A 288358-nucleotide genomic window follows, 5' to 3' on the forward strand; every position below is an offset into this window, starting at 1 on the left:
CTGCTGTCACACACTAAAAGACGCTTTATTTTTTGTCAACGCCGTATTATGAGAGCTATAATTTTTGTGAGCGCTTGTTCTTTGTGGGATGAGGTGACTTTTTTTTTTTTATTGGTACCATTCAAATTTTTGATCACTTTCTATTCCGATTTTTGGAAGTCAGAATGAACAAAAAACAGCAGTTCAGGAAATGTAATTTTTTTTTTTTATGCCGTTCACCGTGTGGTAAAAGTGATAAGATTTTTTTTATGCTTTGACGCTTTTACACAATTAAAACTCTTATATAAAAAAAATGTTTTTGCATTGCTATTGAGAGCTAATTTTATTTCTCTGACGGGCTTGTTTTTTTATGGAAGAAGATGACGTTTTCAGGGATACAATTTTTATTTATATTCAACTTTTTGATCTCGTTTTATTCCACTTTTTTGGCAGTATGATGAAAAAGAATAGTTTTTTTGTCAAGTTTTTTAATTATTATTTTTACAGTGTTCACTGAAGGGGTTAAATAGTGTGACAGTCTTATAGATCAGGTCATTCTGGACGTGGTGATACCACATGTGTACTTTTTTAATTATTTTTTTTACATAAATATACGTATTTATTTGTACTGTTTTTATTTAGTTATTTTTTTTAAATATTTTTACTTTTTTTTACTTTTTTACTGTGGAACTTTAACTTTTAACGATGGTATAAGGCATTGCAATGCCTTATACCTGTCAGTGTAAGCCAGGGTAACACTAGTGTATTGCATCCTATGCGAGAAGCTGCGATCGAAAGCTGATGTGTCATGCTACTGTGCTCTGATCCTCTCGCATGAGAGAATCGCAGCACAGGTGCAGAGGAGACAGAGAAAGTAATTTCTCAATCTCCTCCATTGCCGGTGTATGCGGTAATCGCACTGCACTCGGATGACATCCAAGTGCAGTCCAATGTTTTGCATGCACCCATAAACTTGTATGGGTGCATTCCGTCCGATACACGCTGCCAATTGCAGCATGCAGCGTTTTTTTTTTTTCTCATGCTGACTCGGCATGAGAAAATAAATGCTAGGTAGCACTGCTCCATTGTATAACATTGGAGCGAGTGATATCTGATGAAATACGCCAGTCTGAGCGAGCCCTTACAATAACAGAAGCCTCTTAGCCCATGCTGCTAGCATGGTCTAAACAGGCCACCATAGCTGGCAGACCGGGAGGTCTTCATGATGACCTCGGGTTGCCATAGCAACAATAGGGCCCTCGTGATGATGTCGCAGGAGCGCCAATCGGAAGGTAGAGAGAACCCCGTCCTTCTCCCAGCCTTCTAAATGCTGCGATCACTCCAGAGTCCATCCATCATGATTGTCGATCAGGAGCATAGGCGGATTATAATGAGGGCAATCTGGGCTACCGCCCGGTGCCCGGAGCTCCCATGGCCAGATTGCCCTCATTCTAATATGTGCGGCGCGGCGGCGCCAATGCGGCACACACCGGCAGGCAGAGGCGGGGGGCCCCCGCACCGCTCCCCCAGCAGCGGCGCAGGGCAATGGCCCGGCCGCGTCACAGCTAGGAGATATGGCCCTGTGCGCGGCCGTGTCTGCTAGTGTGACATCACGCAATGTGTGCCCTGCACTGCTGCTCCGGAGAGGAGCTGCACAATGTCTAGAGCTGAGCTGGGGGATGGTGAGTGACGTGTCTGTGTGTGCAGATATCATTGTGTGATGTCTGTTTATATGTATTTTTGTGCTTCAAATGTGTTTATGCGTGTATGTATATGTCTGTATATGTTTGTGTGTGTGTGTGTGCGCGACTGCGTGCGGCCTCCTCCCGCTGTATCTGGGGGGCGCCGTGCGGCCTCCTCCCGCTGTATCTGGGGGGCGCCGTGCGGCCTCCTCCCGCTGTATCTGGGGGGCGCCGTGCGGCCTCCTCCCGCTGTATCTGGGGGGCGCCGTGCGGCCTCCTCCCGCTGTATCTGGGGGGCGCCGTGCGGCCTCATGCTGTATATAGATGGCTACGTGCGGCCTCATGCTGTATATAGATGGCTATGTGCGTGTGTGTGTGTGTGTGCGTGACTGCGTGCGGCCTCCTCCCGCTGTATCTGGGGGGCGTCGTGCGGCCTCCTCCCCCTGTATCTGGGGGGCGCCGTGCGGCCTCCTCCCCCTGTATCTGGGGGGCGCCGTGCGGTCTCCTCCCGATGTATCTGGGGGGCGCTGTTCGGCCTTCTCCCACTGTGTATAGATGGCTACGTGCGGCCCGGTGCTATGTATAGATGGATACGTGCGGCCCCCTGCTGTGTATAGATGCCAGAATAGATGGGCTCCTCAGTCACCAGCCTGGGGCCAAGGGTCCCAGACAGTTACCTCCTCATCTGTCCTGCTGTGGGCTGTGAGTCCTGTAGTGCAGCATGTAGTGTGATGTGAATGCCACACTATGGAGATCCTGCTTCTACTATTGGCAGGTGAGGATCTCACCCCCCCAGTATGGTGCCCTCAGGGAGCTCCCACAGGGCATCACAGGCACCATACTGGGGCGGTGAGAGCCTCACCTCATGGGGCCCCATGATTTCTAAGTATGATCCCTGACTGGGCCCCATGATCTCTATGTACGCCCCTGACTGGGCCCCATGATCTTTATGTACGCCCGTGACTGGGCCCCATGATCTTTATGTACGCCACTGTCTGGGCCCCATGATCTCTATGTACGCCGCTTACTGGGCCCCATGATCTCTATGTACGCCGCTGACTGGGCCCCATGATCTCTATGTATGCCTCTGGTGGAGCCCCATGATCTCTATGTACGCCTCTGGTGGAGCCCCATGATCTCTATGTACACCCCTGATTGGCCCCATGATCTCTATGTACACCGCTGACTGGACCCCATGATCTCTATGTACGCCGCTGACTGGTCCCCATGATCTCTATGTACACCGCTGACTGGGCCCCATGATCTCTATGTACGCCTCTGGTGGAGCCCCATGATCTCTATGTACCCCTCTGGTGGAGCCCCATGATCTCTATGTACCCCTCTGGTGGAGCCCCATGATCTCTATGTACCCCTCTGGTGGAGCTCCATGATCTCTATGTACACCCCTGATTGGCCCCATGATCTCTATGTACGCCGCTGACTGGGCCCCATGATCTCTATGTACAGCCCTGATTGGCCCCATGATCTCTATGTACGCCGCTGACTGGACCCCATGATCTCTATGTACGCCGCTGACAGGGCCCCATGATTTTTATGCACGCCCCTTACTGGACCCCATGATCTCTATGTACGCCGCTGACTGGGCCCCATGATTTTTATGCACGCCCCTGACTGGGCCCCATGATCTCTATGTACGCCGCTGATGGGGCCCCATGATCTCTATGTACGCCGCTGATGGGGCCCCATGATCTCTATGTACGCCGCTGATGGGGCCCCATGATCTCTATGTACGCCGCTGACTGGGCCCCATGATCTCTATGTACAATCCCTGACCTGATTGGCCCCATGATCTTTATGTCCACCCCTGACTAGGCCCCATGATTTCTACGTATGACCCTGATGGGGCCCCCATGAACTATATGTATGCCCCTAATGGGGCCCCATGATCTCTATATATGCCCCTGATGGGGCCCCATGATCTCTATGTACGCCCCTGATGGGACTCCATGATCTCTATGTATGCCCCTGATGAGGCCCCATGATCTCTATGTACGCCCCTGATCCCTATATACGCCCCTCATGGGGCCCCATGATCTCTATGTATGCCCCTGATGAGGCCCCATGATCTCTATGTACGCCCCAGATCTCTATATACGCCCCTGATCTCTATATACGCCCCTGATTGGCCCCATGATCTCTATATACGCCCCTGATCTCTATATACGCCCCTGATCTCTATATACGCCCCTGATTGGCCCCATGATCTCTATGTACGCCCCTGATAGGGACCCATGTCAGCCCATGATGGGGCCCCTGTAATCTCTATGTGGCCCATGCTTCCACTTGGCAGTAGTAGAAGCAGCATCTCCATAGTGTGGCATTCACACTACATGCTGCATTGTACAGGACTTCCAGCCAGCAGCAGGGCTGGTGACTGAGGAGCCCATCTCTTCTGCCAGAAGAGATGGGCTCCTCAGTCACCAGCCTGGGGCCAAGGGTCCCAGAGAGTTACCTCCTCATCTGTCCTGCTGTGGGCTGGGAGTCCTGTACAGTGCAACATGTAGTGTGATGTGAATGCCACACTATGGAGATGCTGCTCCTACTACTGCCAAGTGAGGATCTCACCTCCCCAGTATGGTGCCCTCAGGGAGCTCCCACAGGGCATCACAGGCCTTAGTATGAAGCAATACTAGAAGACTTCTGGCAGACATATTTGTCTGATGGCAAAGATGTAGCAGAGCTGAAGACAGAAGACCTGTGGATTACGTCGGAGCGAGGATTTTTTTTTTTTATTAAAGATGAAGTCCCTAAATGTATTTTGTGTTTTATTTTTATTAAAAATAATTTTTTCTCTGTGTTGTGTTTGTTTTCTGTTTACTAGAAATTCATGGTGGCCATGTCTAGTTTGGCGTGACGCCATGAATTTCAGGCTTAGTACCAGCTGATAATACAAAGCTGGTACTAACCCCATTATTACCCAGCGTGCCACCCCCCCACCAGGGCCGTTGGAAGAGCCGGATAAAGTGCCTGGAAATGGCGCTACGATGAATGCGCCAATTCCAGGAGTGGCTGCGGGCTGCCGTTTTCAGCATAGGGGGCCCAGAATCCCAGCCCCCAGCTGCCAGGTTTTACCTGACTGGCAATCAAAATATGGCGGGAGCCCACACATTTTTTTTATTATTTTTTTTCAATAATTAAAAAGAAAACATTGGCCTTTCCTGACTTTTGATCGCCAGCCAAGATAAAGCCAGGCAGCTGGAGGTGGCAGCCTGTAGCTGTCTGCTTTATCTGCGCTGAGAACCAAAAATTCTGCGGAGCGCTATGTCATTTTTGTTTTATTATTTATTTTCACACTTATATATGTGTGACAGGCCCAACCGGTAATCACAGACGCTGACACAGAGAATGGGCATCTGTGATTGGCTGCTTGAGTAACCTGAAAGCAGCCCATACATAGTACCATACTAGAATGTATGGACTGATTGTAGATTACTCGAACAGCCAATCACAGATGCCCATCCTCTTTGACAGCATCTGTGATTGGCTGTTGGGTCTGTCACATATAGAAGTGTGAAAAGAAATCATTTTTAAAAACATGACATAGCGCTCTGCAGAATTTTTGATTCTCACCGCAGATAAAGCAGACAGCTATGGCCTGCCACCCCCAGCTGCCTGGCTTTATCTTGGCTGGCGATCAAAAGACAGAGGAGCCTAATATTTGTTGTAAACTTATTTAAAATATTTTTTTTTAGAAAAAGGCATGTGCTCCTGCCATATGTTGATTGCCAGCCAGATAAAACAAGGCAGCTGGGGGCTGGGATTCTCAGCATGGAAACGGCCCAAGTGTTCTTGGCCCCCCACGCTAAAAATCGCAGCCCACAGCCACCCCTAAAAATTTCCAGGCGCTTAACCTGGCTCTTCCAGCGGCACTGGTGGTGAGTGGCACCCTGGGTAATAATAGGGTTAGTACCAGGCCGGCTTTGTATTATCAGCTGGTACTAAGCCCAAAATTCATGGTGTCACGCCAAATTAGACATGGCCACCATGAATTTCTAGTAAATAGGAAAAAAAAACACAGATATTTTTTTAAAATTAAAAATAAAACACATTTAAGCTACGTTCATACGTGGCGCTTTTGGCCGCGTATTCGGCAGTGGCGCTTTTTTGCGCGCAAAAAAATTGCTACTGCATACCAACGTTGCGCTTTTCTCAGAGCGCTTTTCCCGAGGCCATGTTAACATGTAGCCTATGGGGAAAGCGCACCGAAAAAAACGCCAAAAAGTGGCATGTCAATTCTTTTTGCGCGGCCGCTTTTGCAGTGAAAGCGCCCGCGCAAAAATACGTGGCAAAATGCGGCGTCTGAACGCCTTTCAGCAAAAGCCATAGCTTTTGCTGGAAGCGTTTCCAGCTTTCTTTGGCACTGCTTTTACGTGAGTGGTCTAAAGCGCCGCATAAAAGCAGGAATATGCAGCTATTACGCCGCGTGGGAATGTAGCCTAAGGGATTCCATCTTTAATAAAAAAAAAAAATCCTTGCTCCGACATAATCCATGGGTCTTCTGTCTTCAGCTCTTCTACATCTTTGCCATCAGACAAATATGTCTGCTGACAGAGATGAGCAGGCACAGAATGACACTGGAGCACTGTTACTGTGTAGTGCGGCACTATGTTGCTTTTTTGTCATTTCATGTAGTGTAGAAGTCTTGGGAAAAGTGTGGATTGTGCTCTGGAAGTGATCAGTTATAGCTAACTATGTTATTTTCTGCAGAGGTAAGTCCTGCATAGAAGATGTGATATTGGTCTGCGACAGATAAAGAACTTGTATGTGTATTACCTATACACGCACACTGAAACTATATACAGAGCTCCTGTGCATAATATCAATGGTGATCATTGCATTACCTGTACACTGACACTATATACAGAGCTTCTGTGTATAATGTCACTGGTGATCACTGTATAACCTGTACACTGACCCAATATACAGAGCTTTTTTAAATTTTTATTATTTTTGTATTATTTGTCACTATGTGGTGGCATTATGTGCTTTGGTCATGACATGACTATATTCGTCCCTTGTATGTGGTATTATTTGGTCACTATGTGGTGGTAATATGTGGTCTCATGGTGTGTCAGTATTTATACCTTGTATCTGGTAGCATTTGATCACTATGTGGTGGTATTATGTGCTTTGGTTATGGTGTGGCGGTATTTGTGCCTTGTATGTGGCATTATTTGGGCACTATGTGGTGGTAATATGTGATCTGGTCACGGTGTGGTGGTATTTCTGCCTTCTATCTGGTAATATTGATCTTGGTAGAGTGGATTGTGGTTGGTCATTTGTTTTATCTGATATCAATAAGGGGAAACCTCTTTATTTCCAATAGATATTAAATACTTGGATGTTTAACCCCTCCCTGTCCTGTGACTATTACACAGCAGCAGAGATGCAGCTACAGAGGTTCACCAGAGAAAGCAAGTTGGCATTTGGTGAGATTTTCACCTCTGTATTTATAAGACTAAACCAGGAGTGGGTGAAAAATGCATAAAACATTACCTCGGATTGCTCCACTCCTGGTTTTCTCTTAAAAATACTGAGGTAAAAATCTCACCAAATACTCAAAGCGCCACAATCTTCTGACAGTGCGGATTCCACCAATAAATAAGTGATCACCTTCCCAACGTGTGATTCGCTGATAACTTGTTTTCACCAATAAAAACCCTTTAATGCAAACTACAGTAATTGTACATCGCATTTCTGGTGAGCGCACAGTGATGGGCAGGAGCCGCCAATATAATGGGTATAACGGCTAACAGGTATTTGCAAATAGCTGAAGGGTGGGTGGGCCCCTGGAGTCAATTTCCCTGGTGGGCCCCAGACACCCCAGTCTCGCGCTGCGTGCGGCTCCCTGCTGTGTATATATGGCTACATGCGGCCTCCTGCTGTGTATAGATGGCTACATGCGGCCTCCTGCTGTGTATAGATGGCTACGTGCGGCCTCCCGCTGTATATAGATGGCTACGTGCGGCCTCCCGCTGTATATAGATGGCTACGTGCAGCCTCCCACTGTGCATAGATGGCGCCGTGCGGCCTCCCGCAGTGTATAGATGGCACCGTGCGGCCTCCCGCTGTGTATAGATGGCACCATGCGGCCTCCCGCTGTGTATAGATGGCACCGTGCGGCCTCCAGCTGTGTATAGATGGCGCCGTGCGGCCTCCCGCTGTGTATAGATGGCGCCGTGCGGCCTCCCGCTGTGTATAGATGGCACCGTGCGGCCTATTGCTGTGTATAGATGGCTACGTGCAGCCTACTGCTGTGTATAGATGGCACCGTGCAGCCTACTGCTGTGTATAGATGGCTACGTGCGGCCTCCCGCTGTGTATAGATGGCACCGTGCGGCCTCCCGCTGTGTATAGATGGCACCGTGCGGCCTCCCGCTGTGTATAGATGGCACCGTGCGGCCTCCCGCTGTGTACAGATGGCTACGTGCGGCCTCCCGCTGTGTACAGATGGCTACGTGCGGCCCCCCCGCTGTGTACAGATGGCTACGTGCGGCCTCCCACTGTATATAGATGGCTACGTGCGGCCTCCCGCTGTATATAGATGGCACCATGCGGCCTCCCGCTGTATATAGGAGGATTATGTGGCAGCTCATATTGTGTGTAGGGTCTCATACTGTCATACTGTATATAGGGGATGTCAGCATACTTAATTGTGCTCAAGTAATGTAAAAAAATGATTATAATACTAATATTGTGCAAAATTAATTTCACGTGAACTATCACATGATCTATCAAAGGGGATCATGTGACATGTCACATGATACATCAGGTGTGTGTGTGTGTGATATTTACAACCAGCAGCTGCAGTGAGTAGAAAATTGACCAGTCTATTTACAGCCACACATATAAATACCTCCCTCATTATTGAGACCAAGTACATACTTATCAGTGTTTCTCTATAATGGGCTACTAGGCAAAAACTTGGGAGGATAATGAGTAAAATCCCTGACCCCTTACGCTGGGACTCGTGCAGTCGATCATATAACTCGGACGCGTGCTATAGCGTGGTTTTGACAGATGGGACTTTCCCCCATGTTATTATATGGGGCTGTGCATACAGGTGCATCTCACTAAGTTAGAATATCTTCAAAAAGTGAATGTATTTCAGTTCTTCAATCCAAAAAGTGAAACTCATATTATATAGAGTCATTACACACAGAGTGATCTATTTCAAGTGTTTATTTGTTAATGTTGATGATTATGGCTTACAGCCATTGAAAACACAAAAGTCATTATCTCACTAAATTAGAATACGTTAGAACAACAGCTTGAAAAATGTTTTGAAAATCCGAAAAGTTGGCCTACTGAAATGTATGTTCAGTAAATGCACTCAATACTGGGTCGGGGCTCCTTTTGCATCAATTACTGCATCAATGTGGTGTGGCATGGAGATGATCAGCCTGAGGCATTGCTGAGGTGTTATGGAAGCCCAGGTTGCTTTGATAGCAGCCTTCAGCTCGTCTGCATTGTTGGGTCTGGTGTCTCTCATCTTCCTCTTGACAATACCCCATAGAGAAGGGGTTAAGGTCAGGCGGGTTTGCTGGCCAATCAAGCACAGTGATACTGTTGTTGTAAACCAGGTATTGGTATTTTTGGCAGTATGGACAGGTGCCAAGTCCTGCTGGAGAATGAAATTTCCATCTCCAAAAAGCTTGTCGGCAGAGGGAAGCATGAAGTGCTCTAAAATTTCCTGGTAGATGGCTGCTCTGACTTGATAAAACACAGTGGACCTACACCAGCAGATGACATGGCTCCCCAAACCATCACTGATTGTGGAAACTTCACACTAGACCTCAAGCAGCTTGGATTGTGGCCTCTCCACTCTTCCTCCAGACTCTGGGACCTTGATTTCCAAATGAAAATTGGAACTCTGGGACCTTGTGGAGTGTGTCAGTGACTGCCTTCTGGACATCTGTCAAGTCAGCAGTCTTCCCCATGATTGTGGAGCCTACTGAAACAGACTAATGGACCTTTTTAAACGCTTAGGAAGCCTTTGCAGATGTTTTTTGTTAATTATTTTAATTTACTGAGATAATGACTTTTGTGTTTTCATTGGTTGTAAGCCATAATCATCAACATTAACAGAAATAAACACTTGAAATATAGTCATTACAAACAGAGTGATCTATAATATATGAGTTTCGCTTTTTGCATTGAAGAACTGAAATAAATTAACTTTTTGATGATATTCTAATTTATTGAGATGCACATGTATGTCTGATTTTTTTCTCGGCATGCACTATTTGCCTCCTATCAGATGGCACTCACCCATTCAGGTCTATGGGTCTGTGGAAAACATCAGACCACACTCGCATGAGATTTTTTTTTACATTTTCCACATTCGAAAGGATCAGATCACACTCTGATCAGAGTGTGATTATCATAATCAGACAGATTTTCTCAGATGGAGAGAAAACGGTTGTGTGACCCGAGCCTTACTGGATGCCTAAGAAGCTCAAGGAAAATAAGGTAAAAAAAAAAAAAACACGAGGGGTGGTTGATCCATCATTTGTGTCACTTTTCTTTGTTCTCTTGTTCGTTTTTTTTCTACCAAATTCGTCAAAACGGCATGCGCAGGTTCAGAAATTTAGTGCAAAAGCAAAAATGTTCTTTATTATTGATTTTAGCCTTTTTAGAGCAAAAAGCAGCACGATCTAGTAAAATGTTGCACGCAACACTGACATTTGTGCAAATATTTCTAGATTGAAAAATAAATAAAAAATAAAAATCCCGGCAGGATGGCTGGAGAACATTTACCCAGAAATTGAGACTTTTTAACATCAAAATAATGAATCAACCACAAAAATCTGGATTACTTATTCCACAATGGTGAACAGAGGAAAAAAAACAACAAACAAAAAAAACACAAACACAAAGTATATAGACATCAAACTAAGCACAAATTAAAAGAGAAATTTGAGAAAAAAAAGGAAAACTTAGGCAAAAAATAGGCGCAAATGCAATGTTGAATTGGGCCCAATAGTTTTTTTCTATATACTAATAGGGAGAGCAGAAGAAAAATTCCTTTTTTGTGGACTGGGTGAGTTTACAAACCACTGGCGGCCTTGGTTACTTCTGCTTCTTCTATAGGGCAAAATGAGGTAAAAGCGCTGCAGCCAATCAGTGAGCAAAGCGGTTCTGGGCAGCACGGCTCAGCTCACTGATTGGCTGCAGTGCTATGGATGTGACATCAGCGCTGCAGACAATGAACTACAGGTGTAACGGTGGAATGGAGACTGCGCTGGACCTGGGGAGGGTGAATAATAATAAAATAATAATTGCAGCCGGGGTTCAGGGGCTGACAGCTTTGCAATGAGAAAATAAAACCTGGACCTGTCCTTTAAACCTGGCCCAGTCCTTTAAACATGGACCTCTACATATGGGCTAGGGCTGGATTTTTGCCTCGCAGGCTAATATTTGCCAACCTGCCCATAGTCACAAGTGTGGAAAAAGCACACCTGGAATAATATAGATACGATACAGAAAACGCATATGTAACAGCTATGTGTCTGTACAGAATCCCAGCACTGGAGCCGCTGCCACATCTTCCACCTGACCGCACACGTAATGCCCAGTCCTCCCAGCACCGGTGCGCCTTGTAGATCACGTGACAGGGAGCGGGTCACATGACCAGAGGTTTAGCCGTAAGATCGCGTAGTGCGGAGAACCAGCACCTGGAGCTCCGAGCATTTCCTCATCGGACAGACGCCGGCAGGCCGATCCATGCAGCGCCGAGCTCACTGCGAGGGGGAAGGGAGAGCTGCCCGACTGCCGGCTGCCGGCCATTTCTTCATGCTGCCTCCACCAGTGTGCCGCCTGTAATATGCTCACTCGGATGAAATCTGCTGTGGCCAATTTCATGGGAGGAATCATGGCTGGCAGCTCCGGCTCCGATCACGCCAATGGCTCGGACTTACCGATGAGGTTTCCTTATGTCAGACCGGAGTTCCTGGGGCTGTCGCAGGATGAGATCGAATGTTCGGCCGACCATATCGCCAGACCGATTCTGATCCTGAAGGAGACCAAGAGGCTACCCTGGAGCACGGGCTACGCGGAGTGAGTGCAGATCTGTCTATTGTTGGCACTGAGTGGTCATCGGGCAAGGTCATGATGTCATGGTGGGGGTGTGACGTCACGGCTAGTAGCCTTCTACCTCCTGCACTGATTGGCCGTGTGGCAGGTGTGCTGTGTATATCTATGTATATAATAGATGGGTTCATGTGGTGTTCTGTCCCCATGAGTGACCACATACAGGAGACTTATTGGATGAGCTCCTGGTTTCCTTTGGTAAAATACGGCCGTGCCTCCTGCAGATCTCCTGCGCTTCCATCTAGTCTTTAGCTAAATGCTAGAGGGAAACGGATGGAGGAACTAATCCCATAGTTGGCAATGGGAGCGTTCCCACCTGTCCATGACACCTGTGCTGTCAGGTGCGAGCGCCAAGTCTGGGAGCTGGATCACCCACTAGGAGGGAATAATGCCTCAGGTCTGATACATTGGGCTGCATCAGCCTAGGCCGTGTTCATTCTTCAGTATAACGTGTCTTGTTTTTTGTGTTTTCATCTGCAGATTTCCTTCATCTAAGGCCACATTCACACGTTCAGTATTTGGTGAGTTTTTTACCTCAGCATTTATAAGCCAAAACCAGGAGCGGAACAATCAGAGGAAAAGGTATAATAGAAACACGTCACCACTTCTGGATTTCTCCCCACCTCCTGGTTTTGGCTTACACATACGGAGGTAAAATACTGACCAAATACTGAAGGTGTGAACATGACCTTACTAAACAGTCTAATTCAATTAATGTACATGAGCTGGAACCTGGCATGTTAAAGAAGCACTCCCATCAAAGTTTCTATATATATCTTATATAATATGATAAACACTTTGATGGGGGGATACTTCTTTAACGGGGTGGTCCAGGTGTTTTCCAGAAGTTTGTAGTCACTCTCACATGTTGCGCAGCGCGCGCTGTGAGGATCCTCCGGTGCCAGCAGCGAGACCAAGCGGTCATGTGACCACGGGTCTGTGCGGTGCCACGTTTCGACTACATGTGGGCGGCCTCGCGCAATACAAGTGAATAGTGACTGCAGACTCTTGTGATTACCCCTTTAAATATGATATCTGATTTACAGGATATTATAGAGCAGGAGGGGCTCATCAGATTCATTCACACACAAAATATATATTTATTTTTTTTCTGGGGGGAGTTGGGAGTGTCCGTAAAACTTGCATTTCAATGAAGCCCCTGGTGTTTGTATACATGAGTCCAGTGGGTGGTCTTTTCAGTGATGACAGTCTCCCCTGTATGACTGTGCATGCAGTTAGCCGTCAATCACTGTTAAGACCGCCTGCTGGACGCATATACATACAAGCAGCAGGGATTTGATTTAATAAAATACAAGTTATGCTGAATATTTTCCTGCAAGCCTTATTTATAATTCTGCTTCACTGTACCATGCTGCCAACAGATCAGACTGCATGTAGAAAGTTCCCTTTAAGCAATGACCATCAAAAAACCAAAACTCTTAGAAATGTAGAAAGTCCCCTGTAGGTCGGGTTCAGAGGGTCGCTATCCCATAAATAGACCTCAGCGACCAAAACTACCAGCCCACTAAGTGACTGTTTAGTTTCGGATCGGGAAACCTGTGGTCCATATCAGGACAGTGATTCATGGACCTGGCCTTGGGGTATGTGCACACGGTAAGTATTTGCTGCGTTTTTTTCTACAGTTTTGTCACATAAACTGAAGCGAAGTGAACGAGAGTCCTGAAGTCTCCTGTACTGCTTATGTTTCCTTGCAGATTTGAAGCAGTTTCATATCTTGCAGCGTTTTTCACCCGTTCCAGTGCATGGTTAAAAAACACATCAAATACTCATATACTTACACAGCGCTTTTCCTGACAAGAGACGTGGTTTGGTGCAGAAATGTTTGCAGCAAATACTGAAGGTGTGCACATATCCCTGGTGTAGTAATGTGCTTAGATCTTACATGTTGAAATTTTGCCCTCAATGCCAAAACCACCACCCCTATGTGAGCCCCATTATGCTGCGCGGAGGGCTGCGCGGGGCCCATTATGCTGCGCGGAGGGCTGCGCGGGGCCCATTATGCTGCGCGGAGGGCTGCGCGGGGCCCATTATGCTGCGCTGGGCCCATTATTCTGCGCGGAGGGCTGCGCTGGGCCCATTATTCTGCGTGGAGGGCTGCGCTGGGCCCATTATTCTGCGCGGAGGGCTGCGCTGGGCCCATTATTCTGCGCGGAGGGCTGCGCTGGGCCCATTATTCTGCGCGGAGGGCTGTGCGGGGCCCATTATTCTGCGTGGAGGGCTGTGCGGGGCCCATTATTCTGCGTGGAGGGCTGTGCGGGGCCCATTATTCTGCGTGGAGGGCTGTGCGGGGCCCATTATTCTGCGTGGAGGGCTGTGCGGGGCCCATTATTCTGCGTGGAGGGCTGTGCGGGGCCCATTATTCTGCGCGGAGGGCTGTGCGGGGCCCATTATTCTGCGTGGAGGGCTGTGCGGGGCCCATTATTCTGCGTGGAGGGCTGTGCGGGGCCCATTATTCTGCGTGGAGGACTGCGCGGGGCCCATTATATTGTATACTGGTTTGCCTGCGACTTTATTGACGTTTTTCATTTTGGCCCTCTGTGTGATTGAGTTTGACATCCCTGGCTTAGATGTTGGCTTTCAGGCTATCCTACTCTGTCACTTCTTGGGCCGCCCTGGTTTCCCATAGTAACTAATCTCAGCACAACTGTCATTTTATGATTCAGCTGTTAAAATGATGCATTAAAAACAATTGCTGTTTTAACCTGATTGCAGGAAAAACAAACGTACCGTGGCCACGACATGTGAACGCAGACTTATTCTTGGGAATGAGTGGTGTCTTTAAGACCATTTAGGCCATGTGCATTTTTACCACTGTATATGCAATTGCGAATTTCCGTGTATTATTTCTGGGTTCCCCATAGAATGTATTACTAATCTACACAGATTTTCTGTGATGGAAAGTGCTCCAAGTGTAATCTTTATTTCAGTGGCTGTGCCTCTCGCTCAATAACCTGCTCCACACTGTCATTATCAGTGGGATGCCTGTATCCCTAAATGTTTTCCGTCACGGTCACATCTGGGCTTCAGAGGTTGTCATTAATTATGCTGAGGATTTAATTTGTGTGTTTATTCAGTGCTCAGTATTTGAGTTTTTGATGTTGCAGAATTTTCTGCATCTATTAGCTAAATTAGCTTACTTGCCTTATTTTTCATGGCATTTTTTTTTTTACATGTTTTTGTGTTTTTTATGATTGATGATTTTAGCTCCTGATGAATAAAAACTCTTTTGAATACTTCCTTTTTTCTTCTCTCTTAATACTTTGACACAGCTGTGTGGATTACATGCTTTTGCGGAGTTTTTGTTGTGGAAATGCACTAAAAACACATTCAAAAAAAAAAATACGGATTTTTTTTTAATATTTATTTCATTCTAGACTATGGGAAAATCTGATTAAGAAACCTATATTTTCCTCAAGAGAAATTAACAGGGTGCATATTTCAAGATCACACTGCAGGACTGGAGAAAAAAACCAGTGGGCATAAGATCTATGGAAATCATTCACTTTGCTGAAACTGTAAAGACGTTTTTTTATGCACAAAAATGTGCAGCGGACAAAGCTCACCAGATACTCCTTGTGTGAAGGTGTAAAATCTGCTTTTTTTGTTTTTTTTATAAACACCCCTGATCAAATTACACTTGAACTCATTTAGCTAACATAAATGAGTTCAAGTCTCCAGGTCCAGGTGAATTACACCCCAGAGTACTGAAGGAGATCATAGAAGAAATTTTAGAACCATAATCTTTGAAAATTCTTGGAGAACAGGAGAAGTCCCAGTAGACTGGAGAAGAGCAAATGTTGTTCCTATCTTCAAAAAGGGGAAGAAGGTGGACCCAGGGAACTATAGGCCGGTGAGTATGACTTCTATACCAGGAAAGATCTTTGAACAAATTATTAAACAACATGTATGTACGTACATGGATAAGAATGAAGTGATTAACCAGAATCAGCATGGGTTTGTAACTAACAAGTCATGTCAGACTAACTTAATTTCCTTCTATGACAGAATCACTGACTGGGTGGATCAGGGAAATGCTGTAGATATAGTATATCTTGACTTCAGCAAAGCATTTGACAAAGTATCTCACACCATCCTTATTGAAAAAATGACCAAGTATGCAATGGACCAGGCAACTGTTAGGTGGATTCATAACTGGCTTAGTGATCGGACTCAAAGGGTGGTTGTAAATGGCTTCACATCCAGCTGGATGAATGTCTCAAGTGGGGTACCACAGGGCTCCGTCCTGGGACCTGTATTGTTCAACATCTTTATCAATGATTTAGATGAAGGAATTGAGGGTAAACTGATTAAATTTGCTGATGACACAAAGCTAGGAGGGATAGCTAATACTAGAGAAGAGAGAGAGAGGATTCAAAAAGACCTAAATAAACTGGAGCAGTGGGCAGCAACCAACAGAATGGTTTTTAACAGGGAAAAATGCAAAGTACTACATCTGGGCAATAAAAATGAAAAAAGCATATACAGAATGGGAGGAATAGAGCTAAGCAACAGTACATGTGAAAAAGACTTAGGTATACTAATAGATCATAGACTGAACATGAGTCAACAGTGTGATGCAGCAGCAAAAAAGGCAAATACAATTCTGGGATGTATTAACAGAAGCATACAGTCCAGATCACGTGAAGTCATTATCGGACTTTACTCCTCTTTGGTCAGACCTCATCTGGAATACTGTGTACAGTTTTGGGCACCACATTTTAAAAAAGACATATACAAACTGGAGCAAGTTCAGAGAAGAGCGACCAGAATGGTGACTGGTCTGCAAACCATGTCCTATGAGGAACGGTTGCAGGATTTGGGAATGTTTAGCTTGCAAAAAAGAAGACTGAGAGGAGACTTAATAGCTGTCTACAAATATGTCAAGGGCTGTCACATTGTAGAAGGATCATCTTTATTCTCATTTGCACAAGGAAAGACTAGAAGCAATGGGATGAAACTAAATGGGAGGAGACACAGATTAGATATTAGAAAAAACTTTTTGACAGTTAGGGTGATTAATGAGTGGAACAGGCTGCCACGAGAGGTGGTGAGTTCCCCTTCAATGGACGTCTTCAAACAGAGGCTGGACAGACATCTGTCTGAGATGATTTAGTGAATCCTGCTTTGAGCAGGGGGTTGGACCAGATGACCCAGGAGGTCCCTTCCAACTCTACCATTCTATGATTCTATGATCAATAGACATTAGCGTTGTCTTTGTTGCTCATGGAAGCCAAAGCTCAGCTTTCATGTCTTAAAGGGAATCTGTCAGAACGATCCACTCCACTGCAAACTGTTTATATGGTCATTTTGCTATCATGTCATCCATAGTTGAAGTCTACAGCAGCAAATCTGTGTGAACGTCTCACCAGAAAATGACCTATTGTTTTTAATTTAATGTTTGGTGAATTTTTTTTTTTTTTCATATTATGATTCTAATATGAAAATCCAGAAATTTTGCAATTTTCAGTCTAGCCTCTAAGCCTCACAATAGTCTATGCTAAATGTCTCTTCAGAGAGGAAAAGGATTAGAATTCTAGTGCCACTTATTGGAAGTAGCAATCCTAAAATTCAGTATCGAACCTTTCACGAGCTTTAGGATAAAAACCAAACCAGAATCTTAATTTGCGGACACTGTGTTTCAGGGTACTGATTCTCCTCAGTGCAAAGTGAGAGATCTGGTTTGGCTGGTGAAAGGTGTCTGACCGGGATCCAAAGGGTAACGTTTCTCCTGGCGGAGAGTTACATGCCAAGCCAGACATGCCAATGTGAGGAGGCTTTTAAGCCTTCCAATGCCACTTTCTGTTCTGTAGATATACATTTTCAATAGTCATCCTATTCTCACTGCAGACAACCCTTTAATGTAATCTTATCATTCATATTAGACAATGGTCACAGCTCACTTCTTCCACCTTCCTGCATGATGACCTCTGCAAAGGTCACAGAGCATCAGTAGAACATTCTACCATAGAATCTCCTATACATTGTCTCTGTAAAGCATATCTCCAAAAGCTGCTAACAAAAATTCAAGCAAGAAGTCCGCAAGTATAGAAGTAGAGGGAAAAGTGGGCCTTGCTTAGTGTTTGGCCAGGATTTAGAAACCTTTACAAAATGCAGATTAAAGGGGGTTTTCTGTGAGTATTGCCTCCCCTTCTTTTTTTTTTTTTTTTTTTTTTTTTTAATCAACACTGCTCTCCATTCCATTATGGATCGACATAGTCTGTGATTGGTGTGAAATTGCTACCTCTATATTCCCGTCAATATCCGCATTTTACTTCTTTGTTATATTGACTTGTCCATAAGAACTTGAGTATTGAGAATCTATCTTGAAGTGTTTGAGGAGCGCAGTAAGATGAAATAGCCATACTTAAATCTTCTGCACCCAACAACAAATTTTCTTGTCTATATGTATACCGTGTAGCAATGAATTAGGTCCAGGAACAGATTTTCTTGTCTATATGTATACCGTGTAGCAATGAATTAGGTCCAGGAACAGATTTTCTTGTCTATATGTATACCGTGTAGCAATGAATTAGGCCCAGGAACAGATTAGATTTTCTTGTCTATATGTATACCGTGTAGCAATGAATTAGGCCCAGGAACAGATTAGATTTTCCTGTCTATATGTATACCGTGTAGCCATGAATTAGGCCCAGGAACAGATTTTCTTGTCTATATGTATACCGTGTAGCAATGAATTAGGTCCAGGAACAGATTAGATTTTCTTGTCTATATGTATACTGTGTAGCAATGAATTAGGCCCAGGAACAGATTAGATTTTCCTGTCTATATGTATACCGTGTAGCAATGAATTAGGCCCAGGAACAGATTAGATTTTCCTGTCTATATGTATACCGTGTAGCAATGAATTAGGCCCAGGAACAGATTAGATTTTCCTGTCTATATGTATACCGTGTAGCAATGAATTAGGCCCAGGAACAGATTTTCTTGTCTATATGTATACCGTGTAGCAATGAATTAGGCCCAGGAACAGATTAGATTTTCTTGTCTATATGTATACCGTGTAGCAATGAATTAGGCCCAGGAACAGATTTTCTTGTCTATATGTATACCGTGTAGCAATGAATTAGGCCCAGGAACAGATTAGATTTTCTTGTCTATATATATATACCGTGTAGCAATGAATTAGGCCCAGGAACAGATTTTCCTGTCTATATGCATACCGTGTAGCAATGAATTAGGCCCAGGAACAGATTAGATTTTCTTGTCTATATGTATACCTTGTAGCAATGAATTAGGTCCAGGAACAGATTTTCTTGTCTATATGCATACCGTGTAGCAATGAATTAGGCCCAGGAACAGATTAGATTTTCCTGTCTATATGTATACCGTGTAGCAATGAATTAGGCCCAGGAACAGATTTTCCTGTCTATATGTATACCGTGTAGCCATGAATTAGGCCCAGGAACAGATTTTCCTGTCTATATGTATACCGTGTAGCCATGAATTAGGCCCAGGAACAGATTTTCTTGTCTATATGTATACCGTGTAGCAATGAATTAGGCCCAGGAACAGATTAGATTTTCCTGTCTATATGTATACCGTGTAGCAATGAATTAGGCCCAGGAGCAGATTAGATTTTCTTGTCTATATGTATACCGTGTAGCAATGAATTAGGCCCAGGAACAGATTTTCTTGTCTATATGCATACCGTGTAGCAATGAATTAGGCCCAGGAACAGATTAGATTTTCTTGTCTATATATATACCGTGTAGCAATGAATTAGGCCCAGGAACAGATTAGATTTTCTTGTCTATATGTATACCGTGTAGCAATGAATTAGGCCCAGGAACAGATTAGATTTTCTTGTCTATATGTATACCTTGTAGCAATGAATTAGGTCCAGGAACAGATTTTCTTGTCTATATGCATACCGTGTAGCAATGAATTAGGCCCAGGAACAGATTAGATTTTCCTGTCTATATGTATACCGTGTAGCAATGAATTAGGCCCAGGAACAGATTAGATTTTCTTGTCTATATGTATACCGTGTAGCAATGAATTAGGCCCAGGAGCAGATTAGATTTTCTTGTCTATATGTATACCGTGTAGCAATGAATTAGGCCCAGGAACAGATTAGATTTTCCTGTCTATATGTATACCGTGTAGCAATGAATTAGGCCCAGGAACAGATTAGATTTTCTTGTCTATATATATACCGTGTAGCAATGAATTAGGCCCAGGAACAGATTTTCCTGTCTATATGTATACCGTGTAGCAATGAATTAGGCCCAGGAACAGATTTTCTTGTCTATATGTATACCGTGTAGCAATGAATTAGGCCCAGGAACAGATTAGATTTTCTTGTCTATATATATATACCGTGTAGCAATGAATTAGGCCCAGGAACAGATTTTCCTGTCTATATGCATACCGTGTAGCAATGAATTAGGCCCAGGAACAGATTAGATTTTCTTGTCTATATGTATACCTTGTAGCAATGAATTAGGTCCAGGAACAGATTTTCTTGTCTATATGCATACCGTGTAGCAATGAATTAGGCCCAGGAACAGATTAGATTTTCCTGTCTATATGTATACCGTGTAGCAATGAATTAGGCCCAGGAACAGATTTTCCTGTCTATATGTATACCGTGTAGCCATGAATTAGGCCCAGGAACAGATTTTCCTGTCTATATGTATACCGTGTAGCCATGAATTAGGCCCAGGAACAGATTTTCTTGTCTATATGTATACCGTGTAGCAATGAATTAGGCCCAGGAACAGATTAGATTTTCCTGTCTATATGTATACCGTGTAGCAATGAATTAGGCCCAGGAGCAGATTAGATTTTCTTGTCTATATGTATACCGTGTAGCAATGAATTAGGCCCAGGAACAGATTTTCTTGTCTATATGCATACCGTGTAGCAATGAATTAGGCCCAGGAACAGATTAGATTTTCTTGTCTATATATATACCGTGTAGCAATGAATTAGGCCCAGGAACAGATTAGATTTTCTTGTCTATATGTATACCGTGTAGCAATGAATTAGGCCCAGGAACAGATTAGATTTTCTTGTCTATATGTATACCTTGTAGCAATGAATTAGGTCCAGGAACAGATTTTCTTGTCTATATGCATACCGTGTAGCAATGAATTAGGCCCAGGAACAGATTAGATTTTCCTGTCTATATGTATACCGTGTAGCAATGAATTAGGCCCAGGAACAGATTAGATTTTCTTGTCTATATGTATACCGTGTAGCAATGAATTAGGCCCAGGAGCAGATTAGATTTTCTTGTCTATATGTATACCGTGTAGCAATGAATTAGGCCCAGGAACAGATTAGATTTTCCTGTCTATATGTATACCGTGTAGCAATGAATTAGGCCCAGGAACAGATTAGATTTTCTTGTCTATATATATACCGTGTAGCAATGAATTAGGCCCAGGAACAGATTTTCCTGTCTATATGTATACCGTGTAGCAATGAATTAGGCCCAGGAACAGATTTTCCTGTCTATATGCATACCGTGTAGCAATGAATTAGGCCCAGGAACAGATTAGATTTTCTTGTCTATATGTATACCTTGTAGCAATGAATTAGGTCCAGGAACAGATTTTCTTGTCTATATGCATACCGTGTAGCAATGAATTAGGCCCAGGAACAGATTAGATTTTCTTGTCTATATGTATACCGTGTAGCAATGAATTAGGCCCAGGAACAGATTAGATTTTCTTGTCTATATGTATACCGTGTAGCAATGAATTAGGCCCAGGAACAGATTTTCTTGTCTATATGTATACCGTGTAGCAATGAATTAGACCCAGGAACAGATTAGATTTTCCTGTCTATATGTATACCGTGTAGCAATGAATTAGGCCCAGGAACAGATTAGATTTTCTTGTCTATATGTATACCGTGTAGCAATGAATTAGGCCCAGGAACAGATTTTCTTGTCTATATGTATACCGTGTAGCAATGAATTAGGTCCAGGAACAGATTAGATTTTCCTGTCTATATGTATACCGTGTAGCAATGAATTAGGCCCAAGAGCAGATTAGATTTTCTTGTCTATATGTATACCGTGTAGCAATGAATTAGGCCCAGGAACAGATTTTCTTGTCTATATGTATACCGTGTAGCAATGAATTAGACCCAGGAACAGATTAGATTTTCCTGTCTATATGTATACCGTGTAGCAATGAATTAGACCCAGGAACAGATTAGATTTTCCTGTCTATATGTATACCGTGTAGCAATGAATTAGGCCCAGGAACAGATTAGATTTTCTTGTCTATATGTATACCGTGTAGCAATGAATTAGGCCCAGGAACAGATTAGATTTTCCTGTCTATATGTATACCGTGTAGCAATGAATTAGGCCCAGGAACAGATTAGATTTTCTTGTCTATATGTATACCGTGTAGCAATGAATTAGGCCCAGGAACAGATTTTCTTGTCTATATGTATACCGTGTAGCAATGAATTAGGTCCAGGAACAGATTAGATTTTCCTGTCTATATGTATACCGTGTAGCAATGAATTAGGCCCAAGAGCAGATTAGATTTTCTTGTCTATATGTATACCGTGTAGCAATGAATTAGGCCCAGGAACAGATTTTCTTGTCTATATGTATACCGTGTAGCAATGAATTAGACCCAGGAACAGATTAGATTTTCCTGTCTATATGTATACCGTGTAGCAATGAATTAGACCCAGGAACAGATTAGATTTTCCTGTCTATATGTATACCGTGTAGCAATGAATTAGGCCCAGGAACAGATTAGATTTTCTTGTCTATATGTATACCGTGTAGCAATGAATTAGGCCCAGGAACAGATTTTCTTGTCTATATGTATACCGTGTAGCAATGAATTAGGTCCAGGAACAGATTAGATTTTCCTGTCTATATGTATACCGTGTAGCAATGAATTAGGCCCAAGAGCAGATTAGATTTTCTTGTCTATATGTATACCGTGTAGCAATGAATTAGGCCCAGGAACAGATTTTCTTGTCTATATGTATACCGTGTAGCAATGAATTAGACCCAGGAACAGATTAGATTTTCCTGTCTATATGTATACCGTGTAGCAATGAATTAGACCCAGGAACAGATTAGATTTTCCTGTCTATATGTATACCGTGTAGCAATGAATTAGGCCCAGGAACAGATTAGATTTTCTTGTCTATATGTATACCGTGTAGCAATGAATTAGGCCCAGGAACAGATTAGATTTTCCTGTCTATATGTATACCGTGTAGCAATGAATTAGGCCCAGGAACAGATTAGATTTTCTTGTCTATATGTATACCGTGTAGCAATGAATTAGGCCCAGGAACAGATTTTCTTGTCTATATGTATACCGTGTAGCAATGAATTAGGTCCAGGAACAGATTAGATTTTCCTGTCTATATGTATACCGTGTAGCAATGAATTAGGCCCAAGAGCAGATTAGATTTTCTTGTCTATATGTATACCGTGTAGCAATGAATTAGGCCCAGGAACAGATTTTCTTGTCTATATGTATACCGTGTAGCAATGAATTAGACCCAGGAACAGATTAGATTTTCCTGTCTATATGTATACCGTGTAGCAATGAATTAGACCCAGGAACAGATTAGATTTTCCTGTCTATATGTATACCGTGTAGCAATGAATTAGGCCCAGGAACAGATTTTCTTGTCTATATGTATACCGTGTAGCAATGAATTAGACCCAGGAACAGATTAGATTTTCCTGTCTATATGTATACCGTGTAGCAATGAATTAGGCCCAGGAGCAGATTAGATTTTCTTGTCTATATGTATACCGTGTAGCAATGAATTAGGCCCAGGAGCAGATTAGATTTTCTTGTCTATATGTATACCGTGTAGCAATGAATTAGGCCCAGGAACAGATTAGATTTTCCTGTCTATATGTATACCGTGTAGCAATGAATTAGGCCCAGGAACAGATTTTCTTGTCTATATGTATACCGTGTAGCAATGAATTAGGCCCAGGAACAGATTAGATTTTCTTGTCTATATATATATACCGTGTAGCAATGAATTAGGCCCAGGAACAGATTTTCTTGTCTATATATATATATATACCGTGTAGCAATGAATTAGGCCCAGGAACAGATTTTCTTGTCTATATGTATACCGTGTAGCAATGAATTAGGCCCAGGAACAGATTAGATTTTCTTGTCTATATGCATACCGTGTAGCAATGAATTAGGCCCAGGAACAGATTAGATTTTCTTGTCTATATGTATACCTTGTAGCAATGAATTAGGCCCAGGAACAGATTAGATTTTCCTGTCTATATGTATACCGTGTAGCAATGAATTAGGCCCAGGAACAGATTTTCTTGTCTATATGTATACCGTGTAGCAATGAATTAGGCCCAGGAGCAGATTAGATTTTCCTGTCTATATGTATACCGTGTAGCAATGAATTAGGCCCAGGAACAGATTTTCCTGTCTATACCGTTTGGCATGAATTAGGCCCAGGAACACCCAGGTTTCTGTCTAATAGATGTTTTCAGCATTCCGGGTGGGTTGTACCGGGCTTATATTAGAAGTGATTGACATGTTTTATAGCTGGATAAACTGCAGGAGATGGATCTTTTTGGCCCAGCTGAATGCTGCGCTTTTCTGGGCTGCAGATAATAGAAAAGCAATATTTCATTACAGAAGACATGGATTATGTGTTGGCTTGTATAATAGCTCCACGTCTATATTAGCAAACTGTATTTTCTTCTTCCTTCCTGCTTTAATTATAATAGCGCATAGAATAAACTGTAACAGTAGGAAATTATGGCCGACGTGCCTCTAACTTGTACATAATTACTATGTGTCCTAATTATTGCGTTGCCCGCCTAAACCCCCACCTCCTTCCTCACCTGTGTTACATATACAAGTGTTGAGTTATATCACATGCAGTGACCATTTTATATTTGGATTTCTATTTTCAACTTCTTTTTATCCCAATTCATTTAAAAGTTAGTCGATATCTTGTACCCATTATTCTGACAGAATGTACTGTTCCAGTCCTTGAAAGGAATTACTTAGACAGTCGTTACGTGGGTGTTCTAATCTGCTTTCTGTGGTTCATTTATTTGTTGGATACCACACTTCTAGTACAGCGGCTGGGCATCTTCATAACGCTGTTAAAGGGGTTGTCCATTACTTGTCTCTATTAGCAATTTTGCACCAGTAAAATAACACTTTATACTCTCCTCCTGCATTGTTCCAGTGGTGTTGGCACTTGCTCTCCCGAGGCTCACATCACATTGTCATGTAAGCCCTGCGCCCAATCTGTGCTTGCGTCGCTCTCCCCGCCTTCAGATGAATCGGACATCAAGAGGAAGTCAGAACTGCTGCTGGCGGCTCGCTCCCTCTTGATGTTTGATTCATCAAAAGGTGGGACGAGTTAAGCCAGTACTGATTTGGGGGCAGGGCACGCGTGACATAATGTGACGTGAGCCTTGGGAGTATGATTGTCGATACTGCTGGAATAGTGCCCGCTCCGGAGGTGAGAAGAACTGTTATTTTGCTGGTGCAAACATTCTGATTGACGCAATTATGTCCGAGTATTGGACAACCTTTTTTAACCTGCACATTAACCCCATATATCTGCAGGTCAGCAGCGTTATCGGGCATGACTACAGATTCCCTTTAAGCCATACACTTTAGATAATTGTGAGCCGCAGGATGGTTCAGTGGATTGTTCAGCTGGCAGCTATCTTGCCCAACTCTCCCATACAAATCATTTGGCGCTGTGACTTGCTGGATCCTTCTCCCTTGATATGATCTCAGTATTCCCCGCACACAGAAGATTATTGGCCAAGCTAGTCCATATTGGCGTGTTCGGTCGATGATAGTCGGTTGTATATAGGGCCTTTAGGATATTCTCCGCATCATACAAATGAGATTTCATAAAGCTGCACTGTAGCTACTTATTACTGTAATGCACCACAGATTTTTCCGTACACAAATCAACAATGGAGAATTTGTGCTTATTGGCCCATGGGAATGAAACCTTACAGTGGCTATCGTATTGCTGATGAACACTAATGGGGACCCTAATTTGATCATTCTGTCCTCATACAGTATCATGTTATTGACATGTTACACGAGATAATTTCTATGCCGGCCTGAACAACCGAAAAAGCGTTTTGCTCCTTCATCAGGCGATGTCACGCAAGGTGTGGGAAAGACTAAGTGCAACACAAAGGGAAAGGGAACCCAGACTCTAGGGAAAGGGGGAAGTGAAGACCTCCTAGGCTGATCTAGTGTCACCCTGTCTCCTCTAACGTCCCTATATTGGTTCTTAACCAATCGCTGCACGCATACCTCGCCCTGTCTTTCCCTGGCGTTAGACTCAGGCTAGTGAAGGGAGGGGATGGGCACTAGTCGATCCCCACTGAACACTAAATACAACAAGGGGGGACAAACAAGGGAAAATCACTTAGCTTTAGTCGACTCCAGACAAATGCGCACACGTCCTCTAACACCAGAGGGAAAGAAGTACTGCTCTTGCTCAAGCCTTCACAAGGGATAATGAATATTGCTGGCACCTCCCTCTGGCACACAGCATGTATTTATACACTCAGGATACAGCTTCTAAGGAGATGTCTGTAATGTCAAACGAAGAGATCTCCTGCAACCAACTGCAGGGCGACTGTCTCACTTCTGACACACCCGTGACAGGTGATCGCCAGCATGCTTACACTGGGGAATAATGGTGGACAAGTGTTCCCACGCTCATTCGCCAAAAGTCCACTAGTGTAAATACACCATGAAACCTTTTTTTCTTAATCGAAAGTATATGATCAGCCCTGCTTTGCTTTTCCCTTTTAGTGAGGGATTAGAGAGTGTGCATCTTTATGGCCCGGGGCTGGTATGAAAGGCTATATTTTCAGAATAAGTTACAATTTCTTTGATATTACTTGTGACAGATCTTTGCTGCTTTTATATACACATTTTCAAAGCGTTTGTTTTTTTAAATGGAACATGCTTTAAAAAATAACCTAAGGGCTTCACATTGAATATGAAGCCAAAAATAGGGCAATGCAATTTAAAAGCATATTTGCTATTTTGAGACTCGCTGTGCAGAACTTGCTTCTATAACAGAAATGTCTTGTGTCCTGTCCATGTGACTGAGAACAAGGAGTTAAGCTCTGTAAACAGTTCAGAAATTGGCTGCACAATGGTTGACATTGCAGGGCTTTATCTCCACCTTAGAGTATGTGCATATATCCACTCTCACACCCAGGGGAAACCTTTTTCAAACAGAAGACGCTTCAAGAAACTGATTTTTTTTTTTTTCTTTTCTTTTCTTATTGTTTTTCAGTTGTTTCCTAAGCAGTTTTCCTGACTGTTTTTTTTGTATTTTTTTTTTCCTCCATTTGAATAATGAAGAAACCATTAGCAGGTTTATAAGCAAGGCGATGGCAAAATGTTCCAAAACGCGTCCAGGCATCTTCTGGGTGTTCGTTTGAGCTTTCTCCTTGACTTGTGTTATAAAATACACAGCGATTTCCAATCAGAAAACGCCAGAATAGACATGTAATTTTCTTTTAATCGCTTGGTATTTTTAGAATACAAAACCAATTTAAGATTTTCAAAAGCCTGAACATTTGCACAGCAAGTCAGTTTTGCATAGAAATCCATATGTTCGTTCTTTTGTGCGCTTTCTAATAGGTATTTGCAGGCAGTTAACCGCTGTGAAATCTGCTTGAGAAAGATGTTGTGTGCACAAAGTCTTGAAGGGCATCTGTGGGCAGGATTTCTCCCCTCTCTCCCCCTCCCAAAAAAAAAATATAAAAAAATATGGGCATGTAGCTCTTTCAAAGAAAATTTCAGCAATACCGTTACATTGCCAGTCCTTTACAGAGAAATCTGAGTTTAAATTGATATTCAAAGGAGGCTGAAGATCTATTTGTAGATCTGCAGCCTCTGTAACTCCAGCTCTATTCCACGCCCAGCTCTGCTTTTCTTGCTTTACTGACTGCCTCTAAACCAGGGGTCTCAAACTCTGCTGGGTATATGGGCCGCACACGGAAAAAAAATTAATTTGGGGGGGAGGGAGAACAAAGTGACATTTTTAGTGATACCATTTTTTTCTATACTCCTTTTGAACATTTTTGCTGTGTTTTTATTTTATTTTTTATAGCTTGGGTCGTTACGGATGTGGCGATAACAAAGGTGCATTTTTTTTGTTTACTTTAGTTTATATGTAAAGCTGCATTTTTAGTGGCAAAATAGATGGTCCCCATCTTGTAGGGATGTCCCCATTCCGGTCCCCATCTTGTAGGAAGATCCTCATGTTGGAGGAATGTCCCCTGTGTGTTTCTTCACATACTGTATAAGAGAAAAAAAAAGATTCTTCTCACATGTCCTCCGTTCCCTCAGCGTCCTTTTTGCATATGCAGGGCGCAGGCACCATAGACCCCCCCCCCCCCTTGACGATCGCGGCCCGGTCCAGGTGCCGCCGACAGCTGCGCTTTAGTTCAGTGTATTGTCACGCAGAGACCGGCTCTCTGCACAGCAATACCAGAGTCAGCCGCCGGCCTATCAGAGGCCAGCAGCTGACCTCTGCGCATGACAGTGACGTCATACGCCGCTGCGCTGGGATGCAGATGTCAGCTGCTGGCCTCTGATAGGCCGGCGGCTGACTCTGGTATTGCTGTGCAGAGAGTCGGTCTCTGCGTGACAATACACTGAACTAAAGCGCAGCTATTGGCGGCTTCCGGAACCGGACCATGATCGGGGTCTATGGTGCCTGCGGGCCGCATGAAGCAGCCTGAAGAGCCGCATGCGGCCCGCGGGCCATGTGTTTGAGACCCCTGCTCTAAACTATATGACTTCATCAGCAGGAGGAGGCGACGCTGGGCTGGGAATAGAGCTGGAGTGACAGGACTCATTTGCATATCAGTTCAGACGCTGATTTCTCAGTAATGGAGGAACGGACTGGCCATGTAAAAGTATTGCTGGAATAGTCACATCTGTATAAGTTTTTATCATTTATTTAAAAAAAATAAAATCCATTCTTATTTTGAACATTAGCAGGTGAATACTCATTCATTCCAAGCTGACTTGTATAAGCTTCACTTGAATTTAGAAAGTGCAGTTCTTCATTTCTTTATGTCTCTTCCCAGTGGATGCACAGCAGTAGACATTGCCAAAAGTACATTCAAAATATAGCACAATGTCCATTAGCGTTCACATTAAAGCCTTTTTCCATGCTAACCAATTGCATAATTAGCAGCTTTAATGACTATCTGGCAGCACAGTGTGTAGTAGATGTACCTGAATATACCTCGAAGTCTGTTTTTGTACATTGCCTTTCAGTTTAATTGTGTCAGCCAGTTGAAATGCCAGAATCTCGAAAACAATTTTAAGAGCGCCTGACAAGTCTGAGTAGATGGCTCTTCACTACAAGTGTAGCATAGTGGTGACCATAAAATAAACCGTATGGTATAATGTGCAGAAAAAATCTGTACTTAAAGGGAGCCTGGCACTTATTCATTCTGCCCAAGTCATGGGCTACATAAATTAGAGACTGCCTCCATTATTGTAGACATGTATGTTTTACTCTGAAACACAAAAAAGCACTTCAGAGAAAACTGTTTTAAAAGCCAGGCAAGAACGATGCGATCAAGATAACTAGTCCAAGAGGCAGCTTCTCCCTATGTTTGCTCCTGCCCCTTAGACTAGTCATCATAGTCACATCGACCTTGGCCGGCTTTTGAAAGCATGTTTTCTATAACCCAGCACAGCCTTTCACTTTTTAGGCCAATATCTGAGGCTCAATTAGGGTTCACATCTGAAGCCCTGAAAAAATAAAATTGGGACGTATTTGCTGATGGGGCTAATGACTTTTATGAATCAAACAAAGTCACTTTGTGCTCCGTCGGACATTTTCAGCAGTATCCCCCCTATTTCAGGCAGGCACCAAAACGTGGTTGGCTGCGCTTTGATGACCACTACAAACAGGCGGGTACTGCCAAAAAATTATTTCCAACAGGGCACAAAGTGACCCCCATCTGCTTCATTAAAGTCAATGGCCGGTCAACTGATACACCCCATCCAGTTTTTTAGGGTTTCAGATGTAAACCTCGACAGAGCCACTTTTGCTGAGCTAAAATGTGATGTGAATAGTATTTAAAACATACATGTCTGAGATATGTGTCTCTGATTCATGCTACCCAGGATTCGGGCAGCAAGTATCGGCTGTCTACTTCCCTGTAAAGTATTTTAGATTTATTGAGAATGATATACCATATGTAGGAAATTACCTTTACATTAGAATCACCTAATAACAATATTTTATGATCCTTGTAAAGCATTGCTTTCCTGCGGCTTGTTTATTTTCTGAAAAGGTTTTTTAACACTGCTTATTTTTGGGCGGATACATTTTGTTTATCATAAGATGTGCCAAGCCAGCATAAGGAGACTATAGATCATGAGAGGAGGAGAACTTGAACTCTAGCACCACCTATTGGATGTAGCAATTCTAAAATTCAATATCGGCCCTTTAAAGAGCCGTGCCACATGACTTAAGATAGGAAGCCAAACTAGAAGTCCATTTGCAGACGTGTTTCATAGTGTTTACCCATCCTCCGTGCAAATCAAGATATCTGATTTGGCTGGGTGAGAGATCTGACAGGGGCCTAAGGGGGATTGTTTATCCTTGTGGAAAGTGCCAAGCTGTCATATTGAGACTTGTAGGATGTAATGTCCCTAATGCTCATTCTGCAAACGGACTGCCTGGTTTGGCCTTTTTTATCCTAGGAGTCATATGGCAATAGGACTTTAACTCTAGCGCCACCTATTGGAAGTTGCAATCCTAAAAGTCAGTATCAACCCTTTAACGAGCCTTGCCATATGACTTGAGATAAGGGATTTTTCACATGTCAGTATCTCCGGTACGAGTGGTGACCGTTTCCACACGTATCGGAGACACTGATATACACAGACCCATTCAAATGAATGGGTCTGTGCACATCTCGATGTGTTTTCACGGACCGCGAGTCCGTGTGCTCCACGCGGAGACAAGTCCTTTTTTTTGCGGACACAAGGTCCGCAAAACGTCCCACATGGATGACATCTGTGTGACATGTACCGGCGCTTGAGACCGGTGCATGAACACTGCCCTAATCATGGTTCCTGCCGGCGCTGTGATCAGCACCAGCAGGGACAATGATGAGGGTAGTGGTAGTCTGCTCCCACAGTGTCTCCACCTGTAAAGATAAGAATAAAATAAAAAAAAATCCATGTACTCACCTCTTGTAGGTGTTCCCCGCTGTAATCCATGCAACCGCTGCTGCCGAGGAGCCGGGGAGAATGAGCCGGAGCTGCGCTCAGTGAGTGACAGGGCACCACTCCTGAGCGGCAGTTCCGGAGCGGCTCATTCTCCCCGGCTCCCCGGTTTCAGCAGTCGCATGGATTACAGTGGGGGACACCTAGGAGAGGTAAGTACATGGATTTGATTTTATTCTTATCTTTACAGGTGTGGACACTGCTGGAGCAGACTACCACTACCCTCATCATTGTCCCTGCTGGGGCTGATCACAGCGCCGGCAGGGAAACATGATGAGGGTAGTGTTCTGCACCGGCGCTTGGGAACAACGCTAACTGTAGCGTTGATTCCCAGGCGCTGGTCCGTGTGATCCTGATGCAGCACACGGTTGACACACGGGACACGGATATCTCCGGTACCGTTTTTCCCGGTAACTGAGATATGCGGACGTGTGAAACTGGCCTAAAAGCCTAACCAGAATCTCTATTTGCAGACACATGTTTTGGCGTGTTGCCCCTCCTCAGTGCAAAGCATGAGATCTGCACAATAAGTCAGGTTAGTTTTTCAATTTTGCAGTGCAGTACTTTAAGCATTCTATATCTGTGTTCTGCAGTAGAAAAGAAATTTTAGCTTCATGGGAAGGCATACTGAACAAGGAATGTGGAGTTTGGTGTTGAATAGCTGCCAAACTAGGTTCACCAGAGGATCTCCACACAGAAGTAGACTGAATGAATAATTATGCAATTGATAATTTTCATTAAAAGAGTTCTGGAAGGGCTGAAGAGTATAGTTGTGTACTGTGGTTGTGCTTTATAGCAAATTATTTTCATTCTCTGATACTGAAAGTGTCTATTTTCACATGTAAGCAAGAGGTAACTGTTGGTAGTGATGAACCATCTTTTTCCAAGTGTATGACGCCTGTACTCCAAAAAAGATGGTACGTAATGTGGTGACGATTACGGTTAGAGTAACTTAATTTTCATAGTGTTTCATATTTAGCAAGCACTTTAATTGCCTGTCAATGGGGCTCTGGGTCCTAAAACCCCCACTAATCACTTTGTAGACCCCCGAATAGTGCACACCTTGTGCCTGAGCATTCTCAGAGAGTAGAGTATGGATCTATAGCTATGAATCCGTACCCCCCCGCTCTATATGCATGCTCAGCCAGACTCCCAAACTGTGCATAGCTCTAATTGAGTGATAAATGGGTATATCAGGACCTGGACCCCACTGATCTGCAGGCAATTAAAGGAGTTGGCCACTAATTTTTATGATTGCCCCTATCGATGGAACCTGTGCCCCTAAGTGTTTTCCTAATTACTTCCTGCTGTCCTACCACTGGCCACTCACAAGCATTACGTGACCTGCCGCTGATGTCACGTTAAATGAGGCGTGACATCAGTGACGCGGTCCCCGTGGTGGCTGCTGGGTTGTGGGTGGGGTTACCCCGCGCGTCACACCCAGCATCCACTGCGTGCTTTCCCATTGAATGGGGAGATGTTTCCCCGCCCACAGCCCAGCATCCACCATGGAACGCAGAAGTAAGTCACGCCCGGCTGCAGCCGGAACTTGTCGTGACGTCAGCGGATGTCAGAGCCGGCTGCAGCCGGGGGTCACGTGATGCCTGTGAGCGGCCAGTGATAGCGCCGCTCACAGGCAAGAAGGACAGCAGGAGGTAATTTGAAAAACACTTAGGGGCACAGGGTCCATCGATTGGGGCAATCATAAAAAGTAGTGGCCAACTTCTTTAAATTCCCTTCTAAATATGGAAAAACTGTAAGAAAGCTTAGTTATTCTTCAAGACCGTTGAAAACATGGCACTTGCTAAAGACCAATTGGCCAAACAACCACAAAAAAAAACCCCAAAAAACGAATAAACAAACATATATTTTTTATTTTTGTTTATTAAATCAAATTTGCAAGGTTAAAGGTGTAGAAGGGCGCCAAAGCCAACAGGAGAGGGAAAAAATTGGAATGTGGAATGCAAAGTGGAGAAACGCCCAAAGGCCGGCTATACACAGTAGAACAGCAAATTGGTATGATGTGTAAAATATATTTCACAAGTCAAACTACTAGTTATTAATTTACTCAAATGTTGAAACAGGGAAACATATGCACCAGCTCCCAGAGCTAGCGCTTGTACATGCATACCCATGCCTGTCCTCTCTAGCTAGGACAGGGATGTCAAAATTAAAAACTTGGACAATATCACAGGCCAACCTTGATATTTATTAAAGTAATGTCTATAATTGAAGACATTTTCCCTTATCAAATTTATCAAATATAACAATGAACCTTTTCATATGTGAACAAACTTAAAGGGGTTGTCCCAGGAACAAAGTACATTTTAATCGATAGATTTTAGAATAACAATAATCCAACAATTGGATGTGTTTAAATAAAATGTCCCTGTGCTGAGATAATCTTATAAATGTGCCCCTGTTGTGTACTGTGTAATGGCTGTGTCTGACCGTGCAGGAACATTGTCTGATCATACCACAGCTCCTGGGCAGGGGAGGACGTAAAAGAGTATACAGACAGGACAGCAGGGGATCACAGCTAATTCTTTTTGTGATGTGAAACAAGTTTTTAACCAGGCAGGGAAATGTTTTTTCTTAAAGAAGCCGGCAGCAGTGATCCTATGCTGTAATGTCTGTACAGTGTACACACAGCCAATACACAGTACACAGCAGGGACACATTTACAAGATTATCTCAGCACAGGAACATTTTACTTAAACACATCCAATTGTGGAACGTATTTTTATTCCACGATGTATTGATTAAAGTGTACTTTGTTTGTGGGATACCCCCATTTAGGTTTTGCTTTAACATTGAATCTACTGATCTACTCTGATGCACACTAGTCCAAGCCAGATACCTGGCATCTCTTCTTCAATGCCAGTTGACTCATAAAAGCAACAATTCTTTGTCGCTGCAAAATGTCTGGTTGTTCTGTACATCCCAACAGGTTTGAATGGATCTGCTTGCTCCATCGCAACTTCATTCATACTCTTCACTGCAGGCAAGAGACTGTGAGGGCCCCAACAATCAAACCTTTACCAGCTGTTCTCAGGATAGGTGTTTATTAGCACACTCTATTTTTGTGAGATGTGATGCACAATATTTAACATTCTCTTGTCTCCTTAGCAATATAATCCAAGTTACCTCTAAACCAGCAATTAGTTTTATTATAGGGTTAAAAGGATTATTGATTATCTTTCTTCAGCCCAGATCTGACATCTTCTGCATGTTGAGTAAGACAGCTGTCAAGGCAACTAGAATCATAGAATCATAGAATGGTAGAGTTGGAAGGGACCTCCTGGGTCATCTGGTCCAACCCCCTGCTCAAAGCAGGATTCACTAAATCATCTCAGACAGATGTCTGTCCAGCCTCTGTTTGAAGATGTCCATTGAAGGGGAACTCACCACCTCTCGTGGCAGCCTGTTCCACTCATTAATCACCCTAACTGTCAAAAAGTTTTTTCTAATATCTAATCTGTGTCTCCTCCCATTTAGATTCATCCCATTGCTTCTAGTCTTTCCTTGTGCAAATGAGAATAAAGATGATCCTTCTACAATGTGACAGCCCTTGACATATTTGTAGACAGCTATTAAGTCTCCTCTCAGTCTTCTTTTTTGCAAGCTAAACATTCCCAAATCCTGCAACCGTTCCTCATAGGACATGGTTTGCAGACCAGTCACCATTCTGGTCGCTCTTCTCTGAACTTGCTCCAGTTTGTCTATGTCTTTTTTAAAATGTGGTGCCCAAAACTGTACACAGTATTCCAGATGAGGTCTGACCAAAGAGGAGTACAGACCGATAATGACTTCACGTGATCTAGACTGTATGCTTCTGTTAATACATCCCAGAATTGTATTTGCCTTTTTTGCTGCTGCATCACACTGTTGACTCATGTTCAGTCTATGATCTATTAGTATACCTAAGTCTTTTTCACATGTACTGTTGCTTAGCTCTATTCCTCCCATTCTGTATATGCTTTTTTCATTTTTATTGCCCAGATGTAGTACTTTGCATTTTTCCCTGTTAACCCCTTCCCGACCCGTGTCACACCGTTTGTGACATGGAAAACAGTTCGTTCCCGACCCATGTCACAGCGTCTGTGACATGGAGGGAAAGAGCCCCTGCAGCGCCTGCGAGCGGGGTCACTCAGGTGTCACAGTTGCTGATGCAACTAGACAACCTGAAGTTGACCCCAGGGGGGGTGGATTAACCCCCCGTGCCTGGGACCCCTCCGATTGGTAGTTTCATTTTCACTTTTAGTGAAACTGCCAATCGGAATGAATGAAACATTTCACCAATGAAAATTGGTGAAATATTTCAATCTGGGCATAGCCTGATGCTTACAGCATCAGCCATTGGCTGGGGGGAGTGTCACCTCTGTCCCCCCCCCCCCCCCAGATCTGATTGGGGCTAGTGTCCATGTGACGCTAGCCCTCCAATCAGATGTGGAGGAGGAAATTTAAATGGCTAACCAAATTCCTCAGCTTCTATCCTGTCCGTGGATGCTGAGGAGATTGGTTAGCCGACGTCGACCCCAGACCCGCCAGCGACCCCCGCTTCCTGCGATCCGCTGCCGCCCGCGATCCCCTGCCGCCCCACATTGCTGCCGCCGGTAATTGTTTCTCCCCTTGTCTCACTCCAGCCCCCACTTAGCCCCCGACCCCCCCCCCCCCTCCATCCCCTACCACCCCCCACCCCTCCACCCCAGCCCAATTTCCTACCGCTCCCTCCCACGTCTTCATCCACCGGCTGCTGCTCTCCTTCTGACAGCCGGTGGTCTCCTGCGCCTGTGATCACAACACCATCCCCCAGTCCCAGGGATCACAACACCATCCCCCAGTCCCAGGGATCACAACACCATCCCCCAGTCCCAGGGATCACAACACCATCCCCCAGTCCCAGGGATCACAACACCATCCCCCAGTCCCAGGGATCACAACACCATCCCCCAGTCCCAGGGATCACAACACCATCCCCCAGTCCCAGGGATCACAACACCATCCCCCAGTCCCAGGGATCACAACACCATCCCCCAGTCCCAGGGATCACAACACCATCCCCCAGTCCCAGGGATCACAACACCATCCCCCAGTCCCAGGGATCACAACACCATCCCCCAGTCCCAGGGATCACAACACCATCCCCCAGTCCCAGGGATCACAACACCATCCCCCAGTCCCAGGGATCACAACACCATCCCCCAGTCCCAGGGATCACAACACCATCCCCCAGTCCCAGGGATCACAACACCATCCCCCAGTCCCAGGGATCACAACACCATCCCCCAGTCCCAGGGATCACAACACCATCCCCCAGTCCCAGGGATCACAACACCATCCCCCAGTCCCAGGGATCACAACACCATCCCCCAGTCCCAGGGATCACAACACCATCCCCCAGTCCCAGGGATCACAACACCATCCCCCAGTCCCAGGGATCTCACCCCCCCAGTGATCACCAGCCCCCCCCCGCCATCCGAGTGATCACCCCCCCCTGCTGCCTGCCGGCTCCTACCCCCCTTTCTGCCCAGTGATCACTGCTGGCTCTTCCATCTCCTCAACCCCCTCCTGCGCCCCGTATGCCTGACCGCGGCCCCTCCTGCGCCCCGTATGCCTGAGCGCGCCCCCTCCTGCGCCCCGTACGCCTGAGCGCGCCCCGTACGCCTGAGCGCGCCCCGTACGCCTGAGCGCGCCCCGTACGCCTGAGCGCGCCCCCTCCTGCGCCCCGTACGCCTGAGCGCGCCCCCTCCTGCGCCCCGTACGCCTGAGCGCGCCCCCTCCTGCGCCTGACTGCGCCCCCTCCTGCGCCTGACTGCGCCCCCTCCTGCGCCTGACTGCGCCCCCTCCTGCGCCTGACTGCGCCCCCTCCTGCGCCTGACTGCGCCCCCCCGACTGCGCCCCCCCGACTGCGCCCCCCCGACTGCGCCCCCCGACTGCGCCCCCTGACTGCGCCCCCCGACTGCGCCCCCCGACTGCGCCCCCTCGTGCGCCCCCTGACCGCCCCCACACGTGATTTACACCAAGCACTCACACATACACACGTACACTCATACTAATAATAAAGTTTAGATTTTTTTTTTCCCCACAGCACACAAAATGTCACGCCCGTCCCGCCCTAGGGCGTACTCAGCTGAGGAGGCATATTCATTTATTGCCTCCGAAGCTGATAGTGAGGGAGAGGACCCCACGTTCCTCTATTCCTCTCATTCTTCCTCCTCCAGTGACACCGAGCCGGCACCAAGACGACGTCAGAGGTCAAGGCATCGTCCGGAGGCCGTGGAAGAAGACCCACAGCCATCTGTAAGTAACCCTCAACCTGGTGCTAGTCACGCCCAACCTAGCACCAGTGCCCCGGTGTGGACCCCCGTCCCTGAAAATTACGCTCCGCGGATTCCTGATTTCCTTCCCCAATCAGGAATCCAGTTTGAGACCGCAAACCTCAGGGAAATAGACTTTTTCAAAGTCTATTTCTCTGAGGCCATTGTCAGTCTCATGGTGGAGCAGACTAACATTTACGCCCAACAATTTTTGTCTGCAAACCCAAATTCAATGTTTTCTACTTGGAGTCCCGTTGACTCAGTAGAAATGTTAAAATATTGGGGACTGGTACTTCACATGGGGATTGTGAAGAAACCAGAAATCCGTCAATACTGGAGTACCGATATTTTATATCAAACTCCAGTGTTCGGAATGGTGATGACCCGCAAAAGATTTGAGGTCATTCACAAATTTTTACATTTCAGGGATAACACGGACAGCCTTCCCCGCGATGACCCGAATTTTGACAGACTGTTCAAAATTCGTCCGGTCATAGAACACTTAAGCAAGAAGTTTGCTGAAGTGTACGTTCCCCAAAGGGAAATTTCTGTGGATGAATCCCTCATCCACTTCAAAGGGAGGCTTCAATTCTGACAATACCTGCCCAGTAAGAGGGCCAGGTACGGAATAAAGCTCTACAAGCTGTGCGAGAGTGCCTCAGGGTACACTCACAGCTTTAGAGTTTACGAAGGAAAGGATTCGAGGATTCAGCCCCCAGAATGTCCACCTGCTCTGAAGGTAAGTGGGAAAATAGTGTGGGATTTGATCCGCCCACTGCTTGATAAAGGTTACCATCTATACGTTGATAACTTTTATACAAGCATTCCCCTATTTCAGTCCCTCTCTGCCAGAGCTACCGCCGCTTGCGGTACTGTGCGCAGAACCCAGAGGGGTCTCCCTTTGACGCTAATTGAGCAGGTTTTCCCAAAGGGTGAGAGCCGAGCTCAATGTAGCGGCAACATGGTTGTGGTGAAGTACAAAGACAAAAGGGACGTCTTTTTCTTGACCACAATCCATGGTCCCGGCACCACGGCCACCAACGTTAGAGGTACCCCAGCACCGGTCCGCAAACCGGACTGTGCCCTGGGGTACAACAAGCACATGGGGGGAGTTGATCTTTCTGATCAAGTCCTCCAGCCCTACAGTGCGATGAGGAAGGCGAAAGTCTGGTATAAAAAACTGGCCGTGCACATCGTTCAAATGGCACTGTATAACGCATACGTGCTGTCACGATGTGCAGGCCAGACCACCAACACCTTCCTCAACTTCCAGGAGGCGGTGATAAAGGTCCTGATTTTTAGAAGCGAAGAAGAAGCGGGCCCCAGCACCCCTGGAACTCGAGTCTCCCGTGTGGTACCAGGGCAACATTTTCCTGGTGAGGTCACGGTAAGAAAAAGGTGCCTGGTCTGCCATAAAAGGGGGATAAGAAAGGTCACCCGTTTCCAATGTGAAACGTGTCCTGATAAACCGGGACTGTGTTTGAATGAATGTTTCAAAATTCATCACATGTCCCCGGACTAAACACATCCTGACCTTCCCTACAGAACTCACCCACACTAGCATGACATACAAAACATCACGCACACACACAACAACCTCACGTACACTACAACACACACCAACCTATGTCAGGTTGGTGTGTGTGTTTTAGTGTATGTGAGGTTGTTTGTGTGTGTGTGTGGTGTATACACCACACCACACACCAAACTCACATACACTTCATCTAGATAAGTTCCCTGGGGGGTCTAGTTTCCAAAATAGGGTCACTTGTGGGGGAGCTCCAATGTTTACACACACAGGGGCTCTCCAAACGCAACATGGTTCCAATTTGTTAGCGGACACCATGTCGTGTTTGGACAGCCCCTGTGTGCCTAAACATTGGAGCTCCCCCACAAGTGACCCCATTTTGGAAACTAAACCCCCCAAGGCACCTATCTAGATGCATAGTGAGCACTTGGAACCCCCAGGTGCTTCACAAATTAATCCGTAAAAATGAAAAAGTATTTTTTTTTCCACTTTTTCATTTTTACGAATCAATTTGTGAAGCACCTGGGGGTTCCAAGTGCTCACTATGCATCTAGATAGGTGCCTTGGGGGGTCTAGTTTCCAAAATGGGGTCACTTATGGGGGAGCTCCAATGTTTAGGCACACAGGAGCTCTTTAAACACAACATGGTGTACGCTAACAATTTCGGCTCAAATTGTTAGCGGACACCATGTTGCGTTTGGAGAGGCCCTGTGTGCCTAAACATTGGAGCTCCCCCACAAGTGACCCCATTTTGGAAACTAGACCCCCCAAGGCACCTATCTAGATGCATAGTGAGCACTTGGAACCCCCAGGTGCTTCACAAATTAATCCGTAAAAATTAAAAATACTTTTTTTTTTTTTTTACAAAAAATTTCTTTTAGCCTATTTTTTTTTAATTTTCACATAGGTAACAGGATAAAATGCATCCTAAAATTTGTTGGGCAATTTCTCCTGAGTACACCGATACCTCATATGTGGTCATAAACCACTGTTTGGGCGCATGGCAGGGCTCAGAAGGGAAGGAGCGCAATTTGACTTTTGGAGCTAATTTTCCAATCAAAAAGTGAAATGGAGCTCCTTCCCTTCTGAGCCCTGTCGTGTGCCCAAACAGTGGTTTATGACCACATATGAGGTATTGGTTTACTCAGGAGAAAATGCCCAACAAATTTTAGGATGCAATTTACCCTGTTACCCATGTGAAAATTAAAAAATTTAGGCTAGAAAAAAAATTTTGTTAGAAAAATTAAAATGTTCATTTTTTTCTTCCATGTTGCTTTAGTTCCTGTGATGCACCTGAAGGGTTAATAATCTTCATGAATGTAGTTTTGAGTAGCTTGAGGGGTGCAGTTTTTGGAATGGTGTCACTTTTGGGTGTTTTCTGTCATGTACACCCCTCAAAGGGACTTCAAATGTGATGTGGTCACTAAAAAAAATGGCTTTGCAAATTTTGCTGGAAAAAAGAAAATTTGCTGATGAACTTTGAACCCTTCTAACTTCCTACTAAAAATTTTTTTTTTTTACAAAATTGTGCTGATGTAAAGTAGACATGTGGGAAATGTTATTTATTAACTATTTTGTGTCACATCACTTTCTAGTTTAGCAGAATAAAAATTCAAAATTTGAAAATTGCTAAATTTTCAAAATTTTTCCCATATTTTTGATTTTTTCACAAATAAACGCAAATATTATCGACCTAAATTTAATACTAACATGAAGCCCAATATGTCACGAAAAAACAATCTCAGAATCGCTAGGATCCGTTGAAGTGTTCCAGAGTTTTTACTTCGTAAAGGGACACTGGTCAGAATTGACAAAAATGCCAAGGTCTTTAGGGTCAAAATAGGCTGGGTCCTGAAGGGGTTAAAAACCATTCTGTTGGTTTCTGCCCACTGCTCCAGTTTATTTAGGTCTTTTTGAATCCTCTCTCTCTCTCTTCTCTAGTATTAGCTATCCCTCCTAGCTTTGTGTCATCAGCAAATTTAATCAGTTTACCCTCAATTCCTTCATCTAAATCATTGATAAAGATGTTGAACAATACAGGTCCCAGGACAGAGCCCTGTGGTACCCCACTTGAGACATTCATCCAGCTGGATGTGAAGCCATTTACAACCACCCTTTGAGTCAGATCACTAAGCCAGTTATGAATCCACCTAACAGTTGCCTGGTCCATTGCATACTTGGTCATTTTTTCAATAAGGATGGTGTGAGATACTTTGTCAAATGCTTTGCTGAAGTCAAGATATACTATATCTACAGCATTTCCCTGATCCACCCAGTCAGTGATTCTGTCATAGAAGGAAATTAAGCTAGTCTGACATGACTTGTTAGTTACAAACCCATGCTGACTCTGGTTAATCACTTCATTCTTATCCAGGTACTTACATACATGTTGTTTAATAATTTGTTCAAAGATCTTTCCTGGTATAGAAGTCACACTCACCGGCCTATAGTTCCCTGGGTCCACCTTCTTCCCCTTTTTGAAGATAGGAACAACATTTGCTCTTCTCCAGTCTTCTGGGACTTCTCCTGTTCTCCAAGAATTTTCAAAGATTATGGAGAGTGGTTCTAAAATTTCTTCTACGATCTCCTTCAGTACTCTGGGGTGTAATTCATCTGGACCTGGAGACTTGAACTCATTTATGTTAGCTAAATATTCCCTCACAATCTTTCTGTTTACAGATAACTTGGATTCTTCTATTCCTTTAAAAGGACAGTGAAGATCAGTTGATGTTACATTTTCTTTCTGAGAGAAAACAGATGCAAAATAGGAATTACAAAGTTTGGCCTTCTCAACATCCTCTTACCATTTCTCCATTTTCATCCTGTAAAAATCCTATAGCATCTTTGACTTTTCTTTTACTTTTGACATACCCCCAAAATCCTTTTTTATTGCTTTTGACATCTCTTGCAAGCCTTAATTCATTGTCAGCTTTAGCTAACCTGATACTTGCCCTGCAGGATCTGCAGACTGCATTATAATCTTCTTTAGATATGCCTCCCTCTTTCCATTTAATAAACATTTCTTTCTTTCTTTTTAGCATGTGTTTAAGTTCTGTGTTCATCCATCCTGGTTTCCTTAAATGCTTCCCATTCTTCCTACTTTTCGGGATTGTTAACGATTGTGCTTTTGAGAATCTCATTTTTAAAAATTTCCCATCCTTCCTGGACATTTTTGTCCTTAAGGACATCCAGCCATTGGATCCCTCCTATTCTCTTTCTGAGTCTCTTAAAATCTGCCTTTCTAAAATCTAACCTTGAAGTTTGAGTCTTCACATGTCTTCCTCCTCTAGTTATCCAAAATTCTATAATAGCATGATCGCTTCCTCCTAGGGTCCCAGCCACCTTTACCTCCTCAACCATTTCCTCCCTGTTTATAAGGATTAGATCCAAAGTAGCAGATCCCCTTGTTTTCTCCCCTACCTTTTGGAAGATAAAGTTGTCAGCAAGAGAGGATAAGAATTTGCTTGACCTGTTAGTTTTACTTGAGAGAGATTCCCAACAAATGTCTGGATAGTTGAAATCTCCCATGACCACTATGTCATATTTTTTTGAGAACTTGGTCATTTGATACATAAAGAGTTCATCCATATCTTCAGCTTGCCCAGGTGGCCTGTAGTAAATGCCTACAATGGTGTCCTTTCCGTTGTTCTCTCCTTGTATTCTTACCCAAACAGTTTCCACAGAACTCCCAGTCTCTGAAGCTTCAATCTCTGTGCAGATATATGATTTTCTAACATACAATGCGACACCTCCTCCTCGTTTATCAAGTCTGTTTCTTGCAAATAAGTTGTATCCTTTTAGCCTTTTATTCCAATCATGTGTATCGTCCCACCAAGTTTCAGTGATTCCAATGACATCATATTTCTTTTCCTGCATTAGTAGTTCCAATTCTCCTTGTTTGTTGCCCATGCTTTGTGCATTTGTATAAAAACATTTTAGTTTGTGATTGGTTTCTCTTCCTCCCATATTTTTATTATTTAAATTGTTTTGTCTTTGTTCTTCCTTTCCACTTCCAGTAGCAGAGATCTCAATAGTATTTGTCAGCTGTATAGCTTTTTCTGGCCTTTTGCTTCCCTTCCCACATTGTTCTAGTTTAAAGCTCTCCTGATGAGTGTAGCAAGGCGACTTCCAAATACATGTTTTCCAGTCTTCGTAAGGTGCACCCCCATCTCTAGCAAGTAGTCCATCGTATAGGTAATTCATTCCGTGATCCAGAAATCCAAATCCTTGTTGACGGCACCATCGACGTAGCCAGTTGTTCACCTGTAGAATCTTATTCCACCTCATTGTTCCATGGCCATCCACTGGGAGGATGGATGAGAAGACCACCTGCGCTCCCAATTCTTTCACTTTCTTGCCTAAGTCTTCAAAGTCACTGCAGATGGTTTCCAGGTCCTTTCTTGCGGTGTCATTTGTCCCTACATGTATTAGCAGGAATGGGTAGTGATCTGTAGGTCTGAAGAGTCTTGATATCCTGTCAGACACATCTTTAATTTTTGCTCCTGGAAGACAACCTCAAGAGAAATGTGCTATGTCTGGTCTGCAGATAGCGGCCTCTGTTCCTCTTAACAGGGAATCCCCCATGACCACCACTCTCCGTTTTTTCTTCACAACATTCTTCTTTCTCCATCCAGGAGGATTCTGAGGGCTTACAAGGTTATTCATTGCTGGCAAAGTCTTATCTTGCTGTATTTCTTCATGGTTCTCCTGCGAGAGAGCCTGGTACTGGTTCCTGAGCAGTATGGGTGCTGACTGCCTCTCTATCCTCCTGCTTCTCTGGGTCACATGCTTCCATTCCTCTGTTTCGTCAGGTGCAGTTCGAATTTCTTCTCTTTCTGAATCATGAAGAGATAATTCTGCTCTGTCTAAGAACTCTTCACCTTCCTTAATGATTTTCAAGGTAGTTAACCTCTCTTCTAGATTTCTCAACTTTTCCTCCAACAGGGACACAAGCTTGCATTTCTGGCATGTGAAGTTTGGCTTTTCCACTGGCAAGTCTGTGAACATGTAGCAGGATATGCAGCTCACCAAATGGCTCCTGGACTCTTCCATGTTCTTATTGTTAATGTTCTGAAAACAGTGAAAAAAGCTTCAAAATGCGCGCGCCGGTAGGCATGTATTGTGAACATGTCCTATTCTAATAAAAAATATATATGTATTCACAAAACGTCGAGAAATGTCCAGTACCGCTGAAAGACCAGTGTCAGATCAGTGAGGCGCAGCACAACCCCTTAGGGAGGAATTGCCATTATTGAATGTTAGCAAAAGATATCCAAAGAATAGGAGAATCTAGCAGACCGGTCTACATGCAATGAGACTGCCAGATAACAAAATGCAGCACTCCGCTCTGTTCTTGTCATACACGTTCAGTGTCAGACTGAAGAACATTGGGCCCACCAGATGATTTGATTATTTCGCCCCTGCGCAAGAGCCCCATAGCATCTGCAAGGTTTGTGCTATGAACACTCCTGAAGGAGAAGCCAGAACCCATTGGAGGATTTTCTGGTTCTCTGGTGGGCCTGTCCAACCCTGTACACGTACCCTGAGTCTTAGCTAAACCGTGTGGAGATGACTCTTCTCTGCCTCACTTTTTAATCACCAACGTGGATAACTTTGCAGATATGTTACAGCCCAATTCGTTGGTGGAGAGTAGAAAGGCACATGAGCCAATAGTAAGCAGTTGTAGTGTGGACCAGAAGAAAAAGATGAAGAAGTCCCATTCATTGGCGCACAGAGAAGATGACAGTACGGGGGCGGGCACATCACCGCTCGCGTCATGACTATGCGACCATTAGAGCTGAAACCTCACCCACGTAGAGCGAGCTAGGAGTCAGATCACATGACCGGAGCCTCCCTGCTGGCCAGATTTGGCCCGTAGGCCAGAGTTTGACATTTGTGAGCTAGGATGATTCCCGTCCCTGTGTCTGGAAAAGCTTAGGTATTGATGTCCTCCTCTATCTTTGGCCCTGCTCCTCTAAAGCCACTCATCAGAAAAGAATACGTATTGCGAAGTGTTTCTATGTGCTTTCGCAAATGTTCCCTAGTTCCCATTGGTGTAAAAGCCTTTAAAAATTACAATGAATGTAAATTACTTTTTTTGAGAGGTGTTTCTCGTTGATCAGTAATTTATGATTATGCCATAATAAAACATGACAAGTGAATACATAGGCACTCTATAATACACTTTTTATTTGAAGGCAGATCTTCCTTTGCTATTTTCCTTTACTGCCCAGTTTGCACATTGCATAAGTGCAGGAAGAGTTGTCTTTCGGAAGCTCGTGTTCTGGAAGCATATCCCTTCAAATCCCCCAAGCTGCATCTGATGATCTGATAACAGCTGATTAGAGAGCTAAACTTATCTCTCAGATCATCAATGATCTTAACCTATGCTCAGCAGTCTGTGAAATGCAGGAGTAGTCCAGTTTCCTTTTAGCTTGAATTTCTTCTTGCAGTAACAGCCTCGTAATTTTTGTATCTGAAAATGTGGACTGTTTTAGCATAATTGGCGTCCTCCTTACGTAGTAGGAATAAATGCCATCTATATGTCACGTAGTGACAAGGGACTGTGGTAGATTGACTCAATCTGCTGCTTAAAGAGGTAGTGTCAGGAACACTTTCCGTTTAAATTTTCAACTGATTTATTAAAACCATACTGCATAAATCAGTCCAAAATTCGGTACACAAATACGGACCTTCTGGCATAACGGGAAAAACAAAATGAGATACAATACAGTCTGTGTGTCTGCGGGGATCCACCCACTCAGGGGAACAAAAGCAAGGTTCAGTTCTCTTTAACACGTGCACAGCTCTGGAGATCTCCAGACCTACCGAACAGTGAATGAGTTCAAAGGCTCCACATTTATCTTCTGGACAACACCTTGAGGGTGGAAATATGGTGAACAGCCTCCCACCCACTCTTCAGCTGTTCACAAAAACCTAGCCCTTAATATGGCCGACTAACCCCTCTCAGCACTTAGTATGCTGGAGCATTTTTTCCAGCTCATATCACTGACGCTAACATCCTCCGTGACACATCTCCCCCCAGTAATTTACCAGTGACCTTCGCACAGCACCTACTCGATCACCCAAATTAGGGGCGCCCTAGTCTATCACTGTCCCCCGCATTACTCCTGAAGGTGGAGACTCCGGGTTCTCGTATGTATTTATGCTCCTAACTTAACCCTTATCTGATCCCTCCCGCACTCAGGGAGGTGAGCGGCTGAAGTGTATAGGAAAAATACTAACCAGACAGGGTTAACAGACAGGGATAAAAGAAAACTACAATCATACAAATACACTCACAAAACAGAGTGGGAAACAGGAGGTATAGGAAGGGGAAACCAAATGTGAGATGATAAGTAAAAAAACGTAAACCAATTCCAAGCAGCAATTTCCTGAAAAGCTCTCCAACCGCCAACTCCAAACACTGAACTTTCTCCTTCACCACCAAACCAGGAAGTAGAACTATCACTGGCAACTCCCAGGTGCCAGTGGCCATATATACCAGAGGGGAGTGGCCAACACAGGACAGCTGAGACAATTCAGGATGGAGAGCTCCAGGAGATCAACTGAACTGATTAACCCTTGCCATCACAGCAAGGAAACCTGCACTGTTTGATAGGCTGGTGAAGCTGTTCTAATAAGTGCAGGAGTAAGTATAACCAGACGCCGCAATCTTTTGGCCCTTCTCTGTCACAGTATCCCTGTGACACTATATTAGTGTAGCAACATGGGTGGGCCTGACTTGAAAAGGAAATGCCATATGGCCGCTTTATATGTGATATGCAGGTTTTGTGTGTGTTGTTCACTACTTGTCTGCTTTAGGCCACGTTAAGTATTTGGTGAGTATTTTAAATCCGTATTTGTAAGCCAAAACCAGGAGTGGAATAATCAGAGGAAAAGTATAATAGAAACACGTCACCACTTCTGTATTTATCACCCACTCCTGGTTCTGGCTTACAATACTGAACATGTGAATGTGGACCTAAAAGGGATTGTTCAGTGAAGAGAAGTGATCTCCTATCCACAGATTGCTGATCTCCTATCTAGATTGCTGCTGGTTCCAGTCCCACCTCCCCCCCCCCCCCCCCACCAAACAGCAGAACTGGGAAGTTTTATCCAAGTTAGAATGGAGCAAAGTTCTCTGTCACTCCATTCTAAAGGGAATAAAAGTTCCCCATTCTGCAGATTGGTGTTGGTCCTAATGGCCTGACCCCCCCCCCCCCCCTCCACTAATCTATAAGTTTTCACATATCTTCCCTGGACAATGCTTTTTAAGCTAAATTTGGATAAAACCCTAATGAAAACACGTTTATTGGGAAAGATGGCCGTCTCGTGTATATCTAGCTTAAAGCCCCCAATGTGTATCGAACTAATATCGACCAAACGCTCCTATATTCATGTGTTCAACTGGCACTCTAATGTGTATGGGGGCCCCCAGACAACTAATTGGCAGAGGAGATGCTGATTAGGCATGTCCAATTTTGGGCTGCTGATCGCTTTGTTCTGCTGGACATAAGCCACTGCCGGGAATGACTGGCGATTTGGCTTTCTTTTGAAGACAGGAGTTCTCGGCAGCCAAGATGGCTTCCGGCCGGACAGTTATTTGGCACACAGCTACAGGTGCATCTCACTAAATTAGAATATTATCAAAAAGTTAATTTATTTCAGTTCTTCAATACAAAAATTGAAACTCATATATTATATAGAGTCATTACAGAGTGATCTATTTCAAGTGTTATTTCTAGAATACTTGAAAAATGTGTTTAGTGTATGAGTACCTAAGAGGCAGGTTGTACAGATGCTATTTTATACGGACACTGTCTGAGCATGACCATACAATAGAGATCGGGTTGACATATGGGTGTTCTAGAATACACAATGTACAGGGCACTATGCCTGTATGCATAGTCCTAAATTTAAGACTAACCAAAGTCAGCGTGAGAAAAAAGAGCAGATCTGCACTTCCCCATGGAACAATATTGATCCGAGTTCTACTCTATAAAACATCAGATGGCACTCGGCCGTGTTATACGCTCGTATGAGCGAGCCCTTACTCATACGCTGCACCGCTCTCCTGTTCCTAAAATAGTGTTCAGCGTTGTGCTGGGAAAGCTTTTGATGGAGGGATGTGATTGACTATTATGAAGACAGTGCATAGGATCACATTGATTTTAAATGCAAGCTATTTAATCTGACATAATAAATTATTCAATGCCACTATAGTTTGACTTGAAAGCAATTGTGGTAATATAATTTGAGCTCAAATACAGGATCCAAATTAAAATGCCTACCATTCACTCCGCTAGCTATGTAATTTTTACTACCATTTAGCCTCGTTACTGACTCCATTGTTCTCTGTTCTTCCCATGTCACCATGAAGCTCCATTTCTCCTCCTCAGATCACTATGTGGCCTGCAGGGAAGTTGCTGAACATGTTGATCCACCACTGAACTCAGGAGGAGGTGGACCAACGTTTCAGCCACAGGATAAACCGCAGGGGGCACTACCACATATAAAAATGGAACATCTACACAACCACACACTTTTTAAAAAAAAAAAAATTGGATGTATATTGTTTTGGTTTGGTTTTTTAACTCGATTGCAACAGAAATTCTAATGTCTTGTTAAAGTAATATCCACATTAATGCCATAATAACCAATGGTTTCCTGGCAGACCATGGCGCATAACTTTCTTCCTATAGTGCATCACGGTGCCAGCTTTTATCCAGGTAAGTGATGCATACGCACCAAGCCATCCACATGATGTAAAAGGAAATGTGATTCGGACCAAGACTCCTTTTTCTTTGGTTTATGATCAAGTTCTGATACTCGCATATCCAATATCACGCTTTGAACAGCGGACAGGGTTAATCATAAGCGCACTTTTAGGTCTGTGGCTATGCAAGCTGCTATTCACTGACATCTTTGTATCATAGCCGGTATAACTTTTTTTTTTTTTAAATCTCTTGTAGTCTATAGGATCTTACCAGATTGCATAGGATTTGCTCTCCATGTACAACGATAAACCTAGGTAGGCCCTTCCCCATTTTTAAAGTTTATTCTTACTTTCACTCATTTCTGTAGCAACTACTGCAACCCAGCGATCTAATGATCACAAGTTGCTCAGCTCCGTAGCTTGCCCATTTACCTATCAACTTCAAGAACTGTTCACTTCTTACCTACATACCTGCCCACCACAGCTGCCATTATAACCCAATGACCAATATTATCCTTTTCATCTGTTTGGATTTTACTACTATGGCTGACTGGGCATATTGAGTTGTGGTTACTTGTAATTGTATAGCAATTTTCATCTTACTGTAGACAGATATATTGATATGGAAAATGTGATGTAATTTTTTAAATTCTTAACGACCACAGAATGAATCTACAGTATTTGTTAGGTATGTGGTGTGAAGTCGGGCTCTCTGCTGCCTCACTGTTCTGACACCTGTGTGAGACTTCCTGCTTCAGAAATGGCAGGGAGGGATATCCTTGTTTATGGGGAGAATGTGATTGTGCAGCATGCAGACACAGTGGAGATGTGTTTCTATCTTCACATTGGATGTAGTTTTCCATGAAGATAGTGTAAAATGAATTTCTGTGTATTATGGAACAGCAGGAGGAGGCCAGAAAGGGCGTCCAAGGTTTATCCGGTCAGTTTTCTCAGTGTACTTTGGTTCAGTACATTATGTGTAATGAGAGACTCAGATTAACCCTTTACAGGCAGATTATTTCTTATTTTGTATACTGTTTAAAAGTCCTTCTTTTGCCCCCTTCTGATTTGTTGATGATCTGTATTTGAAGGTAGTCTTCAATAATGCTTAATCAGCTCATGGTCAGGCCATTTACTCTTCTCCCTGACCAGTGACATTTTGGGGTTTTATCGTACATGTGCTTTTATTGGCTCTAATTTTTTTTTCTTCTCGTTTTGATATTCAAATAATTATTGCCTTTTTTTTTTTTTTTTTTTTTTTCGCCATACATGGAGCTCTTATTTTAATATTTCTTTTTCTGCTATTGGGGGGAGTTTATATAAAGAAAAATAGGAATGCATTTTCAATTTTTCACTTTTTTTTTTTATATTCTTTACTTTTCTATTTCCGACCACAAAGAACCTCTAAAAACATTTAAAATTGTTCCCCCTTTCTATAGAATTTTCTTTCAGGGGGGTAGGGCTAGAATTTTTCATTTTTGACTGGCAGTGTTTATTTTTTAATAATATTATTATATATAAAGATTTCTCGTGTAACTGGAGTTAGTATTATTAGCTCCAGCTACAGTGGAACTTCCTGACTGCAGTGTATACCTCACATAGGGGACACTGAGACTGCTGGGTGTGTACCTCACATAGGGGACACTGAGACTGCTGGGTGGGTACCTCACATAGGGGACACTGAGACTGCTGGGTGTGTACCTCACATAGCGGACACTGAGACTGCTGGGTGTGTACCTCACATAGCGGACACTGAGACTGCTGGGTGTGTACCTCACATAGCGGACACTGAGACTGCTGGGTGTGTACCTCACATAGCGGACACTGAGACTGCTGGGTGTGTACCTCACATAGCGGACACTGAGACTGCTGGGTGTGTACCTCAAATAGGGGACACTGAGACTGCTGGGTGTATACCTCACATAGGGGACACTGAGACTGCTGGGTGTATACCTCACATAGGGGACACTGAGACTGCTGGGTGTGTACCTCACATAGGGGACACTGAGACTGCTGGGTGTGTACCTCACACAGGGGACACTGAGACTGCTGGGTGTATAACTTACACAGGGGACACTGAGACTGCTGGGTGTATAACTCACATAGAGGACACTGAGACTGCTGGGTGTATAACTCACATAGAGGACACTGAAACTGCTGGGTGTATAACTCACATAGGGGACACAGACTGCTGGGTGTATACCTCACATAGGGGACACTGAGACTGCTGGGTGTATACCTCACATAGGGGACACTGAGACTGCTGGGTGTATAACTCACATAGAGGACACTGAAACTGCTGGGTGTATAACTCACATAGGGGACACAGACTGCTGGGTCTATACCTCACATAGGGGACACTGAGACTGCTGGGTGTATAACTCACATAGGGGACACTGAGACTGCTGGGTGTATAACTCACATAGAGGACACTGAGACTGCTGGGTGTATAACTCACATAGAGGACACTGAGACTGCTGGGTGTATAACTCACATAGAGGACACTGAGACTGCTGGGTCTATACCTCACATAGGGGACACAGACTGCTGGGTCTATACCTCACATAGGGGACACTGAGACTGCTGGGTGTATAACTCACATAGGGGACACTGAGACTGCTGGGTGTATAACTCACATAGAGGACACTGAGACTGCTGGGTGTATACCTCACATAGGGGACACAGACTGCTGGGTGTATACCTCACATAGGGGACACTGAGACTGCTGGGTGTATAACTCACATAGAGGACACTGAAACTGCTGGGTGTATAACTCACATAGGGGACACAGACTGCTGGGTGTGTACGTCACATAGGGGACACTGAGACTGCTGGGTGTGTGCCTCACATAGGGGACACTGAGACTGCTGGGTGTATAACTCACATAGAGGACACTGAGACTGCTGGGTGTATACCTCACATAGGGGACACTGAGACTGCTGGGTGTATACCTCACATAGGGGACACTGAGACTGCTGGGTGTGTACCTCACATAGGGGACACTGAGACTGCTGGGTGTGTACCTCACATAGGGGACACTGAGACTGCTGGGTGTATAACTCACATAGAGGACACTGAAACTGCTGGGTGTATAACTCACATAGGGGACACAGACTGCTGGGTGTATACCTCACATAGGGGACACTGAGACTGCTGGGTGTGTACCTCACATAGGGGACACTGAGACTGCTGGGTGTATAACTCACATAGGGGACTCTGAGACTGCTGGGTGTATAACTCACATAGAGGACACTGAGACTGCTGGGTGTGTACCTCACATAGGGGACACTGAGACTGCTGGATGTGTACCTCACATAGGGGACACTGAGACTGCTGGGTGTGTACCTCACATAGGGGACACTGAGACTGCTGGGTGTGTACCTCACATAGAGGACACTGAGACTGCTGGGTGTATAACTCACATAGAGGACACAGACTGCTGGGTGTATAACTCACATAGAGGACACAGACTGCTGGGTGTATACCTCACATAGGGGACACTGAGACTGCTGGGTGTATAACTCACATAGGGGACACTGAGACTGCTGGGTGTATACCTCACATAGGGGACACTGAGACTGCTGGGTGTATATCTCACATAGGGGACACTGAGACTGCTGGGTGTATAACTCACATAGAGGACACTGAGACTGCTGGGTGTATACCTCACATAGGGGACACTGAGACTGCTGGGTGTATAACTCACATAGGGGACACTGAGACTGCTGGGTGTATACCTCACATAGGGGACACTGAGACTGCTGGGTGTATAACTCACATAGGGGACACTGAGACTGCTGGGTGTATAACTCACATAGAGGACACTGAGACTGCTGGGTGTATACCTCACATAGGGGACACTGAGACTGCTGGGTGTATACCTCACATAGGGGACACTGAGACTGCTGGGTGTGTACCTCACACAGGGGACACTGAGACTGCTGGGTGTGTACCTCACACAGGGGACACTGAGACTGCTGGGTGTGTAACTCACATAGAGGACACTGAGACTGCTGGGTGTATAACTCACATAGGGGACACTGAGACTGCTGGGTGTATAACTCACATAGGGGACACTGAGACTGCTGGGTGTATAACTCACATAGGGGACACTGAGACTGCTGGGTGTATACCTCACATAGGGGACACTGAGACTGCTGGGTGTATAACTCACATAGGGGACACTGAGACTGCTGGGTGTATAACTCACATAGAGGACACTGAGACTGCTGGGTGTATACCTCACATAGGGGACACTGAGACTGCTGGGTGTATACCTCACATAGGGGACACTGAGACTGCTGGGTGTGTACCTCACATAGGGGACACTGAGACTGCTGGGTGTGTACCTCACATAGGGGACACTGAGACTGCTGGGTGTGTACCTCACATAGGGGACTCTGAGACTGCTGGGTGTGTACCTCACATAGGGGACTCTGAGACTGCTATCTTCATCAGAGGAACAGGAGCACAGAGCGCGCCAACTCCATCCACAAAGAATATGCTGGTGCTGGCCAGCATCGAGACATAATCTTTCATTGCTTCGCTGCAGTAGTGAACGCTGCGTGCTCGCAGTGTAAGGAGTAATTAAACGGCCGGGAAAGCGTGGCCACTGGCTGAGCACTGCGGTTTCCGGGGGCCTGAGGAAAGGACATTGCGGGCTGTAATCGGTTCCCCACCCCTTCTCTGAACAATGGTGTGGTGTTACATATCTAAACAGGAAATAAAACTACCAACATCTTCGTGTATTCATTGTTTGGCATACTTATAAAGCTTGGCTTTGTTTTTACGTTGGTTAATCAGTGTTCAGTTTTCAGATTAGGAAATAAAACTGACTTCTGGGCGTTATCACACAGGCACATACGGTAATCATCCAGAGCATTGAGGGTGAGTTACCAAGTGGCAGCTGTGATGCCGGAGAAGAACAGATCTACGGTATATGTGATTCTACTGCAAATCAGCAGGGTTTTTTGTTTTTAAATAAACTGGAAAAGACCATTTTGCAGTAAAAATGCATTTAGGTGCACTTTTTGGCAACAATAAAGATAAGAACATTGATTATTGATTTGTTAGTGGCGTTTGTCGAAAGGTGGGATAATTTCGGCAGCTTGTAAGCAATCCGTTCTTGAAATTGATGTGTGATGTGAAGCAGGAAAGATGCACAAGAGAATGTAAGTGACTTTGAGAACTGCAAAATCACAATAAGATAACTAAGGATCTTGGGGTGTTCACATTATGCAGTAAGTACATACCAAAAGTGATCCTGGGATGAAGAGCCGGTGAACGGATAACTGGACCATGGGCTTCCACTGTTCTTTGATCTGCATGGTAAGAAAAGGTTAGCCAGTCTGGTCCAATCCACAGAACAGCAGTTCTAACACATGATGCTGAAAAGGGGAATACTGACTTGGTTAGGAATGGGTTAGAATGCCAAGAGTGTGCAAAGCAGTCATCAAAGCAAAAGGTGGCTACTTTGAAGAACCTAGAATATAAGACATATTTTCAGTTGTTTCACACTTTTTTGTTAAGTATATAATTCCACATGTGTTAATTCATAGTTTTGATGCCTTCAGTGTGAATGTACAATTTTCATAGTCATGAAAATACAGAAAAATCTTTAAATGAGAAGGTGTGTCCAAACTTTTGGTCTGTACCGTGTGTGTGTGTGTGTGTGTGTGTGTGTGTGTGTGTGTGTGTGTGTGTATATATATATAATATATATATATATTATTTTATTTTATTTATTTTTATTATTATTTTATTTATTTTTATTATTATTTTATTTTTTTTTTTTGTGAAAAGAGGAAAGTCTTCCATCACCAGAAATATATAAGAGATGGAATTAGCACTGTGCTGTAATGGTTCTGGAAAATCAAATTACCGGTGAGTAATTATTCTCTTTCCTTCACCATGACAGCCCTGTACCGAGAGATTAAAATAGAAGAAATCCCTATGTAGGGACCACCACTGAAAGAACCTTTCTTCCAAAGGAACGATCACAGAGCCCTCGATCCAACCTGTAGTGCTTAAAGAAAGTGGAAGGAGATGACCAGACTGCTGCCTTGCAGATTTGATCAACAAAGGCATTAGCTCTTTCTGCCCAAGAGGTAGCTGCAGCCCTTGTAGAGTGTGCTCTAATTCCCTGAGGGGGAATAGACTAAGGTTATGGCAATCCTAACCCATCTAGTGATCGTGAACATCGTAGACCCTTTACCCATATTTGACCCCTGAAAAAAGAATAAACATGGCTGAGGACTTTCTCCAGTGACGTGTTACCTCAAGGTATCTCAGGATACACCTTATGACATCCAAGAAGTGAAACTCTATTTCACCTTGGGTTTTTGACTTATCACAAAAAGAAGGAACATCTATTTCCTGACTCCTGTGAAACTTAGAATTTACTTTTGGGAGAAATGTCAGGTCAGGTTTCAATATTACCCTATCATCTAAGACATACATGTTAAACTCCTGGCCCGTGGGACAAATCTGGCCTGCAGGGTGGTTTTATTTGGCCCTCGACACCTGAACCACCACCCCTTTGTAGGGCCATTATTCTGTATGTAGGACTTTGTGGGGCCCATTATACTGTATGGAGGACTTACAGCGAGGTTGACGGAAATAGCCTGTAATTTGCTCACCCGCCTTGCTGAGGTTAGTGCTACCAAGAGTATTGTTTTTAGTGTAAGCATCTGAAGAGTAGCAGATGACACCGGTTCAAACTGAGCCATTGTAAGAGCATTCAAAACTAAATTCAGGTCCCCAGCGTCTACCCAAGGACCAGCTACTGGTTTAGGCGAAAAAGCTGCTTTATTGAATCTCTGTATCCATGGGTGATCAACAATTTTCTGATCAAATAATGCTGATACCTGAACCTTTAAAGGGCTAGTGGAGTGGCCTCTCTCCACCCCTTTCTGGAGGAATTTTAATACTTCCGAAATTGGCAATTTTTTTTTTTTTCCTGGTAGCAAATAAATCTATTTCCAGAAGACCCTATGCCATACAAGTTTGATCGAAAATTCTCAAATTTAAAGACCATTCCCCTTGACTGAGTGAATGGCGACTTGGGTAGTTGGCAATTACTTTTTTGATCCCCTTAAGTGTCGGCCTGATGGGGATAAAAACTTCTGTTCTGCTATGCAAAAAATTTCTCTCTACTTCTGACATTAATGGATCTGACCTGGTTCCCCCTTGGTGACTTAAAAGGGCCACTGCTGTATGCTTGTTGGACAGAATTACCACGTTCTTCCCATACTCAGCTCTTTTAGGTTAGAGGAAACATTTTTTTTTTATTTTGGAATCCCACAGTCCATGAAAACAAAAAACAGTGTAGGTAAGAACCCCAACCTACTGGACTTACATCCGTGGTAATTACTAGTGTTGAGCTAATTTGTTCGGCATTTCAAATTTGGGTTCGTGTTCGGGGTTCCGGCTTGTTCGCACCAAAAAATCTGCTCCACCCACAAACATCCCTGATTTGCCCTGCTGTCACGCAGATAACAGAACGCAATGTGAAAGTAGCCTAAGCCGCTGCCCATAAAAACCTGAACTTTGACATTTGTCAGGACGGATAAAACTCATTTGCCTGCTACTGAACAGTCCTTTTCTGATTTCTCTTACTATTAGAAAGTAGTCTAAATATGGCACTATTAAGATGTCTTTTTTTCCTTTATAAAAATGTCATTTCTGACATTTCTGGGAAAGATTCTGGGTGCTAAAGACACCCTGAAGGGTAGGCACTGGGATTATAGATGTAGAAGGTCGCCTTTGAATCTCACTGCCACTCAGATATTTTTGGTGGTCTGGGTGCATCGAGATGTGGTAATGCGCATCTTTTTAAGTCTATTACTGCCATGAACCAAACAGGGTACAGAAGCTTCACTGTAGATCTTGGGTTTCCATTTTTAATTTTTTTCATTTTTATGTAGCAATTCAGTGCGTTTAAATTGATTAATAATTCTGTTGGAACCATCTGGTTTTCCTATAAAAAATAGATGCTGTAAAACCCTTGTTCCTTTTCTGACTCTGATTCTTTATTCCTACCCAAGTCTCTATCATCCCGTGTGGGGGTTAGGAAGAAAACTTATTTTCAGTCCTCTCGATAGAGTATCCACTACCCATCAGGTAGTGGGAAGTAAAGCCCATTGATAACAAAAAAAAATTCAATCTTCCCCCTACTGGAAGCCTGGCGTCATTGTTGTTTTGGTCCTCCTTTATAGGGGTTAGGCTTATTAATAGGAATCCCCTACTTTGTCCTCTCTCTCTTCCCCAATCACATCCACCCCTTCCACTGTCTTCTCTATGGCTTCTTCCTCTGGTTGCTGAACCCCAAAAGGACTTTGTATATCTATGAAGAAGGGGGGAACAATTCCTTTTCTTATCTACCGCCTTCTCTAAGATCACATCTAAGACCATATCAAATAGTTTCCCTGGCAAGGAATGACGCACAGTTTAATTTTTTACTGCAAGTCTGCTGACAAATTTTTAAGCCAGAGGACTCTATGTGCTGAGTTTGAAAGACCACAGGCTCTGGCCGCAAATCTAACATCATCTACTGACGCCTCCGCCAGGAAGTCAGCTGCTTATTGAATAGTGGGTTATGCTCCTAAAAGTTGTTCTCTAGGACATTTGTTTTTTATCTGGGAGTCTGTCTCTTAAAGCCATTTAACCAGGGATCTGACCGTACAGGTGGCCACTATACTTGGCTTAAGTGAACCGGCCGCCGCCTCCCATGTTCCACTGAGGAATGTGTCAGCCTTGCTATTTAATGGATCTTTCAGAGATCCCAAATCTTCAAAGGGAAGAGACACATTTTTGGAAACTCTGGCAATGGCAACATGAAATTTTGGGGATTTTTCCCATCTATCACTCAGATCTTCATTTAAATGGGTATTTCCTTTTAAGAGTACTAGGAACCTACACCCTTTTAACTGGTGGTGTTTTTTGTTGCTTTTAAGGGTAAGCTAATTCTTATGAACTGGAAACACCTGATGTTTGCGCTCCTCCAGGTTAACCGTTTTTTCCTATACTTTAACAGCAAAGTATTTTTATCACGTAATGCCTTGGTACTGTGGGTGCTAACCAAGTCCCTATAACAACGGGTGCCCTAATCTCCCTGTTCCCTGAATTACTCCTGAACAAATCTCCAACCACAAACTACACCTCCAACTCCTAATGCGGCAGTAAGAACTAACACTGGTAACTCTTAAGTGACAGAGGCGAGCATATATAGCATTGGGGAGTGGCCAACACTGAACAGCTGAGACAATCCAGGTAGGAAAGCTCCAGGAGCTTCAACTGAACGGATTAACCTTTGCACTACCAGCAAGGAAAAAAATTGCACTGTTTAATAAGATGGAGAAGTACTTCTAACCAGTGCAGGAGTCTGTGAAACCAGACACCGCAATCTTCTGGCCCCTTTTTGTTGCGGTATCCCCGTGACACTTTTAGTATAGGATTTTGGTAATGCTTCTCTGCACAAGGCACATTCCTTGGTTTTTGCTTTTATCACTGCTTTCTTGGGCCTATTCTGAAAACGGGTAATAACAATGATCAGCATGTGTTTAAAAAGAAATCACTCACCCCATCCTAAGCCCCTGAACTACCATGCCAGGAGTAGGTTTCGGACCATCTCCATCACCAGGCAAACTTGGATTCTCCATGCTGCACTTGTAGCTGCACATCCACTTGCAAAATACCAACTCCTTCTACTCCTTTTTTATCTGAGTAGGTGTGGATGATGCTATTACTGCCAGTGTTTTTAAATCAAAATTCCTTTTTTTCTGTCCCATCCTCTGAACCCGGAAGTGGTCGGTGAATTTGTGCACATGCTCCCGGTGTCACTAGGGGTTTAATGTCAAGCCAGCCTCACCTCTCGGAAGCAGCCGCGCCGGCGCATGCGCCCTTGTTCGATCTCGACTGTTTTTAAATGTGCGTCGCGCTCTTTCTTGGCCCCGTCTTTTGAACTTGGAAGCGACCTGCCGGGCATCAGTAATGGAAAGCTCTGGATGGAAGGTCCTCAGGAGATGGTGCCCCCCAACCATAGGACTACCCTCCAGCCACCAGGACAATTCTGGATCCGCACCATTTACCAGGAGAAATATCCCCAGGTATTTTCTTTTTCTCCCAGACCATAGGTATCCTCTTCCAGGAACCGGAAACCACTGGGGCAAATGGAGAAGTACCGCCCCTTTTTATTGTGGTAGGTTTCCTGTTCCTGGGGGCGGATAATGTCTCTCGGTACGGTGCTGTCATGGTGAAGGAAAAACATTAGGTCTTCAATCTTACTTTGACATGGACCACTAATAAAATATAAATATTGTTATAGGCTAAGTAAAACCCCCTCATGGCAACAGTCTTCCCTAATGGCAGTGGTCATTTTGAGTAGTATAAGGCTATGTTCACACTGCGTTTTTTCAGCAAATGTTCAGCTGCGTTTTACAGTACCAGCAAAGTCTGAGATTCCAGAAATCTCATGTACACACCTTGGTTTTTGTGTGATCAGTATTTTGTGCTTTGCATGTTTTTTTTTTCAGAATAGAGCATGTCTCTTCTTTCAGCGTTTTTTTTCTGCGTTTTTGGGTAGTGAAAAAATACCTAGTGTGAACATAGCTATCAGGTTTTGCTGCATTTTTAGTGAAAAAAAGCAAGTGCAACAGTATGTGAAACTTTATTTTTGTGATTTTATGTCTTGGTCATCTGAGATGACAGCTTGGATTAATACAGTTTAATTAAATTAGTGATGTGTATACAGTAAACATTGGCTGAGTTAGGTGTGAGAGTGAACAATACCTGTGGCCCAGGGAGGTGTGAAAATGAACAATCCCTGAGCAACAGAATGGCAGACCATAGTGTGAAAGTAAATAGTGTCCTGCAAACTCAATACACTGCCAGTTTCTTAGGTAAACTATTACTGAACAATTCACCTCACCCACTGTTACATTTGAAATTCTAGTTAATGTGATTTCACATATGTCTTGCATTGGTGACCTGTGTTCATGCTTCTGTGGTGGAAGCGAAGCTGAACTTTTAGGATTTTGATGTAGCTTCTTTCCTGCCAAGAGATCAGGTTTTGCAGCAGAAAAAAAAATACTGAAAAAAAGCCTAGTGTGAGCAGTCCAATTGTTGAGCACTTTAATGTGCCAGGGGAAAAAAAGATTACAATGTGCAAATCTCCAAGAGCACCTGCATTTTTTTTTGTCTAATATGTGGCAGGGCCTAAAATGCACAAGAGCGCACACAAGGGTGTATGGATTCCTAGACTTTCTATGGAGCTGATATACCACCCTGTGCATACTCATGCAGGAACAAAGTTCTTCTGCTTACTGAGCAGCAGTGTGCATATCCCAAGTGTTTTGAGCATCAGTGGAGCTCTCAGAGCCTGCCACCCCGCCCCCGATTCTGCAGAATATTTCAGGCCCTGTCAACCTTTAGAAAAAAAAAAAAAACAGTGCTGCTATTCTTTAACCCCTTAATGACCTGTGACATACATTTTTGTCAAAGATCGCATGCGGGATGTACGGAGCGCGCTCAGGATCTGAGCGTGCTCCTTAGCGAGCATATGCTGGCTGTAACAGCAGCAATCTGAGATGGTTCTGTTTGCCGCTGTCAGTCACTGACTGCAGCATTATATACTGTATACTGAAATACTGTGGTATAGGTCCATAAAGGGACTAAAAAATAAGGTTCAAATTCAAAATGTTTTTTTAAATATAAAATCACCCCTTTTTAGCCATTCAAAAATGAAGAAATTACAATTTTTTTTTAAATAAACATGCATTTCCCCAAATGACTGCAATAAAAAGCGTTCAACGTATTGTACAATGCAAAATGTTATCAATAAAATGTTATCAATAAAAATTGCAGCTCAGCAGTAGGCCCTGTACAGGTTCATCAATGAATGACTGAAAATAAAGTTATGGGTCTCACACTGGTAACACACACAAATTGAAAAAGAAAAAAGAATTGAACAAGGCTCAGAACTTTTTTTATTTTATTTATAAATTACGAGCATATGAAAGAAAACCTTTTGTAACTTTAGTTCCTTCGTAATTGTACTCACCCGGATACCAGGACTTGAAAGTCTTAAAGAATCAGCTACTAATTTTTTGGTGCCAGATACACCAAGCGACCAGTTAGGAATCATTCCTTGATGGTTGATGGCTGTTTTGGAGGCATGAGGGGGATCTGATAGTAAAATGATTAATTTGTCCCACTGCAAATCTAAGTTTAGTTTGAACAAATAAATCCTCAGTAACTACACATGGTGTGTGGTATTACTGCATTCTGATATTAGGCTGAATACAGCTCATGTTTAGACATATAAAACATTTATTTTCTGTGATTGATTTAGATGTGAGATATACTTTCCATATAAAATAGAAAGTTCCTTACACTGTTGTATGAGTTCAGATTGTTTGCAAAGAGCCTGGGTGGAAGCTGACTCCATATTAATTTTCCTTCTCTCTTTAAAGCACCACTCCAGCATTTACCCATATAGACGACTTAAGAGGGTTGATCCTACTGACAGATTCCATTTAACCCCTTCCCGACATTTGCAGTGTATATATGTCATTGTTGGGAAGGACTTCTTGACCAATGCCGTATATATGCTTCATGGCAATTGACCGCTCATGGGGCTGTGTGCGGCAGATCGCTGCCGGGTGTCAGCTGATTCTGACAGCTGACACCGGGGACTCCGTGCCAGGAGCGGTGCCCGCACTGCTCCCTGCACTTTAACCCGCTAAATGCTGCAATCGCAGCATTTAGCAAGCAGGCAGAGGGAAAAAAGCCCCTCTGACCTTGGATTGGAGACCCCGCGACATCATCGCGGGGTCCCGATTTGTTGCCATCATGACGACATCCGGGTCACCAGAGCTGGCGAAGTTGCTAGATCATATGCAGTGCATGATCGTGCAACTTTGTGTGTCAGTGCAGCACTGACAGTTTATAAGGCATAGGAATTCTCCCGCATAATTATGCTTTATAAGCAATCAGGTTAAAAAAAAGTGAAAGTCCCATAGTGGACAAAGAGTGAGGCTATGTGCACACGTAGCGTGTTTGATGCGTTTTTCGCCACAAAAACGCTACGTAATCAGTTTGCCAGGTATTGCAATGGTAATCCTGATGTGCTGTGCACATGATGCGGAAATTTCTGCTCAGGTTTACCATTGCGGAAAAACCGCAGCATGTCCATTGTGCACTTTACTACGCAGTTAGTAATTGGGGCGTCTTATACTAACCTGGGCTTCACGACAGCTGCCAATACAAGGCTGACGTGAACCCCAACCCAATTACCCTACTCGCCTACCGCTACAGGGCAGTGGGTAGAGCAAATGCTAAGCGCCAGATTTGGCGCATCTTATGGATGCTCCATTTCTGGGACTGCTGAGGGGTGATATTATTAGCCGCGGAGGGGGCTAATATCCATGGCCCCTTCCCTGGCTATTAATATAAGCCTGCAGCTGTCTGTTTAGCCTTTTCTGGTTAGATTTTATAGGAGGACCCTACGTCAATTTTTTTTCTGGGGTCCCCCTGTAATCTATGCATTAAAGGCTAAACAAACAGCTATGGGCTGATATTAATAGCCAGGGAACATTGCTGGCTAATGGCCCCTTACCTGGCTACTAATATGAGCCCCCAGTGGTTGGCTTTCCCTCTGCTGTTCCCTATGCTGTTATAAAAATGACACAGGAGCCCACGCCATTTTTTTTTTTTTTTTTTTTTAATTTTAGGCTCTGTGCCCACGATCCGGACGTAGCAGCGCTTTGGATGCATATTTTTTGCTGTGTCCCAAACGTTGCATTTTATTGAACGCAGGTAAATCCACGTGTTCATTGAATCATGCGTATTTACCGCATTCAATACTTTCTAGTTGTCAAATTTCTGTTGCGGAGACTAACGACTCGGCAAGAAAATTTGACATGCTTCGGTCCTGAAAGACGCGCCGCATGTCAGTGTCCACGGGTGATGCGCAGCCTCTGATTTCTAGAGATCCCATCCACTATGCTGTTACATCTGTGTAAGCACACAGCATCAAACCTGCTGCGGCTCCTGATCATGGTCACGTACTCACTCACCCGCAGCATGCCAATTTCTGTAGTGGACAAGCTAGTCTTCTGCAGATTTTGACCAATCGAAGTGTCGTTATATGCAGTGGATTCACATATACCAACAACAAAAGTGCGGCATTAGAACACAGCGTTTTGGATACAACAAAAATATGCTGCGTCCAAAGCACTGCTTCTTGCAGTTTGTGGGGACGTAGTGGCTAATGAAACAGCTATGAGCTGTTATAATAGCCAGGAACCATGTTTGCCTAATGGCACCTTCCTAGGTGAAAAATAGCAGCTCACAGCTGCCCCAGAAATTACATGAATAGAAATGCTAATGAAGATTGGGTGAATGGGATTAGCTGACACCTAGCTCTTTTGTTTGGTGATGACAAGGTGTCAATCAGACCTTTTCATGACCAAAACTAATTAAAGCGTTCAATAAACAAGCAAACAGAAACAGGACCCTTTCATCACCAAACCTAATTAAAGTAAAGGTAAAGAGTTAAATACATAGACAGAGTAAACACTTTATTTGAAATACAACAGACACACATATTTTTTAATCATTTAAATTAACCAATATACTCATCCCAGTTCTGATGGTAATCCAAGGGTTAAAGCAATGTCCCACCAAATAATTGTATTTAGCTCCAAAAAGCAATCATTGATGTACAAAAACGCATCAAAAAACGGGGCAAGACCACGCAGATTTTCCACAGCGTTTTTCCTGATAAGGTGATGCAGAAATGCTCAGGAAGTTTCTGCTTCAAATCCTGAATGTGCGCGCACAGCCTAAAAGTGGAGAAAAAGGGACAATTTGTAAAATATATATTAATATTATAATATAATATACTTAAAAAAAAATCACAAAATAATAATACAAATTATGTATTTATTTTGTGTGTGTGGATAGATATTAAAAAAATAAACCAAATAAGTACACATATTTGGTATCGCCGCGTCCGGAATGACCTGACCTATAGAACTGTTCCACTAGTTAACCCCTTCACTGTAATATAATATAATCTATTCAGGCTTATTACACCATATACATTATATTGATGAAATATTGTTATTAAAGTACTGATGCTTTGTATGATCACATACCATGTATACATTGGGTTTTAAAATTTAGTAGTTTCTATGTGCAATACGATTACAAGCATAATCTGGGCTTGGTGCAATAATAATAATTTCCCCTGGTGTACCTTATTGTGAACTTTAGAATAGTGGGGCTTGTCAAGAGCACACAGGGAGGGAGGGACCTGCAGCACTGAGAAGCAGGGTGCTGCTGAGATGTGGTGTTTTAGCAGTGCAGGAATCAGACCTCCTATTCAGCTATGTGAATCTGGATTTACAGAGATGCGAATAGAGAAAAGAAAGACACAAGATACAAGAATTAAATGTTATGTTGGACCTGATGTATAGTATACTTATACAGTACCTTGAAAAAGTATTCATACCCTGTGAACTTTTCCACATTTTTTCACCTTACACCTAGAAATGTATTTTATGCGATATTCCAACACCAAGTAACAAGTACTTTTGAAGTGTAAATGATATGATACATGGTTTTCAAATTATTTTAAAAAACATGTAAGGGACATAGCTAGCATGTGCAAGAAGGTGCTCTGGTCATATGAGCGCAAAGTAGAACTTTTTGGCCTAAATATAAAACACTGTGTGGCAGAAAACTAATACTGCACATCAACCTGAAACTGCCATCTCCACCGTCAAACATGGTGGTGGCAGCATCATGCTGTGGGGGTCCCTTCCTTCAGCAGGGACAGGAAATCTGTTCAGAATTGATGGATGCAGCTAAATACAGGGCAATCCTGGAGGAAAACTGTTAAGAGGCTGCAAAAGACTTGAGACTGGAGCATAAGTTCACCTTCCAGTAGGACAACAACCCTAAACATACTGCCAGAGCTACAGTGTAATGCTTTTAGATCAAAGCATATTCATGTGTGTGAATGGCCCAGTCAAAGTCCCATTGAGAATCTGTGGTAAGGCTTGAACATTGCTCTTCACCCAGTCTCACTGAGCTAAACCTAGTTTGCAAACAAGAATGGGCAAAAATTTCAGCCTTTAGATGTGCAAAGGTGGTGGAGACGTACCCCAAAAGACGTGCAGCAATGATTGCAGCGAAAGTTGGTCGCACAAAGTATTTATACTTTTTAAATATTTAGAAAATAATGTATAATTTTCTTTACACTTAACAAATAAACCAACTGAAATAGCAAGTATCACATAAAATCCAAATAAACATTTGTTTTGTGGGTGCAACGTGAAAAAAATATGGAAAAGTTCATGGGGTGTGAATACTTTTTCAAGGCATTGTATTAACTGTGCTTCGTGAAAAAAATAAGATTTTGAGAAAAACCCTTTTGAGTAAAATTGCAAGTTTTTTTTAAAACAAGCAACTTTGTAATTTTTATCTTTAATTGAAAAACCTCTACGTTCTCAAGAATGGAGTTTTTTTAAATTCTATTGTGTACAGCTCATTTCCTAGGTTACTGACCACCCTGTAGTCTGAGTGGCCGCTTACCATGGGAGGGAGTGCATCACTCCGCTGCCAACTGGAAGCCAAGAGGCGAAGGAGCGATGTGCTCCTGAAGAAAGAAGTGACAAACCCTTTAGTACTTGGGATCTTCATGCTGCTTCAAGACCCTTACTTTTCGCGAACATTTTTACCTTTAATAATGATTGGATATACACTCGAGAGCGCAATCTTGCAGGAGAGATAACCGTGCAAACTAAGTGTAGTATCAAAGTGACTACAAAAGGATAACCCTTGTTTGTGCAGTATGTGGGCATAGGTACAACATTCAGAACAGAAGAGCTTCAAGGCACTGTTGCCCAACAGAGAGGATCATCCAACCTGATCATCAGTCATACAGAATTCTTATCAATTTGGATATGTCACTTACAGTGATGCTCCATATACAATAAATCGGTTTTGGTACCCGGTTGATTCAATTAAACTTTTTTTTTTTATACAGTGACTATAAACACTCGTGGGTGTTAGGAGAAAGCTTAAATTTGTGCCAATCTTCAGAAGTAGTGAATAAAACCATAAAAGGAACATTGAATTAAATATGAAAACATGAGTCAGTGATAGTAAAAAAATTACTATAGCCAATATATTATTTAATACTAATTATTGTCCATTCATAAAGTCTGAACTTTCGGCTTACCGACTTCTCAGCCCTGGTGTGAACCTGTTCCAATACACCGCTGAAATACTACTGTATACAACTCTCCTACAGACAGGGCTGCTGTGAGATAATGCTATTTATGCTGATCCTGAATGTAAATGTAACAGTTTCTGGTAAAAACTAATTAGATTTCAGCTCTGGTGTCTTTTAAATTCAGTTTTGAAAGTTATAGCTGGATTGTTTAAGGGATTTATTTTATGGATTCTCAATACCAACATCATCGTTACTTTGTATGTGCATAACCATATTCTGATAATTTTTATATCATCTACAGATAGTCTTGAGAACACAGTAGCTAAACACATCAGAACATGAGGGATGAGCGCTCACCGACACCTTCCCTTGTATTTTAGCAGTGCATCTGTTATTTTCTTTGTCGTTTTGATTATTTTGCATAATTGCATCCGCATGTCCTAAAAGGCCACCGATTTGAGGACTTGGAACAGTTTGGACTATGTAGCTGTCATCTCGGTTAGATCCACGCTCATGCAGAGTGACCCTACCTCACAAGAAATTAAGCGGCTGTGAATGTGCTTTCTACCGTGAAGGTCTTTTGCTCCAAGTGCAATTTAATAACACATTTTCTGTTGCAGGAATTAGTTTTAGCTATTATTTTATTGCATCTTTGTAAACATATTTATCTTCTCAAAATGGAAACTTTTCCCTTGATTTATCATTTTAATATTTTAGGTTATGCAGAATTGCCTTGATTTGTTTTAGAAGTTTTTTTTTATTTTTTTGTATACATTTTGTTTGCTGTAGCTTAGTATATACTGACGTACACTCATTTGGGCTTCCATTAGATAAATGGGGCTCACTGGATATATTTGGCTTATAGGTGATGTGAACAGTGCGTTAAGATTATGGTCTATTATTTTAACAGTCCAGTTAATTCTCAGAAAGTTCTCACGAGGAAAGTTTGTTGGTATATGGCATTAACACTCATTGTTGCTCTTCAAGGCGTTATCTTGGACTATTTTATTTTTTTCCTATTGGGCTAAGTAATTGCTAAGTACCTGACTGTTGTGCCCAGCACCGATCTCTGCAAGCTGAGTGGTCAGACCGCTCCCACCATAGATTGTGGCTTCCGGTGACCTCATGTCGACAGGGCAGCTTCCACTCCACTCTGCTCTGTTGATGGGGCATGTCTGCTGATGTCCTGCTGATAAAGACAGGCAGCTCCTTGCTGTATAAGGCCTCCTTCACACATCCTGGTGATTCCTGTACAGGAAAAAACAGTACTGGTGAGATCCGTGGTCCGTGTCCGTGTGTCATCCGTATGTACGTGTGTGACACATCCATGTGACACGTACCAGGGCCTGGGAAAAGCATTACAGTTCGCGCTGATCCCAGGCGCCGGCTGCTAAAGGCAGCTCTCATCACGGTCACAGAAAAAAAAAAACAGGCCTTACCAACACCAGGTCAGATTGCCAAAGCACAAGCTGGATGCGGCAGGGCCAGCACAGGTGCAAAATACTAATGCAACAGCCACCCCCTCCATGAATTGGCAGATATGTGAGTGGCTGTGTACACTGCTCAAAAAAATAAAGGGAACGCTCAAATAACACATCCTAGATTTGAATGAATGAAATATTCTCATTGAATACTTTGTTCTGTACAAAGTTGAATGTGCTGACAACAAAATCACACAAAAATCATCAATGGAAATCAAATTTATTAACCAATGGAGGCCTGGATTTGGAGTCACCCCCAAAATGAAAGTGGAAAAACACACTACAGGCTGATCCAACTTTGATGTAATGTCCTTAAAACAAGTCAAAATGAGGCTCAGTAATGTGTGTGGCCTCCACATGCCTGTATGACCTCCCTACAATGCCTGGGCATGCTCCTAATGAGGTTGCAGATGGTCTCCTGTGGGATCTCCTCCCAGACCTGGACTAAAGCATCCGCCAACTCCTGGACAGTCTGTGGTGCAACGTGACGTTGGTGGATGTCCCAGATGTGCTCAATCAGATTCAGGTCTGGGGAACGGGCGGCCAGTCCATAGCGTCAATGCCTTCATCTTGCAGGAACTGCTGACACACTCCAGCCACATGAGGTCTGGCATTGTCCTGCATTAGGAGGAATCCAGGGCCAACCCCACCAGCATATGGTCTCACAAGGGGTCTGAGGATCTCATCTCGGTACCTAATGGCAGTCAGGCTACCTCTGGCGAGCACATGGAGGGCTGTGTGGCCCTCCAAAGAAATGCCAAACCGGTCATGCTGAAGGATGTTGCAGGCAGCAGATCGCTCTCCACGGTGTCTCCAGACTCTGCCACGTCTGTCACATGTGCTCAGTGTGAACCTGCTTTCATCTGTGAAGAGCACAGGGCGCCAGTGGCGACTTTGCCAATCCTGGTGTTTTGTGGCAAATGCCAAGCGTCCTGCACGGTGTTGGGTTGTGAGCACAACCCCCATCTGTGGATGTCGGGCCCTCATACCACCCTCATGGAGTTGGTTTCTAACCGTTTGTGTAGACACATGCACATTTGTGGCCTGCTGGAGGTAATTTTGCAGGGCTCTGGCAGTGCTCCTCCTGTTCCTCCTTGCACAAAGGCGGAGGTAGCGGTCCTGCTGCTGGGTAGTTGCCCTCCTACGGCCCCTCCACGTCTCCTGGTCTACTGGCCTGTCTCCTGGTAGTGCCTCCAGCCTCTGGACACTACGCTGACAGACACCGCAAACCTTCTTGCCACAGCTCGCATTGAAATGCCATCCTGGATGAGCTGCACTACCTGAGCAACTTCTGTGGGTTGTAGAGTCCGTCTCATGCTACCACGAGTGTGAAAGCACAACCAACATTCAAAAGTGACCAAACCATCAGCCAGAAAGCATTGGTTACGGATATGAGGTCTGTGGTCCCCACCTGCAGAACCACTCCTTGATAATTGCCAATAATTTCCATCTATTGTCTATTCCATTTGCACACCAGCATATGAAATTGATTGTCAATCAGTGGTGCTTCCTAAGTGGACAGTTTGATTTCACAGAAGTTTGATTTACTTGGAGTTATATTCTGTTGTTTAAGTGTTCCCTTTATTTTTTTGAGCTGTGTAGTACTTGCGCACAGATTGAGCTTGCATAGGATGCTATTAACACAAATAGATGTGATGCACAGTGTCTGGCTTACAGCCTATTAATGACTCCCATAATTTTAAATCAAGCGGACTGTATAAGAGCACCCCACAGGACAGACTCCCCAATTCACCCAACCAACACTAAAGGGCCTGGCTGCATCCTGCTAATGATGAAAAATGTGCAATAAAAAGATAAAAAACAATGTATAGATGTAAGATAAATACATTACATGAGGTATTGGTCAATATTTTGGCCAAAATATGCAAGCTCGCAACCCGAGTCAACGTTCCTGATACTTCCGAGTCCCTACTCTAAAATTAAAAACGACACACAGAAAAGGACATGAATTCAAAAAACATCACAGAAAAAAAAACACTCTGCATCACATCTATCTGTGTGACAGGCGTCCTATGCAAGCCTCGTCTATGCGCATTTGTAATACTACACAGCCACTTGCATTTGTATTTCGCACCTGTGCTTGCCCCTGCCTTTATCATGGCCGTCTGCTGCATCCTGCTTGTGCTTTGGTAATCTGACCTGGTGTTGGTAAGGCCTATTTTTTGAATTCATGTCCTTTTCTGTGGTCAGCTCTCATCATTGTCCCTTGCTCACTCGGAGATCAGCGCAACCAGGAGACAATAATGGGAGTTGTATTCAGCACCTGCTGTGTACATGCTGTGTAAAATGAATTAAATAAAATAAATTCCGTGTGCTCCCGCCGATTATTCATAACCAGTAGAGAGAAAGCCGCCCCTGGGGGCTGATTTTACTAGCCAGAGAAAGGGTAATTGTCCAAAAATGTCCCCTGTTTATTAACAGCTCACAGCTGTTTGATTAACATTCACTGGCTAGATTACAGGGGGACCCCATAAACAAATTGGCGTAGGGTCCCCCTATAAGTTTTAACCCGCAAAGGCTAAACAGACAGTTGTAGGCTCATATTAATAGCCAGGGAGGGGGCCATGGATACTGGCCACCGCCTGAGACTAATATCAGCCCTCAGCGGCCCCAGAAAAGGCGCATCCATAAGATGCTTAGCCTCTGCTATTCCCACTTGCCCTGGTGCGGTGGTAGGTGGGGGAATAGGATTGGGGTTCATGTCATTTTTTTTTAATGTCCTCTGTCAATACGAGGCTCACATGAACCCCAACTCTACTACACCACTTGACACCGAACCTGGGCAAGTGGGAAGAGCCGAGGCTAAGTGCCAGATTTGGCGCATTTTATGGATGAGCCATTTCTGATGCTGCTGAAGGCTGATGTCATTCGTCTCGGAGGGGGCCAGCTATTAATATCAGCCCACAGCTGTTTTGTTTAGCCTTTGCTGGTTAGACTTTATAGGGGGACCCTACGTCAATTTGTTTCTGGGGTCCCCCTGTAATCTAGCCAGTAAATGCTAATCAAACACCTGTGAGCTGTTAATAGCCAGGGAACATTTTTGGCAAATGGCCCTTTCCCTGGCTAATCACATCAGCCCCCAGCGGGCAGATTTCCCTCTGGTAGTTATGAATGATCGGCGGGAGCCCACGCCATTTCTTTTATTTAATTCTTCATTTAGCACAGCATGTACACAGTACAGTGAACTAACAGGTCGAACTTGATGGACGCAAGTCTTTATTCGGCTTTACAAACTATGTTACTATGTTACTATGTGGGTGCTGAATACAACTCCCATCATTGCCCGTCTCCTGGTTGCGCTGATCTCAGCGCAAGTAGGCAGCAATGATGAGAGCTGCCTTCAGCAGCCGTCTCCACGGATCATCGTCAACTGTACCGCTTTTTCCCAGGCGCTGTTACGTGTCACGCTGATGACACACGGATATTATCATGTGCGGCACACATCTTATCCGTGCTGCGCAAAAAAGCCTGACACGTCAGCGAGTTTTTCACATGGACGCACTGTCCGTGTGAAAACCAGACATATGCGCACACCCATTGAATAAAACTGGTGTGTGTCTCCGTATTTGTGGTCCTTAAAAAACAGACCGCGTACGGAAGTAAAAAACGGACGTGTAAAGGGGGCCTTACTGCGGGAGCCATCTGTCAGTCAGCATGACATCGACAGTATTGCTCCGTCGATGGAGCAGAATGAAAGAGAAAGAGCTGCCCTATTGACTTGAAGCAGCAGAATCACCGCCAGGAGTTGTCTGTGATCACTTTGATCCGGCACCAGGCAGAATTGGCAGGTAGTTAGCAACTACCTGCCTGTCAGTTCTTAGCCCAATAAGGAAAAAAAATAAAATGGTCCCGGAAAACCCCTTTAATAAGGTTGGGTATTCTTGTTGTCGCAAGTGCAGTTTTCACTGTTAATGGCTGCATGTGGTTTTACATCTAAACAGTTTACCATTTGACCATCAACAAACTGCTTTCATCTGCAGTTCAAAACCACACTGACAACGTATCCGGCCGGAGCGAGGCTAGTTTAATTCACTAGGTGTTGGTGCATATGGCAGCAGGCTTCTGACATTGGCAACTGCATGCCCTGTAGTTTACGCACACAACAACGGGCACCCCTGTATTGTGATGACAAACGCACAAGTCACACAAAATTATTTAGCTCATTTCTTCTTCTGTTATGTTTTTGTATCTGGTTACTATACTTAATTTATAGGAAGGCTATAATCAAATAAATGACTTCTTGTTGAAGTCAGGTCTTTTTGTGTACGTGGTTTGTTTTGTTTTAACTTTTGGCAACATTTTTTTTATTTCATATACGGTAATTGTTTTTATTAAAAGGCAAAATTTGTAAACTCGCAATTTTCACAATGGCCACTATTTTAGACTGTCCTTTCAGGAAGAATTTACTGGAGGCTCCATATCATCAGGAGGATTACAATAACTGATAAACCCTCTATACACAGCTGATAACCGAGAATCCACCAATCACAACTGGCGATGTCACCGATGACCATGCTATGAGTGTACGGCTTATTGTGGACGTATGGGCAGATATTCCAGTCTCTGCTTGGGAACTCTGCAGCTTCTTACCTTTGGTCTCTGTGCTGCCTCTCTGATTAATTCCCTCCTTGCTTGGGCTGGGAGTTTGGGTGGACGGGTTTGTTGTGGTACCATGTTCTTTCCATTTGCTGATATTGGATTTGATGGAGGGGGATCATCAGAGATTGGGTTGTGTTTTAGAACCCAACCCTGACTTGTACTTCTTCTCTATAACTTTGTCCCTGACTTGTTTGGAGATCTCCTTGGTCTTTGGCTAGTAGTGCCTCTTGTTTGATGGTGTTGTTGCCTCTGTGGCCTTTCAGAAAAGGAGTGTGACACTTAGATCATGTGACACTTAGATTGCACACAGGTGGACTTCCTTTCACTAAGCATGTGACTTATGAATATAATTGCTTGCACCAAACATTTGTAGGGGTGTCATAGCAAATACATATGCTCATGCCAATTTTTAGTTATTTGATCTCATACATTTATTTTCTGCCTATATTTTTCTCACTTCACTTTAGTAACTTAGACTATTTTAGTTCTGATGCATCACACACAAATCTGTTTACAAAAATATTTAAACAGGTTATAATGTAACAAAATAGGTAAAAAACCGAGGGGGTGAATTCTTTCGCAAACCACTGTAAACCCAATTATTAATGTAATTCCTGAATACTCTGTAAAAAACAGCATCATAGGGAAATGTTGTTTAGGATGATGGAACTGCACAGATAAGAGATAGCAGTAATAGAAGTTCTTAATGGATTAAATCATTGGAGCATGAAATATCCTACAGCAAATGGTTCAATTAATGTACATCGCTGTATGTGACATGATTATTTGCTTCTGTAAGCTGTTGTGAGGATTCTTATTTTTGATCCCATGAAGGGCTGTGACAAGTTTTGCGGTTTGCTCTTTTAGAACATGCAGCTGTTCAGTTCACATTATCTGCAGTCCTAGACGTAATGAGGGTAGACATTGGTGGGCAGTAATCCAGATTTCTTTATCCCAACCCTGAGAATATGAAACCAGATCTATAATGGTGAAAACGCCTGAAAGCTGAACAATCATTAAAGGGGTTGTCCGGTCCAAATCGATAAGTCTGCAGTCACTGTGTGACTGCAGACATGTGAATCCCCCCAGCGCATGCACTGTGCGGGAATTTTCTGGTTTTGCGACCCCTGCATCTCATCTAGTGATGCAGCTGACTAGAAGGCGTGGGGTCCCCCCTATTTTTTTTAAACCGGCAAAGGTAAAGCAGACAGTTGTGAGCTGATATCAAGCTGGGAAGGTCCATGGTTATTGGGTTCTTCCCAGCCTTAAATTACCAGCTCGCTGCCGCCTCAGAAGTGGCAAATCCCATTAGATGCGCTTTGCCTTTGCTCTTCCCAATTGCCCTGGTGTGGTGAAAATCAGGGTAATGATAGTTGGGGTTGATGCCAGCTGTGAATTTTTAAAAATCACAGCTGGCATCAACCCATGGGGTTAGTAATGGAAAGATGTCTCAGACACCCCCACTACTAAGCCAGTAATAAAAAAAAAAAAAAGAAAAGTACTTTATTTGAACAAAGACTTTCTGACACTTACCCTTCTTGGACAAATCACAGTTGACAGAAAAAGTTGATGGTCCACACAATGGATAACAATAGGAAAGGCACTCTACACCTTAAACATATAACCCCTTCTTGACCCTCCCTCCCCTCCTAGAGCCAATTTACCATCCTGCAGGTAAGCAGAGTACAAGTAAGTGCTTTGTGGACATACATTCTTATTAACCCCTCACAGTCCTAGGCACCTTCGCTATTTGCTAAGGTACTCCCCAAGGATGCACACTGGGAAGCTGCCAATTAGGCTAAATTGAGTTTAAACATTACATTTTGACTGATTTTCTATATGGCAGTTGCTGCACAGTGCTTTTGATCGGTGGGAGTTGGAAGTGTGCACCCTCTGCATTTGCTGCGCACACACGGTTTATAGGCTCAGTAGTAAGTCTATATGGATCCGTACACCATTGTATGAGAGTGGATGTATGGACTGGGACTTACAATTGATCCTGTACACCACTCTGCAATCAGCTCTTGCAAAAGCTGCAGACTTCAGATCAGTATTTTGACTGATCACCTGGTATATATAAAAACTTTTCTATAGGGAAAAATACTTTTAAAATTTTTTTTTACAGTATTTAAACAAACCTCATCAGGTTGAAGAGATCTGTTTAAAGCACACATGTCAAACTCTGGCCCGTGGGCTAAATCCGGCCCCCAGGTTTATTATATTTGGCCTGCAATGCCATATAGAGGACTTTGTGGGGCCATTATTCTGTATGGAGGAGTGTGGGGCCATTATTCTGTATGGAGGAGAGTGGGGCCCATAATACTGTGTGGAGGAGGACTGTGTGGGGGCTATAATACTGTGTGAAGGAGGATTGTGTGGGGCCCATAATACTGTGTGGAGGAGGATTGTTTGGGGCCCATAATACTGTGTGGAGGAGGACTGTGTGGGGGCCCATAATACCGTGTGGAGGAGGACTGTGTGGGGGCCCATAATACCGTGTGGAGGAGGACTGTGTGGGGCCCATAATACCGTGTGGAGGAGGACTGTGTGGGGCCCATAATACCGTGTGGAGGAGGACTGTGTGGGGCCCATAATACTGTGTGGAGGAGGACTGTGTGGGGCCCATAATACTGTGTGGAGGAGGACTGTGTGGGGCCCATAATACTGTGTGGAGGAGGACTGTGTGGGGCCCATAATACTGTGTGGAGGAGGACTGTGTGGGGCCCATAATACTGTGTGGAGGAGGACTGTGTGGGGCCCATAATACTGTGTGGAGGAGGACTGTGTGGGGCCCATAATACTGTGTGGAGGAGGACTGTGTGGGGCCAATAATACTGTGTGGAGGAGGACTGTGTGGGGCCCATAATACTGTGTGGAGGAGGACTGTGTGGGGCCCATAATACTGTGTGGAGGAGGACTGTGTGGGGCCCATAATACTATGGGCGGTATGGGGATCACAGTTGGAGCATCATACTGTGTCGGGATCACCATACTTTACCAGGGGAGTTGAGGGAGGGGGACAGTACGGTCGTCATACCATACTTGTGGAGGAATTTACTGTGGGGTATCATACTGTGTTTGGGTGTCACTTTTGTTGGCATCATACTTTATGGGGGCAAGGAAATGGCAATCTAAGGGCTTCAATAGGAGGAAAATTACTCTGTAAGGGCTGCAAACTTGCAAGATATGCTCCTCTGTCACCCCACCGATTCTTAAGGTTTTTTTTTTGTTTGTTTTTGTTTTTTTTGTTTTTTTTTCATAATTATCAAGGTTGGCCCGCGACTTGTCCAAGTTTTTAATTTTGTCCTTCAGTGTATTTGACGCCCCTGGTTTAAAGGGAACCTGTCAGGTGATTCAGACAGCATGAATCGCAGTCTGGCTGCACAATTACAGCAGGATATATTATTCTCTGAATCACCCTGACATTTCAGAGATAAAGTACTCTGAAGATTCGGCCAGGAACCTTAGCCAGAGACTAGACTAAATTGGCTCCCCCCCTGCCGCCTCTTCCCAGTGCTGCTCCAGGTGATTTGACAGGTTTCTCTCTCACGTTTACATAGGGAGAGACCTTTCAATCTCTTGCAGCAGCGCCAGGTAGAGATTTTTGATCTTTTTACTGTCATTTTTAGGTCACCGCACCCCCCAAAAAAATTCATTTAAATATTTTTTTCTTTTTTTAAATCCTACATTATGGGATAAACAATTTTTATGTTTTGGTAGATAAGACTCATGGACATGGAAATATTGAATACTTGAGTATTGCAGTATGCAGCGAAACTCTATTCTATAAAGCCCTGCCTGTGGCTTGCCTTCATAGGAGTACCTAGGTGGGGGGCCTAAAGCAGACCCCAGGCTGCCTTGGCAGCCCAATGTCACCCGACTATTGCTTCTCAGTGGGGATGGGGGGGGGGGGGGTTGTCAATGACGATAGGTGCCCGAACTGACATCCCACAGGATTGCACCATTTAAAAGTCACTGTAGGAAATGACTGGCATTTAAGTGGTTAAAAAGCTAGCTCTGATTGCTACTGCTAGACAGAAGCTGTCTGTATAACACAGCTGGCTCCTGTCCTATATGAAGCCGGTTCAGCTCCTGAATGACCTCAGCTCATTCCAAACACCCAGACCCACTCCATGACCTTTTTATTCGCCAATGTACTTTTGCTGGGAATTGCTAATCTGCAGATTTTGGCTTCGCTATAGTGTTGTTTCTCTGTGTTGCTTGTAATTTAATAATCTCTACGTAGGTGAGCTAATCCTAGAACAATACCATATTGTACAGGTGAGGTTTACATAGGCAGTCAGATATAATCAGAGCCAATGGATGATTTAAACAGGAAACTGCATGCTTCTTGCTTGTATGTAGCATACAATGATAAATTCCTTATGATAAATCTCAGGCAAACCAAACGGCTGTTCCTGGAACACATTAAAACATTGTAAAGCCTATGAGGAATGAGGATAGTTTATAAATTAGTTTCTGTCAAACTTCTGCTCTGTTACTGAGCAATCATGTGTTCTCCAGCTCCTTACTTCCTGCTGCAATGGGGAAACACCTGACAAAGAATGTTCCCCTGGATAAAGCTTTCCAAGCGAAACGTGGATCGGGTGTGGAGGATTCCTATTATTCTACCTCGTGTTATTTATGAGTATTTTATGATCATTCAGACTTCTGTTGAAGAACATGTACCCTTTAAATTTTAACATTGTGTAATTTTTTCATACATGAAAATCACTGACCAAACACCAATGGTAAAAACTGCCACTGACCAAACACAGTGATGCTGAAGCACTGATGAATACAAGTCCATGTTTTTATATACAACAAAAATCTCGGATGTCTGATGCCTTACTGTGGTGACGCTTGTTTGTGTAACTGTTTCAAGGGGTACTTACTACTTTTTTGCTAGTATTATCAGCCTTTTCGGGAGGGTCACTTTAGCGCCCCACATATGTTTCTGGAGTTGATTAGTGCATTTTACCAATTGGCTTTACTTTTATTTGCTTTATTTCTCCTTGACGGTGCACACACATTTGTTTTTGGAGTTCTGGTTATACACTGCCATCTTGTGGTAGACATCATAGTTTCAGGGTGCCCTGGTGTTTTCCCATCTATTTGTCTATACTCTTGTGATCTTCTGTTGTCTCTTTGCTAATAAGCAAGTATTTCATTTTAGATGTATTAATGAAGATGCGGTTTTAGCTCAGATATTTTGACTTGCACCTTTTTTTTAATATACCGTGTGTGTCCCCTTTTATAGTCCTATAGGCAATATGGGTACATTGAGCTGAGGAGAAGTCTTGTGACAGGAGAAAAGAGAAAATTATCTTCTCTCTAAGAACAAAGGATCCTTTTCTCAAACCTCAGTCTACTTTGGATTTATTTCTTCTCATGTCACAGCTCTGCTCCAGCAGCTCTCTGAGGTATGTGTGATTTACGATACAGCTCGTTTGTCACCTGAGACATCGGTCAGGGGAGCTGTATTCAGACTGCAACCTGTCCTGACACGTGACTACGACGGGGCGCAGTTTGAATTATTTGACGGGAGCCATTTTATTGCATTCTTAGAGTACCCCTGTAATAACGCTCCTTTTTAGGCCAAAACATGCCTAAATTTGAAAGCAAGTCTGGCCAACTTTAGTGCATATTTGGATCTCTACAATGAGGCACAGAATACTGAGGAGGTGTTCTGACATACTTCGAGAATATTTCTTTAGGATTACTCAGTTTTAAAGGGAAACTGTTAGGTCTTTCAAGCCTCCAAAACTGCCCCCATAAAGATGTAGGCTGTGTGAACACGGTGCTTTTTTTCCGTGCGGAAATGGGCCAAAAAAAATAACGCTAGGGAGTCCTTGTGCCAGCTAATGCAATGAAAATCCTGATTGCTGTGCACATGATCAGGAATTTTCCTTTCCGGATTGTCATTGCGGTTAAATCTGCAGCATGTCAATTCTTTGTGTGTTTTATTGACTTCAATGGAGGCAGTCCAATCCACAGGAAAAACGCAGGTATAAAAATATTTGCGGATTTGACTGACTCAATTCAAGTCAATGGGTCAAAAATGCAGAAAGAATTGACTGCGGAAGACTACTTTTATATCCTACGGCTGATAACAGCGAGAGCAGGTGCTGCTGAGGGGAGAATTACTCTCTTCAGCTGGTGCCTGTGCTCCGTTTAAAAAAAAAAAAAAAAAAAAGTTAAAAATAAATTGATTATTAAAATAAAAAACACTTTATACACGCCTATTCTCCGTAATTTTGAGTGTCCCACAGTGATCCGATCACCCAGTATACACTGATGGGAGCTTGATCGCTGAGCTGCTGGGACAGAGGTCACTTGAGTTCATCACCCAATGAGCTCCGGTGACTTCACGTACTGCACCGTTGCATGAGAATTTTCTTACACCGCACTGGTGCCGTAAGTGAGGTCACCGGAGCTCATCAGCTGATGAACTCAAGTGACCTCTGTCCCAGCAGCTCAGCATTATTCACTGACAGGGGTGATTACGCTCCAGTCAGTGTATAGAGTGCTGTCCTCTAGAACAGACACATCAGTGATTGCTGATGTGGCTGGTCTAGAAGTGACCCAGATCACCGTGAGACATTCTGGATTATGTCATCACGTCGGACAGGTGAGGGATATGGTTGTTTTTTATTTTTGTTTTTTTTACAGGGGACAATGGCTTCAGCGGAATAGGTGTTAGGTGAGTATACTGTGTTTGTTTTTTTATTTATGAACAAATGATTAAAACCGGGTGGAATTTTATTTAAAATGGAAGACTTTATTCTGGCCGTGTCTTTATTTACAAACTTTTACTACGGGGTTAGTAATGGGGGTGTCTTATAGATGCCCTCCATTATGAAGCTGGGCTTCATGTCAGCTGCCAATACAAGGCTGACGTGAACCCCAACCCTATTACCCCACTCGCCAGGGCAAGTGGGAAAAGCCCAAGGTTAAGCGTCCGATTTGGCGCATCTTATGGGGCCGCTGAGAACTGATATATTTTTTGCCTCGGTGTGGGCCAGGATCCATGGATATCACTACTTCCAAAAATCATTCATTGCTGTACAAAAATACACCAAAATTGCAGCAAAACTCAGCTTTTTTGCTGCAAAGAGATGGCAACCTTTCAGAAATTTCTTCAATCAAATACTGAACGTGCGCACATAGAATTATAGGAAAAGAACGCCTCTGCTGACTAGTCAAAGAAAATTTGCAAATGTGAATGAGGGCAATAAAATTGACTTTTGCATCAATGAGAATACTTGCGTCTACTACGTCGGAGTGTCCCCGGGCAGTTGTATTACTGAATTAGGGCTCTAAATCTTTATGGGGGCAGTTTTGTAGGCCTGGGGGACATGACAGGTTGCCTTTTAATTGCAATAGTTAACATAATAAAATAGCTGAAAAGGAGAACAGTAAGGAAAGAATAGCTTTTAGGCTATGTTGACTTCTTGCTGGTATACAGTGTTTGACTGGGAATGATCACTGAGCAAATGAAAAACCTGAAAAATACCAAAAACTAGACAAAAAAAGCGAGCGCAAAATCAAAGTTGAAATATACCCTTTAGTATTTTACGCCAATATTAGTAAGCTAAACCTGAAATAGAACAATCAAGGAAAATATTGTGAAAAGATTTCCATTTCTCTTTTTTGCAGTCATTTCTGGTTTTGGTCTGTGACCAAAATACTGCAATGTGAAAGTGGCCCAAGTGCTGCTGACCGCTGCTGCAAGGTATATGCTGCAAGTGTACTGGAATATTTGTGCTGCCTTACCGAGTAACATCATTGGAGTTTATAGAATATTACGTGGATCCTGATGTATTGCTGGTAACACCACAGAGGGCTGGAGACCTGCAGGTCTGATGTATAATGCAAATGTTGCGTCACCAGTTCTTTGTAGGACAGCAGGTAACCAATCCGGACAAAGGGAGATGCTGGTTTTAAACATGCTGTCTCCGATGCTGCAAAGGTCAGGGTCAGGCAACCATATACTCTCAATTTGAGAAAAACTGGCTTATTATGCTAATCGCACTTTGATCAGACTTGGATCCGTTTTTCTTGGATGTGGACAAAAGTTTCTTCATGTTCTCCATTCAGTCTGTCCGTGAAAATTGGACACATTCAAAGTGTGGTCCGATGTTTTCCATGGACCCATAGTCATGAATGCTATGATTATTGGAGACAAATTGGACGTGTGCGCTGCCTCATTGAATAACATTGGTCCTAGTGCAATCCGATGTTTTGATGGCCCATCAGAGGCTGGTTTGCCTCTACAGCATCAGAGGAGTGCAGATGCACTGAAGCTGGCTGAATTAAGTGATCCAACCAGCTTCAGAGCTGTGCTTGCATGCTGTAAAGCAAAGCGCTTGCAAGTGCACTTCTTGCCTAGGAAACCCACCTCCCTAATAGATGCGCCAATTCTAGGGCAGCTGAGGGCTGGGAAGGGGCCAATATCCATGGCCCGTCCTAGTCTATTAATATCTGCCCGCAGCTGTCTACCTCAGCTGGTTATTAAAAATAAGGGGGATCCCACACCATTTTTTTTAATTTATTTTTGTGCTAAATAAAAGTACAGAAAACTACACATGCACTGCACAAATTATCTCACTGACATATTGCTATCTATTCTCTATCTTTGCACATCTAACACCGAAACATCTGTCTGTCCTTTTCTGCATTCTATTCCAGTACATGTCACACTAATGGTGCACACAGATGTCACATGGATTATATACACAGACACGGATAGCACAGTTGCTGGTTTTTCTAGTACCGGAGATATCAGGACATGTGAAAGGGGCCTAATGAACATGCAATCAAGGTAGAATGTTCCAGATTGTTGATTTGGCCACTTATAACGTTTTTGCTATTATTTTGATGTATTTTTCTTCCCTTTTCAGCCTAATGATGGTCTGTTTCTGCTAAATTGAGATCTTTGCTCCTATGTTGTGGGTTCACAGCAACAGCTTCCAAATGCAAATTTCACAAATGGAATCAGCTACAGACTTTTTATCTGCTTAATTGTTGATTGATTAATGAGGAAATGACCCATGCAGCTCATTGAAGCGCTTTTGAGATAATTGTATAATTACTTTTGGTGCCTTTTTTAAAGTGAGGTAACTACATATTTAAAGAGCTGTAATACTCAAACATTTTCTCCAATTAGAATGTGAATACCCTCAAATTAAAGCTGAGAGTCTGCACTTTAAGCCCATATTGATTATATAACCATATCTTTAATATATTTTGGTGAACAGCTAATATGCCTAAACGTTTCACTGTCCAAATATTTCTGGACCTAACTGTATATAGTAGCTCTTCCTTCTAATTTTATTGTAGGTCGAGATTCAACCTAAGATGGAAGCAAAATCAACATATACCCTGCTATAAGTAAGTTAAAAGCAATAGTGCGCATAAATAACATAGGGTACTTAGTAAACACTGTTGATCGAAAAAAAGTGTGAAAGCCATCCCATTCAAAAACAGTTTATTAAGTGCCCTATGTTATTTATATGTACTATTGCTTTTATTTAAAGCAGGGTATGTGTTAATTTTGCTTTTATCTTAGGTTTTGTCTGTTTAAAGGTCAGTGTGAACATGCTCTTACACATTGCATGTATAGCAATTTAGTGCACACAAGTGTGTGGCCACCCCCTTTTTTTTTTTTTTTTTTTTGGAGCTGGGTGTTAAATTTATATAGCTTCCCATTGCTGGTTGCATACAGTTTCGCCATGGTCCTGCTCGGCCCTTATCCGCATTGAGGGGATTTTTGACACATGGTAAGGTTTTAATACTGGAGGTTATGACCGTCATGACATGGTACATCTTGGAGCTAGAGGGATGGCTTTTACGCTTTTTTTGATCAAAAAAAGTATTTACTAAGTAGCCTATGTTATTTATATGCACTATTGCTTTTACTTACAGCAGTGTATATGTTCATTTTGTCTCTATCTTAGGTTTTGTCTGTTTAATGGCCAGTGTGAACACGCTCCTACACATTGCATGTATACCAACTTATACTCCAGTCCAGTTCATTTCTTTTGGTTTTGCTGTAGGTTGAGATTGATCAATGGAAGCATTTTGTGATAATGGATATTAAGGATTGTTTTGTAGGTTTGGATATTCCATACTGCAGAGATGAGAGAAGAAAAATAGTAAAACAAAATTTCAAGAATTTTTTTTTTAAACATTAGATCCCATATGTAATGGATACTACTACCCCCCTACATTGTTCTTTAGGGTGCAGATTTTTACATTATGTTTGTAATGTACTGGATATTTTTCTATACACGGACTTGTATGTATGAGCTTTGGACACCCAGACATCATTGGTTACCTATGTATGGACTTGAGTATTGTGTTACTATTCGGGTCCGTTTACACAGTCCACCAGCAGCACTAAATGACTGCCAATTGATAAATTCTTCCTGATGTAGTCATTTAAAAGCCTGTTTTCACAGATGGACCATGCTAAACAATGCCTACTGAACACTCTATAATAGATCATACAGGCTGCCTGTCATGCAGTCACTGATCATGGTCACCTGGCCGCTCTAAAGATGGCTATCACGAATAGGCTTGCAGCTAGCCACTCCATTTACCAGATCTCAGGTGTTGCCCTGGACTTCACCCTTTCCCCCCTGTACAGGTATCTGTTCTTAAACCGTGTGAGTCCTATTTAAACAGGACGATGTCTGACGAGATCAATGATATTTAAACCTCCTCAAAAATCTTTTCACCCAATTATCGAGCATTTTTACACTGCAAGATTATCATGAACAAGCCTCTTTAGGATTGCTTGTTCACGATAATCTTTCAGTGTAAATGAACCTGTACGTTATATTTCTTTGTGTCCGTTTTCATCCAGTTATGTTCTTGTTTCTCTGTTTTTTTTCGCAGGGTGATAAATGCAGGGAAGAGCACACACAATGAAGACCAGGCAAGCTGTGAAGTTATGTTTGTGAAGAAGAAGAGTGGAGTGCAATCCACTCCCAACAAGATCTCTTCGAACAAGCGAAGATCCTCTCTACCGAATGGAGAAGGTTTACAACTGAAGGAAGGTTCGGTAAGTGGCCTGGGTTTTGCTCTTATTTTATTCTTACGGACTTGATTTTTTTCCATGCATGTGTTTTTTTTTTTTTGTTTTGTTTTTTTAATTTCTCCTTTTGCAGAGATATGGGGTTTTTAATCAGTGCAAATTTTTATGGCCTTTACTAAGGGGGTGTTAATAACAGAATTCTTTGGGGGGGGGGGGGGGGTAATTTTTAGGCTGCTCTGCCTAATTATGCTGTAAGCCACATTCCCCTATGAAGACCAGAAAATTCCCGCTAAATAAAAAGGCCCATATCGCTGGTATCATTTGTCAGATTAAATAAAATAACAAAAAATGATAATAGAAGAGCAGTCGGGATAAAGTGACAGTTTCTCCATGTAGTTATAATATCCATGGACAAAAGGCACCATTGAGCAGTTAGAATTTCATCTTTTATTCATTCCATCTGGTTAAAAATCAAAATTGTAGCAAAACAACCTACTGACATTTTGGCCATATGGCCTTTATCCGAGAAGAATACAAAGCCATAGATGAAGCAGTTGCAAAGTCATAACTCTTCTCCATCTGTGCCCTACTTCTTGTTAACCTAACAATAGTATTATACATTAGTAAAAAGTAGGGGACAGTTGGGACGGAGTATTATTATTATGTGTGCACACGATGCAGATTTGAAGCAGAAATTTCCTGAGCGTTTTTTCTTCTTCCTGGCAGAAAAAACACATGCAAATTTTACATGCACTTTTGATGCGTTTTTTGAAGCGTTTTTGTACATCAATGAATGTTTTTTTGGAGCATAGTTATTTGGTGGGGCATTGCTTAAACCCTTGGATTACCATAAGAACTGGAGTGAGTATATTGGTTCATTTAAATGATTAAATAATTGGTCTGTTGTATTTCAAATAAAGTGTTTACACTGTGTGTTTATTTAACTCTTTACTTTACTTTAATTAAGTTTGGTCATGAAAAGGTCTGATTGACATCCCGATCAGCACTCAGCAGCACTTTGGACTCAACGTATTTTTGTTGCGTCCAAAACGCGGTGTTCTAATGCCGCACTTTTGTTGTCAGTACATGTGAATCCACCCCATATAATGACACTTAGATCGGTCAAAATCTGCAGTGGAGACTAGCGTGTCCGCTACAGAAATTGACATGCTGCGGGTGAGTTTGGGTACGTGGCCACGGTCAGGAGCCACTGCAGGTTTGAAGCAGCGTGTTTATACGACGTCAAACCCACAGCGTCCAGATGTTACAGCATAGTGGATGGGATCTCTAGAAATCCCATGTCCACTATGCGTGCATCAGAGGCTGCGGATCACCCATGGACACTGACATGCCGCACGTCTTTCAGGACTGCAGCATGTCAAATTCTCTTGCGGAGTCGCTAGTCTCTGCAACAGAAATTTGACGACTGAAAAGTATTGAATGCGGTAAATCCGCATGGTTCAGATCGTGGGCACAGAGCCCAAAAAAAAAAAAAGACTACCTCTTGAAGCTTATCAAGAGAATGCCAAGAGTGTGCAAAGCAGTCATCAAAGCAAAAGGTGGCTACTTTGAAGAACCTAGAATATAAGACATATTTTCAGTTGTTTCACACTTTTTTGTTAAGTATATAATTCCACATGTGTTAATTCATAGTTTTGATGCCTTCAGTGTGAATGTACAATTTTCATAGTCATGAAAATACAGAAAAATCTTTAAATGAGACGGTGTGTCCAAACATTTGGTGTATGTATGTGTATATATATATATGTCAGTCAATAAGTAATGCCTCCTATTTTTTTTCTCTTTAAATAAGATGGTTATGTTAAATATTTGAATTTGGCACAATTCCTCAAACCTTCTTCTCCAATCCACAGCAATTGCAACTTCCTGCACCAACAGGTGGCAGGACTATATCCGTTTGCAAAATGGCTGACATCGATGTTCGTATTAGACAACGTTCTGTGAGTGAATTCTTGCATGCAGAAGGTGAAACGCCCATTCGAATTCATGAGACTGAAAAATGTGTACAGTGATAAAACAGTGGATGTCAGTACTGTTAGACGATGGGTTCATCGCTGTAACACAGCTGAAGGGCCATCACCGTTGGCTGACAAAATGCGGAGTGGCAGGCCAGTATTCGCAGTGACTCCAAGCAACATTCAGCGAGTCGATGGCATCATTCTGTAACATACCTGGCGGCTCCCTTGCATGGTGGTCCATCTCCCACTGTGCAAGAGCGCGCACTTGATCTCCAGTCCAGAATGTCTCTCTGGCTTCCCTCCATGCTGTCTGTTTGTGTCTGTTTCTGCTGCTTAAGGGCGGCGCCCGATCACTTCCTGCTTTTTGTACCTGCTGTGGGTCACACCCCTTGTGCGTCCTCAGCCTATTGCTGTCTGTCACCTGGTATATAAACCAGCTGCTCCAATCAATCCCCGCCTGAGCACTGTGTTTCCTTCAGTGTGTGCTTGCACTCTGAAGGTGCCAGGTCCCGTTCTGTGTTCTCTTGTCTGCCTATCCTGGAGGCTGTATTTCCAGGCCTGTCTGAACACGCTCCTAGCCTGTTCCTCCCGCCTTCTAGGGGCCGATTACCTAGACCTGCTCCTGTATCTTGTCTGTCCTGTCTGAACACGCTCCTAGCCTGTTCCTCCCGCCTTCTAGGGGCCGATTACCTAGACCCGCTCCTGTATCTTGTCTGTCCTGTCTGAACACGCTCCTTGCCTGTTCGTCCCGCCTCTCTGGGGGCCGTATTCCCAGACCCGCTCCTGTATCCCGCTGCAGTGTCGGTCTCTTCCGTCCACTCAGTTCCAGTCTGAACTCTCTCCTATCCTTTACCTGTTTTGCCTCTATGTCCGTTCCTTTCCATTTTCTGCAGAGTCTGAACTCGTACCTAACTCCTGCTTGTTGTATCTGTACTCCCGTTTGTGAGTTTGTGGTCCACTCGCTACTTCACTGCAAGTACCCTGTGGGTTTCTGGCTCTGCCTTTCCCTTCCTGTCTGTTCCGTGTGAACAGAGCCCTGTCCGTCCTGCTCTGCTCTTGCTCACCGCTCCAGGCGGTCTCGTCCTGCTCTGTTCTTGCTCACCGCTCCGGGCGGTCTCGTCCTGCTCTGCTCTTGCTCACCGCTCCGGGCGGTCTCGTCCTGCCCTGCTCTTGCTCACCGCTCCGGGCGGTCTCGTCCTGCCCTGCTCTCGCTCACCGCTCCGGGCGGTCTCGTCCTGCCCTGCTCTCGCTCACCGCTCTGGGCGGCCTCACTCTGCTGTGTTTGTCCGCCACATCTGTGGTTCTGTTCCTGAGTCCCAGTGTGTACTAGGTCCTATCCCGCCTGTGTTCCTACCTGCTAGTGCCTTCCTGTCTGCACTCTAGCCGTGCTTGCCTGTACCCCCCTGCCTGCATACCCACCTGCCTGCATACCAGTCGTGCCTGCCTATTCCCACCAGTCTGTGTGCCAGCCTAACCAGTCTGTTCCTGTACTCCCCTGTGTGGGTCAACAGCCGTGTCCGGGGTCTGTCCTGGAGTAGCACCTGGTCCCTCTGCTCGGTTCCTCCTTGGTGCACTGGCGTCGTATGCCGTCGTGCGACCCTGCTCGGATCGGGTGAATACCTAGTTACGCCCCTCCAGGCATTCACTCTCCGACACGGTCCAGTGGAATCACACGCACACGCCGCTCAGCTCGGGCGTGTGCATTACACATTCGTGGTGACCGCCGGGTGACTGCAGATGAATTGTGTGGCATTATCTGCCTCGGTAAAGGCAGTGTGATGAAAATTATTGGACAACTGGGATACAGAAAAGTTTGTGCACGGTGGGTCCCAAGAATTCTTTTCACCATGCTGGAATACATGCCCTTGTTAAACGGTGGACCAAGACTGTGGAAATGGATGGAGATTATATTGAAAAGTGACAAATTAATCGTTAAGGTTGTGGTTTTCAACCTATGTAATTGCATTTGAATTTCTTGCCAATTAAAAGGAGAAAAAAAATAGGAGGTGTCACTTATTGACTGAACCGTGTGTATGTATGTGTATATATATATATATATATATATATATATATATATATATATATATATATATATATATATATATATATATATATATATATAAAAAAAAATATTACACACATACACTGCGCAAAAAAATTGAGGGAATACTTAAGCAGCAGAATATAACTCCAAGTAAATCAAACTTCTGTGAAATCAAACTGTCCACTTAGGAAGCAACACTGATTGACCATCAATTTCACATGCTATTGTGCAAATGGAATAGACAATAGATGGAAATTATTGGCAATTATCAAGACACAATCAATAAAGGAGTATTTCTGCAGGTGGGGACCACAGACCACATATCAGTACCAATGCTTTCTGGCTGATGTTTTGGTCACTTTTGAATGTTGGTTGTGCTTTCACACTCGTGGTAGCATGAGACGGACCCTACAACCCACAGAAGTTGCTCTTTTAGTGCAGCTCATCCAGGATGGAACATCAATGCGAGCTGTGGCAAGAAGGTTTGCTGTGTCTGTCAGCGTAGTGTCCAGAGGCTGGAGGCTCTACCAGGAGACAGGCCAGTGTTAAGCGAACACGAACACTGCTGCGTGCCATGTAGATTTGTTTTAAAGGGCTTTCCAGGCACACAGATTTTTAAAACATTTTAATGTCTATGTAAGATTAAGAAACTTCATAATTTGTTTGCTGTTAAAATTCTGCTGTGTTCCTGAGCTGTGGCATGCAGTCTTGTGACCTCCAGCTCCTCACTTCCTGCTACAGTCCTTCAAGAGTACAGCGATTTCCTGTCTGTGCTTTGATTGGATTGAAGCCTGTAAATCTCACAACTCTGCATGCAAGAGGCAGGACTAGGCGAACAGCTCTGCAATGTGCTATGAAGAGTCATGTCATGGGGGACTTGGTTAGATACCTTTTTGGCACTTTTCACAGTGAGGGAATGCAGACTCCACAGAGAACATGCAATCTTATCAATTAGTGATTTTGGGCAGAGGGGATGTTTCAGAGTGGTAGATAACATTATAATAATAAAGGTTTACATTATATAACTCACTGCTCTGGTGTGCTGCCAGTGTGAGCACCTGTAACTTTGTCTGCGGGAGAGTGTTAGGATAGCGCATACTAGGTGTCCTGGGATGCATGTTAGAGAGGAGAAACTGTGTATGCAACAATTTATTCATCTTGAGACTGTATGGGAGTCTCAGGGTGGTGCTTTGTAGGTGGAGTGGGCAAGTGCTGAGGATGCGAGTGCGTGAACTGTACAACAGATATAGGACTCGCAGAGAAGCCAGACGGCATTGCCTCCTGGGAAATGTAGTCTAGAAACACAAGGATAGCAGTCAATAGGTTTAGTCTGTAAACCAGGGGTGGGGAACCTCAGGCCCCAGTGGCCAATTACGGCCTTCGATGACCTTTTATCCGGCCCCTGGGCAGATTCCTGGGGACCACAGTACATTCTGAAGAGCATGCAATGAAAGATTACGTCCTGACTCCAGTGCCAGCGTCAGGACGTACTTCATGGGAGGAGTTGGCGTGCAATTTGTACGACCCCTGAAGTATGGTATAAGAATATGTTCACACGTTGCTTTTTTGTTTTTTTATGCAAATTTTCACCTGCCTTTTACAGTCCAGCAAAGTCTGAAATTTCAGAAATCTCATGCACACAGCTTGTTTTTTTTGTCATCAGTATTTTGTGCAAAACCTTGGGTATTGCAGAATGCAGCATGTCTTCCTATAGCGTTTCTTCAGTGTTTTTCACCCATTGAAAGCAATAAACGCTGCAAAAAACGGAGGTATCCGGTTTTGCTGTGCTTTAGTGAAAAAAAGCAAGTACAGCAGTATGTAAAACTCATTTATTTTTGTGATTTTTTCCCAAATTTACCTTCTTGTCTTGGTCACCTGAGATGGCAGTTTGGATTAGTGCAGTTTAAGTTAGTGATGCATACAATGTAAACATTGGCCTACCAAGGTGTCAGATTGAGTTATACTTGTGGCCAACAAAGGTGTGAAATTGAACAATGCCTGAGCAACTTAATGGCAGACGAAAGTGTGAAAGTAAAGAGTGTCCTACAAACTCAGTGCTCTGCCATTGGTGAACTGTGTTCTTGCTTCTGTGATAGAAGCAAAGTTGAACTTTAGGATCCTGAAAAATGCAGCCAAAAATGCACCAAAGCCTGTGTTTTTAACACTGCTTCTTTTCTGTGCAGAGGCAAAAAATGGAAGCTGGCATCTTTAGGCGGGCTGCGCTGCGGGAATGAAGAGGCTTTGGATTCCAAGACTGTTTGTTTTATTTATACCAACGTGTTTCTGTGCCGGACCGGCGCCTTTCTCAAGGTATAAAAACCAAACAAAACCAAAAAAAAAAAAAAAAAAAAGAACCGATTTTTCTGCAGCAAAAATGCATCGTGTGAACATAGCCTAAGTATCCAAATGGCCCTTGGCAGAAAAAAGATTCCCCACCCCTGCTGTAAACCGACTACAAGGATGGTGGCAGGCTGAAAGGAAAATAAAAGGTAATGAGTGTTTGGAAACTCATTACAGTGATGACTAGATCATATATTTTTTTTTTTCTTGTTCCCAAAAACCTTTAATGCCTGCAACAACATCTCTGCTTTTGGGTTCTCCTCTTCAGTGTTGGAACACCTCTATATTTTTCTTGTGAAAACCATGTTTTATTTTTTATTTTTTTATTAGCTGGGTTATGACTACAAGGTACACCTAGAAGTCCACAAAGTTCTGTTGTAGAGGAAATAACATTTCTTCTCAGTGATCCTTGCGTTAAATAAAACGCAGAAACAACTACTTAAACTGTTGAGTGGCTAAGGCATTCTGAAGGTGGGACCATTTTGGTTGTGGATACACAAGGATAAGTTTTGTGTCTCTGCAAGGGCGTTATTTGGTTTTACAATTATTAAAGTAAAAAAAAAAAAGTGAACCGGTCACTTATTTTTATTTCCTGCTGACCCAGCGCAGAAGCACAGACAGTCTGCATGGAATAATCGTCGGAGCATCTGCTCTGGATCAGCCGGAACATCAAGGGTTGCCGGTTTTCTCTTGATAGACTAGATAACACATTCAATGTCAACATATTCTATATTCTCATTCTTATTTTTTTTCTCTCCTCCAGGAGGTTGATGGAATCACCTTTCAGTACTGGGCGCTGTTTGATGGACATGCAGGAGCTGGAGCCGCAGTTGTGGCATCTAAGCTTCTTCATCACCACATCACAGAACAACTACAGGACATTGTAGACATCCTGAAGAACTCTGCAGTTTTGCCTCCCACATGTCTAGGGGAGGATCCAGAAACGACATCCACCAATAGTCGGACTCTAACGAGGGCTGCATCGTTACGTGGGGCTGCTGGTACACCAGGCTCTCCAAGCACACCTCAGACACGATTCTTTACGGAAAAAAAAATTCCTCACGAGTGTCTCATCATTGGAGCCCTTGAAAATGCATTTAAGGAAATGGTAAGGGAAATATATCAACATGGAACAGTAAAATCACCTTTTAATGGCAACAAAAAAGTGTTTGAAAGAGACTGCTTTTTCATCAGGTGCATATGAAGTACCGATTTGTACAGGGAACCTTTCTGAAAACATGTCTACCGGGAGAAAATAAACTTTTATTTCTCCTGGGAGCCGTTGTCTTTCAGTCGTGGAGGCGGTGCAGGAAGCGGCTACAGTCATCACTCACAGCAATGTAAGCAGCAGCTGTAAGCATGCCCCGGCACTTTGACAGTTTGCAATGCAGCCCATCTGTCAGTCAGTGCCAGGGCTTCCTTACAGCCGCCACTCACTTGGTACTGAGAGATGACTGTAGCGGTGCTCAGCATGCCTGCATGAGTGAAAGCTAGCAGCTCTCATTAAGAATAAAGTTAATTTTCTCCAAGTAGCTGTGCTCTTAGTGCAGCTGCAGTATAGCATTGTAACCTCCAGATTGACTTTACATCTGCAGGTTAATAGCGATTGGGGACATGACAGGTTTCCTTTAATTAATGCAGTCATATATAGTGATGGGTGGACCTGCGGAAGTTCGGGTCCGGCCGGACTTTTAACAAAAAGTTTGGTTTGGGACCCAGACCTGACCCGAATCACATATAAATCAATGGAGACCCGAACTTCAGACTGTAAAATGTTCGTAGGAGCTGCTAGGGGGAAGCAAAATGTGTGTAAGAGCAGGATAATTGCCCTGCAAACAAATGTGGATTGTGAAAAAAAAAAAAAAGACATGGAGTCCCCCCTATTTTTGCTAACAAGCGCAGGTAAAGCAGACAGCTGCAGGCTGCAGGCCTCAGCTTTATTTTGCCTGGTCATCAAAAAAAGGGGGGACCCCCACGTCATTTTTTTTTAAATATTTTAAATAAATAATTTTTAAAAACGGCATGGGATACCCCCCAGGCTCTTCGCACTTACTCTTGTGCATTGGCAAATGGGGTAAAATTTTGTATTTGATGTCAGCTGTGAAAACTGCTCACATCAAGCCCAGAGGTTAGTGATGGGGCGGTGTCTATCAGACACTCCTGTTACTATCTCGGTAATTGAATAATGTAAAAAAAAAATACACGCAGGAAAAAAATACTTCATTTGAATAAAGGCTCACCCACACTTCCTCGTTTACCAAATTATTAATTAAAAAGAAATACTCAAAGCCCTTTTAGGAGTGTGTATCTCCGTGTTATTTTCACCCTCTCCAAAACGCGCAACATGAAAGCTATGTTCTTTTTTTTTTTTTCTCTACAGTTGCATCTTTAGGCACATAAATGATGGCACCATATGTTCCATATACGTCATATACATAAATAATGCCACTGTGTATAAAAATAGCTTCATTTACGATACACAATCTGTAGGCATTGGTAACTCCGTCATGTATTGTACACAGAAAATGCCGCTATATACACCTTATACACAAATAATCATGTTTTCCAGGTAATATATAACCATAGACCAGTGCTCCCTACTTGCTCTAGGTCTACATGGCTACTTAGGTCTCAACAGTGGCATAACTAGAGGGGTCCCGTGCAAGATTTGGACCAGCTACAAACACCCTGGTATATATATTTCCCCCATCCTGGTATATATGTAACTTATCATAGGCCCCATCCTAGTATATATATGCCCCTTATCCTGGGCCCCATCCTGGTGTGTATACATATATCCCCCATCCTGGTATATATGTCCATTATCCTAGGCCCCATTCTGTTATATATATCCCTCATCCTGCTATATACCGTCCCCCAGGATCAACCACCACCTTCTTTGACCACTTCACCACCTGGCTACTTCATTTCCTCTCCGTTGACATCCCCACAATCCTCATGGGTGACTTCTACATCCCTATTGACACTTCCCTCCCAGCTGTCTCTATGCTTCTATCCCTCACTTCCTCCTTCGGCCTTACACAGTGGTCTTCTACAGCCACCCACAAAGACGGCCACACACTGGACCTCATCTTCACCCGCCTCTGTTCCCTATCTAACCTCTCTAACTCACCTCTCCCGCTTTCTGACCACAACCTACTTACATTCTCTACCCTCTCCAGGGCAACAATCCCCATTCCACAAACTTACATACCCTCGCAGAAATCTTAAACACCTTGACCTACACTCACTCTCTGAATCCCTTCTCCCTCTTAAAGACATTAGGTCCTTACATGATGCAGATGTTGCTGCCACTTTATACAACACCACAACAGCTGCAGCTCTCAATTCGGTCATCCCCCTCACACATACCAAAGCTCACACAATCAACAGACAACCCTGGCACACCAGCCTAACTAAAGAACTGCGACGGACCTCCAGGGTCGCTGAGCGTAGATGGAAAAGGTCCCACTCTAATGAGCACTTCATCGCATTCAAACAGTCCCTCACTACCTTCAAGTTTACACTCACTACAGCAAAACAAACATACTTCTCATCTCTCATATCCTCCCTGTCTCACAACCCCAAACAACTATTCAACACCTTCAATTCTCTCCTCCGTCCCCCAGTTCCTCCTCCCTCTCCTTTTATTTCAGCCGAAGACTTTGCCTCATTCTTCAAGCAGAAGATTGATACGATCAGACAAAGCTTTTGCCTAAAGTCCCCACAGCCCCTCCCCACACCTACTCAACCCTCCTCCTCCGAAACCACCTTCTCCACCATTATGGAAGATCAACTTTCCTCTTTACTCTCCAAATCACACCTCACCCCCTGTGAACTTGACCCAATCCCGTCCCACCTCATCCCAAACCTTACCACTATCTTCATCCCAACCCTAGCCCACCTCTTCAACCTGTCACTAACAACTGGTTTCTTACCTTCATGCTTCAAACATGCCTCGATCATACCCATCCTCAAAAAGCCCTCCCTTGACCCATCTTCTCTGACTAGCTATCGCCCCATATCACTTCTCCCCTATGCCTCAAAACTACTGGAACAACACGTCAATTCTGAACTGTCCTTCCACCTCTACTCCTGCCTCCCTCTTTGACCGCCTACAATCTGGTTTCCGACCGCACCCTTCTAATGAAACTGCACTGACTAAAGTCACCAACGACCTACTAACTGCCAAATCCAAGAGACACTACTCTGTCCTCCTCCTAGACCTGACATCTGCCTTCGACACAGTGAACCACTCCCTCTTACTACAAACTCTCTCATCTCTCGGCATCACAGACTTGGGCCTATCCTGGATCTCCTCATACCTAACAGACCGGACATTCAGTGTCTCCCACTCACACACCACCTCCTCATCTCGCCCCCTATCTGTCGGTGTCCCGCAAGGTTCAGTTCTAGGACGCTTACCATTCTCCATATGCACCTTAGGCCTGGGACAGCTCATAGTCTCATGGCTTTCATTATCACCTCTATGCTGATGACACACAGATCTACCTCTCTGGACCCGATATCTCCTCTCAACTAACCAAAATCCCACAATGTCTGTCCACTATTTCATCCTTCTTCTCTACTAGATTTCTAAAACTTAACATGGACAAAACAGATTTAATCATCTTTCTGCCATCTCATTCAATCCCTCCAACTGACCTATCTATCAACGTCAATGGCTGTCCGCTCTCCCCAGTCCCTCAAGCTCGCTGCCTTGGGGTAACCCTGAACTCTCCTTCAAACCACATATCCAAGCCCTTTCCACTTCCTGACAATTCCAACTTAAAAATATCTCCCTGATCCGCACATTCCTCAACCATGAATCTGCAAAAACACTAGTGCACGCCGTCATCATCTCCCGCCTTGACTACTGCAACCTCCTGCTCTGTGGCCTCCCTTCCAACACTCTCGCACCCCTCCAATCTATCCTAAACTCTGCAGCCCGACTAATCCACCTGTCCCCCTGCTATTCCCCGGCCTCTTCTCTCTGTCAGTCTCTTTACTGTCTTCCCATTGCTCAGAGACTCCAGTTCAAAACCCTAACCATGGCATACGAAGCCATTCACAACCTGTCTCCTCCATATATCTCTGACCTAGTCTCCCGATACATACCCGCACGCAACCTCCGATCTTCACAAGATCTCCTTCTCTGCTCCCCTCTTATCTCCTCCTCCCACAATCGCATACAAGATTTCTCCTGTGCATCCCCCCTACTCTGAAACTCTCTACCCCAACACATCAGACTCTCGCCGACCGTGGAAACCTTCAAAAGGAACCTGAAGGTCCACCACATTACGCACCACATACCGCACCACGACCAGCCCTGTATCCTCACCCATCCCTTGTAGACTGTGAGCCCTCGCGGGCAGGGTCCTCTCTCCTCCTGTACAAGTCGCTGTCACGTTTTGTTCAAGATTATTGTAATTGTTTTTGCTCTGTATACCCCTTTTCACATGTAAAGCACCATGGAATAAATGGCACTATAATAATAATATATGCCCCTTATCCTGGGCCCCATCCGGTTATATATATTCCCTATCCTGGTATATATGTCCATTATCCTAGGCCCAATCCTGGTGTGAATATATATCTCCCATCCTGGTATATATGTTCATTATCCTGGGCCCCATCCTTATGTGTATATATATATCCCCCATCCTGCTACACACGTGGTCAAAATTGGTACCCCTCGTTTAATGAAAGAAAAACCCACAATGGTCACAGAAATAACTTGAATCTGACAAAAGTAATAATAAATTAAAATCTATGAAAATGAACAAATGAAAGTCAGTCATTGCTTTTCAACCCTGCTTCCACAGAATTAAAAAAAAAATTAACTCATGAAATAGGCCTGGACAGAAATGATGGTACCCCTGAAAATAATGTGACAAAAGGGACATGTTTAATCGAGTTGTGTCCGCTAATTACAGCACAGGTGTCTACAATCTTGTAATCAGTCAGGGAGTCTGTATATAGGGCTACAGATACTCACTGTGCTGTTTGGTAACATGGTGTGTACCACACTCAACATGGACCAGAGGAAGCAAAGGAAAGAGTTGTCTCAGGAGATTAGAAAGAAAATTATAGACAAGCATGTTAAAGGTAAAGGTTATAAGACCATCTCCAAGCAGCTTGATGTTCTTGTGACTACAGTTGCACATATCATTCAGACATTTAAGATCCATGGGACTGTAGCCAACCTCCCTGGACGTGGCCGCAGGAGGAAAATTGATGACAAATCAATGAGATGGATAATACGAATGGTAACAAAAGAGCCCAGGATAACTTCTAAAGAGATTAAAGGTGAACTTCAAGCTCAAGGAACATCAGATCGCACCATCCGTGGTTGTTTGATCCAAAGTGGACTTCATAGGAGACGACCAAGGAGAACACCATTGTTGAAAAAAAAATCATAAAAAAGCCAGACAGGAATTTGCCAAACTACATGTTGACAAGACACAAAGCTTCTGGGAGAAAGTCTGAAGGACAGATGAGACAAAAATGGAAGTTTTTGGCAACCCACATCAGCTCTATGTTCAGACGGGAAAATGAAGCATATCAAGAAAAGAACACTGTCCCTACTGTGAAACATGGAGGAGGCTCTGTTATGTTCTGGGGCTGCTTTGCTGCATCTGGCACAGGGTGTCTTGAATCTGTGCAGGGTACAATGAAATCTCAAGACTATCAAGGGATTCTTGAGAGACATGTGCTGCCCAGTGTCAGAAAGCTTGGTCTCAGTCGCAGGTCATGGGTCTTGCAACAGGATAATGACCCAAAACACACAGCTAAAAACACCCAAGAATGGCTAAGAGGAAATCATTGGACTGTTCTGAAGTGGCCTTCTATGAGCCCTGACCTAAATCCTATTGAGCATCTTTGGAAAGAGCTGAAACATGCCGTCTGGAAAAGGCAACCTTCAGACACGAGACAACTGGAGCAGTTTGCTCATGAGGAGTCGGCCAAAATACCAGTAGAGAGGTGCAGAAGTCTCATTGACAGTTACAGGAATCGTTTGATTGCAGAGATTGCCTCAAAGGTTGTTCAACAAAATATAAAGTTAAAAGTACCATCATTTCATGATTTTTTTTTTTTTTTTTTTTTTTTAGCATTCTGTGGAAGTAGGGTTGAAAAGCAATGTCTGCCGTTCATTTTCATAGATTTTTAATTTATTACTTTTGTCAGATTCAAGTTATTTCTGTGACCATTGTGGGTTTTTCTTTCATTAAACGAGGGGTACCAACAATTTTGACCACGTGTGTATATATGCCCCTTATCCTGGCCCCATTCGGGGGTGTAATATATATATATATATATATCCCATATATTAAAAATATATAGGGCCCAGGATAAGGGACATACAGTGCCTTGTGAAAGTATTTGGCCCCCTTGAACTTTTCTACCTTTTGCCACATTTCTGGCTTCAAACATAAAGACATAAAGATATAAAATTTTAATTTTATATATAATAAAATATATACCAGGATGGGGGTTATAGATATATCTATAATAATATATATTCATTTATAATAAATATATACAGTACAGACCAAAAGTTTGAAGAACCTAGAATGTAAGACATATTTTCAGTTGTTTCACACTTTTTTGTTAAGTATATAATTCCACATGTGGTAATTCATAGTTTTGATGCCTTCAGTGTGAATGTACAATTTTCATAGTCATGAAAATACAGAAAAATCTTTAAAAGAGAAGGTGTGTCCAAACTTTTGGTCTGTACTGTATATACTTTATAATAAATGTATATATATATATCATATCTCTATCCATCCATCGCGTCCTGGTACTATGTCTGAAACACACAAATACTGAACGCAGTCTGTATGTTTAAGATGGTAATCAAAGACTGTTTAGAATTGCTATTTTAATTTGAATACTATAGTTATACATCCTGGAATGATTAGACATTTTATGTGACTGTAATGTTTTTAAAAATTTCCCAAATTTGAACAGAGTTTGAGCTCATTCCGCATTATTAAATGTTGCTTGTCATTTTCTTGGCAGACAGCAGGTGGCAGTATTGTACCAAAGCTCATACTGCCTTGTATCTGTGATAGTTCTCTGAAGTTTCTGCTGCTTTGCCAGGATTTAGCATAGTTAACCCTTCAGTGACTTTATAGTTTGGGGCTTTATTTTTTTTTTAAATTTCTGCTACTTGAAAGCCAAGATGTGTCAATATGACATCACTGGAGCTGGGTGAACGGAGAACTGCGAGGAACAAGATGAAACTTCACTATCCGTGTTAAAGAGAATTGTTAGTATTAGGCTATGTGCCCATGATGCAGAAATGCTCCGGATTTACTTGCGTTTTTTCTGCCAGAGAGAAGCGTTTTTTCAGCGTCTTTACATGTTTTTTTTCAAGCACTTTTCCAAGCGATTTTGAGCATCACTTGGAAAGTGCTTGACAAGTTGATCACACTATATAAATGCCTGCAACCGGCATGGATTTATATTGTGTGACCAACTTAGATGCTTTAAATGCTGCATCTATAGTAAAAAAAAAAAAAATAATAATAATTAAAAATAAAAAAACCTGTATATTCACCTCTCCGGCGGCGTCCTCTCTCTTCGGCGTCCCGCGGTGTACTGTCAGGACCTGCAGCGACGTCATTTAGTCAGCTGATGGTCACGCAACAATCACCTGACCCCTGACGTCAGCGGTCGCGTGACCATCAGCTGACTAAATGACGTCACCGCAGGTCCTGACAGTACACCACGGGACGCCGAAGAGAGAGGACACCGCCGGGAGCAGACCGGGGGCCGCCGGAGAGGTGAATATACAGGTTTTTTATTTTTAACCTTATTTCTTTTTTTCACCGCGTGGTAGCCGGGATGAAGAGGAGTTGTAGTCTCCTCTTCATCCTGGGTACGACACGCACTGCGATTACGCTGCAAATTCGCGGCCATTGAATTTAATTGAAACGCAGCAAATCTACATATACCTGCAGGTTTGCTGCGTTTCAATGGCCGCGAATTTGCGGCGTAATCGCGGTAGAAATGGTCATGCTGCGTAATGCAATACTAATTCGGCGCGCTAATTAGCGCATCATGTGCACAGCACATCCAAATTCACATTGCAGACGGTTTTACAAGCTTTTTCACGGTCATAAAAACGCCGCGAAAACGTTACGTGGGCACATGGCCAAATACTGAATGTGTGAATACATAGTAACATAGTTTTTAAGGTTGAAGGAAGACGAAGTCCATCTAATTCAACCCATAGCCTAACATGTTGATCCAGAGGAAGGCAAAAAAAAAAAAGTGGCCTCAGTGTTTCAGTTTTTACCAACAGTTTCCTCAGTGATTTTCACATAAGGAAAAATAAATGACAAAGCTTCTCCTATCCATTCCACTGTCAATCACGGGCCGCACACAAACTGTACACTGATGCCATCCATGTGCTGCCAGTGATTTTTACGGACCCATAGATTTGTATCGGTACTTTTGGACTGCCCCATAGACTATAATGGGTACATGTTGTGTCCTTGATTACAGAACATGTACATGAAAACCGGACATCTGAATGACAGCTTAACCCGTTAACGACCGCCGTAACGCATTTTCACGGCAGCAGTTAAGGGTACATATTCCTCAGTGCCGTGAAAATGCGTAGCTGAGGAATAAGGCTGTAGTGCCCCCCAGAGTCAGAAATTCTCCGGGGTCTCCGATACTGGGGGTAGCTGAGACCATGGAAAATATGATCAGGGCCGGTTTTCACGGTCCCCTGTCAAGTGATCGCTGTTACTCACCAAATAACGGCAATCACAAAAAAAAAATTGTGCCTGCGATTTACAATCATTTCTCTCTCCTCTGACATGATATACATGTCAGAGGAGAATGAAATGAAGCCCCACGAGCCCACTCGGTACCTCCACCATCCTCTGATCACCCCCCGGATCTTCCCCCTGCCTCCAGCATCTTGCGGCAGAAAAAAATGTCAGTGCGCCCGTCGAGATCTGCCGGCCGGTGCACGGCAACAACAGGAAATTTTCCCTATTAGTTCATTTTGATCACTGTGATGGGGTTTATCACAGTGATCAAAATAAAAAAAATAATAAATCAAACCCCCTTTTGTCCCCCCTCTAGGTAAATAACAATTATACAATAAAAAAAAAAAAACAATTTTCCAGGGTTAGTGTTAGGGATACGGTTAGTGTTAGGCCGTGTGCCCACGATGCGTTTTTTAAGCATTTCCGCAGCGGCAATTCTGCTGCAGAAACGCTTAAAAAACGCTTGGTAGAAGGTCTGTCATGTTCCGCAATGATAATCCTCATGTGCTGTGCACATGCTGCGGAAATTTCCGCTGCGGATTATCATTGCGGAAAAATCTGCAGCACTAACAATTATTTTGCGGAATCGCGGCGTTTTCGCCGCCATTGACTTGCATTGGAACACATGGAATCCGCATCACTGGATCTGTACATGCGCATTCCATGCGTTTCAATGTGCGGATGGTACCCGGGTCTGGAGAAGAGGAGACTCTCCTCCGGACCCGGGTACCATAGTACCTGTAAAAAAAATAATAAAATAAAAAATATACATTATACTTACCTTCTGATGGCCACCAGTGTCGCGGTGGACTCAAGGACCTGCCATGACGTCATTTAGTCATGTGACGGGTCACGCGACCTCTGACATTGGCAGGTCCTTTAGTGTACCGCGAGCTGCCGGCAAGCCGAGATGCATCGAATAAAGACACCGGGGGCCATCAGAAGGTAACACATTCTTTCGGTCACACTATATAAATCCATGCCTGTTGCATGGATTTATATAGTGTGACCAAGTTGTCAAGCACTTTCCAAATGATGCTAAAATCGCTCGGAAAGCGCTTGACAACCTGCATGCGGAAATGCCAGTGAAGACGGCTTCACATCCGCATGTCCCTGGCAGAAACGACGCATGTACAATCCGCATGTACAATCCACATGCGTTTTTTCTGCCAGGGAGATGCAGAAACACTCAGGAAAAAATCCAGAGCATTTCCGCATCATGGGCACATAGCCTTAGGGTTAATGTTAGACTGCGTGCCCACTATGCATTTTTGATGCTGAATTTCCGCAGCGTAAACGCTTGAAAAACGCTTGGTAATCCGTGCCCCATGATCCCCAATGAAAATCCGCATGTTCTGTGCACATGCTGAGGAATTTTCCGCAGCGGATTTTCTGTGCGGAAAAATCCGCAGCATGTCCATTATTTGTGCGTTTCCGCATTTGGATTTGACTACTCAATGCATTTGAAAAACGCAAGTCAAATCCTCATGTAAAAACGCTTAAAAAACGCATGTAAAATCCGCAAGCGTTTTTACTGCCAAGGACATGCAGAAATGCTGCGGAAATTTTCTGCTTCAATTCTGCATCGTGGGCACATAGCCTTAGTGTTTGGGCTTAGGGTTAGTGTTGGGCTTAGGGTTAGTGTTGGGCTTAGGGTTAGTGTTGGGCTTAGGGTTAGTGTTGGGCTTAGGGTTAGTGTTGGGCTTAGGGTTAGTGTTGGGCTTAGGGTTAGTGTTGGGCTTAGGGTTAGTGTTGGGCTTAGGGTTAGTGTTGGGCTTAGGGTTAGTGTTGGGCTTAGGGTTAGTGTTGGGCTTAGGGTTAGTGTTGGGCTTAGGGTTAGTGTTGGGCTTGGGATTTTTTCAAGAGTAAAGAAAAAAAAATGATGACGATATGGCGACTAGTGTTGAGCTCAAGTTCTCGCTACTTGAGTTGCATCGGGTGCTCGGGTATGCACCGAGTATCGCGGGTGCGCGAGTGACATGCTCAAGTCCTTCGTGGTTGTTATACAGCCAAAAAAACACGCGAGGATTGCCTGCCATACAAGAGCAATCCCCATATGTATTTTTTGGCTGTCTAACAGCTGTGAAACATGCGGGCTTGGACTCGAGCATTTCACTTGAGCACCTGCGATACATGGTGAATACCTGAGTACCCGATGCAACCTAAAGTAGCGAGCACTTGCGCTCAAGACTAATGACAACTTATTCAATATGATGACCTAATGTTATCAATTTCTGTGTCGTAGCTCTGGACTCAAAATGTTCACTATACCCCTTGATAAAATCCTTGAGGGGTGTAGTTTCCAAAATGTGGTCACTTTAGGGGGGTTTTCACTGTTTAGGCGCAGCAGGGGCTCTCCAAATGCGACATGGCGTTCGCTCTCGATTCCAGCCAATTTTGCTTACAAAAAAGTCACACAGTGCTCCTTCCCTTTCGAACCCTGCTGTGCATCCAGTGGTTTTCCCCACATATGGGGTATCAGCGTGTTCAGGAGAAATTGCACAACAAATTGCGTGTTGCAATTTCTCCTGTTACTCTTATGAAAACGCAAAATTGGGGGCTGAAAAACATTTTTGTGGGAAAAATGTGAAAATTTTATTTTTACTGCTCAATGTTATAAACTTCTGTGAAGCACCTGGGGGTTCAAGGTGCTCACCACACATCTAGATAAATTCCCTAAGGGGTCTAGTTTCCAAAATGGTGTCACCTGTGGGGGGTTTCCACTGTTTAGGCACATCAGGAGCTCTCCAAATGCAACATGGCGTCCGCTAATTATTCAAACAAATTTTACATTCAAAAAGTCAAATGGCGCTCCTTCCCTTCCGAACCCTGCCGTGCGCCCAAACAGTGATTTTCCCCCACATATGGGGTGTCGGCGTACTCGGGATTAATTTCGCAACAAATTTTGTGGCCCATTTTCTCTTGTTACCCTTGAGAAAATTAAACATTTGGGGCCTGAAGTAAAATTTGTGTGAAAAAAAGCTAAATGTTCATTTTTTTTCCTTCCACATTGCTTCAGTTCCTATGAAGCACGTGAAGGGTTAATAAACTTCTTGAATGTGGTTTTGAGCACCTTGAGGGGTGCAGTATTTAGAATGGTGTCAATTTTGGGTATTTTCTGTCATAAAGGCCCTTCAAAGTGACTTCAAATGTGATGTGGTCCCTAAAAAAAAAAAAAATAAAAAAAGGTTTTGTAAATTTTGTTGTAAAAATTAGAAATTGCTGGTCAACTTTTAACCCTTATAACTTCCTAACAAAAAGTTTGAAAATTTTTGTAAAATTTCCGTTTTTTTTTTCCCCACAAATAAATCATATCGGAGAGGATTAATTTTGTGAGGTAAAATATTGTTTAAAAACAGGCAGTGAAATATTTTACCTCACAAAATGAATCCTGTGATCTCCTGCTGTAATATCTGTATACTCTTTTGCTTCCTCCCCTGCTGTAATATCTGTATACTCTTTTGCTTCCTCCCCTGTTGTAATGTCTGTATACTCTTTTGCTTCATCCCCTGCTGTAATGTCTGTATACTCTTTTGCTTCATCCCCTGCTGTAATGTCTGTATACTCTTTTGCTTCCTCCCCTGCCCAGGAGATGTGGTATGTTCCATACATGGTCAGACACAGACAATTTTTAAAATGAACTTTTGTTTGTGGGAAAACCCCTTTTAGTACATAATTGGCTCCGTCCTTAAGGGGTTAAAGAGTACCTATCACCAGCCTTGCAACCTAACAAATCTTATTCCAGCAATTCATCAGAATGAAACATTGATGTTAATAATGAAGGCTGTCCGTCTGTTCTGACGACCCGGCCTAGACCAGCATTAGTGACCATTGATCATTCTAGATTTAAGGGTCCAATACAATAGTCTGATGAATGGGCTACAGACTACTGCTCAAAAGCTTAGCGGTTAAAGTTTGGTGGGCTAGCAATTCTGTTCTGTGAACCTCCAATCTGTCTCTGAAAACCTTCCTCAGGTATAGTCCCCTTAAGTGGTGCCCGCCGTTTGCCTCCTGCTACGTCCTCTGCTCAGATCGGCACAAAGTTTCTCCTGCTTCCAAGGCGACAGCCTAAGTGGCATGGCAGTGGTAAGTCTAACCCACACCTCGGTTGTCTTTCTTGTGCGGCAGGATAGATAAAACAGAGCAAGGTGTGCCCTAGACCACTGCCGTCCCCGTGCCACTAAGGCTACCATCTTGGAATCTGGAAGAACTGGATGCCATCCTTAGCATAAGGGGTAGCGAAAGGTAAATGGAGGATGACTTTAATTGAGACTTTTTTTCAGTCCCAGGGTGGAGAAGATGAATGCCATATCAGGAGAATGAAGGCTGGTAAAGCGCTGTTTTTTGGGGGTTTTTTTATGCTCTGATACACAGGATCTATGTGTATTGTATTTTATTTTTAAAGTTTGTGAAATGTAGATTGCACTTCCATTATTTAAAAAGTATTGAGTTATAAGTTACTTACAATAAATTTATTCTTAACTGACACTAGGTGGCACCTGTGAGCTGCGTCTGTATGCACATTGTACTTTAGGTTCCTAGCAGCTAGACAGATATGGTCATTGATATACTATACAATTGGGCTCTAGAGTAAGTCATATACTAGAAGAATTGGCTAATTTCTAGGGTGTCTCCTGAAGTTAAAGAAAGAAAAACTGCAGCTTTTGATGCCTTTTCCTGTGTCATTTTTGGTCCCCCCCCCCCCCCAAATGCTCCCATTAGCTTAGTTTTGATGCTATGTTTCTCTGCTTCCCAGATTTTCCTATATCACTAATCAGAGTGCAAAAATGTTAATGGGGTTGTCCAGGATTAGAAAAACATAGCTTCTTTTTTTCCAGAAATGGCACCACCCCTGTACACAGGTTGCATATGGTATTGCATTCAGCCACATTGAAGTGAATGGGACTAAGGTGCAACACCAGACGCAACCTGTAGACAGGTGTTTAGTGGCTTCCTGTGCAGGATTTATGCTTCAATTAAACAGAAGTGATATGAAATTTCCAATAGGTCTGGAAAATTTTCTATAAAAAAGCCGTTTATGAACTCCAGTTAATTTAGGAAGGTACAGTGTTTCCATAGAATAGATTTCAAATGCATATTTCTGATATGTTTCCGTGTGACGTGAACAATGTTCCACAGAAAGTTGAATCTCGTGTGAAAGAACAGAAGGGAGCAGAGATGACTGAATCTTTTGAAATTCAAATCTTTGAGGTTCGACAAATTTTTCCCAAAAATTTAACTCACAGCTCATTAATTCACCTCCAATGCTGCAATGCCTCCAATTACCCTGAAAATACATTTAGGCCACGGCCCCATTATCAGTATTTGGTCAGTATTTTACCTCCGTATGTGTAAGCCAAAACCAGGAGTGGGTGATAAATGTAGAATTGGTGATTTGTTTCTATTATACCTTTTCTCTGATTGTTCCTCACCTGGTTTTTGCTCCCACTCCTGAGAAAAAATACTGACTGAATACTGACCAAATACTGATAGTGGGGCCGTGGCCTTAACAGGCTCCTCAGACTGTATCCAAGGTCATTAACAGAAATACAGCCTTAGTAGTTCAAAATGACCTCCCTATAGAAACGGATGGTAAGCCAAGAGTAACTAACACTTAAAAACACAGAAATTAGTTTTTATGGTTTTTTTTTAAATGTAAAACATTTTAAGTTATTTGTGATTAGGCAGACCATTTTTTTTTTTTAACAGAATACTGACTCAAACTGACAGTGTCACAGCCAGAGGTAACCATATCCTGCTGTGAGTGATGTGCCATACATTCCATAACGCCCTCTGCTTCCTCCCCACTCATGCACTTGCCAGAGGCTAAGGAGGCCTATTGTGTTTTGTGTTTGGTAGTATTACTGCACGGATGGTTGGTGCCAATAGTGGTGATACTTTTGCAGCTGCTGGTGACTCACACAGTCTTTGCTGCGGTATAGTTTTCTTTGTTCCATTACTATTGACATTTTTTTATTTTACCATAGATTGTCTAAAGTTAAATTATTGTGTTATACGCAATCTTTTCAACCCCAGTTATTGCACCAAAAAAGGTTGTAACAATAAATACTTGGTAGTTAGATACATATACAGAAAGCAGAAAGTGGCAGCAGACTGTAGTATAGTTGTGGTGTGTATGATTGCCAAATTGGACTAGTGAAAGAGGGGAGCATAAACAGTTAAATATCTACATTATTTATACTATGCAATTTTTTTTATTTTACAAAATTCAGTAATCCAAGGTAGGTGCATGTCCAAAAAGCCAGGGTGCTGGGGTGTACAGATATAAAATTTGACTACCAAAACAGATGTGTTAAAAAATTGTTTGACAGTCACTGTTAAATTAGAAAAATATCAATTATTTCTCCTTTCACAAAAAGAATGCAAAAACTGTGCTGTGATCTATAACATGTGTTTAAGGTTTCAGAAAACCCCTTCTCTAGTTGCACTTTATTTTATTAAAAAAAAAAAAAAAAATCTCTCTCCTTACCCACCCTTAAAAACGTGTGCTTTGTTTTAGAAAACTATATTCTAGAGATTACTTTCTTATGCTTTTAACTTCTTTCTTTAGGATCTGCAAATTGAGCGAGAAAGGAGCGCTTACAATATATCCGGAGGTTGCACGGCACTGATTGTTGTATACTTGCTGGGGAAAATTTATGTTGCCAACGCTGGTGACAGCAGGTATTTCACACTTCTTCAGCTATTCCCATTCAGTAATAAGTACGCACCCACCCGCCACCATTTTGTCAGTCTGCCAGTTTGACAATTATTGCAAAATTGAGCATTATTGTTGTTTACCGCATCAGCTACGGTAGCTAGCTGTTCATTAGCAGCTGTACCTTGTTGGAGCGCTTTGTCGTAGGTGGACTTGTTATCCATTGTGTGGAACTGAAGGGTTTGTGTGCTTTTTTGTTTTGTTTTTCCTTTTTTTCAGTCCAAGAATTATTTTTGAAGCCATCCGATTTCATTAGTCACCACCCTATTTGTATTACCATTAAATGTGAAAAATGGAAATGCTATTGGGCCAATATGGAGGAGAACAATAGTACTATTGGTGCTATTAAGGAACGGTATCACATGTCCTTGTAACTGCTAATTAAAAGTATTAAATTACATTTTGTAATAAATAATTTACATAGTCTCAGCATGTGGGCAATAAATTCCCCCGCAAACTATGGCTGCTAGTTATACAGTGGAAAATGGATAACCAATTCGTCCCTGAGAATAAAGAAGATTACCAACCCTACTGTTCCAAGATCAGTGTGGGGTAATTACTATAAATAAATAGTGTTTATGAGAATGAAGAAGTGCACTTAGGTCAAAGTTCTTATATTTTATGAATATTTAACACAGCGACTTTAATTCCTTCACAACCTTTGACATTTGTTTACGTCAAAGGTCGTGTCACTGCCTTTGATGTGGGCTCGCACGCTAAGCCCACATCTTTCCCTGCCCATGATGACTGATTTAATCAGTCATCATGTGCCTTTAACAGCCACGGGTTGTCATGACAGCCGGGGGTCTGCTGCAGACCCCTGTGCCTGTCATTACGATTCTCCTGTGAACGCCAACTTGTGGCCGAAAAACAAGCCCTCATACGGCAATGGGGATGGAAAAATAAAAAAAGTTATGCCTCTTGGAAGAAGGGGAGGAAAAAAAGCGCAAAAAATGGAAAATCACAAGGTCATGGAGGGGTTTCAGGTGGATCTCGGAGCGGATCCCGCTCCAAAGTTGCCTGAAATAAGCATATTTATTGATTCCTAGGGGTGTAAACATAAGTGGAGAGCCTGCACAGACACTGCGCACTGAATGTATAAAATGAATGGTATGTGTCCGCGGAAAAGCTGCAGTAAAATCCGCAGCAGTAAGTATCTCTGCAAATTTTGTTGTGTTCTTTTTACCATTTGCATTGAAATCTGCAAAGATATATCCGCAGTATATATTGACATGCTGTGGATTTTAAATCCAGAATTAATTTTTTTTTTATTTTTACTATTCATTATTTGATTCCACTTTTGGAATTTTTCCCTCCTTTTTCAGTACATTATATGGTAAAGTGAATGGTGTCATTCAAAATTGCAAGTCGTCCTACAAGCGACCAGCCCTGATTCATAGCTATGTTAACTTTCAAAATGAAAATGTTATGTGAAAAAGAGGGGGAGGGAAAAACAAAAGCTCAAGCCGAAAAAGATCTCTGGCTTGAAGGGGTTAAAGCACCACTATTTTACGTCTGGATGCCATTTCTTCCGACGACAGTAATGTTTGACAGCAATGCTTGCGAATTGTATTACTCGCCCAAAATGGACTTTATATTTAGACTTCTGTATCTTTAAAGGGAACCTGTCATGTTGAAAATGTTATCTGATCTGCAGGCCGGGTGTTAGAGGGGGAGGAGCTGATCAGATTGATATACATTTTTGCAGGTGTGTATGTGTGTGTGTGTGAGTCCAGTGGGCTGTCCTACTGAGTGATGTCTTCCCTGTATGACTGTGCATGCAGAGAAAGCGGTCAATCACTATTGAGACCGCCCACTGGACTCATATACATACACCATAAATTGCAATCTTACAAGTTATCCTGAATCTTTTCCAATAAACTTCTATATCCTTCTATTCAGATTCTCCTTCTCAATATCATACTGCCCACAGATCGGACTGCATGTACCACATGGTGGTGGGCACAGGAGTTCTTTTATCTTTCCCCTCTAACTTGTACTTCACTGCTTCAGGGTGGTAAAACGCTGCCCAATTTAAGCATGCTGTACAAGGACCAGATAGCGAAGCATTATCACGCCATAATATATTTTCTTAATTATACATTGTCATTTCCCATGATGTATGGGGAAGGTCACTCTTTCCTTGTCTTTTAATTCTAAGCTGAGCGTGGTAGCTTTACTATGTGCGAAAGATGTAGTAACTAAGTATCAGTAAAGCAGACAACTCTCTTGGCTGTGTCATGTAAATGAATGTGTTGGATGACTACTAATTTAGTCTTACATCTGCTGCCGCCTATTCCTTGCATTCCAATGAGGAGGGCTGCGTGGTTACATCCACCACTGTCTCGGCTCTGGCATTATGATTGTAAAGTACAGTATTCACATTTCAAGTTCATACACATAATACATATCCTATCACAGGCCATTACTGACCTTCCTGTAACAAAAGGAGTGTTACCAAGCTTAATTTGTCTCGCGTGGCAAGGACATGTTCTGTAGTCTGTACATAGACTAGCATCATTAGCAGATTCCTGACATGTATCCCATACTGAAATATCTCTATGCAAAGCTGCATTCATTTCTTTACAATGTATATAACTTATATTATGCAGTGTGAGTGAACGCTCCAATACTCTGAATAACCCATAAGAGAATATTCTACACATTGCTGTAATTAGAATTAATAGGAACCATACAGCGAGGATCCTGTGTTTAATACATGCCGCTCTGAGACTTCTTTATCGCATGCAGCACAGACTCTTAAAGGGAATCTGTCAGCAGGTTTTTGGTATGTAATCTGAAGACCTAAGGAGATGGAGGCTGAGACACTGAATTCAGGGATGTGTCACTTGTCAAAGTGCATGCTGTTGATTACTAATTGTGAAGGATTTATCACTAAGAGATTAGCATTGCTGGACTAGTCTGACTCCACCCCCTCCTGTGATAAGCAGCTCACTGTCTATGGACTTTGTACATACAGTGCTTGGTGTGGCCGGGGGCAGCTTTCTCAGCTCTGATTAATTATAAATCTAAAGAGCTCTGATTTGTATCAGAACCACTGTACCCAGTAATCCCTGATACATTGTTGGATTCAGGTCTTTTTGCCTACATCAAGCTGCTCTCAGATGAGGTAGCAAAATCCTGCTGACAGATTCCCTTTAAGAGGTAATGGTCAGATCTACTCTAGCTATGGTTTTTGATTGTGAGTGTTGTAGTTCGGTTTAAACAATTCTTTTGTATCAATTTGACATTTTAGATTGCATAATTTTTAGTCTGCATAATAAAAAAAAAAAAAATCTAATATATTTAAACGCAAATGTGTTGATGATTCCTGATTTGCTTTGGAGGTAGTCTTCACTAGTTCTTCAGTGATTTTTTTTCTTCTTCTTGTCATTTAGGCACTCTGTTAGCTAAGGAAATTGGACTTGGTCAATGTGTATGTGGTTATCAGGGCTTGAGTTAAAGGGGGTCCAAAGGTCAAATACATTTTCATCGAAATCCCTTTCTATTTAGTACCATATTCTAAACTAATTTTCTAATATGCATGCATTAAAAATTCCCCACCGTTCTCTAACCACTATCTAACAGCTATTGCATTTTTTCCCTACTTCCTGTGTGATGACTCTTCGTTTGAGTATCCCAGTGCATCCTGGGATACTCAAACAAAGCATCATTAGGGGGCAGAGACTGCAGTCACTACCGCCGCCCCTGCCTGAAACGAAGCGGCATCACTGATTTTTTTTTTTTTTTAATGCAAGCATATTAGAAACTAGTTTCGATTACGGCACTAAATAGATAGGGATTTAGATTAAAATGTATTTGACCCTCGGACCACCCCTTTAAAATCAATGAATGTTCTAATCACTTAAAAAACAATAAGTGAATGGCACCCAAAAAAGGAGATGAGTAAAACGATTTGCACTACCTTGGCTTTGTGTCCATGCGATGTCCCATGACTTGGGAATAATAAAATAGTGCATTTTTATATTGTTGCTGTTTTGTTTCTATGCAATAAGGTTTGCCTTTTTAGAAGTTTGTCCTCCCTTTTTCACTGTAGCCCAGCTGTGATGTCTGCACCCCCTCCCTTCTTCCCAGTCAGGGTATGTCAGCCATCTTAAGAGGCTCATGTCTTTGCATCTCTGATTGAGAAAAGTCTTTTTTTACCTACTGTAATTGGGAATAACTACAAGAATTCGTCTTGAAAATAAACTTTCTTCTGGAATCTTCACATGTACCTCTGCAGTCGAGTTAAGCTATCTGATGAAGTTCTTCCTGTGAGTACTGGTACATAGAGACATCCATAGAAACAGTGTCTGAAGAGCCTCACACTCGCAGCCTAGTTATGGAGTCTGAATAGTCCACTTCATTACTATGTCACAGCCAGACCAGGGTAGTGTGAACTTTCTCGGCCGACACTCAAATATCAACCTCCTGAGTGCCACTCGTGATCATTAGGCATTCGCGACATCATGTCACTATGCCTCAAATAGCACATCGCCATATGAAGTCTCGGGGGGGGGGGTCCCGAATAATCGCAATAATTGCCCAGGATGCCAGAATTTGAGTGCTAGCTGAGAAAGTTGGCTTTATTCCATGCTTGGCTGCCACTGAGTACCAAAGTGTGTGCCAGTAGTACCAATCTTTTCACTCATCTCTACCTAGAAGCTATGTTTAGTGTGCAGTATAGAAAAGAAAAGTTCTTTTAAGTACTCTAATGGTTCCCGGTTTTCTTCTTCTTCTTCTTTTTTATTTTTTTTTTAAAGACATCCTGACAGTAATGCAGCATTAGAGACACTATATGTTTTGAGTATCCGTTTAGACATATGGTATGAAACAGACACAGATGATAAGTAGGAGGACAGCATAAGATTGCGGTTGTCTAAACAGGCAGCTAAAGATATTGTTTTGGGAAAAAAATGAGAAAATCTCAAGATCTCACTTTTTTATGGCGTAGCAAGAAAACTTACGAATTTTTAATTGTTATCCTAGAAATGTGTAAATTCTAAAAATCAGTCAACAATGAGCGACTTTAAGGGCAAAACCTTTTGCCATGTGCGTTAAACAGAAGCAAGATCTATGTAGATAAGATATTTAAAGGAAATCTAGTACGCGCAGCTTGCAGGACCAATAATTTTTGGGTTTGGGGCATCTTCTACGTCTGGAGGAAAGAAGGTTTAATCATAATCACAGACGCGGATTCTTTACTGTAAGAGCAGTGAGACTATGGAACTCTCTGCCGCATGATGTCGTAATGAGTGATTCACTGTTAAAATTTAAGAAGGGCATGGATGCCTTTCTTGAAAAGTATAATATTACAGGTTATAAATTCTAGATTCCTTGATAGGGTGTTGATCCAGGGAACTAGTCTGATTGTCGTATGGAGTCGGGAAGGAATTTTTTTCCCCAATGTGGAGCTTAGTGTTTGCCACAGGGTTTTTTTGCTTTTCTCTGGATCAACATGTTAGGCTATGGGTTGGACTAGATGGACTTTAGTTTTTAAGGTTGAAGGAAGACTATGTTACTATTATCTCCCTACGGGCCACATCCAATGTTGTTACTTTTTAAATACTTTTTATCTTTTTTAAGTTATCCCTTATGCGAACACAACCCTTTCGCAGTCTTGAAGGACTTAATCGACAGACCTATGGTGTTGGCCTGATCACTAGCATGTCATAGTGAGAAAATTTGTTGTCCAAACAAAATCCAGAATTGCCCCTCTGGTTTCTTTTACACCATTCCTCTTCATTACATTCCAAGCAAACAAACACAAAAATGTCTTAAAAAAGGCATAATTTTTTAAATTGATGATAATAAGGTGTCCTGCTGTCGGAATAAAGGCCCCCCACCACACACACACACACACACACACACACACACACACACACACACACACACACACACACACACACACACCAAGATTGGCAAGAAAATATGGCCTTCTGGAGAGTGGCAATATAGGGAGGATATAAGAGAATTTGCAGTATGTCACAGAAATATCAGATCTTGAAATCAAGAGTAGTCTCAAAAACATTGGCCCCTATTCATCAAGGCCAGCAATTTTCTCACCAGACTAGATGAGGAAGCGTGTAGGAGTCGGATGCTCCTGTTTCATTAGGAGTCATCGGACGAGTGGCATGCACATCCATGAGCCACACCAGAAATCTAACTCCAGTCCCTGACTGTAGTAAGATTTCTGACATATGTAAACTCACCCACCCCCCCAGCTCTGCCCATTTTGGTAGTGAAGGCAAAAGTAGCATCATTTTTGCACAGCTAAGAGTTGCGCAAAATATTGACCTTTTAAAGCAATTTATGCTAGAATTCTGAAATTCCAATAAATTGCTTTGATGAATTGTTGCCATGGTGTTTTTAAAGAGGTTTCATTATGTAATCATTACAATCAGTGGGTGACCATATAATACACTCTCAATAGAGCTTCATAAGCATATACGGTACATTCATATATAATGTTATTGGAATCAATAACTTTGAGTGTGTGCATTATAATATTGTAGCATAAAGACTAAGGTAATTGGCTGCCTCATAACCTGCCGAGTAGTAGATAAGGTTTGCTTTACAAAAGTTTGTGCCTTCTACTTTATTCTTCAGATTAAAGCCATGTATAAAGAGAACCATTACTTTAATACATAGATTTTATTCCCATTAAAGTCACTGACCTCATTGCATTATTGAGGTATATGGGCGTCAAACAAAAAAAAATCCAAATGGAGTTGAACTATTACAGAAAAGGAAGAATTGGTTAGAAAGTAGTTTTCTGAATATTGGGCTCCATTTATGTAATAAAAAAAATCCAATATTGGCTAAGAGAAAACTATAAATGTAGGATTTTCACAAGCATTGCAGGAGAGTATTAAAATCTATTAGTTTGACCATGTTCCTGTGGTGATTTCCTGTTCTACCTCTTTGTCTTTGTGTGTCGTTGGCATCTAAACAAATTGGTGATCGAGAGTCCTAACTGTAGAGAAACATTATATAACCACATTGCTATTCTTCAGTGAAAATGAGCACTATTTATCATGTGGGCTCATAAAACTGTACTTTGGGGTCAATTTATTGCTCTTGCTTCACAAATGTAAAATACTCTGTAACTAAAGACCAAGAACTCCCAGCTATCAATCGGTCCCCTGAGTCAAAAATGATTGCTAAGCCTACCATTTCCCTACTACGCGCAGGCTGATAGAAACTCGAGCCAAAATGAAGGATCTGACAATCCAAAAAGTCAAACACTTACTGCTTTATTCTAAACAATATTACTATGTAGTAAGGAGCTTATGCCCCTCTCACCTGTCTTTGCAGAAGCGCTCTACTTCTCCATGAGAGACTGGTCAAGTACTCTGCGCTATCATCCAAAGGGAATTGCTATTCTCTTTGAAGAATACTACTCTACACTAAAAAATTTGCCAAATATTTTTCCTAAGGATCCCATCACCAAGAGCTTTGGCTGAAAGCTATCTGATATGTATAGCCAACTTAAGAGCTTGTAGTTGGAGCAATCTTGGGTCTTTGCTTGGTTTGGGAATAAGAATTTTGTGACAATGTGGGAGGGAGGTGTGGGTCATTCATAAATTAGTTCAGTAAGGATATAAGTTGGGGAGCAAGCTCCACTTGAGATACTTAATAAAGATAAGGGAACCCATCCTGACCAGATGTTTTACCATTAGGAAAGCCTTTTGATAGTTTCCGATTGTTATCCCGCAATTATGGGATGAGTTAGGAAAAGGCAACAGTTTCTTTATACAGGGAATGAAGTTTATAAGCTTGGATATAGGATCCTATCACCCAAGTCTTAGTAACTATCCTCAAATAAAGTGCTACTTTATTTATTGGTTATATATGGAGATGGCCACTCTTAGTAAGCACCTGTACACACCAGTTTTCTGTTTTGGAAGTGACTGTCAGTCTTTTGATATTTGTATACATAGGCTCTCTGACTGAGCAATCCACCCCTAAGCCTCAGGTGGATTTAATTATAGCAGGATCCTACCTTCCCCTATAGATGGTCTAAGAGAGGATTCATACTAGATAGGTTCCAAGCAACGAGAGTCTCCTTACCGTGGCTACCGGGTACACATAAATTGGACAATTTCTGTGCTAAGTATTACAAAATTATTCCTATTTTCTAGAGCAGTAATGCAATTCAAATTTCATATATTTCATGTTTGCATGCTATAGCTCTACAGCGTGTAACTTTATTTGTTATATATGGAGATTGTTACTCTTAGTAAGCACCTGTACACACCAGTTTTCTGTTTTGGACGTGACTGTTTGTATACCTGCACATTTAGTCATAGGGGTGTGCTTCATCTCATTCAGTCACGCTTGTCCTGCTCCTCTCCTTTTTGACCTCACAGTGGTCACCTGGCCGCTCCAACTACTGCTTCCACATATAGGCTTTGCTCTACGTCACAAGGGACCCCTGGCCTTCACCATTTAAACTCTTGTACAAGCATGTGGACTTACACAAAGACCCTGGGTTGAGTCCACGGAGTAGCGACTAGCCTGTGGAGCACACTGAAAGGAACGGTCAGGTCGCTGCATCAGAACCAGGAGAGTAAAGAAAAAATAGCGAGTCAGAAGGATCATCAATAAATGGGCCAAGGTCAGAGCGAGAATCATACAGACAAAGCAGAACAGTAGAAGCAAACCAAAGCAAGTATGAACTATTGGCAACTACCAGCAGTAAGTTGGGAGTATTAGTATGTGTTGTGCTGTCCCATTGGCCAAAGTTAGCTGATAACTTCAGCGGGGCTGCTCACATACATACTGCCAAACTGGGCGACAATACAGGTCCTTTGGCTAGACAGAGCCTGCGCTGCCCATAGCTTCTGGATCCGATGTCTCTCCTCCATTATCAGCACCACCAACATATTGAATATGGCGGTACCTAATGATGGTTAAATGTTTGACTGTGTGGTTATCAGACTTTGTGTTCTTTGTATGTACTACAATTTTATGTATCCCCTATTATGCCCACTATACTTTTATTCCCCATTTATTTATGCAACTCTATATCCAATAAAAATCACAGTTAATAAAAAAAATTATACATAATTCTAAAACTATGGCCAAATTCTGCATGTTTAGCAATTGCATGTCCCCATTCTCCTAACTTTTAACAGTGCATGCTCATCAAAGCATGTGGTAGAAAGATTAATAGTCTCCCCTTCTGTAGAGAAAACGGATCCTTTCTTTCTGAACAGCAGCAACCACATCCTCTATTCATCTAAATTTCCTTTAATGTACAATCTGCCTTTCCTGTCCAAGTGCCACTGTGCATGGAAATACCATTTTCTAATGATACTAGTCGGCATATGTGGTCTTCGACTGCTAGAATAAGTTGGGGCAAGCTTTGAACAGAATAGGAGACTCTAAATGAAACCACCATACAAAGACCAGTATTAATACCACCTAACAATTGTAGATGGAGGTCTGCGCTGGCGTTCTGCAGACCACATGAGGAATTCAATACAATTAAATCCAGTGACACTTTCTTTGATTGGAGCCTTTAACTGTCCATTTTCTTCTCCTTTTCAATCTGGCGCAGGCCGTCATGATGACTTCTCCCTTCCATTACATGCTGTTCAGATGTTTTTGGCTCCTCTTTTCCAGCTCCCTTCACACTAACACCCACCCTCTGCAAAAACTTTCCACCTGGCGGACTCCTTAACAGTGCTGCTACATCGAAAAATGTGCTTGTTGGTAGCCCACGGAAATTCATATCAATAGGTACCCTCCATTAATATCTATTACGTCTTAATAGATATTACCACTCACAATAATAATGCTCTCATTTCTGACCTCTACAGTGTAATATATGCCCCCTCACACAGTACTAAAACAAAGTAATTGTGACTACTTAAAGCTTCCACATGGTAATAGTGTCTCATCATAACTTCCCCTCAATAATAACTATTACTCTAAGGCAAAATTATTCACACTTTTGTTGTGGCTTCTGCTTTTAAGAAAAACCATGACAGTCCCTGATTCATATCATGACTAATAGCGATGATGCATCTTTTGTGCTATAATTGCCAATTGAATTGTAATTGATTAGAATTCACTTAAAAATGCATCCAAATATGGCTTTAAATGGGTTTTCCACTACTTTAACAAACTGAAAGCAAAATGGACCTCAGGTTTCCCTTGGAGTGCAGGAGATTGTCCCTCTTGTTAGTCTCTACTAGGCTGCATTCTCAAAACTTTGGCTACTTAATAAAAAATTCCCTGCAGTACAGCTATAAAATGCAATCAATCTGCTTGTTGTAAGGCTTGCGACAAACCAAAACGCACTACATTGATGTATTATATGGGACTGTGAATTAAGAAGCCTGATTTTAGAGACTGCTGATAACGTTTTGCAATTCATAGTAGGGCGAGGTCAAATTAGATCGGTGGGGGTTTGACTCAGAGAAGGTCCACTGATTAGCTGTTACCAGCTTCGGCAGCATCCAGATGTATGAAACAGAACACCACTGATCCATCACACTGTTTGGTGGTCAGTTTCTGTTTTCAGCTTAGCTCCTACTGGGAGAGGCCACTAAACAGTGTGAAGGAGCAGTGGTGTTTATATCTGGCATCTTCTGGAGCTGGTAACACTTGATTGATGGGAGTTCTAGGTGTCGGACCCCCCCAGCAGTCTGATATTATTGATAGCTTATCCTTAGAGTAGGTCATTGTCATACTAGTTGAAAACCCCTTTAAATTTCGCATGTGTATGGGACTTAAGGTTATGTGCGTCAGTGTTGTATTGACTGAGTCGTATTATTTTAAATAACTTTAATATATTGTGAATTATTACATGATTTTGACGCTTGTATGATGTAGGTCCTCCTTGACATGAATACAGTTATATGAAAAAGTTTGGGCACCCCTATTAATCTTAAGCTTAATGTTTTATAAAAATTGGTGTTTTTGCAACAGCTATTTCAGTTTGATATATGTAATAACTGTTGGACATAGTAATGTTTCTGCCTTGAAATGAGGTTTATTGTACTAGCAGAAAATGTGCAATCTGCATTCAAACAAAATTTGACAGGTGCATAAGTATGGGCACCCTTATCATTTTCTTGTTTTAAATACTCCTACCTACTTTTTACTGACTTAAAAGCACTTTTTTTGGTTTTGTAACCTCATTGAGCTTTGAACTTCATAGCCAGGTGTATGCAATCATGAGAAAAGCTACTTAAAGTGGCCACTTGCAAGTTGTTCTCCTGTTTGAATCTCCTCTGAAGAGTGGCATCATGGGCTCCTCAAAACAACTGTCAAATGATCTGAAAACAAAGATTATTCAACATAGTTGTTCAGGGGAAGGATACAAAAAGCTGTCTCAGAGATTTAACCTGTCAGTTTCCACTGTGAGGAACATAGTAAGGAAATGGAAGAACACAGGGACAGTTCTTGTTAAGGCCAGAAGTGGCAGGCCAAGAAAAACATCAGAAAGGCAGAGAAGAAGAATGGTGAGATCAGTTAAGGACAATCCTCAGACCACCTCCAGAGAGCTGCAGCATCAACTTGCTGCAGATGGTGTCACTGTGCATCGGTCAACTATACTACGCACTTTGCACAAGGAGAAGCTGTATGGGAGAGTGATGCGAAAGAAGCCTTTTCTGCAAGCACGCCACAAACAGAGTCGGCTGAGGTATGCAAAAGCACATTTGGAGAAGCCAATTTCTTTTTGGAAGAAGGTCCTGTGGACTGATGAAACCATGATTGAGTTGTTTGGTCATACAAAAAGGCGTTATGCATGGCGGCAAAAAACACAGCATTCCAAGAAAAACACTTGCTACCCACAGTCAAATCTGGTGGAGGTTCCATCATGCTTTGGGGCTGTGTGGCCAATGCCGGCACCGGGAATCTTGTTAAAGTTGAGGGACACATGGATTCCACTCAGTATCAGCAGATTCTTGACAATAATGTTCAAGAATCAGTGACAAAGTTGAAGTTACGCAGGGGATGGATCTTTCAGCAAGACAATGATCCAAAACACCGCTCCAAATCTACTCAGGCATTCATGTAGAGGAACAATTACAATGTTCTGGAATGGCCATCCCAGTCCCCAGGCCTGAATATCATTGAACATCTGTGGGATCATTTGAAGAGGGCTGTCCATGCTCGGCGACCATCAAACTTAACTGAACTGGAATTGTTTTGTAAAGAGGAATGGTCAAAAATACCTTCATCCAGGATCCAGGAAATCATTAAAAGCTACAGGAAGCGACTAGAGGCTGTTATTTTTGCAAAAGGAGGATCTACTAAATATTAATGTCACTTTTCTGTTGAGGTGCCCATACTTATGCACCTGTCAAATTTTGTTTGAATGCAGATTGCACATTTTCTGTTAGTACAATAAACCTCATTTCAAGGCAGAAACATTACTATGTCCAACAGTTATTACATATATCAAACTGAAATAGCTGTTGCAAAAACACCAATTTTTATAAAACATTAAGCTTAAGATTAATAGGGGTGCCCAAACTTTTTCATATAACTGTATAATCTTTTACATTGAAATTGCAACACCAAAAAAGAAAAGTCACGGCAGTCACAGGATGGATAGACATTCTAATGATAAGCAATTGTTGTAAAATTGGAAACACATTTTTTATAACTTCTTGATTTATTCAGTAGTGAGTGAGCACCATGTGCAGAAATAAACACCGCTACACACCTTGGCATGCGATCACTGAGGTTATTAATGGTTGTTTGAGAAATGTTATGGCTCGATAAATGCACCTGGGCACACAAATCAAGATCCACTGCTGGCATCTCCCTTTGAGTGCTTGAGCTTGATAAATGATCAAGCATTTCATGATATCTCTCTCTATCTATCTATCTATCTATATTATAAAAAAAATGTATATGTGTGTGTATAATATACACATATATATACACTGGAATGTTTGAAAAATAAAGTACTGTTTTAAAATGGCCAGCAATGAGCCCTCACCTCAATCCCATTGAAAATCTTTGGGGGGAGCTAAAATCTGCCATTGGGAAAAGGAACCCTGGAAACATTCAAGAGCTTGAACAAACTCTAAAGGAAGAGAGGAAGAATATTCCAGCTGAGAAGTGCAATAAGCTTATGGATGACTACGAGAAACGTTTGGAGGTTGTCAGCAATGCCAAAGAGTGTGTAACCAAGTATTAATTAGGGGTGCCCTTATTGCTGCACTGTTCTGTTTTTTTCTTTGAAATTGCAACATGGAAGTTGAATAACAATGTTTTATTGTTGCATTACTTTTGACCACTAATTAAAAAATCCTGAGGAGATAACTTTGGTACATTTCCATTTATATCTGAAGATATTGTACAGTCTATGAAAAAAAATGAAGGGGTGCCAATAATGGTGAGCAGCACTGTACATCTTGGCGCTTAGAGTGCTGCTGTATGCTCTTCTTTGTATATTGTGCAGTCATGGCAGTTTTCACCTGTTCACACTAGCTTTATTCTGTATAGAGGTGCTGGTCAGTTTTGTTTACTGCAGTGTACTTTTAGTTATTTGAAAAGAAAATGTGTATCTTTATTACCATTGAGTATTACTTTTTAACTGAGGGGTACTAAAGAAAAGGAAAAATTCTCCCAGAATCGGGGAAAAATCAGCAATTGGAGGAAGTACTCAGTTTAAATAAAACCATAAAATAAAGGTAAAAAGGTCCTCTTTAACTGTATGTTTTGAGGCTTTCCTTTAGGATATGATATTTTAGTGCCATTCACTTTTGTGGATGCTATAAGTTGTACCCATGTGTCAAAGGTATAAAAATAGGAGAGTTACTTAAAGAAGTTGCCCACTACTTAGACAACCCCTTCTCCTACCCTTCATACGAATTGAACATGAACAGTAAGTGAGCCATCAGCCGCAGCCCTGATTTCCTCTTCATGTTCAATTGGAACGAAGGCGGTGCTAGTGACTCCAGCACTGATTGGGCGCCAGGCTCATGCGTCATAACCGCACGAGAGCCCCGGGAACACAAGTGTTGACACCGCTGAACGGCTCAGGCACGGGAGGTGAGTGTAAGATTTTTTTATTTTATCAGGGCCAAACATACCGGGCATGCGCAAAGTGCCACTTACATAGAGCACGCTTTGCTTTATCCCGGCCCCGTCTGCCTGTGCACTGCGCTGCAGGGTTCTATCGCGCAGGCGCCGGGGAGTCACGCATGCCCGACACAAGAGGGAGCACAGTGCACGTCACAGGGCCCTGTGACGTGCATGAGAGGGGAGGAATATGATAATTAAGCACATAGGCAGGGATTTGGGGGAATAATAAGTACATAGGCAGGGATTTCTTGGCGTCCCCCGACGCCAAGCCTATGAAAGACGGAGTTTATAAAAACAGATTTCTCTGCAATCCGACCTCTACCATGGGCCATACAGGTATGTATAGATTTACATTTCTATGCCCTGTATGCCCATAGTAGAGGTCTGATATCTCCCAGGGGGTGACAAATTCCCTTTTTAAGTTTGGTTCATTTTACACCACTGCACAGTGGTTTAGTATGAAGTGTACACCCCTTCATTAATTTGGTGCATCTTTGGATATCCATATTAATTCACTTACATTGTAGTTGTCCACACTCCTTAACCCCCCCCCCACTAAAACCTATTTATTTTGAAAAGTGGTGATAATAGTAAAAATTATTTTTGCAACTGTTTTATGCTGTAAAAGTGGCATAACGCTCTTGAGTAATTCCCCCCAAAATGTATCTGAGAAGTAAAGTTTCCCCCTCATTGATTCAATGATTCTTATGTAATATGAAGCTATTGGTCAAATCTGTTTTCTTTCAGGGCTATAATTATCCGAAATGGAGAAATCCTTCCTATGTCTTTAGAGTTTACACCAGAAACGGAACGTCAAAGACTTCAGTACCTAGTAAGTTGGAGAAAATGTTAACAAGAGACAATGTGCAATTGTTTTGGCAAGGTCAAAATATATACATATATTGGTGCACAATAAGGTAAAAGGACTTGTAGTCCAAAAAATACAGTAAGACGCACTTTTTTCCCCACAAAATTTGGGAGGAAAACCCTTATAGTCCAAATGTAGCTTGCAAGAGTCACAGGAGCAGCGGCGAAAGAAGCGGGGCGATGCTGTAGGCCCTGGGTCGGAAGCAGAGGTGTTGGCAATGAGTCCAGAGCGGAGTCCCTGCTCTATGCATTGATTTCCCAGCAGTGGGCTTCAGGAAAATCGTTGCTGGAAGCGTCCACGACTGCAGGAAAATGTCCGCCGCAGATCTCAATCTGCGCATACGCTGCCGGAGGCGGCCATCTTCCTGAAGCCCACCGCTGGGAAATCAATGCACTCCACTCTGCCTCACTGCTGACACCCCTCCTTTCGGCCCAGGACCTGCAGCCTCTCACTGCCAGGACACCCCCTTCCTCCCACTCAGGCCCCGCCGCATCACCTCACTTCTGCCGCCGCCTGCTTCCTGCAGCAGGGACTTGGCTTACCTGGGGAACAGTGGTGGAGCGGGGTCACAGGAGGCAATCGTAAATTCGTACTATAAGACAGACGCCCATTTTATGAAAAATCTTTTTTTTATCTCCTATTTTCCTAACCAAAATTTGGGTGCGTCTTATGGTCCGGAGTGTCTTTTATAGTCCGAAAAATACGGTATTTATTTTTTGTAAATACAAGATTCTGACTGTTTTTAAAAGGAATCTGTCAGCAGGGATTTACATTCCAAACTATTTAATATGTGCTCTTTCAAAGACCCGTTCAGTAATACCTTTACATGGCCAGTCCATTCCTCCGTTACTGAGAAATCAGCGCTTCTCGTTGATTTGCAAATGAGGCTGAAGAGCTACAAGTGCTTCTCACTGTAACATCCCTGGCGGCGTGCTGCCATGGCTTACCATCTCCCACCATGCAAGACCGCCAACTTACCTACCAGTCCAGGCTGTGGACTATGTTCCTCTTCATGCTGTGTTGTTTGTCTCTTGTTTGCTGGCTTAGGGCGGCGGCGCTGCAGCTTCCTAATTCTTAAAGTTACAGTGTGAGCAGTCCTAATGCGTCCCCAGCCTATTGCTGGTAGTCACTGGATACTTACACTTCCTCCACCCAGTGGGAGGTGCCTGAGCATCACTTTCTTAGTGTGTTCTGTGCAACTGTGAGTTGCCAGGTCCTGTCCTGAATGTTGCCTGTTTCCGCCACCCTGGGGGCTGAGTACCCAGGCCCGTTACCTGTATCTGTGACTTCTAGTCTATTTTCGCCACCCTGGGGGTTGAATGCCCAGGCTCGTTCCTGTGTCAGTTCCTGTCTGAACTGTGTCCTAGCCCGTTACCTGTTTGTCTCCATGGCCGATCCTTCCCTTTTCCTACAGTGTCTGAACCGGTACCTAACTCCTACTCGTTGTCTCTGTACTTCTGTTTGTGAGTTTTGTGTCCACTCGCTACTTCATAGCAAGTACCTTGTGTCTATCTTCCTGTGTTTCCTTGTCCCTGTCTGTTCCATGTGAACAGAGCCCTGTCTTGTCTGGCCGCACCTACTGCTCTGCTTTTCCTGCCCTGCTCTGCTTTTCCTGCCTTGCTCCGCTTCCCCTCCGCACCTGCGGCTCTGCTCTGCCTTGCTCCACTTCCCCTCCGCACCTGCGGCTCTGCTCTGCCCTGCTCCGCTTCCCCTCCACACCTGCGGCTCTGCTCTGCCCTGCTCCGCTTCCCCTCCGCACCTGCCGCTCTGCTCTGCCCTGCTCCGCTTCCCCTCCGCACCTGCCGCTCTGCCCTGCCCTGCTCCGCTTCCCCTCCGCACCTGCCGCTCTGCTCTGCCCTGCTCCGCTTCCCCTCCACACCTGCCACTCTGCCCTGCTCCGCTTCCCCTCCACACCTGCCACTCTGCCCTGCTCCGCTTCCCCTCCACACCTGCCACTCTGCCCTGCTCCGCTTCCCCTCCGCACCTGCCGCTCTGCTCTGCCCTGCTCCGCTTCCCCTCCGCACCTGCCGCTCTGCTCTGCCCTGCTCCGCTTCCCCTCCGCACCTGCCGCTCTGCTCTGCCCTGCTCCGCTTCCCCTCCGCACCTGCCGCTCTGCTCTGCCCTGCTCCACTTCCCCTCCGCACCTTCTGCTCTGCTCCGCTTCCCCTCCGCACCTGCGGCTCTGCTCTGCCCTACTCCGCTTCCCCTCCGCACCTGCGGCTCTGCTCTGCCCTGCTCCGCTTCCCCTCCACACCTGCCACTCTGCCCTACTCCGCTTCCCCTCCGCACCTGCCGCTCTGCTCTGCCCTGCTCCGCTTCCCCTCCGCACCTGCCGCTCTGCTCTGCCCTGCTCCGCTTCCCCTCCGCACCTGCCGCTCTGCTCTGCCCTGCTCCACTTCCCCTCCGCACCTTCTGCTCTGCTCCGCTTCCCCTCCGCACCTGCGGCTCTGCTCTGCCCTACTCCGCTTCCCCTCCGCACCTGCGGCTCTGCTCTGCCCTGCTCCGCTTCCTATCTGCACCTGCGGCTCTGTTCCTGTATCCCAGTCTGTACTGGTCCCTATCCAACCTGTTTACCTACCTGCCAGTACCCGCCTGTCTGCATACCAGCCGTGCCTGCCAGTACCCGCCTGTCTGCATACCAGCCAAACCTGCCCGTTCCTGCATTCCCCGGTGTGGGTCAACATCTGTGTGACCGGGGTCTGACCTGGAGTAGCACCTGGGCCACCTTCCACGTCCCTCCTCGGACCACGGAGTTGATTGAGCCGCCGTGCATCTGTGGTCGGATCTGGCGAGGTCCCTAGTCACGCCCCTCCAGGCACTCCTTGGTTCGTGGCCCAGTGGGACCACTAACCACGCTCACGCCAAATAGTCCGGGCATGAGTGTAACTCTCACTATATTAGAATATCATCAAAAAGTTAATTTATTTCAGTTCTTCAATACAAAAAGTGAAACTCATATATTATATAGAGTCATTACAAACAGAGTGATCTATTTCAAAATGTTTATTTCTGTTAATGTTGATGATTATGGCTTACAGCCAATGAAAACACACAAGTCATTATCTCAGTAAATTAAAATAATTAACAAAAAACACCTGCAAAGGCTTCCTAAGCGTTTAAAAAGGTCCCTTAGCCTGTTTCAGTAGGCTCCACAATCGTGGGGAAGACTGCTGACTTGACAGATTCTTGGCACAAATGGGTTAAAATTTATCTTTGTGGTCCGAGATTAACACACAAATAAAAGATCACTTTCATCTATAAGGTTAAGACTGGAAACCGCATGTGTTTTTACCCCAAATTTTGTAATTAAGGTTTCTTACAGGTGAAAGATATTGTAAAATGTGTTGTACTTGTTAGAACCGTGCCACCAAAATGCAAACCCCAAAACTCTGGCAGTAAACACGTTTGTGATATTACAGTGGTGCCCTCCAGCACACCCCCCTCCCCTTGGACTATGCAGTTAATTATACTTCTGAGAACTGGTATGAATTAGGCAGTTCATGCTCCCACTTGAAACTGCACTTACTATGTCATTTCCTATCCCCCCCCCAGTCTGTGCAGTTACTAAGACACTTCATATTGCCCTCCAAGACTGTGCAGTTAACAAGACCCACTATATATCCCTCCCCAGGACTGTGCAGTTACCAATGTGATAATAAACAGGGCACTAATGGAAAAAATGTTGCACAAGTAGGATCCAAATCCGTCAGTTATACTGTAAAAACACTTGGCACTCGTTCGGTGTTTTCAACAGGAATACATTTATTTATTGTAGAAAATTCAGACAAAAACGAGATGTTTCGGTCAAATCAGAACCGCTCCCAATCTGATCCTCACCTGGCGTTGTAGCACACAGTTTCTTCACCATCCAGACGACTGATAAAGGTCATGTTTTGACAGAAACGTCTCTTGTTTTTGTCTGGGTTTTCTACAATAAATAAATATATTTCTTTTGAATACACCGGAAGAGTGCTAAGTGTTTTTACAGTGTACGGTTACCAAGACATGTTATATCATTCCCCAGGACTGTGCAGTTACTGAGCCGCTTCTTATCCCTCCTCGAGACTGTGCGGTGACCAAGACACTTAATATTGCTCCCTAAGACTGTGCAGTTAACAAGACACACTATATATCCCCACTCATTCCCCACAGCACTGTGCGGTTACCAAGACACATTCTATTTCCTCCCCAAGACTGTGCAGTTACTTCATATCCCTTCCTCGGACTGTGCCGTTAGAGACAAATCATATCCCTCTCGAGGACTGTGCAGTTACCAAGATGCTTCATATCCCTCTCCAGGACTTTGCAATTACTGAGACACTCCATTACCCTGCTCAAGACTGTGCGGTTACTGAGGCACTTCATATTCCCTCCAGTTACAAAGACACCTAAATTCCCCCGACGGCTTTTTCAACCCGAACATGACAGCTGCATAGAAATACATGAAGCTGTCAGGCTCCGGTTGTGAGAACTGCTGCCCAGTCCGTGCACTGCGTTCTGATCTGTATCCAATTTATACTGCCGACTGACTGCGCCCTACTGAGATTGTTGAGTGCCCACCTTCGTGGAGTGTTTAGTAACTGAAGCAGTTTTATACCTCCCAGTGCAGTTACTGCTGTCCGGTACCCTAGAATTGTGCAGTCAATAATGAGTGCCGAACTGTGCAATTACTGAAGCATTCAATGCTTTCTACTGAGGCATTGTGCATCTGGAGGCTTATTTTGCCCCACAAGAATAGCATTGCTTAGAAGAACATGGGTTAGCAGTGTAAATGCTGTTCAAAGTACAGTGGCTATAGAAAGTTTACACACACCTGTTAAAATACCAGGTTTTTGTCATGTACAAAAAATCATACCAAAAGGAAATTTTCAGAAATTTTTGCACCTTTTAATGTCACCCATATTCTGTACAATTCAATTGAAAAACAAACTGAAATCACCTTCAACTTTTTAACAGAGGCTAGAAGGATTTGTTTCAAAATATTTGGAACTGTTCATAATTTCTTCCACTTTGACTAAAGTCTTAGTTCCAGCTGCCAAAAAACAGTCCCAAAGCATAATGCTGCCTCCACCATGCTTTACTGCAAGTACAGTGTTCTTCTGATGACGTGCAATATTGGCTTTACGTCAAGCATATATTTTGGAATTATGTCCAAAAAGCTCAATCTTGGGCTCATCAGACCATAAAACGTTTCCCACCTGCTTTTGGAAGACTTAATGTAGGTTTTGGCAAAGCGTAACCAAGCTAGAATATTTTTCTTCTTAAGAAAAGGCTTCCATCTTACCACTATATCTCACAGGCCAGGTGTATGAAAGTAACATGAGATTGTTGTTGTTACACGCAGTACTCAACCAATGCTTTCCAGAAATTACCGCAGCTCCTTTATTTTTGCTATAATCGATCAAAAGAAGGCAGTCTCCCAGACCAATTTTCTTCTCGTGGTTTATCAATTTTTGAGGGACGTCCAGTTCTAAGGAATGTCACTGTGTTGCCAAATTTAAGGCACTTCATGATGACTATCTTTACAGTGTTCCATGGGATAACTAATGCCTTGAAAAAAATCTTATAACTCTTGGTAGACAAGAGTTAATGTTTTGATGATATATAGTCTTTGATGGAACATTGTATAGATTCTTAGGATGCATCTGTGAATAATTGAAACCAAACCATTTTACATCCAATCAGCCAGAAAACCTTATGTAGGGCATGAATTTCAAGAAAAGATGTGGGTTGAATGCACTATTAAATAGCTCTTCAGTATACATCCTGCCACCTGAGGCACAGAAAATATCAAATGTAATCATACAATGCCAAGAAATGTTATGCATTAGCAGAGGGCCACTCTGTATGACCTTGGATCTCCCATTTTATATATTCTTTTAATATACTGTATTGTAATATGCCTCCCTAATAGACAATGCATGCACATTTCAGTGTACAACCCCATGTCATGTACACATTTTGATGTGAAGGGTCACATGATCAATAAAGAACTCTCAATTGGGATTTTTCTCTCTAGTGCATATATGAGCTTTAATGGAAAAGCCTGATCCTGCAACTTAAAATACCTTCCGTAAAATAGGAATTTACCTCCCACTGAGATTTTTGCATATTTCTCATTCTTTCTCCTTTTTTCTTTCTTCGTTTAGCTTTAATGTTGAAAGGGATATTGTAACTGTATTTCAATCAGAACAGAAAAGCAATATACTAGCCCGGCACTTTGTTTAATGGTAGGGTGTAGCCACCTACACGTACTGCTGAAAGCAACAATGTTGTGGTGAACTGCATATAGTAAAGTCATGTCACTAAACCATCCAAAAAGATAGAAGAAATGCACCACTCAAACTGTAAAACCTTTTTTGTTACTGAAATCTGATAAAAACGTCCATCTCACATTACGAGATGCTTCTGCTGGCCTGGATCGGGAGCCTGGCTCTAAAATACCCTTTCGCAATTCGAGTGCTGGCCGCACATCTAGTTGGAATTCCACAGATCAGAAAGTGATCAGCTATCCCAGGAATAAGTGATAACTTTCATTGTTGGAAAAACCCTTAATTGACTTACAATGAGGTTCACTGGGCTCCCTGGAGACGATTCTTGTAGTGACAGAAGAAATGGCAATGGCTAATTTTCTCATTCCTGACTGAGGTCCTGCTAGGTGAATGTGTGAATATAGCCACAAATGGAAAGCCACCAGCAATAGGAACTCCACTTTTAGGCTTAGTGCCCACGATGCAGAAATGAAGCAGAAATTTTCCTGAGCATTTCTGCATCTCCTTGGCAGAAAAACGCATGCGGTTTTTACATGCGTTTTTGCATGCATATTTGCCATGCGGTTTTCCAATGCATTGTATAGGCAAATATGTATGCAGAAACGCGCAAGAATTGGTCATGTCCGTATTTTTTCTGCGGGTAAAATCTGCGCAGAAAAAATCCTGACCATGTGCACAGAACTTGCAGAATGTCATAGGAAGTCATGGGAAAAGGTATGCAATGCTTTTCTGGAGCGTTTACGCGCTGCAAATACGCACCAAAAACGCATCGTGGGCACACAGCCTAAGGCTATGTGCCCACGATGCAGAAATGCTCAGGATTTTTTCCTGAGCGTTTCTGCGTCTCCCTGGCAGAAAAAAACGCATGCGGATTGTACATGCGGATTGTACATGCATTTTTCCTTCCAGGGACAAGCGGAAGTGAAGCGTTCTTCACATGCATTTCCGCATGCGGGTTGTCAAGCGCTTTCCAAGGGATTTTAGCATCTCTTGGAAAGTGCTTGACAACTTGGTCACACTATGACCTTAAAGAATGTTTAAAAATAAAAAAATAAATCTATACTTACCTTCCGATGGCCCCCGCAGTCTTGCTTCGCTCCGTCCTGGCTGCCGGCAGATCGCGGTACACTGAAGGACCTGCCGACAGCAGCGGTCGCGCGACCCGTCACATGACTATGACGTCAGCGCAGGTCCTTCAGTCCATCGCGAGCTGCCGGCAAGGGAGGACAAGCGCAGCAGGGGCCATCAGAAGGTAAATATAACATTTATTTTTTATTTTATTCTTTTTTTTTACAAGTTCTATGGTACTCTGGTCCGGAGGAGAGTCTCCTCTTCTCCAGACCCAGGTACCGTCCGCACATTGGAACGCATGGAATGCGCATCTACATATACAGTGATGCGTAATCCATGCGTTTCAATGCAAGTCAATGGCGGCGAAAACGCAGCACTTCCGCAAAATAATTGGTAGTGCTGCATTTTTTTCCGCAATGATAATCCGCAGCGGAAATTTCCGCAGCATGTGCACAGCACATGCGGATTATCATTGGGGAACATGGCAGGCCTTCTACTATGCGTTTTTTAAGCGTTTCTGCAGCTTTTTGCCGCTGCGGAAACGCTTAAAAAACGCATCATGGGCACACGGCCTTAGGGGAATCTGTTAGTGGAATTTCACCCCCCAAACTATTTATATGCACATGTAGCTCTTTCAAAGACAAGTCTAGCTCTATTCCCCCAGCACTGCCTTCTCCTGCTTTACTGACCACGCCTTTGCCTAAAATCACACAGCTTAGGGGCTGTCAGTTAAGCAGGAGGAGGCAGCGCTGGGCCGAGAATAGAGCTGGAGTGACGGAGGCTGAAAATCTACAGCCTCAGTTGCATATCAATTTCTCAGTATCAGAGGAACAGACTGGCCATGTTAATGTATCGCGGGACTTTTCTTTGTACGAGCTATATATTAATAGATTGGAGGTTGAAAATCTGCTGACAAACTCCCTTTAAGAAAAGTCAAACTTTTCTTTGTCTGCTCCTTCTGTAAAATGAGGGGATACAAAGTTTCATTATCATTGCTTTTTTAAAGGGGAACCATCAACACAGTTTCCCTTACGCAATTGTCATAGAGAAAAAGAGGTTTGCTGTCATTTTTTTGTGTGTGTATCTTTTCTGTACACTAAATAAATTCAGCAGACCCATTTCTGTATTAAGAATGCAGTGCATTAATCCAGGATTTGGTTTGCAATGCTGCTTAATCTCAGCGGTTTATGTCAAGATTCACATCTAAGTCCTGATTTCCTGCCATCACTTCCAGGAGCTAAAATTACAGATAAGATTGATTATGTAAGCTATTCATGCTCGGGTGAATATGCAGAACAAGGCTCGGATATGGTTGTACTAATCTGTATAATGTACTTTACATGGCTTACAGTTTCTAAGGAATCTTCTATTTTTCTTTTCCAATCTGTTAGGCTTTCCTGCAGCCACATCTACTGGGAAATGAGTTCACACATTTAGAATTTCCAAGAAGAGTGCAACGTAAGGAACTGGGCAAGATGATGCTTTACAGAGACTTTAATATGACCGGCTGGTGAGATTTCATATTTGGACTCCTTCACATACGATGTTGGTTGATGAATGCTATTCTTCCAAAACAGAGGTCCTTTAATAAATTAAAACATTTTGTTTAAAAAAATTTTCCCACCAGATGTTATAGTAGGTTCTGTTCATTCCAGTACACCCCGAATATGTACCAAATCCAGATTTAACACTCCTCATAAGGCTCAATAGTGAAATGTGATTAATCCCTTGTGTGAACACATTACCATGCTGTAGAACCCAGTGGTGGCATTTGTTAGACTACTCCAGCTGATGCTCGAGTTGCGTGTGCATGGTGGTCTCCAGGCTTGTGTGCAACTGTCTGACAAGGGAAACCAATTTCATGAAGATCCTGACCCACTGTTCTTGTGCTGATGTCACTTCTAGAGCAATTTGGAAACTTTGCAATGAGTGATGCATTGGACGATAGTCCGTTTTTCAACACCATATGCTTCAGCCCCTGCTGCCGTTCTCTATAAATTTTTCAGGTCTACCACTTTGTAACTGAGTTTCTATAACTTCGAAATACATATACTTCTTAAAGAAGTCTATATGGACACGCAGGTCATCAAGAGTTGAACAAAATGATGCCTTAATAACTGTGATCCGAAGTCTTATTCCAGAGAAATCCATGTTTTTTTTGCATGTAAATGAGCTGTTAAGATCTATGGGCCGGACGCTGATCTGCATGAGAATTTGCCTCCAGAGCTTATTTTAAATGAAAATGGGCGTTACCAGTGTGAGACATGTAGATCAGGAGAGCAGACTGTCACTCATTACATGTCTCACTCGTAACGCCCCCTTTAATTTAAAATGAGCTTTAGAGACATCGGATCACAAATATCAAGGTATCCTTTTATTCAGCTCCCTATGACCTACATTCCTACATAGACGGTTTAGGGGGTTGATCTTACTGACAGATTGATTCCCTTTTATACTAGGTTACAGCTGGCTAGGGTAGATCAGTAATCCCACAATCATACTTGTGCCATCCTATTATACGCTGCTCAAAAAAATAAAGGGAACACTCAAATAACACATCCTAGATCTGAATGAATGAAATATTCCCATTGAATACTTTGTTCTGTACAAAGTTGAATGTGCTGACAACAAAATCACACAAAAATCATCAATGGAAATCAAATTTATTAACCAATGGAGGCCTGGATTTGGAGTCACCCCCAAAATTAAAATGGAAAAACACACTACAGGCTGATCCAACTTTGATGTAATGTCCTTAAAACAAGTCAAAATGAGGCTCAGCATTGTGTGTGGCCTCCACGTGCCTGTATGACCTTCCTACAACGCCTGGGCATGCTCCTGATGAGGTTGCAGATGGTCTCCTGTGGAATCTCCTCCCAGACCTGGACTAAAGCATCCGCCAACTCCTGGACAGTCTGTGGTGCCACGTGACGTTGGTGGATGGAGCGAGACATGATGTCCCAGATGTGCTCAATCGGATTCAGGTCTGGGGAACGGGCGGCCAGTCCATAGCTTCAATGCCTTCATCTTGCAGGAACTGCTGACACACTCCAGCCACATGAGGTCTGGCATTGTCCTGCATTAGGAGGGACCCAGGGCCAACCGCACCAGTATATGGTCTCACAAGGGGTCTGAGGATCTCATCTCGGTACCTAATGGCAGTCAGGCTACCTCTGGCGAGCACATGGAGGGCTGTGCGGCCCTCCAAAGTAATGCCACCCCACACCATTACTGACCCACTGCCAAACCAGTCATGCTGAAGGATGTTGCAGGCAGCAGATCGCTCTCCACGGCGTCTCCAGACGCTGTCACGTCTGTCACATGTGCTCAGTGTGACCCTGCTTTCATCTGTGAAGAGCACAGGGTGCCAGTGGCAACTTTGCCAATCCTGGTGTTCTGTGGCAAATGCCAAGCGTCCTGCACGGCGTTGGGCTGTGAGCACAACCCCCATCTGTGGACGTCGGGCCCTCATACCACCCTCATGAAGTCGGTTTCTAACCGTTTGTGCAGACACATGCACATTTGTGGCCTGCTGGCGGTCATTTTGCAGGTCTCTGGCAGTGCTCCTCCTGTTCATCCTTGCACAAAGGCAGAGGTAGCGGTCCTGCTGCTGGGTTGTTGCCCTCCTACGGCCCCCTTCTCAAGTCCTGGTATACTGGCCTGTCTCCTGGTAGAGCCTCCAGCTTCTGGACACTACGCTGACAGCCACAGCAAACCTTCTTGCCATAGCTCGCATTGATGTGCCATCCTGAATGAGCTGTACTACCTGAGCAACTTCTGTGGGTTATAGAGTCCGTCTCATGCTACCACGAGTGTGAAAACACAACCAACATTCAAAAGTGACCAAAACATCAGCCAGAAAGCATTGGTACTGAGATGTGGTCTGTGGTCCCCACCTGCAGAATCACTCCTTTATTGAGTGTGTCTTGATAATTGCCAATAATTTCCATTTATTGTCTATTCCATTTGCACAACAGCATGTGAAATTGATTGTCAATCAGTGTTGCTTCCTACGTGGAAAGTTTGATTTCACAGAAGTTTGATTTACTTGGAGTTATATTCTGTTGTTTGTGTTCCCTTTATTTTTTTGAGCAGTGTATTTTAAGTCGCCGAGGTCTTCAGTGCAACCCCCTACAATTTAATCTTTTTTTTTTTCTACAAAGATTGCATGACTGTGTTTTGATTTTATGCATCTGTTTGTTACAAATGTAACTGAAACTCCTGATCTCAATAATTAGGAGTGCTGGAGGGTTGGGTTTTCATAGGATATTTGCAGGACAGCAGTGTGTTGGGTGGCTGAGAACCATATGGTAAAACTGCTCATTGGTTATTGCTATTTGGTTTTGCTGCACATGTGTGGACAGAGGCAGCACCGAACCAGTCGGCATAGCGTATGTGTACATAATGCGGCACCAATCATGATGGTTATATACAGTAGGAGGGCTGATGGCCTGATAGGGTACTTTTGCACATGCTTTATTTTAAGTCAGTGGGTTAAAAATAGATTAAAAGAGAGAATAATTTTCTTTGTAATTCCCTTGCCTTTACTGTCCACTCTTTGCTTTGGCTTTAAAAACTGTGTGTAAAAAAAAAAAACCCAAAACATCAAAATGACATGTATGATATTATTAAGCGTATAATTAAGAATTACTGCTGAGGTGCAGTTTAAGGCTAGATACTCCTTGAGTCTGTGCTCACTGTCTGGCTTATACACTAAGGAGGTATGTGCCCGAAGGTTGCCACAGTATGAACGCAGTGTGTACTTAGCCTAACCCTAAGGGATCCATATGGCGTAAAGATACCTAGACATCTGAATGTGGTCACATTAAGTATGTATCCACCCGATAGTGGCTACAGTGTGGATGTACGCAGACTGCACTTGGCCTAATCCTAATGGGTCTCTATAGTTTATGGATGCCTAGGCATCCATCCTGACTATGACCATTTTTTCAGCAGACCCTTCCTTCTTGTATGCGCCTTCAATAAGTACAGGTGCAGTGTGTACCTAGCCTAAGAGCATCTAAAAAAAATTGTAATTTAGTTTTACTGTATTTTTTTATGCAGTTGCGATTTTGCAAATGAAAAAAAAAACATTTACGTCACATGTTTCAATTGTAACCACTGCAGCTGCATCCAAAATGCATTACATGTTTCATGATTCAGCTTTAAAGGCATTTATTCAGGAATTTATTTTTCTTCTATTTGCACATGTTAAAAATAACCAATACAACATGCCAAGACCTAGCGCTGCCTTTCCACCGCTGCTCCAGCCTTTGTTGTTTACTGGATGCACCAATAATATCATGACTACAACACAAGTGACCGCTGCAGCCAATAATTGACTTTACTGGTTTTATATTGGTAGAGCCACAGAACACAGCGATTGGCTGCAGCTGTCACATGCATTGACCTTATGATATCTTTCCTGCAGCCAGCAAACAAAGACCAGCGCAATGTTGAAGAGGCAACACTGGACCTGTAGAGGGTGAGAATGGATGGGTTTGTTATTTTAAACATTGTAAAGTATTCATGGACAAACTCCTTTAACCACATCACTAACTGGAGTGTGTGAATATACCCCAAGATATCCATTTAAAATGAAGTTACAGTGACTGACACTCTAACCTACTGAGACAAGCAGGCACTTTGCCTTTCCATGGGTTGCAAGGTATTTTGAAGGGTCAATTCTGGATTCAAAAATCACATAAACAAAACCATTTTCTCACAAAGCTTATGACTATTGAAAAATGAAGGCTTTTTGATGCAGTGGATTGTCAAGATACCAAAGATTTATTCAAAAGAGACAACTAGTGTTTAAAATGAAACGAGAGTGAGAATTTGAAGGCCCATATGTACATATCATGAGAAAAGTGGTACATGAGTCTGCGGATTAAAAAAAAAATTAGCTACTGACCCTACAGCTCCTGAGTTGTAAAGAAGTTATGTTTGAAATTTACAAATTGCTGCTTCCAATAGGTGGCGCTATAGAGTACAAGTCCTCTCTTTCTCTGAAGAGGCAATTTGCATATTAAATTTCCCAGAGGAGCATTGCATGGCGAATAAGCCTCCTTACCTTGACGTGCCAGAGCTGGTGTGTCACTCTCCATAGGGAGAAATGTTACCCCTTAGACCTCAAATAGAACAAAAAAATGCTAAAATAAGCAAAAGAATGCTGACTGGGATAGCTGAGATATCGTGGTATGAGTGATTTTATGGTTTGGGTGTTTGGTCAAATATTGGAACACGTGAGAAGTAGAGTAAATAAAAGAATACAGGAGAAGTGCGGTCGAGGATTTTGTTGAACGTATGACTCTCTGCAGCAGATTTGGTACAGGTAAGGTTGACCACTTGCAAGCAATAGTGAAGTAATAGACATGGGTGTTCACCGTGTGATCAAGCTTAATGGGACTGTCAGCATACTGCAGAATGACTGTTTAAACTAAGCCTGCTGCTTGGTGCATAATGGTGGGGCCAATCATTTATATACACCTTTCCACCTGCTTGGTTTCCCTTTATCTCCACCCGACTCTTCTTTCATTGACAGCTCTGGCTTCATGAAGCCAGAGAAGAGCGGAGATAGATGTTGAGCCCCGCCATGAAGCACCGAGCACTTGTACTTGGTTTGAACAGTCATCCCTTTAATTTCACCCCCTTTGGTCAACTCTTGATTGGTGCAAATTTCAGGATTCAGTAAGAGAATAATCCAAAAAATATCTCTAAGGATGAGATTTTTGGACACATTTTAGACTGTACACCACTTTCCTGTTTTACATGCTAAACATGGGGCAAAAACCATAGGGTTGAGTTAGCCAGATAGAGAACAAAAATGTGATATTTTGGATTTTTGTCAGGTTGCTATACTTAAATAAAAATTGCAGCCACAGACTGGTGATTGTTTTCTTACCGAGTACCTATGTGCAGCCACAGACTAATGATTTTACTAGATAATGCCTATTACCAAAAATGCTGCCAATTGTCCCTTAATAGTCCTGCAATGTACCCAAATTTCTAGTAAATGCGGAGTCAGCACTTCCAGACTGTGGGATTCCAGCATGCAGATCGGGATCTCGCAACCCTTTGTGAAAGTGTGGTATCTCGTGTGTTATTATGGGATCTCCCACTTTGGACTAAATCCGCTCTACTACATTGTTTGCTAAACAGTAACCCCTCTAATACCAATACCGATCCTGCTTTCACATCCAGAGGGGCAGAGGAGGGTTGACTGTTCGGATCGGACTTCTGCTAGAAAGTCGAGGTTTTAGGGAGGACATTAGGTACACAAATTTGCAACTTTTCAATCTCTTTATGCAAGAATTCTGGCATGAAAGGATTGATGAATTGGGCCCCTTAAGTATGCAAGGTAAAAAACGACATTCCTAATAATTTATGGATAACAAGTGCGTTTGTATGGCATCAATCATCCGCAGCCATTTAACGTATTCGATAGGAGCTTTTTACAGCATATACTTTAATTGGAGGCAAAAATCCAAATGTGAATACAGCCTACTTTATGCAGAATGTAATTGTGGGAGAACTGTAAGGACAGACTGTATTTTATCATGAAGAGATGGATAAAAGGCCTCATGCACAGACTTGGGGTATGTGCACATGTTCAGTATTTGCAGTAGAAAAATCTGCTGAAAATCTGCAAAATACTGATGTGTTGGCAGGCAAAATGCAGCATAAAATATATGCGTTTTTGACTCCTTTTTGATGCGTTTTTTTGCATTCGTTTTTTATGCATTTTTCCCATTCACTTGTATAGGTGAAATTTGCCACAAAAAACGCTGAAAGTATTTGCATGCTGCAGATTTAAATTTTGCAAGGAAAGAATAAGAATAATAAGCCTCTGATTTATATCTTCACCAAATCTACGAAGAAAGTGATAAGCGACATGTGTGTGAGACTTCAGGAATCTCCTTCACTTTAGAAAATCCTTTCAGGTTTTGTGACAAATCTATGCAGACAAAACTGCAACATGTGAATAGAGACTTATGCTATGTGCACATGTTCAGGATTTGCTGCAGAAAATTCTGCTGCAAATCCTGATGTGTTAGCAGGAAAAACACTGCTGCGTAAAATCCGCACATTTTTGCAGCTATTTTTTTTTACTTACATTTTTGGTCAAGGTTTTTCCTCCATTCATTAGTATGGTTGAAATCTCCAGCAAGAACTGTGAAAGAATTGACATGTTGCAGATTTATATCTTCACCAAATCTACGAAGAAAAAATAAGCATGAGTCTTCAGGAATCTCATTAACTCTGCTGGTACTAGGAAATCCTGCAGGTTTTGCTCAGAAAAAAGCACAATGTGTGCACATACCCTTTCCATGTGAAAGTGCTTTCCATTCCAAGCATTAAACCCTTGTGTGATCTGGCTGTTTGGAGTTGGTCTGGAGCAGTGTTGGAAATCCATAATCATAAGTGTTTAATACAACTACACGACACTGCATACATATATTTAGAAAGGTTTAGGGGATACCGATTTTTTTCGGGAGAACTCCATCCCCCTTTTTTTTTTTTTTTTTGTCGGGAGTGCTCCATCTCTTCTTTTTGTGAAGGTACTCTTTGCTAGAAGTATTGCTCCTGCAGGATTATTTGATGCATATAAGTGTTCTGTGGTGGCAAGCAGATTGGGCATAGATCTAAAATATGGAACCTAGGGACTAATTGTGCCGTTACAAACGGTCCATGCATAAGCCTTAAAGGGTTTGTCTGTGATTGTTCTCCAGGAGTGCACCACTCCAACAGCTTTCTGCCGTGGGAGAGAGGGAAGGTGTGTTTCTGAGGATTGACTATTCGGGACGGCAGCATGGTTGTGCCTCTGGCCCAAACTTTGCCCTCTGAGATGCTGCAGGCAGAGGCAGCGTTGTTTCGACATAATGGGGAAGCTCAGCGGGACTGAAACTGGCCAACTTCAGAGCAGTGCTTGCTTATAGACTGCAGAGGTGGTCTGTAACCTAGGTAGCGAGCAGTACACTGGACTTGAAAATCCTTCTAGTCTTGAGAATTTAGAGGATTTTTAAGATGGGGTAAATTACAAAGTTCCTTGTTTTTGCAAGCACCTTGCAATTGTACCCATTTATCAAGATGAGAATAACCATTTAATAAATGACTGCCATATTATACTTCATACAAGATTTGGTTGCAAAAGTGCACATGTATTGTATCACAAGATCTTTGTCATTCTGTCCTATTGGAGAAGCTTCTGGATGGACTCCTAGATGTAAAGCATTCATTTTAATGATGCCTTTGCTCCCAATCTTCGTGCACTCCACGCAGTACGAATTATCATACCTAAAAATGTGATCATTTTGATATGTGTTAAGGTAACGGATATGTCTTTATATCTTTTTCACTTGATTGACTAGTTTGTATTTTTTTTAATCTCGTTATAATAGAAGCCTGTCCAATATTTAAAATATTAGCTGAATATTCATAGATGGCTTTATTCAATAGAATGAAAATGCTCCTCTTACCTCCCTTCCCCGAAGAGACATGTCAGGATGATATACCTCTAAGCATGTTTGATTTGATTGCATTTAATTAAATGTATTAGTATGCAAGAATATATTTTTCTTTCATTGGGGCTTTGTTGAGTTTTGGAGCTGTGCCAAGCTGCTAAGCATCAGAGAATTACTTTATTTCCCTCTTCCAGCTAAGAAGGTCTTTTACTCTCCAAGGATCTGATTAAAAGAAACTTCACTTTCAATACATTCAGATGCTTCGCAGTGACCTTTTCTTTGTGAGAGTCCATGGTTTTCCTTTACTGAAACAAAAAAGTGCTTATTAATCTCTGGCAGAATTGGAAAACAAGTAGACGAAAAATGATTAGCTAGATTTAATTTGTGCCTTCCAAATCATATGTAATGAAGCGGGTGGGTTAGCAGTTTCGCTGATGATTTATTATGCTTTTTAATGTATGAATAAAAGCGTTTGAAAAGTTGAGATGAAAGGGAGGAATTGCACCACATTCTGTATTAACCTACTTCATTCGCAAGGAATTGATCCAATGCTATAGGATACATGAAGGGGTGGTTTTTTTTTCAAATAAGTTATTCTTTGTTTAGTGGAAACTTACATTTTTTTTTTTTTTTAAACATTACTCAGCCGCACTTTTGCCAACCATTGGGCGCAGTCCGAAGGAACGAGCATAATTGTTATAACCAACGTTACAAAGGAGAGTATTGGTAATCTATAAAACTATAGTGCAAGATGAAATTGTGTCTGAGATGAACCCGTCAGCAGCTAAGTAATTGTGGACAAAGTGTAATGAATTTCTATTTTAAGCTAATTGTCTCTTCAGAGAGGAAGAGAACTTGAACTCTAATGCCACCTATAGGGAGTAGCAATCCTAAAAGTCAATATCGACCCTTTAACGAGCCTTATATCATGACTTAGGATAATAGCCAAAACCAAAATCTCAATTTGCAGAAATTGTGTTTCTGGGAACTGCCCCTCGTCAGTGCAAAGTGTGAGATATGATTTGGCTGGATGAGAGGCGTCTGACCGGTAACCAAGGGGTACTAAGAACACCTCAGCAGAGAGGCTCGGAGGAGGAATTCAGAGAAGAGAGACCAGAGTGGGAAGGAAGCAGCCAGAAAAAGAAGAAAGTGAGAGAGGAAAAAGAAAAACCGAAAAGTAACAGGGGTGGGAGTATGAATGAAAATTTCGATTGAGAGGAGGCAGTCAGGATGGAAACATGCTAGCGAAGATCCTAGGTCAGATATTTGTCCGAGTCCTGAAATGCTAACTTGTAAATTCGGAACTTATGGAAGGATTATAATGCGGGATAAGGAGATCAAGTCTTTAATTCTTTCATTAATTTTGGAAAACCAAAGCCAAGCAAGGAAGGGTTGTTACGCTTCCTTGTTAGAACGATGTAGGAACAAGCTGCATTGATCAGGTGACATAACAAAGATCGTTTGTTGGATGGGGATGTCACTTTGGTGCAAGAGAAGTAATTCCAGGCCAGCGTGCAATTGGAAGCTTACAAGAGAAGAGATGATCGTTAAGATGTCGTCCCAGAAAGACATAAGGACACAGCAGGACGAGAAGCATGAATGTTGAGAACATCCATAATGGGTACATTTTTGGACAGAAGTGACAATTCTAGTATGATGTCAGCTGTTCCACCAAAAACCGCTGTGTAACTTTCTAATTTTAATAACAAAAACAAGTTAAAGGGAATTTATCAGGATTTTGGTACCCAATCTAAGAGAAGCATGCTGTAGGGCCAGTGACTCGGATTACAGCGATATATCAGTAACTGGGCTACTTGCTGCAGTTTTGCTAAAATTACTGTTTATTCGGTCGCCCATGACAGCACCACGTGAGAGAGAGGATCCGCCCATCAAGGACAGGAAACCTACAGGTTAAAAAGGGCGGCCCTCTCCTCCCGCCTCAGTTTAGGTTTCCTGTCCATGATGGGGGACCTCGCAGGCTTACCTGCAGAAGATGGACTCCTGTCCCAGAGAGGGCCACAGCAGGTGGTTGGAGCCGGTCCGTCCCGGGCCTCTGGAGACGCCACGGTAGGGCTCAGTGGGGCGCCTCCGTGAGCGTTGCGGCGGGCGCGACATCGCCTCACGGGGAGGTAGATGTCCGCCAGGTGTGGGGCCGCTAGCGGGCTTCCTCCCCCTGCTACAGCTTGCAGGAGATCCAGGTCGCGCCGGCAGGGCACGTGTCAGGCGCGACCTTCTGACGTGACTTCCGGTGCGCCGGGCAGGAAGTCACTGTGACGTCACCGGAAGGGGCGGAGCTCGTTTGAATTTTGCGCACGAGCAGCTGAACGCCGGGGGATTAAGGACCTGGCGGCGAGGAGCCCACCTGGAACCCACCTGGCCACCTGGGGAGGAAGACCAAGGAGCAGGTAACGCCCTCCTGGAAAAAAAAAAAAAAAAGGAACACACACCCACACATGGTACCGGTATGGCCAGTATATAAAGTGTCTGTTAACATACAGAGGTGCTTCCCAGACCATTCTTACACTGTAAGCTATGGAAGATTCACAAGAGCTGTAACCTAGGCAACAACATCTGCTGCAGGAGCAGCCCTCTGGGGAGCCCTCACAACTAGTGGCGCAGCGTCATTCCCGGCTAGGGTCTGGTCGTTCAGCTAGAAGAGCTGCCACTAAGAGCAGGAAGGACGGTCCGGTGCGGCGTGATTCCTCGCCATGCATGTTGGATTCTTCTGCTTCTACGGTACCGAAGGTTCTGTGGGGTGAGTGGAATCTTCGTGAAAGTTCTACTAATGTTTCCTCCTTCTTTCTATCTATAACTTTCTTTTAGAGCAAGAAATGTTCCTCGAAATCCAAGCACAGAGAGTGTGCCTTATGCAGCTGTCCACTCCCTGATTCATATAGCAAAAGGTTATGCCAGCTTTGTATCAGCAAAATGATGTAGGAGGAAACCCCAGATTTTTCCCTAGGCCTAAGAACTTTAATAAGGGAAGAAATAGGCAAAGCATTGCAAGGTTCAGAGTCTGGGCATATTCCTCAAGAAACCCAGCCGGGTTCAGACTCTGAGCTATCGGTCGCTTCCTCCTCCGCCTTCTCTTCCTCTGACAGTGAGCCAGATAGACAGTGCTTCCCCCTGAAGGAGGTCGATGCCCTAGTAAAAGCCGTCCGATCTACAATGGGTATAGTGGACACGAGGATAGAGAAGTCAGCTGAGGATGTTATGTTTGGTGGTCTGGGGCTAAAGAAAAGAAGGGTCTTTCCAGTAAATTCAAAGGTGAAAGACCTTATTGATAAGGAGTGGAGAAAGCCTGACAAGAAGGGTAGTGTTCCTCCATCCTTTAAAAGGAAATATCCATTTGAGGATGCTATGTGTTCCTCCTGGTTAAAAGCACCCAAGCTGGATGTTGCTGTTACCAAAGCAGCGAAAAGAACTTCCCTCCCATTCGATGATATGGGTGCATTGAGAGACCCCCTAGACAGACGGGCTGATACTTTCCTGAAAGGGGCATGGGAGACAGCTGCGGGAGCACTGAGATCAACAGTAGCAGCTACCTGCACGTCCAGAGCCCTGATGGTGTGGCTTGAACAGATAGTCAGTTGAAGGATGGGACTTCTAGGAAAGACATTATTTCTTCCCTTCCACTGGTTCAGGGGGCGGCAGCTTTTCTTGCTGATGCATCTGTGGACTCGGTGAGGTTGGCAGCAAAGTCAGCAGCACTGTCAAATGAGGCTCGGCGAGCCTTGTGGATTAAAAGCTGGCCAGGGGATTTACAGACTAAGTCCAGACTGTGCACAATCCCGTGCGAAGGGGAATACCTCTTTGGTCAGACCATGGACGACTTATTGGAGAAAGCGGGGGACCCTAAGAGGGGGTTTCCATCAGTACCTCTACCCTCCTTTTAAGAGATCGTTCCGGAAGAGGATATTTTTCCGGAAGAGATATTTCAGGGAGCAAGACAAGTCTGACGAAAGGGGTCGAAAAGGTAGAGGTCTACTCTTTGGTCCGTCTCCAAAAATTGAGCAGAAGCCAGGGGATACACAATCAGCCCAGGTGGGAGGGAGATTGTCATTATTTGTCCCAGCTTGGGAACAGATTTCTCATAGTAATTGGGTTTTAAGCCTGATTAAGTATGGTCTTAAATTTCAATTTAAAGCATTGCCTCACAAAAGGTTCATGGTTGTTCCCTCCAGTTCTTCCCCAGAACGCCAGGCTGCCCTCGTTTCGGAAGTACAAACCCTAATAAGAAAGCACGTCCTGATTGAGGTTCCAGAGGCTGAAAAGGGTCTTGGTTTCTACTCCCCGCTATTCTTGGTTCCGAAACCGGATGGAAGTTTCAGGACAATCATAAATCTGAAATCCCTGAATAATTTCCTTAAAATACACACCTTTAAAATGGAGTCTTTAAAATCCGTAATAAAGTTACTTTTTCCCCACTGCTATATGGTAGTGCTCGATCTAAAAGATGCATATTACCATATCCCAATTTATAGTGATTATCAGAAATACTTGAGGCTGGCCATGGAAATCGACGGGGTGGTTAAACACTTTCAATACACTGCACTCCCCTTCGGTTTAGCTATAGCCCCGTGGGTTTTTACTAAAGTAATGGCGGAAGTTATGGCCCATGTAAGAGAAAGGGACATTCTAATTATCCCTTACCTGGATGATCTCCTGATAGTGGGGAACTCGTTGGTTCAGTGCGAGACCCACCTGCAGGAGAACATGTCGGTCTTAAAGAGCTTGGGGTGGTTTCTAAATTTAGAAAAGTCTAGACTATCTCCACTCAAGGTTCAACAATATCTAGGGGTCATATTAGATTACAGGAAACAGCTATGTTGTCTTCCAGAAGAAAAAATTGATAGAATCCGGGAGTTGGTAGCACAATGTATGCGTAAACCTTCTATTTCACTCCATAAGGCCATGTCACTATTGGGAACCTTCACCTCCACCTTTCCTGCGGTTCGTTGGTCACAATTGCATTCAAGAGCTTTTCAGTGGGATGTGTTGTACAATAACGCAGCTTTAGAGGGGCATCTAGACCGTAAGTTTACGCTAGGTCCTCGTGCCATATGGTCCCTTGTTGGTGGTTACGACAAGACAATCTTGCTAAAGGGGTTCCCTGGGAATGTAGTCCAACTGCAGTCTTGTCCACTGATGCAAGTGCTACAGGTTGGGGAGCTCACTTTGAAGGGAAATTGGTGCAGGGAACCTGGTCAAGCAGTGAGCGACAGTTGTCATCAAATGTTAAGGAGCTTCTGGTGGTGCAGCATGCGTTCAACGAGTTCCTTATATATTTACAGGGCCAGCATGTCCGTATACTCTCGGACAATCAAGTCACGGTAGCTTACATAAACCACCAAGGGGGAACCCGTTTAAGAAACTTGATGAGGGTAGCGAACGCCCTTCTGCTGAAAGCCGAAGATCATTGTCTCTCTCATCTAAAAGGGAAGGAAAACATCACAGTGGATTTCCTCAGCCGTACTTCTGTAAAAGAGGGCGAGTGGTCCCTAAATACACAAATATTCTCCAGAATCGTAGAAATGTGGGGCCTTCCGACTGTGGATTTATTCGCAACAAGAGCCAATCGGAAAGTGGGAAATTTTTGTTCCTTAGACCCCAGAGAAGGACCCTTGGCAGTGGACGCCTTCATGGTTCCCTGGAGATTTCCTCTGGCATATGCCTTCCCTCCCATGATCCTGCTCCCAGCGGTGATAAGAAAGATCAGGGCAGACCAGGCCAGAGTGATACTCATATGCCCCTTTTGGCCCAAAAGACCGTGGTTCCCTTGTCTCCGGAAGATGTCCATATCAGATCCCTGGGTTCTTCCAGAGATTCCGGACCTCCTCACTCAAGGGCCACTTTCCCATCCTCCAATCCCGAGTCTACATTTGACGGCGTGGAATTTGAGAGGGTGTTATTGACCAACAAAGGATTCCCCGCAAATGTAGTGAATACTCTCCTGGCTAGCAGAAAACCTGTTACCACCAATATTTATGCCAGTACCTGGAGGAAGTTTCTGTCCTTTGCAGAAGTTAAGGTGGAGGAGGGGCCCCCTATTGGGAAAATTCTGGAATTTCTGCAGCGGGGCTTAGAATTGGGTCTCACTGCCAGTACCTTGAAAGTACAGGTGTCGGCGTTGGGAGCTTTATTTTCCTCCAATATTGCAGATAACTATTGGATTGCCCGTTTTATAAAAGCTTCCTTTAGGTGTAGACCCATTACCAAAGTAAAGATGTCTCCCTGGGATTTGAATTTTGTCTTAGATGCCTTGACCAGTCCTCCTTTTGAGCCGCTAGATTTAGTCTCCCCCAAAATTATTTTCCTAAAGACGGTCCTGTTAGTAGCCCTAACTTCAGCCAGGAGAGTTAGTGACCTACAGGCCCTTTCAATATGCCCTCCATTTACGCAAATTCTGGACGATAGGCTGGATCAGGTTTTAATATAATCCTTTCTTCCTAAAGTGGCCACTCTATTCCATAGAACCCAGGAAATAGTTCTCCCGACTTTTTGCTTCCCGCCCAAAAATCAAAAGGAGGAGAGACTTCACACTTTAGACGTTAGGAGGTGCGTACTAAAGTACTTAGAAGTATCACACGGCTTTAGAAAGGATAAGTCCCTATTTGTATGCTATCAGGGGGCTAGAAAGGGTTGTAAGGCCTCAAAGGCTACAATCGCTAGATGGATCAAGGAGGCCATTTCCCTCGCATACTCTTCAGGGGATAAAGAGATACCGGAGGGATTGAGGGCGCATTCTACCAGAGCGGTATCAACCTCCTGGGCGGAGAAGACAGGGCTTTCCATTGAGGAAATTTGTAAGGCTGCCACTTGGTCTTCTTCCTCTACTTTCTATAGGCACTATAGATTGGATCTGGGTGGCTCTGCAGATCTCACTTTCGGGAGAAGGGTACTTCAAGCTGTGGTCCCTCCCTAATTTCCTTCGTCTCTGTAATTCTCTCACGTGGTGCTGTCATGGGCGACCGAATAAAGCCTTAGTTACTTACCGGTAACGGGATTTTTCGGAGCCCATGACAGCACCTTTATATTGCCTCCTTTCACTGGTGTTGTGCACTCCCGTAGATTTGATATCTTTTTGTGCACCCTTGCGGGAAATTGATGAAAAGTAATGTACTTAATGTGATTATGTTTTGTCATAACTAACCTTGGCGGTACTCTCATGCTCTGTTAACTAAACTGAGGCGGGAGGAGAGGGCCGCCCTTTTTAACCTGTAGGTTTCCTGTCCTTGATGGGCGGATTCTCTCTCTCACGTGGTGCTGTCATGGGCTCCGAAAAATCCCGTTACCGGTAAGTAACTAAGGCTTTTATCTGCTACAGACCTACCAGATCTCTGAATGCTGAACTGAGTATAACCCAGCCCCGTCACTGATTGGCAGCTTTCTTTGTACACTGCATAGGCAGAAAGCTGCCAATCAGTGGTTTATGGCAAAATTATACAGAACTTATGAATATGGCGGCTGGTTTACTAGTCTTCTAGTGATAATCTCCTGCTGATAAAATGGTAATTTTATCAAAACTACAGCAAGCAGTTGTCCATTAAGTGACTCATTAATGAAATCAGGGTCTCTGTCTCTATATAATGCTTCTCTCCGATAAGGTGGCAAAAAAACTGGTGACAGATGCCTTTTAAATCAGGAAGGACAAGTGAATGAGAAGGGAAAAAGGAATGAAGTATGATATGCACCAATAGTCTAATGTAGATTAACCGTACGGTGGTTTGGAGCGTATCAAATGTTTATAGTAGATTTTCTCTTTTTTTTTTTTTTTTTTTCGCAATGAGCATAAACTTTAGTCTAAAAGAGAAAATAACAGAAAAAAAACCAAAAAGAATGTCAATTCCTTAAGAAACTAAAGTCTGTAGAGATTGAGTGGTAAAGTTAAGAGAATTTTTTGTACTATTTTATTAATGTCACCCTTGATGCTACATTTCATACAATTAATCTACATTAATTACATTTGATAAAGCTATAAGCCTATAGGATATTTAATACTAGCAATGCATATGTAGTAGGGCTTGTCGTTCCTCGGTGCTATGGCATTGCTAAACTTTCGCCTTGGCTAGTGTTTTGTTCTGGTATTTTAAAATAAAAAAAAAATAAAAAAAACTCTTCTCCGGAGCTCAGTTCCCATCCACCTGGTTCACTCTTCACTTCTCTTTAATGCTTTGTACAACAAAGTATTTTTGATTGAGACAGAATGAGTTTTACTCAAGGTCGAGCCAAACCCTGTAACCTTCAATGGAGACTGCAGCGCTTAAGTCAGCTCAAGGTTATGGAATTTATGAGCTTTTTAATGTTTGCTCCTCAGCATTTGTGAACTGTCGCTTGAAAGCTGCTCAGAAATTTTAGTGCGCAAAGATCCCAAGGTTAACGATTTATCCTGATTTGTTCAAATTTATGTACAGTAATTTTATGGAAAACATGTTAGAGTAAAACTCCCCTCTTCTAATAAATTCACTGGTGTCCCATAAGGAATTGTATGGTATCTAGAGACTGCTTTTTTTTATTTTTTGGCAAAAACAGCACCACTTATCTATATGCTGCTGTATCTGGTAGGTCAGCCTGGTTCACTTGAATAAGTCCAAAAATAGTCCAATAACATGAGGTCAGACAACTTCGAAACAATTCTATCACAAAAGATCTATAACGGCAATATGACCGCCAGATAAGAAGAGATTCTGACAATGTAAGAATAAAATACTAACAATTTTATTTCAAATAATGAATAAAAATATAATAAAATAGACAAGGGAATAAACCTCTAAAAAAAGGGGGGATAGGAAACACAGTACAGTCAAATAAATTATGAACGATATAATCATATAAAGCAGCTCACAGGAAAATACACCTAAATGAGGTCAAGTAATTAACCCAAATCATAGGGGGTCATATTAAACCAATTGCAATACTTCGCCAAATCTTGCGCAAGTGCGACGAGGGGAGTAAATCAAATGTTTATCAAGGTTATGTGAAACAGGAAAAAAAGGGGGGCTCTAAGTGAGGTATTACAGTTGATATGCTTAGTCCCTTTAGGGATAAGGGTAATCTGTATGGAAGAGGGAATAAGGATACCTTGTTAAGAAGTGGATCCTGGAGCGCTGAAGACCTACTGTGTCCTCCCCACACTCGACGGACGCCGCTTCGCTTGATCGCTTCTTCCGGGGGCGTTTTTTAATCTGACTGCTTTGGACTTTCAGAATCAATATCTTGCTTTGATGGTAATAATTTAATCATTAGAACTATTCCCCATCATTTGATTCATCATTGCATTTACCCACATAGCACATTCACCACCTTTTTTTTTTTAATTGTAGATTATAGATTCAGACTAAGTATATACATGATTTTTTTTTTCTGGACATGTTGTTAAAGTCCATGGTCATTATTTCTAGCCTTCTCTGCTGTATCAGGGTAAACCGGTTGTCACAGAGGCCTGGATATATTGCTTATATTAAAACACCCTAAGGCTAAGTTCACACGATGCGTTTTTGATGCGTTTTCGCGGCGGTCTTTCCGCCATGGAAACGCTGCGAAAACGCTTGTCAATAGGTCTGGCTGGTATTGCAATGCGAATCCAGATGTGCTGTGCACATGATTCAGAAATTTCCGTCGCTCCGGATTCGCATTGTGGTAAAAACCGCAGCAGGACCATTGTTTGGGCTTTTCCGCCACGAATTTGCGCCCATTGACTTGCATTGAATCGCAGCAAACCCACAGGTATAATATCTATACCTGCGGATATGCTGCGTTTCAATCAAAGTCAGAGGGCGCGAAGTCGCGCCGGAAACGCACTGCGGGTGGTACCCAAATCGGGAGAGGAGGACTAAATCTCCTCTCGTCCGACCGCTGTTCCCTCTGATAACAGCGAGATCGGCGTGGATGGGAGGAGCAGTAGTCTGCCAGCAGTCAAAAAAATGAAAAAAAGAGTAAAAATAAAAAACTAAACCTTATACTCGCCTGTCCTGCGGCACCCGGTGTCATCCTGGTCCCTGGTGATGCTGTCTCCTCGGCGGCCAGCGGTAAACTGCGGGGAGCGGGCTCGCTCCCCAAAGTGTACCAAGCTGCCAGGACCTGCGCTGACGTCACCGATCAGCTGATGTTCACATGACCATCAACTGATCAGTGACGCCAGCGATCAGCTGATGCTCACGTGACCTGACCCTGGGAACATTCTCAAGAATGTTCCCAGGGTGGTAAGCTCATCGGTGCTGATCAACCCCAGTGACCTCCTGCAGCATGTATACTGACAGGGGTGATTTTACACCCCTGTCAGTATACAATGCTTTCTTTTACGGCAGTGATTTCTGATGTCACTGCTATAGAAGTATTCCAGATCGCCGTGGGACACTCAGCATAATTGTGGACTACATCGTTTACGGCGGACAGGTGAGGGATATGGTTGGTTGTTTTTTTGGCTACGTACCCAAACTCACCCTCAGCATGTCAATTTCTGTAGCGGACGCGCTAGTTTCCGCTGCAAATTTTGACAGATTGAATTGTCATTATATGCTGTGGATTCACATGTACCGACAACAAAAGTGCGGCATGAGAACACCATGTTTTGGATAAAACAAAAATGTGCTGCGTCCAAAGCGCTGCTGAGAGCTGATCAGCTAGCGAACCAGCTGTGAGATGTTATTTAATGGCCAGGGACCATGTTTGCAAATGGCACCTTCCCAGGCTAAAAATACCAGCTCACAGCAGCTACATAAATTACATAAATTACATGAATAGAAATGCTAATGAAGATTGGGTGAATGGGACTAGCTGACACCCAGCTCTTTTGTTTGGTGATGACAAGGTGTCAATCAGACCTTTTCATGACCAAAACTAATTAAAGAGTTAAATAAACAAGCAAACAGAAACAGGACAAACACTTTATTTGAAATACAACAGATACATTATTTAATCATTTAAATTAACCAATATACTCTCCCCAGTTCTGACGGTAATCCAAGGGTTTAAGCAATGTCCCACCAATTAACTTTATTTAGCTCCAAAAAGCATTCATTGATGTACAAAAACGCTTCAAAACTGCACCAAAAAAGCGTCAAAAACGCCCTGCGTTTTTCCTGCCAAGGAGATGCAGAAACTCTCAGGAAATTTCTGCTGCAAATCCTGATCATGTTCACATACCCTAAAGATGCCAAATTTTTCCATCATTTCTTTAATCTGAAGCTGCTATATTACATGTAAACAAGGGCAAATTGTAATTCATCAACTAATTGTGTACATTTTCTGCGGACATTAAAAAAAAAATCCTTGATCATCACCAACAAATCTCTTCTTGTGAACAAGAATGTTCTGCAGACAATAATGTAGTCTGTATGTCGGACAATCAGACAATCATAATTTCGTCCCCATACATCTTTCACATCATAAGGCTATGTTCACCCGTTGCGTTTTTGCTGTATTTTTCTCCTGTGGCAAAGCCTGCTCACTTGGCAGTAAAGCAGCGTCAAAAAAGCAGGTTTTGCTGCGCTTTTTTGCTGCGTTTTTATTGTCTCTTGTGCATGCTGATAAAGTTTTATTGCCCGAAAAAAAGATGATGCAACTTCCTCCAGGTTTTTTGCACCAAAAACGTTGCAAAACCTGATACCCGCGTTTTTGCATTACCCATTGCTTTCTATGGGTGAAAAAACGCTGAAAGAAGTAACATGCTGCAGTTTGCAGAAATGCAGCAGTTTTCCAAATCATTCTGGAAAAAATTGTGGGTGCATCAGATTTCTGAAATCTCATAACTTTTGCTGGTACTGTAAAACGCAGCTTAAAATTTGCATTAAAAAACGCAGCACGTGGGAACATAGCCTAAAATGAGATTATTGCTTCATGTAAAACAAGTGCCGATATACTTCCTATACCATCAGTAGTCGCGTGTCCAGGCAGCATTTTGTGTGAAAGGACCCTAAATATGTGCTGCCTATCCTAAAGGTGTGTTTGAAGTGATTGAGAAGAAACATAACATACCTTGTTATACGTATAAAATAAGGCCCATGTTTGGTTTCTAAACCTGATGCTGCTTCTAATGCCGGACCTGCCTTGTTTTCATGACACAGTGATGTTCATAAGACTAAGGTTAAAGGTTTTTGTTAAATGGTACGTTCACATAAATATTTTTAGGCCATGTGAAAAACAAGGTTGCTTATCAGTGTGTTAGTTCTCATGAACGTTTTTCCACATGGACCATCTATATGTGTGAAAAAAAATCACAGCATGCGCTAGTCTGATCCATTTGTTGGATGAGTTTCAACAGTAAATTTCAATGGGTGCGTAAATAGAAGACATACCACAGATACTATCCATATGGCATCCGTTTGTAATGGATCCAACAACCATTACTAACATAGGAAACTGTGTTTAGCCTTTTATAAAAAAATTTAATGATGCACAAACAATGTCATAAAGATGTCCAAAGAAGATTGCATACAGATGAAAAACTGACAATTTTTCATACACTAGTGTGACCTTAGCTTAAGGCCTCATTCACACTTCAGTTTTTTCACATATGAGAAAAACTGACAAACTTTCATCAGTGATTTTCGTCAGTGTCATCCAAGTTTCATTAGAGTTCACCGTTCACGATTATAGGTTACGAGTGCTATCTGTGAAAAGCACAGACGGCACTCGTACACCAAAAGTTGATGTTTGAATAAGGCCTTATATGGTTAAAAAATATATATACTGTACAGACCAAAAGTTTGGATACACATTCTCATTTAAAGATTTTTCTGTATTTTCATGACTATGAAAATTGTACATTCACACTGAAGGCATCAAAACTATGAATCAACACATGTGGTATTATATACTTAACAAAAAAGTGTGAAATAACTGAAAATATGTCTTATATTTTAGGTTCTTCAAAGTAGCCACCTTTTGCTTTGATGACTGCTTTGCACACTCTTGGTATTCTCTTGATGAGCTTCAAGAGGTAGTCACCGGAAATGGTTTTCACTTCACAGGTGTGCCCTGTCAGGTTTAATAAGTGGGATTTCTTGCCTTATAAATGGGGTTGGGACCATCAGTTGTGTTGTGCAGAAGTCAGATGGATACACAGCTGATAGTCCTACTGAATAGACTGTTAGAATTTGTATTATGGCAAGAAAAAAGCAGCTAAGTAAAGAAAAACGAGTGGCCATCATTACTTTAAGAAATGAAGGTCAGTCAGTCCGAAAAATTGGGCAAACTTTGAAAGTGTCCCCAAGTGCAGTTGCAAAAACCATCAAGAGCTACAAAGAAACTGGCTCACATGAGGACCGCCCCAGGAAAGGAAGACCAAGAGTCACCTCTGCTTCTGAGGATAAGTTTATCCGAGTCACCAGCCTCAGAAATCGCAGGTTAACAGCAGCTCAGATTAGAGACCAGGTCAATGCCACACAGAGTTCTAGCAGCAGACACATCTCTACAACAACTGTTAAGAGGAGACTTTGTGCAGCAGGCCTTCATGGTAAAATAGCTGCTAGGAAACCACTGCTAAGGACAGGCAACAAGCAGAAGAGACAAGTTTGGGCTAAAGAACACAAGGAATGGACATTAGATCAGTGGAAATCTGTGCTTTGGTCAGATGAGTCCAAATTTGAGATCTTTGGTTCCAACCACCGTGTCTTTGTGCGACACAGAAAAGGTGAACGGATGGACTCTACATGCCTGGTTCCCACAGTGAAGCATGGAGAAGGAGATGTGATGGTGTGGGGGTGCTTTGCTGGTGACACTGTTGGGGATTTATTCAAAATTGAAGGCATACTGAACCAGCATGGCTACCACATCATCTTGCAGCGGCATGCTATTCCATCCCGTTTGCATTTAGTTGGACCATCATTTATTTTTCAACAGGACAATGACCCCAAACACACCTCCAGGCTGTGTAAGGGCTATTTGACCAAGAAGGAGAGTGATGGGGTGCTACGCCAGATGACCTGGCCTCCACAGTCACCAGACCTGAACCCAATCGAGATGGATTGGGGTGAGCTGGACCCCAGAGTTAAGGCAAAAGGGCCACCAAGTGCTAAGCCTGTCAGGGAACTCCTTTAAGATTGTTGGAAGACCATTTCCGGTGACTACCTCTTGAAGCTCATCAAGAGAATGCCAAGAGTGTGCAAAGCAGTCATCAAAGCAAAAGGTGGCTACTTTGAAAAACCTAGAATATAAGACATATTTTCATTTGTTTCACACTTTTTTGTTAAGTATATAATTCCACATGTGTTAATTCATAGTTTTGATGCCTTCAGTGTGAATGCACAATTTTCAAAGTCATTAAAAAACAGAAAAATCTTTAAATGAGAAGGTGTGTCCAAACTTTTGGTCTGTACTGTATATTTGGAAAGAATATCAAGAGGCAGCACTCCAAAAATATTATAGAATAATGGACTTCAATGAGCCCAAAGGCAACGTTTCGCTTCACAGAACCTTTCTCAGAACTAATATATATATATACATACATACATACACAGTACAGACCAAAAGTTTGGACACACCTTCTCATTTACAGCTTTTTCTGTATTTTCTTGACTATGAAAATTGTAGATTCACACTGAAGGCATCAAAACTATGAATTAACACATGTGGAATTATATACTTAACAAAAAAGTGTGAAACAAATGAAAATATGTCTTATATTCTAGGTTTTTCAAAGTAGCCACCTTTTGCTTTGATGACTGCTTTGCACACTCTTGGCATTCTCTTGATGAGCTTCAAGAGGTAGTCACCGAAAATGGTCTTCCAACAATCTTGAAGGAGTTCCTAGAGATGCTTAGCACTTGTTGGCCCTTTTTCCTTCACTCTGCGGTCCAGCTCACCCCAAACCATCTCGATTGGGTTCAGGTCTGGTGACTGTGGAGGCCAGGTCATCTGGCGTAGCACCCCATCACTCTCCGTCTTGGTCAAATAGCCCTTACACCCTGGAGGTGTGTTTGGGGTCATGGTCCTGTTGAAAAATAAATGATGGTCCAACCAAACGCAAACTGGATGGATAGCATGCCGCTGCAAGATGCTGTGGTAGCCATACTGGTTCAGTATGCCTTCAATTTTGAATAAATCCCCAACAATGTCACCAGCAAAGCACCCCCACACCATCACACCTCCTCCCCCATGCTTCACTGTGGGAACCAGGCATGTAGAGTCCATCCGTTCACTTTTTCTGCGTCGCACAAAGACACGGTGGTTGGAACCGAAGATCTCAAATTTGGACTCATCAGACCAAAGCACAGATTTCCACTGGTCTAATGTCCATTCCTTGTGTTATTTATCCCAAACAAGTCTCTTCTGCTTGTTGCCTGTCCTTAGCAATGGTTTCCTAGCAGCTATTTTACCATGAAGGCCTGCTGCACAAAGTCTCCTCTTAACAGTTGTTGTAGAGATGTGTCTGCTGCTAGAACTCTGTGTGGCATTGACCTGGTCTCTAATCTGAGCTGCTGTTAACCTGCGATTTCTGAGGCTGGTGACTTGGATAAACTTATCCTCAGAAGCAGAGGTGACTCTTGGTCTTCCTTTCCTGGTGCGGTCCTCATGTGAGCCAGTTTCTTTGTAGCGCTTCATTGTTTTTGCAACTGCACTTGGGGACACTTTCAAAGTTTGCCCAATTTTTCGGACTGACTGACCTTCATTTCTTAAAGTAATGATGGCCACTTGTTTTTCTTTACTTAGCTGCTTTTTTCTTGATATAATACAAATTCTAACAGTCTATTCAGTAGGACTATCAGCTGTGTATCCACCAGACTTCTGCACAACACAACTGATGGTCCCAGCCCCATTTATAAGGCAAGAAATCCCACTTATTAAACCTGACAGGGCACACCCGTGAAGTGAAAACCATTTCCGGTGACTACCTCTTGAAGCTGATCAAGAGAATGCCAAGAGTGTGCAAAGCAGTCATCAAAGCAAAAGGTGGCTACTTTGAAGAACCTAGAATATAAGACATATTTTCAGTTGTTTCACACTTTTTTGTTAAGTACAGTCATATGAAAAAGTTTGGGCACCCCTATTAATCTTAAGCTTAATGTTTTATAAAAATTGGTGTTTTTGCAACAGCTATTTCAGTTTGATATATGTAATAACTGTTGGACACAGTAATGTTTCTGCCTTGAAATGAGGTTTATTGTACTAACAGAAAATGTGCAATCTGCATTCAAACAAAATTTGAGTGCTGGGGTATGACCGATCAGCGATTACACAAGTACATAGCAGGGGCACATTTATAAGATTATCTCAGCATAGGAACATTTTTTAACACATCCTAGTGTGGAAATTATTATTCAATAGAACTTTGAATAATAATAACTTTGTTCATGGGGGGAAAAAAAACCTTAAACGTTTCCATGCAGTTTCTGAGCTAGACTGGATATACTATGAAAGGCTAAAAGAAGAACAGCGGCACTTGTTAAGTGTTTTCTTTAAATAAACTTGTTAAAAACTCCAACTCATTGCTTCCTATAGGGCTTACAAGACAATTGAGGACGAAGATTTAAAGTTTCCTTTAATATATGGAGAAGGAAAAAAGGTAATGGATTTATCATTTACTTAGTAGTATCAACTGACTGCATGCTAAACATAAGCACCCTCAAACCCTTACTTTTGTGTCTTAAACATTTGCTGTTAGGCCCTGTTCATATCATAAAAATGGCCTCTGTTTGACGTTTATGCCTGGGAGATGTTTCCCGACTTATACCTACTATGGATGCAATACAATGATGTCACTCATAGGTTCCCATGTTAAAAATGAATACCATGTTGTATACTTTTTTTTTCTTGATGCCGTTGTATGGAATTCTATAGTTTACTATGCTATTGTATATCTTTTTTTTTTATTCTTGCGTTCTACAATTGTATACTGTCCTGGCAAGACACTCGTTTGACCTCCTCCTGGTTTATGGAGCGCTACACTACTTAGTGTGTACGTAGGGAGCTTTTTCTGGCAAACACTAAACAGAAGCCAGTAGCATGATGTAAATCGTACCTTACAAAATTAAGACCCCTCAAGCTTTATTATAAACTCGCACAGAATATTCTAAATATTAATCCACTGCATGATCTTGTGTTCTTATGATTCAAATAGATGTCTGCCAAAGAATCATTGAGTAAAGCAGAGTAAAGTGTTGATGAACAAAAGATAATGCCACGCTAGTAAACAGTATGGCGCTGTTGGTAACTAGTTCTTACACACTGCAATGTATATAGTATGCTTTTTTTTGTTTTATAAAACATTAAAAATATTGGCTTATAAGATTAGAGATTTATCTACTAGCTGACGTGATATAAAATCTCTATGTTGACCTAGATAGCCTCTTAATAAGCAAAAAAGTATATCCAGCTCTTTATATGAAAGACTTGGAGGTTGTCTTCTACTTTAGCATTGATGAGCTATACTTAGGATAGGTCATCAATGTCTGATTGGTCAGGGTCCTGCACCCCCGCTGATCATCTGTTATCGGTGCTGGCGGCGGCTGGCCAGAAGTACTCACTTGTAAAGCTGGCCGTCTTCTGATTTGATTTGAATAGTAGGCGGATGTGTAGTACCAAGTCTCGGCCAGCTCTGCAAGTGAGTATTTCCGGCCGACACAGATAACAGCTGATTGGCGGGGGGTGCCAGATGTCAGACATTAATGAACTATCCTAAGTAGAGGTCATCAAGGCTAAAGTAGTGGACAATCTCTTTAACTGCCATTTCTGTCGTCCGGAGTGCACTCTTCCCTGCCGATGGTTTGTGATTGACAGTTTGGTCCACTGCATTGTTGAACCACTGGCCCGAATAATGCCTTTTTTCGATGCTACAAACAGAGGCAGCTGTGCCTCTGCAGCATCTGAGGAGCACAAGGGGAACTGAAGATGGCTGGATTGAACAATCCTACGAACTTCCGAGGCGTTCTTGCAAGATCTTTGAGCAAAGAGTTTATAAGCACTGGACTTCTTTCCTTAGACCATCAAACAAATGATCCAGGAGAAGGGATACAGGCCTGAACAGGTCTTCAGCATGGATGAGATTGGATTATTCTGGAAGAAATTGCCATTGACCACATACTTGATGAAGGTAGAGGCCAAAGTTCCTGGATTTAAGGCACAAAAGGACAGAATCAAGCTCATTATGTGTGGGAATGATGCTGGCCATTTGCTCAAACTAAGCCTGAATTAGAAGTCTGCAAACCCCAGGGCCCTCAATAATAAGAATGCCCTGCCTGTTTATTGGATGCGTAACTCCAAGGCCTGGATAACCAAAGTTATGGCATCCAAGTGGTTCCACCGGTGTTTCATCCCTGAAGTGGATAATTACCTTCTCAACCCAGGCATTGAATTTAAGGTGTTGCTGTTCATGGACAGTGCCGGAGGGTACCCCCTAGATCTGTTGTATGATGGTGTGCAGATCGAATTCCTCCCTGCCAACACCACCTCCCTCATAGAACCTATGGACCAAGGCGTGATTCGTACGTTTAAGGCCTTCTACACACTTAACGCTCTGCAACACTTGGTCAATGCAATGGAGATGATTGAGGACTTCACCTTAAAAGAATACTGGAAGAAATTCACCATATCATCATACCTTACAATAATTCAGTCTGCCCTCGGAAAGAAATGAAAAATGAAACTCTCAATGCATGCTGGAAAAAACTATGACCAGATGCAGTCCTCGACACCAAGGTCTTCTCGCCGGAGGAGATTCACAGTGAGGCTGTCAACAAGGATGTGAGACAGGCAAAATTGCTTGGGGGTGAAGAATTTGAGGATTGCACCGAAGAAGTCAAGACACTCATCGATGCCCACTCTAAACCCTGATGGATGATGACTTGCTTGAGCTGATCATTCAGTAAGTGAAGAGGAATCAGCTCAAGAACAAGAGGAGGAAAAAGGTCTTTCAGTTGAATGTTTTGGAATAACAACTCAACAGCAGCTGCAATCCTACGTAGAAGAGTGGGATCCCTATTTTGAAAGTGCTCTGAAAACGATAAATTGCTTAAATTCAGTCATGGAGACATACAAAACCCTCTACACAACTAAAGAAAAAAACAGTAACAGTAGAGCAAAATAACTTTGTTCTGCAATCGGAAACCCAAACTCTCACTCGAACCACCCAAAGAAGCCCTGGCAGAAGTAGTCCTGGCAGAAGAGTCTCCTCTACCTGAAGAGGGAGACTCTGAGGAGCTGCAACTCCTCAAATGGGGTCACTTTGCAGGGTTTTTGCTGTTCTGGCTCATAATGAGATCTGCAAACTATTCCATGGAAATCTCAGCTCCAAAAGTCAAATAGTGATTCTTCATTTCTGAGCCCCCCTTCCCTTCGGAATAGAGATTTTTGTAAAGATAGTGTAGGATTCAATTCCATTTGGAAATCTGTACTGGCAATCATTTGATGGCGGCAAAGTCTACATGTGACTGTTGAAGCCAGTGATTGGCTGCACCTGTAATTTGTGGGAAGTTGGAAAATCAACAGTGGGGGGCACCTAACCAAGGTACTCCCGGAGAAGTGAGTTATTTATCGAGTGAGTATGCACACCGCACACTGTTTTTTTTCATATTGATGTTTTATTTCACGGATGTTTTACTTTAAAAACTTTAGCTCATTGATTTTGTATTCTTGTCAGGAGTATAAAATATAACTACCAGCAATTATTTCTATTAAATGCATGATAATATATATATTTTTTTTTAATGCAGGCCCGCGTAATGGCGACAATTGGTGTAACCAGAGGACTTGGTGATCATGATTTGAAAGTACACGATTCGAATATTTATATTAAACCATTTTTGTCTTCAATTCCTGAGGCAAGTGCAATTCGATTAGTATCTAAGATAAAGAAAGACAAATGGTGGTCTTCATTCCAAGTATTTTATGGTGTTTATGTAATGCATATATAAAGAAAAATTACAGTATTATGGGTAATGTGTGGTGCCAGATTCCTAAACTCTGCACACTTTGAAAGTACAACTTCTGCACCCACTGTATGAGTTTTACATATTCCATCACTTAAATTTATGTTGGGCATATCAGATATAAAGTGTAAGGCCACGTTCAGTATTTGGTCAGTATTTTACATCACTATATGTAAGCCTAAACCAGGAGTGGGTGATAAATACAGAAGTGATGACTTGTTTCTATTATACTTTTCCCCTTATTGTTCCCCTCCTGGTTTTGGCTTACAACAAAACCTGATGTAAAATACTGATCAAATACTGAACGTGTGAGCGTGACCTGGTGAATTTGCAGCAGCATGCCTGTGTCTGCCTTTATTTCCTTGCTTCTCCTCCCATCCCTTCTCCATAGACTTTTATGGGCAGCAACTGTCATGACATCCCTCAGTGAGCCGAAAATCTGTATTCACTAAAGACAAAAAATTGAGAGAATGGTCAACCCAGAGGATAAAGATTTCTGTGATATTTCAAAATTGTTGTATATTACAAAACTGTTTGTTTTTGCTATTTTTTATCTTCACTTCTACAGTTAAATAATTAAAACCACAGTTACTGTAAATTTGAACATTTTTGATTGAGTGATTTCCATCAGATAATTATAGATTGTTATAGATAGTGTAAATAATATTAATTACATGAAATGTCCTATATTAATCCAATGCTGGTCACTTCACCATCAACAAACAACCACAAATCCAGATCAAAATAAAATAGACGTATATAAAAGATATATATTTTATTTAATCCAATTAATAAAACCAGTTAAAAAGACAGGGCAACAACCTCTACAGAAGGAGTGACACAAACATGAACTGGGAGGAAAAATTAACCCCCCCCCAAAAAAGGCCAAAAGATTAAATGGTCACTTATGAATAAGTAATTCATTAAAATAATGCCAGATACGTATACATAAAATATTCTTATTTTCTAAGTGACCTAAATCATAAACATAATAGTAACCTAGATTGTTAAAAGTTAACCATAATCAATATTTAAGAGTTTATTACTAATGGCCAAATTCACACAATACAGCCTAAGATGCAAAGATTTTAAAGTACCCGTGCTTCAGTGATTATAATGGTCATATGTGTAAAACACTACTATGTCATGACATGGACCAGGCCTAGGAATACTGGTAAACGGCAGACTAATCAATCAATGTACAGGGTAAAGTTACCTAGTCAGTCCGCTGTGTCCTCCCCATCCCAATGTAAATAATATGTATGTATTAAAAATAAACCCACCATGGCATGTTCCACAACAAACACTAGATGCATCAGGTGCACCTAGCACAACATTGCTGCAAGGGTATATACTCTCTAGTAATACAAATAATGGGATAATTATGGATAGTGGATAGCCGCCCAATCAGAGTTGTCTATTCCCAATGTTACATGTACTGCACCAATATTATTAGATAAAAAAAACTCCAAAAGCTGCAGATATATTAAAACACACAGCCAAAATATCCATAGTAAATCACAAGTCTTATGCATTTAATATCACAACGGAGATAAGTATATGTGCAAAGCAAAAAAGGCAACTTATTAGAGCAGGTGAGCCAATTGGAATATCTTGTTTCTTTTGTTCTAATTAAAGAGAGATTTGCAAACAAAAAAATATGCAGGTGAGTGGAATATCTCATATCTGATAAGACTTCAAAAACCTTGCCATGGCAAAAATGCTAAACTGGAGGGGAATGGCGAACAGGCATAAAAATACATAAAGCATAGTAAAAGGAGCTTGATGGGTGTAAAAATGATCATGTTACTAGCCTCTTTACTAGTAAAGTCTGGTTGGGGGCACTTTCTCAAAAGTGATCATGTGGAGTGGACTTGTGACTCATGGGTAGTAACAGAAAAAAGCCATATTTATATTATCATGGCAATTATGTTATTTATATTGTGCTGTAAATAATATAAGAATATAAAAAATATTAGTATGGGCTACATACACTTAAATGCATAAACCAATAGCAGACACAAAGAAGGAATGAAAGGAGAAATATATGGAGAATAAATATAAACAAAGTTTGAATTTCACATGACCAAATAGGTAGTAAAAGGGAAACTCTAGTGTGAGAAACAGGAAATAATGTATTATAATGCTATGAGCTACTGTATAATACCCCCTGGTGTATTATCGTAAAGGTGCCGCATCCTAACAGATGTGTAATAGTGCAGTTCATGCAATGCAGTAGTCATGCGCTGATTTGAACAGTGTTTGTTATGTATGATTATGGTGGTATTTGACCAAACTCCCAATTTTTGCATGATCACTGAATATCCCAACCTTGTGTCCTCTGTTTTGAGAACCTTAAATCTCCCATATAAGAAAGGCCCACAAGTAGCCCATTCCAGCTTTGTGCAGGTCTGTGATCTTGTCCCTGACCTCTTTGGCCTTGCCCATGTTGTAGAGGTTAGAGTCTGACTGAGTCTGTGGACAGGAGTCTTTTATACAGGTGACTGTGTAAGATAGCTGTCTTAAATGCAGGTAACGAGTTGATTAGAAGCGTCTAACTGGTCTGTAGGAGCCAGAACTAATAATGGTTTGTAGGGGATCAAATACTTATTTCTCACTGCAAAATGCAAAAAACATTATCTAATTTATACACTGTGATCTTCTGTATTTATTTATTTATTTATTTATTTATTTATTTTTTTTGGGGGGGGGGTGGGGGGGCGTATTCTATCTCTCAATGTTAAAATTAACCTACCCTTAAAATGATAGACTGTTCATGTCTTTGTCAGTGGGCAAACTTACAAAAACAGCAAGGGATCAAATAATTTCCTTCACTGTAACTGTTCACAATAGCAATAATTTTGACCAGGGGTGCCCAAGCTTTTCCATGCCACTGTAACGGAGGTTTATATTCAGACAGTGCTGGCTCTGGGAACACCACCTCTGTAGATCAACATAGCCATGGCATTTAGCCACATCAAGGGTGCACCCGCCATTTGCATATTACAATAAAGCTCCTTTTGAGGAAATATAGGAACAGATTGAAAAACGCTGAGAATGATTTTTACCATTGCTCCATCTTCTAATAGGCTATGTGGTTAGTTTGAAATGTAAATTTGAGGCAATACTCCCTTTAATAACTTTGTTTTTAGGCTTTATACTGCATAAAAGTGAAGTTTTATTCTAAGCATTGAACTAATTCATCAGTATGAAAGGCCTCATCGCGATTCTGGTCAATTGGTAACGTTTGACACAATGCAGCAGTTGCAAGTCTAAAATAAGTGCACCTATCGTAAGCAGACCATGCTGTTGACAGTTGTTTGATAACCATTTTGTTTTTTTTGGGGGGTGGACTTTTCTGCATCTAAATTATTAATATCAAAAAAGAAGCAAGACAAAAATATATCTCATACCCTACCATAATTATATATAAATGTAAAGCAAAGTTGCATAATAAATATAGGGTACTTAGTGAACTATTTTTGATCAAAAAAAGTATACAAGCCGTCCCACCAGCGGCAAGGTGACCCTAAATTGGGACGGTACCTATACTGCCTATATTAAAAACCTTACTGTATATCAAAGTTGAAGTAATGCATATAAAAGGGTAGACAAATAGGACCGGGTCCCAACTCCAGACCACCTAGGCCCGTGGTAAGCTACATATATACCAATCAGCTCAACAAAGGGCATGCCACACCCTTAAATTGCACAGAATGCAAACAAGTCAAAAAACCAGACAATGTGAACTGAGGTCTAAGATGGCAGACATACAAGAAACAGAGGCATGTTCACACTAGCAAAAAAGAAGCAAGACAAAAATATATCTCATACCCTACCATAATTATATATAAATGTAAAGCAAAGTTGCATAATAAATATAGGGTACTTAGTGAACTATTTTTGATCAAAAAAAGTATACAAGCCGTCCCACCAGCGGCAAGGTGACCCTAAATTGGGACGGTACCTATACTGCCTATATTAAAAACCTTACTGTATATCAAAGTTGAAGTAATGCATATAAAAGGGTAGACAAATAGGACCGGGTCCCAACTCCAGACCACCTAGGCCCGTGGTAAGCTACATATATACCAATCAGCTCAACAAAGGGCATGCCACACCCTTAAATTGCACAGAATGCAAACAAGTCAAAAAACCAGACAATGTGAACTGAGGTCTAAGATGGCAGACATACAAGAAACAGAGGCATGTTCACACTAGCAAAAAAGAAGCAAGACAAAAATATATCTCATACCCTACCATAATTATATATAAATGTAAAGCAAAGTTGCATAATAAATATAGGGTACTTAGTGAACTATTTTTGATCAAAAAAAGTATACAAGCCGTCCCACCAGCGGCAAGGTGACCCTAAATTGGGACGGTACCTATACTGCCTATATTAAAAACCTTACTGTATATCAAAGTTGAAGTAATGCATATAAAAGGGTAGACAAATAGGACCGGGTCCCAACTCCAGACCACCTAGGCCCGTGGTAAGCTACATATATACCAATCAGCTCAACAAAGGGCATGCCACACCCTTAAATTGCACAGAATGCAAACAAGTCAAAAAACCAGACAATGTGAACTGAGGTCTAAGATGGCAGACATACAAGAAACAGAGGCATGTTCACACTAGCAAAAAAGAAGCAAGACAAAAATATATCTCATACCCTACCATAATTATATATAAATGTAAAGCAAAGTTGCATAATAAATATAGGGTACTTGGTGAACTATTTTTGATCAAAAAAAGTATACAAGCCGTCCCACCAGCGGCAAGGTGACCCTAAATTGTGACGGTACCTATACTGCCTATATTAAAAACCTTACTGTATATCAAAGTTGAAGTAATGCATATAAAAGGGTAGACAAATAGGACCGGGTCCCAACTCCAGACCACCTAGGCCCGTGGTAAGCTACATATATACCAATCAGCTCAACAAAGGGCATGCCACACCCTTAAATTGCACAGAATGCAAACAAGTCAAAAAACCAGACAATGTGAACTGAGGTCTAAGATGGCAGACATACAAGAAACAGAGGCATGTTCACACTAGCAAAAAAGAAGCAAGACAAAAATATATCTCATACCCTACCATAATTATATATAAATGTAAAGCAAAGTTGCATAATAAATATAGGGTACTTAGTGAACTATTTTTGATCAAAAAAAGTATACAAGCCGTCCCACCAGCGGCAAGGTGACCCTAAATTGGGACGGTACCTATACTGCCTATAGTGTGGTCTGGAGTTGGGACCCGGTCCTATTTGTCTACCCTTTTATATGCATTACTTCAACTTTGATATACAGTAAGGTTTTTAATATAGGCAGTATAGGTACCGTCCCAATTTAGGGTCACCTTGCCGCTGGTGGGACGGCTTGTATACTTTTTTTGATCAAAAATAGTTCACTAAGTACCCTATATTTATTATGCAACTTTGCTTTACATTTATATATAATTATGGTAGGGTATGAGATATATTTTTGTCTTGCTTCTTTTTTGCTAGTGTGAACATGCCTCTGTTTCTTGTATGTCTGCCATCTTAGACCTCAGTTCACATTGTCTGGTTTTTTGACTTGTTTGCATTCTGTGCAATTTAAGGGTGTGGCATGCCCTTTGTTGAGCTGATTGGCATATATGTAGCTTACCACGGGCCTAGGTGGTCTGGAGTTGGGACCCGGTCCTATTTGTCTACCCTTTTATATGCATTACTTCAACTTTGATATACAGTAAGGTTTTTAATATAGGCAGTATAGGTACCGTCCCAATTTAGGATCACCTTGCCGCTGGTGGGACGGCTTGTATACTTTTTTTGATCAAAAATAGTTCACTAAGTACCCTATATTTATTATGCAACTTTGCTTTACATTTATATATAATTATGGTAGGGTATGAGATATATTTTTGTCTTGCTTCTTTTTTGCTAGTGTGAACATGCCTCTGTTTCTTGTATGTCTGCCATCTTAGACCTCAGTTCACATTGTCTGGTAAATTATTAATATGAATAAATCTATAGTGATAATTTTCTATATGTATTTCCTCTTCCTCAGTGCTATGTAGGATTCCTTTCATGTCTGAATAAGTCAGGAACTAAGTATTCCTGCTAGGATCCACTTATAAGACATTAAAGGGGTATTGCATTTTCCAAGATCTTATGCAAATATGTAGTAGGTTTAATAACAATAATGTTATTAGCAAATACCTCCAATTAGAAATGTAGTGTAGCCACTAACAGCTAACTGTCACATTCTTAGCAATCATAACCACTGATACCTAAGCTAGTGCAATGCCCTGCACATGGAGTAAGGGACATTATCAGAGCTGCACAACATTTCTAATTGGAGGTATTATTATTATTATTATTATTATTACACCTACTACATATTGGGATAGGATCTTGGGAGATGTGAGTACCCCTTTCAGTATTGTATGTTAAGTAGTAATTTATACTGGAATAGTCTGCATTTCTCCAACCTACAAGACTGTTCCATAAGAGATGCACTTGTAGGAAACGGTCTTGTAAGAGTAATTTCATAGTCAGAGCTTAATTTGCCTAAACCTATAGATATCCAAAATAAATTTTAGATGATATAAAGATTCTAAGATAAATTATATGACAAACTATAGGTGAGGATCAGTTAGAGAAAAGGTATAATAAATGCAGAATTGGTGCACTTGCTTCTATCACCCACTCCTGGTTTTGTCTCCCACTTCTGAGAAAAAAAATGCTGACCAAATACTGATAGTGGGGCCGTGGCCTTGGGGTTTGCCACTGTAGTTGTAATCAGGATTACCTAGTTATGGACCCACTCAGATGTTTTGCTCCCCCAGAGGTGAACTCCAAGCTACGCCTCTGATCCCAATACTTGCTTTTATTTTTTTACCTTGGCTTGCATTAAGACGATTGTAAAAAGGTTCTTGTTTCCATAAGAAACACAATGTTGTTGTTAGGCTATGTTCACACATTTTTTTTTTTTCAGCGGTTTTTTATGTGTTTTTTATGCAAATTTGCAGCTCCGTTTTACAGTACCTGCAAAGTCTATGAAATTGCAGAAATCTCATGCTTACATCTTGTTTTTTTTTTTATTAGGCTTTTGTGCTTTGCGTGTTTTTTTGCAAAATAGACCAGGTCACTTCTTTCAGCGTTTTTCACCCATTGAGAGTAATGGGTGGTGAAAAAAAACGCCTAGTATGAACATAACTATCAGGTTTTGCTGCGTTTTTAGTGAAAATAAGCAAGTACAACAGTATGTGAAACACATTTATTTTTGTGATTTTACCTTCTTGTCTTGGTCACTGAGATGGTAGTTTGTATTAGGAGAGTTTAATTAAATTAGTGATGTGTACAGTGTAAACATTGCCTGAGCTACCTGTGAGATTGAACAATACCTGTGGCCCAGTGAGGTGTGAAATTGAACAATGCCTGTGCAACTCAATGGCAGACCATAGTGTGAAAGTAAATAATGTTCTAGAAATCTCTATGCACTGCCAGTGTCTTAGGTAAACTATTCCTGAACAATTCACCTCCCCCACTGTTACATTTAAAATTCTGGTTAATATGGTTTCACATATGTCTTTGGTGGAAGCAAAGCTGATCTTTGGGATCCTGAAAAGCGCACCGAAAAACACACCAAAACCTGTGTTTTTTTATGCAGCTTCTTTCCTGCCAAGATATCCGGTTTTACTGCAGAAAAAAAACACTGAAAAAAAGCAATGTGTGAACATAGCCTTAGTATTTATACATGATCGCCTCCCTCATTGTTCAAATTATATAACTATATTCGTATTGTTGCTAGAATTCATCCTTAAGTGAAACATTATGAAGATAGAAACTGAATTAGGGCAGAGACAGAAAAATCGGTCCGCTTTCATCTGTGTGTATGGTCGGGAACAAAAGGTCTGTTTACAGTGACCTACCCGCGGCACAATATGATCGTCGATTGGTTAACTTTTACCAGTCGGAGGTAATTTTAAATGCTTGTGTACACAGGCAGACCGAAGTATATGATTCACACTGAGCGATCTCAGCAGTGTGTCCTGATCATTTTTTTTGTGCTGCACAAAAGATTTTACCCAATGAATTAGCGTCTTGCTCGTTCATCAGGTGATCAGCAGCCTGTTTACACTGCAAGATAATCATGAAACAAGCGTTTTTGACAACACTCGTTGCCTATCTTGCACTATTAATGACCCTTAACAGTGGCTGTTCCTGTGTTATAGATTAGGGCATACATGTCAAACTCCGGCCCATGGGCCAAATCTGGCCCTCTGGGTCGTTATATTTGGCCTCCGACACCAGAACAGAGGACTATGTGAGGCTCATTATACTGTATTGAGAACCATGCAGGGCCTATTATTTTGTATGGAGGACTATGTAAGGCCCATTATTATGTATGAAGGACTATGTGGGGCTCATTATACTGTATACTGGTTGGCCTGCAACTTTGTCTAAATTTTTCATTTTGGCCCTCTGAATGTTTAAGTTTGACATCCCTGGATTAGAGGAAAAGGAAGTTAAAGGGAGTTTGTCAGCACAGAATGACTGTACAAACCACATACAGGAGCTCATTCCAACAATCGCATGGCCAAACATTTAAGCTCACCTCCCCATCTGCTTGTTTTCCATCTACAGGTGCAGTTAATTTATTTCAGTTCTTCAATACAAAAAGTGAAACTCATATATTATATAGAGTGATATAGTGATCTATTTCAAGTGGTTATTTCTGTTAATGTTAATGACTTTTGTGTTTTCATTGGCTGTAAGCCATAATCATCATCTCAGTAAATTAAAATTAACAAAAAAACACCTGCAAAGGCTTCCTAAGCATTTAAAAAGATCCCTTAGTCTGTTTCGGTAGGCTCCACAATCATGAGGAAGACTGTTGACTTGACAGATGTCCAGAAGGCAGTCATTGACGCACTCCACAAAATCCCAGAGTTCCAATTTTCATTTGGAAATCAAGGTCCCAGAGTCTGGAGGAAGAGTGGAGAGGCCACAATCCAAGCTGCTTGAGGTCTAGTGTGAAGTTTCCACAATCAGTGAAGGTTTGGGGAGCCATGTCATCTGCTGGTGTAGGTCCACTGTGTTTTATCAAGACCAAAGTCAGCGCAGCCATCTACCAGGACATTTTAGAGCACTAAATGCTTCCCACTGCCGACAAGCTTTTTGGAGATGGAAATTTCATTCTCCAGCAGGACTTGGCACCTGTCCACACTGCCAAAAGTACCAGTACCTGGTTTACAAACAACAGTATCACTGTGCCTGATGGGCCAGAAAACTCGCCTGACCTTTACCCCATGGAGAATCCATGGGCTATTGTCAAGAGGAAGATGAGAGACACCAGACCCAACAATGCAGATGAGCTGAAGGCTGCTATCAAAGCAACCTGGGCTTTCATAACACCTGAGCAGTGCCACAGGCTGATCGCCTCCATGACACATTGGCGCATTGATGCAGTAATTGATGCAAAAGGAGCCCCGACCAAGTATTGAGTGCAGTTACTGAACATACATTTCAGTAGGTCAGCATTTCGGATTTTAAAAACATTTTTCAAGCTGTTGTTCTAAAGTATTCTAATTTACTGAGATAATGACTTTTGTGTTTTCATTGACTGAAAGCCATAATCATCAACATTAACAAATAAACACTTGAAATAGATCACTCTATTTGTAATGACTCTATAATATGAGTTTCACTTTTTGTATTGAAGAACTGAAATAAATTAACTTTTTGATATTCTAATTTAGTGAGATGCACCTGTACCTCCGACCTTCTCTGGCTCCATAGCAGTCAATCAAAGATGAGGGTGAGGGAAGATAGAGGGAAAACAAGCAGGTGGGAAGGCGCACTTACATGTTTGGCCCCACCATCCTGCACCGAGCCTGTTCTTGGTTTTATCAGTCATTTTGTGCTCACATACTCCCTTTAAGTTGATTATTAAGTGCAGTGCATTCCTGCAAAAAAAAAAAAAAAAGATTAACTAATTTCCCTGTATTCTAACTGCTAGCGCTGCTACTGTTCTTTGCCTCGCCCCAATCACTTTGTGTGACTCTACCCTATAAATGAGTGATGGCAATAAAGCTGAACATTTCTTTACAAGGAAACCAGTGAAACTTATTAATTATCTCAAGGAAATTGAAAACTGACCCCATCAGTAATGAAAAAAACAAACACATTTTGTCTCGGTCTGAAAACCCTTGGGAAAAAATAAACTCCTATCATCAGGGAAATGATAACATCAGTTTCTTATTATTTACTTGTAAGATGTAGGAAGTTAACATTCTTAGAATACGCTTTAGGATGTTTGTGTTTGAAGTTAGAGATGGTTGATCCCACCTGGAAAAATACTGAAAGCGGCATTCACTGTGCAGATGGAGCGCAGACACGACATGGGAATTGAAAAACAAAAGGTATTGAAAGGCAGGAGACCTTAGAAGGGAGAATAAAAAGAAAGAGGATCTGCTTGCAATCAAATCACTTTTTCTAAGTTCCTGTATCTGTTTTGTGGTCAAAATATCGCTTAAGTAGACCCGAAATTTAGCCTTAATTGTTCTTGTGTTCTGTAATTCTTCTACAAATTGCATGAACATTCTTCAATCAAGGTAAACTACTACATAGAATAAACCACTATTACTTTGTTTGTACCCAACCGTAATTGTGACCTATAAGAGCACTGTTATCAGAGCCTGTAAAAAGCAGGAGTACTTTGAAGGATAGTATATTCACTTTTTTTTACACTTGTAATCAGAAGTGTCTTTTACCTCCTAGATTTAGTCCAATAAGAAAATAAAATTCAGCATTTACCCTATAGAAAGTAAATCGTAATAGTACATGTAAATAACCTAAGGTACTTGGTTATCACTATTTTGATTAAATCCACACAAAAGTCATCCCACCACGACAAGGTGTACCCAGTTGGGACGGCCCTGTCTCTATTATTAAAACCTTACCATGTGTCAACTGACCTCAGTGTGGATAAGGGTGGATAAGGGCAGAGCAGGATAGGAGCCCATTAGTTCACATGTGTCCATAGGAAGGTATATAGATGAAATGCCTAGCTCAGGAAGGGGGGACCACACCCTTGTTTGTACAAAGTACAAAAAATTAAAGCAAAACCAAAGAAATGAGCCAGAACATAAATTGATATATGTGTAATACATAAGAGCACGTTCATGCTGTGGCCATTTCACAGACGAAACCCAAGAAGTAAACAAAATGAGCATATACCCTGTAGTAAGTAAATAGTAATAATGCATGTAAATGACCGAGGGTACTTGGTTATTACTGTTTTGATTAAAAAAAAAAAAAGCTCAAAAGCCACCCCACCATGACAAGGTGTACCTTCCGTTATATTTGATATAAGTGTAAAGATTATACTGTGGAGTAGTGTCCATTTGAGTTAGAAGGCTCTTTATGAAAAGGGTAAGAAAGTTGTTCATTTCTATCCAGTTTACTATAGCAATGTCAGATATTATTGATGAGCTATTTGTGCAACTTCAATATTCAGTAGTAACTGCTAATTGATAAAATTGCATACAGTATGTCTGAATGTGCTATATTTCACAAACTACAAACCATAGTCATTTTATGAGAAATACCCTTTTGTATGTGTTCGCTAGTAGATGAATGTTCAGATTAACCCAATGTAAACCCGTATTTGAGATATGAATCCATAGAACTCTGTATTGAGACTACATTATTTTATTAGAAGTAAAGGCTGAAATGCAAACTTTTGGCTATATATGATAGTAAAATTTTAAGTACCATGAACATGCCAAAATAGAAGATTAATATTTTGCTTTTACAAAATTTGAATTTATTTAGAGTAAATGAAAAGTATATTTTCTGTATGTGTGGTGTGTAATCCTGGTGGGTGTGGACTCGCTGCTCCACGGGCCGGGCTTTCCCTGCAGTGGTGTAACGAAGTGACTACCAGGTATTCACTAGAGCCTCTGATGGTGAGGGTAGGCTTTGCCGCCGGTAGTCACCAGATACCACTTGGGGACAGTCCACGGGTCTGCAGCAGCTGACCAAAAGGTCAGAGACGCGGGTACGAGGTAGAGGTGAACAGAGGCAAAGACTTAGGCTATGTGTGCATGGTCACGATTTGAAGCAAAAATTTCCTGTGCGTTTCCACTTCTCCTTGGCAGGAAAAATGCATGCGGATTTTCCGCACATTTGACGCGTTTTTGATGCGGTTTTTACATGTGTTTTTGAAGCAATTTTGTACATCAATAAATGCTTTTTGGAGCTAAATAAAGTTATTTGGTGGGACATTTCTTAAACCTTGGATTACCATCAGAATTGTGGTGAATATATTGGTTAATTTGAATGATCAGCACTCAGCAGCGAATTGGGCGCAGCGTATTTTTGTTGCCTCCAAAACCTGGTGTTCTAATGCCGCCCTTTTGTTGTCGGTACATGTGAATCCACCGCATATAATGACACTTTAATCGGTCAAAATCTGTAGTGGAGACTAGCGTGTCCACTACAGAAATTGACATGCTGCGGGTGAGTTTGGGTACATAGCCACGATCAGGAGCCGCTGCGTGTTTATACTCTCGTCAAACCCACAGCGTCCAGATGTTACAGCACAGTGGATGGGATCTCTAGAAATCCCATGTCCACTATGCTTGCATCAGAGGCTGCGAATCACCCATGGACACTGACATGCGGCTCGTCTTTCAGGACCCCAGCATGTCAAATTCTCTTGCGGAGTCGCTAGTCTCTGCAACAGAAATTTGACCACTAGAAAGTATAGAATGCAGTAAATACACATGCTTCAGTGAACACATGTGGATTTACCTGCGTTCAATAGAATGCAACGTTTTGAACGCAGCAAAAAATATGCGTCCAAAGTGCTGCTGTGTTCGGATCGTGGGCACAGAGCCTAAATTTTTTTTTAATGGGGTTGGGGTTCATGTCAGCCTTGTATTGGCAGCTGACGTGAAGCCCAGGTTAGTTAGTACTAACTGTGTAGTAAAATGGTCGCCACCTTTTCAATAAAAACACGGCCAGAATTAAGTATTTTAATGAAATAAAAAAACACACAGTTCTACAATTTTTTTTTTTATTACCCTCTCAGCCCCCGAATCCCTCGATCTCCTGAAAAAAAACAAAAACGTAAAAAAACAAACCACCATATCCCTCACCTGTCCGCCGCCAACGAGTGTCCCACGACAACCCGTGTCACTTCTACAGCAGTGACATCCGCAATCACTGATGTCACTGCTGTAGAAGACAGCAGTGTATACTGACAGGGGTGTAAAATCACCCCTGTCAGTATACATGCTGCTGCAGGAGGTCACTGGGGTTCATCAGCTGAAGATCAGCTGATGAGCCCCTCTGAGCTCTCACCGCCATCACCCTTGGAACTTTCTTCTGAAGGTTCCCACGGAGAGATCACATGACTGATCAGCTGATCGCCCACGTCACCGTAGGTCCTGGCAGCTCAGTACACTGCTGGGAGCAAGCGCGCTCCCACTGTGTGCCGCCAGGGGCAGCACATCGCCGCTGGGGACCAGGAGGACACCGGGGGCGCCAGACAGGTGCGTGTAAAGGTTTTTTTTTTTTTTTTTTATGTTTACTTTTTTTTTTTCTTTTTTCACAGCGGGCTGGGCAGAGCAGACTACTGCACCTCCCAGCCACGCCGCTCTCGCTGTTTCTCAGCGGGAGCAGCGGTCGGATGAAAGGAGTAGTAGTTCTCCTCTCCCGACCTGGGTATCACCCGCAGCGTGTTTCCGGCGTGAATTCACGCCCATTGGCTTTAATTGAAACCCAGCAAATTCGCAGGTATAGATATTGTACCTGCGGGTTTTCTGCAGTTCAGTGCAAGTCAGTGGGAGCGATTTCTCGGCGGAAACGCCCGAACAATGGTCATGCTGCGTTTTATTTCTGCAATGGTAATCCGGAGCGGAAATTTCCACATCATGTGCACAGCACATCCGTACCATTGCTGTACCTGGCAGACCTATTAGCAAGCGTTTTTGCGGCGAGAAAACCGCCTCGAAAACATCAAAAATGCTTCGTGTGCACATAGCCTAAGTCAGACAATCCAGGGTCAGGGCAGCCAGCACGAGTTTAATGTACGTAGCAGAGGAGCGGAGAAGTCAGGGAAAACGGGTAGGCAAGCTGAGTCAGAAAACAGGAGAGACAACAGAAGAGTGCACCTTACAGGAATCTAGACAGAGACTGAACTAGAACCTTAGATCAGATGAGGAGTGGTGGGAGGAGCTGCCTAATATCTCACCTGCTGGCAGGTGATAGGCCGGAAAAGCAGATCTCTGCAGGACAGAATGGATACAAATGTCTGCAGAGTTAGGCCTCGTTCCCTCATGACTCACAAACGGCAGAGCTGTGAAGTACAAGGCAGCTGAGAGCGATGGTCAGACACTGGGTGGAACAGAGCAAAAGACAGTGAATGGGGCGGGGCTTAGAAGGCGTGCAAGTAGCTGGCATAACAGTACCCCTCCCTTACGCCCCTTCCTTTTTTGGCCAGACCGACGAGACTTTTCTCAAGAATGAAATCCCAAAAACAATGGAAGCAGATGCAGCCAAATAAATAATGATGATAACCTTTATTATAAAATAATCCAACATAAGCGTTAAAGAAGGGAGAAATGTGACAGAAACACCACCTATCCAGGGAACAGATCAACAGGAAAAAGTGAAAAAAAAATACACACACAGTCCTAATAGAACATGCATGACTCAAGACTTCATATCATACCGAAGCCATTGAGTGCCATAGACAAGGGCACAACAGAGTCCATCAGTAGTATCCTACAGTGGTTAATGCACAGTATAGATCAGTAGTGAGTAAGAGAAGTCACATATTCAATAGATCGTAAACATCTGAACAATCTGGAGGAAGGCAGCCAGTCCCCTTCTCAGGCTAAAACTGCTGTCTGCCAACACCATTTCAGTTAGAGGGCTTAGCGGTTATTATATCATAGCCCACTACCGTGAAATGGCAACAATTCTGTTGGTTCACTGGCTACTTTTTCAAGTATTAATGGTGATATATTGATAATAAGTATTGCCTATGGGTCCAAAAATGAACACCAGGTGAACCTAATGTGCAGTATCTACAAAGCTTTATCATCAGCCTTTGGCTGACCACCTCACATGCCAATGAGCAAGCCACTCCTGTTTCCAACTTGGCAAGACATTTGTCCAATCGCAAGTCTAACGAACACCAAACTGTGCAATTTTATTATTTTCGCTCTAATTTGGGACGGTTTCTTGGCAGCTGGAACTGGGGCTTTAGTCAGGGAATAATGAACAGTTACAAATATCAGTTTTTGCATCAAAACCTTCAGGCCTCTGCTAAATAGCTGAAGATGAAGAATTAATCTGTTAGCATGACACTAAGCATGGGCCCAATTCAACAACAGAATGGCTTTACTAGAAGAAGACCGCTTTGAAATGACCCAGCCAGAGCAGGGACCTGAATGCAATGGAAAATCTGTGGGTTGACCTGAAGAAGGCTGTGCACGAGATGCCCTCGTAAACTGAAAGATTTGGAGCACTACTGCAAGAAAGAATGGGCAACGATTGCCAATTCTAGATGTGTCATGCTGCTAGACTCGTACCCAAAAAGACTGTTGAAGTACTCTTTGAATTTATGACAATATTCAAAGTATTAGTTTCATATTTATATAACCATATCATTTTAATTCTTTATTTTTATTTTTCTACCTAAAAAGCATTCAGTTTGTTTTTCAATTGAATTGTACAGATTATGGATTGTTCACTACCAGGACAGCCCCTACTTGATCTAAATGTTTGGCCCCACTGCTGGCTCCGTTCCAGCAGTGTCGGCACTCGCTGTCTCTGGGCTCCCGTGCGTGCGAGTGCGGTGCCCAATCAGCGCTGGTGTCGCTGTCCCCGCCTCATGTCGAATTGAACATGGAGCTGAAGTCCAGGCTGCTGCTGATCTGACTTCTTCATGTTCAGTTTGTCTGAAGGCTGAGCTAGTGGTGCCAGTGCTGATTGTGACACGTGTCCACGTCGCCCAACAGCCGCACGGGAGCCCTGGGACGGCGAGTGCTGACACTGCTGGAATGGAGCCAGCATGGGTGATGAGTATAATCTTTATTTTACTGAGGCCAAGCAAGGGGTATGAGAAGGGGTTGTCCAAGTAGTAAACAACTTCTTTAAAGGTGGATAAAGTTCTGAAATCATTCTTCTTGGCAGGAATTTTTAAAATTGCAAAAACCTGGCATTCTAATGGGGGGAGGGCTGGGTGTAGACTTTTATATTCACTGTATACACATAGACAAGACAAACGTTAATTATACAGTCTCAAAACAGACTGCATTACAAATTTATACTAAAAGTATATGTTTAACTGGATTCATTCTGAACTGGTGTATACAGCTACAATATATTTGCAAAGTGGAAGCTCCTCTCTGTTCCCTGCAGCGTATAAAAGTCAAACGAAGCTTAAAATAAGGTATTTGATCCTTATGCTAAACAGTAAGCCCATTCACCTCGACTGGATAGCAAAATGCATGCAAAGTTATCCCTGGAGCTTATTATTTGTTCAGTAAATCTGATCCCTGGCTAGATGAATATTAGTCTGATGCTCTGATTGAAAACATAGGAAATATCACCATGTCATGTATTAGGTATTATGTATGAGTTTTTATATTATTGGATTGAACACAACCCTCCTTAGTTAGAAGCTGGTTGATGAATTTAATATAGGAGACTTTAATGTATGGCTTGCCAGAATTAATTTAGGTTAATCCTAGGTTGCATCAGTCATTTTTATGTACCCAATATAAACAGCAGTCTTACTAAGAAAGTGAGATAGACAAGACCCCAATCCCTGTTTATTCATGGTTCATGAAGAGCCTGTTAGTTTGATTTAAAGAGTACCTTTCACCAGTTTGAGCATGTTAAATTAGCCACATAATGGAATAATGGCTGTAGAGCTGAATTAAATGTAGTTTTTATTTTCTAATTTCTCCTCTCCTTTGCCGAGATATCAGCTTGTTACATTTTAAGTTATAAATCCAAAGGGGCATTACCAGAGATTCTGCTCTAGTGGCATATACCGTATTTTGCGGATTATAAGTTGCACTTTTTCCCCCCAAATTTGGGAGGAAAAAGGGGGTGCGTCTTATAATGCAAACTTACGGTTTTACAGGGGGGGGGGCGTTGGATTGGGGTCCCAGAGGTTGGTGGCGGTGGTAGCGGGGCGATGCTGCGTGTCCCGGCGGTGAGATGCTGCGTGCGGTGGCGATGAGATTCTGCGGCCCCGTCCTCCAGAAGCATGCGTCTCCCGAGATCTCGATCTGCGCATGCTCCGGCGGCCATTTTGCCGAAGAGCAGCTCTATGCACGGGACAGGGGACTTTTACACCGCTCACCACCAGCTTCTGGAGGACGGGTCTGCAGCATCTCACCGCCAGCTTCTGGAGGACGGGGCCCGCATCATCTCACCACCACCACCGGGGCCCGCAGCATCGCCCGACTCCTGCCTCCGCAGCCACTCTCAGGTATGTGTGACCCATGCAGGCAGCAACGTACAGGGGGAAAAATGTCCTCACAGTACCTTGGAGCAGGTTTCACAGTGTGAGACATGTAATGACCGACAGTCTGATCTCCTCATTGGTCTCATTGCAGAGATTTGTGTGATTACAAAGTGCTGGGAGTAGAACAGAGATTTGTGTAATTATTAACACTTCTAAAGCTTTCATCTCAGGCGGTCAGTGTAGCAGAGCTGAGCTTTGTCACATTCAAACACTTCTAGGAGCTCTCCTCTTACAGTGCTGTCATCTCTGCTGTATCCCCTCCTTCAGCTTTCATTTCACAGCAGTGAGTACAAAGTATTACTAATCCTGGTCATCCCTGCTCTGCTCCCAGCATTTTGTGATCACGCACAGCTATGCAGTGAGACCAGTGAGGAGATCATACGGTCTGTCACTACATGTCTCACACAGGAGAAAGACCTGTTCTAAACTTATCAAAAAGTTAATTTATTTCAGTTCTTTAATACAAAAAGTGAAACTCGTATATAATAGTCATTACAAACAGAGTGATCTATTTCACTTGTTTATTTCTGTTAATGTTGACGATTATGGCTTACAGCTAATGAAAACACAAAAGTCATTATCTCAGTAAATTAGAATACTTTATAACTGCAGTTTGAAAAATGTTTTTAAAATCCGAAATGTCGGCCTACTGAAATGTATGTTCAGTAAATGCACTCAATACTTGGTCGGGGCTCCTTTTGCATCAATTACTGCATCAATGCGTGGCATGGAGGCGATCAGCCTGTGGCAGTGCTGAGGTGTTATGGAAGCCCAGGTTGCTTTGATAGCAGCCTTCAGCTCGTCTGCATTGTTGGGTCTGGTGTCTCTCATCTTCTTCTTGACAATACCCCATAGATTCTCTATGGGGTTAAGGTCAGGTGAGTTTGCTGGCCAATCAAGCACAGTGATACTGTTGTTTTTAAACCAACTATTGGTACTTTTGGCAGTATGGACAGGTGCCAAGTCCTGCTGGAGAATGAAATTTCCATCTCCAAAAAGCTTTTCGGCAGAGGGAAGCATGAAGTGCTCTAAAATGTCCTGGTAGATGGCTGCGCTGACTTTGGTCTTGATAAAACATAGTGGACCTATAGCAGCAGATGACATTGACGCGCCCCTGGGCCTGTGTCGCGCTGCGTTGCGCACGCGGGAGCTTACCCGGAGCCGGATCTGTTGAGGGTTGTAGTCTCGTGGCGGTGACCCGGTCCGTGCCCAGGGAGTCAAACTGAGCGGCGATGTATCAGCGGTAGATGTTGGACGACTACGCCACCCGTTGAGTACAGCTAAGGAGCTGCTGCTGCAGGGCAGACCGTTGAGGCCGGTGGTAGGATTGTGCAGCGTGATAGTATAACCCCCAACGGGAGGGGTATGGCCTCAGGGCAGCCGACGTGGATGATGGGGGTAGCAGGGACCACTCGGAGACGGTACGGTGTAGTTCAGGGTCTTTACTGGTGACAAAGATAGACCCTCCCGGAGTACTGGCTAGCGATTGGGGCCTGGTCAGTCCTTGAGCAGATGGGATCTCCCCTGGCCAGGCGGAGTTGTAGGCCTCCCAAACTAACTGTACTCTTCTGGCTACCTTGCTAGAGGCGGGTATAAGTAGCCCACGTCCCTCAGTGTACCGTGTGGTGCTCACCCGTATGGCCGGTGACTCGGGGCCTTCGGGTTTCTTGGCCAGAGGACCTGGAATCCCCTGCCTGACGGATTCTGCTGCTGGGTAGGAGTTAGTCCCCACAGCCTCGGACTCCGGGTCCGGTAAGAAATCTCCTCAGTCAGGGCGAGCTCTGCAGCTGCCAGCCCCTGACTCCTTGTAACACTGCTCCCACAGAGCTCCTGATGTTCTGTTCCTATATTTGCTTCTTTTCTCTGTCTCTACTTCTTCTCTACTCACTAACCCTGCCTCAGCCCCAGTTTTATATAGGGGAAGTTCTTCCCCTCCCAGGACTGTGCAGGAGGTGTGGCATGCATAGGATTCCTGACCAAGAGACCTCCCACCTGCTCTCAGACGTAATATCTCTATCACTGTGGCAACCAGACCCCTGGGGTGTCACAACATGGCTCCCCAAACCATCACTGATTGTGGAATCTTCACACTAGACCTCAAGCAGCTTGAATTGTCTGCCTCTCCACTCTTCCTCCAAACTTCGGGTCATTGATTTCGAAATGAAAATTGGAACGCTGGGACCTTGTGGAGTGTGTCAATGACTGCCTTCTGGACATCTGTCAAGTCAGCAGTCTTCCCCATGATTGTGGAGCCTACTGGAACAGACTAAGGGACCTTTTTAAACGCTTAGGAAGCCTTTGCAGATGTTTTTTGTTAATTATTTTAATTTACTGAGATAATGACTTTTGTGTTTTCATTGGCTGTAAGCCATAATCATCAACATTAACAGAGATAAACACTTGAAATAGATCACTATTTGTAATGACTCTATATAATATGAGTTTCACTTTTTGTATTGAAGAACTGAAATAAATTAACTTTTTGATGATACTCTAATTTAGTGAGATGCACCTGTATCGTGGCGGCGTATTCTTTTTTTTTTTTCCCAGTATGTTGCTGCGTGCTTAGGATTGGTCAACGTCATACAAGGAAAGAAGTACGCGCCCCCAGGGGAAAATATCTGGTAATGACCATTTGGCTGTGAGTTATTAGCTTGTAAGAATTTAGGCTATATTTCCTTAACAGAGATGAGGAATTAAAAAATAAAGTTTTATTCAACTCTGCAGCCACTATTCTATGATATGACCAGTTTAACATGTTCAAACTGGTGAAAGGTCCTCTTTAAAGACTGTCCACCTTTGCAACCATTTTTTAACTGACAGAATTGATCTGTAAAGGGGCATTGCAGTTAGTCTTAATTAGAAATCTCCATTCATTTTGTTTCTACAACTTCTGAGCAGTCCAATACATCTCCATGGTATCAGACAACATGCAAACTCTGCAGTCATACTGTATCTCATTTGACTATACATGGTTGGTTTCTTTTATTGTTACCAATGGAGGCACATAGGACAGCTGCTTAAATACACCTATGTTACCGAAAGAGCTCTGTCTCCCGATAAGAACGATGTGCAATATCTGAAGATTTAAGCTATTAATGGTTTCTTTCCAATTATGTGAATATTGTAAACATGCTGTCCCATTTATCACTGCAGTAATGCTGTGTGAGTAATAGCAGTAGCATACACATTGACACCTTTTACAGTGCTGCCATCATTTATATTGATGACTTTAATGATGGCTTTACACAGTTCAGCAAAGAATTGGGAGATAACGGAGTCCATGTTAATTCATATTCACCATGCGGAGTCCATGTGCATGTGTGTTCACACAGGCTTAAAGTGGAGCTGTGACTCGCTCCAAGATATGTACACTGCTCAAAAAAATAAAGGGAACACTTAAACAACAAAATATAACTCCAAGTAAATCAAACTTCTGTGAAATCAAACTGTCCACTTAGGAAGCAACACTGATTGACAATCAATTTGACATGCTGTTGTGCAAATGGAATAGACAATACATGGAAATTATTGGCAATTATCAAGACACCCTCAATAAAGGAGTGGTTCTGCAGGTGGGGACCACAGACCACATCTCAATACCAATGTTTTCTGGCTGATGTTTTGGTCACTTTTGAATGTTGGTTGTGCTTTCACGCTCGTGGTAGCATGAGACGGACTCTACAACCCACAGAAGTTGCTCAGGTAGTGCAGCTCATCCAGGCACATCAATGCGAGCTGTGGCAGGAAGGTTTGCTGTGTCTGTCAGCGTGGTATCCAGAGGCTGGAGGCTCTACCAGGAGACGTGGAGAAGGCCGTAGGAGTGCAACAACCCAGCAGCAGGACTGCTACTTTCGCCTTTGTGCAAGGAGGAACAGGAGGAGCACTGCCAGGGCCCTGAAAAATAACCTACAGCAGGCCACAAATGTGCATGTGTCTGCACAAACGGTTAGAAACCGACTCCATGAGGGTGGTATGAGAGCCCCGTGTCCCCAGATGGGGGTTGTGCTCACAGCCCAACACCGTGCAGGACGCTTGGCATTTGCCACAGAACACCAGGATTGGCAAAGTCGCCACTGGCGCCCTGTCCTCTTCACAGATGAAAGCAGGTTCACACGGAGCACATGTGACAGACGTGACAGCGTCTGGTGACGCCGTGGAGAGCATTCTGCTGCCTGCAACATCCTTCAGCATGACCGGTTTGGCAGTCAGTCAGTAATGGTGTGGGGTGGCATTTCTTTGGAGGGCCGCACAGCCCTCCATGTGCTCGCCAGAGCTAGCCTGACTGCCATTAGGTACCGAGATGAGATCCTCAGACCCCTTGTGAGACCATATAGTGGTGCGGTTGGCCCTGGGTTCATCCTAATGCATGACAATGCCAGACTTCATGTGGCTCGAGTGTGTCAGCTGTTCCTGCAAGATGAAGGCATTGAAGCTGTGGACTGGCCCGCCCGTTCCCCAGACCTGAATCCGATTGAGCACATCTGGGACATCATGTCTCGCTCCATCCACCAACGTCACGTTGCACCACAGACTGTCCAGGAGTTGGCAGATGCTTTAGTCCAGGTCTGGGAGGAGATCCCACAGGGGACCATCCGCAACCTCATCAGGAGCATGCCCAGGCGTTGTAGGGAGGTCATACAGGCACATGGAGGCCACACACAATACTGAGCCTCATTTTGACTTGTTTTAAGGACATTACATCAAAGTTGGATCAGCCTGTAGTGTGTTTTTCAACTTTTAATTTTGAGGGTGACTCCAAATCCAGGCCTCCATTGGTTAATAAATGTGATTTTCTTGTCAGCACATCCAACTTTGTACAGAAGAAAGTATTCAATGAGAATATTTCATTCATTCAGATCTAGGATGTGTTGTTTGATTGTTCGCTTTATTTTTTTGAGCAGTGTAGTTAAATACCTTGCAAAACTCCCTGAGCTCCCCTGATTCTGATACTCTTTTCTTTTTAGCATTGCGTCGGTCCATTGCAGTGATATTTACATGTTTCTTTTGGCACACAGTTTGTGAAATCTCTTCTTGTAGACCAACTGGACATTACTTTTAAAGTCTTTTCTGGGGGGATTGCACCTTAATCCCTCTCAGACGCTGCCAAGCTGTGGCTGCTTCTGAGAGGGAAGGGTGAAAGTGTACATGCACCCAAAGAAGACTTTAAAGAAACTCTTGGTTTGTAAGCAGAGATTTTACATACTGCACTCCAAAAGCTGCGAAAGTGATTATCCCTGTAATGGAGCGATGCAGTGCAAAAATGAAAAGTGCACCAGAATTGGGGGAGCTCAGGGAGCTTTGCAAGGTGTTTAACTCAGTTTTTTGAGAGTGTGACAGGCCCTCTTAGTCTAGATTTGCTCTCAAAGGTGTCTCTACAAAACACTATGTTTACAATACAAACTGGGGTAAAAAGGGTTTTTTAAGGAATATGGATCACCCCTTTCTATATCTTATTTTCCTTTACTACAATATTTCTTGCATAACAGCCCTTATCACAGCAATGCACTTTATTTCAGGCCTTGGTTTTAAAGGTAATGTCAAGATAACTGAGGCAACAACCAACTACATGGCCCAAGTTGAGAATTCCAAGACTTTATTGAAGACATATAAAAGACACAAATGCACAAAGATAAATAAAAACAAGGCACACCACAGATGATAAAAAGGTGGAGCACCTGGAACTAGATAATGTGTAAAGTAACCAATATATCATTCATATAGCTCCAACAGGTAAATATATAACAACCATTATATGGTATAATAGGATTTTATATATTAGTTTCGTTAGGCAGCATAAAATACATAGATGGCAAACCACATATAGAAGGTAAATGAATATAAATACATAAATGCATAGAGTAGTTCCATCTAGACATGAATCTGAATAAATATAGATAAGTAACTATTTTGCACACAATGTCCAAGTAAAGCTGCATATACAAATAAATAATTCCTATAGAGACTACCCAATCTAATCATAGAATCATAGAAAATGACTATAATTACCAAGGAGTGTAGGTCAATGGTCCAGGCACCCACCACACACCCGACGCGCGTTTCACACAGGAAATGCTTCGTCCAGGGGTGATGGAATGCTGAAAAAGGTGAGTATTTAAATGGATCCTGGCCAATGGCGCCCTAATTGGTGATCGTATACAGCTGCGCTATTACCCCGGCGTAAACCCTGACCTAAAATCATCATTGCCATGGGTACCGGTGTGGAGTATTGCCCCCGCGGTAGTACGCTGCAAGCATGCTGGCCGCCATATGCCGGGACCGCCGGAAAGAGATGCAGTTGCTAGAAAGTACTTCCCGTCATGTGACCACACGCGGTCACGTGATCGAGACAAAATTACGTGGTTAGTATTAAAGCTCTTAGCGCATGCGCGGTAGCCTGAACTCTGGCCAAAAGAAACAGCTGGGGGACCCACAAAAGAAAACTCCTGGCAATACATATAAACACAGATGTCAAACAAATAAAAAACTAATGAAACTACCACCTGGTATATGAATAAAGATATATATGTATCTATATACAATAATAGAGGCCACCAATATAAGATATATAGCATATAATATAATAAGATAGCCTATATAAAAAAGGCACCAAAGGGAAAACCACTAACATGAGAAAGAGAAAAGGTTTTTTATTCACTGGTAAACTGAAAGTGCCTCACGTGCATAAAGTGTACAGTGCATTTCAAAAATAAACATGTAACAATAATCTTAAAATACAGGATGTGCCCATATATTAAAAAAAAAAAAAAAAAAAAAAAAATTTTTTTAAAAAAAACACTACCATAAGGAAGAGAAAAGGTTTTTTATTCATTAATAAATAAAAAAGTGCCTCATGTGCATAAAGTGAACAGTGCAAAAAAATATATAAGAATGAACACATAATGTGTATCAAAAATATTAGAGTACGAAATGTGTCAATATACCAGAATAAGAATGGCAACTGTGTATGCGTGAACATGGTTTTTATTATTATTATTATTATTATGACACTAGGATTAAACAAGAATATATATCCAAAAAAAGTGCAAAATGTAACTGTGTGAACGAAAAGGGGAGCGGGGGGGGGGGAAATGTAAATAAATATGAAATAAAGTGTAAAAAATTGTGCTAAACCATGGAGTGATACACTAAGATGTAAGTGTACAATATTATGCTGTGAGGGGAATTGACCGGAATAAACATCCTATTGAAAAAAGTCATATTAAATATAAGTGCCAAAAATAAGCCGAGGGCCACTTAGACAGGTGGCGAATGGAATCCATCACATCCAGGCTCAGAAGACCAGGACCATCTAGAAAAGGAAACCTAATTAGTGCAACATAAATAACAAACAAAAAAAACAACTAAGATAAAAACGTGGTTAAAACCAGCACTACTAGGACTCCGCTCAAAAGGTGGATGAGAAAAGAGAGGAAATCCAATACATTTAAGGATGTAGGGTCACTAGAGAAAAGGCACAAAGCTATTATGGTCATTGAGGCCATGGGGCGAGATTGGATTTATAAACTGAATACTATCTCGCCCCATGGCCTCAATGACCATAATAGCTTTGTGCCTTTTCTCTAGTGACCCTACATCCTTAAATGTATTGGATTTCCTCTCTTTTCTCATCCACCTTTTGAGCGGAGTCCTAGTAGTGCTGGTTTTAACCACGTTTTTATCTTAGTTGTTTTTTTTGTTTGTTATTTATGTTGCACTAATTAGGTTTCCTTTTCTAGATGGTCCTGGTCTTCTGAGCCTGGATGTGATGGATTCCATTCGCCACCTGTCTAAGTGGCCCTCGGCTTATTTTTGGCACTTATATTTAATATGACTTTTTTCAATAGGATGTTTATTCCGGTCAATTCCCCTCACAGCATAATATTGTACACTTACATCTTAGTGTATCACTCCATGGTTTAGCACAATTTTTTACACTTTATTTCATATTTATTTAAAAAAAAAATCCCCCCCCCCCCCCCGCTCCCCTTTTCGTTCACACATTGTTACGTTTTGCACCTTTTTTGGATATATGTTCTTGTTTAATCCTAGTGTCATAATAATAATAAAAACCATGTTCACGCATACACAGTTGCCATTCTTATTCTGGTATATTGACACATTTCGTACTCTAATATTTTTGATACACATTATGTGTTCATTCCTATATATTTTTTTGCACTGTTCACTTTATGCACATGAGGCACTTTTTTATTTATTAATGAATAAAAAACCCTTTCTCTTCCTTACGGTAGTGGTTTTCTTAATTTTTAAAAAAAAAAGAAAAAAAAATATAATTATTTTTTTAGTTTTATATATGGGCACATCCTGTATTTTAAGATTATTGTTACATGTTTATTTTTGAAATGCACTGTACACTTTATGCACGTGACGCACTTTCAGTTTACCAGTGAATAAAAAGCCTTTTCTCTTTCTCATGTTAGTGGTTTTCCCTTTGGTGCCTTTTTTATATAGGTTATCTTATTATATTATATGCTATATATCTTATATTGGTGGCCTCTATTATTGTATATAGATACATATATATCTTTATTCATATACCAGGTGGTAGTTTCATTAGGTTTTTATTTGTTTGACATCTGTGTTTATATGTATTGCCAGGAGTTTTCTTTTGTGGGTCCCCCAGCTGTTTCTTTTGGCCAGAGTTCAGGCTACCGCGTATGCGCTAAGCGCTTTAATACTAACCACGTAATTTTGTCTCGATCACGTGACCGCGTGCGGTCACATGACGGGAAGTGCTTTCTACCAACTGCGTCTATTTCCGGCGGTCTCGGCATATGGCGGCCAGCATGCTTGCAGCGTATTACTGCGGGGGCAATACGCCACACAGGTACCCATGACAGTGATGATTTTAGGTCAGGGTTTACGCCGGGGTAATAGCGCAGCTGTATACGATCACCAATTAGGGCGCCATTGGCCAGGATCCATTTAAATACTCACCTTTTCCAGCATTCCATCACCCCTTGACGAAGCCTTTCCTATGCGAAGCGCGCGTCGGGTGTGTGGTGGGTGCCTGGACCATTGACCTACACTCCTTGGTAATTATAGTCATTTTCTATGATTATATTGGGTAGTCTCTATAGGAATTATTTATTTGTATATGTAGCTTTACTTGGACATTGTGTGCAAAATAGTTACTTATCTATATTTATTCATATTCATGTCTAGGTGGAACTACTCTATGCATTTATGTATTTATATTCACTTACCTTCTATATGTGGTTTGCCATCTATGTATTTTATGCTGCCTAACTAATCTAATATGTAAAGCTCTATCATACCTTATACTGGTTGTTATACATTTACCTGTTGGAGCTATATGAATGATATATTGGTTACTTTATACATTATCTAGATCCAGGTGCTCCACCTCTTTATCATCTGTGGTGTGTCTTGTTTTTGTTTATCTTTGTGCACTTGTGTCTTTTATATGTCTTCAATAAAGTCTTGGCAATTCTCAACTTGGGCCATGTAGTTGGTTGTTGCCTCAATTATCTTGGTGTTGCTGATTGTGAATTGGGCCCAAATGATTTATTGGTGTTTATTTAAAGGTAATGTGTAGTCTAGAACAATGTGTACTTTTCTGTTTTTAAGTTTTTTTATGACAATTTTTGAAACATTTGATTGTGGGGGTTTTTTTCCATGACACTTTCTATACTACAGCTTAAAAGAAATCTGTCACCAGGTATTTTTTACCCAGCCTGGGAACAGCATGATTTGGGAAAGAGAACCTGATTCCAGCGATGTATCACTTATTTGGCTGCTTGCTGTAATTTTGATTAAATCATTTGATTAAATCAATCATCTGCTGCAGATCTACCAGTTTTCTAAATGTTGAGCACTGTAGAACACCACCCCCATAATTGATTGGCAGCTTTCTACCGATGTGCAATGTACACAGAAAGCTGCCAATCTGTTTGGGCGGGGTTATACAGAGCTCATGAATATGTAGAACTACCTAGCAGCAGGTTTACCAATCCTCCAATAATAATCTCCTGCTGATCAAGCTGTGACTTTATCAAAACTACACTGAACAGCCCAGTAAGTGACACATTGGGAATCAGGGTCTCTGCCTCTACATTATGCTGCTCTCAGGTTAGGTGGCAAAAACCTGGTGACTGATTTCCTTTAATCCTGAAATATTGTTGTTTTCATACAGACAACAAAGCTTCATAACAGTTTGACTTCTATTTTTTCTAGACCACTTTTCTATAGTTATCGCACTATTTTCACAGGCAGGACTACAATAAAAGGTGGCAAGTCCATTATTAAGCTGAAGGCAGATAACCCGAAACCACAATTGACATAAAGTGATGGTTACAGCTCACCGCCTCTCCCTTCCTGCATAGTCGCTTCCTTGTAAAGTCACAAAACACACGCCCATACAAGTAGAAAAATGGTGATTGGAGAGGATTTTTTTAATGTTCATGTGACTTCTGAAAAACATATTTCTGAACTGCTGTTAATAGAACAAAGTACCTGTCCCAAGCAATATTGCTGCCCCATAATCATGTACAGGGTATAAAATAAAATTATGTAATCAGAAAAAAAAACATTATAAGAATGGTTTTACTATCTAGTTTTAGTTAGTAGAAAATATAAATAATGCTTTTAAGATTAGTCTGTTTATCTCCTTGCTAGGGGGGAGCAGTAGATCACTTTTTGTCTAGAAAGGACAGATAGTACTGCGTCCCTGTCTCTACTTCTGTAGTGGGACATGCTGGAACCTCATTCACATTGCACTAAGTTATGGGAGGAAGAGCTTACTAACAAGTGTACAGTAAATGAAAAGTATGTGAGGGATTGCGTATTAACATGTAAGCTAGAATAATGGGAGAATGAGGCCAGAGTATTTATATTAATACATAAAAAACCATCCAAAGGCGGGCAGTTTTTTTGTGCATGGTATGTCCTTATCTGTAAGACATGTGTTGGGAAGTCTGATAGTTTTTTAAATGTGAAATTATGTCATTAAATGAAAAGCAAATAGCAGAATTCCAGGAACTCGGCATTTCTGCAAACATTGAAAAAACTGTTGGAAGCAAAAAGAAAAAACGAGTTTATTTTATAAACCTTCCCTTTTTTACAGCGAGTGAAGAATGCGGAGAGGCATATTAAAACCTCCCAGCCGTGAGCGTATGCCAAATACTGTACATGTTTAGACGAGTTTGTGGACGACAGATGTATTGCTGAACTGAAAGGATTAACCAGCATGTCTGACCAGGCGTACTATTTCCAAATTGTAATACTGAATATAATTTTCCCTTGGCTGACTTTGCTAAAGCCGTCATGCTTCTGTTAAATGACAGCTTTTCCATAGGTTAATTAAAGCGCTCGGCGAGCACTGCCTGCTGACTGTAAGGTTTAGCTGGGAATTCAATGACAATTGGAATGCCGGCTCAGAGGATACTTTGTGGATGTTCAACAAAAGATTCATTTAGAAGCCATGAACGATCTACAGAACAGAGCAGGGACTATCTCTGGATTGTGTAAAGGCCACTAGTTAATGATTTTAAACTGATTTCTGAAAAATAAAAAACATGCTTGCTCTTAGTCTCAGACTACATACCCACATCCATGTGACACGTCCTAGCGTCGTCCTTTTTATTTATTTTTTTTTCTACAGCACACTGACCAGCAGCATGACGTAGGGGCAGAGACCCTGATTCCAGCAATGTGTCATTAGCTAGGCTATTTGTTCTAGTTTCTATAAAATCAGTGTTTCATTAGCAAGAGACTCTTGCTGGAAGACTAGTCATCAGATATCATGTAGTCGTCCCACTCTGTGTAACCATGTCACCAAACTGATTAGCAGCTTTCTGCCATTTTACAGTGCACACAGAAGTCTGTCAATCAGTGGTGTGGGCGGGGTTATATAGAGCTTGGCAGTCAGAGAACTGGTAGATCTACAGAAGATAAAACTGTGATTTTATCAAAACTGCACCAAGCAGCCCAGTAAGTGACACTGGAATTCAGGTCTCTGTCCCTACATCATGCTGCACTCAGATACTAAAAATCTGGTGACAGATACTCTTGAAGACTGGCATTTTGCATGCCAGCTTTTTTGACGGGTTGGCGTAGCCATGCCCTTACCCACTCTGATTCCTCCCCAGGTCCGCCCATTTTGGCAGACCTGCTTCAAAGTGTTGTAAAATTGCTAAGTCACAATATTTTTGCACAGCTCCCTGTTGCACAAATATTATGTGATTTTTCAAAGACAGTTTTTTGGCTTAAACTCTTGGAAGGGTCAGGCTCTTGGAGGTTTTAAAAGCAAGTAGTTTTTCCATAGAAATGAACTGAAAGATTCTTTTGAGACTTTTCCAAGCATTATGCCAATGGAAAAATAAAAAAGAAAGTATAGACTGTCAATCGGAAAAAAAATTGGTTGCAGTGGGAAGAAGTTAATATTAGGAGGGTAACTTTCACAAAGGATTATGCAGCCATTGTTATGTGTATTTTAAAAGTAAGTACACATAAATGATGTTTTGAATAGTTTATACAGTTTGTATTGTGAAATCCGGTGACAAAGCCTCTAATATTTTTTATTTTCATTGTTATGTTGCCTTTTTACAACAGGTACGAGTTTATGATCTTTTGCAATATGAACATGGTGCAGACGATGTGCTGGTTTTAGCAACAGATGGCCTTTGGGATGTCTTATTGAATGAAGAAGTGTCCGAAGCTGTTACAAATTTTCTCGCATGCTGTGATCCTGATGACCCTCACAGGTATTTATTGGATTTTCTTCTTTTTTATAAAACACTATATAGAATTTACACAAGTATGATACAAAACCAGTTTTTAAAAAAATCTAATTTAGGCTATGTCACATGTTGCATTTTTTTGCTGCTTTTTATATGCAAATTTTAACTCTTTCACCCTCGAGACTATTTTCAACTTGCTGACCAGGCCAATTTTTTCAATTTCGACCAGTGTCACTTTGAGATAACTCTGCAACGCTTTGACGGATCCCACCGATTCTGAGTTTTTCTTGTGACATATTGTACTTCATGATAGTGATATAATTTCTTCGATAGGACGCGTTTATTTGATAAAAAAATCGGAAATTTGGCAAAAATTTTGCAGTTTTCAAACTTTTAATTTTTATGACCTTAAATCAGTCATGTCACACAAATAGTTAATAAATAACATTTTAGCACAATTTTGGAAACATCATTTTTTTTTGTTAGGAAGTTATAAGGGTTAAAAGTTGACCAGCAAGTTCTCATTTTTCCAATAAAATTTACAAAACCAATTTCTTTATGGACCACATTACATTTGAAGTGACTTTGAGGGGTCTATATGACAGAAAAATACCCAAAAGTGACACCATTGTAAAAACTGCATCCCTCAAGGTGCTCAAAACCACATTCAAGAAGTTTATTAACCCTTCAGGTGCTTCACAGGAATTAATGGAATGTGGAAGGAAAAAATTAACATTTAACTTTTTTTCACACAAATTTTACTTTAGACCCAATTTTTTTTAATTTTCATAAGGGTAACAGGAAAAAATAGAATCTATGTAGTATCTGCGCTGGACTGTGTGGGCTAAAATGAAGATATAAACAAAACTATAGTTCCATAGTAGGTTTGAATAAAAACTAGTATTTATTTAGGAAAAAAGAACAATAGTAGTAAGATTAGACAGTCAGTAGATCATGTTATATTTTATTTTCGTGATGGGAATTGCTGCTTGAGTGGTGCAATAGTACACTTCATATGCAAAGACAGCCCCTGTGGAAGAATATAAAAGAGCCAAGGATGCAGGTAAGAATATGCCAACTGATTGAAGGGATGGTTATTAGTGGATTGCTTAATCGGTAGATATTACTCAGTAAAAGGTACCTGAGTGGTATACTTACCACCGCCCCTATTTTACACTATTGGCAAAAAATAGAACCCAAAATTTGTTCTGCAAATTCTCCTGAGCACGCTAATACCCCATATGTGGGGGAATACTACTGTTTGGGCGCACGAAACGACTTGGAAGTGAAGGAGCGTCATTTGACTTTTAGTATGCAAAATTTGCTGGAATCATTAACGGATGCCATGTTGCGTTTGGACAGCCCCTGATATGCCTAAAGAGTGGAGACCCCCCCCACAAGTGACCCCATTTGGGAAACTAGATCCCTCAAGGAATTTATCTAGACGTGTGGTGAGCACCTTGAGCCCACAGGTTCTTCACTGAATTTTACATAGATCTGTGAAAATGAAAAAAAATATATTTTTTCCCACAAAAATGTTATTTTAGTCCCAAATTTTATCATTTTCACAAGGATAGCAGGAGAAAATGGACCCCAAAATTTGTCGTGCAATTTCTCCTGAGTATGCAGATACCCCATATGTGGTTGAAAACTACTTTTCAGCTACAGTACAAAGCTCAGAAGGGAAGAAGCGCCATATTGGAGTTCAGATTTTGCTGGACTGGTTTGAGGGTGCCATGACCCAGTAGGAGAGCCCCTGAGGTGCCAGAACAGCAGAATCCCCCCATAAGTGACCTCATTTTACACACTACACCTCTCAATGAATTCATCTAGGGGTGCAGTGATCATGTTGACACCACACGTCACAGCATTTTATACCATTGGGCAGTGAAGAAAAATTAATTACATTTTTACCACTAAAATGTTGCTTTAGCCCCAGATTTTACATTTTCACACTGGGAAATGGGTAAAACTGGCACCGAAATGTGTCATACAATTTCTGCTAAATGTAGAAATAGACCATATGTGGATGTACAGGACTGCTTAGCCACACGGTGAGACTCTGTAGGGACGGAGCGGTATTGGTCTCCTAGAGCACAGCTTTTCCTAGAATAATTTGCAGACTCAATATACAGAGCCCCTAAGTGCTAGTAGAACAGAATCCCCCCTCAAGTGACCTCATTTTAGAAATTCTACCCCTTTGGAAATTTATCTACAGGTGTAGTGATGATTTTAACTACGTGAGTGTTTTCCAGAAACAAGCAGCAGTGGATGTTGCTGAGTGAAAATGGCAAACTGCTGTTGTAGTGACCAGTACGTTATGCCCAGCTTGTGCTTCTGGAGACATGCTCCTGTAAATTAGGCGAGAACTCATTGCTACAGAAATGCCAAACATGTGGACGCTAAATGTGGTTTAGGCACACTGGGGCTCAGAAGGGAGGGGGGCATTTGGATTTAGGAGAACAGAATTAGCTTAATTTCTTTTGGGGTGCAAGGAGCCATAAGCGCTTATCCAGAGCCTTTGTACTACCAGTAACGTGGAAGCTCTCTATATTTCCATTGACAGGTTACGGACCTGAGTGGGGACTTGATTTTTTTTGTGAATTGAGTTGAAGCTTTTATAGAGAACATTTTACATAACATTTTGGATCACGATTATCCTGTGCTCTACTAAGCCCTTATATCGGGGTTTTTATCTAAATCTCCGAGTGACGTGGTTAAGATGAAACCCCCAAGGGATCCATTCACTATAATGAGGCAGCAGAGTACTCTGGACTCCGTCTGGCCTCTGTTCAGCATTGTCCTTTTCATAAGAGCACAAAACTGTGGCAGACCGCCCTTTTATGCACACAAAATTCTGACACCACCAGATCACAGGCCATACGGCGTCCACAGTTACTCCATCTGCCTCATTATAGGGAATCTTCCACCAGGGAGTTCCGTCTGAATTACATTTTCAGAGATTTACATGGCAACCCCACTGAGCCGAGTCTTACTGCGATCTTTGGTAGGCAGAATGAACAAATCAACAGCAGGTGAAGAATTGGTTTTATTTAATTTTTACGCCATGCTTTGTGCGGTATAAGTGATTAGACACCTTTATTCTTTGGGTCAGTGTGATTACAGCAATACCAGATTTATATAGTTTTTTTATGTTTGGCTGCTGTCACACACTAAAGGACATTTTTATTGTAAAAACAAGTTTTTGCTTCCCCATATATTGATAGCTATAATTTTTCCATATTTTTCCTTATTTCGGCCGACATAGTCATGTGAGGGCTTTTTTTTTGCGAGACGAGTTGACATTTTTATTGGTACCATTTTCGAGCACATGACATTTTTATCGGTCGGCCATGACAGCACCACGAGAGAGGGAATCCGCCCACCAAGGACAGGAAACCTATAGGCTTAAAAGGGGGCGGCCCTCCCTCTCGCCTCAGTTTGGTTTCCTGTCCTTGATGGAGGAAGCCGGTCGCAGGCGAAAGAACGTGGATGGCGACGGCTGTCGATCCTGTGCCCCTGTCTGGGGACGGCAGCTCCAGCGTTGGCCTATGCTCGTGCGCCCCTATATGGGAGAGGCACAGCATCCTGAGCACTGGGGGTTCCTTTTGCAGTGGGGCTGCGCTCCTGTCTGGGGTGGCATCCCCTTTTCTGCCTCAAGCCAGGTGCGCCTCCCGTGGGAGTGTAGGCCCTGGCTGAGCCCCACAAGTCCGCTGGGGACTGCATCCCGAGTGGGGGTGACAGCCCACCATCACTCTCCGTAAGTATGGGGAGGGGGGAGAGGGCCAAGGTGATTGTGTCCCCTCGCCCTGCCCTGGCTGAACGCAGCGCGGTGCATCGCTAAAGCGCGGCTTACCTGAGGGAGCGCTGACAGCATGCGTCCTCACGCGAAGCTCGTGCGGCGCGTACTTCCGGGTTTCGGTAAGTCGCGGCCCAATGACGTCACCTCGACTCGGTGTTCATGTGCCGGCAAAAGAGCGTGAAATTTAAAAAAAAAAAAAAAAATGGAAAAAGTGTGCTGATGCGCTGCTAGAAGGGAGGAGTCAATACCTATTTAAACTATCAGGTAACATGGCTCAGTGCTTCCCAAAGCTTCATTCTTTCATTATGGAGTCTGAAGGTGTCCAGTTGCAGCAGCAGCAGTTGGAGCAGCCGCCTTCTTCACCATCTCAGCGGCTGTCTGGGGAGCCCCAAAAAACGCATCGCGCACGTGGTTCTGGTAGCCGGTCTGGTCACCATACCTCCGGTAGAACGGACGAATCTGCAGCCTCTAGGGAAGGTCCTTCCTCCAATCCGGTACCAGCTGTTTTTTTCTTCCTGAGCCGCCTGGGTAAGTGATCTTCGAGTAAGTTCACTTAGTAATATGGTATCCCTTCTCCCCTTCTAAATTTTAACAGGGGAAGAAATGTACCGCCAAGGCAAGGCATATACAGTGTGCGCTATGCAAGTCTCTTCTTCCTGACGGATACCCTAAAAAGCTATGTCAGTTATGCATAAACCAGACACTGGCAGAAGAGGGTCCTGCTCTAACTTCTGGTTTAAAAACCTTAGTTAAAACAGAGATTCATAAGGTCCTCTCCAAGAGAGTTAAAGAGAAAGTGAACTTGGACTGTGAGATCCCTTTAGTCTTGATGATCCCCTATCCTTTCCCTATGAGTCGGATTCAGATAGTGCAGCCTTTTCCTCAGCTTCCTCCTCTGATAGTGGTGTGGGACAAAATTGCTTCCCCCTTGGTGAAGTGGACAGATTGATTAAAATGGTTCGGTCCACTATGGGCATCAGAGGCCAGGCAGGAGAAATCAGTCCAGGACGTTATGTTCGGGGGGCTGGGTCAAAGGAAGAGAAGGAGTTTTCCGTTGAACGAAAAGATTCAGGGCTTAATCCTTAGTGAATGGAAAAAAACGGAAAGGAAGAGCGCTCTACCTCCATTCTTCAAAAGGAAGTTTACCTTTGAGTAATCTGCCTCTTCCTCCTGGAAAAAGCCCCCAAGATAGATGTGGCCATTTCCAAAGCCTCTAAGAGTTCCTCCGTTCCTTTTGATGATATGGGAGCTCTTAAAGACCCCCTGGATAGAAAGGCTGATTCTTTCCTTAGCGGGACCTGGGAGACTTCGGCTGGAGCCCTAAAACCCGCGGTGGCAGCTACTTGTACCGCCAGGTCCCAAATGATCTGGCTGAACCAGCTTGAAGCCCATCTTAAAAACAATACCCCCAGGAAGGAAATCTTGGCGGACATGTCTCTTCTTCAGGGGGCGGCAGCCTTTCTAGCGGACGCATCGGCAGATTCTGTCAGATTAGCAGCAAGGTCGGCCGCCTTGTCTAACTCGGCCCGGAGAGCCTTGTGGCTAAAATGTTGGCCGGGGGACATTCATGCGAGGACAAGACTCTGCGCTATCCCTTGTGAAGGGGGACATCTTTTTGGGTCGGTTCTGGATGAGCTACTGGATAGAGCAAGTGACACAAAAAAGGGCTTTCCTAACTTATCTGCCCCCACGTACAAACGTCCTTTTCAGAAAAGAAGGTTTCTACTTAATAAGCGCCAGAAGGGTCAGGATAAATGGGAAGACCGTAGACCGAGAGGTAAAGGGCTCCTGTTCGGATCCTCTTCTGCTAGCCAAGGCCCCCGAAAACTGAGCCAATGACTCGCGGCCCAGGTTCCGGCCTGAGACTCGACTTTCAGGGAGTCCCTCGTGGGAGGTTCGTCCTGACCCCAAACCGGTCCTCAACACGGGAGCAGATGGCCCTACAAGTGGAGGTCCTGAATCTGGTCCATAAGGCCGTCTTAGTGGAGGTCCCGATAGCAGAAAAAGGACTGGGGTTCTACTCACCGTTATTTTTGGTCCCTAAACCTGACGGATCCTTTAGGTGTATTATTAACCTTAAGGCCCTGAATAAATTTTTGTTAATTTCCACCTTTTAAAATGGAGTCCATTAAGTCTACTATAAAACTATTGTTTTCAGGCTGTCACATGGTAGTTTTGGATCTAAAGGACGCATATTACCATATACCTATACACAGAAGCTTCCAAAAATACCTTAGAGTGGCCTTGGTCATAGGGGATGAAATCAAACATTTCCAATTTGCGGCCATGCCATTCGGTCTCGCTATAGCCCCTAGAGTATTTACGAAGGTGATAGCGGAGGTGATGGCTCATGTACGGGAACATAATGTGTTAATTATCCCTTACTTAGATGATTTTTTGATTATTGGGGACGCAGCCTCTCAATGTGTCTCCCATCTTAAATTGGTCTCCTCTATTCTGGAAGGCCTGGGCTGGATTCTAAATCTGGAGAAATCCAGGGTAGTCCCTTCGAGAGTACAGCAGTTCCTAGGTATCATACTAGACTCAGACCTCCAGATGTGTTTCCTTCCAGAAGCCAAAAAACAGAAGGTCAAAAGGCTGGTGGAAGGAGCTTTAGGGCTGCAATGTCCTTACTTGGTACCCTAATATCTTGTCTGCTGGGGGTAATGTGGGCACAATACCACTCCAGAGTTTTACAGTGGGACGTCCTACAGAATGAGGTCTCGTTACGTGGGCACTTGGAGAGACGGATGTTCTTATCTCCTCGGTCTATTGACTCTCTACAGTGGTGGGTGAATTTAGAAAACTTATCTCAAGGAGTTCCCTGGGTGGTCAGAATATCTGAAATAATTACAACTGACGCAAGTCTACATGGATGGGGAGCTCACTTGGGGGATATGATTGCCCAGAGGTTCTGGTCGGACGCTGAGAGAGCTCTTTCCTCTAATACCAGGGAACTACTGGCAGTTGATAGGGCTGTTAATCATTTCTTACCATTCCTTCACAATAAGAACATTAGGATCCTGTCCGATAATAATATAGCAGTAGCTTATATTAACCATCAGAGGGGTACTCGTGCTGGATCGCTAATGAGAGTGGCGGATCATCTCTTTCAGATCTCAGAACGCCATCTCCTCTCTTTGACAGCCCTCCACATCAAAGGGAAAGAAAATTCAAAGGCAGACTTCTTAAGCCGTCATTTTTTAAGGCAAGGCGAATGGGAACTAAAACAGGACATTTTTTCCCTATTAGTCAGGAAATGGGGTCTTCCGGTGATGGATCTCTTCGCCACAAAGCAAAACCGGAAGACAAAGGTTTTTTTGCTCCCTAGATCCGAGAGAAAGGCCCCTGACAGTAGACGCTCTCCAAATCCCTTGGAACTTCAGTCTGGCCTATGCCTTCCCACCGTTAAACCTTCTGCCTATGGTGCTAAGAAAGATCAGAGAGGACAAGGCAAGAGTCCTCTTGATCACCCCCTTTTGGCCCAAAAGACCCTGGTTCTCATGCCTGAGGAACATGTCCATCTCGGACCCTTGGGTCCTGCCCGAAGTTCCGGATCTCCTCAGCCAGGGTCCAGTGCTCCATCCGCGAGCTCCGGGCCTCCACTTGACGGCGTGGAATTTGAGAGGTCCCTGCTAGAACTAAAAGAGTTTTCCCAGAGTCTAGTATCTACTTTATTACGTAGTAGAAAGCCTGTCACTACCAAAATTTATGCAAAAATTTGGAACAAGTTTTTATCCTTTTCTAAATCTTCAGTGGATAAGAGAGCGCCAATTGGGAAGATTTTAGAGTTCCTACAAAGGGGCTTCGAGCTTGGGTTAGCAACGAGCACCTTGAAGGTCCAAGTGTCTGCACTAGGTGCTCTCTATAACTGTGTCCTCGCAGAAAACTATTGGATTTCCCGCTTTATAAAAGCAGTAGGTAGGTCCAGGCCGGTTACCAAAACTAATGTCGTGCCATGGGACCTAAACCTGGTTCTGAAAGCGTTAGCTGGGTCACCCTTTGAGCCGATAGATTCTGTATCCCTGAGATCTATTACCCTCAAAACAGCGCTTCTTGTAGCCCTAACATCTGCTAGGAGGATTGGTGATATTCAGGCTCTGTCCTCTGGCCCTCCCTTCACCCAGGTCCTGGACGACAGAATAATTCTCAGAGCAGATCCAGCATACTTGCCTACGGTAGCTTCCCGGGTTTCATAGACTTCAGGAAGTAATAATACCCTCTTTTTGCCCGAACCCTAGTAATCAGAGAGAAGCAGATTTCCATGCTTTAGATGTGAGAAGGTGTGTGGTTAGATACCTTGCTGTCACTCAGCCCTTTAGGAGAGATAGTTCCTTGTTTATCTCCTATCAGGGGGTTAGGAAGGGGCTTAAGGTCTCTAGATCCACCATAGCTAGATGGATTAGGGAGGCCATTACGCTAGCCTATGTATCCAGCGGAGAAGAAGCACCGCGTGGCCTGAAAGCTCACTCTACCCGGGCGGTGGCAACCTCATGGGCAGAGAGGTCTGGCGTCTCGATGGAGGACATATGTAAGGCCGCTACCTGGTCTTCGCCATCTACCTTCTATAAGCACTATAGACTAGATCTGGGCGCTTCGTCTGACCTCACATTTGGGAGAAGGGTGCTCCAAGCGGTGGTCCCTCCCTAGAATCTTCATCCCTGCAATTCTCTCGTGGTGCTGTCATGGTCGACCGATAAAGAAATTAGTTACTTACCGGTAACGGGATTTCTCGGAGACCATGACAGCACCCCTTATATTCCCTCTCTTCACCCCTTTTTGGGAGCACTTCTTATGTGTTTTTATTCTTTATTCTCACACATTGGTGTTGTAAGAAAATGTATATACTGTTTGTTTCATGATTATGTTGCTATGTCTACTAACCGGGCGGTCCTCTCAATGCTCTGTAATCCAAACTGAGGCGAGAGGGAGGGCCGCCCCATTTTAAGCCTGTAGGTTTCCGGTCTTTGGTCGGCGGTAAGTAACTAATCTCTTTTGATCGCTTTTCTATTCTGATTTTTGGGAGGCAGAATGAACAAAAAACAGCAATTCAGGAATTGTTTTTTTGGGGTTTTTTTTATGCCGTTCCATGTGTGGTAAAATTGATAAGGCAGCTTTATTCGCATGTCAGGAAGGGGTTAAGCTGCGTTTTACAGTACCAGCAAAAACTATAAAGTTTCAGAAATCTCATGCGCACACGTTTTTTTTTTCCTGACTGAATTGGAAAACTGCTGTGTTTTTGAAAACTGCCACATGTCGCTTCTTTCAGCGTTTTTTCACTGATCGAAAGCAATGAGTAAGTGGAAAAACTCAGGTATCAGGTTTTGCTGCTTTTTTAGTGAAAAAAGCAGATACAGCAATATGTGAAACACATTTATTTTTGTGACTTTTTCCTAAGTTTAAACCATAATGTCTTAGTGTCCTCACATGAGCATGGCGATTAGTACAGCTTAATTAAATTAGTGGTATGTGTAAAGTAAACATTGGCTGATCAAGGTGTGAAATTGAACAATACCTGCCAATTCAAGGGCTGACCTAAGTGTGAAAGTAAATAGTGTCCAACATACCCAATGCTCTGCCAGTGTCTTGGATAAACTATTCCTGACCAATTCAACTTCCCCCACTGTTACATTTGTAATTGTGTATTTTTTCATTAACTCAAGTGAATTTTTTGTTTAAAAATAGTCACTATTTTTTCAGACATAAAACTCTTTTTCCACTAAATGATATGATCAAATTGACCTGTCTTCCAAAATGGTGTTATGGTTTCACATATATCTTGGATTGGTGACCTAACATCTTGCATTGTTCATGCTTCTGTGGTGGAAGCAAAGCTGAACTTTAGGATTCTGAAACAACGCAGCAAAATCTGCTTTTTGTAAGCAGCTTCTTTACTGTCAAGAGAGCAGGTTTTACCTGCAGAAAAAAAAAACGCAGCAAAAACGCAACATGTGAACATAGCCTTACAGTAGATTTCCTTTTCTTTTCTTTTCTTTTTCTGGGCTGGGGAAGAGATTAACAGTTTGTCACATATGTACCTTCTTTCCATTCCTTGCTCAGCACCAGACTACTTATGAGCTAAAGAATCGTCTTGTCATGGCCAATTGTCAAGCAAACCAGACCCACATTTCTAGTTTTATCCAGGACATGCTCTTAAAATAAATTTCAATGGTTTCCCGGTCTGTGAAAGGACAATTATTTTTTTATTCTTCTTTTTTTTTTTATAAACCTTTCTCCTCCATTTACCACTAGTCTCATTTGCTTTATTTCCTTTTTTTTTTTTTTTTTAAATAAATCTAGATTTCAAAATTTCGAAAGCCTAAATCTGGTGTAAAACACTTTAATAAGTCGCTAAATTTCCCAGTGCCAGAAATCTTACGCCAGTCCCTGGCTGGAGTAAGATTTGTAGTGAAAAGCACGGAGTCGCACACCACTTTTCAGACGTGCCAGATTCATTAAGAGATGATGAATGAATCTGGAGCGTCTGACTGCAGCTCACATTATTCATGCCGGTCTTGATGAATCAGAGCCAAGGTCTTCTACTCCTTTTACATTTTCACTTTGGAATACTTGAAATGTATTAATGAATATAATTGGTACTTTTCTGAAGTGACTATTTTTCTCAGCTACTGCATAGTGTCTTGATAAAGAGCATCCTGTCCCTTCTGTAAGCAAAGCCTCTGACTAGTGATGCTAATGTGTGGATAAATACAGACTGGAGAAGGCTAAAAACATGGGATGGAATAAAAAATAGTCTGTTTTAAAGCTGATTTCTTGCTTTACAAATTACTGCATTGTCGCCTAAAAATTCTGTTTTAGAAATGCTAGGCTTTTTTTTTACTTAAAGGGATTGTCCAGCCTTCAGCTAAACTACTAGTCTGCAGTCACTTTGTGAATCCTCACATTATGCGCACTCTGTAGCGTGCACGTGACTGCAAGTATGTGATTTGCATACATGCAGTCACGTGTCGACTAGATGAAAATGTACTGAGCGAGGCCGGACACAGTCTAGTCAGAATGTGACTGGACGTATGCAAATTGCGTATGACCGCCGATGACACCGCCAGCATCGGAGAATCCTCACAGCGCGCGATGTGAGGATTCACAAGTCTACAGTCACAAAGGCTGCAACCCTGCAGTCACTCTAATGCTGGATTACCCCTTTAAAATTGATTTTTAAATAAAGTCAGCACAAAATGACTGATCAAACCAAGCACAGGCACTAGGTGCACCCTTGGCGTGGCCAAATGGTTCATTGCATCTTCCCACCTACATGTTTTCCATCTATCTCCACCCTCCGTTGTCCTCTGTAGATCTAGAGTTGTCAATAAAGGAAGAGGGGGCAGTGACGCATGAAAAGTAGGTGGTAAGATGTTCTGAACTGGTCGGCAAAGCCAGGGGTACAGCATGCGACCTTTGCTTACTGTGAACAGTCATTTTGGGGTGTCTCTTTTAAATAAGAAAATATCTTAGTCACCTCTAGAATATAGAAACACTTGGTTACTAAAGGATAAATGATCTTGGCTTTAATCCACCTAAGTGCTAATATGATCGATTCAAGGCAGAGGTCCCAGAAGGTCATAGAATTACTCCTGTGCAGGAAAGTGATGTGTAATTTGTGCTCCTCTCTTTTGGCAGGTACACGCTGGCCGCTCAGGACCTTGTGATGCGCGCTAGAGGTGTCCTGAAGGACAGAGGTTGGAGAATATCTAATGACAGGCTGGGCTCAGGAGATGACATTTCCGTGTATGTCATTCCATTAGTACACGGCAATAAACTGACATGAAGGCATTGGCTCCAAGTTCAGGGAATGTTTCTAATGTACTGTTAACAAGTTGTGAATAAGAACTTCTGTAGAAATGTCACTGCTGAAATAGGGCATTGCACAATCCCTTTAATTGTGCATCTGGGACCTCAGAGCATATGTAACGCTGCTAATGTCATAAGATTTCTTGTGTTGTACTCTACAGACCTGATCCCGGTTTTGATTTTCTTGTGCTGTCATGTAGTTTTCATCATTAAAGTACTGACAGTAAAACGGTGTATATTTGGACAGGAGCAAAGTGCGGACACCTTAATCTCTCCAGATCTCGGATAAGCGGACATTCAGTTATAAATCCCGATTTACAATATACGGTACTGTTAGATTGCAGTATCTCATCAACCGTTTGTCTGGTTTTAGAGTAGGGAGGGGGCAATCTTCAATAAATTCACTGTCAAAAATAGACATTTCACCAGCATCAGTAATAATAAAACGATGCACCAGTGAGGCTTTTAAATCTAGAGAAGCTTGAACACGTAATTGTGGTTCTAATTCTCATCAGTTCACAGTAAACATTCCTGGTCCATTAATGCACCACTCCAGAGTTTTGTTTTTATTTCAGAGTAGTATCACTAATGTCTGTTTCATGTCCTTAGTAAAATACTTACCAGCCACCATCTTCTGCTTTTCCCGGCACCGCTTCAGTCCCGTTCTGCCATCTTTTGACCGCAGCTCTTGACTGGCCCAAAGACGGAGCTAACAGTCACAAGGTCTCAATGTAATGCTCTGAGATCCTCTGTCTTGTTCTCACAGACTTACATTGACAAGTGATTTTTGCTAACCCCACTTACCCCCTCCCACCCCAACAAACACTGTAATGATCGGCCAGTTCACAACCTGCAAAAGACGACCAGAGCGGTGCTGAGAACAGAAGAAGACGGCTGGTAAGTATGGGAACATGCATTTGTGATTTTACTTAGGTGATGAAATAAAAAAAGTAACGCTGGAGTGATGCTTTGATATCTTGGCTACAGATCTATTTTACTTATCTTCATAGTTTTCCTTGTTGTAAATATTTTGGCTGTCCATAATAAGAAGTTGGCGACCCTGTTTAAGAGACCCAGCTGCATGCACTGCCTGGTGTCCATGCTGGGATATATTCACACACAGTCTCACAGGTTCTATAAGCAGCACAGAATCTATTTTGCAAAAGTTGTGTGGATTACAGTGACAGCTGCATAGCATGGCTCCTACAAGGTATAGAAACTAGGAAGACGAGGGTGATTTATTTATTTATTTTCAAATAAACCCTCCATTCCCATCATGTAGTCCAGGCATTAAAGTGGTATTGTAACGTTTAGAAGTTATACCCTATCCATGAGATGGGGGGTCCTACCACTGGGACACCCACCGATTCCAAGAACCAGATCTCTGAAAAGCTTTTTGTGAATTGAGTGGTGGTCGATCATGTGACGCGCCCCCGGGGCAATGGAGTACTTGGCACCCGGGCCTATGGATGCTGGGGGGGGGGGGGGATATGTCACAGTGGCTGGCCCGGTCAGTGGCCCAGGGCGGTCAACCAAAAAGGGGATTGTAACTTGGATAGAGATAAAAAATAAAGTAAATAGTTTGTGATGCCACCTGTGGTACCTGGTAAGGTTTACCAGCGCTGCTGCAGACCTCCGGGGGGGTGATGGGATGGCAGCTGAGGTGTTTCTGCTCCCCACAGGTGGAGCGGGCCCCCGGGGCAGTGTGGAGCTTGGTGGGTGGTGATGCTGGGACTTGTAGTGCAGGCGGGATGGCGCAGCAGGAGTAATTGACAGAGACAGGGGATTCGCTTCAATACCTTTACTGGAACGGATGTCAGGTACGGTCCAGGGTACTTAGTAGGATGGGTGCACTTCAGGACTTCTCCCCAGTGAGCGGGTATAAGGCCTCCTGGTCCGTCTCTGCCTCTCTGTATGCTCCTGGCCAGCCTGCAACTGGGCCTAGCTTATGTGTCGTGCTGTTCCTTCACCTGTCGCTCGGTGGTAGGACCTTCTGCTGGTAACCACTCTCCCTGGACGCTGGGGCCTTGTGGTTCCTGGTCCTGTAATGGGTCTAGCTTCAGGTCAGCCAGGGACTTGTAGTCCTCCTGGAATGCCGGTGATCCCTACTGGGTATAAAGGACCCTGTAGGCATGGACCCGGTGTCCGGTTTGTATATCGGGGTGAGCCTATGATGCTCCTCTGCCCCCTCAACTCCTCTCTCCTTTCTCCTCTTGCCTTCGACCACACTCAGGGCCCTCAGAACTCAACTCGTGCTGTAGGCCTTGGCTCGCCTAAGCACCGCAGCCAGCGTGCTGCGTCTTCACTGGTCTCAGCGCCAGCACGCTCTCCAACAAGTAACTGCCTGGCTCCACCCTCCATATATATATCCCTAACGGGCTCCCTCTGGTGGTATGAGGTGGAAGGGTGGAGGTGTTTGTATGTAGTGAGGGCCTCTTGTGGAGAAGTCCGTCCATGCACCCTGGGTCCTGTGGTACCTGTGCGCAGCAGGGTGCCACACATGCACATTGCCGCTTTATTCCTTTTTAGGAGACTGCAGAAGATCAGCTGAGCCCACCATCCAGCTATCTCCAGCAGTCACATTAAGAATGAATGGAGTGGCAATACGCATGATTGACCACCGCTCAATTCAAAAATCTTTTCAGATCACCACATATTGTGTCCGGAGGAGGGCACAGTGGTTGGACTCCTACCGATCAGGAGGTTATCCTCCATCTCATTCATAGGGGATAACTTCCAGACTTGAGAATACCACTTTAAGAATTTCATAACACAATATAGAACGGACAAATTGTATCGATGGCTGACAGAATATTGTAACTACTGAGCATTATATATTTCTATTTCTAACAATTATCAAATTTTATTTGTTTTTCAGCAAGGATTTATTTGGCATACATTCCTCAAAATCAAATGTACGTTAATGAGGAAGGATTATTATTATCGTACCCATCATTCTGTACTAGATGCTTACAATTAAAGGGGTTGTCCGGTCCAAAACGATGTTTGCAGTCACTCTGTGTGCCTGCAGACTTATGAATCCCACCAGCGCGCACACTGTGTGCTGCAGGAATTTGCCGGTTTCAGACCCAGGATCGGAGGGTATGTATGTGTTATACATACCCCCGGCCAGTGGGCATGGCCTCGTTCTCAATACATTACATGGAGCGAGGCCGCACCCTCTAGTTGGCCACGCCCACCGGCTGATGGCATCACTAGACATGGGGCGTGGCCTTGCTCTATACAAGTGTATGGAGAGTGAGGCCACGCCCACTGGTTGGGAGTATGTATAACACATACATACCCTCCGATCCTTGGTCTGAGACCGGTGAATCCCCACAGCAGATGATGTGAAGCAGATGATGTTGTGCACACACACTGCAGAATAGCTGCTGCATTTTAACCATGTCTCCATTGAACACTATCTAGTGTGTTTTTACCTTTGTAGAGAACTTGTGACCTCTTCAGTGACAAATGACACTACAGACTGTTATCATGTGCAATCCTTCTCACTTAATGGTCCCTAGTTTTACTTGTAGAGAATATAAAAGCCATCAAATGAAGAATCGTAGAAGCCGTATTTAGTATTCTCACGTTCTGCATTCGTCCTATAGATTGTGGATGGTGATGACTTATTATAATCTATTCTAAAGATACAAACGACATATTTTATAAGGCCGTCTAGTCCCCAGCTTTTGCTTGTGCCAAGGTTTTTTTTTGTATGCTGCATGCGAATCGGGCTTGAATGTTTGCCGCATTTCTATACTCATGTATCTATAGTGTTTAAAGGACATTTAATGTTTCCATACAAGCTGATATTATCAGAGTCATTCAGAGGACAAAAAGAAATGTGTCATCATCTCACCGATTCCCGACAGTACCACTGAAGCCAAGTTTAGCTTCTGCCTGGACAAGATAGATAATCACATTAGATTTATATTCCACTCAACGCATCTTTGGCTCCAGATAAATTAAATTCATCTGACAAATTACGGAAAGCCGCGTTTCATCAAAACTGGTAGCTTTGTGTTAGTGGTTTTTTTTTTCACATTCAAGTATTCATTCTCTTTAAGTATATACCCCCCTTGATATTTCCTTAAATGATTTGGGCACCTTTGGGGCAGTGTTTTTAGTTGGCTGCATGTTTGTAGCTAAAAAAGAAAAATTCTCAACCAGGTTTGTAACTTTTATCTTTCTTCTGAACCATTTTCTAAGCTGAATTATGATCACATTGAAATTCAACTTTCGACCTGTCATAAATACGCTTAGAAAGTGGCTCAGCTCATGAAAGTAGGGTAAGGAGAAAGGATTACAGATCCTGTAAACCCGTCGTGTAGTCTGGTATGTACAGTGATATAGAGGCTGTAGAAGTAAGGTGATTTTCAATATTTTTTAATGAAACCCTATTGCAACCTACTCGGATCAATGATCACTCAAGATGCAGTGACGACACCGCAAGTCAATAGGAGATGATGGCTATGGGCAAATCAACAATGAAGTCACTGGACAAGTTCTTCAAATCGAAGAACATTTCACTGGCGACGGAGACACAGCTCGTACATAGTCTGTTTTTTTCTGTAGTAACACATGGATTCAAAACCTGGATGATAAAGAAACCAAACAAAAAAAGATTCAACGCCTTTGAAATGTGGTGATGAAGAAGGGAGGTTATCAATACCATGGATGGCAAGAACAACAAACAAATACATTTTGGAACAAATCAAGCCAGATATGTCACTCAAGCCAAGGATGCCAACGACTTGCCTACTTTAAATACATTATACGAAGAGAGCGATCACTGGAGAAGGACATCATGGTGGGAAGAATAGAAGGAACAAGGCGAAGAGGAAGACCAGCGCAATCCGATGACTTGACACAATCAAGATAACTGCGCAGAAGACCCTGGTGGACCTATCTAGGCTTGCACAAGATCGATCTTCCTACATAATAATTGCAAAAATGTTAATTTTTTTTGAGAAAGTGCATGCATTTAAGTTAGTATTTCTTGGGAACAACTTTCTTTTTAGCTCTACTAGTGTATGACCAGACTTGTCTACAGAGAAGACTGTTGGATTAGTGTTAGAACTAATCTTTGGTCACCCTGGAAGAAAAAAAAACAAATAGAAGTAGTAATCAAGCTCTAGAATCCATCCGTGTCAAAGCTATTTGCCAAAATTGGTATTTTGAGGACTTCTTATCTGGAGGTTGTAACATATATTTAAAAGGAATTGGAGGAGTTCAGCCGGTCAATATTATTTGACATTGCAGGATTTTAAGTTATACCCTTTAATACAAATTTGAAGGAATATTGCTTATTACAAGAAATAATCAAATTAGTAGCTGTAAATAATCTACTGAAAATTAATGAACAAAAATCAAAATGGAGAGAAAAGAGTTTTTTTGTAGGCGTAAAAAATTACAATTTTATTACATCATTATTAAAAATATACAAGACAATAAAGATAGTATGAATTAAAATTGCTTATAGATGGCAGCAATGGTCACTGGTGAAAAGGCCAATGATCACATCCCCAAAGTCCCAGATTATATCTGAAAATTCCTAAGGGCAGCTAGATAATGAATTGTTCAAGGGAATGGGTAGTAAGGAATTTTGTATTTGTAAATAGACTATTTACCATAAATACCAGACAGACCCAAATGTATAACCCATGTAATATAGCAATGCTACCTGCCAATAAGAGGGATTAGTATAGGAGAAGTGTATTGTAACAAATCATCTTACCCAGTAAGGGGCCAGAAGTAAACCAGTGATAGAAGGTGCTCAAAGGCAGCCCCCCAGCTACAATAGGGTTAAACTGCTGTTATGAAAATTAATGAAGTTCAGAGATAATTTACACACAAGACTACTGGTAATTACTGATTGATAGTAACATGATGTTACGCTGATCTGGTTCTAGAAGTGTGGTCATTTTTTTACTTTGTAGTCATGCAGCTTGAGTATTTTAATAATTTGTGACTATAAAAGTGGGCATCTACTAACTTGTCAACAATATTTATGTTCCTATTACTATATGGTGAATGCAATGATATTCTGAATTCTTATTTTAATATATTAATTTGTACTGTATACCTCTACTGCTAGCAGTGAAGGGAAAATATTCAACTTATTGCTTTGTCAAATTCTGACATGGCAGATATTATACAAATGTAATTACCCATTACATTATAAGGTTAACTCTTTATTGTTAGCAGTTTCAAAACTGAGCCAAAATGGCTTAAAGGGGTTGTCCATTACTCGGACAACACCCCTTCTCAATACCTATGTTTCCCCCTTGTAATATAGTAACACCTACATTCCCCTCCGGTACTGGCTCAGTTCCAACGGTGTCTGCACTGGCTCTACAGGGATAGTGTAACATTGTGTCACGTGATCCCTGCAGCCAAATCATGCTGGATTCATTCTCCCCGCTTTCGGACAAATCACATCCAAAGGAATGAGTATGCCAACTCATTCAAGACGTTATCAGTGGCCGAGACTGTGGTCACTGCTGCAGCTGCTTTCCCTATACTGAAATGAAGATTCATCATTAAAATCCTCAATGCTCAATGCTCTGCTGAGAACGGGTCAATTCTGATGTATGTTCGGTATGAGCTCACTATGTGATTTTCCTTTTCAGTGCGTAGTCGACTTTGAGAAGTGACTAGCCAGTAATAAAGCACACTGTTAGTGTGCATTGAAAAGGAAAGAATGCGGCAAGCAGGGACAGTTACAGCCCCACTACTGAAACACCCGTTGCCACAACGTCATCCATAATGTCTGTTTTTAGAGTTGGGCTGGTCTGTGCTCTCCCTGCGTGTCACACCCTATATTTTTCAATGCGCACTGACAGTGCATTCTTTCCATTTCACAATTTCTCATTAAAGGCGGCAAGGGAGCCCAGTGTCATTGCGCATTCAAAGGAATATAGAGCAAAGGGTGCATACTGTGCATACGTCAGAATTGACAACCGGAACATGCTCAGAAGAATGGGGACTAGCCCAGCCCCTGAAACAGATCTCACTGATGTCACTTAATTTCAGGATGGGGAAAGCAGCTGCGGCAGTGACGACAGCCCACGCCCCCTGACTACATCTTGTTTGAATATCCCAGCATGCACTGACTATTATTAAAACAAATGTCATTTGAAGAGAAAATAAAAAAAAAAAAGGAAGATAAAGTGGAAATGATAGGGAATTTTTTATTACGTTTAATTAAAGTATACCAGATGAGTGATTAAATTAGGTAGACATTTTAGGATCAAAATTGGGTTACGGACCACCCCTTTATGCAACTGAGTGTGTACAAAGATCAGTGTGATGGAAGGGGAAGCAGTATCTCCTGTGACATCACCTATTGTGATTTGGTAGATCCTGTGCTATCAGCTGTGTGGAGAGGCTTTACCTCTTTACTATAATTTTGCCTCTGGTGAAGAAACTGCTAGATATTCTTCTTGAAAGTTCAGGAAGTATGAATGTAAAATAACCCGTTAGCCAGTGTAAAAACTTCAAAAATTACAAATTTTTTTGTTTTTTAATAAAGATTGTGATATAAAAGAATTGCCAAAAAAATGCATGAAGCAAAAAGAACTGATTAAAACCATAGATGATTTTCTGAAGACACAATCCCTTTAAGCATAATTTGTACCCCTAACCATAATTTAATGTATGCTTTACATTTCCCTCTACTGAAAGATCATATAATCTACATGTTTAAGCCAGCTGCATAATGAATTCCAAGAATCTCTTGGAATTGAACTGTGAAACACATTATTGAAATGTGTTCATGTTCCAGAGCTGGCTGGTCTTGTTGGGATTTAGGGTGAGTCATCTCCTTTTGTAATGTTTTCATATGCATTGTCTTAGTAACCTTTATACAGCATCAGAACACACATTTCTTCTGTTCTAGCACTAATTGTCTTTTCCGCCCATCTCCAATCTGATTCCTTTGCAATCTCTTATAATATGTAATTATTTCCTCTTACACCACTTTTCAATAACAGCAGTGTTTGATTTATGCGTGATTGCTCTGACCTGGTTCAGGCATGGACTCCACAAGACCTCTGTAGGTATCCTGTGGTATCTGTCCCCAAGATGTTAGCAGAAGATCCTTGAACGTGAGTCTGCCTGGAGCTTTACGGTCACCAAACGAAGCTACATTTACACTGGCCAATAATACGTCAGATTCTAATGTTAAAGACTAGGGTTGAGCGAGTATGTTCTGTTCGAGTATGCTCGGGCCGAGCTCCGAGTATTTACAGCTGCTCGGTGATATGGTTGAATCGCTTCCGTGTGCATGATTTGCTACTGTTTGACAGTTTTATTACATGTGAGGAATGTGTAAGAAATAGAGATTCCTCCCATGTAATAAAGCTGTCAAACGGTTGCAAATCATGAACACAGGAGCGATTTAACCTCATCACCGAGCAGCTGTAAATACTCGGAGCTCGGCCCGAGCGTACTCGGCGAAAGGGTTAATAGAACATAGTCGTTCAACACTATTAAAGACCCATCGTATACGAAAATGTGAATGGGTTGAGCGAGTGAACAATGCATCCAAAAACTCCTCGTTCATTGTGCATGGAGTTGTTTACGTTGGGGAAAAAAATCCTATTTCAACTTTAAAAAATGATGGAATGTACATGAAGATTGATCACTCATTCAACAATCTGACCAGAAAAAAGGAGGCGTAAAAATTCAAGTCTTAAATAGGGTTGATCGTGTTCCAAAGCAATATATACATTAATTTATTCAAAACAAATAGTATCACTTATGGGATTTCAACTTTGTACACTTCCACACTTCAGGTTATCTGTGTGAACACTGTGCACGATGTCCAATGTAACAATCGCTATTCAACCATTTCATTAATGATTTTCGTCCTGTATAAACACTTGTCTGACATCGTTTTTCGTTTACGTTTTTTCTTCCAAGAGCCATAACTTTTTTTATTCCATCCACATAACCGTGTGAGGGCTTGTTTTTTGCCGGACGAGTTTTACTTTTGAATGACATTGATTTTACCACATAGTGTACTGGAGAACGGGAAAAAAATTCCAAGTGCGGTGAAATTGCTAATACAATGCAATTCCACAATTGTTTTTGGGGCCTTTTATTTACCATGTTCACTATATGGTAAAACTGACCTGGTAATATGATTCCCCCAGGTCAGTACGAGTGCACAGATACCAAACATGTATAGTTTATTTTTTATTCAGGTGGTGAAAAAAAATTACGACATTTGCATGAAAAAAAGTTTTTGCATTTGTTACCATTTTCCAAGACCCGTAGCATTTTCATTTTTTGGGATCAGGTGCTGGGTGAGGGCTTCATTTTGCGGCTTGATCTGATGTTTTTACTGATACCATTTTGGAGTAGACTTGATGTTTTGATCACCTCTTATTGCATTTTATTACATTTTATTGCAATGATGTGGTGACCAAAAAATGTAATTCTGGCATTTTTAATTTTTTTTTTTTCTCTTTTACGTCTTTTACTGATCAGATTGATTTACTTTACATTTTGATAGATCCAACATTTCTGACACTTGAGGATGCGTTCGTCAATTGGAGGCTGCTGGGAGGAATAAAGTTCATTTTTTCCCGGCAGTGGGGCTTCCATAAAGAGGCCACTATTATTAGGTAGTATTGTTGCCATGAAGTGTTTTTCAACATTAAGTAGGTGATACATTGCCAGATTTCCATTAATGCATTGTTGTGTAACATCAAACCTAGATAATGTCTAAATAGTGTCTGTATTCCTATTTTTTGTGAAGCTTTTAAGCTGGCTATTAAAGCCACAAGAACTAAGATAAAAAATCTTGAGGTTATACACATAATCTATTAAAGTAAATCTATACAGTGAAGCATCATCAAAAACTTAAATAAAATGTGCTCCATTCAAAGGAAAATATTAGCTATTTTTTATTGCAACAATAAATTAAACATTCACTGCACAAAATAGTCATGTAGATTTTTGCTGATATGGTGTTTGTATGGGAAAATTTCCCTTTTCATAACAATACATCAGTACAGATCCAATAATTCATAGATGATGATCAAATTAAGGAGTTTACATTTATAGTTTACTACTGAAACCTGAAAAATACAGGACAGTGTTTAGTGTCGACACCACTTAGACCTTAGACGCACTTAGACGTGCGTCTCCTGTATCACAACGGTATGGATAGTGTAGTAGACTACGCCATTCCATCCTGCAGATTTTAGTATACGTATATATTTTTAACATGGCAACCTATGGGTGAAAGATGACACTTGCATATCAACTTTAGTCCAACTTGCACCACTAACCTAGAGTATCGATCACCACTTTGCGGATGATCTGTTTAAGAAAAGAATGGACAGCCAGTCATTGATGAATTTAGTTAATGGCACCTATAAAAAAAAAAAAAAATGCTTAAATGTGTCCCTAAAGGTCCTAACGTTCTAGCAAAAGTTTGGTCCGAACTTCTAGGTTCGAGGATCCTCGTCCATTGTCATTATTTTTTTAAAGAAAACAGAGACAGATTGGTGAGAGTTATTCTTGAAGTGTTCTAATGTACTATTGTGATTGTGATCTTTATAAAACTATATAGGATGTATACCGATGCCACGGTTAGGCATCAGTCATCCACTTTTTAATGCATCTGTGCAGATTTTTTTCTCCTGGTATATGTATGTTACATCTAAACCGAAAACTAAATGTAAACCTGGTATTGGATGCTGTAAACTCATTGTGCTACTCTTGCTTAGGGACATTCACAAATCCGATTTTCATGTATGAGTGCTATCCATGTTTTTCATGGATAACCTATCATGGGTACTAGTGCTATGGGGCCATTCACATGTCAGTGATTTTTCATGGAAAATCCCAAAGACATGTTCGATTTGGATCAGAGGGTCAGATGAAAATCTGCAATGCAAGTCAAGTAGCCCACGAAAAAAAATATATATTTTCACGGGCTGTCAGAATGGAGAAAAAAAATTTCTTCCATGTATGAGAAAAACTGATGACAGTCTGATCAGAATAATCGGTCTGTTTTTCACGTGGAAAAATTAGACAAGTGTATGTGCCGTTAGTGAGTAGAAAATCCTATCAAAAGCCATGTCTAACTTGTGGTTGTCACATTATGGCTGCTTGTGCAGAGCCTTGGGGTACGTCCACGTGAAAAGCTTTTCAATTTTTGAGAAGGTTTTCCATTCTGAAGTGGTTTTGCCTAGTTTTAAGTTGTTGGTCTTTTTTTTTTCTTAAGTCTTTACATCAAAGAAGCAACCTGTCACTACGTTTTTTTTTCACTGCGAGGTTTTCAAAACCTCAATGGGAAATGCAGATTTCCCATTGAAATGAATAAGGCTACGTTCCCACTATGAGTTTTTAATGCGATTTTTTGACATAGATTACATGCATTTTTTTGAAAATACATTATTTTATTTAATAGGTGCAGAAAATCTGCAACATCAAAAACCCACCAAAAGCTCTTAGTGGGAACGTAGCTTTAGAAGAGTATTTGCAGTGCGTTTTTTATGTGGAATTTGGAGCAGATCGCTTCAAAATTCATCTCAAAACTGTGTAAACAGTCTTCCCCGCCATTACTAATTTAATAGTCTGACATATTCCCCACTGTACAGAAACTGTTTATCTACTCGGTAATCTTTATCCTAGACATGACAATGTTATGACAGCAAACTGGAACATCCTTTAAGACAAATGTCTTATTTAGTCTACTATTCGTTCAGTATATCTAGGAACTTTAGGAATGAAAATAGTAAGCACAAAGTATGCATATAGACTAGTGTATGTTAAAATCTTCTGAGCCGCCAACATTCCTGTTCTCTTGCACCAAATTAGCGTTTAAGCAAGATGTCCATAAATTGCTTGAAGGTCATGTCTCATAAAGTTCTGATGGTGTTTGAGAATCTGATGTTTGTTTATTACAGTTGTTTTCACTGGAACATTTCCCAAAAAAGTTTCCCCTTATTTTCCAGGTCTATTTTGTTTAGTATGTGTATGTAGAATTCCTTTCTGTCTTGATTTATTAATCATGTGGCATTTTAGGGATTCTCGTCTATGACTGCTTTGCTCATACTTTATTCCATTTGTTCTTGTGTTTTACTTTGCTTGACCAAAACTGTAGATGGTGGTTGTATTTTAAATGAAGTCTATTTGTAAATGTTGTATTATGTACCAAATGGATCTAAATGACGAACTAATGTTCCAGCCTCCTTTGTGACTGTGCAATGTTAGTCTTTTGTAGCCTGGAGAGAAAATACAAGATTAGTACTTGACTATATATATTTTATGTCTTTAGAAATGTATTTAAAGTGATGCAGTTCCAACAAAAATAGTAACCTATATAAAAATATCTATAAAATATACATGTATATAGCTAACCCTTCTGTCTGTGCTTCATTCACTTTGGATTGTATTTTGTGTTTGCTGTATGCATTATTTAGAAGTGGAAATGGTTCACATCCAACCATATAGTCTACAGAAAGGGAATTTTTGTCCATAATCACATATAGCAAAACATAGTTAACCCGTGGTTTATATAATTGAATGAGCGTGTTTTTCTGGGAAAACAATAAAAATTTCAAAGTACGGGTTATAATGACTGGAGGTGTTGTGAGATGCACATAATACACAGTGTGATACATTGACTTGACATTTATGCATAAGGATATTCAAGAAAAGTGTAGGGTCCTGTTGTCAGCCATATAGGTTATTACAGATGCATTTGAACCGATCACCAAAGTAGTCAAATCTTGCACATGGGATAATATCGAAACACTAATATCTAAACACTAAAAACAACGCTTATAACTGTACATTGTGTTATGTCTAGTGCAGGGTATGGGGCAGTGGTGCATAAGTGAATTCAATGAGCACCAAATACAAAAATCCCTTTAGCATGCAACTCATTGCTTCAGATTAATATGGAGTGCAACCTGTGACTGTGACACAATTTTAACTTTTAAGGGGTTGTCCAGAATAAAAAAAAAAACACTTTTCTTCTGAAAACCGCACCACATGCCCATGCTGAATTGATGCAGATTTTTCCTGAGCGTTTCTGCCTCTCCCTGGCAGAAAAAAAATGCATGCAACTGGCATGGATTTATATTGTGTGACCAACTTATGCTGCATTTAAAGCAGCATCAATAGTAAAAAAAATTTAAAAAAAAAGAATTAAAACGTAAAAAATAAAAAACATACCTCTCCGGTGGCGTCCTCTGTCCTCGGCGTCCCGCGGTGTTCAGAAAGGACCTGCGGTGACGTCATTTAGTCAGCTGACAGGTCACGTGACCGCTGACATCAGAGGTCGCGTGACTATCACATGACTAAATTACGTCAGCGCAGATCCTTAAAGAACACGGCGGGACGCCACCGGAGAGGAGTCCAGAGACTGCCGAAGAGGTAAGTATAATGTTTTTTTTTTGTTTTTTTTTTACGTTTTAATTATTTTTTTACTAACAGTACCCAGGTCTGGAGGAGAGTCTCCTCTTCTCCGGACCCTGGTACCATCCGCGCATTGAACCGCATAACATCCTCATGTATACATGCGGATGTTATACGGTTCAATGCAAGTCAATGGCGGCGATTTTGCTGCAATTCTGCAAAATAATTGGTAGTGCTGCTGATTTTTCCACAATGATAATCCGCAGAGGAAATTTCCGCAGCATGTGCAGAGCACATGTGGATTATCATTGGGAAACATGGCAGACCTCTTAACAAGCGTTTTTAATGCGTTTTCGCAGCGGAAATATATTAAATCCTCATCGTGGGCACACAGCCTTATAGTTGTGATATCAGCCAATTAATTGACATAGTAAGTTCCTACAATTATAAAATTGTAGAGGTCCTTTTTCTTTTTTTCTCTACATTTTGGATTTCAGTGGTCATTGTCACTGCTCTATGGGCCTGGAATGTTTCCCTCAAGCACCCTATATATAGGGTTTGTTCTGATTTTGGCTCTCATCAGGTGAGTACGTTAATAAGCCCTTGAGAATACTGTATAAGTGAACGGGAAGCTGTGAAACTAACTTTGGAGGATGTTTTTTTGAGGGAGTCTATGACCTGCTATGCTGAATAATTAGCAGGTCACATTTAACTCTTTTAGCTAATTAGGATTAGGACCAATGCTCTCTCTGTTAATCAACCCTTATCATGGCCATCTGATCCATCCCATACAAGTCCGCATTGCTGCAAACATTTCTAAATAAAAACCTCTCGTAGATATTTACTTTGTGCTTCTGCCCTTTGACGGTATCATCCTTTCCTTTGCCAACTCCTATTTTTGTATCACTCAGGAGTCAATCATTCATCCTTATCCTGTATTTTTTGTGGCCTTATTAGAAACAGGATATCAAATGTTTGGGCAAACTATGGCCTCAAATCTTGGTCAGGTGTTCTGCAGAGAAATGTTCAACGTAGCCTGCCACGACTTATTATTTATGATCCACAATTACAGTTTGATTCCAAACTGTGAAGATTGCTATGAAAATGTGAAACCGCCCTTGAGATTTTTCAGTTAACGACCTCAGAGTTATGAACAAGCACTAAGGTTTTGGTAAAAATCATTGTGTCTTACATTTCATCTGAAGTACAATTTTAGATTTCCGCCATTATGGAGATCTTTGTAGGTTTAGAGCGTGCGTAGGTTGAGGTCAATCACAATTTACAGCATTTGTATTTCAGGGCTTTCTTAACAAGGACTGTGATATTGACTACTTATCCTTAGCTCAAGTAGGGTGATGTAGAATTAACCTGCTGCATTTTTTAAAGATTTTAAATGAAATTCCATGTATTTGAATGGATTGAATTATTAGAAACAGTTAATATAATTGCATATTACATATTGCCATTCAATCTGGTTTTAAAATGTTTGGGTTTCTTTTTTGTTTGATTGTAGGTTTGATTTAGGTTTTTTTCTCCATTACTAGGAGAAAACTATTGTATAAAGTTTATTTTTTCTCAAAGATGTATACATCCAGAATGTGCAACGTGCAGAACAAATTAAAGGAAAAAAATACGAGTTCTTTAAACATTGCAAATATTAGTGTTCTCTATAAATTTAGCAAGTTTTTTTAGACTCCTAATTAAACAAAGAAGACAAGTTATTACACTTTACCCAGTTGTGTACACAATAAATCATTTACATATACACCAATAAAATGAACACAAGTTCTTTGTTCCTCTGGGTCTCCACGAAGATGTGAGTAGGAGCATAAGCAGAAAAAAAAACAAGAAAAAAGGGGGCAGGGAAGAAAAGGTAAAGAAAGCTAAAGAGTTTGGACAAGAATGAAGTCTGTTGAGGTCTCAATGAGAGAAACCATGGCTTACCATGCTCTAGCGATCACAGTTGTCAAAAACACTGGCATGCTGGATATTTTCGCTGTTCAGAAATAGTTGTTGCCATCTAGATTTTTGCCAATAGATATATGCCAATATTGTCTCCTATCATAATTTTTCTGTTGTACTAGAAAAAGAAAGAAGGACCTTCACATAGAAAAGTGTTATTATGAACACTCCAGGTCGGGTCACATACTCCATCAGTAGCCATTTTGAGAACTGTGCAGTATATAAAGGCTGCATTAACAATTGCAGGAGGAGAACATGTATTTATGTCCCCAATACATTTAATAATAATTTTTATTTATATAGCGCCAACACATTCCGCAGCACATTACAATTAAGCGGGGACATGTACAAGCAATAAATTCAATACAAGGTGAGACAGTTTAACAGTTACATCAGGAGTGAGGTCCCTGCTCGCAAGCTTACATTCTACACGGAAATGGGGGGGCACATTAGGTGGAAAGTGCTTGTTATTTCAGGTCAGGCAATTATAATAAATCGGGATTATCATATAAAGCTGTATGATCCGGTCATCAGCCTGTATGTTCGAGTGCAATACTCAATTACCGAGTGCAGTTATCGTGTGCATGGAGGGTGTAGAGACAGATGAACAGTAGGGGGCAGATTCTGAGTAGTATTTTGGAGGGAACAGGGGAAAGTTAGTTTACTGGGTATTTGAGGTGGTAGGCTTGTTTAAAGAGATGGGTTTTTAAGGCGCGCTTGAAGACATCGGGGCTAGGCATCAATCGGATCGTCTGGGGTAGTGCATTCCAGAGAACTGGCGCAGCACGAGAGAAGTCTTGGAGATGGAGGTGCGAGGTTCGGATTATGGGGGATGTTAGTCTTAGGTCATTTGTGGAACGGAGGGCACGTGTAGGACGATAGACTGAGATGAGCGAGGAGATATAAGGTGGGGCAGAACTGTGGAGAGCTTTGTGGGTGAGAGCGATGAGTTTATATTGGACCCTGAAGCGAATGGGTAACCAGTGTAATGACTGGCACAAGGTGGAGGCATCGGTGAAGCGGCTGGACAGAAATACGACCCTGGTTGCCGCATTCAGGACAGATTGGAGAGGGGAAATTTTGGTAAGAGGGAGACCGATCAGAAGAGAGTTGCAGTAGTCCAGACGAGAGTGAATAAGAGCGACAGTAAGCGTTTTAGCAGTTTCAAAAGTGAGAAAAGATCGGATTCTGGAGATGTTTTTAAGATGCAGGTGACAAGAGCGAGTGAGTGATCGGATATAGGGACATTTCTTAAAATATAGTGGACAACCTATTTTAAGTCTTAATAAAGCATGAGAAATAATGTGAATATATAAAAACAGATGTATGGAAGCCGTATTGGGATATAAATTATAACATTGTTCGATAGTCTTAGGCCACGGCCCCGCTATCAGTATTCTGCCAGTATTATTTCTCAAGAGTGGGAGCCAAAACCAGGTGAGGAACAATCAGACAAAAGGTATAATAGAAACAAGTCACCAATTCTTCATTTATCACCCACTCCTGGTTTTGGCTCCCACTCCAGAGAAAAAATACTGACCGAATACTGAACAAATACTGATAGAGGGGCCGTGGCCTTAGAGTGTCTATACAGATTAGATGAAAGTTGTCTTAATTTGCTGACTTATGTAGGACAAGGGGACATTCTGTTTCCAAATGGCAAATATCGAGGCAAAGAAGGATCAAGCAAGCTGGATTTCCTCATGCCTATTCCTTTGTTTCTATGGAAGGTAAGGTAATGCCAGAGAACTAATTTCCCCCTCTATTTAGAACAGGTTCATTTTTGGCTGCAGAGCATGCGTGTCTATGTGGGAGTTGGGAGAATTAGACCACGTGCACACGTTCAATATTTGTTCCCCTCCTGGTTTTGGCTTACACATACTGAGGTAAAATACTGACCAATCAGGAAAAGTATAATAGAAACACGTCACCACTTCTGTATTTATCACTCACTCCTGGTTTTGGCTTACACATACTGAGGTAAAATACTGACCAAATAGTCAATGTGTGCACATGGCCTTAGGGTAAGGCCATACAGCAGTTCAACCGACAGCCATCTAAGCCGTATGGGGCAGTCTTAGAGTATGAAAATTCAAGTATCTGTGTTTGATTGAGGAGTAGATGGTTTGGCATACACGGGTCATGAATTTCTATGCACATTGGTGAAACAACTTGGCTGATTTGGACAAAGTACAGAGCTGAGTAGTGTCAGTATAATGTAAGAAATGTATAAATTATAGGCAAAGTAATACATAAAGCAACTAGACTGATTTCTTTTGCCACAGTGATGCCTATTTCAAAACTTCATATGATTAGCCATTAAAAGCTCCTTGCACAGCTAAGGTTTGATATTGTCTGATGAATATTGAGGTTATTAAAATATAAATTAAAACTGTTTCGAAAAGCTAATTCTGGAAATCCTTATATTTATGTAGGCTATGTATGGAGTATGAAGATTTTACTGGACAATCAGTAATAAATCATGAGTCTAGCACAGGGGGCAATTAATTTTCCCGAGGAGCCACATGAAAGACCATGACGAACCAATAGGCTGAAATTAATTCTGCTCAATATTAATATTAACATGTTAATTACAATTCATATAGATATAAAATAATTGTCATTTAATATTGAGCAGAATTGAGTATGCTGACAGCCCCCTATATACCGTATGAGCCAACACACAGCCCCATATATACCCTAAGAGCCCCCACACAGCTCCCTATATACCCTAAGAGCCCCCACACAGCCTCCTATGTACAGCATGAGCCCCCACACAGCTTCCTATGTACAGCATGAGCCCCCACACAGCTTCCTATATACAGCATGAGCCCCCACACAGCCTCCTATATACAGCATGAGCCCTCACACAGCTTCCCATATACAGCCTGAGCCCCCACACAGCTTCCCATATACAGCATGAGCCCCCACACAGCTTCCTATATACAGCATGAGCCCCCACACAGCCTCCTATATACAGCATGAGCCCCCACACAGCTTCCTATATACAGCATGAGCCCCCACACAGCTTCCCATATACAGCATGAGCCCCCACACAGCTTCCCATATACAGCATGAGCCCCCACACAGCTTCCCATATACAGCATGAGCCTCCACACAGCCTCCTATATACAGCATGAGCCCTCACACAGCTTCCTATATACAGCATGAGCCCCCACACAGCTTCCTGTATACAGCATGAGCCCCCACACAGCCTCCTGTATACAGCATGAGCCTCCACACAGCTTCCTGTATACAGCATGAGCCTCCACACAGCTTCCCATATACAGCATGAGCCTCCACACAGCTTCCCATATACAGCATGAGCCCCCACACAGCCTCCCATATACAGCATGAGCCCTCACACAGCCTCCTATATACAGCATGAGCCCCCACACAGCTTCCTATATACAGCATGAGCCCCCACACAGCTTCCTATATACAGCATGAGCCCCCACACAGCTTCCTATATACAGCATGAGCCCCCACACAGCTTCCTATATACAGCATGAGCCCCCACACAGCTTCCTATATACAGCATGAGCCTCCACACAGCTTCCTATATATAGCATGAGCCCCCACACAGCTTCCTATATAGCTTTACACCCCCACACAGCCTCCTATATACAGCATGAACCCCACATAGCCCCTCTTTATACATACAAACATCACATACGCATGAAAAAAAACACCCCATACTAACCTCGCTCCCTTTCCCACGGCACTCTGCCTCTGCTCCTGTCTCCGGTTCACTGACTCTCCGCAGTGCACAGCTGACTCAATGAAATGACATCATTGCGTCAGCTGTCTCGCATGCTGATTGGTGGAAACAGGGGCCGGAGCCCCTTCCTCCACCAATGTATTCATTGCTGTCTAAATCCCGAGGATGCAGATAGAGGTTACAGCAGCGCATGGACGGCAGGCATTGTGCGGCCCTTGAGCACTGTTTCAGCCCCTGCTATATAAATGGTCAAAGCTGAACAACTAATGAATATTATAAGCATTTCAGAGGATTTAAGATTTTTAAGTAAATCTTGGAAAATCAGTCATATAATGTTAAAAAATTCCAATTTGAACCCATAAAACAACCTCGGAATACGATCATTCATTAATGAAGCGTTAAGTTTTGACCTGAAGACACTTTTTAAGATACTCAGAACACACCTCGATGCCCATTTTGTAGCTTTCGTCAGAAAACTATTGTCAAGAGGATCTGTGTGTTCTAAGTAGGCCATGCTTTCAGAATCATTCATGATGCTTGTATATGGAAGTGACAGACACCTTTCTTTCTCATTAAAGAGCTTCCAGCAGTGGGAGAACATGACATCCTCTTTAGCTTCCGCCTTTCCTCTGACAGCTTCCGGATCATGTGATGTATGCAAATACAAGGATGGTAACCTCTTCTACTTGCTGACAATAAATATAATTACCATTGTAACTATACACAATGATGAGTAAGAATTCCCTGCAATCAAGTATATTTAATGAATATTATATTACATGATTACCATCATTTTATCAATATGAAGGATGTCATGGTGCACTGGGATATCTAGAACTTGCAACACAAATCATAAACAGCATAAAAGAAAACCATTTTACAGTGATAAAATTAATAATAAAACATTAAAAATATGTATCATGTATGTCGTAGTGTAATATTCAAAATTAAGTCGACAATGGGACATCTAGGTCAAATCACCCCAGAAGAAAAATCTGTGGGGGAATTGGTCAAGCAGTTCAATCGCTGCTATCAAGAATTGTGTACCTGTCAACATGAATAAATATCTCTGTGAAAAAGAGTACCCCTAAAGTGTGGCACCACAAATAAAAATTACACATGTAAAGTGTTCAAATAAACTAAAATAACTAAAAATATAAATAAAACAAGTGACGTAAATCATATTTTTAGTTTCACCAACATTCTAAAAATGGCAATATCATACACAGGAATGCTAAAAACAATTTAGTTCTATTGGTTATTGCAAGTCATAATCATTATGTATAAGAGGGAAGGTCACAGCAGTCCTCCTTAGATAATGTTGTATGGTGGTAGAATGAACGGTTGCCAAACCCTCTCTAGTCTTCATGTATGGTACACCAACAGCCTGGCGTTACATTAATTTGGTGGTGGAACCAGTATACAGCCTTTTGTCCAAAGTGTCCCAGGAGCCATTTTTCTAAACGACAATTCTAGGCCACATGTTGCTGATGCTACTATGATGCATGGCATGCGTCCCCCATCAAACACATCTGGGATGTCAGTGGTCGGCAATAGCAAAGGCAGCTGCCAGCAGAGGATCTTAATGATTTGAGTGCTCATTGACAACATGCAAGTGTGTGTATCTCTTCCCCTGGTGCTCAATACTGAATAAATTGAAATGTTTTGAAAATTTTGTTTCTATTTGCATCATTTGCAAATCGTTAACATGTCTATACATCCTGTTAGAGGCATAACTAGAGTCTTACGTGCCTCAGGGCAAGTTTTATACCTGGGCCCCCTATAGCCACCAGGTTTTGCTTTGCGTGGGCCCCTTTGAATCTTCTAAGATTTACATGGAAATATATCACCAAACTGTTTTTGAACAAAACCTACTATAGTAATACCAATACTACAAACAATACCCCTATAAAAGGAACAAATAATACCTCTACACCACGACCACATATTACTGAACACAGCAACCGCATAATACCACTATACTGATTATTAATAAACACCAATATTGCCACCATGCAGTGATCATATAACAATAGACACCAGTTGTACACTGGTGCTCTGTGTACCCTATATGTGTATTATGTAGATAAATCCAGTAATTTACATGTGACAGTTTCTGTGATCAAAGTCATTCATATACTTTGTTCTTGTCTATACATCCTAGATCACCATAATAACTTCATACCATCCACATCTAGTTTCTACATAATGGAACCAATTTTTTTTTCTTGATTTTTAATGGGGAAAATGTGAGTGATCTCATTTTTCAATTTTTTTTTACTTTCTTTTTTAGTTCCCATAGGGGATTTTTAACCTGTGATCGTCCGATTGCTTGCACTCTATATTGCAATACCATAGTTTTGCAGTATAGAGTAAAATCACAGTCTCCTATGAAGCCCAACCACAGGCTAGGCTTCAATGGAGCGCTGTTAGGACAGGCAAACCCCTGGCTGTCACGGCAACCCATCAGCACCCTGCAATTATATTGCAAGTGGATTGACTCCCCAGCCTGGGTGCTGTAAATGCCGCTGTTCAAGATTGACAGCGGAATTTAAGTAGCTCTAACAGCTACTGTTAGGCGCAGAAACTGTGTCACAGAGCCATTATCTCCTGGCAGCGATGCAAGCTCAGGTTCAGATTTAATAAGCCTTCTGAAAAGATCTTAAAAAAAATCAAACAATTGCACTATTGACCCCAATGCCAAAATCCACCTACCTCCTGCCTTTTCTTTCAGGTTTTTGTTTTTTTTTTTATCAGCGTTAGATACATAGTAGGTAATTAGTAGTGATGAAAGAGTATGTTCTGTTAAACCTTTTGGCGAACATGCTCTGGTGCTCGCCGAGTATCTTCAGCTAGTATCTTTAGCGTGCTCTGGTGCCATGTTTTAGTCACTCCGTGCTCATGATTTACGATTGTTTGACAGCTTTAATGCATTCCTCGCATGTATTAAAGCTGTCAAACAGTCGCAAATCATGAGCACGGAGTGACTAAAACATAACACCGAGCACGCTGAAGATACTCGGAAAACACCTGAGCATGCTTGTAAATCTCGAGTAATGAGCATGCTCACTCATCACTAGTAATTAGGACTTAGCAATCAGGCATTCATTTTCACTGAGTACTGTAGTAAGTGTTTAGGTCAGTTAGGGTTGGGCTTCAGGTTTAACGCTAGGCTAAATATAAAAATGAATCGGGGAAAAAAAAAACTAGCCACATATAACCCCCCCCCCCCCCCCCCCCCTTCCTTCCTCAATTCCTGATGCTGATTTTCATGCTGAGAATTGTTGTTGAACCAGTGGTATGGCCATTTCTTCAAAGTGTCCTAGGAACTGTTTTTCAACAACAGAACACCAGGCTGCATGTTGCATATGCTAGTGTAAGAAGCCTGTGTGGCCTTCACATGCTACCAAGGCTTGAAGTTTCTCTGAATTTGTCTCCCAGTGATGTCATTGGTCAACAATTGCAACAAAAGCTGTCAGCAGAGGATCTTGATGATTTGCGTGCCTAAGTGCATTCAACATGACAGAACATTCCTTAAATAACCATTAATAACCTTGTTGAACGCATGTCAAGATGTGTAAATATGTGTATTTCTAAGTGTGTAGCACTCCTACTCGATACTGAATAAATTGAGATGTTTTGAGCATTTTGTTTCCATTTTTTCATCATTTTCAGATCAGTAACATGTCTTTAGATCTTGTAATTTCCATGACTTTCTTTCTTGGTGTTGAAATTTCATTGTTGAATAGTGTATAATGAACAAGACACATGTAAACCACACCCATAGGGTTGAGAGCGGTGTAACATACCAAAAAAATCACAAGCGCCATGTAAATTATGAAAAATAAAGAAGTAAGATCTATTAAAGTTCAGTCCACACATATAAGCATATAAAAACCTATGATGTAAATATCATGGAAACCGCAGCTAGAACAGTAATGCTACCGTGAGCGCAACAACATATAGTGTGAGGTGCAATGTCAAACTTGGTAAGGCTCACACAGCTACCTTTTTAAAAAATACCATACAACTATTAATCAATCTAAACCATAGCTTGATTTAAAAGACAAACAAAAAAAAAAACGAAAAGAAACACCTTATTCCTTTCTGGTTTCAGCAAGTTTTCATCTTGTGTAATTCTCTGTAGTATATTTCAATTGGTGTACTTTAATCCCTTTACCTCAAAGCCGGTTTGGATTTGGAACGCAGCATTTGCTGGATTTCTTTTGGGGGGTAAGGAGTCATAGCGCTTTTCCATAACCTTTGTACTACCAGTAACGTGGAAGCCTCATATATTTACGATAACAGATGATGGACCTGAGGGGGGGCTTTTTTATGGATTGAGTTGAAGTTTTTATTGGGAACATTTTACATAACATTTTGGATCACATTTAACCGGTGCCCTACGCTGAGCACTTACTCTCCGAGTGACTTGATTCAGATGAAAGATGAAATCCCTGAGGGATCCATCCACTATAATGAGGCAGCAGAGATACCAAATATGTGTACTTTTTTTATTTACATAAATGTATTTATTGGATGAATATTTTTTCTTTTTTTTTTTGTTCTTTATTTTGTGATGTATTTTTTTTTAAATATTTTTAGAATTTTTATTAACCTTTTTTGTTTATTTTTTTTAAATTGTCCCAGGATGGAACATCAACTTCAAAGTGACAGATGGCTGATGTAATACTCGGAAATGCTTCTGCACTGCAAAGCATCAGAACAGCGTCTGACAGGCAGGGAGGAGGCGTCTCAACTGACAGGCCACCTTCCTGAAGGACCCCGCAGCCATCTTGGGACCGGGGGTTGTCATGGAGACCATCAGCACAATTGTGCTAATGGTATCACAGAGGGAGCTCACTCTCTGTGCAATGCCCCGCGATGTCACTGTCACTATTGACAGCGGCATTACAGGGGTTAAACGCCTGCGATTGGTGTTGGCACCAATCGTGGGTGTTGCTGTGGGGTGTCAGCTCTCACATAGAACTGCCACCCGCATGTGATTGCCGCATGTGATTGCGGCGGCGCTCAGCCTGACCCCACTCGATTACGGCGCCGTATATATACACTGCTCTTTGCGGGGTATATATACGGCACATGTCGGGAAGGGGTTAAGTAACATCTCTATTCAAATATATTTATATTAAAGAGAAGCTATCAACAGAAAATAACCAATTGTTTAAATCAGTTTTTTGTGTTTATTTTTTTTTTTCATTTTCGGAATGGGTGTTTTTTCATATCACAATCTGTATTAGAAAAAAAAAATAGAAATCTTGCAGGGATATGTCAACATTATTTATGGGAAGAAAATATATGTTTAATGCAAACAGACTGTGCTATTTCTTTGCATTCGGAATTTTGGTTTCATGGAGTTTTCTATATGCAAAGTTATTTTTATGTTTAAGGTTAAAAACACACATGCAGTTTTAATGCAAGTTTTATTTTTATTTTCCAAAATCCAGAAGTAGAGCTGTCATGAATCACTCATCCTGCCACCACCAATTTGTCACACATGCCTCGGATGCTACTGTAAAGGGGGACTCCACTTCTCACACACACTCGCCCACTCACCTATCGCAATAGGCTGACAATGAGCTAAGCACACAGCCTGTTCTTACATCCACACCACACTTTTCGCTGACACCCCTCACCGTTTTGATAGGCCAGCAAGACGCCGGCACTGCGTCACACACTAGCACACACGCCACCCAGTATTCCCAAGCACCGGATAGGTATTCTTCTTGCACTCTGGCATACACAGGGTAACACAACCAAGCTATTCTCGCCCTCTTCAGGGTTTGCCGGTACGTTTAGAGCAGCAAGAAACAAACTTATTACATCTTAGATTAAATATACAAAAAGTGTACAGTGCTTAAAAAAGGTTACAAAAGATCAAATAATACAAAGGCATCCATACAGGCAAAAACAGTATCAAATAAGAGGGATAATACAGATACTTCTTCTGAACTTAGAGAACATATATTGGTCCTCTATATAAATACAATCCCCTCTTCAAACAGAGCACATATAACCTATCGAATCCAAACAAGAGATATGAGATTTAGGATGTATATACAGTACAGACCAAAAGTTTGGACACACCTTCTCATTTAAAGTTTTTTCTGTATTTTCATGACTATGAAAATTGTACATTCACACTGAAGGCATCAAAACTATGAATTAACACATGTGGAATTATATACTTAACAAAAAAGTGTGAAACAACTGAAAATATGTCTTATATTCTAGGTTCTTCAAGTAGCCACCTTTTGCTTTGATGATTGCTTTGCACACTCTTGGCATTCTCTTGATGAGCTTCAAGAGGTAGTCACCGGATATGGTTTTCACTTCACAGGTGTGCCCTGTCAGGTTTAATAAGTGGGATTTTCTTGCCTTATAAATGGGGTTGGGACCATCAGTTGTGTTATGCAGAAGTCAGGTGGATACACAGCTGATAGTCCTACTGAATAGACTGTTAGCAGCTTTTTTCTTGCCATAATACAAATTCTAAGTGAAGAAAAACGAGTGGCCATCATTACTTTAAGAAATGAAGGTCAGTCAGTGCGAAAAATTGGGCAAACTTTGAAAGTGTCCCCAAGTGCAGTTGCAAAAACCATCAAGCGCTACAAAGAAACTGGCTCACATGAGGACCGCCCCAGGAAAGGAAGACCAAGAGTCACCTCTGCTTCTAAGGATAAGTTTATCCGAGTCACCAGCCTCAGAAATCGCAGGTTAACAGCAGCTCAGATTAGAGACCAGGTCAATGCCACACAGAGTTCTAGCAGCAGACACATCTCTACAACAACTGTTAAGAGGAGACTTTGTGCAGCAGGCCTTCATGGTAAAATAGCTGCTAGGAAACCACTGCTAAGGACAGGCAACAAGCAGAAGAGACTTGTTTGGGCTAAAGAACACAAGGAATGGACATTAGACCAGTGGAAATCTGTGCTTTGGTCTGATGAGTCCAAATTTGAGATCTTTGGTTCCAACCACCATGTCTTTGTGCGACGCAGAAAAGGTGAACGGATGGACTCTACATGCCTGGTTCCCACCCTGAAGCATGGAGGAGGAGGTGTGATGGTGTGGGGGTGCTTTGCTGGTGACACTGTTGGGGATTTATTCAAAATTGAAGGCATACTGAACCAGCATGGCTACCACAGCATCTTGCAGCGGCATGCTATTCCATCCGGTTTGCGTTTAGTTGGACCATCATTTATATTTCAACAGGACAATGACCCCCAAACACACCTCCAGGCTGTGTAAGGGCTATTTGACCAAGATGGAGAGTGATGTGGTGCTACGCCAGATGACCTGGCCTCCACAGTCGCCAGACCTGAACCCAATTGAGATTGTTTGGGGTTAGCTGGACCGCAGAGTGAAGGCAAAAGGGCCAACAAGTGTTAAGCATCTCTGGGAACTCCTTCAAGATTGTTAGAAGACCATTTCCAGTGACTACCTCTTGAAGCTCATCAAGAGAATGCCAAGAGTGTGCAAAGCAGTCATCAAAGCAAAAGGTGGCTACTTTGAAGAACCTAGAATATAAGACATATTTTCAGTTGTTTCACACTTTTTTGTTAAGTATATAATTCCACATGTGTTAATTCATAGTTTTGATGCCTTCAGTGTGAACGTACAATTTTCATAGTCATGAAAATACAGAAAAAACTTTAAATGAGAAGGTGTGTCCAAACTTTTGGTCTGTACTGTATATATACATTTATTAACAAGTAATTATTTTTACAATTAGAGTTTTACCTATCCAAGTAACTATAGCTGGTATACATATATTAATGGACAGAAAACAGAAACAGATAAAAATACTCTATATCCCAGTGTTATATTGGCATTGGCTTACATAGCATAAACATGATCACATCAAAACATGCATACCATATGTGACGAAACAGCTTCTTATCTTAATCAGCCAGACATCTAGATTTTTTAAGCCAAGTGAAATGCTCTATTGTGTTTGTGTTGACTTTAGAACTTGTGTGTGTTTCTTTGGAGGGTCAAGAAGGGCAGACTAGTATTTGTATAACCCTGAATTTTGTCTTCTCTTGGTTCTGAAACAATGATGTTTGTTACTATGTTAATTGCATACTGTACTAAAGCCAGCTATATGTTTATTTACAAGAGCCCCATGCTATACCAACTATGTAAATTGATTAAATGCTCAAACAATGAGACCTAAGCCTGTGGAATAATACCCTCCCTAACACTTGCCCTGTGGATGTGTACTTGAAAGAACAAATGTGAACTATTTAAGGAACACATGCCTCTGTAGCAGGAAGAATTGAAAGAGACTTTACAAGGAGAATCAAAGATCAGACTCTTCAGACCATCAGCTTGGTAGCATGGCTTTATCCAAAAAGACACAGATTTGGATTCTACATGATTCCAGCCTAAGGGCATATGACCCTGACTGGAAAGATACGTATCTGCTCCATTGACCATCAGAAAACCCATGAATACATATGGGGAGACCAGGTTGGGACGATGTAGTCACTTGGCCCCATGGACATGTTGTTTGCGGTTGCCAGGTGGGACCCTCCAGTCGCTTGGAACCCATGGAGACATTCGGAGAAGCCAGATTGGGACCAGCCGGTCATCTTGCCCCATGAAAACTCTTGGCGAGGCCAGGGTGGGACCCTTGGGTCTCCTGGCCTTGTACCTCGATGGATTGTCAGCTTCCTAAGCTTGCTGCTACCTTCTCTCTGTGGGGGCCCGCCAAAAGCGGGAGCCACTGGTTGAGGTAGTTGGCCCTTGAAGTCCCAAAGTCGCAGCTGTTCTATCCCAGGCGGGCCAGCAGAAGGGTGAGACTGTGTAATTTTGTACCATCTTGGGTATTAGCTGGGACTGTTATGTGTTTATTGTCCATTTGGTGGTTCAATAAAGTATTGCCACACTTTTACCCTCACCCTGTGTTGTCTGAGTAGTATTACGCCCACGGAAGACCCCGTGTCTTCACACCATAAAAATATATATAAATATTTAACGCCACATATGAATAAATGTTGCACAATTAGGTTGGTATGCAAATTGCAGCTCATCATGCTATGCTGATAAGATATGAAGGTATATGGATAGGGCAATATATAATTATAATAGTAGCCATAACCTTTGCCTGTACCAAAATGTAGCTACAAAGATCACTGCAGCCTATGCTATTTACATGCACCTATGGTAACCATACAGTGTGCCCTATAATGCAGAATAGCAATAGAGTAGTTTATTACCTGTATTTATGGTGCTAGAAACCTAAAAGGGATATGCAGTCACCTCGATGTGTGTTTCACCACCTATAAATGTGGCTTTGTCAGGAGGTCAGGTCCTGACTAAGCCGTGTTTATAGGAGGTGAAACGCACGTCAAGGCAATTGCATATTCCTTTTAAGCCTAGCACCGTGAATACAGGTAATAAACCACTCCGTTGCTATTATGCATTAAAGGGCACACTGTATGGTTATTATAGGTGCATGTGATGATGGCATAGGCTGCAGTAATCTTTGTAGTGACTTTTTGGTATAGGCATAGGTTATGGGTACTATTATAGTTATATATTGCCCTATCCATATATCTTCATATATTATCAGCATAGCATGTTGAGCTGCAATTTGCATACCAAGCTAATTGTGCAATATTTACTCATATGTGCTGTTAAATATATATATTTTAATGGTATGTACATTTAAGTGCAAAATAATAGCACTGGGAGCACTGCACATTCAATTCAAAATGAAAACATGAACAAAATATACATTTTTATACTGAAAATGAAGAAAAAGGAATAATAGGCTGGTGAAAAAAATAGCAGTGTCTGCATTTTCATTTAAAAACTCGAATATTTACAGTGTAAACTGAAATTTGTTCACAGTCTTAGGTTTTCTATTAATCACTGAACTAATATTTAATTCTATAACCTTTATTTCTGATAGCTGCTTTACATCTGTATGGCATGGAGTCACCTAACATCTGACTCCTGCGATCACATATTCCAGCCCAAGCTGACAGGGCTACATTCCACAGTTCTTTTGCATTCTTAGGTTTTGAATCAAAAAGAGCATTTTTTTTTATGTCAATTCACAAATTCTCAATCAGATTGAGGTCTGAGGATTGGGTTGGCCACTTCATAACATCAATCTTGTTGGTCTGGAAGCAGGATGTTGCCTGTTTGCTGTTGTCCTGCTGAAACACCCATTTCAAGGGCATTTCTTCTTCAGCATAAGGCAACATAACCTCTTCCAGTATTTTGATATATTCAAACTGGTCCATGGTGCCTGGTATGCGATAAATAGGCCCAACTCCATAGTATGAGTAACATCTCCAAACTATTATGCTTGCACCTCCAGGTTTACAGTCTTCACAGTGTACTGTGGCTTGAATTCAGTGTTTATGGGTCGTCTCACAAACTGTCTGCGGCCTTTAGACCCAATAAGAACAGTCTTGCTCTCATCTGTCCATAGAATGTTGTGCCATTTCTCTTTAGGCCAGGCAATGTGTTCTTTGGCAACATGTAACCTTTTGAACACGTCTTTTTTCAGCAATGGTACTTTACAAGGGTTTCTTGCAAATAGTTTGGTTTCACGTAGGCGTCTTCTGAAGGTTGCAGGACTCGCAGGTAACTGAAGATCTTCTTCTATCTCCCTGGAGCTGATCATTGGATGCTTCTTTGCTATTCTTGTGATTCTATTACCTCTGCGGATGGTAGTATTTCTTTTCCTACCACGTGTTACGAGTTTTGTTTGCCATTTTAAGCATTGGAAATCTTTTTAGCTGAGCAGCCAATTATTTTCTTCAATTCTTTGTTTTCCCCTCTCCAATCAACTTCTTGATCAGTGTTCTTTGTCTAATGGTACAATATCTGGAACGACCCATTTTACTCACTGAACAAGGGTTAAAACCAGCAGGTACAACATTTGCTGCCCTCCTTCTTTAAATAAGGGCCAAAATTGACACCTGTTTCTTCACAGAATGAGTGACCTAAATTGAACTCTGCACTGCTATTAATCAGAAGACCCCCCCCCATTTCATTAAATGAGTCAATTAAACCCAGTTAGCAGTGTGCATACCATTACTGTTGATTCTGTTGGTTGATCATTACTCGCCTACGCCTAGTTCTGATTTTTTTTTCCCATATTGTATGATCAAATACAATAATTAAACACATTAGTGATGTTAGACTGCTATTATTTTGCACTTAACTGTATCTTTTGATGTGCTCATGTTTATGCTATGTAAGCTAATGCCAATATAACACTGGGATATAGTGTGTTTTTCTCTGCTACGGTTTTCTGTCCATTAATATTTGTATACTATATATGGTTAACTGGATAGGTAAACCTCTATTTGTAACAATAATTACTTGATAATAGATCTGCAGTACTTGTTGCTTCTCCTGAGGCCTGACCTGGATATTTGGAAGATGAAATGTTATAAAGGGCTCTATGAGACCCTTCACTTCTCCCTCAACTGAGGGCAGAGGAGGACGGCTGATTAGCTTAGATGCGAACCCAGTTTTAGGCCATATTTATGCTATCGGGCATATTTTCCCCCAGGAACCTCCTAGAGAAATAACATGTCCGTCATCTTACCGAACATCCTTCAAACATTAGACACATACCACATATGAATATGCTATATCCATAATTCAGGGAGATATTGCATTCCTGAGTGTTGCCAGCCGCCAAAACTTTTGCGAATTCACCCACAGATGTGAATATGTTCCCTGGTGATGGATCTATCCATGGATTGTGTTTAAACTCTGATTTTATAGATATGGCATGGAAGTTATCGCACTTCCATTGTCATGTGAGGCCACTGATATGGAGCCGTGTCATCTGCCTTCATGGCCATATTCTTCATCTTGCATTGATTAGCACCTCTTTAGTAATTAGGATGTACACACAGTTTCCCCTTCCAACTACTGTCAACTAGTGATGAGTGAACCCGTGGATGTTCGAGTTCGTCAGGTTTAGTCCAAAGTTCAGTTCGGGTACCAGAACTCTACCTGAACTTGAACCCGAACCCCATAGAAGTCAATGGGGACCCGAACTTTGGTGCCGTAAAATAGTTGCAGTAAGGGCTAGGGAGCTGCAAAAGTCTCTCTCTCAACTTTACAGTTCGGGTTCGCTCATCTCTACTGTCAACTACTTATTAATTACTAATTAATTACCGAAACAGTAATGCACAGAAATGAATGGGCATTACCATAGCCCAACCTCCAATGATTGGCAACTTATTGCAGTCTCAGCTGTAGAAAACAGAGATGGAAATAAAATAAAGTTGCATAAAGAAACTATACTGCCTCCTACATGTACATGCTCTGCTTTGTTGTTTTTTTTGTGGAAAGAAAAACCTAAGATGTCAGAATTTTATCTTATTTGCAGACCAAACTCCACAACACTAATATTTTGCAATTAAAAAACATCACACAGATTCCATCCCCATTCATCCATGAGCTGTCAGTTTCAAACAGGACACACAGTTCCATCCATAGAAAACCTAAACATCATTTATGAAAACCTCTTCTTTTTTGTATGAATAATTTTTGATCATGTTCTCTTCTGAGAGCCTACAACTAACCCATTTGCTATTCTTGGCACACAAATCTGTGAGTAGAAAGACAGCTCATCGATCTATGGAGCCTGCTTTATTCTTCCACGGCCTTATAGATCAGCGCATTAAATCAAACAAATGGCTATATATTTCCTCGCAATAAATACGCCACTTTTAGCTATCCTATTATTTCTTGGGAGGTATTTGGACAGAATATGATGTTATATCTGATATGATCTAACATTATTTTTATATCATTATGTTTCTTGGGATGTTTTAATGCTATTCTTGTACCTACCGTATTTTTCGGATTAATTAAATTTGGGGAGAAAATGGGGGTCCGTCTTATAATCCGAACTGGATAATCCGAACACGCTTACCGGCGTTGGTGGAGCAAGGACCAAGGGTCGCTTCTGCCGGGAGATCGCTTCTGCCTTCCAGCAGAGGCAGGAGTTAGGAGATGGCTGTGGGCCCCTTGCTTGTAGTAGGTGTTTTATGGTGCGGGGGCTCCACTGATATTTTGTAAAAGACGGAGCCCCGTATCTTCCATACTTTCCAATGCGGTGGCCTGCAGAAAAATGGCCCCCGGATGCGGCGCATGCGCAGTTGAGATCTTGGATTAAACAGTTTGGATTAGAAAACGCACCCTCATTTTTCCCCGCACCGGTTTATTAAAAAAAAAAACTTTTTTCCTATTCTCCTCCCCAAAATTTGAGGTGCGTCTTATAATCCGCAAAGCGCGGTACTTCTCCAGATACCTTTATAACACAGGGCTTAAACTCTCTCGCTGTAATATTAGAAATTGTCAAGATGCAGAAGATAGACTAGCGATTGCTGGGATGGAAAACTAATTTCCCGGTGCTGATTCTATTTACACTTTTATTAAAGAGGCTTTCACTCATTTCAGAATGGCAGCTAATGTCTACGCTCAACAGCTGGCTTTACGCCAGAAAGGGAAAATTACATGCCAGTGAAAGATGTTTGCTTCCATTTTAACCTTATGTGTCCCTTCATTTGCATGAAGGTGAAAAATTATTATTGAGGGTTGGAAGATCTTGTTGAGGGCAAAAGATTAAAAAAATCTGTCTTTTCGGACAAGAATTGTCTTGTGCTGCAGGGAACAATATTGTATAGATACCTTAACAGAAAAGGCTAATGTTTTCCCTAGTACTATCTTGCAAACATCTAATTATTTTGGAATTTCAATGACATATTTACAGGGCACAATGAGTAAACATTAGATTGCAATATACACTGCTCAAAAAAATAAAGTGAACACTTAAACAACAGAATATAACTCCAAGTAAATCAAACTTCTGTGAAATCAAACTGTCCACTTAGGAAGCAACACTGACAATCAATTTCACATGCTGTTTTGCAAATGGAATAGACAATAGATGGAAATTATTGGTAATTATCAAGACACACTCAATAAAGGAGTGGTTTTGCATGTGGGGACCACAGACCATATCTCAGTACCAATGATATCTGGCTGATGTTTTGGTCACTTTTGAATGTTGGTTGTGCTTTCACACTCGTGGTAGCATGAGACGGACTCTACAACCCACAGAAGTTTCTCAGGTAGTGCAGCTCATCCAGGATGGCACATCAATGAGAGATGTGGCAAGAAGGTTTGCGGTGTCTGTCAGCGTAGTGTCCAGAGGCTGGAGGCTCTACCAGGAGACAGGCCAGTACACCAGGAGACGTGAAGGGGGCCGTAGGAGGGCAACAACCCAGCTGCAGGACCGCTACCTCCGCCTTTGTGCAAGGAGGAGCAGGAGGAGCACTGCCAGAGCCCTGCAAAATTACCTCCAGCAGGCCACAAATGTGCATGTGTCTGCACAAATGGTTAGAAACCGACTCCATGAGGGTGGTATGAGGGCCCGACGTCCACAGATGGGGGTTGTGCTCACAGCCCAACACCGTGCAGGATGCTTGGCATTTGCCACAGAACACCAGGATTGGCAAAGTCGCCACTGGCGCCCTGTGCTCTTCACAGATGAAAGCAGGTTCACACTGAGCACATGTGACAGAGTCTGGAGACGTCGTGAAGAGCAATCTGCTGCCTGCAACATCCTTCAGCATGACCGGTTTGGCAGTGGGTCAGTAATGATGTGGGGTACCATTTCTTTGGAGAGCCGCACAGCCCTCCATGTGCTCGCCAGAAGTAGCCTGACTGCCATTAGGTACTGAGAGGAGATCCTCAGACGCCTTGTGAGACCATATGCTGGTGCGGCTGGCCCTGGGTTCCTCCTAATGCAGGACACTGCCAGACCTCATGTGGCTATAGTGTGTCAGCAGTTCCTGCAAGATGAAGGCATTGAAGCTATGGACTGGCCCGCCCATTCCCCAGACCTGAATCTGATTGAGCACATCTTGGACATCATGTCGCGCTCCATCCACCACCTCCATTGCACCACAGACTGTCCAGGAGTTGGCGGATGCTTTAGTCCAGGTCTGGGAGGAAATCCCACAGGAGACCATCCGCAACCTCATCAGGAGCATGCCCAGGCATTGTAGGGAGGTCATACAGGCACGTGGAGGCCACACACAAGACTGAGCCTCATTTTGACTTGTTTTAAGGACATTACATCAAAGTTGGATCAGCCTGTAGTGTGTTTTTCCACTTTAATTTTGGGGGTGACCCCAAATCCAGGCCTCCATTGGTTAATAAATTTGATTTCCATTGATGATTTTTGTGTGATTTTGTTGTCAGCACATTCAACTTTGTACAGCACAAAGTATTCAATGAGAATATTTCATTCATTCAGATCTAGGATGTGTTATTTGAGTGTTCCCTTTATTTTTTTGAGCAGTGTACATTTTAATTAAAAAATGTAATTTCACTTTTTAAAACTAGATTTTTCAAGAATATTAATATTATCCAATTAATATCAAATTAATATGATCAAGCTACTATTAAATTATAAACCACATTTGTTGGAGAGCAAAGTTTTGCATATTTTTCATATTCTTGGAAAACAAGTTGAGTTCCCATTTCTAGTTATGCTGCTATTTTTAGATACAATAAATCCTGATCAAATAGCAACTATAAGCTCAAAGTATAATAGGAACATGGAAGCTAGAGTTGGTGCAAATCGATTCACACGAACCAGTCCATCGGCCAAGAGAACCACTGCGAACCTGATGGTATCCATAGCTCTTCTTTTGATTAGCTAGCCTGACGCAACATCATAGTTGTGGTGTGAAGCACGTGTGATGTTGTGCCAGGCCAGCTACTTAAAGAAGAGTCACGGATGCAGTAAGGTAAGAGGTGGTTCCCCCCTCCCGTCCAGCAGCCACAGACCACTATAATGGCTGATGAACTGTGACATATAGATCAATTTGCAAGAAACCTAATGGCAGCTATTACTTAATTACTAGTTCATATCTATTGCACGTCGTGTTGGTCAGCAATTCACCTGGTCCCAACTAATTACAAGCGCCTTATGGTCTCCTCTCTTCCACTCAGTTAAAGGTGTTGGCCACTTTATTCTAACACATGTGCTTGGAATATAATTTTGTGGCACATACAAATGTGTAAGTATTGCATGTTCTCCTCCTGCAGGTCTTAGTGCAGCCTTCCCCACGGACTACCCAGCTTTCCTGTTCTCAGGATGGCTACTGGTAGAGGAGCATGTGCCCAGACCTGTCCATCAGCGTCTTCCACTTGAAAAACACTTCAAATGGGAAAGCGGGTTATCAATTGGAGAAAGCTGATTTCCTTAAACCATCTTTTCCCAGTCTATTCTTTGCAGAAGATAATACTTACTGCACTATTGCCATTTTCTTTAAAAGAGTATTTTTTTATCAATTAATAAAAATAAAACTGGGGAGACTCCAATTTCGGAGACTTCTGGCAATTCCAGAAAAAGTGTGACTAAAACATCCTTTGCTTTCTTATCTACACAGCATTGTTTTGAAGTAAATAGATTTTTATTGATGTTCTTTGCACAGCTAGTGGACACCACTAAAACTGTGTATAGTAAAAGGTCAACTAATGGTGCAGCTTCTTTATTCTGAGCATTGGTATAGTTGTTAGCAGTCAGATCCCTACTAACATGTGATAGCATAGCCTTGCTGTTTTCTGTACTATGCCTGCTTTATTTATCTGTACTGCCTTTACTTAGCTTATATGTGTTGTTATTGTTAAGTTGATGCTATAGGGCACAATAAAATAAATTAAAATTTCCATGCTAGGATGTACTGAAGATTCTCTAATTCTGCTTTTGTGGTCCCTATCAAAAACCCAATATTGATGTAAAATTAGACATTAGGAAATTGAAAGCCAGCAGCACAAATAACAACACAGACATTGTTTGCCCCCCCCCCCCCTTTTTTTTTTAAAAAAAAAGCTTTTATTTATTTAAAAGGGAGAGACTCCTATTTGCCAAAAGACGACTAACGCTCAACTATGATATTCGGAACCAAAGCAATTTACTGTGGCCCACATTCTACTACGTGTTGAACGTCCACTGCAGGAGTATTGGCTGGCATGGACAGAGTAGGTTCTTACAGTTGCCACAAATTTTGATGCAGGATTTGACTTGTTCTAAGGGCCCCATATTACCTTGTCCCAGAGATGATCTATACGAGCAAGATCTGGGAACTATAAAGGCAAGGGAAACAAGGAAAATCAATGGCTATACAAATCTTGTGACAAGGTGCATTGTCCTGTTGAATGTTTGTTTCTTTCAGCCATGAGGCAAACGACTGCCATGATGAGGAACTAGGTTGCCACAATGTTTAGATAACCCCTACTTTCAATATATCCATACAGGGGTATTGGAGAACCATGGTTGTGTAAAGAAAACATTCTTTTCACTGTTGACGTCTTCTCCACTAGCCTGAACTGTTGACCACTGACAGGAAGGGTTGATCAATTCATCTGATGATGCAATATTTTTCTACTCAGTGATTCCATTTTTTGACTCGCTGGACTTTTCCCTTGGACAACACTCAAAATGGACTTCTGCAGTTACAGCTCACCTGTGCTAGGAAACAATGAACTGTGTGTTGGAACACGTGTCGTATTTGGTTGTAATTGGCTCGACTGTGCATCATTTGTTCATTACAACAACTCTTGACAATCTTCTCTAACTCTTTTTGTCATCAAATAGTTTATGTTGTCAAGATCTGAGGAAGTCACACCTAGCTGTCGTAGAAGGAAGCTTCTATCGTGAAGGGGATTGTATCTCTAATAAAGTGGCTGTTCACTGTGTGTATATATTTATTGTATCCTAGCGTACTCACTTTACACATAACCCTCCGTCACATACAATAGGCCTGACAGGCACATCTCTTTTACTTTCATTTCTCCTTCCTCACCAGATTGTGAGGAAATCCCCTCCCTCCAGGTAGTCTCCTGTCTCTAGCAGCTCTGTGAAACCTCATACCACAGTTGTATTGCACAGCTTCAGGAGGACAGATATAACTGCGCTAATCTCTCAGGCTCATTGTATGTGAACACGTCACACTCAATATGGTTGGTATTTTATGTTTTTATTCATCACAATTGTTTATTTAGCTTGTTTTATGAATGTATAGCACAAATTCTGAGGATATTTCATGGAAATAAGGCAGATTAAAAAAGAAAGTGTGCTGCTCAGGCATATACAGTAATTCCCTAACACATATTCCTTCTCTTGCTTCAGATTATCTGCTGAAATGGAGAGGAAAATGTACAATTTATCAAAAAACCTTGATGTTGAGGAAGTAACAAACATGCTGTTAGATGATGCAGACCCCACACTGAATGAGGATTTAGGAGAGGTAAGTGAGATTGATTCTCATGATGAGGTGGAAGTATGTGAAGTGGATTCTGAAACAGAGCAAGATGGTGACAGTGATGAGGATGAAGATCTAGAATCTTATTATATGGGAAAAGATAAAAAAAACAAATGGAACAAGAAGCCACTCCAGAAAAAATGTAGGGAACCTCAAAACATTATTACTCACCTTCCTGCAGTTATAGGAACTGCAAGTAATGCAAAAACTGCAGTTGAATGCTGGAATAGTTTATTCACAGATGACATTCTGGACTCTATTGTCACATATACCAACCAATATATAGACATTATAAAGGACAAGTTTATCTACAACAGAACCATCAAGGCCACAGATGAAATAGAACTGCGTGCTTTTTTTGCATTATTATACCTTGCAGGAGCTTATAGGGCAAATAGACAAAGTTTGGAGGAACTTTGGAGTAAAGATGTGGATGGAGTTGAAAAATTTGGCCTTGTTATGTCCATAAACAGATTCAAGCTTCTAATTCGTTGCCTTCGGTTTGACGACAGAACTACCCGAACCGAACGTAAAACACATGACCGACTTGCTCCAATTCGTGATATATTCCAAAAATTTGTTGAAAACTGTAAAAAAAGCTATTGCCCTGGGGAGAATCTCACTATTGAAATGCTCCCTGGTTTTCGTGGTAAATGTGCCTTTCGTCAATATATTCCATCAAAGCCTAACAAATATGGAATAAAAATGTATGCCCTTGTTGATGCCAGTAAGACCTACACTTACAACCTGGAAGTTTATGCAGGAAAACAACCAGAAGGTCCTTACTGTGTCAGCAACAAACCCAGTGATGTTGTAAAAAGACTGGCTGAGCCCTTATTTGGATCGGGTCTCAATATAACAGCTGACAATTGGTTTTCACATTGTGATCTGATTGATTATCTGAAAATGCAGAAGCTTTCATATGTCGGAACTGTAAGAAAAAATAAAAAAGAATTGCCTACACAGTTTGTAAGTGTGAAAGGGAGACAACAGTACAGCAGTATGTTTGCATTCCATAATGGAAAGGTTTTGGTTTCCTATGTACCACAAGCAAAAAAAATTGTACTTCTTCTATCAACACTTCATGATGATGATGCCATCGATCCTGGGACTGAGGCACAAAAAAACTCGGAGATAATTACATTTAATAATGCAACCAAAGGGGGTGTTGATACAGCTGATCAGATGTGCTCAACTTTCAACGTCAGCAGAAGCACCAAACGCTGGCCAATGGTCATATTTTTTGCTATGTTGAATTTGGGTGGTATAAATTCACAAGTCATTTACCTTGAACCACTCCGTAGACGATTCTATCTGAAAAAATTGGCCCATAAACTAGTGCTTGGAGAGCTACACAGGAGAAGTATGAAAACAATCGGTATCCCCTCTCGCCTTCAAGTTCAGCTCAAAAGATTCCGCCCAGAAGATAGTGAAAATTCACCACCTGCACCACCTCCCAAAAGAAGGAGATGCACCACCTGCACCATGGAAAGCGGAATCAGAAGGCTTTCAAATGTCATAATGCAATCTGCCTGACACATGCAAAAATGATGTGTAATTCTTGCTCTTTGCTCTGCAAGTGTAATTTTTCTGGGGAAACTTCAGGATCTAATTCTGATTGAATATGTGTTTAATAGTACTTAAGGTACCTTAAAATTAAGTTTGTTTCCATAAATTTTCTTTGTAGAGTTTTTTGACAGAGTCGAACTGGGGACTATTTGGCGGGAGTTTTGAAATGTTTGTATTTCAGAGTTATTAGTTTTATGTTAAGTAAATGGGTTTTTTTTGCACCTGATTATGTGTAGTCTCTTTTATTACATCCATATGAAGGTCACTGATCACTTTTAGAGCACTGAAATTGCAAACATTAGATATTATAGGTATTTTTCTAGCCTGCGCCTGACAGTCACATTGTATGTGAACTCGTTAGAACCGATATTGTATGTGACGGAGGGTTAATTATATATACAGTAAAGTTTGGACACACCAGATCATGCAAAGGTTTTCTTTGTTCTTAGTGGAATGTCCACATTGTAGATTTAGATGGAAGGCAGCAAAACCATGAAGTAACATAAGGAGTAAAGAAATACATGTGAAACTAACCAGAATATGTGTTAAATCTTAGATTCATCAAATCAGTCTTCTTTTACGCTGATGACAGCTTTACACACCCTTGGTATTCTCTCAATCAGCGTCATCATGTAGTCATCTAGAATGGCTTCTACTGAAGAGGAATGACTTGTCAAAAACTCGGTTGAGTAATCACTAGCCTTTTTTCTTTAAAATTCTTTTTATTAGGAGATTTTTAAAGTATAGGGAACAAGGGGTCAGGAAAGGGATAAAGGGAAAGGAAAGGCAACCAAATAAAGGAAAAGATAAAATGGTAGGAGTAGGGAGGAAGAGTAGAGAAGAAGAGAAAAAAGAGAGAAAAAGAAGAGAAAAAAAAAGGAAATGAAGAAGATCATCTTAACATAATTGCACCACAACGTTAACATACCAAGTGCAAAAACAACATAGAATGAAGTATAGATTAAAAGAATTTTGGCACAGTAATAAAACATCATATAAAGAGACTTTTCTTGCTTTGAGGACAAATTGCTTTCCAAGAGGACCATTTGGAATTATATTTAGGTAGAGAGTTATTCCTTAAAGCCAAGGAGATTTCCAAGGCGTTATGGAAATCAATTATGTTGGAAATAGAGGGAATATCCATCGATTTCCATTTTGACGCAATACAAGTTTTTATAACAGAAAAGATGTTAAGAAACTTGTCTAATTTTTTGAGGGAGGACCTTGCTTCCAGAAAAAGGAGAACCAATTGGGGAGAAATTTTTACAGGAGATTCATTGATTTTATTCAATAGTAAAGAGACATCTCTCCTAAGTATCGAAAGTTTTGGACATTCCAGAATATGTGAAGAAGATTGCCTCTTTGACCACAATTCCTCCAGCACAAATCAGACTGATCAGGAAATACGTTTTTAAGTCTAGCGGGAGTGTAGAACCACCTAGATAAAATTTTAAAATAATTTTCATGTAGGTTTGCGCTGATAGAAGATTTGTACGCAAGTTCCACTGCTTTTTTCCATTTATCTAGGAGGAAATGATTATTTAGATATTTTTCCCATCTCCACATATAATTCAGTTTTTCAAATGAGACATCAGAATTAAAAATTGAGTAGATATTCCTCATATTCAAAATTGAGTTATTCATAGGATTCTCTAAAAGAGTAACAAGTTCTCTTGAAAGGGTCAAAGGTAAAGAGAATTTATTTCTAATAAACGGTACTTAAGTCTAGAAAATTAGAGAATTCTTCATCAGGAATATTGTATAGGGTTTTTAATGACTGGAAGTTTATAATGGAGTCTAATTTAGGCCCCCTTAAAAGTGAAGAACAGTCTAGAATTCCAAATTTTTCCCATTTTTTACATGGAAAATTTGGTAGAGCTGTATGAAAAATTGAGATAGGAAGTTTGTTGGGATTAATGTTACATTTATTAGTTTTTGAGATACTATATAGCTTTTTCCAAAGTGAGATAGTAGATTTAATCAAAGAGTGATTAGGTAAAGCAAGAGATGGATCCAATAAATGGGATATTATCAATGATGATAAAGAGGAATTATTATTAGAAGATTTTTCAAGTTCCGTCCAGGCAGATTTGTCGGACTCAAGGAACCAGTATCTAATTTCAAGAATGATATTAGAAGCATGGTAGGCATAGATATTGGGTAGTCCGATTCCACCATTTTTCTTATGTTTAAACAGTGAAAGCTTTGAGATCCTAGCGCGTTTAGATTGCCATATAAAATTGGATAATTGTTTATGCAGTTTACAGAATGCAAATAATGGAGGGCACCATCCAATCTATTTGGGATCAACATGCAACATACCAACTACATATAACCATTACTACATATAACCATTACTCAGTGCCCATCTACACCATCCCGGTGTTGTGCTGTCCCGCATTTATGTAATATTGGTCGTATATTATTGCTATTACATTTTAGCAGGGGCACTAGTAGCTTGAATGGGGTTATTGTTTTCTGGTATTGTTTTTCCTCTTCTTAACTTATGGATTAACAAGATTAATGCTATGCTTCTATTTTTTGCCGATTCGGTATTTCTGAGCAATATAATAATACGTTATCTGGATATGAGAATTTAATCCCCCATTCCCTTTATATATACTGAGCACAGGTCACTTTAGCTACGGTGCATTTCTGGTGGGTATTAGCCATTTTTTGCATTATTTTTTGTGCAATATTGATCACCAGGGATAGCCTGCATTTAGATTATATAATTAATTTTACCATCATGTATTTGATTCACTGTGATCATGTCTTGGGATGGTCTCTGAAGTAGATGGGCTTTCTACTAGTGGTTAAGTCCACTGTATTTTTACTTGTGTTTTAATGAATTTGATGTGTCTGTGATGTTGGTATATGTATTGATATGAATAAAACTTATATGTATATTCTTGTATACTATTGGTTTATTGTGTATATTGGGTGATCACTGCATATTAGCATACTTCTGTTCTCTTTATTACTGTTTATGCAGTTTATTAATCCAATGGTCAGAGTAGCCTTCTTTTTGAAACAATAACTTTTTATTGAGGTGTTTCACATAAGTGTGAATAAACATTGAATAATAAAAACATGTTATCACACAATAAGCAGTAAGAAAACAAATATGCGTGATGTGTCACACATGTAGCAGTGAAATATCAAGTCAGTGTTACGGAGTTAAACAAAATAGAACATGTAAATCTGAAAAATTAAACAGTTAAATTAGGAACAGACTCTCAGGACTCCTTGAATTTTGTGAAAAAACTGGTTTATACCTGAGTGGCATTGTGTGGATGTAGAAGCCAGAGCTTCCAATCCAGTAAGAAGGCCTGAACCTGATTGTTTTTGTAAGCTATCATCTTTTCATATAAACAGGTCTTATTAATAAAACAAATGACATCTTCCAATCGTGGAGAGAGGTTTTTCCCACAATTTAGTAAGTCATTTTTGCTGCCAGTAATGTATGGACAGTAAACACCCTCCCCTTTATAGGCACTGAATAAATACCCAGTAGTAATAACGCTAATGAGGGTACATAATTGACGTTAACCTGAAGGGTGTAGGAAATTAGCTGAAAAATGGAGACCCAGAAGTTTGATCTAACTGGGCAATCCCACAGGATATGTAGTAGTGTACCGTTTGAGACCACAGCCCTGCCAGCAAAGATGTGAAGAGTTCGGAAACATATGGCTCAATTTTAAAGGGGTATAGTACCAACGTAATATGGTTTTCATGTATGCTTCATAGTAGGCGGCGCATGAGACTGTGCATATCATGAACCTTATGGTATTAGACCAGTCAGAGCCCAGAAATGTCTTGTTCAATTCTTTTTCCCCGAGACAAAAACTGGGTGGTTTATACAAAAGTATTTTTCTTACCAAGCAAAGAGTAAATAGGTTTCAGACATTTTTAAGAGGGGGTGTTATTAGTTAATATATGTATCAACTCAAAGCTAACTTTAGAAGCTATAGCAAATAATTGGGGTATAAAAAATAACCTTTAATTGTATATTAAAATCAACTCTAATAAAGTGCAAACATAGTGCCAAAAAACAACACATACAATTAATGCGATATCTAGTATCTCAGATACAAGAACCATGCCAGAAAAAAACAACGCAGGCCAGTATATACAGTTGAAACCAGAAGTTTACATACACTATATAAAAAGACACATATGCATGTTTTTCTCAATATCTGACAAGAAATCACAATAAACCTTTCCCGTTTTAGGTCAAATAGGATTACCATAATTTTTAATATTTGCCTAATGCCAGAATAATGAGAGAGAGAGAATGTTTTAAGGCATTTTTATTACTTACTGCAAAGTCAAAAGTTTACATACATTTCATTAGTATTTGGTACCATTGCCCTTAAACTGAATGACTTGAGTAAAATGTTTGGGATATCCTTCCACAAGCTTCTCACAATAGTTGGTCGGAATTTGGGCCCATTCCTCCTGACAAAACTGGTGTAAATGACCCAGGTTTGTAGGTCGCCTTGCTCACACCTGCCTTTTTAGCTTTGCTTATAAATTTTCAACAGGATTGAGATCAGGGCTTTGTGATGGCCACTCCAAAACATTGAATATTGTTATCCTTAAGCCACTGTTACCATTTTGGCAGTATGCTTCGGGTAATTGTCCATTTGGAAGACCCATTTCCGCCTAAGCTTTAACTTCCTGGCTGATGTCTTGAGATGTTGCTTCAGAATTGCCACATAATCTTCTTTTCTCATGATCCCATCTATTTTGTGAAGTGCACCAGTCCTTCCTGCAGCAAAACAACCCCACAACATGATGCTGCCACCCCTGTGTTTCACAGTTGGGATGGTGTTCTTAGGTTTCCAAGCTTCTCCCTTTTTCCTCCAAACGTAACGATGGTCATTATGCCCAAAAACTTCAATTTAAGTTTCATCAGACCACAGGACATGTCTCCAAAAATTAAGGTCTTTGTTCCTGTGTGCATTTGCAAACATTAATCTGGCTTTTTTTATGTTTCTTTGGGAGTAATGGCTTCTTCCTGGCAGAGTGGCCTTTCAGCACATGTTGATACAGTACTTGTTTAACTGTGAATATTGACACAATCTTACCAGATTCCGCCATCATCTTAAGGTCTTTTGCTTTTGTCCTTGGGTTGATATGCACATGTCGGACCAAAGCACATTCATCTCTGGTACACAGAACCTGTCTCCTTCCTGAGTGGCATGATGGATGGACATTCCCATCTTATTTGTACTTGAGTATAATTGTTTGTACACATGAACGAGGCACCTTCAGATATCTTGAAATTGTACCAAAAAGGATGAGCCAGACTTGTGCAAGTCCACAATTCTCTTCCTGATATCTTGGCTGATTTCTTTGGACTTTCTCGTGATGCTACACAAAGAAGCAGTGTATTTCTGATGTACATTAAAATACATCCTCAGGTGTGTCTCTAACTCAAATGTTGAAAAAAAACAAAACTATCAGAAGCTTCCAAACACATGACATCATCATATGGGCAGTCCAGAATTGTTTATAGGCATAGTAATCTTAGTGTATGTAAACTTTTGGCTTTGCAATAAGTAATAAAAATGCCTTAAAACATTCTATCTCATTATTCTGGCATTTGGCAAATATTAAAAATTATGGTAATCCTAACTGAGCTGAAACGGGAAAGGTTTATTCTGATTTCATGTCAGATATTGATAAAAGTCAGTATTTTGCACCTGTGCAGCCCCCCGCCTTTATCATGGAAGTCTGCTGCATCCTGCTAGTAATTTGTTAATCTGACCTGGTGTTGGTAAGTAGTGTTGAGCGAATTTGTTTGGCATTTCAAGTCTTTTTCGCGCAAAAAAATTGTCTCCGCCCACGAACATCGACAATTTTTGGGGCGTAAAAAAGCCAGAAACACGAACCTGAATTTGAAATGCCGAACAAATTTGCTCTATTGGTAAGGCCTTTTTCATTTCTGTGATGTTTTTTTAATTCATGTCCTTGTGGGAGTAGTTTTTAATTTTAAAGCACAAAATCTAACAATAGAAGTTATAGCAAATATCAAAATATTGACTCGGGTCAACCGAGTGTGCATGTGTTTTCTATTGGGAAAGCAGAATAAAGCTACCCATACAAATTAGATGGCTGTCAGTCAAATGATGCTTCGGCAAATTGATTGGCTAAGGCTATGTGCACACGAAGCGATTTTAATGCGTTTTTGCGACGTACTTTCACTGCAAAAATGCATTAAAATCGCTTGTAATAGCTCTGTCATTTACTGCAATGCAAATCCGCATGTGATGTGCACATTATGCAGAAATTTCCACTGCGAATTCGCATTGCGGTAAAACCCGCAGCAAGACCAATTCTAGTGCGATTTCGCTGTGAAATCGCCGCCATTGATTTGCATTGGATCGCATAAGATCCGCATGACTACATGCAGTCAAGCGCTTCTTATGCGATTAATGCGCAGATGGTACCCGGGTCTGGAGAAGAGGAGACTCTCCTCCAGACTCGGGTACCATAGTACCTGTAAGTAAAAAAGAATTAAAATAAAAAATAACCTTTTACTCACCTTCTGATGGCCCCCGCTCTGCTCCCGGCGTCGCTGCTGGCTAGGTGGCGGGTACCGGTAATGTAAAAGGACCTTCCATGACGTCAGCGGTCATGTGACAGGTCACGCGACTGCTGACATTGGCTGTCGCGTGAGCTGTCACATGACCGCTGACATTGTGGAAGGTCCTTTTACATTACCGGTACCCGCCACGGAGCCAGCAGCGACGCCGGGAGCAGAGTGGTGGCCATCAGAAGGTGAGTATAAGGTTATTTTTTATGTTCTAATTCTTTTTTTTTTTTACATTATGTTGGTCACACAATATAAATCCATGCCGGTTGCATGGATTTACAGTGGGTACAGAAAGTATTCAGACCCCTTTAAATTTTTCACTCTTTGTTTCATTGCAGCCATTTGGTAAATTCTAAAAAGTTCATTTTATTTTCTCATTAAAGTACACTCTGCACCCCATCTTGACTGAAAAAAAATAGAAATGTAGAATTTTTTGCAAATTTATTAAAAAAGAAAAACTGAAATATCACATGGTCATAAGTATTCAGACCCTTTGTTCAGTATTGAGTAGAAGCACCCTCTTGAGCTAGTACAGCCATGAGTCTTCTTGGGAATGATGCAACAAGTTTTTCACACCTGGATTTGGGGATCCTCTGCCATTCTTCCTTGCAGATCCTCTCCAGTTCTGCCAGTTTGGATGGTGAACGTTGGTGGACAGCCATTTTCAGGTCTCTCCAGAGATGCTCAATTGGGTTTAGGTCAGGGCTCTGGCTGGGCCAGTCAAGAATGGTCACAAAGTTGTTCTGAAGCCACTCCTTTGTTATTTTAGCTGTGTGCTTAGGGTCATTGTCTTGTTGGGAGGTGAACCTGCGGCCAAGTCTGAGGTCCAGAGCACTCTGGAAGAGGTTTTCATCCAGGATATGTCTGTATTTGGCCGCATTCATGTTTCCTTTAATTGCAACCAGTCGTCCTGTCCCTGCAGCTGGAAAACCTTCCCATAGCATGATGCTGCCACCACCATGTGTCACTGTTGGGATTGTATTGGGCAGGTGATGAGCAGTGCCTGGTTTTCTCCACGCATACCGCTTAGAATTATCACCAAAAAGTTCTATCTTCATCTCATCAGACCAGAGAATCTTATTTCTCATAGTCTGGGAGTACTTAATGTGTTTTTGAGCAAACTCTATGTGAGCTTTTGTGTGTCTTGCACTGAGGAGAGGCTTCCGTCGGGCCAGTCTTCCATAAAGGCCCAATTGGTGGAGGTATGCAGTGATAGTTGACTTTGTGGAACTTTCTCCCATCCCTCTACTGCATCTCTGGAGCTCAACCACAGTGATCTTGGGGTTCTTCTTTACCGCTCTCACCAAGGCTCTTCTCTCATCATTGCTCAGTTTAGCTGGACGGCCAGGTCTAGGAAGACTTCTGGTGGTCCCAAACTACTTCCATTTAAGGATTATGGAGGCCACTGTGCTCTTAGGAACCTTGAGTAATGCAGAAATTCTTTTGTAACCTTGGCCAGATCTGTGCCTTGCCACAATTCTGTCTCTGAGCTCCTTGGGCAGTTCCTTTGAGCTCTTGATTCTCATTTGGTCTAACACGCACTGTGAGCTGTGAGGTCTTATATAGACAGGCGTGTGCCTTTCCAAATCAAGTCCTATCAGTTTAATTAAACACAGCTGGACTCCAATGAAGGAGTAGAACCATCTCAAGGAGGATCACAGGGAAATGGACAGCATGTGACTTAAATATGAGTGTCTGAGCAAAGGGTTTGAATACGATTGACCATGTGATATTTCAGTTTTTCTTTTTTAATAAATTTGCAAAAAAATCTACATTTCTGTTTTTTTTTTCAGTCAAGATGGAGTGCAGAGTGTACTTTAATGAGAGAAAAAATGAACTTTTTAGAATTTACCAAATGGCTGCAATGAAACAAAGAGTGAAAAATTTAAAGGGGTCTGAATACTTTCCGTACCCACTGTATATTGTGTGACCAACTTTCAAGCACTTTTCCAAGTGATGCTAAAATCGCTTGGAAAAGCGCTTGACAAAAGCATGCGAAATCACATGCTAAAAACGCTTGACAAACGCTTGTCCCTGGCAGAAATAACGCATGTAAAATACTCATGCGTTTTTTCTGCCAGGGAGATGCAGAAACGCTCAGGAAAAATCTGGAGCATTTCTGCATCGTGGGCACGTAGCCTTAAACTCATCTCGGCCATCTCTCCCATGCATAGGAATCGTTTGTGTGAGTGCTCCTGTATTCTCCATGAGAAAACAGCTGTCAGACATTTCTACTGCTGGCTTATCTGCGGGAGTCTAAAATCGGACCTGCCCAATCACCATCTCTTCCGAAAATCGGTTGTCTGATGCCCCATTAACACTATAGAGACTTCCGAACCCATCGAAATGGGGACTTAAACCTCTAGCAATAGCTTTTCTTTTGGGGAAACAAAAGGATTAGGCATTGTACATTCACCATGCTCTGTCCTTCTCTCCCCGGACAGCATCTGTAGTAGATGGATGGCAGGTCCAGCTGAAATCAGGAGGGTAAAGAAGAATTTATGTGGAAGTGTTTACTTGCATACATGGTAGTGTAATTGCAGTTCATTAGAACATGAATAGGCTGCTGATTCAGTTTCACCATATACTTAAACATTCCTAACTGAACAACCTTTCAAGGTCTCCTTTCAGCTCTTGACAAAAGCTGAAGTCTCTGGGAGTTTGCCTTCTTTTCTGAAGCAAAGTCAGTAAACCTTCCCTAAGGACCATACCTTCCTAAAATACAAGCCTTGCCTATTTGCAGTCTTATCTTTGTTATCCAAGTCTTTGTTTCCAATCTTTTAACCAGTTGCTGATCCATGAAATTGCCTTTTCACTATCTCCTAGAACTGTTTAGTTTTGAAAGGCATTATAAATGCTACTGCTTAAAGTTTTGGTTGACACTAATAAGCAAAATAATAGCCTACTGCTATTGTGCAAAAAAATTTAACTCTTGTGGTGCAGAAATCTCAGAACTTAGAAAACTCAGAAGACTACTTATTTTCAACATGTTAGGTTGAGGTCAATGGACTTATGTCTTCCTTTGACCTTAAAAGTATGAAAAATCAGCTTTTTTTGCACAGTAAAAGTTCAGTACACTAATTTTTATATGACAGAACATTTTTCCTGACTTTGAAGCAAAAATTGAACATATGTATGCATTCTATCCAATACCATATTTGATGTTTTATCCTGATTGCCTCTTGTTAAAACCTCCTGATCCACAAAAATTACAATAAAAATCTACAACTTGCCTTGTAAAAACATGAATACATACAGCTGCCTTGATTAAAAAATAGAGTTCTAATTAAATGAAAGAATGGTGATCAACTGATCTTTAAGGTCGGGTTTACACAGACCATGCTGTTTCTATGTTGCATTGTCCATGTCTGATACTGCAGTATGCCAAAGGGTTAATTTAGACGGACCAACCAGTGGCTCACAACAATTTTTATTGATCATCGGTCTTTTGGCTGCGTGTTTACAATCACAGTCCAGAGCCTCTCACATAGGCAAATCAGATCTCCTATTTTGCACTGATGAGGGCTAACAGCCCGAAACACCGTGTCTGCAAATTGAAATTCTGATTTGGCTTTTATCCTAAGTTATATTGCAAGACTGGTTAAAGGGTCGATTGTGACTTGTAGGATTGCTGCTTCCAATAGGTGTCGCTATAGAGTTCAAGTCCTCTCCTTCTCTGAAGAGGTAATTTGCATACAATCACAAAGTCATTTGTCACTTTCACAGGCAGACCAAAGTATGCCATGCGCACTGAGAAATCTGTAATGGATTGCTCCGTGCACACAGGCTGCCATTGTTCTCAGCAGTGCGAGTCCTGTTTACGCAGGACGATTCACCACCAAGAGCGATGACCTTTAGGCTGTGTGCCCACGTAGCATTTTTCAAGCGTATATGCTGCGGAATTTCCGCAGCGTAAACGCTTGAAAAACGCATGTAGATCCGCACCCCATGGTCCCCAATGGCATTCCGCAATGTCAATGCCCATGCTGCGGATTTTTCCGCAGCATATATGCTGCAGTCAAAAATCCGCAGCATGTTCATTAATTTTGCGGAAGCGCAGCGGAATCAATGTGCGGATGGTACCCAAGTCTGGAGGAGAGGAGACTCTCATCCAGACCTGGGTACCAAAGAACCTGTAAAAAAAAGAAAAAATAAAGTTTATACTTATCTTCTGATGTTTTCCCTCCGTCGCGCTGTTGTCTGAAGGACCTGCCACGTCATTGAGTCATGTGACCCACCACATGACTCAATGACGTCACCGCAGGTCCTGCACACAACAGCGTGAGCCGCTCAAGACTCCGGACGGGGCAGAGAATGCATCGGAAGGTGAGTATAAAGTTTATTTTTTTATTTTTTACCATTCTGAACAAGTTGTCAAGCACTTTTCCAAGTGATGCTTGGAGAAGTGCTTGATAACCCGCATGCAGAAATGCATGCAAAGACGCCTCACAAACGCTTCTACCTGGCGGGAAAACCGCATGTAATATCCGCATGCGATTTTCCCGCCAGGGAGAAGCGTAAAAAATATGCTTCAGGTCCGCAACGTGGGCACATAGCCTTAGGCTATGTGCCCACGATGCAGAAATGCTCAGGATTTTTTCCTGAGCGTTTCTGCATCTCCCTGGCAGAAAAAAACGCATGCGGATTGTATATGCGTTTTCCTGCCAGGGACAAGTGGAAGTGAAGTGTTCTTCACATGCATTTCCGCATGCGGGTTGTCAAGCGCTTTTCAAGCGATTTTAGCATCACTTGGAAAGTGCTTGACAACTTGGGTCGGTCACACTATATAAATCCATGCAACCGGCATGGATTTATATAGTGTGACCAAGTTATAGTTAAAAAGTAAAAAAATAAACCTATACTTACCTTCCGATGACCCGCGCTGTCTTGCTGTGCTCCTGTGCTGGCTGCCGGCAGATCGCAGTACGCTGTACTGAAAGACCTGCCGTCACATGACTGCGACGTCACCGCAGGTCCTTCAGTCCTGCGCAATTTGTCGGCAGCCAGCACAGGGAAGGAGTCCGGGGGCCGTCGGAAGGTGAATATAATCTTTATTTTTTTATTTTATTCTTTTTTTTACAGCTTTTAATGGTACCTGGGTGTGGAGGAGAGTGCTGCATAAAAGATAATTTCAATGAACAAGCATTTTGGGGTGATCTGTGGCCTCTTTAAATGGCAAAATAATTGTGAAACCAGTCTTTTTAGTAAGGGTGCTTTCACATTGCGTTTAGTACAAACTCGATGGCCCCGTCGGGGCATACTTCCAACCCCGTCACAAAACGGGATTCGGACGTATGCGCCGACGTGCACCATGGGCTATAATGGTGCTGGCAGAGCAAACGTTTTCGAGCATATACAGTACAGACCAAAAGTTTGGACACACCTTCTCATTTAAAGATTTTTCTGTATTTTCATGACTATGAAAATTGTACATTCACACTGAAGGCATCAAAACTATGAATTAACATATGTGGAATTATATACTTAACAAAAAAGTGTGAAACAACTGAAAATATGTCTTATATTCTAGGTTCTTCAAAGTAGCCACCTTTTGCTTTGATGACTGCTTTGCACACTCTTGGCATTCTCTTGATGAGCTTCAAGAGGTAGTCACCGGAAATGGTCTTCCAACAATCTTGAAGGAGTTCCCAGAGATGCTTAGCACTTGTTGGCCCTTTTGTCTACACTCTGCGGTCCAGCTCACCCCAAACCATCTCGATTGGGTTCAGGTCTGGTGACTGGAGGCCAGGTCATCTGGCGTAGCACCCCATAACTCTCCCTCTTGGTCAAATAGCCCTTACACAGCCTGGAGGTATGTTTGGGGTCATTGTTCTGTTGAAATATAAATGATGGTCCAACTAAACGCAAACCGGATGGAATAGCATGCCGCTGCAAGATGCTGTGGTAGCCATGCTGGTTCAGTATGCCTTCAATTTTGAATAAATCCCCAACAGTGTCACCAGCAAAGCACCCCCACACCATCACACCTTCTCCTCCATGCTTCACAGTGGGAACCAGGCATGTAGAGTCCATCCGTTCACCTTTTCTGCGTCGCACAAAGACACGGTGGTTGGAACCAAAGATCTCAAATTTGGACTCATCAGACCAAAGCACAGATTTCCACTGGTCTAATGTCCATTTCTTGTGTTCTTTAGCCCAAACAAGTCTCTTCTGCTTGTTGCCTATCCTTAGCAGTGGTTTCCTAGCAGCTATTTTACCATGAAGGCCTGCTGCACAAAGTCTCCTCTTAACAGTTGTTGAAGAGATGTGTCTGCTGCTAGAACTCTGTGTGGCATTGACCTGGTCTCTAATCTGAGCTGCTGTTAACCTGCGATTTCTGAGGCTGGTGACTCGGATAATCTTATCCTCAGAAGCAAAGGTGACTCTTGGTCTTCCTTTCCTGGGGCGGTCCTCATGTGAGCCAGTTTCTTTGTAGCGCTTGATGGTTTTTGCAACTTCTCTTAGGGACACTTTCAAAGTTTTCCCAATTTTTCGGACTGACTTACCTTCATTTTTTAAAGTAATGATGGCCACTCGTTTTTCTTTACTTAACTGCTTTTTTCATGCCATAATACAAATTTTAACAGCCTATTCAGTAGGACTATCAGCTGTGTATCCACCAGAGTTCTGCACAACACAACTGATGGTCCCCACCCCATTTATAAGGCAAGAAATCCCACTTATTAAACCTGACAGAGCACACCTGTGAAGTGAAAACCATTTCTGGTGACTACCTCTTGAAGCTCATCAAGAGAATGCCAAGAGTGTGCAAAGCAGTCATCAAAGCAAAAGGTGGCCACTTTGAAGAACCTAGAATATGACATATTTTCAGTTGTTTCACACTTTTTTGTTAAGTATATAATTCCACATGTGTTAATTCATAGTTTTGATGCCTTCAATGTGAATGTACAATTTTCATAGTCATGAAAATAAAGAAAAATCTTTAAATGAGAAGGTGTGTCCAAACTTTTGGTCTGTACTGTACATCTACTGGAGATGGACATTCAGACACTACAACTACGTCTGAGTGTCCGCCAACAGTAGGTGTATACGTTCGAAAATAATGCACGGCAGAGCACACGTTCGCTCTGCCGGCACCATTATAGTCTATGGCCCCGTTGGCTCACATGTGCTAATCCTGTTTTAAGGGGGGGTTCGGACTTATGCCCCAACAGGGCCATCAAGCGTGTACCGCAATGAGAAAGCAGCCTAATGCTCATTAACAGTTATCTTGCCGTGTAAATGCCCCTCAATTCTAATCTCTACATTTTGATGACAGGCAATATGAGTCTCCAGTTCAGTATGATTACACAGATACCAAAAATGTATAGTTTTTTTTTTTATTTCGCTGGTGAAAAAATTTTGAAACTTGTAAAAAAAAAAAAAAAAAAAAAAAAATTTTTGCTTGTGTGTGCCATTTTCCAAAACCTATAAACATTTTCAATTTTCAGGGTATAGGGCTGTGTGAGGGCTTATTTTTTGCACCCTTAGCTGACATTTTTATACATACCATTTTGGAGTAGATACGATGTTTTGATCCCCTCTTATTTCATTTCTTTACAATGTTTTGGCGGCAAAAAAACATAATTCTGGCATTTTGATTTTTTTTCTCGTTATGCCATTTACAGATCAGATTAATTTATTTAATATTTTGCTAGATTGGACTTTTACAAACCCAGCAATACCAAATATTTGTATTTTTTTAAATTTAGCACTATAGCACTGCGATGTAGAGCAAAAATCACAGTCTCCTATGAACGCTAGCCAAACAATGGATTTCACAGGAGAACCATCATGGCAAGCATGAATGTCTTCAGCAGACACCTGGCTGTCATTGCATCCCATCGGTGTCCCGTGATCCTGTCAAGGGCGCGCCCCCCACCGGTGCGTGTTTAATGCCACTCTCAGAGATTGACAGTGGTATTTAACAGGTTAACAGACGATGGCAGAATAATTCTGATGGCTGAATTATAATAAATCTCGGTAAATGTTATTCCTTTGTTTTCTGATTTTTTATCATGTTCCTATTACAGTGACTACTGATTTCAACAAATCCCAACAATTTTGCATTTATTAGGTTTTGTAGAGCCAGCTAGATTTATTTTCAGACATGATTGTAATGTCTAAGCAATAACGAGGCTCTGCGAAGACTAAATCATCCTTACTTAACTGAACTGTAACCTTAGCCGCAGAAGCAGACAAGACGTTTACCGTTCATCAACTCCTGTAGCCCTGTGAATTGAAAATGAATAAAAACTCCCAACTGAAAAAGTGAATAAACTCTCCTAAACACAGTATTTTGCAATGTTAAAAATGAACAGTACACAGATGTCATCTATGTGTTGTCCGTGATTTGTGATTTTGACATGTGATTTTTTTTTTTGCGGACATTTAAAGACATGAATAGCCCCATAGACTCTAAGTGGTATGTGTTCTATCATTGAAAAACACAGATAGAACATATGCAAGAAAAACTAATTTCCAGGTTCATGGTGATTGTAGCAGTGATGATTGTGTGGTGAAGCAAGTAAGAATTGGGAATGTGAAGTCAGCTGGGGTACCAGAGCTGCAAAAGACAAAGTCCAAGAAACAAGCAAAGGCCAGGAGCATAGTATAACAAGTCACAGCAAGCCAGGGATCAGTTGAGTGGTCATTAACTGTGATTAATCAGAAACCGCAATTGCCAGCATTAAATAAACCAACAATATCTACAATCAGTAGATGGCAAAGGAAGAGAGCATCACAGGTTACCTGGCACTCGACGCAAAAGAGAAGATATGACTGCAAGGTGAAGAGCCAAGGAGTGACAAGGAACCGAGGACAGGTGAGTAACAGTCTCTGGATCAAAAACACACCTGCAGCTTGTATTACACTGAAAGGTGGCCACAGACCTTCAATAGCAGTTGACTGAACACACATTCAGCCAGCATCTATGCATGTTTTCACAATTATTAGAGGGGAGCAATCTGCAGTCAGGCTATGGGAAGCAAATACTAGGGCATGTCAAAATTTAACATGCCTGCATATTTATTTTTCCCAGGTATATGCAGAACATCTAAAACACATTAGATGATTAGTGGATTTCACCGACATTAGTCTAATGTGTATGGCCACTTTGATTTATAGGGGTCGTCTGGGACTTTTATATTGATGACCTATCCTTTAGGATAGGTCATTAATATCTGATCAGAAGGGTGAGACACCTGGCACCTCCGGCAAACAACAGTTCCTGGTGCTAGTAGCGGCTGGATATGCTCTGCCAACTGCATAGAGGCCTTGGTCAGGTATGTAATATCCGCCCCACATTGATTCAAATAGGGGGCAAATGTGCAGTTCCCATCTGTGGCCATTGATGGCGCTATGCAGCTCGGCAAATGAGCACATAACGGTTGCTGCCAGCACCGAGTACTGTTGTTCGCCGGGGGTGCTGGATGTCTCACTTGCATCTATCAGATATTGATAACCACATATATCAGCGCTCGCTGGGAGCAAAATTCAAATACGTAGGCGGCGCCCGCCCATGACTGAATATGAGGATCACACCCCCTATGACTGAATGAGCAGGTAGGATTATAAGTATATAAAATGTTATATACTCATTATATTTGCACCAATTTTAATGAAAAAAAGCGTATTAGTGATGCACATTGCACCACTAACAACGTTATGGGGGCAGTTTACATAGTAGACATGACAGGTTCCCTTTAAGGATAGGACATCAATATGAAAGTCCAAGACAATTCCTTTAACCATGGTTTCATTGTGTGCATTTTTGCCCATTTTAATGTACAAATGGTGGTATGTGCATTAAATTTTAAATTATAAAATTAATAAAAGCAACTTATTACAACTTCAAGAACAATGCTGAATGGCCCTGAGTGCTACAATTTAGTTTGCAGTCTACTCAATCCAAAAGTGCCTTATGTCAGTTTTACCCGGTATTTTCCCATTTAGTATATGACGGCGATGTGCAATTTAATTTCTTAGCAAATCAAATAAAACGGTTGAAACAATGTGGAAAACACAATCACTGCAAACATCAAAATAGTATATGTCTGACCTTTTAACACATTAAAGTGTTCTTAAAACCTAATCCTAAAGTTAATACAGTCAATGAATGAAGACCACTTCCATCAATTCAGTCACTGATAGAACAATTGGAATCACTAGTGATGAATAATGTTAAAATCAATTAAAAAATTAAGAAAAAAAATCTACAAAATACCCTTGTTTGAAAATACTGAATAATAAAATACAAAGTCAGTTCTCAATTTTTTTGCATTCAAATGTAAATCTATTTTTCTGCACGCAGTAACATAAAAAATACTGAAACTGCTAAGCACAGGATCAAATAAGTCTGAAAAGAATTGTTCCCATTTATTGTAATTCACTAGCAATGTATGCATCAAACACAAAGGATTTCAGATTTATTACTTTTCTAGGATCAGTAAATGATGCCATAAGGTTGATTTATCTTGGTAGTTTTATTGAAGCACTTGAGGGGATGGCTTACAGTAACTTATTGTTGCAGATAAAACCCTCAGAAAAAAACATTAGAGACCTGCCAATTCCAGACATTGATTTTCTCTTAGTCCATTTGTGAGATGAAAGCATTCTAAGAATGTTTTAATTAATTCTATGGATTGTAAGGACAATTGAACATTAGACGAGAGGCAACATTGACTAGTAATCTATGCAAAAATCATTGCATATTTTTCATTAGCATTTCTTTTAAAGCATTTTCAGGTTTTAGCCTTCATGTTATTTATATATATTTTTAGTGTGCATGTAAATATAAAGTGTACATCACTATACATCAGACTATAAAGTGTACATCATTATGCTCTCCTAAGACTGGACCATGAAGCACCATGACGGAAGATTAATCCAGATTTGAGGTAGTGCTGCAGTTGTAGCCACGTGGACTAGAACCTTGCAGCAAAACCATAAGCCTGAGAGAAACTCATGAAAACCATGAAACCATAAACTGGGGTAAAATTATGTCCATTTTTTGACATTCAGTTCTTGACCGTACAGCAAAGACTGCAGCACAGCTGCATCATGAAAATATATTCATACTAGAGAAAACACAGTAGTGGCCAGTGCGAAATAAGTGTTATTTTCTCCCAGGCATACAGTATGTCACAAAATGAGGTATATTGCCCTCAGTAAAAGAAACTGTAATGATCGTACACACATGATTCAGTTTAAGGATTAACAGAAATGTCAAGGGTACATTTAGTGGCTGACTGGGATACCAAGGGCCCACCAGTGGACAACTCCCGGGCCCGACTTTTCAACTACATACAAATGTGACCTTATCCTCAATGACAAATTTATATAACAATGAATTCGGTAGATTGTTAAATGAATAAGATGATACCTTTTGTCTGTACATAGTGATTCAAGTATATTGTGCCAAATACTGCTCAAACAAGAGGATGGTGGCCCACTCTTGCACAGAGGCCCACCGGAGGATTCTCCTGTTCTCCTGTGGGGCAGTCCAAGCCTGGGTACATTCACACAAACGTTTGTGGTCTATGTGCATAACAGACCACACAAGGACCAATGTTAGTCTATGTGCTAGTGTATATGGGAGAGTTTTACATGGCCTTTAGGTGTGCGAGAGAGAAAAAAAAACAAGATGCAGTAGTCGGGTCCAATTTACTTACCAGACTAATGTATGTATATAATAGGAAGCCTGTGACTTAATGACTAGACTGAGCTGAACATAGAAACAGACATCTCGCCATTTGCGGAGGTGACATGTCTGCAAAGGTCACTGCTCATCTCAACTTTTATCTTAGTAATAATAATAATTTTTATTTATATAGCGCCGACATATTGCGCAGTACTTTACAATTAGGCGGGGACATATACAGACAATGAATTCAATACAAGGTAAGACTGCTTAAACAGTTACATTAGGAGTGAGGGTCCTGCTCGCAAGCTTACAATCTACATCTTAAGGCTGGGTTCATACCATGTCTTGGTCTATGTGCATGACTGAGTCCGGGGTTCACTTGTTGTGTGATCTGTTTTGTTGGATGCATAAGTACAGCTTCGCAACTATCCCCACATCTACCATCTCCAACATTGTTTTACAGGAACCCTAAAGACTGCCAACGCTTCACAAACTACTGTACCACACACACAACTCTGTCTACATCTGTTCTTGTCTGATAGGAAGAAAGTGGCCAAGATGATATCATGATGTATTCCCTCTAGACCTTGCTTTTAGTATTCCCTGTAAATAATTTAATTAACTAGGTTGGGTTCACTCCGCAACCAACACACTCCTATGCCTTAGTTAAGGGACTAATTCTGTGGGCCAATATATCATTCAATTTCGAATTCTGGCCTCTGAACTTCTTTGGAATGATGAAACTCTAATAGTAATTTTCTTTGCTGGACTATGGCCAAATCAAAGATGAACTTACTGGCAAGGATCTGCTGACCTTCTTCAACAATCTGGTAACTTTAGCCACAAGAGTCGACTTGCATCTCCAAGAACTATCAAAAGAGAATGAACAGGGATGCCAGCTGGCAAGAGCTGAAATCAAGCCTTCGTCTAAAGAATCTTCTGAACTCTTGCACTTGGGGTTTAAATTCTTTCTGTCTGACAAAAAGATATCTGCTTTGTTCTCATGTCAATTTTCTTGTCCTCTTGTTTGTCTACACAGGTATTCAGAAATTCTGGAGGGAAATTTCATTGACTTTTCGTTGGCCAGGAAGCTGAATATTCCCTTAATTTCTTTATAATTGAGACTCCTCTTTTTAATGGCTCTGTAATTTCTTATGTCCATATTTGCTATTGCACTAAGTGCTATTTCAGGTTGGAGTTGTTCATTTTGAGGACATTTCATTTCTGGCCCTATCCATTTCTGACCCTTTGGTACTCTTGAGTTTACTAAGGTAGTACCTACCATGGCAGCTTACCATCTTCCTCCTTACAGATCTTTTCATGGAGTCCATCTTATTTCAAGCATTGCATCAAAACTGTACCTCAACCACCCTCTTTCACTCGCTGTCCTGTCTTTATATTCTCCAATATCCCATTTCCCTTTAAGAACCTTGCTGATGTTTTTTCTACTCTTCCACCCCATTGTTCATATGATTGCATAATTCCTCCTAGGGACGGTGCCACAAAGAGGGAGAGTGTATCCCTTATTCCTTGCACAGGTGGAGGCTGTTGTTTAATTAAATGTGTGCATGTAGTGTAGTGTGAGTTTATTAATATAGTGGCTTGTGAAAGTATTCACCCCTCTTGGCATTATTCGTGTTTTGCTACCTCACAATCTGGAATTTCACAGTTTTTTTTTGAGGGTTTGCATCAGTTCATGTAAAGAACATGCCTACAATTGTGAACATTTTTTTTTGTAAAGTAAATAGGACAAAATAACTGAAAACTTCAGTGTGCATAACTATTCACCCCCCCTAAAGTCAGTACATTGTAGAGCCTCCTTTTATGGCAATTACAGCTGCAAATCGCTTTGGATAAGTGTCTATAAGCTTTCCACATCTTGCCACTGGGATTTTTGCCCATTCCTCAATCAAAATTGCTCCAGCTCCTTCAAGTTAGATGCTTTCCTCGGGTGAAGAGCAATCTTCAAGTCTGACCACAGATTCTCAATTGGATTAAGGTCTGGGCTTTGACTAGGCCACTCCAAAACATTTACACGTTCCCCTTAAACCACTCAACTGTTACTTTAGCAATATGCTTTGGGTCATTGTCTTGTTGGAAGGTTAACCTCTGTCCCAGTCTCAAATCACTGACAGAAAGAAGGTTTTACTTAAGAATCTCTCTATATTTTGCACCATCCATCTTTCCCTTGACTCAAACAATTTTCCCTGTCCCTGCCCTCAAAAAACATCCCCACAGCATGATCCTGCCACCACCATGTTATGTTTCACTGTGGGGATGGTGTTCTTTGGGTGATGAGCTGTATTGGTTTGGCACCAGATAATAGTGTTTACCTTGGTGGGCAAAAAGTTAAATTTTGGTCTCATCTGACCACAGAAGCTTCCTCTACAAATTTGGGGAGTCTCCCACGTGTTTTACCAAACTCAAAGTGAGCCATACATTTCTGTGTGTAAGTAAATGTTTTTTTTTTCTGCCCACTCTTTCATAAAGGCCACCTCTATGGATTGTATGGCTTATTGTGGTCGTATGGACAGATACTCTAGTCTCTGCTTGGGAACTCTGCAGCTCCTTCAAGGTTATGTTTGGGCTTTATGCTGCCTATCTAATTAATGCCTTCCTTGCCCGGGCTGAGAGTTTTGGTGGGTGGCCGTCTCTTGGCAGGATTGTTGTGGTACCATGTTCTTTCCATTTGATGTTAATAGATTTGATGGTGCTCCGAGGGATCATCAGAGATTGGGGTATTTTTTTATAACCCAACCCGGACTTGTACTTATTATGATAGCGCCATTAATTCCATTACTTCTCAGCAACTTTGTCCCCGACTTGTTTGGAGATCTCCTTGGTCTTCATGTTGTTTGGTTAGTGGTTCCTCTGGCTTATTGTTGTTGCAGTCTCTGTGGTCTGTCAGAAAAGAGGTGTACTGTATATACTGACAGACCATGTGACACTTAGATTGCACACAGGTGGACTTCCTTTCACTAAGCATGTGACTTATGAAGGTAATTGTTTGCACCTGAAACCTTTAGAGGCTTCATCGCAAAATGGATGAATGCATATATGCATACCAATTTTTAGCTATTTGATCCCATAAATTTAATTTTTGCCTATATTTTTCTCACTTAACTTCAGCAAGTTAGGCTATTTAGTGCTGATGCATCACACACAAGTCAGGTCAAAAAAATATTTAAAAACAGGTTGTAATGTAACAAAATAGGTAAAAAGCCGAGGGGGGGGGGGGGATATTTTCGCAAGCCACTGTATACTTAACTACTGACACTCTCTCCAGAATCCAGCTTTGTCCTGCTTTGCTTCACAGTGACATCACCCCTCTGCAGATTCTCCGGGTCACCCTGCGCTCTGTGTGACCTATAAGTGGCTTTTACAATGAAAACCATGGAGGATCAGAACAAGGCTCTATAGGCTTTTGCTGTAAAAGAGACTTCCAGCTCACACATAAAGCTCATAGTGTGTGCCAGCCATTCTGAAGTGTGATGACGTCATCGAGAAGTGGAGCAGATTGGTGCTGGATCCCGGAGAGAGCAGTGATAGGTGAGTACATTAATACACTCACTCTACATTACATGTATATATACACACATTTAATAATAATAGAGATCAATGGGAGTGCTTCTTTAAGGAGACATTAGAGTGGAGCTTCATATGAAAGTCCTCCTCACTAGGTAGAGAAAGGTGGTTCTTTATTAAGCAGAAAGATGGATCCTTTCAACCATGTATTGACTATCAGGCTTTAAATAAGATCAAGATGAAAGATCACTAACAATTTCCTCTTGTTTTGGAGCTTTTCAATTACCATGTTAGATTTCTGTGGAATGTACAATCTCATCCACATTATCCCCTTCACCACCGAGCCTGTTTTCACATTCCTGACCGGGCCAAATTTTACAATTCTGAGCAGTGTCACTTTATAAGGTAATAACTCTGGAACGCTTCAACGGATCCCAGTGACTGAGTTTTTCGTGACATATTTTACTTCATGATACTGGTAAATTTAGGCCGTTATTTTTGGGTTTATTTGTGAAAATATCAGATTTTTGTCGAAAATTTTGAAAATGACGCAATTTTCAAACTTTTCATCTTTATGGCCTTAAACCAGATGGTTATATCGCACAAAATAGTTAATAAATAACATTTACCACATATCCACTTTACATCAGCATCATTTGTGAAACATAATTTGTCATTGTTAGGAAGTTAGAAGGGTTAAAAGTTGACAAGCAATTTCTAATTTTTCCAACAAAATCTACAAAACCAATTTTTGTAGGGATCACATCACATTTGAAGTGACTTTGAGTTGCCTATATCACAGAAAATGGCAAAAAGTGTCACGATTTTAAATACTGCAACCCTCAAAGTGCTCAAAACCACATTCAAAAAGTGTATTAACCCTTCAGGTGCTTCACAGGAATTTACCGGTTCCCAACCACCCACTGTATATAAACATAAGCGCTTGGAGGGCTCTGTGCAGCAATGACGTTTATCTTGCAGTGCTCAGGACCTTCAGGGTCCTGCAAACATTGTGATTCCGGTGCAGAGCGACAGCTCTGACAGATGACATCATCTGGACCTAATTGGATCAGGTTCCTATCTTCTAGATGCCGCGATCAATAGCGATCAGGGCATCTATAAGATACTGACAGTCGGTTTTGCGGTGATCGGGACCCCCACCTACGTTATAACAAGGGGACCCCGATGCAGAATGCGGGCTGTGACCCCTGACCTCATCGAGACCTGATTGGTTCAGGTCCTGATGACGTCAGCAGCATGCCAGCCAATGAGAGCAAGCACTGGGAAAGATTGTTGTAGCAACAAACTTTCCCAGGTGATCTGCCTCATAAAAATGCTGTTTCTCCTCTGATATCTAGTCAGGGAGCGATCAGAGGAGAAACCATGTGACAAGTGCTGCTGACAAAAACTGTGTCAGTCAGCAATTTGCTGTAAAGTAAAAAAAACTGATTAAGAAAGTTACAGTTAGGGTTAGGCTTGATCACAATTGTTTTACCAAACATTTGATAGTAGTCTTATCAGTTAGTCACGTCAGTGACCTCAAAAAATATAAAAACGAATAAAATGGCCCGTCAGTCTTATACTGCAGAAGAGGCATATCAATGTTATCTTCTGACAGTGAATAAAGTGCAATGTCAGATGATAATGTGGATTTCGAGGGCTTTAGTACCGGCAACAGTGATAGCTCTGAAATGAGCAGTGATTCTGGTCCATCCTCAAACACAAGGACCAGTACAACAAGAGAGGCAAATAGCGCTGCTGGAGAAACCTCTCCAAATCAGGGAACACTTCCTAGTACAAGCGCTGTCCCTGTTACTTGTGAATTGGCGCACGCCAATGTACAATGGGCTGTGCCACTTGATGTAGCATTTCCCAGATGGATAGCTTTGGATTCGGCTACTCCATTCAGCCCTGATTGTATTGCCATTCCTGGTATAAATGTGGAGGTGGAAGATTTTGAAGCAATTAATTTTAATTTGTTTTTGACAGCTTGCTAGAGTATATTGTCCTGCAAACAAATGTATATGTGTCCCAATTTATTAGCCAGAATCCTATTATGCTAGATCAAATTTATGGACGCCAACTAATGTTCTGGAAATTAAACATTTTTTAGGACTTACATTTGCCATGGAGCTTGTTAAAAAAATGAGTATTCGGTACTACTAGGCCAACCGCCCTGCTAAAGCCACCCCTATGTTTCTATCGTTCTTCCTAGTAACCATTATGAAATGCTAATGAGATTGTGGCATTTTAACGACAATAGTTAACGCCTGCCCGGAAATGCCCCAGAATATGACAGATTATATAAAATCAGACCCATCATTGAAGACTTGACAGAAAAGTTCTTAAGACTCTACACCCCAACACAAAACATTTCTATTGATGAGTCCCTTGTAAAATTCAAAGGCAGACTGCACCTCAAGCAATTTATTCCATCTAAGAGGGCAAAATTCGGAATAAAGCTCTATAAAATGTGCGAGAGTTCAACCGGATACACATCAGCTTTTCGCATTTATGAGGGGAAATATAGGCAACTAAACCCACCAGGATGCCCTACTTATCTGGGGACATCTGGAAAAATCGTTTGGGAGCTGATAAGTCCATTTTTACAAAACTGCTACAATCTGTATGCAGACTGTTACTACACCAGCATACCCCTATTTAAACGTCTGGTTGAACACAACATAGGGGCTTATGGGATCATTTGTAAAAACAGTTGGGGGTTTCCACAATCATTGGTCAACAAAAAGTTCCAAAAGGGGCAGTCAGGGGCTGTAAGCAATGGAGAGCTGCTTGCCCTCAAGTATAAGAAGGATATTTTTATCCTCCGCTCAATCCACACAGATGCCACAAGGGCCACTGTAGAACTAAGATCCTCTACTCCGAAGCAAAAACCTGTGTCAGTCATTGACTACAACAAATACATGGGGGGTGTCGACCTTGCAGACCAGGTTCTACAGCTATACCAGGAATCAAGAAAATCATATACCTGGTATAAAAAGTTAGTCATTTATTTGTTTCAGGTGGCCACATATAATTCTTTTGTGTTATACAAAAAAAGCAGGAAATTACAATACTTTTCTTGATTATCACGAAAAGGTCATTGAAAATCTTGTTTTTGAAAATGTTAGCCCCGCTCATCCATTAGAATCTGAAGATGTGAAAAGACTCACTGACATTTTATTGCACTCATTCCAGCAACAGAAACGAGAAAGAACCCCCAGAGAAGATGTCGTGTATGTTCCAAGAGAGGAATGAGGCATGATACCCGCTACTACTGCCCACAATGCCCCTCATTACCAGCCTTATGCGTCACTGACCGCTTTAAAAATTTTCCACACAGAACCACGTTTTTAAACTGTATTAATTCATCCCATTTTGTCATTCAAGCATTTGGTTTATTTAGTGAATGACATATTCGAGTAGAGCTTACTTAGCAATTTCCAGGGGTGTGGTGGGTGGGGTTCTCCAGAACCTAAAACTTCTACTGCGTGCTTGTTTCTGGAAATCATCCATGGAGTTAAAATGGTCACTAAACCCATAGATGAATTCCCAAGGGGTGTCATTTCCAAAATGGGGTCACTTCAGGGGGGATTCTGCCGTTCTGGAACATGGCGGCTCTGAAAAATGCCAGAACAGCAGAATCCACCCTGAAGTGACCAATTTTAGAAATGACACGCCTTTGGGAATTCATCTATGGTTGTAATGACTATTTACCCATCTACCTATTTTTTCATTTAAAATCTGAGGTTAAAAAAAAAACATTTTAGTGGTAAAAAAGTGGTAATTATTTTTTCTTCACCGCCCAATGGTATGAATTTCTATGGAACAGCTGTGGAGTCAGTATGCTCACTGCACCACTAGATGAATTCATTTAGAGGAGTAGGTTGTAAAATGAGGTCACTTTTGGGGGATTCTGCTGTTGTGGCACCTCAGAGGCTCTGACAATGTGACATGTCACCCACAAACCATTCCGGCAAAATCTGCTCTCCAATATGGCGCATCTTCCCTTCTGAGCTTTGCACTGTGGCTGAAATGTACACTGCTCAAAAAATAGAGGGAACACTCAAATAACACATCCTAGATCTGAATGAAATATTCTCATTGAATACTTTGTTCTGTACAAAGTTGAATGTGCTGACAACAAAATCACACAAAAACCATCAATGGAAATCAAATTTATTAACCAATGGAGGCCTGGATTTGGAGTCACCCCCAAAATTAAAGTGGAAAAACACACTACAGGCTGATCCAACTTTGATATAATGTCCTTAAAACAAGTCAAAATGAGGCTCAGTATTGTGTGTGGCCTCCATGTGCCTGTATGACCTCCCTACAATGCCTGGGCATGCTCCTGATGAGGTTGCGGATTGTCTCCTGTGGGATCTCCTCCCAGACCTGGACTAAAGCATCCACCAACTCCTGGACAGTCTTTGGTGCACTACGCTGACAGACACAGCAAACCTTCTTGCCACAGCTCGCATTGATGTGCCATCCTAGATGAGCAACTTCTGTGGGTTGTAGAGTCCGTCTCATGCTACCACAAGTGTGAAAGCACAACCAACATTCAAAAGTGACCAAAACATCAGCCAGAAAGCATTGTTACTGAGATGTGGTCTGTGGTACCCACCTACAGAACCACTCCTTTATTGAGGGTGTCTTGATAATTGCTAATAATTTCCATCTATTGTCTATTCCATTTGCACAACAGCATGTGAAATTGATTGTCAATCAGTGTTGCTTCCTAAGTGAACAGTTTGATTTCACAGAAGTTTGATTTACTTGGAGTTATATTCTGTTGTTTAAGTGTTCCCTTTATTTTTTTTGAGCATTGTAGTTTCCGACCACATATAGTGTATCGACGTACTCGGTAGAAATTGCACAAATCGAGTGTGGGGTCCATTTTCTCCTTTTACCCTTGTGAAAATAAGAAATTTGAGGCTAAATCAACATTTTCATAAAAAACGTAATTTCTTTTTTTTAGTCCCAATTTTTTAAAATTCTGTGAGGCACCTGTGGTATCAAGATGGTCATCACACCAGCAGATGGATTTAAGGGGTGTAGTTTCCAAAATGAGGTCATTTATGGGAGGTTTCCATTGTTTTGGCACCGCAGGGGCTCTCCAAACAACATATGGTGTCCACTATCTATTCCAGCCAATTTTGCATTCCAAAAGTCAAATGGTGCTCCTTCCCTTCCAAGCCCTGCCATGCTCCCAGACAGTAGTTTTCTACCACATATGGGTTATTGGCATACTCAGGAGAAATTGCACAACAAATTATGAGGTCCATTTTTTCTTGCTACCCTTGTGAAAATAAAAAAATGATGCTAAAATAGTCTTTTTGTGGGAAAAATGTTTTTTTTTTTTTCAATTTTCACAGCTCAACATTATAAAATTCTGTGAAGCCCTTAGGGGTTCAAGTTGCTCATCACACATCTAGATAAATTCCTTGAGGGGTCTAGTTTCCGAATTGGGGTCATTTGTGGGAGGTTTCCATTGTTTTGGCACCGCAGGAGCTCTCCAAACGACAGCCAATTTTGCATTTCAAAAGTCAAATGGTGCTCCTTACCTTCCGAACCCTGCCATGCTCCCAGACAGTTTTCCACCACATATTAGGCATCTGCGTACTCAGGAGAAAGTGCACAACAAATTTTGGGGCACATTTTTTTCTTGCTACCCTTGTGAAAAGAAAAAAAAATTGGAGGCTAAAGTAACATTTAGGTGGGAAAAAAGTAAAATTTTCATTTTTTCTTTCCACGTTCCATTAATTCCTGTGAACCATCTGAAGGGTTAATAAACTTAAACGTCTTGAATGCGGTTTTGAGCACCTTGAGGGGTGCAGTTTTTAGAATGGTGTCACTTTTGGGTATTTTTTGTCATATAGGCCCCTCAAAGTCACTTCATATATGATGTAGTCCCTAACAAAATGGTTTTGTAAATTTTGTTGAAAAAAATTGAAATTGTTGATCAACTTTTAACCCTTCTAACTTCCTAACAAAAAAAAATCATGTTTCAAAACTTGTGCTGATGTAAAGTAGACATATGAGAAATGTTATTTCTTAACTATTGTGTGACATATTGTGGTTTAAGGATATAAAAATTAAGAGTTTGAAAATTGCAAAAGTTTCACCAAATTGCAGATATTTTCAGAAATAAACGCAAGTTATATCAAACAAATTTTACCACTAACATGAAATACAATATGTCTCAAAAAAACAACCTCAGAATCAGTGTGATCTGTTGAAGCTTTCCAGAGATATTACCACATAAAGTGACACTGGTCAGAATTGAAAAAATAGGCCCGGTCACGAAGTTGAAAACAGGCTGGGTGGTGAAGGGGTTAATGTGGATGACATTGTACATTCCACAAAAATCTAACATGGTAATTGAAAAGCTCCAAAACAAGAGGAAATTGGTAGTGAACTTTCGTATTGATCATATTTAACCTCTTCATAACCGGAGCATTTTCCGTTTTTGAGTTTTCATTTTTTGCTCCTCTTCTTCCCAGAGCCATAGCGCTTTTATTTTTTGGGCAATATGGCCATGTGAGGGCTTATTTTTTGCAGGACGAGTTGTACTTTTAAACGCCATTACTAGTTTTACCATATCTTGTACTGGAAAGCGTGAAAAAATTCCAAGTGGGGTGAAATTGCAAAAAAACTGCAATTCCACAGTTGTTTTTTTTTTTTTAACCACGTTCACTGAATGCTAAAACTGACCTGCCATTATTATTCTCCAGTTCAGTACAAGTTCGTAGACACCAAACATGTATAGGTTCTTTTTTATTTAGGTGGTGAAAAAAAATTCCAAAGGTTGCTTAAAAATTTTTTTTAAAAAAAGGCGCCATTTTCAGAGACCCGTAGCGTCTCCATTTTTTGGGATCGGGGGCCGGGTCAGGGCTTATTTTTTGTGCGCCGGGCTGACTTTTTTATTGATACCATTTTGGGGTAGATCCGATGTTTTGATCGTCTGTTATTGCAATGTTGGGGCGACCAAAAAATGTAATTCTGGCATTTGGAATTTTTTTCTTGTTACGCCATTTACCGATCGGATTAATTATTTTTTTATATTGATAGATCGGGCAATTCTGAATGTGTATGTGGGGTTTATTTTTTATTTTATTTTGAATGGAGCAAAAGGGGGGTGATTTAAACTTTTATATTTTTTTAATTTTGTAAAACATTTTTTTTACTTTTTACTTGCTTTTATAGTCTCCATAGGAGACTAAAAGCAGCAACTCTCCGATCGCCTCTGCTACATAGAGGTTATGAGCAGATCACCTCTATGTAGCAGAAATGCTTCTGTGCTATGAGCGCCGTCCACTAGGTGGTGCTCATAGCAATTTTTACATGACAACCACTGGGGTCTGCTGCAGACCCAGGGTTGTCATGCCCACCCATCAGTGACCCACAATCATGTGACGGGGTCATCGATGGGCGAGTTAAGTGACACTCTTCCGGCGCGGCGCTGTTAAATGCCGCTGTCAGAGATTGACAGCAGCATTTAACTAGTTAATAGCCACGGGTGGATCGCGATTCCACCCGCGGCTGTTGCGGGCACATGTCAGCTGTAATAATCAGCTGACATGTGCTCGGTTCAGTGCGGGCTCAGCGCCGGAGCCCTCACTGAACCGGCCTTTCTGACGTGGTGCGTACTATTACTGACCACATCAGAAAGGGGTTAAAGCCTGACAGTCAAAAGGGTTAAAGCAATATGAAAGGAAAAAATAAAAATGTAACTTTTTCCCTCTTTTTTTTTTTAAGCTTTCTTACTTAGTCCCTATGGAACTGTAACTTTTATCACTCTGCTTGCTGGTATAATGCATTGCAATGCACTAGCATTACAATGCATTATACCTGTCAGGAGTGCACTGGCAGAGGCCCCTTAGACCAGGGTTCCCCAACTCCAGTCCTCAAGGCCCACCAACAGGTCATGTTTTCAGGATTTCCTTAGTATTGCACAGGTGATAATTCCATCATCAGCACAGGCAATAGTTACATCACCTGTGCAATACTAAGGAAATCCTGAAAACATGACCTGTTGGTGGGCCTTGAGGACTGGAGTTGGGGAACCCTGCCTTAGACCATGCTCTGAGCATGGTCTATCAGGCTTTCCGTAGCTGTGTAACCTAAATGTTGTCATGACGACCTCAGGTTGCCATGGGAATGATCAGGCCCTCGCCATGTCATTGCCAATCGGACTGGAGAGGGAGCCACCCCTCTCCCAGATTCCTAAATGTTGCGATAGATATCGAGGTTAAACAGCCTGGGGTGGCAATCGCCAGGACATACCTATACGTCGTATAGGTACGTCCACGTTCGTGAAGGGGTTAAAAAAAAATGATAGATAACAGCGTTCAATAACAGACAGTCACTATGCATACCTTGTTATGCTTTTTGGATTGTGTAATGTTTTAGCCGTGTTCCAGCATTTTGTTAATGAGATTTTCTGTAGGGTCCTATAGTAGTATGTCGGGTCCTATAGCAGTATGTCCTTATCTACCTGTACCTTTTAATTTTCTTCAAGTTTCTGGATTAACATCATTCAAGTAATGTCATTTTGAATGCCAAATGTTGCTTTTCTTGAACATAATCTTTCCTCAGGTGGCCCGCAGGTGGATTCCTGAGAAGATTTCAGCAATTCTGGACTGGTGTCAATACATGAGCCTTTAAATAGTCCTTGGCTTTGCAAATTACTACCATCTTGTTTCTCATATACTCCTGTTCTACATCAGTTAACATGCTGTTTTTTTCATATAGTGGATGTCTTTTCCATAGATATAGCAGCGGTTCTCACAAACTTCTTATGAATCAAGAAACTCTCTGCAATTCTGTTTCCAAAAATTTTTCTCCTGTAGAACAGTATTGCTCCATTGGTGACAGAGTGGCAGATAGACATTGGTAACTTCTTGCCGTTAAATATGCTTTGAAGGAAACTAGGTTTATGTTGACCATATTTTCAGATAACAATCTGGAATATCTTTAATCTGCCAGTAGACTATATTCTGATCAAACTTGGTGGACATTTTTCTTCACCCAGTTCAACTTCTTTCTCGCCTATTGAGCTACCAGCTGAAAAGAACTATTGGTCTGATGCCCTCTTCAGATATTTTGGTCCTTTGACACTACTGAAATAGTATGCTCCGATCTAATTGAAAATGAATGTATTCTTCCCTCTATCACCTCTACATCTAATACTCCTGCAAAGGGATGATCCCTCATCTCAGAAGCTCTTTGCCAGATCTCATCTCTTGCCAATCTTCACTCCCCTTGATCAAGCAGGAGTTAAATGAACTAAACTCTATTTTTCTTTCTATTAGTGGGCTAAAAGGAGAGGATACATTATAGAGTTTGTTGAATCTTGTCCTCAATGTATTTAATCCAAATTCACTAGTTCTATGCATCCATTTCATGAGAAACATGAGCTGAAGTTTATATTAATTTTGTTATAGACCTTTCGAAGTCACAAGTGTACACTAACATCTGGGTTGTGGTGGATCATTTTTAACAAGATGTCTTGATTTGTCCTGTTACCTGGATTTCCATCTAATCCACAGCTGGCTCAAATTTTCTTCAGCGTGATTTACCTTTTCCACAGCCTTCCTGCTTATTTTGTTTGCATACAATTTGTTTAAAAGTTTTTAAGAATGCTTTACAAAAATTTTAAAATGTCCTTAACCCCTTAATAACATCTGACGTACTAATACGCGTCTGTGCCCTGGGACTTAAGAGCCAGACCCGTATTAGTACGTCATCGCGATCGCGCGCGCGCACACAGGCTGTGCGGGCGCGATCGCCGCCGGGTGTCAGCTGATTGTCACAGCTGACACCCGGTACTATGTGCAGGGAGCGGTCCTGCACCGCTCCCAGCACATTAACCCCTGCGATGCTGCGATCGAAGTCGATCGCGGCATTGCGGGGGCAAGGGGAGGTGATCGCCGATACTCACCTCCTCTTCCGGCTTCCAGCGCAGTCTGCAAAGGCTTCCCGGGTGTTGCCATGACGACCCGATGTTGTCATGACAACATCCGGGTCACCAGACAGCAGGAAAATTGTTTGGACATGCGCAGTGCATCTCCAAACAACCTTCACACTGTGCACCGCTGATAGCCTGCATGGCATAGGGATGGTGCTGCATTCCTGTGCCATGCAGGCGATCAGAGGAAAAAAAAGTGAAAGTCCCAGAGTGGGACAAAGTAATAAAGTATAAAAACTGTCAGTAAGTGAAAAAAAAAAAAAAAAAAAAAATTGCAAAAATATAAAAAAAAATAATCCACCAAAAATAAAAATATAATGTACCCATCAATAAATATTATAAAAAAAAAAAAAAACAATAAAAGTACACATATTTGGTATCGCCGCGTCCGGAACAACCTGACCTATAAAACTGTCCCACTAGTTAACCCCTTCAGTGAACACGGTAAAAAAAAAAAAAAATAAGCAAAAAACAATGCTTTATCACCATACCGCCAAACAAAAAGTGGAATAACACGCGATCAAAAAGACGCATATAAATAAAAATGGTACCGCTGAAAACGTCATCTCGTCCCGCAAAAAACAAGCCGCCATACAGCTCCATCAGCCGAAAAATAAAAAAGTTATAGCTCTCAGAATAAAGCGATGCTAAAAAATATTTTTTTCTATAAAATAGCTTTTATTGTGTATAAGCGCCAAAACATAGAAAAATGATACAAATGTGGTACCGCTGTAAACGTACTGACCCGAAGAATAAAGCTACCTTATCAATTTTACCACACGCGGAACAGAATAAAAAAAAAAAAAAAAAAACAACAATTCCTGAATTGTTGGTTTTTGTTTATTCTGTCTCCCAAAAATCGGAATAGAAAGCGATCAAAAAATGTCACGTGCCTGAAAATGGCACCAATAACAACGTCAAGTCATCCCGCAAAAAACGAGCCATCACATGACTGTCTGCCAAAATCTGGAAAAATTATAGCTCTCAAAATATGGCGATGCAAAAACTAGATTTTACAAAAAATGCGTCTTTTAGTGTGTGACAGCTGTCAGTCATAAAAATCCCATATGATTCTGGCATTGCTGTAATCACACCGACCTGAAGAATAAAGTCGTCTAATCACTTATACCGCACAAGGAACGGCGTCAAAAATAAACTCTTGGGTTAGGATTGGGCTAGGGTTAGGGCTGGGTTTAGGGCTAGGGTTGTGCTAGGGTTAGGGCTGGGGTTGGGATTTTTTTCAAAAGTAAGAAAAAAAAGATGACGATATGGCGACTAGTGTTGAGCGCAAGTGCTCGCTACTTGAGTTTGCATCGGGTGCTCTGGTATGCATTGAGTATCATGGGTATTTGAGTGACATGCTCGAGTCTCTGCCCCATATGCTTCGCGGCCAAAAAAACTTTACGGGGATTGCCTGCCATGCACGAGCGATCCCCGCATGTTTTTTTTTGGGTGTCTAATAACCGTGAAACATGCGGAGCAGGGACTCGAGCATGTCACTCGAGCACACGCTGTACATGGTGCATACCTGAGTACCCGATGCAAACTCAAGTAGCGAGCACTTGCGCTCAAGAATAATGACAACTTATTCAACATGATGACCTAATGTAAACAAATTCTGTGCCGTACCTCTGGGTTCAAAATGTTCACTATACACCTTAATAAAATCCTTGAGGGGTATAGTTTCCAAAATGGGGACACTTGTGGGGGAGCTCCACTGTTTAGGCACATCACGGGCTCTCCAAACGCGACATGGTGTCCGCTAACAAATTGAATGGAAAATCGGCTCAAATTGTTAGCGGACGCCATGTTGCGTTTGGAGAGCCCCTGTGTGCCCAAACATTGGAGCTCCCCAAGTGACCCCATTTTGGAAACTAGACCCCCCAAGGCACCTATCTAGATGCATAGTGAGCACTTGGAACCCCCAGGTGCTTCACAAATTGATTCGTAAAAATGAAAAAGTGAAAAAAAAAACACTTTTTCATTTTTATGAATCAATTTGTGAAGCACCTGTGGGTTCCAAGTGCTCACTATGCATCTAGATAGGTGCCTTGGGGGGTCTAGTTTCCAAAATGGGGTCACTTGTGGGGGAGCTCTAAAGTTTGGGCACACAGGGGCTCTCCAAACGCAACATGGTGTCCGCTAACAATTTGAGCCGACATTTTGTTAGCGGATATCATGTTACATTTGGAGAGTCCCTGTGTGCCCAAACATTGGACACAAAAACAATCTCAGAATCAGGGGGATCCGTTGAAGCGTTCCAGAGTAATTACCTCATAAAATGACAGTGGTCAGAATTGTAAAAATTGGCCTGGTCATTAACGTGCAAACCACCCTCGGGGCTTAAGGGGTTAAACATCCCCTGTGCCGACCACACCCAAAGCACTGGGAAAACAAAGGCGATGGATCAATCTGTGTAACTAATATCTTGGGATTTTCTTCATCACCGATCACGAAAATTGCTCTCTTGGTTGAATTTGCTCATATACAGTAATTCATCTTCTAAGTCTTTGAAAAAATCATCTTTCATCACAATCTCTTTTCGATAGCCTCGTCTTCCTTTGACAACTGCCTATTAAACTCAATTTCCTGTAATAAACAGAGTTTGTCAAGACATTCATATTGAAGTGCAATCTAGTCTGTTTGACTCTCCACCAAAACATTAGATTCAAAACAGCCTGCAAAAAAACTTGCTCTAAGGTTCAGTCCTTGGAACGTAACTGGAAAAAATCAACTCAATCACTTCCTATTTCAAACTGCCTTCCACTTTCCTGATTTCCAATATTTTTCATACAAATTTATTCAACCATTGGATATCATTAAATTCTCCTTTGGAATCAAGTCTACCCTGCTACTGATCCTGACATGGAGTATAAAGTTAACCAAATTGTGGACAGCATTATTTAATTTTCTTTTGTAGTGCCATTTTTAATAAACATCATCATCACTAACCACTTTGGAAATCACAAACTAAATTCTCTATCAGTATGTCTTTGGTGTGTGGGAGGAAACCCACACAAACATGGGAGGTTTGGGGGGCCGTACAAACTCCTTGCAGATGTATTCCTTGGTGGGAGTTGAACCCTGACCTCCAGGAATGGGCCCACCGTGCTGCTTGACAGCAAAAAAGTTTTTGGGAAAATTCTATGCTTGATTGATTGGAAGGGATTCATTCCCCAAGAAAGATGCCGAGTTCCTAAAAAGAACATTAGTGCTTTAACCTTGCTAATTTTTTTTTTTTTAAAACCAAGCAATTTCTCTCTTCTTTAACTCTTCTGGGAAGTGCCCCTAAAATGGGCACTTTTACTCACCTGCTCAAGCTCTCACATCAAGCTCTGAATCCTCCATCCCTGGCGGCTGGCTCCTTTTGCACCCATGTGTGTCAGGTTACTATGGTACACCTCTGATGTTGTACACCTAGTCCATGTAGGTACCACCCAAGTATTCAGGTAGTTTGGCATGTTGTCAATACCATTCCATTGGGCGTTGCTCAGTGTGCCTCCTGACAAACTCAGCTCTGCTGTTCTAAGGTGCCTGACCGCATATTCAGCACTGCAGATTCATCATGTGTGGCACCCCAGGGGTCCGGTTGCCACAGTGGCATTGCCTCCCTCACAGGGGGTGATGCCATGCCTGGAAGCAAGGAGGGGTCCCCTAATCAGGTATACCAGCATACAGCACTTTCCTGGCTCCAGACCAGCAAGGGAAGCCCCTCCCCCTGACAACTGGAATCTGGAGGTGGGGTTAGAAAGAGTTAGTGAGAGGAGTTGAAGACAGGACAGCAACGAGGAAGGACCTGGGGAGTGGAGCTGTAAGCCAGCTCACCCCAGAGAGGAGCGTAGAAGAACCAGACACCGGAGTCCAAGGTTGTGGGGCACTGAAGGCCCAGCAGCAGAAACCGGAGAGCAGGAGACTGCAGGTCTCCTGGCCCCATCAGACGCCTGGCGACACAGCAGCACCATAGGGCCCAGCACCGCCACGTGGGACGACACATAAGGAAGGCCCGAGCGGCCTGCCATACGGGTGAGGAACAGACGTTTTACTCAGGAACGAGCGCCGTAGCATAGCTACAAGCAACAGGGCCAAAACAGATTAGCGCAGAGGGAAGGCCTACAACTTCTCCTGGCGAGGTGGATCCCCAACTTGCTCCCAGGCCACCCGGACCTCTACTACCAGCTAGTACCCGTGCCCCGGTCTGCTTAACAACCGCAAGTAAAGATGAGATGAAACCGCCATAAAGTTGTGGACTGGTCATTATCTGCGCCATCACCTGCATTACACCGCACCAACAACATCTAGCCTATAGTATCACTGCATCCTGCCCTGGAGCTAAGCTCTGCCTGTGGAGAGCTGAACCAACTCTGCTGCGTCACCATTAGCTCCAGAGGATCTGCACCACAGTAGCGGCCCCATAGAGCTGTATACCACAAGTGGCGTCACAAACACTATATATAAAACCTTTATTCCTTTTCCCTTTAATTGACCGCCCTGGATCACGGACCGGGTCACTGCTACCGTGACACCCCCCAGCACCGACCGGCCCGGCTACCAAGTACCCCACGGCCCAGGGGGCGTGTCACATGCTTGTGTGAATACTTGGTTCTGGTGATCCAAGGTGCCATCCGGCATAGAGGGAATCTAACATCCACAAAAATCTAAAAGATAAAACTCCACATTTATTGAAAAAAGTTTAATGTACATGTTCTAATCTTTTTTCAATAAATGTGAAGTTTTATCTTACCTGATTTTGCAGATGCTGGATTCCTTCTATCTTCTACCACTCAATTTATCCAGGAACCAGACTGGAGCCCTCCACGTACCACACCCATGATGGAATATCTCCTATACCAGTGAGTTCATGCTTAGGCCACGTGCACATGTTGAGTATTTGGTGAGGTTTTTACCTCAGTACTTGTCAGTCAAAATTAGGAATGGAACAGCCAGAAGAAAAGTATAAGAAACACGTCACCACTTCTGTATTTATCACCCACTCCTGGTTTTGGCTTACAAATACTGAAATATCCCATACGAACCATGTTCGAGTTTGTGTTTAAATTTTGATAAAATTCAATAAAAAATATTGTAAAACAAATGCTGAATAAAAAAACTCCCCAAATACTCAACTTGGGAGCAGAGATCTCAATTTGAGCCTGTACCTCCTCCAGCGGCCATTTTCCCTGAGACTGCCACACTGAAACCATGCAAGTGCGGGGACTCCGGGCTTTCACAAAATATCGGAAGAGCCCCAGCACCACCGAACACCCCCCTTGTACCCTTCTAACAGTCTGGGATGGAACTAGCAGCATCACCCCACAACATCGAGCACCAGCCTGAGACTCGCAGCATCGCACCTCTGAACATGCCCTCCTCCCAGAGCCCGCAGTATCGCCCGACTCATGCCGCTGCCCCATGGTAAGCTACATTTGGTCTATAAGACGCACACCCCCATTTTCTCCCCAAATTTTGGTGAAATAAAGTGCGTCTTACAGTCCAAAAAATATGGTATACAGTTTGGCACCACCATAACCATACTAACCAGTAGTACAAAGTTAACATGCCAAAGTGAACATTGCAAAAAAGAAAAAACCCTCAAACCAACAATGACAGAATTATTTTTATTTTTTTCTTTTAAAAGGTAAAGGTGCGATCAAAAACCTTTTTTTTTCAACAATTAAAAAAAAAAGTAAAGTATTAATGTTCTAATTTATTTTTAAACATCATTTGTTTTTAATGAAGTAAAATATTAAAAATAATTTAAAAAGGTTTGGTATTTCCATTTTTAAACACTAGGGGAGCAGCTGCTGAAATTTGCCATGAAAACCTAGTGTAGTGCTAGCTCACATTATGACTGCAGTAAATGTGGGTTGGGTCTGCTCACATGTGTGTGAAGTCACTCCTCCCCTCCTCTTCTGGGTGTTTGCAAAAGAATAAGAGAGAATGAAGTTTAGGATCACAGTGGAGAGCCATTTTGTTGGTGACTGCAAAGATATACTGACAAGTACACAGTATCTGAGGCAGCACAGATTATTTGGTGCTGCTCGCTGTATCATAAGTTGGGGTTAGATACGTGGAGTGTGTCACGTTCGCGAATACATATGCTTAGAGCATACATGTCAAATTCTGGCCCACATGGTGGTTTTATTTGGCCCGCAACACCAGACCCACCATTCCTATGCGGGGCGCAGTATTCTGCAAGAAGGACTATCTGGGGCCCACTATTCTGCATGGGGGACCCACTATTCTCTATGGAGGACTACGTGGGGCCCACTATTCTGTATACTGGTTGGCCCACGACTTTGTCCAAGTTTATCATTTTGGCCCTCGATGCTGCACAGTTTGCACAGAAGCTCGTGCTCCACGCTACTGCAGGGCGTCAGTCAATGCAAGAAAAGAGAAAAATTTGATCCAGCTTCAAATTCATGGTTCAACTGCATATTAAAAATAGTATTTTTATTTCAAACATTAAAAACATAGAAAAATGATGGGAATAATTTGAAGGCAGGAAAAAAACCTCACAATGAAAAAGATGAAGGGGGTCACAGGCTAAAAAATGTTAGCACAACCAGACGCATTTCGAAAGTCGTGCGTTCTTGACTATATTGGGACAGAAAGGAGGAACATTTTAAAGGGGAAGAGGTAATTAGGGAGGCACCAGTCCAGGTGGATAGAAACCATTAGAGAGACTCTATTAGATAAAAAAATACATATACCAGGAAGATGGTGTATTTAATATCTAGTCAATATGTGATTTGAAATCGCTGCTAATCAGTGACAAACACCTATAACATTGAAAACAATAAGTTTAGACATTTGATAAAAGAATTAGAAAAAAAAAAGAAGACAAACAAATCCAAGTCAATAGTGTAATAAATTCCCTTCTCAGATTTAACCCATGAGGTACTCTAGTGTTCAAGGAAAAAGTATAAAATGCTTCTCTATTATGAAGTGTCCATGTGCAGTCACCACCCCTGATATGTTTTGGTATAGATCGGATGGCATAAGTCGAAAAATGTATAACTTGTCTGTTATGACACAAAATAAAATATTTGGAGGCATTAGAGATGTTACGGTTTGAAGAAGTTGTAATATCATAAAGCTGTTTTCTAATCCTAGATTTTAATTTTCTTGTGGTTGAACCCATATATTTGAGGTTTCAGTCTGTATATTCAATAATGTAGACAACTTTAGAATTGCAATTTATAAAGTTGGTTATATTATAAGTTTTGCTTTGGTCGTTATTAGAAAAGAATAATTTTTCTTTGCCTGTATGCATGTTTTACAGGGGTTTTGTCCACATCTAAAGAAATCCTTAGGCCTAATGCCCACGAAGCAGAAATGCTCCGGATTTTTCTGCATCTCCCTGGCAGGAAATTTTCCTACCAGGTAGAAGCGTTTGTCAAGCATTTTTGCATGCATTTTCGTATGCGGGTTATCAAGCGCTTTTCCAAGCGATTTTAGCATCACTTGGAAAAGTGCCTGACAACTTGGTCACACTATATAAATCCATGCAACTGGCATGGATTTATAGTGTGACAGTTAATAGTTAAAAAAAAGAATAAAAATGGTAAAAAATAAAAACATTACACTCATCTTCTGATGGCCCCCCGGTCTCCTGTCCGGTGTCTTGTACAGCTCGCGATGGTGTAAAAGGACCTTCCATGATGTCATTTAGTCATGTGACAGGTCAAGAGTCACCTTTTTGCAACATCGCAAGCCACTAGGGAGCCAGGACGCACCGCACAGGAGCCATCAGAAGGTGAGCATAATGTATATTTTTTATTTGTATTTTTTTTTTTTTTTAACAGGTACTATGGTACCCAGGTCTGAATGAGAGTCTCCTCTTCTCCAGACCCGGGTACCATCCGCACATTGAATCGCTTAATATCCGCATTTGCACATGTAGTCATGCAGATATTAAGCGATTCAATGCAAGTCAATGGCGGCAATTACGCCACGTATCCGCAAAAATAATGAACATGCTGCGGATTTTTCCGCAATGATAATCTGCATATGCTGTGCACATGCTGCGGAAGTTTCCGCAGTGGATTATCATTGGGGACCATGGGGCACGTATTACCAAACGTTTTCGTTTTTTTTTAGTGCCTAAAATACAAAGGAAATGTGACATCTTTAACTTTAGACCTTTGACAGATCATTTCATCTTTAACTTGCTTAACTCTTCACATTAACAGTAATTTTGACCAGGGGTGCCCAAACTTTTACATGGTCTTTTATTACAGATTTCAACTTTCTGCAAAAAAAATCTGCCCAAGATATGCAAATTAATTAAGAGCATGGATGTCTAATTGTAATATACAATCCTTGCATAGAGCAGCACTTGAAGCTTGCATATCAACTTTAAGGCACTTTTTTGGACTGGTTGTATATAGTGCTGCAGCCAAAGTCCATTAATTTGGCCAGTAATACCTCACTAATGAGAGCAGGACTACTGAGGCCAATGACTGGCTGTATTTTGTAGATGTGATGTCATTACAGCATCATGCACAGTCAATAAAGAATTCCAGGGAGCATCAGATAAGTGATGCTAGAGTGGCAGGGGCTGCTGCAGGTATGTTTATTGATTTTATTATTATTTTTTTTTAAGTATTACTTACCTGAACTCCAGTAATAATTTTAACAAAAAAAAAAGAAAAAAGAAAAGTGTATATATGTTTGAATACGGTTTAACTGCAGACTGCACTTTCCTAGAGCAAAATAAAAAAGTTACAAACTGTTCAGTGTACTAATTTTGTTTTTCAAATGGGCACCTATGAAAGGCAGATGACAGTACATCAATCCAGACTATGGCCACTGTTGGGAATGTACAACTATAAACGAAGAGCAGACCTCAGCAACTTTGATTGTTTTAAAGCATTAAATTTCAGTGGGTCAATTTGGCCTTAAGGCTATGTGCCCACAATGCAGAAATGCTCAGAATTTTTTCCTGAGCGTTTCTGCATCTCCCTGGCAGAAAAAAACACATGCGGATTTTACATGTTTTTCCTCCCAGGGACAAGCGGAAGTGAAGCGTTCTTCACATGCATTTCCGCATGCGGGTTGACAAGCGCTTTCCAGGCGATTTTAGCATCACTTGGAAAGTGCTTGACAACTTGGTCACACTATATAAATCCATGCAACCGGCATGGATTTATATAGTGTGACTGTAAAGAATGGTAAAAAATATACATTATACCTTCTGATGCCCCCCGGTCTCCATCGCGATCCATCCTGGCTTGCCGGCAGCTTGCGATGCTCTAAAAAGGACCTGCTATGAGGTCATTTAGTCGCGTGACCCGTCAAGTGACTAAATGACGTCATGGCAGGTCCTTTTAGTCCACTACGAGCTGCCGGCAAGCCAAGACGGATCGGATAAGGACACCGGAGGCCATCAGAAGGTAAGCATAATAAAAATATATATATATATATATATATATTTTTTTTTTACAGGTACTATGGTGACCGGGTCCAAAGGAGAGTCTCCTCTTCTCCAAACCCGTGTACCATCCGCACATTGAACAGCATGGTATCCGCAGATGTAGTGATGCAGATGACATGCGTTTCAATGCAAGTCAATGGCAGCGAAAAAGCAGCGATTCCGCAAAATAATTGGCAGTGCTGAAGATTTTTCCGCAATGATAATCCGCAGCGGAAATTTCCACAGCATGTTCACAGCACATAAGGATTATCATTGGGGAACATGGCAGCGTTTAAGCGTTTCTGCAGCAGAATTGCTGCTGCGTTAACGCTTAAAAATAAAAGCATAGTGGGCACACAGCCTAAGACATACACCAGCTTTAATGAATTAAGAGTCTACATTATATCCTTGTATATATGAGTTTATGTTTGTATCTTTTCTTTGTTGTCTGCCATAGCGGTTCTTTCTTGCGGTCCAGGCACACGGGCAGTGTCTTATCACACTGCCCTGAGTTTCTCATTTAAAAGTATCAGCGATACATAGGGGTCAGCAGTTCTATCTCACTTAAACTGAAGAGACACTGATCACTTTATGTCATGCAGCTTTTAGCCTGTCTTTTCCAGTCAGTTTTTAAAAGGAGGCGGCAGGTAATACAGGCAGAAGCTCCCTCCCACAGAATTAGATTATATTTTCAGAACACAGTACTGAGAAAGGATTTGATAGGTAGTGGCAGCAAGTATGTCACAGGAAGTCAGAGACCCACTCATTACACAGGAAAGCATGTATAGGACTGGCAGTCACACTAGAGACCACATGGCTCAAGTACACAATGTAAGATTTGGGATGTATAGATACAACAAACAGACTCTTACAGGAGAGTTACTCAGCACTAGCTTAATTTTTTTCCCTCCAAATTCTAACGTTATATGCCCATTTAATCTCTCTCCCGCAAAGTCACAGCAAAAGTAGGATCAGCTGGAATAAATACTATGGATTTTATTGGTAGAGGGTGTAATTAGTAGTATAGACTATTATGCTACAGCGTCCAAATTCGTGCTACAGGAAAAATTTACATGAAATGAGTACATGAGATCTTCTAAAATGTCATTAACAAAAAGGCCACTAATATAGGCAGTGAATTTTCCATCTGATCTGGAAAATCCACTGTGTATACATACTCCAACAGAGATTTTCCAAAATCTACAACAATGTAATAGGCATCTTAATACACAGAAATCGCTGAAGAGAGGGTACAGTCAGTGTGCATTGTAAGGAGAGAACGTTTAAATCAAGGAAAGCAGAGTCCAGCCCTGCCCTCTAAGATGTCACTTTCAGGGACAGGTCTGGTTACTGCTTTCCTCATTCTCTCCTTTACAACGCACAAAGAGTGCGCTTTCTTGCTGGCTCGTCACTTCTCATTAGAGGAGGTGAAGGAGTGCACTGACAAGAATATTGCAGTGACAAGACCGCTAGTACTGAGCACAAGTCAGAATTGAGAACAGACATGCTCTGTACAGCAGGGATTAGCCCAGCCCCTGAAACAGACATCACAGATGACGCTTCGTTTCAGGGTGGAGACAGACTGCGGCAATGACCATAGCCTCTGCCTCCCAACGACATCCTGTTGAGTAACCCAGCATGCACTGGTGATTCTCAAACGAAATGTCATCAAAGTAGAAATGGGGGGAAAAAAAATAACTAGAACAGTTAGCAAGGGAATTTTTAATTAGGCTATGTAGGCACGTTCAGGATTTGATTGCAGAAATTTCTGCATCTCTTGACAGAAAAACCGCCCGTTTTGTACATCAATGAATGCTCTTTGGAGCTAAATAAAGATATCTGAAAAAATAAACGTGTGACAGCGCTTTAACCCTTGGATTACCTTCAGACCTGGGGTGAGTATATTGGTTAATTTAAATGATTAAAAAATGTCTGTTGTATTTCAAATAAAGTTTTACTCCGTGTGTGTTTATTTAACTCTTTACTTTAATTAAGTTTAGTAATGAAAGGGTCTGATTGACACATTGTCATCACTAAACAAAAGGGCTAGGTGTCAGCTAAACCCAATCTCATTTGCATTTCCATTAATGTAATTTCCAGGGAAGCTGGGAGCTGCTATTTTTAGCCTAGGAAGGTGCCATTAGGCAAACATGTTCCCTGGCTATTAATAGCTCACAGCTGTTTGTTTAGCCTTTATGTCCCCACAATCAGCAACTTTGGACACAGTATAATTTTACTGTGTTCTAACGCCACACTTTTGTTGTCAATACATGCAGATTCAAGGCATATGACACTTCAATCGGTCGAAATCTGCAACGGAGACTAGCGTCTCACACTACAGAAATTGATATGCTGGCGAGTTTGGGTACGTGGCCACGATCAGGAACCGCTGCAGGTTTGAAGCTGCGTATTTATGCAGCATCCAGCTGTTACAGCATAGTGGATAGTATTTCTAGAAATCCCATGTCCATTATGCGTGCATCTGAGGCTGCGGATCACCCGCGGACACTGACATGCGGCGTGTCTTTCAGGACCGCATGTCAATTTCTATTGCGCAGTCTCTAGTCTCCGCAACAGAAATTTGACGACTAGAATGTATTGAATGCGGTAAATCTGCATGGTCCAGTGAACACATGTGGATTTACCTGTGTTCAATAGAAAGCAGCAAAAATAAGCTGCTACATCTGGATTGTGGGCACAGCCTAAACTTTTTTAAAAAATTGTGTGCTCCAGCATCAATTTCATAACCAGTAGAGGGAAAGCCGACAGCTGATATTAGTATCCAGGGAAGAGGAAATGAGCCAAAAATGTTCCCTAGCTATTAACAGCCCACAGCTGTTTGCTTATCCTTTACAAGCTAGACAACAGGGGGACTCCAGAAAAAAATTGATGTGGTTTCCCCCTATAAAATCTAACCAGCAAAGGTTAAACAGACAGCTGCGGACTGATATTAATAGCCAGGGAAGGGGCCCTGGATACTAGCCCCCTCCGAGGCTAATATCAGCTTTCAGTAGTCCCAGAAATGGCACATGCATATGATGCACCTTGTATTGGCGGCTGACATGAAGCCCAGGTTAGTAATGGAGGGCATCTATAAGACGTCCCCATTACTAACCCCGTAGTAAAGTTTCAGATGGTTTTTCAATGAAGTCATGGCCAGAATAAAGTCTTTTATTGAAATAAAATTACACACGGTTTTAATAATTTATTTATTATTTGCCTAAAACCCGAATCCTTCGTCTCCTGTAAAAAAACAAAAATAATGAACAATCATATCCTTCGCCTGTCAATCACTGATGTGACTGCTGTAGAAGATAGCACTATACACTGACAGGAGTGTAATCACTCCTGTCAGTGTACATCGCTGTGCTGCAGGCTGAATTCACCGGAGTCGATCAGCTGATAAACCCTGGGGGAACCTCATTTACTGCATCAGTGCTGCGTGGGAACATTCCCACACAGCACCGATGCGGTAAAGTGAGGCCCCGGAACTCGTCCGCTGATGAACTCAGTCCCGGCAGCAGCGATTCACAATGTCGGGAGCAAGCGTGATCCCATCAGTGTACTGCCGGACAGGTGAGATTATTTATTTTTTTTTTTTAAACACACACACACTGCGCACAGACCTTGGCCCAGGTACTATTCTTTGTGCGTTTTTGCGATACAAAGGATGGACATGCTGCAGATTTAAACACAATGACAATCCTGAGTGGAAAATTCGGCATTATGTGCACAGCACATCAGGATTGTCATTGGATTAGCTGGCAAATGGATTATTACCTAGCATTTTGGTGCACTTCAGCTGGGAAAAAACACTGCGAAAACTCAAAAACGCAGTGTGCACATAGCCTTTAAGTATATTAGACTATCGATTAGATTACAATAAATATTTAGGATTAAAATAAATTCGTTTCTGACCACCCCTTTAACAGGTCATTTATATTAATAAAACATGGATTTCCTTGGAATAAGACATCAAATTGCAAATATCAAGTATTCAACCCTTTTAAGCTGTCTACATCGGCATACAGGTCATAGAAATTTGATCTTACCGACAGATTTCCTTAAAAAGGTTGTTGTAAAGTTTCATCTTAGGAAGCACTCAACTCTTCTGTCTCCTTTTCAGGGGTTGATGTGCTCCTGCAGATTGACTTTGTACCAATGGCATAGTTACACTGCTAGTCCAAATTGTTCAGGGACACTTAAAGGGAACCTGTCACCAGAAAAACGCTATTAACCTGCAGCTGCAAATATGGGGGTTAATCTGCAGGTTAATGTTACTAACCTGCCCGATGTCCACACACTGCCCAACACTGCAGGGAGAAAATGAACTTTATTAGCCCCATCAGTGTTCCGGTTTCAGTCCTGGGGTCAGCGCTGGTTCAATCACCGCTCTGTATCGAGAGCTGCAGCTGTAACCGCAGCCCCGACTGACAGCCGTTCCCAATGCAGAGCCAGTGTCAGTCAGGGGTGCGGTTACAGCCACCACTCTCTCTACTCAAGAGTGATGACAACCTGAGCAGCTCCAGAATGCTGTCGGGGGAGGGGGGTTAAAATTCATTTTCTCCCCGCAGCGTTCAGCTAAGCTGTTAATAATGCTATTAACCTGCAGATTAACAGCGTTTTTTTCTTGTGACAGGTTCTCTTTAAGTGAGCTGGATCATGCACTCCAGCCAGCTTTAGATCAGTGCTTACAAGCTCTATTAGTTTGTATAAAAAAAAATGGATGTTTGTAGTCTGCATCAGCGCTGCCAACTGATAATGTCAAATGCCAGAGATAATAAAAGTTTTTTTTTTTTTTTTTTTCTCTTAAGCGTTTCAAAGTGTAACCCAGTTCTTCAGGAACAAAAACCATAAGATGTAGTTTTTGTTCATGAAGAAGTGTTACACTTCGAAGCAAGTTACATTATCTCTGGCATTTGACGTTACTTCATCAGTTGGCAGTGCAGACACAGAGCACAAACTTTCATTTTTTTTAAATATATTTCTCTGGTGAAATCACCTTTTAATCTGCAGCAACCGCACAACCTGGTAACAGGTCAGCATGTTTTAACACTATCCTTGATAATTATTACTGGATAAGACCCTATTTTTTTCTCCTCAGCCGTTTATATCAAAGACTTTGTAAGCACAAACACAATTTTTTTTTACATGCGAACTTTCCTCATAGATGTTAGTCTATGGAGAAAGTCCACGCGCCGCATGTTAGTTTCCACGTGTGATCCGCAGGGGCACAGACGCATAGTGGACATGGGATTTCTAGAAATCCCATCCACTATGCTGTGACATCTGGTCGCTGTGGGTTTGACGCTGTATAAATAAGCAGCTTCAAACCCGCAGCATTTCCTGATCGTGGGCACATACCCTAAAAATCCATTTAATAAGGCTGTGCGCCCACAATGTGTTTTTTTAAGCGTTTCCGCAGCGGGAAAAAAGCTGCAGAAACGCATGGTAGAAGGCCTGCCATGTTCCCCAATGATAATCCGCATGTGCTGTGTACATGCTGCGGAAATTTCCGCTGCGGATTATCATTGCGGAAAAAAACGCAGCACTACCAATTATTTTGCGGAAGTGCTGCGTTTTCGCTGCAATTGACCTGCATTGAAACGCATCACTGCATCTGTAGATGCGCATTCCATGCGTTTCAATGTGTGGATAGTACCCGGGTGTGGAGGACAGGAGAATCCCCTCAAGACCCAGGTACCATAGAACCTGTAAAAAAAAAAAAAAAGAATAAAATAAATATCATACTTACCTTCTGATGGCCCCTGCTGCGCTTGTCCTCCCTTGCCGGCAGATCGAGGTGGACTGAAGGACCTGCGCTGACGTCATAGTCATGTGACGGCAGGTCCTTCAGTGTACCGCGAGCTGCCAGCAAGCCAGGATGGAGCGAAGCAAGACTGCGGGGGCCATCAGAAGGCAAGTATAGATTTATTTTTTAATTTTTTAACATTCTTTAAGATCACACTATATAAATCTATGCCGGTTGCATGGATTTATATAGTGTGACCAAGTTGTCAAACACTTTCCAAGTGATGCTAAAAATCACTTGGAAAGCGCTTGTCAACCCGCATGCGGAAATGCATGTGAAGAACGCTTCACTTCCGCTTGTTCCTGGGAGGAAAAACCTGTAAAATCCGCATGTACAATCCGCATGCATTTTTTTTTCTGCCAGGGAGATGCAGAAACGCTCAGGAAAAAATTCTGAGCATTTCTGCATCGTGGGCACATAGCCTTATAAAGATTAAAAAAATTGCAAAGTTGCAGCACTTACAATTTTAGACATTATTGATGTTAAGACAATTGCTATAAACAGCATGTCACAACCAGTTTAGAACAATTTCTCAAACCATATGTCCTATGAAAAGCTAAGACATTCCCCAATATAAAATAAACTTATGCTCAACAGAGGCCAAGACTCTGTTGGGTAAATGGAGCCATAAAGATAGACACATTTGTTATGATACACCAATAACCCTTCTTGCACATATGTGCCAAACATAGGCTAGAAATGTTATGTGAAAAGAGTTTAAACTAGAATAAAGAAAAAAAAATGGCAATTTGTGGAGAAAATATTTATATTTTATTTGTAGATACCAAGTGCTGTTATTGACACAAATTCTGGTCAGCAGCTGAAAATACATTGTCAATAATGTGCCACACAGCAAAGTCCTGTGTAAATGTACAACATATCTAATAAGCAATTAAAGACGACATTAGATTGCTAACTGGCTATTAAGAACAGAAGAAAATACAAGGCTGTCTCCAATGACGAAACACATAAGCCCTCGGCTATTGTCTCCACCTGCGGTTTATCCCCAGCACTAGCAAGGAAGTAGCTTGCGCAGTTATCTCCACAGCGGGCAGTGTCACAACCCGACCAACAGCACAAACTACTACCTCAGCCAGGACTGGAGCACATGGCAGCCATAGACCTGGGCTCTCCATAGACCAATGATCATGTGTGACTCTTCAGGAATATGTGCTGCTGCCCAGCTCCTTTATCTGGTAATTACACACTGCTGTATGGCTGCCCCTCCTTCCCATTGTGTGTGACCTGCACTTGACATCCTGCACATATCATGTCTGCAGCTGTTACATTACCTTCACCCAGGAGATGAAGCACTGCACAGAATCTGTATCTTCAAGTTGTCAGGAACTGCTGCAGCATCTCCTACTGGAAGACCATGACAACAGCAAGCAGTCCCCTAGATGAACAACTCTGCTCACGTCCTTATCAGACAGGACACAAACATTCTGTAGCACTATAAAGAGAATATATCTCTATCAGTCCCTGTCCCCATTGGGGCTCACATTCTAATACACACAGACTGGGACCAATTTTATAGGAAGCCAAACTATCCTATGAATGGATGAGGTATGATCTGTGCTGCGCAGAGCCTGCTTCCTCATTACCTACACCACCACTAGCATAGCGTCTCACTACCTCTGCCGCCAACTAGTGCCCCCAGCCTCTCCCCTCACTACCTCTGCCGCCAACTAGTGCCCCCAGCCTCTCCCCTCACTACCTCTGCCGCCAACTAGTGCCCCCAGCCTCTCCCCTCACTACCTCTGCCGCCAACTAGTGCCCCCAGCCTCTCCCCTCACTACCTCTGCCGCCAACTAGTGCCCCCAGCCTCTCCCCTCACTACCTCTGCCGCCAACTAGTGCCCCCAGCCTCTCCCCTCACTACCTCTGCCGCCAACTAGTGCCCCCAGCCTCTCCCCTCACTACCTCTGCCGCCAACTAGTGCCCCCAGCCTCTCCCCTCACTACCTCTGCCGCCAACTAGTGCCCCCAGCCTCTCCCCTCACTACCTCTGCCGCCAACTAGTGCCCCCAGCCTCTCCCCTCACTACCTCTGCCGCCAACTAGTGCCCCCAGCCTCTCCCCTCACTACCTCTGCCGCCAACTAGTGCCCCCAGCCTCTCCCCTCACTACCTCTGCCGCCAACTAGTGCCCCCAGCCTCTCCCCTCACTACCTCTGCCGCCAACTAGTGCCCCCAGCCTCTCCCCTCACTACCTCTGCCGCCAACTAGTGCCCCCAGCCTCTCCCCTCACTACCTCTGCCGCCAACTAGTGCCCCCAGCCTCTCCCCTCACTACCTCTGCCGCCAACTAGTGCCCCCAGCCTCTCCCCTCACTACCTCTGCCACCAACTAGTGCCCCCAGCCTCTCCCCTCACTACCTCTGCCGCCAACTAGTGCCCCCAGCCTCTCCCCTCACTACCTCTGCCACCAACTAGTGCCCCCAGCCTCTCCCCTCACTACCTCTGCCGCCAACTAGTGCCCCCAGCCTCTCCCCTCACTACCTCTGCCGCCAACTAGTGCCCCCAGCCTCTCCCCTCACTACCTAGGACGCCACTAATGCCCCCTTCCTGTTCTGTGCTCATCGCCCTTCTCATTATTATGACACCATTAGTACCCCCAGTCTCACATGTACTCACCATCACCCCACTACCTGTGACACCACTAACACCCCCAACCTCCTCTGTACTCCCATAATACTTCTCATTACCTACACCACTAGTGCCCCTGGCCTCCTCTATCCCCACATCACCCCTCTCGTTACCTATAACACCACTGGCGCCCCCAGCCGGTTCTGTACTCATCACCCATGACCGCACTAGTGCCCAGTCTGCCCTGTACTTTCAATCACCCTCCATTTATGTTTCTCTAAGATTTCCCAATAGACCCAGCCTAATGGCCTCTGGTTCCTTGCTCCAATGGGTGTGCTTAGGTGAATTTAGGGTCCGGTAGCGGAATGTTATCCCTACTGAGTATATATCACTAGGGCAGCCTTCATTCATCTAGCCTGGCTCTGTGCCCACAGCATT

The 288358-nt window shown here is 42.1% G+C and overlaps 1 protein-coding gene across 2 annotated transcripts; it reads left to right on the top strand.

Moving 5' to 3' along the window:
* Positions 1-11241: 11241 nt before the first annotated feature.
* PPM1H (protein phosphatase, Mg2+/Mn2+ dependent 1H) lies at positions 11242-240717 on the top strand. 2 transcript variants are annotated; one of them, XM_073651589.1, is made up of 11 exons: positions 11242-11741; positions 82881-83046; positions 90146-90490; positions 105745-105857; positions 120697-120781; positions 129552-129670; positions 154065-154128; positions 157274-157381; positions 187638-187789; positions 199206-199313; positions 236660-240717. In XM_073651589.1, exons 1-11 carry the CDS (start codon positions 11509-11511, stop codon positions 238326-238328), a joined length of 3162 nt encoding a protein of 1053 aa, XP_073507690.1. In that variant the 5' UTR covers positions 11242-11508; the 3' UTR covers positions 238329-240717. The 2 variants fall into 2 exon arrangements, with proteins under 2 accessions (XP_073507690.1, XP_073507691.1); XM_073651590.1 differs by lacking the exon at positions 236660-240717 and having other exon boundaries at positions 11260-11741; positions 199206-202950.
* Positions 240718-288358: the final 47641 nt, after the last annotated feature.

This window comes from Phyllobates terribilis, unplaced genomic scaffold, assembly GCF_046119375.1.
Source record: "Phyllobates terribilis strain yellow unplaced genomic scaffold, ASM4611937v1 Scaffold_11__3_contigs__length_659146591, whole genome shotgun sequence".
Lineage (NCBI taxonomy): Eukaryota > Metazoa > Chordata > Amphibia > Anura > Dendrobatidae > Phyllobates > Phyllobates terribilis.

Excerpts from the sequence above, each read along its gene's own strand:
- PPM1H (XM_073651589.1), top strand. The coding sequence starts at position 11,509 with ATGCTCACTCGGATGAAATCTGCTGTGGCCAATTTCATGGGAGGAATC. Across the intron at positions 105,858-120,696 it reads GCCAACGCTGGTGACAGCAG|GGCTATAATTATCCGAAATG; the intron begins GTATTTCACACT and ends GTTTTCTTTCAG. Across the intron at positions 157,382-187,637 it reads TTTTGTCTTCAATTCCTGAG|GTACGAGTTTATGATCTTTT; the intron begins GCAAGTGCAATT and ends TTTTTACAACAG.